The sequence below is a fragment of the Plectrocnemia conspersa genome, unplaced genomic scaffold (assembly GCF_051122295.1).
Source record: "Plectrocnemia conspersa isolate PC_06_02 unplaced genomic scaffold, ASM5112229v1 ptg000011l, whole genome shotgun sequence".
Lineage (NCBI taxonomy): Eukaryota > Metazoa > Arthropoda > Insecta > Trichoptera > Polycentropodidae > Plectrocnemia > Plectrocnemia conspersa.
The window spans coordinates 1740737-2029094 of NW_028277175.1; the positions used below are offsets into that span (position 1 = coordinate 1740737).

The following is a 288358-nucleotide window of genomic DNA, read 5'->3' on the forward strand; positions in this document are numbered from 1 at the left end:
ACTTATATACCTTTCATATAATCGTGGCGTAGTTAATTAGGTGGCTAATGATGGCCTCTTTTCGCTTTATCATCCGAGGACTTTATGTTTGTGATTAGTTCATGAAGTCTGTCATGTCAATTCGAGGGATTATACAAAGTGCTCGGATAGATAATATTAAAAACGCACTACTGCAATCTCGATGACGATACTTCCCCTGTCAAATCATTGATAAAATTTTTAATTGGCAGCTTGACGAAATCTTGTAAAAATTTCAATTTTTCCAATCCTAGGCCATTTAATGTGGTGTAAACATTAGGGTCCATTTGGAATTCAAAGAGCATTCTATCAAAGGTTGATAAAGCAAAAGATGTTCTTCTACTGACGTCTTTCAAACATCACAATAAGAAGCAACATTTGTGTTTTCATTAACTTCAATAAAAACTTTTTTAATATTTTTAATTCTAAAATCTCCAAGATGTTGTTTTATCTTGAAATTATGTTAAACTCTATAGTTTCTCTTTAACCAAAACCATGAAATACTCATATGAAACATCAAAGAAAAGAGTTGCAGGAAATAAATGCTTTAGTTAACAGATTAATTCGGAGGACAATATATGTTTAAAATTAAATAGATAATAGAAGTATAAGGTAAAAATAGACAAGGCACTAATGACATTTAGTTTAATTGAGAAATCTAGAGAATAAGTCAATGCTTATTACGCGTGCGTAGACAAGGGCCTCATCAATCAAATGATTAACGAGTAAAAGAAGTTTATATTACACTTAAATCAAAATTATGATATAATTGTTTTATACACGACATATAAAAATATATATTATCTACAATACTGAATTACTACAATCACATATCAATGTAATGTACTTTTTAGATAATAGTATGATGAAAAGATAAACAAATAGTGCGGTACATTTACGTTGTGGTTGAGTTATATAAAAATATATTATTACATAATCGTGTAAACACCTAAATGGATTATAACCACAACTGTCATAAAATACATAAAAATACTTATTTTAAAGTAAAAACAAAATTTACATATACAGCTTCTTTATTGATTCATAAATTAAATAAAATGTGTTTCTGAGAAATTCAACAATATAAAAACCAATCTATAGCAAAGATAAATACTTATGATAATAACTGATTAGAGGAATGAAAATTTTCATATTGCATGTCCACAGATATCGGCACAATGTGAATCACATATGACTCAACAATTTATTTGTATCTACACTTCATGCTAATAGAGCCTGAAGAGTTCCGTTCTTTTCCATGGTTTGAACATCGCTTCCGCCGCCGATGAACTTTCCATCGACGAACACGCGAGGTACCTAAAAATGCAATTCATCATTAATATAATTCACTACTTTTAAAAATTGATTGATTCTTACCGTTTTAGCTTTAGTGATGTCTCCGAGTGTGTTGAGGATTTCACCGCTGTCTTCGCGCTCATCCAGCTCGTAAACAGTAAACTTTTGGTTGAGTTTATTAAAGACCTGAAAAATTTAATAGTAAATATTATAATACAGACAATAACCTGATTATATCAATATTTTTATAGCATTTTAAATATTCCTCATTTCATAATAAAAACAGTATGACTAATAGGATGCGATATTGCTGAATACTGTGAAAGTGTGAATCAGAAAATATGCTGAATCAGTGTTCTATAATTAAAGTATTGATGCAACTCATCATAGCAGATATTTCCATGCAAATTTTCTGATTTTTAAATCCACAGATTTAGTTATAATCATTAGCTCTAATATCGTATCATAAGATAATAAATTCACTCACTCAACACACAATAAAAAAAATATTTCATATCTATGTTTATAAATATGATATGACAATCTATGATATGTCTCATCTCTCTTGAGATGAGACATCTCAAATTATTATCATACTTAAATCTGAAAGATATTTATAAAATATAAGCTAATATACGCCCAATTCTCTTTTTGCATGATTTTTTTTGCACGGTCTATGAAAACACCAATTATTTTCCATTAACGTGTTACATCATTAAATATTATATTTATATTTTGTGAATATTGAAACAATCATTTTTGCTATTTGGCGGATTTTAAGATGCTGAATGATTATATGGTTCTATATTAAATTAAAATTAAATCATGTCAATTTACTATTTATTTTGTATGTAACTTATGAAACTATTTTTATATATATATAATAGATAAAAAAAAATAATTCGATATATTTTTGAGTTGATTATAAGTATTGGAACCTATCTCCCATTTTAATACGATTTTATTTTTTTTGAGAAGCAAAAAAAAAAATCAGTTGTATACCCATAAGTTATCTAAGACTGAAATATTGCCACAGATCAATAATCCAAAATACAAGTTTAATTATACGCTTCTTTCAAATCAATTAATAATCCTTTATGGACCTTTTTAGATTTAATTGAATGCAAATTATTTGTTTAAAAAATAATACCAATGAAATAAACGAACATAATCAATATTTTATATTAATTTCATAAAAAATATTGAGAGCTTCTGGATTGATATAAAAAAATTCACAAGGGCAGAATAATAAATAAAAAAATATGTAAAATAAATTAACGATATTTAATAATTGAAAAGTATTAAAATAAATTATTAAAACATACTAATACAAAAAAGTAGTAAAATAAATCAAAGCAATAAGACGTTAAGAATCACTGATTTTTTTCCTATAATTTACTATAAATGCAATATAAAATAATAATAAGTAAATAACAATAAAATTAACTTACTCTCAGGTAAATTAACAAATATGTATAAATTAACTCACTACTCAAAAGGTTTAATTATATGTCATTTGTAAAACTATCGTTAAGAACCGAAGACGCAAATATGCGTCATTTATACCACTATGGTTAAGAACTGCATATGAATTACTAAATACAAAAAAATATATGGATCATTTTACACATATTAACAATCTGCATACAAAACATAAAACTGTTCTGCAAAAAAATTTTAACGCCATTAATTCACTAATTTAAATGGGCAATTTATAAAATATTTGTTCCATAAAACAAATTGTTTGGATAGTAGTCAGAACAATGAACACCCCATGAATAAATATCTGCAACGAATTTAGCTTAAATAAATGCACAAAAAAATCGTTTTATGGAACATAATATTTATTTAAATTCACTTATCTCTAAAAATAATTCACAACACTATTTTATGAAACCAAAATTATTTTTTACAGACTTATTGATAAATAAAATGATTTACAATGAGATAAATATGTTTTTTTAATATGAATGGTCCTTTTTAAAACATATATCTGTGAAGGAATATTTTTTTAATAAAATCTGTGAAAATATTTTTTTGTATTACTTCACTAATATTTTATTTTGTCGCACCTGCAGATAAGTGTTAAGTATACACAGTGTATGCACATATGGAGTCTACAACACGTCGACAAGATAAGATAATATTAATTACAAAGTATGTATGGTGCAAAAACCAGACTCGTTAATCGCATTGGCACTTTACGTAATCATAAATAAAAGCATTTTAATAACATAACCTTTTAAATAGTGCATTTAGAGATCAAACTTACTGCTAATACAAAGCGGCAACTAAATTTTTGTCATATTTAACAATAAAGTGACTACTGTGATGTACAATGAGTGTACATCACATATTATTATGTGAATATCTCTATAAATATGTCGAATAATTTGTTTGTATTTTAGATATTCCTTTACAATACACTTACATATATATTAAATTAGATAATTACAACATAGTTTTATTAACACTTGCAAAAACAACAATCTAGCTATTGTGAAAAATTGCAAATTAATGCAGTTAGATTTAGTTAATAATATACACTTTTTTATAAATGGAATTTTTTTGCAAATTCTATTTATAAGTGATTATTATTAACTAAATTACGGCAGATTTTGTGAATAAAAGCAAATACCCCAATTCCGAGAAGATATTTGGATTCGGTTGAGAGCTAAGCAATCATCAAAGAGTGGCCAGTATTTGTGTACAGTGTTTAATTAATTTTAAACTGATAAACCTTAAACAAAAATTTTGAGTAAGGTCTATTGGTAAAAATTTTACATTAACAATGAAAGTTCAAGACTGATAAAATAACGTTAAAAGGCAAGATAAGATGAGAACTGATTTCGATATGTATTTTGTTTTTATGGATAATAAAAAATTAAGATTGGAATTATAGTCAAAATAATTTAAATAATCATTTCATTCTTCCAAATCCATTAATAACTACCTACTTACATAGACTGCGGTGGTTTAAGCGATAGATTTTCATTATTATATACAATTAGTGAAATTGTCATTTTGAAACACCAAATAAGACGCAAGTCTTAAAATAGTAAAAAACCACATTGGAGGCGGAGCTAGACAATAACAAGACTTCCATGAAGGACCAGTATTGAATGATTATGTATTCGACTACATCTGTAATTGAACCTACTTTATATAATCTATATAATAATTATCCATTATACAAATAGTAAAATTTGAAAGTAGTATAAAAATCGATACTAGCGCCAATGGCGGAAAAAATGTTAATTCATTTTCACTTAATCAAAAATAAGCAAGGTCGTTACTTTAGATTAATTGGTTATAAATATAAAACCTATCGAAATGTACAGTCACTATGTACAAAATCAATGTTTCGTGGAAATAACCTCTGACGCTCCGACTCGACATGTATGTAGATAAAACCGGTTAAATAGCGCACTTACGTCTTTCGCCATCTTGCAGTAAGGGCAATAAGTCTTGGAGAAGATGACTACTTTGTCCGAATTGATCATATCGTTGACAGTCGACATTTCAGCTCTAGCGGTTGTAGACTTCGTTGTCAATGCCGACTTGACGTATGAATAACTATTTCCCATACTACCGCGACGAGGGAGAATTGCTAGGACGAAAATTTTATAGTGTTGTCAGTAGCAAAAATACAAAAATCGGTTTCATTCTTTATAATTAGAACAAATTTTTATTTTATTAATTTATAATATATGTAAAGCACTAATTTCAATTTATTTATTTACTTTTAAATATTTCATTTAATATATTTAAATGAATAATATTTACAAATATAAATAAATATCATAAACAACAATAAAATTAAAAAAAAATACACTATACATAAATAAAATTACACGCTACTTTATGTTTTAATATCTGAAATAAAATAAGCCGTGGCGATCATTGACACAAACTAATCATCTTTAGGTTATTTGGTGACCCATGCAAAAACTAAGTTTGCTCCCCCCACTCCCCACCCCTTATTAATACTTTAATAACTCATTACATGGGCTCAAAAATATAATTCAAATCAAACTATTCTAATATAAAATAATATTTTACATAATACTCTTTTTTTTCAATTGTGGATATTTAAGAATTTATAATTTTTTTCGTCCCGAGTTTTTACGCGTGAAATAATCTAAAGAGTACACAGTAGGGTACACTAAATAAACTAATCTCGTTGGTAAAACTTACAATGATACATGTCAAAATTATCTAGCAAAACCTTTGCGAACTAGCGTGCAATCTGTTCAACATTGCCCTAGAAAAAGTAATCCTAGATAGCAAACTGGATATCACCGGCAGTGTGTATAATATAGCGATACAAATCTTCGCCTGCGCTGATGACGTAGATATAGTGGCGAGATCAAAATAGGTACTAATAGAAGCCTTTAACGCCATTGAATCATCATCCAGGAAAATGGGGTTGAAGATCAATGAAACAAAATACATGCCGGTTATGCCTAGTCATATGGCTTATATACTATTAGGGAAAAGGAAGAGTTCAACGACCCTTCTAGTCTTCGCAGATAATTTGGGGTTGAACCATTCTTTTTTCTAATACATATCTTTTTGGACAATTTAAATTACTAAATTTTGTTCCAGTATGCTCTGAAATGTTGCAATTCGGCGAAATGTTTTCACCACCTACTCGATAACGATATTGATACTTGCTTAGAATGTCAGCATTATGCTTATTTAAACCGTTTATGTTCATTATTCTGAACAACACTCACTCGTTGCTGCTCGTCGCATCAAACAAGTTTAAATTATAAAAGGTATTTATGTAGCAAAACGTTGTTGGCCGCCTTAGTAACCGTTAGGGCCAATCAGCAGTGTGACGTAGCGGAGAATTCATAACCATTGGTACCTGAACGTGGCGCCGACATTCTAAACAAGTATCACGATATTTGTTTTTCATGTTGATTACGGACAAACGAGTTTAGGTGCATATTCTTTTGCGTCTGCACTATTGATTCATTCACTGTACACAAATTTTGAAAATGAAAAAATTGTACCGCTGTGTTTGTGTGTATTTTATTTTATATTTCACATATTGAATTATTTTTTTATGTTTAATATTTATAATATTTATATGCAATAAATTTATATTAAAATATGTCCACTCATTATCTCTAATTTATCATTTGGATAGATTATGTTTATCTACATGTTATGCTAATAATGGCTTGAGCTTTCCGTTCTCATCCAAGCTTTGAACATCGCTGCAGCCGCCGATAAAATTTCCATTGATGAACACACGAGGCACCTACAAATGCAATTTATTTGTACCCTTCATAGTTATATAATTTTAAAAATAAATCGGTTCTTACGGATGTTTTTCCAGTTATTTTTCCGAGTGTATTTTGGATGTCACCGCCATCATCGCGCTTATCCAGCTCGTAAACGGTAAATTTTTGTTTGAGTTTATTGAAGATCTGCAAGAATTGTATGCCAAATATTATTTAAATATCATGTTTTAAATGTGAAATCGATATTATCAAAAAAAGTACTTAACAATTATTAATTATTTTGGAAGGCTTGGAACGTCTGTTTAACCACTATAAATTATACAGTATAATTTCTCATTATTTTTATAGTAGTAGTATATTATTTGAAATATTTAGTATCCAGTATCAATCTAATCACAATTGATATGATTAGAACGATACTAATCACATGTGAAAAATTGAAAGTTAACGCGAAAACATATAAAAGCGACACTAGCGCCATTGGTGCCAAGCATGGAAATTAATTTATTAGGACTAAAAACATAAATCAACAACAATAATTCGGAATAAATGAAGTACTAAGTAAAAAAAAATACAGCTATCGTGTAAAAAAATATGATTCGTACTAATGACCTCTGACTCGACATGCATTATAGCCTATAGATAAAACCGGGCAAATTCCAAACTTACGTCTTTGACTATCTTGCAGTAAGGACAATAAGTCTTGGAAAAGATGACTACTTTGTCAGAGATATACATTTTGCGAACGATGTCCATCATTTCAATATTATTTGTTGGAGGCATCTCTACCGGCTTGGACTTGACGTATGAATAAGCATTTTAAAATTTTACAGTGTTGCCAGGGTAAAATATATTTTGTATATTTTTTATTTAATTACTAAGTACATAATATGTACCATACAAATAGAATAAATACTTCAAAACTAAATAGAAGAATGACACAATATCTCCTGGTAATTGCAACTGTATTTATTTCGGAATGCACCCTAGCACTGATCACGTTTGCTTCCCATCATACAATGCTGGTCCACTGCCGATCTCAACCTGCGTCGTCCCGGTGGATGACCGCGGTTGGTTTCCCGGTCCGGAGCTACCTGTTTTTTTGTTAGAGACGCAGGAAGGAAGAAACTGGGTTAGGTAATCCAGTGGGCGTGGTCACGCTCCGCTATCTTGTCGTCTCTAGAATGTATAGAGGTATGAGGCGGCAACAATTACTCCCACAAGCTGATAAACTATCATAGCTAAAGAGCGAAGGGGTGTCGACTAAAATGGTAAATAATTTTTAAATGGTGTACTGATATTTTATTTAAATGTACATTTTTAATTTATTTTCTTTAGTATCAATATTTTTGTTTGCGCACGACGTTGATTGACCGTCACAGAAAGGCCCACTTATCGGAGCTTCGAAGGACCAGCGAAACAACAAATTGGCTCATATCAGCAAAATATTTAACATAAAAACGAGCGAGAAACTCGCGTTCAGGGAGATCCAAATATGTTGGCCATTACAAAAGCTTTTCTGTGCCAGTTCTAAATATACCAGAACAGTGTTATAAAACTTGTAGTAATCTTCTATAATCAGTTACAGTCCTTAGAAGTTTTTAAATATAACCTTTTAACTTGATAAAATGGCAAAAATCCCATTTTTATGTATCGACCGTATATAGTTGTGAACGTTTCTTAAATAGCCATTAAATTAAAATAGTTATGCATTCTGTGTCATTATCTATTGTTTAATTTTTAACATATTAACACATTAACCATCAGATTACTTAATATTGCTTAAAAAATAAGCTTTTCTAATTTTAACATATTTGTCTATATATATATATCTCATACTAAAACGCGGGTAAAAACAAATAGATTCGCGGTTGATTGGACAACCGCGCAGCTATCGCTTAAAACGTATCATACTGAAAAGCTATACAGTAGTATACATTGCATTTAAAAACCAGCTAGTACGAATTTCAAGTGCTAAAAAGCCGATGCCTTTATAAATACTCATCCGTGAACCATATTTATATATGGTTCAAGGATTTACAAATGGGCTTTAAAAAGAGGAATTCGAAAGAAACTATTGCAAGAAGTTGGTGGTCAATGATCCAAACAAAATTATCAAAGGACCTTTCCTGGATATCAAAAGAACTTTTGAAACCGTAGACAGTTTGATTATTGGAGAAACGGTTTACGGTTTCAAAAGAGCTTTTGAAACCCAGTGGCGTAGCTAAGGTATGTGTCGCCCAGGGCGATCCTTAAAATTGCCGCCCCCCCCCTCCCCCATACATTTTTTGCAGAATCATAAAATCAGCATTTCTTAAAATAATAAATTGGTTATTATTAAGCTCTTGTTATTTGTGGATATATATATGTTTTAGTGCATTCAGGGTTAAGAACCACACTGGACAATCCCATCGCGAATATGCCGCCCCCAAGCAAGTGCCGCCCGGGGCGGCCCGCTCCCTCCGCCCCACTACAGCTACGCCACTGTTGAAACCGTAAACCGTTAAGAAAACTGTACAGTATAAATGTGGGAAATGTGGATAAAACTCTAAGGTCATTCAAACGACATTTTAAATGGCACGATTTTATTGCTTTTGGCGTGGATTTTCGACTTCTGAGAAGAGATAATTGTTTTTTTCGCTCTCCTGTTGGTCAAAATTCGATATAGATATGCTTCATTAGATTTTTACTTATTGTAAGTCATAATATTGCTATATAAACGCTTGATAAGCCAAGCGTTTCGGCACGATTTTATTGATTTTGACGTGGATTCTAAACAATCTTAAATTTGACTAGAAAAATGCATGTCGTTTAATGAAATACTATGAATCTTAATGAAATGGATATATTAAAAAAACGACCACTGACTTGCCAACTTTTGACCCTCCCTGGTAAAATCTGAAATTAGTGTAGTACGTAATGTAAAATTCCCTAGTTTGCCAACAATACTTTATTTGATTGTATTATTGGTAGTGCTAAAAAAGTGGTTAATAAATAATTAAGTGCAACAAAAGATTTAAAGTTAATGTACTTAAAATACGTATAAATAAAGTTAAATTTAGTCGAGCTAATAACCTTTTTCAAATACGTATATTAATGGCCTTTGAAAAAATAATACAATAATTATGTAACTGTATAATATTGTATGATTTAGAAGTCAACACAATTTTTTCAACAAATATACAAATTTTGATATCATTTCACAGTTAAATACGCGTGACTTTCAAGCAGCTACAATTATATTCTACCCAAAAAATCTAATTTTTCATCAGATATTTATACAATATTTTTCAAGCTCGTATCTCTACCCGCTACTCTTGATATCAGTTAATAATTAATTAGTAAAGTACATACCAAAAGTGTGTCAACACTTAGTATGTTATATATTTTATATTCATTACGCATGATAAAAGCCACATGTCCATAATTTGCTCCCATATTTACTTGACGTATACAAAAAGTAATAAACCTCTGTGCAGAAATAGATAGTGCACGATCTATAATTATCGACGCACCGAGAATCTATTTTCCAATACTGTATCAAGTGTGCCTGTTCAAAGAAGGAACAACGACTGAGAAGACAACACATTTAGGGTGTGTTGAATCATCGATTTAAATATATTGTATTGTCAGCAGGGCTTTGAGTTGTATACAGGATGACTTCAGTTTAACTTTCACTTCATGAGTTGCATGCAACAATTATTAGCACTGAAATATTCTGTATTGTTGGAAAGTATCAATAAAGTCAAATAATATGTTTAAACCACTATATTTTTATATTTTATAAATCAGAATATTTCATTATATAATTCATAGAATAATTTAAGTATGTACAAAGGTTAGTTAATGATAGTTTTAAAGTAAAGAAAAAAGTGTAGAAAAACGATATGCTTATTAAAAAAGCGATGACCCTATCTAAAAACGTGCTGCAAAAAGCTTTAAAGTGACATCTATAGATTGTGAATTATAATTGACATAGTTATAAATAATTGTTGATTACAAATGACCACAAAAATCAAAAATAAAATATTTATTTATTTTGAGAAAAACAATGCGCATTGTTTCAGCCATAGCACAATGCACTGTTTAGTGATTACAAGTATCTATAGAAGTTTTTGTAACGTTGAATAATGTTTAAGGTTTGTATTATTCATCTCTATCGTTTAATATGACAATTTATTTAAAAAAATTGTTTGTAAAGTATTTAACTTTGAATAATACTTCTAATTAATAATTTTAGAAGATCCTCTACAACACAGGTTCTCAAAGTGAGTAATATTGGTGGGCGATAGACAATTCTCCAGGTGAATTAGGAGGGCAACGAGGTCGTAGACAAAAAAAATTGCTCAAAAAATAATGTTGTACAAAAATGTTTTAATAATTTTAAATTTATACAAAAGCAAATACATTTTGCATAAAATAAAATGCGTTTCAGGATCTTTTGAAAGTGGCCGCTGCAATCGCTTTTTTAGATACTTCTGAATTAGGTCTTAGTAAGAATATTACAAAAATGTATTATATAATATAGTAATACATAAACAATCTTAATAATAATAATATATTAATAAAATAATATTTAAACAATTATTATTATTTTTATTTTTTATTTTTTAAATCATGGGGATATTATTTAAATTACGCCAGTGATTCTCAAAAATCGTTATAAATATACATAACGTTATATTTATATATAAAATTGATTCTATAAATCCGCAAGCCACTTGAATCCAAAAGACAACAAATGTATTTTTGTTACTATTAAAATGCAAAATCTGTCTTCTTGTATAATTATTTGTATCTTATTAAAGCTAAATTATTTAATGCAATGTTTATTTTCTTAAGCAGAAAAGGTTTGAGTAGCACCATTAAATTTTTTGCCATTTTAAAATATTTTTTAAGCATAATTAGGGGCCCTACGCAAAAATAAAGTGCAAGTCTCCTCTAGCTCAACTAGCCACCAAGATCATACAATTTAAGCCGTTGGATTTTTTGTGGGATTATGCTAAGAGTAGTGTCTACGCTAACAAACCCAAAACGTTTGAGCAAGTTATAGCCGAGATACCGCCTGAAATATGTACGAAAAAAATCATCGAAAATTACATAAGTTTTTTTTTGTTTTAAAAAAAATATTCTATTGTAAAACAACAAAAATATATTATTGGAAATATACCATAAATATAGTTTATTTTGAATAATATTAATATATACATGTATCAAAAATAGCGTTCGACGTACAATAAGTAACAAAGACAAAATAACTAGGAAGTTCTAAAAATACCATGCGCAGCCCTAGACGTCGCTAGACATTAGAGCGCGCTTCGGATTCCTTCCATAAAGGTTAATAGGCAACAAAATAAACACAAAAGCAACGCTTGCAAAATAAAACGAATAATATGAATATACAAAAAGGGACATTCTTAACTAATAAATTTAAATATTTATAATGGTTGATAAATCATTATTATTATATATTTAATGTGAAAAATTAATATTGCTTGTAAAATATTTTTTATTTGCCTAATTGATATAGTTTTTCAATATATATTTTTTCTTTTTTAATATGACATGGCCGCTATGATGGAAATGTCAAAATGTTAGGGCCGGATTTAAAAATAAGCAAAGTGAAGTTGAGAGCCATCGCGTGAGCTGTCGTTGGCAATCGAAAGCGTTTTAAGTGTAAAATGTCGAGCGATGAGAGCGCAGGGGGAAGGGCGGAGCCCAAACCGACGCCCGCCGGGGAGCAGGTGGACGACAACGAGCTAGACGAGCTCATGAACAGTTGAGCAGATTCCTTCTCGCGGGCACAACGCTGCCATTCGCACCTTGCACCCGTGCAACCGAAAAAAAGCACCTGACCTTTAACGGCGTCTAAATTTACCGCGGCGCAAAGCTTTACGATCACTCTTCGTTTAACTGTCGACCCGTGCTCGACTAGGTGATCATCCCTTAAATAAATCAACCCTAGAACGCCAATTATCTACCCTTACCGAATAATTAGCACCGTTCAAATCACATTGTGACTGTGATGACAGTGATACCATTCGCTCACACTAATCGATCCATGCTCACGTTCTATATAATTACAGGTGCATTCGCAGACATGTACAATCAACAAGCTAGAAAGCGCGGAAACAGCATCGGAGGAAGCAGTATCAAACCGGCAGCCGACGGCGTCGACTGGAATCCGTCCGAAAATGTCTGGTCTGAGGAATTTTTACAAAACGCAGCCGCTACCTTCGAAAGCAACATGGCTACGTTGCTCGGCACATTGAAAGGATCGTCAGACAACTCGTCGATAACTCAAGATCAAGTCGCAGATACGTTCAAAATGATGGCAGGTAATTAAAAACACTAATATATATCATTATCTAAATATAAAATCAATTATTTTCATCAGAGGCTGCCGCTCATGTTATGAAACCTGCCGAAGATTCAAAGTCTGATAAGGGAAAGCTCAAATCTTCAAATGACGTAAGCTTCTATATAATAATTTATCAAATTACTGTCGATCTATATTAAGCATCGTTTATTTTATTGCTTTAGGTATCAGCAGCTATCGCCAAAACTTTAGAAAACCTCAACACTAACTCGGACGACCTTCAAAAAGCAGCTTCTGATGATGAACTCGCTAAAATGTTTTCAGGGCTTGGCGTTGGTCAGGTGAGATTAAGTTTAATTTATAACACACATTCATATTTTAGTGATATTGTAGACAAAAAAGTATGTGACCAAATATCACCCAAGTATAAAAAAATATGGTTAAAAAATCTGCATCTTTGTGCAATAATTTGCCAATTTTAAAAATATAATGCTTAATAAAATATATTTATATACATTCAGATTAAAAAATCATATGAGATATATTTATAAAATGTTGTGTAATTGTTTTCATTATTTAAGAAATTATATTTTATTTTATTCTTTGAAACATATTTAAATGAGTTTTGATGTGCTGTTAAAATTTTATATTTATTACAATCAAGCCCTAAAACTAATATTTTATTGAGATATTTAAAATTTAAAGCCTTAAATAATATAATAAAATTATTTTAAATGTCATAAATTCACTAATAAGATAGCAATTTATGAAAATAATTCAGTTAAATAATAATTCTTGAGTTACACTAACAAAATATCAAAATTCCTCAAACTCCAAGTTTACGAGTGAAGTTTTCAAAGATTTTGAGCACAAAGTGCGAGAATATTTGTTTTTTTGGATAGAATAATTAGATACATTTTTTAGATAGAATAAGTGAAGTGCAATCAATTTATATTTGTTAACCACTTCATGCCTGAAATATTTTTCAAAAGTTGTTAAAAAAAATATTATTTTCTTCTCCTTTTTTAGGTAAATAATAAATATAAAACAAAAAATAATAATAATAAAATCAGGACATTCACTCGAAAAAACAAACAGGACAATTTAAATGAGCATTATATAAAAAATTTTTTCCGTAAAATGAATTGTTTGCGGATTACTGTGGGACAGTGGTCATAACGTGAACACCCCATGACTAACTCTCTGAGACGAATACTTTTTCTCAAAAATATCCGAAGATTTACCTTATATAAACTTACAAACAATTTGTTTAATGGAACAAAGTATTTATTTTAATGCACATTTCTCTTAAAATAATTCCCCGTTAAATCGCACTCATTTTTTTATAATATAATAATAATAAAATTGAACAATAGAAATAATGATTCATAATTTATAATTCCATCTTTGCTTGGTTGTTTTAAATTCTGAGAAATAAAACAAAATACGCATTAGAATAATAAAATATTACTAAAATATATTACTAAACCCAAAGTAAAAAAAACTCACCTAATGGGTCATATAAAAAATAAACACATATGCAACCCCCCAATAAAACGCCACGCAAAATCCCACGCGTGTGCGGGACCCGTCCTTAAGCAGTAAAGCAGTATTGTAATACGTATATGAGAATGAAATTGATTTTTTGTAATCTAGCTTATTTTATCAAATAAATGTAGTATTTTAATTATAAAATTCATTCTATTTTTATAATTGAAAAATCATAATTATAATCTAAAGTTCAAAACACATCTTAAAATATAGTAATAAATACGATGGATCATAATAAAAACAATATTTTTTTTAATATTTTGCTAAACTAAAAGTGAATTAATAAATTACATGAAAAATTTCAAAAATAAAATTGATTCAATTTAAAATAAAAATTACGTATCATCTAATAATAATATTCTAAAATGTAAGAAACACAATGCCCGGCATTGCTTCTTATCTGAAAAATATTTATGAATACTGATAGTTCACTAATGAAATAGCAATAAATAAAAGTAATTTAGTTAAATGATAAGTTGTTAGTTACGCAAACAAAAAATCTAGGTTTCAAGCACGAATTTATGATTTTTTTAAGCTTAAAATTATAAATGCAAAGCTCAATATTTTTAGCAAAAAGCTCAAATTTATGAGCGCAAACCTCGAATTAATGAAAACAAATTTTGAATTTATTAAGCGAAGCTCAAAATTATGAGTGTCGATTGCAAATAGTCACTGACAGATCTAAATTTATTTTACTTTTCAACGTGCTATTATTTTATATCTGATTTTATACAATATAAGTTCCTAAATATTTTCTTTTTTAGGAAGGAGCGCCTGATATGTTTGTTCCGTTTATGCAAAACATGATGCAATCCTTACTGTCCAAGGACGTCCTTTTCCCATCTCTCAAAGCAATGGTAGAAAAGTACCCCACTTGGCTACAGCAGAACAAGAGCAAGCTCGACCCGAAGGAATACGAAAGGTATAGCATTCCTAGCCTTTCTCTCACTTGATGTTTGCCAAATGCATTCTGCAACGTGCAGCTATTTATAGCGAATGTCACTCACCTCTCCGCTAATAGATGAGTTAGCGAATAGATACGGAAATGAAACGTCTATTATTGTTCCAGGTTCTCAAAACAAAACACTTTAATGTCTAAAGTCTGTGCGGAATTAGAAAAAGAAAGAGAAACCGACTCGGAAGAAATCAAAAAGAAGAGATTTGACGTTATTCTCGTTCTTATGCAAGAGGTAATTGAACTCGTATTATATAACGTACTTTTATACATGATCTAATTTGATATCAATTCAAACAGATGCAAGAATTAGGACAGCCGCCATCAGAATTAACCGAAGAAACCTCTTTCGGAGAACAGAACTTGGAAGGAATATCCCTCAATGATCCAAATCAATGTCGCCCCATGTAACTGCGATCGAAATTAATAATAACTGCCTTAGTTTGCCTTCGGACCTATCCAAACTAGAAGGTGCACTATTAAGTTCGTTCATTTTAATCATCACAAATTTGGAAGATAAACCTTTAAAATATTACATCATTTTTTTATACATAAATAGTCATTCATCAATGAACAAATAAGCGCAAATTGTTACCGAAACTAATTTATAACACACATTTATGTGTTTGTATAATATTATTTTTAAATATTATAATTATTGTTTTTAATATTTTTTGTTAAATTGTTATACACGTTTTTCTAATTTTAATTATTATTATTTATGGGAATCGGTTTACTAAATTAAAATACTGTTTTTTTGATTATATAATGGTGCATTGTATTATATTGCGGTGATATATAGATATTTATAATTTAACAAATTCGATCATTCCTCAAATTTAAAAATTAATTAAAATTGTGTCGTTTTGTGTTCTAAAGTACCAATGGCCTAAATTTTTGTTAACAATAATTATTTTTGTCTCCCATATAAATATATGTTATTCGACATTATGATATTAACGATAATCCTCGACGGCAGATTATTCAATCGAAGCGGAATATTAACGGCATTTCGATGAAATTGTGGGATTTTGTCAAAAATATTTATTAATGTAAATTATTAACTTTTTATACATTTATCAACGAATAAACTTTGTATTTGATACGTGTTTTATTATTTTTTAAAGTTTTTCATTTCAGAAATCAATATGGGACCTATAATATCAATATAATAACCTGTGATGTACACTAAGTCTACATGTGAAAATTTGTTTTAAAAATACTAATATTATCAGGACACATACGACTTAAGCGACAGCTCTCGGAATACTGACGTTGACGTCCAGCACAGATGTACATGCCATCGACCAAGGATCTTAAATATTCGTTTTTTATAAAAAAAAATTAGACAAAAAACTATTCAAATATAATTGAATTTATTTTTTTGCAATCTTAACTTAATCCTGATCTGCTTTTTTTTTATTTGATACGGTCAAAATCTACAATCGATACCTCTGAAGCACTTGCTTATGTGGATTAGCTTCGAATGATATTTGATTGTAATATGATAGCATAGTTTTAAATGTATCTTGCTGTCCAAGATAAGATATACCCAACTCGAATGTACGTTTGGAGATCATTCTTATACTGTTGGCGGCCGTGCAGTTAAGACGCGGGCTGACTTATTGTAAAATATGTAGCAAACCAAAGTAAATGATTGAACAGTCATCCAAGTGTTTTGCTGGTTCTTCGAAATTCTGGTATGATCAATATCGCACAAGAATAAGAATGCCAGCTTATTGGAGTGAAAAGTTAAACATAAGAGCGTTAACATCAAATATTACTTCTTTAAAAAAATCTTGTTTTAATTTTAGGGTTTGCTTATTTCAAACTAAAGTTTTTAGTGAAATATTTACATTGCTTTTATTGTATTCTGTTTTCAATTCCCTCGATAGCAAATAAGTATAAAGTGCTACCATATCTAACCTCCTTGTCGATCTTACGCACGAATAATAATTCGTTATGTAATCGCCTTTATTGATACATATGTATTGGCGAATAGAGTTAATATTTCAGATGAAAATTTCTTTAAAGTAGAAAAGTGTGAAATTGAAAGTCCTGCAGTTTTATTTTTAGTAGTTTACAATTTAGTTACACATTTTTACATGGAAGAGTAGTTGACGGACGAGGCACCACCGGTCGTCAAACTCCTGTCGCGTTCGGCCAAGGAATATGCTGTCCTCCGAGTGCTGCCTAGTTTCAACATAGTGGATAAAAAATAGGTCCCCACATTTTATTGCTATTTATTAATATTTCCAAACGCCGTAATATGGCGTTTGCGAACGTACACAAGAGGCGAAACGGACGTCAACAAATAGTATCACTTACATCGGTTACTTTCAGGTGTTGTTCAATATGGAATTATTTTGAGAGATGTGTGCATTTAAATAAATACTTAAAACGAATTGTTTGTGGATTATTGTAAGATCAATCTATGGAAAATGGTTCGTTGCAGAGAGTTATTCATAATGTGTTCACTATTCTGGCCAATGCGCGTTTGCTCACACTTAATCTCTCCAACAATAATGCATGAACAATTCGTTTTAGGGAATGATTATTTTATATATTGCTTATTTAAATTGTTCTCGATACTTTCCACCATAAAACGGATATTTCCATTATAAACGAATATTTTCCACGGTGCCAATTTAACGTGCAATCCACCATTACGTTTCTACTTTGACTTTTACATATATTGACAATTGCAAAACGTCCATTTGCTGTCAAACCAGAACATAACATAAACAAATTATGCAAACTTCAAAAAATAGACTGGTAGATATCGTTCAGGTTGTACCAAGTGCAATGTATCAAATTTATAGTGGTAACGAATCCGCACTCCTATACTATAAAAATAAAATGTATGTAATGTACTTGGCTAAAAAAAATATTGTTATGGCCACATTAGTAAACGTCAATTAGGTTATATTGACGTCTATCTGGCGTTATACGGTTTTTTCTGTAAATTACAAAGTTTAACCATGGAGATCGACGATAAATCGCAAGTAGAAGTTAAGAAGGAGATTAAACCTCCAACTGAATTTAAGAAACCTGTATTGATCGGCAAAATAGGCAAATTGCCGCGTAAAGTTGAAGACATCGAAAGAACCGATAAAAACTCTGCTTCCAACGATGCAGAAAATGAGGTTTCTATAACGAGTGAAACTGGTGATGACCAACCAGCAATTGATGAGCTTCAAAGCTCATCGTCTCTTAAGAAAGCCGCTCTGAATAATCTATCACCTGCGGAACTATTGAAAGAAAAGGCGGCTCCACCCATGCCGTACAAAGAACCCAAATGGTCCGGATTGCCCCCTCAAGGTAATTAAATCAATCAATCAATAATATTTGAACATTCTAATTATTTTTTATTTTAATATTTTTAGATTCTGGATATAAATTTGAAGTTTTAAAGTCGGGGACTATTGTGGAAACAATTGATGTGACCGATAAGCCGTTTCATGTTTTCGGTCGTTTGTGTAATTGCGATATAATGATGGCTCACCCTACGATATCGAGATATCATGCAGTTTTGCAATATAAAGCTCAAGAAACGGACGATAATAGACCATGTGGATTCTACGTTTATGATTTAGGAAGCTCGCACGGAACAATTATAAACAAAACTTCAATCAAATCTCATCAATATTATCGAGTTCAAGTCGGTCATATGATAAAGTTGGGTTGCAGCACTAGGATGTTTATTCTGCAGGTATTTATTAGTTGTTTAATGCATATTTATTGTGTTGTATTAATTTTATGTTGTATTTAGGGACCTGATGAGGATAAAGAAGCGGAATCGGAGCTATCTATGACTGAAATGAAACAATTGCGATTGGAGAAGAAGTTGAAAAAGGAAGAAGAGATAGCAAATGCTAAAGCTCAAATAGATAAAGAAAAGGAGGAGAGAGAGAGAAAGTTGGAGCAAGAAGGAATAAGTTGGGGAATGGGTATGTTTTAAAAATATTTTATTCACTCGTGTTTTAAATATGTTATGAAATGTTTTATTTATAATTTATTTAGGCGATGATGCTGATGAAGAAACAGATCTATCTGAAAATCCATACGCTTCAGCAAACAACGAGGAACTATATTTGGAAGATCCTAAAAAGACGTTACGAGGATATTTTGAAAGAGAAGGTCTCACATTAGAATACGATTGTAAAGAGAGAGGTGTAGGACAATATGTTTGCAGGTATTTTAAATAAATATGCATTAACTATAATTAATAAATATGGTATAATTTCTTTTTTGTTAATTTAAATCAAGGGTTGAACTTCCGATTGAAGATGCCAGAGGAAATCCTATAGTTGCAGAAGTTATACACAAAGGAAAGAAGAAAGATGCTGTGATTCAATGTGCTTTAGAAGCGTGTCGAGTTATCGATAGACACGGTCTTCTTCGACAAGCAAAACATGGTTTGTTTTATATAATTATTACTCTTATGAATCTATTCTTCACTAATAATTCAAATTATTTCAGAGTCTCGTAAAAGAAAATCTAAAAATTGGAAGGACGACGATTTTTACGATTCAGATGACGATACATACTTAGATAGAACCGGAACAATTGAGAAAAAACGAGAGCAAAGATTGAAAGTACATCAACCATCATACGAAGATGCAAAATTGGCTAAGACGGATAAAACTTACACTTACAAAGATCTAGTAATATTTTAAATTATTTTTAATTAATTGTATAAAGATATACTGAATAATCTGATCTTTTTTAGGTCGATAACTGTACGGAGTTAAAAGAAAAGATCAATAAATGCGATAAGCGATTGATGGCCCTCAGAGAACAAGGTAAAAGCAAAAAGATCGAAGAAGACAACGAAGACACTGATGCTTTGGATCAATTCATGACTAATCTCGGGAAGCAAGATCACAACAGTATCGCAAATAAAGCTGAAATATCAAAAGCAAAAGTAATTAACATTAAAAATATGAATCATATAATAAAAATAATTTTGTGTTCATGATTTTTATAGATGGAAATACAGCTGCTAAAAGTAGAACTCAGCAAAATGGAAAAGTTAACTGAAATTGCTAAACCGGCACTGTTACCAGAATTGATCAAACAAGACCCAAAGAGTCCAACTATTGACGAGGCTCCTAAAAGTAACGTTAAAAAAGTGGGAAATTCAATATTCATCGGTAAAAAGATCAATAAAACGGTTAAGAAGAGTATTAAAATGCCAGAAACTGTGAGATTGAATAACAAGAATGATGAATTTGAAGTTGAAGTCGATTCAGACGAAGAAGTTGAAAGACTGGAAGCTAAAAATGGCAGTGAATCTAAGAAAAAAGAGGACATCAAATCGACGAGGAAAGACGAGAAAGAAGATAAAAAAGTGTCTAAAAAGAAAGATGAAAGCAAAAAAGTATTCGGCCCTATGAGACCCCCTTCAGATTATGTGATACCTGATGATTATTACAACCAAGAGAGCAATAGAGACCTTCCAGATATTACTGAGCCTGAAGAAGAAACTTATTAAAACAATTTTTAAATAATAAATATAATTTTAAATTTATTTTATTTTTTTCTTTGTAAATTTCTATCTTAAATTATATTGTGCGATGCCTAGAGCATACGCGTTTTATTTTAATTACAAATGAGAGTCACAAAGTCATTATGCTAAATCCTAGTAGTCTTCAAGTTAAAGTCTTGGAGGCTTAATGTGACTTGACCAGATTAGATAATTGAAGTGACAGTGGCTGCTTTTCACTGGAATACACGAGAGTTCAATCAAACTCAAATGTATTCTAAGTAGGAAGTGAGACACTGTAATGCAGTTCACCCTGGCCAAAAAAATATTTTCTGCCCTTTGTATATTATGTTATTTTGACAACGATTTTTTGTAGGTATTTTTAAAAAGTGAAAACCCTATTTTATAAAAAAATAAATGTACGTTGCAGTGAATCTATTTTCCAGCGAAAATATACTTTCACCAACTCAGTCGGTGAAAGCATGTCACACAATAAATTCACTGCTTGAGGCCAGTGAATCTTTATTTTGTAATTAAATTAGAATAAGAATAGCATATGGTCAGAATAAAAATATAGGACGATCATGTGAACAAAAATGTTGAACAAGTTAGGTGCGAGCGAGCGTTGGTCCGATCATTGAACACCCCATGAATAAATCTCAACTAATTTATTTAATTGTATGTAGGATGAAAAAGTATTCGTGTCAAAACTTATACTTTCACAGGCGATTACCAGTGAAATTGTATTTTCATCTATAATAATAAACATTCACTGGCGAAAGTGTGCATATTTGGAATACGAATTCCCTAAAACATCAATAAAAGTATACTTTCACTGGTATGAAATCACTAACATATGCATATTAAAATACAATATGCTTTTAAACATTTAATTTTAAAAAAGGCAATATTCTTAAAAATTAATTAAATAATATAAACAAAATTATGAAAGGGGCGCGCCATACTCCCTATGCATTTTTTACAAAAAAATTAGCAAAAACTATAAATTAAACAATTTTGAACAACTCAAGAGTAGTAAACCTTTCTAATGAAAGATTTAAAATAGTTTATTAGTGATTTATATTTTGAATATAGAGGCATTGGGATGTGCGGCAAAAATTACCGTTGGTTATTGTCTGATTTTAAATACAGTAATTTGTTAATTTCATCGAAGGGTCGCTTAAAAGTACCTGGGGAGTGTTTAAAATGTATGACACGTTCATGTCTTATAATTGTTTTATTTGTTTTTATGAATTGTATTTTTCTTTACACCAATTTTTGCCGCCCCCGGGCAAATGCCAAGTTAGCCCTCTCCTAGATCTGGGAAAGGGAAGGAGATCACCGTCCTTACACTTCAACGGAAATGAAAAAAATAATTCTAGCCAGTGAATTTACTTAACGACTGTATCTAGCAGATGTCCTTTAAAAGTGTTCAATTTATTGTTAATGTACACATAATATGTATGATACTCGTTACCAGAATGACAGCGCAAAAGTGTAATTAATGCTTGTTACGTTGAAAATAGTGGGTTCGAATACCATATAATTTTTTTATCATAACAGAAATCATAATGTGATATTTATAATAATCATCAAAAATCCATTGTCCCATATGCTCTACGTAGAAGGTATAACTGTTGTTTCTGTTACACAAAAAGTCGCCTACCACATTTAAAAGGCAGCGGCGCTTGAAGAATCTCACAATAAATACTCGTTTTGAAAGCGTTAATTTCGCCAGTAAGGAAATTTTAGTGTCATATCCATGTTCTTTGTCCTTTTGTCCTCGCAATTTCGTAGTGGAGAAAAGGTACTTTGTCAATGGTAAGTAAGTGCCACATTATTTTGGCTTATATATTATTTATAGATCACATTCATTCATTTTATAATAGAATAAATTATTTTAACACAAGCTCAACCTAATTTTTCTTAACATATTACGGATTATTGACTGCTATCGAGATTTGTAAAATGAACCACCTGACAATATCGTACTGATGTATGTCACTAAATACGGGTATTCCGGCTTAACCTCGTCAGACTCAGTGCACATTGTAATGCACAATAACTTTATTGCATGTTTTTGAAAACATTTTCGAACATTAATACATCACAGTGCACATTATATTATTACAAAATACAAAAAAATCATGCCTATTTAATGCACAAATTAAAAAAATCTACAAAATAATATTTTTCTACAAAAAATAAACATTAAAATCTGAGGTTAATACGGATATATAGATATTTTCGTAAATATTCCAATATTTTTTATACTAAGCCAGTAGGGTAGCTTGGGTATGTGCCGCCCAGGGCGATCCTTAAAATTGCCGCCCCCCTCCCCATACATTTTTTGTAGGGTCATAAAATTAGCATTTCTTAAAATAATAAATTAGTTATTATTAAGATCTTGTTATTCGTGGATTTATATATGTTTTAGTGCATTCAGGGTTAAGAACCACACTAGACGATCCCATCGCGAATATGCCGCTCCCTAGCAAGTGCCGCCCGGGGCGGCCCGCTCCCATAGCTACGCCACTGGGTCTATATCGACCCCCTAGGGGTTGACGACGACCTGCAAGAGGTCCATGTCAGCGGAAAAAAAATTGGGGGTACATGAGATGTAAATGGGGGTCAACGATAATGGATCTCATTTGAGCAGGCTTAGGTTAAAAGCACCAGGTTCGTCCCTCCCACTAAAAGCATTTATTTTTTACTTAATCATTTTATGTAACAAATATTAAATTTTAATTTGGTTCGTTTTAATTTGAATTTAATTAATAAATGTATAAAACTTAACATGTGTTTTTTTTTAAGTTTTTCACGCTACACTTCACTAAAGTTAGAAATGTAAATCTTTCAAAGTGAGTAACACTATACAGCTGTGAAAAACACATTTGAAATTTATGAATTTGCAAAAAATCAATATCAGTTAAGCAGTGGTCTACCTAAGACCGAAAAAATGGCAAGTAGTCTACGAGACAAAAAAGTTTGAAGAGCTCTGGTCTAGATTGATCAAAAATCTGGCGGTCTGGGTCGATGTAGAGCAGCAAAGTTGTAAAAGTGGCCTCTCTGGTCTCTGGTTCGAATTTGAGGAAAGATTGGATCGAGTGGTTCTCTCGAAGTAATGTTTATATGAGTAATTTTTGACATAGCTTGAACGAGTGGAAGAGAAGGCTTATTTAGCTTAGTTAAATTCCGTTTATGTAGTATGTTTTCAAGTGGCAAATTTTAAGAAACTATTGTGGTCGTTTTCAATGATGACAAAATAATTCGTATAATAATATGTTCCGTGCACGAGACAATGGCAATAGGGGGGTATATAATATTATTAATAAATAAAGACATTATTTAAGGAGCTCAGACGCTCTTTAAATTTTTGGTTGTTTTTCCCAAATTGCTAGAAATATATCATTGTACGTAAATAAATATTAAGATTTTATTGTTAATTACATTTTTATTTATGTAAATCCTCCCTCCTCTCGTTAAACTATGAAAGTATGAATTTATTTCATATACAAAAATAATTTAGACTATCATGGATAAATAAATACAATACAGACAAGTTGGCCACAAGCAATCCCTTATTAAACATAGTGTTTAACATTACCTTCTCACTATTTAAATCACAATTCTCCTTATGTGAAAGATTGATACGAGTTGTATCGCCAATTTATGTAACTGACTCCCCTTTTGATATTCATTTAGATCTGCCACTGATGTTGTTTAGGCTCAGTTTAAGACAACAACTATATTGTATATTCACTGTAAAATAATCTAATGAGACAATTTAACTTCGATCGTTCGAACATTAGGGACGTAAAATTATCTAATAATTATTGTGTATGATTACCATCGGTCGACATGGCCAACATTAATGCATTTACGGCCGTAATTTCTCCATTTACGTTCAATTTACGATTTGCCGCCTGTTTAGCGCGTGAATTACAAAGCTATAGGATAAAATCTAAGCACAGTAAATCGCGAATACGTGACAGTTTTGAAGCTTCTAGCGTGAAAATCGAATCGAGGTACTTAGCGCCATTTTATGACGTTAGTCAAAAGCCGAAGAAATCACGCCATAAGCAAATTTATTTAAAAAATACATATCGGCTAGATACATTATCATAATTCTTTAATTAAAGCATATATAAATAAAAACCATATTCAGTACATATGCACATATATTAAATAAATAAATTTAAAATTCAAAAAAAGAGATAATTTTGTCGCATATTACATTTAATATAATGTAATTTAAACAAATCAACAGTGGCGCAATATTGGATCGCATAAACTTTATCTGTTTAACGATTTTGAATATGCCCTGGTTTGCGCTATCGTTTTTATGGCCAAGATAAATCCGAATTGGTTTTAATATTGAATTTATTGACACCAATATTGTTATTTTATGATATCACATTATGGAATCGTGAGACGTCGCCTTCTTCTTTATAAGGTTATATTATTAGTACTTGCCATAAGTGTGCAGAAATACATTATTTTGCAATGAGATATTTAAATAGATGGACACTTATGAGGCGTGTGTAATTTAATTAAATCACGATGGTTAGGAAAGTATTGGATAAGACTGTTTAGTAGATTTATGACATAAAAATGCAACTTTAACCGGTAGAGGTGTGGTGATTCGAGATTGTGTGTGAGCTATTATTTATTAATTTTAAAAATATCAAAAGCGGTCTTTTCCTTTTTTAGTGCTGCGATGTCGCAGAGTTGCGCCATTGAAATCATTATGGGGCAAGATCGAACAGAGATCTTCTCGCTGAATTCCCAAGCTGCCAATTAAATTGCCAGTATATAAATAATTAATGAACAAAATATTATTATATTTTTTATATATTTATGAGTACAGATTTTGCCATTAATCGATAACTACGTCAATAGTTCCCAAAGTGAATTCGACAGTTTTAGTACAAAGTATCTAATTATGATGCATCATACACACGGGCTGATCAATTATCAAGTCGCATAGACGAAAAGAGGAATACGTACATATATTTTGGTAGAGAGAAACAGGCCACTTTATAGTAACAAAACCGTCATTTTCCTCTATATGTTATATGTAACATAGAGATACTAGAGTTAGGGAAGAAAATTGCAATACCGGAAATACCGGTATTGCAATCCTTATAATATTAATTCAAATATTATTTTTTTGCTATTTCAACGCAGTTATAAAAATTTTCCATATAAAGATGATGGCAATAATTGTTAAAGAAAATTAAATCTAAAGTATTCGAACCTCGTAATTTCTTCCGCCTGGGTTCGGAACATTTTATTCCTTAAATATAATTCCAAGTGGCGGAAAAGGCGAAAACCTGTCGGCGAGAGATCATGTGGATTTGGGGTGATAAGGCAAAATGAAATATGTAGATAACGTATATAGAAATCGACTTACTGATTAGTGCTTCTCACTTTGATGATATATTAAGAGTAGCCTGTACCAACCAGGAACATGATTTGTCTGAAATAGTTAAAAGTTTGTCTCAACATCAGAAATTACATTAATTTTTGAATAAATAAATAATTTTGAATATATTCGTATTAATGTGTATTTATATATTTTTTTGTTTGTTGTTCATGAGCGATTTGATTTAAAACTATAGAGATGCACCCTTTTTCAAACTTTTGGATTATTTTCTGCGGGGATATGTGAAGTCGTTAGTCTACGCCGATAGAATTGGAAGCCAACATTCGCCGCGTTATTGCCAATATACGGCCCTAGATGCTCAAAAATTGCACTTCCAGATTGCGCCTTATCAGAGCCAGCCGCGGTGCCATATGCCCGAAATCATATTTAAACACTAATGGTATAACATAATCTCTCCAATAAAGCCGATATAATGGCCATTACCACGATTTTTATGTGTTTTATTTTATTTTCAAGTTCAATACCTCTAAAAAACCATTCTGTTTATACACATACAATATGTACATGAAATAAAAATAAGTTATAATTATTTTAGTCTTATTTTTACATCATTATATCTGTATTTGCCCCGAAAAAAGGTTGAGTATGACTGATCTAATGATTAGTGGTATGATAAATTCACTCACAAAAATCAAAGAATATTTTAAAAAAGGACATAAATATATTTTTTATAATGGACCTTTGCAATTAACTAAGCATAATTTTTTTTTCATAAAATAAAAATTCATACCTATTCATAAATTCATAGTCACGTTTTAAAAACAATAATATAAAACACCTAACTTAATTTCTTAATTTTACATGAAAACCATCATACACAAAAGACGCTAATTGCCGTCTGCGGTATTTAACGTTCGTCACGCTCAGGACGCCAATTGGTGTGACCGGTAGATAAAAGTAAGAATTTGACATTATGAATAGCTTTATTGATATCATAAATAAATATAAGAAACGTTACTACGCCGAGGCGGCTATTTAAAAAGTATGAATTACTAAATTGAATATGTGTATGTATGATATTATCTATTTAGGTACAAAGTTCTACAGGTAATAAAAGAACCCCGTAATATATTAACGAAATGCATTGAGAAAAAACATCAATCATTGTTTACGAATAGTATGAAGTATGAAAGTGTCAATGAAGGTAAACGCAGCAACCGAGGTATAGGAAAACAGTAGATCTACAATATCTATGCAGCGGCAGTAGTGAACGGTGTGAGATCGGACGTTCGTGTGCGAGTTGACCGTTCAGTTGTGTACTGCCGCTGGACCCGGCCAGTACTGTTCTCTTCTCGGTGTTCGTTTCATTCTGGTACGATTCAATTACGTGCGTTACGTTATACACTAGTGACAGTAATTAATGTGCATCGATACGATACCTTGTTATTATACGCACGCCCTTTATTAGCCGACTGGATAAGTACCGACCGCTTTTATATCATACTACATATACGTATTATATTATACATTGTAATGTAAAATTACCTAAACACAATATTTTACACGAATAAATCAATTAACGCTTAATAATGGGCATAATAAATTGTCACAAATTATCGCTCTGCTGTTTATTTGCGTATTGTGTTGTGTTTTGTGTTGTGCATATTTTATCATATACACTAATCTCGAATGAAACATAATGTAAATGACCACACCCATGTCGCGACTACTGTAACTGTCATCGGTCGTTTTCGAGATCGCAGATTGCAACCGCTAATAGTTTGTGCAATTCAAACTTCGCGCGCGGATTTTGACAAGTGTCACTACGACGCCAGGGTTGTCATGCTAATTAAAAAATGTGTTACAATCGTTTTTATTTCAGATTTTTATTATATGACCACAAAATGCATATCACTTATTGAAATATTAAAAAATATTTAAAAAAATGACTACTGTCTGAAAAACTGAAATGACGTCCCATATACTTAACCAGAAATTCTTGGGTTATCGCTCAAAGAAAATTTAAAAAAACAGTCCCAAAATATTTTTTTAAATATGTAATTTCAGTGAAATAATACCGAAATACATTTTTATGCGATATATATTTTTGCAAGTGAAAAAAGTAATTTATCTGACACGATTTTAAGTGATAGGCCCTAGGGAAATTTTATGCTGGTATAAAATGTCTACGGAATTCAATTTAATAGTTGCGGAACGTCCATTTATTTTTCAAACCTTAATCTAATGAAAATTCTAAAACTAATTATGATTTTAGAACTTTCATTAGATTAATTCCAAAATACAAGCTAAGTCAACTTATCTCTCAGGGAAAAATAAGTGGAAAAAGAAATACAGTTTTAAAAATATGACAGCTATCCTTACCGATATCACTAAATTCTTCTGATATGAAAGTATTGATCAAATTATATTCAAGTCCAATTTTGATCAATAGGAGGGTAAAAAGCGTAAAAATCCACGTAAAAAGCGATAAAATCGTGCCGTCGATAACGTCTTAACGAATTAACCAAACCCAACTTAACCTAATTATAGTTTTACAACTTTCATTAGCTCTAAAGTCTAAAATACAATCTAAGCCAACTCATCTCTTAGCGATAAATAAGCGGAAGAAGTATAGACTGATGGTGCATCTCACATATTGCTCCATAGTTAGACTGCATTTTGGTATTACATGTTCAAAAATATGATAGCTATCCTTACCGATAATAATACAGACTTCTGATATAAGAGTATTGGCTGAAGTATATTCAAACCGAATTTTAGTCAATAGGTAAACATCCATTTGCCGTTGAAACCCGAATCTAACCTAATGAAAGTTCTAAAAGTAATTATGGTTTTAGAACTTTCATTAGGTCAAGTCCAAAATACAAACTAAGTCAACTCATCTCTCAGGGGAAAATAAACGAAAAAATAAATAGACAGACGTCGCATCTCACATATTGCTCCGTAGTTTGTCTGCACTTGAATATTACAGTATGTTTTAAAAATATGATAGCTATTCTTACCGATATATTTTCAAACGTATTTATGTAGTAAATCGTTGTTGCCGTTTCGTAGCCGTTTTTTTATAACAGTGGTTTCTAAGCGTACTATTGACATTTTAAACAAGTGCCTTATTTTTATCAAAAAAATTCAAATTGCGACATTTCATTCCCATAAAAAACACTAAAAAATCAATATTGTGCAAATAGTGGGGATGGTTCTGCCGACTCAGACTTTATGTATTTTTATAAAATTCTTATATCTAGAAAAAGCTTTCCGTTCCAGCAAAACTCAATCGTCAATTTGGCGGAGCTCTTGGAACCAATTGTGTAAAAAAACAAGGGCCAAAATAACTTAAATGTGTCATTTTTTAAATCATTTTTTAACGTTTTTCTTCGTCGCAATAAATCAAGAAAAACACAAAAAATAACTATGGTCTATTAAGACGCATTAATTCGATCCTGTGTTTTCATCTCAGTCCATCTTTCGAACATAATAGGCATTTCTACATACTCGTTAGCAGGGACTCAAAACCTTTTTATGTCGAACCATTGTTTTAATGTAATATAATTTTTTGCAATTAATTTACTTGTGATTTTGAAGAAGAAAAATATCAAACTGCTAGTTGAAATTTTATTTAAAATAATGATTATTTCGTAATAATATTTGTGTGTTTTTTTCAATTTTAAATCTCTAATTTTTTACTTATTTTAGAACGTATAGATCACTGGAGAAGTAAATAATATTTGATAAATATGTTACAGTATGCTAAAGTTACATATAAAAATCTGGATTTTTTCCAAATATAATAATCCAAGTACTTTTATTTATAAAATTTCCCCTTTTTCTAAAATTATCCAAAGTTCAAAATCCGAATGTAATGTCATTTTTTCTGGTGATCTAGTTTTACAACCAGTTGTCTTTGGACTGCGGTACGATACATACGTGTTTTAGTGTTTTTATTTTAAAAGAATACTTGTTCTTAATTTTACCCCTTAATAATTGCCCCCTTACCCTGTCATGATGAATGGCAAACAACTGTCCATCGAAAGAGCATTTACGGAATTGCATTGTGTACGAATTCCATTTAAAAAGTAACGCAAAAATAGCCACTAAACACATTTGGAGTGCTTATGGAAGTTTCTAAAGTAGCTTTAAAAATTCAAATATGTAAATTTTAATTAAAAAAATTAGGTTTAAAGTAGCCTAGTTGACAATGCCCTTTTGCTATCCAAAGCTCCATATCCATCTATGAATTGTCCAATTCATAAAAGAAGAGTTGTAATTTCCTAGTCAAACACCCAAAGATATTTTCATAAATCAAGAAAAATTTGCACTCGTATACTCTTATACCGCTATTTACAGTCAAGACTGAGAAGTTTTATTACACAGTTGTATTCACTAGACATAGGTTCTTCAATTGTTCAAATCTATGAAACATTTTTTAAGGAATGAAAATTAATTGAAACGAGGAAATCAAATATAAACACTACAATTTTTTTAAGTAAAGTAGTTTTTTGTAGCCCTTTCATATGATATAATAATAAATACAAGTATACAAATTTTATCTTTAATTTCAATGATATTAGAAAAATCCCACTGAAAATGTCATTTTCGGAAGAAAAAATATTTTTTTTTCATTTTTATTCGCAGTAAAAATTTTATTGAAAAATACATTTATAGCATATGTTCTACTTATTTTATTATTTAGTATGTATATATTGTCTTAGTTGCATACAATAAGTAAATCTTGTATATCATAACATTGTTATTATACACAAAAAAAAAATGGTAATATACTCTAAAAAATGAGAATCGTGTATTCGATGTTAATCTAGTCCTGTTTGTAATATTAGATGAGTTTAATTATTATTATGATCGAAACGTGACTTACGTCACTCGTTAAATTACAACACCCTTTATGTATGCAAAGTTGTATACTATTTATTAGATAAAATTTGATTCGATATGAATGGTAAAGCCAGGTCCGTTTCGAAACCGCGAACCGATGTTAATTGATCGATGTTTTATTGTTTGGATTGACACAATTGCGGTTTAACGATTGTTAAATGTATTTTGGTAATAAATATTTGAAAATTACGCACGCAGTGGCAGAAAGGTGAAAACTCGTTCGCCTCACGTGCGGCCGACTTCAGTCGAGTTCCCAGCTGACGGCTGTCGTCGCCGCTGCTCGGGTCGCTTCTCGCTTTAGGGCGTTTTACCTACAAACTAAACTTCTCACGTGTATCCGCGTTAAAAAGTCGTTACACCGTCTTAAAAGTGCAGTGACGCTCGACAGTTGACGACATCGCGCGTAGTCAATATTTGACAGATGTCAATCTTGTTTGCCAACATCGTCTTTCCGTAAGTAGAATCTCGTTGAATTCTTATAAGAACTACGTCTACTGGCTCAGTGTTAACACTGTTTATCGCGTTTTAAACGGTTCAGCCATTTTGAATGCATCGTAACGCAAAGGGCTATAACCAATTTAGAACAATTGCGTTAATAGCTCTAAATTCGAAGTGCATCCGTGATTTATCGTAGATAGTAAATTTGTGTAAAGGCGGATACGTTTCGTTTCGTTTCGAAATCGTTACGCTACACATTTGACGGGCCGTCACAGCTTTATTATTATCTGTACGCCGAATCGGTAGCGCGTTTAAAGTGTGCGCTCATTTCTGACTGTCGTGCGCATGCGCGCGGCCCAAAATCGAGCGCCATCTTTCAAAGTCCCAGATTGACCCGAGGGTCGTAACATCGGACTGTCGGCCATGACCCTTCAATTCAAATTTTAATGGTGTAATATTTATTTTTATCAATGTTTTCTACTATTTTACTAGTTACATTTTTCATTTTAGATAGGGTTACCAGAAGTTAAAAATATCAAAACATTTTTGTATTTTATTCATTGTTGTGTTCTATGAAAGGGGTCGGAAAACTTGGTGTATGTGTGTTTCACAGAATTCTCGCGTTTCTGAATTAATTATGTTCAAACCAAAACCCAACATAAACAAATAAACTATTGTTTATGTTGGGTTTTGGTTTGAACAGCAAATAGACGTTTCACACATCACGGGCTTTGAGCGTTACGCCCTGCTAATTAACAAGTACGAAACCTTCGATAAATAAGAGTCAAATATGAGTATCACAACAAAATTTTTGATAACGGTTCTGTCATAATAATGAAATGTAACGATTTTTAAAGACATGATTACTGTCTTACTTTATATCATATCTCTATAAAAATCAGCCATCCTTGTTATTTTCCCATATGAGGAATTAACATTTGTTCATTTACAAAGTTACAAAGTTTGTAGAGGGTCTAAGGCCTTAAGCAGACAACCCTCATTTAATAGTTGTATACTGCTTATGAGTAATTACGACTTTTGGCTTCAATACATTGCTCGGACTGAGGCTAGACTCGACTTCCTACCCGAGTTGTCGGCAGTGACAATTGCGATGAAGAAAAAAATCATTAAGAATTCTATCGCATTTATCTGGCCTGCCTTCTTTAGTATAATCATCTTCCTGTGCTTCCAGCTGTCCAGAGACACTCAATCTATTCATAACGATGGCACACACAATTAGAGTAGTATTGTTATATTATGGTTCACGATCAATATTTGAATGTAGTGAATTCGTTTGTATACTGATTCAGGCTGATAGTAGTAAATCCATGTCTCTTCAGTAGTAACAAAGCTTTCAATAAAAATATCAGTATTGAAATTAAACCCAATTTACTCACTTATTATAAAATATATTTTTCGATCCATGATTTGCCAATCTGCTATTACAATATTGTGAATCAAATCAGTAGCACTTACAGACCTTCCACTTCGAGGATCATTTTTAATGCTTTACGTCCTATGTTTAAATTATTAATATGAAGAAATTGACGTTCCTATAGTTCCATGTATTTATGATGGTCTATATTGATTTCATGACATATATAAAAAACTGATTCGATTTTATTGTATAGAACCTTATCGTTTCAGGGCGTCGACCTAACATAGAAACTTGCCTCTCGCGCACACAATATCGCTACGCCCGTTATTATCCAATCCATCATTATCACCGTTTTTTCCTTCACACTCTGCGTTGTTATTATTGACATTATGCGCTATTATTGCACGATGCCGTGCCTAGGAACAATACCGATAAAATTCTCACACACACATCTTCGTGACAGAATTTCGCGCCGCCAATGTTTAGAAACTGTGACATCCATCGTTCGTCGTCGCGCGCAATTTCGTTTAATTGCGGTCCATTTATCGTACATTTTATGACCGATGCTCAAAGCGTGTGATCTATCGTTCGAGTGTGTATGTAACTTTTTTTTCAGAGGTGAAGTTTCACTTTCGTTTTTCTTCAGCACGCACGATAGTCGAATGGCACGAGCGGTGTCGGTGCGTGCTGACTGCAGGGGTCATCAAACTTTAAGAAAATCCTTGTTTCTTTACATCCCCACAAGAATAGCATTTCATCCTTTTGAGCATATGGATCATCTTTAATGTTGAAAATATTAGCAACATTCTTCTCCATCCCCACTTATTTTTAATGACCTATGCCTCGACTCCATAAAAGTATATGGAGTTGATATGTTGATAATCCTATCTCTCAATGACACTCATATGACTTTCTATTTGATACTTAATATACATTTATTATATACAGTTGACCCAAGATAGACGAACTCATTCAAAGCCTCTAGATCTGAAATATGATAAATTCAAGAACAAATATCGAATATAATTTGTTATGGGTTTTCCTCAATTTCTAAAGCATCGAATTAAGTCATATTTTTTTTATATTATTCATATTTATTGAAATTTAAATAATTTACACATATTCGAACGTTATGTAAAAAACTAAAATTATCACCGAGCATTTTAGCGAAAAATTGAGTCATCACAATTTTTTTTCAACATTATTTAATACTAAAACATATTAAGATATAATTAAAAAAAAAACAATAAAAAAAATTGTATAGTTCTAGGACCTGTGTAGTATTTTTGATTGTTATATGTATTATTGTCATCGTGTCTAAGCTTAACAAATTTAAATCACCTCTACTTTGAGTAAAGTTACATATTTGTAAATATAACAAAAATGGCTCTTTCGAACTTATCACAGGTTAATTTATATGCCAGACAGGGACTAATTTAAAATTCATAAAAATACAACGGTTGATCAAACTAATTTTTGAGTCCTAGTTATTTAAATCTAAATCCAATTATAAATTGCTAGGGAGGGAGTACCGTTGGGACCAACAAATTAACTACCGCTAATGGTCGTATTCAATAACTTTACATTATTTAATTAAAAATAAGTTCGCCTAGCAACGAATATATTATTATAGATACATGTTACACATTAATCAAACTGTCCGTAACTATTTACACATAAAGAGCATTAATATGTAATTATCACTATTCACACGTGTATCGAATTATATTTTTTATATTTTTTTATTATAATTATTATATTTTTTGTTGCATTTTTTGCACATTTTTGAATTTATAATAGATAAATATAATTGTTAACTTTCGTTTACCGTTAATATTGTTAAAAAATACGGGTATTGTAAAATTAGGAATGTATAATTGCGTCAATTCTGGGAATGGTGTATTTTTTCGTCGTCCTAGCAAGTGCATAATGGCGGGCCTCCACCGCAACAAGTGCGCGCGACTTTTTTTTTTGATTCTATTCATAGAAAGCAATATCGAGGACATTTAAAAATTAGAAGCTTATAACAAAATATTATTTGACATAACTTCGCCTTTTTTAAATAAATTCTTGTATTCTGCCTAGCATCAATAAATACAGTTTTTCAATTATTTTAAGATCTATCTCCTCTTCCCACACTTCCATGATGTTTTTTCAGCTCTACTAAATTTTTTGATCGTTTTTTTATTAATTGTTGTTTTATGATTGCCCATAAATTTTCATTTGGTTTCAGGTCGGGTCTGTTTCCTGACCATGTTAAAGATGTGATTCCCATTAACTCATTGATTTGGGTAATCTATAGATAGAGGATTAATTTAATGAAAGTTTGAATGTAAAAACTATAATTGAACTCACAGAACGGGCTCGATGGCATGGCGCAGAATCGTCTTGCAAAATGGGTTCAGCAGTATGTTGGGAAAGTTCTTCAAGGGTTAGAATAAAGTCGTTTTATACAACCAATTTTTGCATTCATGGTGCCCTGGACGAAATTTACAGAGTCAAATCCATAAGCTGTCATACACCCCAGATCATTACATAGAGTGAGTGTTTGATGAATCGATTAATGCATTAGGGATGAAATGTTTCGCTTTTCTACGGCACACAGTCGCTTACCATCTGCTCCAAACAGATTAAATTTGAATTCGTCGGAGAAAGCCACTCTTCTCCAATCTTCGACGGTCCAATGGCGATGAGCTTTTGCCCATTTAAGGCGATTCTTTTTCATTTTCTGGGTTTTGCGCTTTAAATCCAGCGTCAAATGAAAAGTGCAAGCCCGTTGCTTCGTTCATAAATTAGGCAAAGTATCTGCCGAATGCGTGAATTTGGCAGGAATTGTACTGATTATTTCACGCATTAAGCAAATTAGATAACTATAAACATAACAACGTACAAATTTTCTCAAGAGGTATCTTAGACAGAATTTTTTTCTTAAAAAAATACAGATTTTGATCGAACAAAAATATTTTTTGCATAGTTAGTCTTTAGGATCCTGCTCAAAACACAGGCACTCTTCTACCTTATCTTAACAACGCTATATGGTATTTTTGAAAGTTGTGTTATTGTTGTATTATTTTGCAATTTAAATGACTGCTACTTTGAGCAGAGTTACATTTACCTACTCTTTCCGAACTATAAATATTTTTTTTAACTAATCATAAGTTAATTTATATGATAGTTGCCTTTTAAAAATCCACAAAAATACAATGACTGATCAAACTGAATTTTTATGATTATATTTAAATCTAAATATATATTATAATATGTTATATAATTAAATGTTTGTTACATCACTTTATAAAACATATATTTCTAGTTTCGTACCAAAAAATTGACAAAGCTCTCATATCTATATACACTAGACCCCCCAATAACACGGTGAATTAAATAAAATATCTCACCTCACGCGCCTGATTCGTACGAACGTATTGCAAAAAATAAATATATATTATCTTGTCCCCCAACTATACGCACCCAAATAACACGTCCCCAATTTACCGTGTTATTAGGGGGTTTATTGTATATACACATATATAAAACCTAGCGCATTTAACAGATTAAAATATTTTTTTGCAATTATTATTTAGGTCCCTGCTTAAAGCATAGGCACTCTTCTATTTTATTTTTACTTTTTTACCTACCATCCTTTTTCTTGCTATGTTTCTTAGTGGCACCGAGTCTAAGATTGACAACTTTAAACCACTTTCACGTTAGGTAAGGTTAAATTTGCATACACTTCAGATCTATGTTAGTAAACAACACAAGAATGGCTCTTTCTAACCAATCACATGGTTATTTATATTCCGGGTGAGAACTGCTAGTCATGTTTTATGTAATTCACAAGAATGTCTGATCAAACTTATTTTTTTAACAGTATATTTGCTACATAAAACTATATAACACATAATACAGTGAAATATCTTTGTAACGAATACGTCCCTGTATAACGAATCTTCAATTTGTTCCTGAAAAATGTTTTCATTGTAACGAAGACCGATCTCAGTATAACGAAATATTTTGCTCCGAATTTAAGAAGAACGTTACATCTTTACACCATGTTTTTTCCGAATTCAATTCGAAATTGACTTGGCGTGTGCCGTATGTGTTTACAAGCGACATTTTAAGTGTTTCGCTGACCCTCAAACTTTTTTTATAAAACATTTTTTTCAACAAATTTTATTGTATTCATTACAGTATCTTTAAAAATGGACAATCTTGTGAGAGGTTATTTTGATGCTGTAATAATAGGGTAATGGAAAATAAAATAAAAATATATCATCTTCCTTACATTCAATATAACGAAATATTTTCTTCGGTCCCGTGAGCTTCGCTATACTGAGTATTTTTTTGCATTGTTACTCTTTAGGACTTTGATCAAAACATGGGCATCATCTTACCTTTAAAACAACATGCTTAAATTTTAATTTATTAAATGATTATCGCCTACTAGATGACACATGTTACTAAATTATTTGATAACAGCTAATTGTGCTTAGCAAATTATTTATTATATATTTATTTTTTTATTCTTTGCAAAACGATTGTATACACCTGAAACCAATTCGTATGCAAGATGTATATTATGATGGGCACATCAGAATATACATATGTCCTATTTAGTATATGACTGATTTAATGCTCGATTTAATAAATTATATCTGCATTGAGTTGAAGTGAAAACTACAATTTGTTTGTAGAGCAATATTACAATAAAGTCATTTATTAACATTTAGATGTATTTAATAATAAAACAATATAAATATTTCGATTTACGATATTGGTATATAAAAACCGGTGGAAAGCTGCTGGATGTCATCACTGCTAATACTGACTTATGAGATCAGAACGATTGGCGTTTTATATTATGTCAATACAAATAGTAATGTTTGAGAAATTAAATTTTAATATATTTGCACCTACTTGAAATTATAAATTATGCAACTCACTTGAAATCAGGCTGGAGTGTAAAGAAAGAATAATGGTACTACTGCTGTACTTAAAATCATACATCAATAAATCAGTTCGAACACTTGCTGCTGGTAGTCAATCGGAGACAATGCAATAATCTCATTAGATCTACGCCCAACGCTATTCATCTCAATCATCTTAGATCGATTGTTAAAAGTGGCTGTCAAGTACAATTTCGTAAATCTATTCTATTCGCGTGCCTACCAAAGATTTTGGGAGCATTGCTGACCGACATGCGTACGTTGTGCAAAGTGGGACAAGGATCTTGTCAACGCCTTAATCTGCTTATTTAGTATTCGATTCCAAGTTAAGCGGTGTTGGCCGCTTATGCCACGCCAATGCCACACTCCTCTAATACCGTTTACAATCCTAGTTCGAGTCTAAACGTGGACTATTAAATAATATATAAAGGAGATCGGAGAATAATAAGTACGATTGAGAACGCCTTTAAATAATATTCCAAGAACGGAGGATATAAATAAATTGTGATTTTACGCCCTTATATAACATTCCAAGTACGGAGGATGTAAAATATATATGTGAGGTCGAGTTGCCTTATACGTGTTGAATGATTTATAAAGGATAATAATAGCTTTCCTTCTGGCCTTCCAATTACACTATAAAAATCAATCCCAAGGAAGTATTAAATACATTCGGCTGTGCTAAATGGAGTCACTTGCGAAAACAAGGCGCGGTTATCGAATTCGCGCACCTCGAGGCACATTTCTGCCGCTTTATTTGCATATGCCCCTAATTGAAATCAATATTTTTAAGTGCTGCTTCGAAGGGGCCGTTATGGCGATTGATACCAGTTTAACGGTGAGAACCAGTTTGGCTCATCTTCTCTTGCCTTTTCTCTTTTTCCCCTCGGAAAGGCGGCGAGGCCAGGCGTGGTGGGTGCAATTTGGCACCAGCTGTGGAATCGATAATAATTTAATCGACAGACCCTAGATTTTTTTGTTGCTCTTATAAGAGTGTATAAAATAATAAATATAAAATTCTAGAAGAAATACTGCGTCCTGTCGTTGTCCTATCATATAAGAAAGGATAAGCGTAGTATGTAACGTCTCAGATTAATAACTCTGAGGTTGCGGGTTCGAGCCCCAGCAGCGGCACTCAAATTTTTATTTAAAAAAATGCGCTATTATTAAAAAAAAAACGGCATATATTGATTATAAATTATTTTACTCATAAAAATTTATAATTATTAATATATTATAGATGTCATCGATTCCCAAACTTTCAGTCTAGACTTACTCAGTTGTTACAGATTTATCCCGTTGTAACGTAAGATTTAATAAAATTAAATGGCTGTAGTCTATATTTTAGACAAACTAGGATTGTTTTAAAAAAAATCTTTTAGTGTTTAAATTCAATTTCAGGCTAAATACTAGCTGCATATTGTGTTGCGGTCTTTCATAAGCAGAGCTATTCATTCTGTAATTATGGTAGAACTTAGTATTAAGCTTAGTTTGATCCCAGAATAGCTGTTTTACTCATTGGAAGTAGTTTGATTGAAATACGCCAAGAGTATATTTTTAAAGATATCGATGTAACATCAAGTTGTGGACAAGCGTAGCAGAATTTGACACGATTCTTAGTGGAATATTTTGCTGGGTTTTTTTGGTACTTACCAGAGACAAGTCTTGAATTTGGCCAGAGTAATGCATGTCATTTAATTCAATATTATAAATAAAATTAAATAAAAATATGAAAAAATCTGAAATGAGGTCCCTAATTCTAAATCAGAAAATCTTGGGTGAAATATGACATTTCAGTGAAATCACATCGGAATATATTTTCACCGGTACTAGTGTTGGCTTTCACAATAACCATTGTTATCTCTATTGCCCGTTTTCTAAATCGGCCTAATGAATTAGTAAAAGGGTATTTATAAGTTAGTGAAACGGTTAGTTTCTTACAAAAGTAATCCAAAATGTATTGCCATTAACGTTAACATCTGGAAAATTTGGATATTTTAAAAAAAATTTAATAATAGTTTACATATTTATAATTGCAATATATGCGAGTGAACGGTGGACGAGACACCACCGGAAGTTGTCTTCACGCCGAGGTCCACCAAAAAATCGTATCTCGCATATTACCCTATGGTTTGTCTGTACTTTGATAATATACTGTACTACAAACCACTAATATACTGGTATTGGTCAAAGTATATTCAAATAGAATTTGGTCAATAGGAGGGCGTAAAAACAATTATCATTTCTCTGAAGTCAAAAATCACGTCAAAAGCAATAAAATCGTGCCGGCGCCATTGCAGTGGGAACGCTTTTGACGTGAATTTTTGACATCTGAAAAGGGATAATTGTTTTTTGCGCTCTCCTATTAGTCAAAATTCGGTTTAACTATGCTTCATTCGATTCTCATTTATTGTAAGTATTAATATGAACGCTAGATAACCAAGCGACGGCACGACTTTATTGCTTTTGACGCAGATTCTAAACGGAATTTGGCTAGAAAAATTCATGTCATTAAACGAGATTCTAAACGGAATTTTTCTAGCCAAACGACCATTGACTGGCAAACTTTCCCCCCCCCCTCCCACCCTGGAAAAGTTGAAATGAATAGCTGTTGTACTGAAAAACTTAAAAAAAAAATATTATATACAAATCAATTAGTAATTTATTTTTAAATATTTAACCTTTTTTTACTGCGAAAAAGAGATATAGCTTTGCTCTAGTTGTTTTAATTATTTATATTAGTTTATCTCGATGAGATTTCCATGAAAGTTTGGAGTCTAAAGTAACCATAAGTATCTAGAAATTTATTATACATTTTAATTTGAGCTATAAAAAACGTTAATACTACGCTTTTAGTGACATTTGCAGTGACTAGCCATTTGTCAAACCATTTTGCAGTCTTATCTACCGCTACTACTAACTCATTCTTTATTTATTATTATAATTTTATTCATCATGTTATTACATATTTATTTTAATAATACAAGCGATATACAATATTTTAATCTCATATCTTCACGTATTGCAGTAGCACGTAATCGGTCGTCAGTAATTCTCTGTTCAGCTCAATTAGTTAAAAATTAAAAATAGCACTAATATAGATAGTGTCGTAAGCTAATAAAGCAGTGATATCATTTTTGTGTGGCTTAGTTAAAAAAACTCAATAGCAAGGGTCATATAATTGAACCTTGAGGAACGCCAGAGATTTGACAATTTAAATGATTCTACAGTTTAAAAACGAGCTGATTAATTCAAGGTTACTGGAAAATTAAGTTTATTAGTTTGTCTATAATGCTGGCATACTAAACAATTTAAAGTTTAAGCAATGTTTAATAAAACTGTTCCTATGGATATGTTTTACAACTTAATGAGAACACATAAACCCAAATAGTTATTATTACCGTGCTCATATATTGTAGTTTTTGATAAATTTTACTTGCGACAGGTAGTAAATTTATTATACAAAAAATAGAATCGTAGGGTTCGTACCCGGTTTACGATTAACTAATACGCCTACTCTCTTTCACGTGGTCCAAAAGTATAGACAAGAAAAATACGAGTTTGTAATGTTGCATATAAATAAATAAAAGGATTTGAAGAGCTTTATTAGCGATGAAGTCATTTATTGGAGCTTAACGATTGGTTAAAATCGTTGAATAATGTGAGTTGTTCTTCAATTATATTTTTAGCTTACTAGAATTGACTTAGTATTGATTTGAAGGCTGACAGCAAATATTTTAGCCCATTCCTTAATATTACAAACAATTTCTAAATTTGATGTTCTAAATTTATTTGTAAGTTTTTTAATTGTTTTATTGTGATTTTTATACAATTTTTTATTTCATGTTTTATTTAACTTTTAATTTGCAACTATTTTGTTATTAACCCTTTCATTGCCGATATACTATAATATATAACGGCTTTTACTACTTAGAAAAATATTTCAGGATTTCCATCATTGTGAAGAATGAATCAGATTTTATAGGCAAATAATATTTTTTTTTATATTTAAATAGTAATCACAAAAAGCTCGGTAGTTAAAGGGTTATAACGCCAGACTTCGTCGCTTTGAAACAAGATCCATACCATAAATAGATTTGCTTTCTAAGAATGAATCTTGCATAGGTAATTATGATGAGAATCTAATCATTTTTGTCACTCAATGTCCAAGAAAACTGCTCCTATGGATATTTTCCTGCCAAAGATGGTCCAATGAAAACACTTAAATATAAATGCATCATCTGGCCAGATTTTATTATAATTAATAGTTTATTCTGTATTGTTTTTCATAAATTTTACTTGGGATTCAAGCGTAGGGTTAATATTCTGCTTACGAAGAACTATTACGCCTGCTTGTTTTCACGCGCTTTTTGTTTACATTTTTTATATTTGTATACACGTTGTTTTATTTCACCCTTTTTAAAGTTATTGTTTTTAATATCAATTATACAATATAAGATCAAAAAACATTCAGTTGGATCATTTAATTATCGATTAACTTTAATCTCAAGTGTATTTACAGTTATCACAACATTTGAAACAAATTTACCGTCATGAATAATACCTAACATAACCTTCCTAACGCCACTTGTCATCTTCAACTAGACAGTTTCAATTCTGTACAATAAATCTTCAATACTCAAATCGATTGAGATGCTCTTGTCAAATTATAATGATTGATAATGATGATTTCTTCTTAATTTATAAGCATGAAGTTCTTTAAGTATGCAATAATATATTACGACACGCGGAAGTCGTTGGTCAATATATAATCTATGAGATTCCAAAAATCTGATCCCACATATGCATCTGCCTCTTATATAACATCGATTACTTGGTCAAGGTGCGCATGGAAAGCAGAAGACCATTCGCAAAAACCGGAATAATGGCGTTGATAACCTGATGATATTCGCGAGGTCAAGTGAGAGTAGACTACGCAAGAAAGATCAATAATTTTACAAAAGTGAAAGATTATCTGATCGCAATTTATATATAATAAAAAAATATCAGATAACAGATTCTTAAAGTTTTGTTTTTCAATGTCAGCTTATCGTATTGTATCATTCTGCTATAAATAAATATATTTTATATGCACACATTATAGTCTTATCGTTTGAGGACAGAGCGACTGATAAGCACTTGTGCATTTAAAAAAAATGCTGTTGACCTACCTCAATAAAAATGAAATGAGACGTGTCGGTATGATTATGTATGCATGTATGTACGTGTTATGCAAATGTTGAGAGCCACTCGTTTCGGGACGATATTGATAAATGTTAGGCAATCGGCGACGAAAGGCCAACGAAAGTTGTATCAAGTCAGCTCATCACCTTTTTTTATATTTTCAATAGGTACAAAACCAAAGCAGTGATCGGAGTAAAAAAGATACTTAAAAAATAAGTTTTCTTAATCGTTTAATACTCAATATTCATAGTGACTACAAACCTATCGTTGTTATCGCTTTCACATATATAATTGTTCTAAGCCGCTTCCAAACGCGCAAAACTTAAAATAAAACATTCTCTGTTCAATTCTCTACTCTGTAAATCGTATCGCTTTGTATGAACGGTGTATAATAATACACGTAAACAAATGAAATATATTTAATTTGAATAATAAATAATAATAAAAATTAAAATTAAATTTGCTTCATTGCTTTCCGAGGCAACGGTAATGCGTTCTGTTGTTTCGACCAATGAAAAATAAGCATTCAAATATAAAACAAAACGGCCGTCAGTCCCATGACAACATTTTCAAATAATTATTATTTAATAATAAAATTTTGCTACGCGACAATAATTTTCATTTATTCGTCATTTGACTGAATATAAATAATCGGATTGCAAATTAACTAGGTGTGTTATAACTATGAAAATTAAATATATACATAATGTGTTGAGGATTAGAAGAATACGTTGATTAAACTAGATAAACAATCATAAAACAATCTTCGTAATGAAATCTTCAAATTTTGAATTCTCGGCGACGGGCTCCGAGGCCGAAAAGTGAGTTTTTCCTTTTATATTAAATATCATTGCTTCCGATTTAATGCACATATACGTTAGATTTGACTGAACGTTTAAAACGTAACTAGGTACGTTTTAAACGTTAACATGTAATATATACTTAGTACGTATGAAGATTGAGGTTAACGTCGATCAAACCGTATAAATGCTAATAAAACGTATTTTTTTATCTATTGATATTTGGGGATACTATCTTTTACGACGATCGCGTAACAATGATTGTGATGCAGTCGGTTATTTAGCTGAAGAAGCTTGGTTACAGCAAAATAAATTAAAACCAAAAAAAAACATCTAGATCGTTCCGTTCCGAGTGACGACTCGCAATATACATATGTGTAGTTTCTTGGAAGTTATCTAATAGACGACATTTTATAATGATTATAAATATGTGATTGCATACCTGGAATAATCGATAACCAAAATATCTAAGCGTTGCTTTTTTTTTAATTCGCTATCGATATTTTTTTTTAATTGGAGTTGTTACACGACCGAAAACGAAACAAAATTAACCTGGAGTTAGATAGTAGAAAAATAAAACAGTTTCAAAACTGCAATAGCTTTACCGTTTTGCTTTATCTGTTTTAAATACCCAGATCTACAAATAATGCATATTTAAATACAAATAAATTCCTTAGCAATCTCCCTAATAGTGATAAAGTAAGGTGACTAGACGTCTGCCATCGAGAAGGATTGCTCTCCTTTTATCCTCCTTAGACGTCTTCCATCGAGAAGGATTGCTCTCCTTTTACCCTCCTTAAACAAAAATGTCCGAGGTGATCCTTTTTTTAGCTTACGATAAATCCTTAAAAGAACAAAAATTTCCAAAATTACCTTTTTTATTGTCCTTTGATATTTTCAAAATCTGGTCACCTTAAATTAAGCGATTACTAAGTTCAATTCCAATAGTTTTTTTGTGCTCTTCTAGACAATACAAAGCACACCTCTTTACGACTCTTAGAAACGTTTCTACCATTCAAACCCTTTGAAATATTTGAACCACTTTACTGATTTTTCTGCAAATTTTCTGCCTCGTCATTTATAAAATAAAGAAATCGCCGAGCGTGACAATACTTTATTTAAATGAAACATTTCGTATGTTTTTATTTGCTGTGTTTTAACTACTATTTTTTTCATATAGAATGTTTTTAAATTGAGGTAGTTACACGACCGAAGACGAAGCGAAATTGACATGTAGTTAAGTAATGGGGAAAACACCTTTTATGATGACAATAAAAATAATAACTTTCACATTAACGTTTGTTAATTATTAAAATTATGAATTAGTTCATAATAACCAGATTCACAAATAATTATTATTTTAACATTGTAGTCGACTTTAAGTTAAAGCTACTTTTCATAAAAAAAACAACATGTTTAAAGTATTTAGGTTTAAGTAAAGGGAAATATGACCATTTCCCTTTGCTTAAACTTTTATTTTACTGTGATGTGTACTAACTGTACATGCCCATCTTATTATGAAAAGATCCCTATAAATATGTCGAATTGAACGTTTATATTCAAGGTGCATCTCCGTGTATCAATAAAATCGTGTATCAATTATTCGCGCGGGGGTGATGTTTGTATACGAAGGTTTTCAACATATTTTTTTATATTATCTTTTAAAATAAATATTTATTATTGCGATTTTAAATGCATTTACATGTTTTTGCAATTTTAAATCACTCATTTATACATGTACACTAAGTGTACATCACCGGAGCACGCAGATTTCTTCACTTTAATGAAAATGCGGTATACATAAAAAAAATCCCATTTAGGTTATATGTTCATATTTGTATAATTTATATTTCTACCATATTTATATATTATGATTTTTTATGATAATTTTAAAGTTTATAAACTAATTAATTTTTTTATTGATTCAGTTGGTGTTTAAAACGATTATTTGTATCTCTATTGAAGAATGAATTGAATCTGGTAATATAATTAGGAACATATATTAACTGCATTACCAGCAAAGCTTTGATTTCTATTGACTAATAATATATGTAAGGGATGTCAGTTTGATATCCTTTTTATCGAAATATTATAAATTTGCTGCGTAAAACTTCATGGATATAAACATAAGCCACACTTCTGTTTCTTCTACACCTGATTAGTTGTTTGCTATATTTATTTACAAATATATCCATTACTAATATCGTCAGGGTTTAGTGGACCAGCAACACGGTTTTCGTCCGCGTCGTTCGACGGTAAATAATAGGAAGAGATCAAGTTTATTGTTTATAAAATCCATGTTTATTTTATCCATACTGACTTATTTTAAACCATTTAACAAAATTTGCTATAACCTTATTCTTCGGATGCCAGGAACTATACAGTACCGTAAGGATCTAATTTTTTTCTTTATCAGTGACATGCATGCAGACATTAGTAACTCAAATATTTGCTGACTTCATTGTCTTTACAAAAAGACCTGGAGTCGACATGGAGGTGGTTGATCAACAAATTTACTTATAGTGTTGGATTTTACATTTTTTAGAATTTCTTTTTATTATATAGAGAAATACTTTTGTCGCGGATTTTTAGTATGCCATAGGTAAAGTTTGCGGTAAGACATCGAATATGCTCGGTTTCGTTTTGCGGAGCGCGTGTCACTTGAACAATTTATCATGTATTTGATCCTAGCGAAATGAACTATTATTTTTTGCTAGAGAGCATTCTATACAAGCGAAAGTACGAGTTGGGATCTAATTCATTGCATTCTAGACGTAGTGTGTCAGGATAAAGCACTTTTAATATTGCTGAGGGGGGTGTCGACAATCTGTAGAGTCGTAAATGCGTATCTAAATCAGTTTATAATCTTATATGATAATATTATAAGCAAACTCTTTTTTAACCTATGATTATACAACGTAATAATATATGTTTATTTGTTACAGATTTGACAACGAAGAAAGTATTAGAACCAGCTCAAAAATGAAATGCGACTCTAGCCAATAGTCATAGAAATGAATAGCTAGTAAAAGTATTGCTTTTTAAAAGTCCTACTTGATCCAAAATTTATATTTCGACAATTCGAAAACCGTCCTCTTCTCTTGTGATAAGAACATGTTCCTCTCTTGCTACGACTACCCACCAGTGATTCTCAAAAGTGGGCATCGTTCGCCGATCGGCGAAACGACGACCATGGACGATTGAATTTAATATATATGAATTTAAATATTTATATATAGAAATAAATATATTCACAATCAACAATGTGATCTTAAACCATAAATTCTAAAAATTTATGGCCAGTACTAGTTTTATAAGAAAAAAATATTTTTTTATCGATATTTTATTGCGTTAACGATTATATTTAATAATAACTATAAATAAATATAAATATATACACGTTGTTATAAATAATTATTTATTAAAATCGAATTAAAGGCCAGTATTTTTGTACTTTTGCAAGTCGCCAGTATTAAGGAACGTTATATACACCAGTTAAGGTAAATATGTATTCCATTATAATTTATTTTTATTTTCTATAGATTTTAATTCATATTTTATTCTCAGGTGCTCTGAAGCTGTTCTGCGAAAGCAGATTTTGGAGTAAAACTAATTAAAACCAGATAGTGAGAGGAGTAAAACCACACGCTTCATGGTTTTCATGGTGAGTTTCTCGAATTAATATTCAATTTATTCTACATCCATATTAGTGGTTTACACAGAAGAATTTAAATTCTGAAACCATATTCGGATCGTTTCGGATTTATATAATAGTTAAATCGATTGATTATTAATGCTTAATATATCTATATATATTTTAATGGATATCCACATTTCTAAAGGGGTCATAAAATTATATATTTTTTTTTGTAATAATTTAAATACACGTGTAAAAACTGAATATAGTTAATGTATGAACTTATGAATGTCAATCAATATAACACAAATTGCCAACGATTAATCATTTTATATAGCAAAAAATGTATTTGCAATTAAACGCGCTTTTAACACTTCACGGTTCGACGTTATTGAAACGTGTTTTTTCATCTTGATTATAAACAGGAGTTGGAAAGTATGTGGCGCACTTAAAAGTAGCATAGATACATTTTTTATTAATACATTCATTCAAATTTTAGAAATTCATTAAATTTACTAAAAATAGTATTTAGTTACTAAGAGAAGGCGACTATCGGTTAAAAACGGGAGACGAGGACGATTTTTTTGTACTGCGATGTTGGATTTTTGTTTTTTTATGCAAATCTATCACCGTACATATTTACTATTTAGAACTAAAGGAAATAGAATTTTATTATAGATAGGTTTTGAAGGAATACTTATTGTTTGTTTCCAAAGATACCTAAACCAATCATAAAAATATACAATGAAACTATTTATTAGTTAAAAATAATTTGGTTTATTGATTTTTAAATATAATTATAATTATTATCATCTAAAAATAAATTTGCTTAGCTATATATAAATTCAGTTGCTTGTAAATTATACTAATTCAACCGCGAGATACAAAAAGCCAAGAATATCTAATGGTAAAATTTTAATAATATTTGTATTAGGTATTATAATTATAAATAATATAATTTCAATTGGATTAACCTAAGATTTATTTTTATTGGCTTTTACAGTAGACCCCCAATAACACGGTAAAATGGGGGCGTGCTATTTGGGTGCGTGTAGTTGGGGAGACTCATAATTTTTTTGCAATTCGTACGTACGAATTGCAAAAAAATAATTAAAATTATCCTCCCTTTGGCTTGCTTACACATAAAGTAATGGGCACCCAAAGAGTACGTCCCCAATTTACCGTGTTATTGGGGGGGGGATATACTTTATATTAATTATGTAATATATATAAAAAGCTAAAAATATTTATTATGATAATGATTAAAATTATTATCACTTAAAATTAAATTTTCTCAACATTTGATAAGCTAAATTTTTGTAAATCTTACCAATTATTCAACCGTATGATCATCAAAAGTTAATAATATCTAATCTTTGGTGATATTAATTATAATTAATATTTCAATCTTCAGAAACGATTTAAAAATGTTTATGTGAAATTTGAACTCACGACATTTAAATTATGAATAAGCAATGACAATTGCTCTATCGTGATAGTATAAAGGGTCTTGCAATAACTATAAGATATGTCTGTTTGATTATTATTATTATATTTAATGATTACCATTACAATAAATTGTGAATATTTTAGGCACTCTATGACAAATCAACTAAATTTGTTTCTAACAGAGTTTATTTAATTCCATTTCTACCATATTTACAATATTCGCTTCGCATTGCTAATTACGTCTCAAAAAATCAGCTACGTTATTATCTACTATTACAAATTGCCTAAAGACCGCTATTTATTTACGCTCGAACGCCGATCGATATATGTATGTTGTAGAAGAAGACTAAGATCTCAAACAACTCCCATATTTCACCAAAGCACAAAAAATACATACACAGATGCATTCACGCACGACCAAGTTGCGGCAAATCTCACTAAAATACTTCTTCTATTTCTTTTTTTGCTTGCCTATTATTTTATTATCATCATCATAGGCGTAGTACGATTCACGCGTGTGGCAAATGTGAAATTGAGTTTTCCCACAGTTAAAAGTCGATTAGGAACGCCGCCGCTGACATTTCGGACTGTTGTGTGTTTGTTTCGAATTTCGGTGAATCGATTTCGGAAAGGCGTGGTAGATCTTCGTGAGTCATGATGAGCCGAAGGTCTTTCGAGATCCGCCTGTGTGAGATCCGGACTCGCTTTTACCACAGAAAAAAAAAGAACTGTATCGGATGGCGATGAAGCAATACCGTTGTGATTTGTGGGTTTGGATCACATGACCGCTAATAATCGTGATAACAACCAAAATTAATTTATATTTCGAATCATTTGCCATTAGGCAGTTAAGTTATGCAGTTCCTATCAGTGACATTCGAAAGTAATATAAAAGTATTACATATAATATTGATAATATACCTCAATTACATATAGTATTTGAGCGGTACCCAAACTTAATGATTCTGTTGATCCAACTTTTCATTGCTTAGGAAAAATTTCGATAGCAATACAATAGATCCCGAAAATGGTGACAACCCGACGTGATGCAAACACGCTAATCGTGAACAAACACGGGCCCTGGGAAAATAATGATTCCGTGCCTCATGACAAAAATGTCTTTTATATATATTTTAACATCGTAATATAATTTCTTGAATAAATAATAATTTTATATGCCACAAATAAATATAAAAATTTGTCACCGTTGCGACATATTTTATGCAAAATATTTTAATTAGGCATTAAGAATTATTAAAAACATAATATTTACCTGATAATTAGTCGTGTTTTATTTGCTGCTCAGTGTTGCCATATAGTGAATTTTTAGTGAAAAGCAACAAAATCGTGCCATCGCGGTTGAAACGCTCGATTATCAAGCGTGAGAGTCGTGAGTGAGAATCGAATAAAGCACATCAAAACTGAATTTTGCCCAATAGAAAAGCGCAAAAAATAATTATCCTTTCTCAGAAGTCAAAAATCCACGTCAAAAGCAATAAAATCGTGCCGTCGCCGTCGTAGTGAGTACGCTCGGCACTCTAGCGTTCATAAATACTTTTATAATAATATTAAAAATTAAATGAGGAACATATAAACGAAATTTTGCGCATTTAGAGAGCGCAAAAAACAATTATCACTTCTCAGAAGTCAAAAATCCACGTCAAAAGCAATAAAATCGTGCCGTCGCCGTCGCAGTGGGAACGCTCGTTACCGAGCGTTCCCACTGCGACGGCGCCGACACGATTTTATTGCTTTTGACGTGAATTTTTGACTTCTGAGAAGTGATAATTGTTTTTGTGCTCTCATATTGACCAAAATTTGGTTTAAATATACTTTGATCAGCCCTTTTATATTAGAAGTACATAGTAATATCGGTAAGGATAACTACCATTTTTTTAAAACATAGTGTAATATCGAAATGCAGATAAACTATGGAGCAATATGTGATATGCGATGTCTGTTTGACCTTATTCTTCCGCTTATTTTCCCCTGAGAGATGAGTTGGCTTAGTTTGTGTTTTGGACTTGAGTTAATAAAAGTTTTAAAATTATAATTTGTTTTAGAACTATCAATAGGTTAGGTTTGGGTTTGAACAGCAAATGGACGTTTCGCAACTCAAATTTAGTTTCATATACATTTTAGAGCAGCATATTAGCGCATATCAATTAAATTATATTTTAGCTAGTAGAAATATATATTTACTGGTGCAACTGTATTTGGACTTAACTAGTGAAAATATAACTTTACCAAAAAATACACATTCGCTGTAACATTTATACATTGAATGTAAATATATATATTACTACATAAAGTGGAGTTGAAATCATATAATTTTACTAGCACCTACCAGATAATTTATATATTTACTGGTGAAAATATATTCCGATTTGATTTTACTGAAATGACATATTTTAAAAAACATTTTCGGAATAGATTCGAGACTTTTTTTTTCTTGATTTTCTTTTAGAAACAAGCACATGAAATTGAATATGTTATTTATTTATTTTGCTGCAATAAATCCAGTTGTCAAATTACTGATAATTTAGCTGGTGCGGTTGTTGATTTTCGTTATTTCTTTGCTTTTTCCTTAAGTATTCAAATAGATACTGATTATTATTTACACTGACCAAAAGAATTGGTATAAATATGCGATTTTTTTCGGTGTTTCGGCAAAAATATCTTTCGGCATCCTCAAGAGAATAATTTGAGTGCAATTTATTTATCTTTGCACAAAAATTTGTTTTCAAATCAACAATAATTTACAAACAAATTTTAACTCAAACGAAGCCGTGTCAAAAAACTACATTCTGTCCTTTTGAATAATAATGTTTATTGTGAAAGTACTACCTAGAAAGTGGGCGCTTTTGAAGGCAATGTTCCGCTCCTTTTATTTATTGTATGTATAAAAAGAGCTGAAGGAATTTTTGTAATTTAGCTCCGATTCATTATTTGAGGTCGGTTTTACTTTTTTTATAAATATATTCTTGCTATGATTTTGTCCAGAGTTGAGCCCTTCAAGGAGAAAGAACCCTGGGAATTTGTCCCTTCTCTTTAGTCAGAATACGTAAAAAAAGATTTAATAACGCTTGAACCATGTAAGGACTAGAAATTCCAATTAATAAAAATCAATGCTTCTGCGAATTCAAACTAGAACTCCTACGATTACTGAAAGTTTTTTAGCCATTGCGAGCATCTATGAAACAAATAAAAAATGCTATATTACTTCTACTAACAGTGTTAATTAAGATAACTATAACAACTATTCCTATCATCTCTATCAAGCCTTTGCCCATGATCCTAACCGATATGAAATATAGTCCGCTCTAGCGCATACGTGCGTTGTATATACAGAGTTCATTAGGCCTAGTTCTGCGGATATCGCACATAAATTATTATAGCATAAATATATCGACAATGTGAGTCACTATCTTCTCCCTTATGGGATAGAGCAGCAGTAGTGTCAGTAATGACTGTCTCGCTGTCCGATTAATCACTCGTCGGCTAATTAATACGGAACATGTCGTTAGCGAAACCTGTTACCACTATTGGTAGAAGTCGGAGAGTAAAGCACCGAAACGGTACTGGCGTACGGTATCTAATATGTTTTCGGCACTGTCGCGATGAAAAGCTGTGGTATAAAATGGTAGAAAATAGTCAAAGTAAATAGAGGCAAACCCGTTAACGTGCAGTAAACGCACGAGAGCGATCCTTTCTATTTTATATGCGGATTTATGGAGCCATTATTTGTGTAAGAGCAGCTTCTGGTAGATAGTAAACGTTGATATGGAAGGGAAGGACTGAAGAAGCGCGACTGAGCGATTTACATTCACCTTTTATATCTGTTGATTTCTCAGATCGTAGTGTAGAAGAATCGCCGTTCTGTGATGGATGACAGGCGCTCTGATTTTTATTACTATTGTTGAGTTTCCCAAGCTCGTTCATCTCGTGCACATCTCAGCGCGAGTCTCTCGGCTCGGGATGGTGAGAAAATGGTGTTGGGAAACCTTGCACAAATCAGCGGGCCCTATAATGGCGCGACGTTTATGGGGTCTCTAATCGAAAATCGTGCACCACAATCTAGATTAGGGTCATACGCTCGTTAAGTACGAATACGTAAATCGGACCGATACACCAACAAATCGGACGGCGCACGCTCATTTGCATGAACCGCTGGATGACTCGACGTTTAAGAAAAGTCGATGCTCAATTAGTGGAGAATCAGAGGTAGTACTTAAATTTGTTTCTGAGCTCAGTTTGTTATGAAATAAGAGGCAACATTCCACTTTGTTTGGTTGCGCATTGTCGTGTAAGAGAATTGCACCTTTTTTTATTAAACAGTGCAGAGTCAAAGTTTGCAGTTCTGCGTGCATTTTATCGATTTCTTAAAAATATGTTTTGTCTGTAATGGTTTTGTCACGATTTAAAAAAAGTTTAGTGGGTTTTATCACATATATTTATTTTGCTGTAAATTCGGTTTTATTAAATGTTTGCATAAACTTTATGCATTATTTTACTATTTATTAATTTATTTAGATAATATAGCTAATTGTTTATACACTAAGCAAATTTAATCAAAACAGAATTAAAAAATACTTTAATTTTATAATTTATATTTAATGCAAGAAGGTGTTTCTTTATTCCATTAAAGAAAACCGCTACATTTTTTCCTGATTTTCCTAGGAATATTATTATACAAATTCACACCTCCGTACATTTTCTTATACCTAACTATCTTTAAATTGTCCATTATTTCTAGTATTAAAATTATGTACATCTTTATTTCTTATTAAATACTTTTACATTTTTATTATATATTTTGATTAAATCTTGCGTTGTAACCTGACAGGCGTAAGCCCAATACGTTTCAACGAGCAAATCTGTACCAACTGAGTGAGTTAATCAGACATAATGAGCACCTACAAATAAGGATTAACGACCAGGCTGAAAGTCTGTGAATCAATGACATCTATATTATTATGTGCTATACAATTTATAATCAATAGATATCACTGCAGCTGAGGCCGTTTTTTTTTTTTAAATAATAGCGAATTTTTTATAAATAAAAATTCAAGTTCCGCTGCCGGGGCTCGAACCCGCAACTTCGGGTTACTAGTCTGAAACGTTACGGACTACGCTATTCCGTTCTTAAATATTACATATTATTTTCTAACATAATATAAATACTAAAACACTTATCTTCAATATCCAATAAATCGTACTTTTTATTGAAAACTAGTATCATTACTCTATTTTGGAATTTTTGAAACATCGTTTTATCTAATTTATTACGCATATTTTACATCGTTGTACAATATAATACTATTCTAAATTATGTTGTTTGTGTTTATATTTAACATATTTTTTATCCAAATTATTTTTTTATTATTAAATTTATAGTAATTACAATGTTCATTAAATTTTATTTTTTTTATTTTATATTATCAACTATTTATATAATAGAGTTATTTTATATTATTATTTAATATATTTTTATAATTAATAAACATACCTACTAGCCTTAAATAAAAAAGTCAAGTTTAAATATGTAGGTTTTAAGTAAAACTTTGCGACTGTATAGCCATACCGACTATATACAACAGTGCTATATGTAGTTATAGGTATCATGGAAATATCCCTTGGTATTTGACATGCCAGACATTATCAATGTTTTGTCATAGTACTTAACTACTATTGCTTTGGTCTATTATTTTTTATGTAAGTAAAGCAGATGTTGACAATATTTGTTTATCTTGTAAACCTGTTTATTTGCTACACTACACTTTTTTTTAATGATTTTTACACTAATTATATAAAGATAAATATTGCATTAGACATTTTAATAAAAATATCAGATTTAAAACAGTTTAAGTTATTTTTAAAGTATGAAAACAAATTTGTCACGAAATTCGTTAAAGAAAATTACCAATATTTAACTAATTGCCCTCGTAGCTTCAAAATTTTGCTAGTTTTACTATGACACTGATAATTTTCATTTTATAAAAGATAAAGTTAGGTTTGTGTCAATTTTAAAGGTACATAAAACATTTTTTTTTCTTAAAATGTTAAGGATCCGGTATTTATACATTCTCTAGCTTCGGTACCTCACAACAGTGAGGGACCGACAGTTAGTTTTTTTTATTAATTTATTGTAATTATTGAATTTTTACTAATTAAGCTTATGCATTAAACTGATATTTAGATATAAATTTGCGCCGTGGCTCTAGGTCGTAAGTCTCCAAACTCCAGGTGACCCAAAGTGATCGCCTGACTTAACAAAATCTGAAGATCGCAGTAGTCAGGTTTAAATAAAAAAAATATTCTCGTATGAGTGTCGATTTTGAATGACCTTTACCCCCCCCCCTCCCCGTCTCATTGATTGACTTAGGCGATACTAGCTCTCTTATATCTATTGTGTCCGCCGAGAAACATACATCAGTATTTTTTTGATATAGTGGCTAATTTGTCTGTTTCTATGAAACGATCGGTTTCAAAATGAGGCATTGCTAATACCAGCTTTAAAACCATTGATTGCCTTTCATATTACTAATATCTATCTTGGCATTTATATAAGATCATAGTTTTTGCAGGCACGATAATTTCTGTGGTTTTAATTATATCTTACTTAAAGTTAGTTGCTGCGAATTAACCGATTTTATTAAAATCAGACATTCCTCGTAATTTAAACCATGCTAAGCATAATAAATACCTGTTTTAAAAGCGCTAATTGCGCCATAATGGAATTTTTTTATTAATCATAATCGTTAATTTCGCAGCAAAATCGTTTTTTTTTTTTATAAAAAATGTTTTATTGAGTGGACGCAAATATATCGTATATACGCGTCCACTCAATGAAACATTTTTTTAAGTTGCTAAAGATGTTTGCCGACTTTCGGCTCTAGATAGTCGCGATCGCGTCCGTTATTCTTTTCCGTCGCGGTCAGGACGTCAGAGCTTGAGAACGCTCCTCTTGCACAAGCCATCCATTTTTTCAACGAGCTAGCCAAACATCATGACGCATTTGGAGAAACAAATCAAGTCATGAATAAAAATAAATATATTGTTTTTTTGGCACTTCGTTTTAGCTCATTTTTAGATTAAATTCGGCCCATAATTGCCTCATGCCTTATTTCCACATTTGCCGATATTATCCATCGATATGATTTTAAAACCATATATAGTTATATGAATTAATTGAGGATACTTCTTGCACACCTCCGAACGCAATGAACAAAACTGCTTTATAAGTTTATATATTATAAAACGGAAACTTGACTGTAGATAAATGGACTTTAGAAAACTTAACGAGCAAAGTTTCTCACTGAATGATCGGTAAAGTGTGCGCAAGGGAATTAAATCATTCGAGCTCCTTCTACACAGATTCTCAAACTTGATTTTAAAATTATCATCTGAGTAATAATCTACTAAGTTTCTTGATGAATTTGCAAATTGGTAAATTGCGACAGTTTTGAAACCAGCGCTAAACGATCGCCGGTCACTTTGGCAGATTTTGGAAAATCTTGTCGTATTGAGAGCAAGGTCCGTTGTGTTGGTTTTTATGGTCGGTTTACCGAACGAGCTACTACTAACTATGACTATCTAATCTTAGCGGCAGCGGTGAGATTTTATCTGAGCAACGCATAATGTGCTTTTGTATAGTATAATGATAATAGTTTGTATTAATGTATGTGTATAGGAATATTTATTACGCGTGAATATTGTGTATGAAAAATTAAATATCGCGATAAGAACAAATTTACTGAAGCACTCATATCAGCATCCATCAACTAAATAAAAATGCTTCTTTTCTTATATTATAATATCACTAGATCGTAGACTATATTTCTAGATATATATTCATATGCTAAGTTTTATATTTGATTTAATTTTAACCAACGATTTTTGTAATGTATTTAATAAAACAGCATGGTTAATCTCAGTTATACACATTGCTTCTATAAAGATGCTGTGTTACGATCTATTGTATTTTTTTTTTTTGTTTGTAGAATACTGACTTGAAAGTACTTTTGGTTCTGAATGGGTTGCTAATGTTCTACCTAAATCATAAATTACCGTGGAAACTAATTCTGTCCGAACGCTTTGCAATTATCGCAATCGCGAGATGGTACGATAAGCTCCACAGTAATTGATTAACTACATAAACCACTATGGCAAACAATAATATTCCAAGCGCATAAAATTGATAATCGACATTGAACACCGTGCGTGTGTTAATGAACGTCAGCGACCATCACGACGCGACCTTCGTTGCCAACAATCGTATCATAATAAACTATTTTTTTATATATCAAGAACAGGTGGCACGTGTTACTAAACTAAAATCTTAAGTGCTCTAATCCATACTTAGCTTTTATTCTTATTTTATTCAGATTTGCATACGTATATCTGACTATTACCAAGCAAATATAATTGCTCAGGAGCGATATCGATGCGGGTTTTAAAGTGCCCTAGAGAGTTGCGATCGCATCCTTTATTCTTCCCCGTTGCGGCGATGATTAAAAGCGCTTAAAAACGATCCCCTGGCGCGAGGCACCCAGCTTCTCAACGATTTTATTTTCGGTGGTGCTAATCTATTTTAGATGTGCGCCATATTTTTATTTAATGTCCAATTGTATAATAGCAATAATGACGCATTGGGGAAAGCTGTTAATTCATAGTAATATTTGTAATAAATATAAAATTAAAAAAAAATACTATAAAGCATGTTTTAAATTCATATTAAAACATATGAATTGTGCCTTAGAGGCAATAAATAGAAATTGAAAAACACAGGTCTTTCAGTTAGTACGTTACAGTTGATATTCCGACCGCACATCTTTGTGCAATAAATTTATATTTAGCTATAGATACGTACTAATCGTCTGTAACATTGTGAAAATTCTACATTATTTCAAAACTCGGGTTACCTATTGATGGTTTTAGGTGACGACCTGACTAAACCAAATCTGTCGATCGAAATGAAAAGGCAGTTTTTCTCTGAACTTTGAAGGTTTAGGCTAGAACATCTGTGTCAATGTTGCGTAAGCTTTACTGGTAGTAATCGCATGGTTTAACTGTCGTGATTTTTTAGTCTGATATGAGGTAGGAATCTATTTTCCTGCGCTGGCGTTTCAGCGCATTGTCAGAGAAATAGAAATAAACATTTTTATTTTTTCCCGCCTCTTTGACTGATGCTGAGATCATGTATCAATACCTTTTGAGTTTGTTTTAGTTCTCTCAAGTGTATTGTGTTTGATAGCTGTATAAAAAATCCAACTATTGTGACTTTTTGTATGTTTCTGAAAAACTTCAGATAACTCTTAATTCAAATAAATTTTCTCATTTGAAATGAGTTAAAATTCCATTTATCTACTTAAATGAGAAAAATTGCAATGGTATATATAGCTTTTTCAAGTTACGCTATACTTTTTTTGCTCGTATGTCGAATCAAATTTTAAAAAAATGCTCGTATGTAAAAGTCATGTTACTCCATCACTTTTCCCTTTATTTGAACCGTACCAATTCATATAAAAAAAACGTTTCAAGCACATATTGCGCTGGAAAAGAAATTTTAGGGTCATATCGCTAGTATATTAAATGTCGTTTATTCAGATCGTCATAAAAAACTTTTATAAAAAATTGTATATCTCTAAAATAAATAAATTGCACGTTTTTGCACACATTTTTTAATATATCTATCATAAAAATTCAGATCAACCACTCCAAATGTTTTCTTTAAACCGTTTAAAACTAAAACTATTTAACTGCTTTTTCAGTCGTTAAAAAAAAACGAAAACTGGTTAATCGGTTTTTCGTGATTATTAATTAAATAAAGAATATTATTTTTTTATAAAAAATTATAAATAACGCATAAAATCGATGAATAAATTCCTAAGCAAAGCGACAGCGACTCTTTGTTTCATTACTTCAACTTAAAAAAAATAATTATGGAAAGTATATCATCCATTATGACTCTTCCAAAAGTGAAAGACGTTTCGAAAAATCATTTCAACTACAAAAAGATTTTAAATTATCTGAATATTCTAAACAGTGTACAGCGTATCTCGAAAAATGATACAATTTCTTATTAATAATTTAACCAACGTCAACCACAAGTAAACGTGTTTTTAGCGTTGCAAATATTTTTTGTAAGTTCAATGCATCATGATATTTAATGCATTAGTTCTTTTTTAAATTCTTAATAAATAAACTGCAATACATATCTTTATAATTTTTAATTGCTTGTGGTATTTTTTGATATATTAGTATTATAATATTTTTAATTTATTTCCTCCAAATATTGACTATGCGTGAAATAATAATTCATTTGTATTTTTCTTGTCAATTATAATAAATTTTATTTAAAATTTTTGACAATTTATGATTTATTTTGTACATCTATGTTGTATCTCTGACGCTTTTAAAAGATGCTGCAAAAATACTCAATTTAAAAATGCCAATTGCGCCGTAAAGGAAATTTTAGCGCCATACCGCTAGTTCATCGCTCTAGATTTCTAATTATTATTCATTATACACTCTTAATTATAAAACTTAAATATTGTAAAACATATAAAAATAGATTATATTACGGATTTATTTTATTTTTATTCATCTTTTAATCAAGATATTTGTAAAATATGAAATTTTAATTTCACTATTTAAGGCGAATTAAAATATATCAACTGATTTATTATTTCACTGATTGATATCAGTGAAACAACCATATTTTAGCTAATGAAAGTATATGCTGCTCTAAACTGTCACTAGAATCAAATTTAGCACATAAAACCCAAACTTAACCTAAACGAATTAACCAAACAATACTTGACCTAATGAAAGTTCTAAAACTATTGCTAGATATATGATATGTATACATATTACATATATATAATTTTACTGAAACGTCAAATAAAATGTACATTTACTGTAACATTTACTTAATAAAGTTAATATAGTATTCGATTTATTGAAGATTAATCTTTTAGAATTTATATATAATAATAGTTTAAATATAAAATGCTACCGGGATATTTTAATAAATATTTAATTCTAGAAATAAAGAGAATTTAAGGATAGTTAGATATTAGATTGTTCGGGGGTGTGAATTTGTATAATAATATTCCTAGGACAATCAGGAAAAAATGTAGCGTCCTAAATGAAATGAAGTTACACTTTGTGCATTAAGAAATAAATTATAAAATTTAAATATTTTTAATATTATATTTATTTTGCTTAAACTTGTTTAGTTTATAAACAATTAGCTATATTATCTAAATATATTGATAAAGTAAATACTTTTAATACCAATATTTTAAACATTTTTTGACATCGCAATATCGATACTTTAGTATAATTATGCTATATTGTAGGTATGTATATTTATTTTATTGTAGTGAACTCATGTAAATGTGATATGTTTGACCTTATTGTTCTATATATAATGACTTTATATACTATATTATTTTAAAAACGAAGGTTTGAAGGTTTACTGTTCCAACTACGATTTGCTAATTTTTAAATCACAATTTTTTTTACGTAAAACTCTTTGAGTCTATATCAGAAAGATTAGATTTTTAGAAAGTAAATGACCAACGTAATATTTTCTGCAAATACTGTAAAGTTGAACTGTTAGTTGAATGCCAAATGAATAATAAAAGGATTAAGGCTGAATATTATAAACCTGTTTCCTGGAAACTGAATCTGAATTAAACATTTTCATTGTTTTCTTATCAGTTAAAAAAACTATTTAAATATATTCTTGGTCTAATATTTATAAATGATCTTATCCACGTATGTCCAAGTTTTTAATGTGAAGTTATTTTTTCCGTGATAATATCAATCAACTGTTTAACACATACCGTTGCTCGGCTCAGATTTAAAACCTCAGTTTCATCAGATAAATTCGTTGCTAGCGGTGTTGTTATCTGGGGAAATGATGTGTATAAGGTCTGGATGTCATTCTGTATGCCAACGGCGAAGCCACGGAGGAAAACCCGTCAAATGACGCTACTCGACAACAACTTTCCCGTTGTTGGGGGCAAGATGTGGCGCCACGACGTAGCTGGCCATGTCTGGTATTATGGTGGTCACGCGTCAACTTTGTATTCTCCATGTGGATAAAAAACGCAAACGAAACACTACTTTGTTGCGCGTGTATATAATTAACGAACGATGCGTATACACAACGTCACGCGATGAGCTACAAGTCTCATTTTGGTGACCCCGACGTGATCAAATTTGTCACTTTTCATTACAATATCATATAAATTCATTCTTTTGCCTATGAAATCCGACCATAACGCGTCTGTGTTTTAGCTTAGTCGATACTTCTGTGTCTTATAAACAGTTTATTAGTATTGTGCATTTATAAAAATCAAGTCTCTTTGGTGTCTTGTTCTGCAAGTCTTTGTCGAGTGAATGGGTGATATTTCTTACTGGTCTTTGGATTAAGTGTTTATTATTAATCGCCTATTACTTTTAGTTTTAATAATGAAAGGTTTTCTTCATGTTTCATGAGTAAATAGGAGATATTTATACACCTACGCTTATTAAATAAATTTCATTTAGTTTACTTATTGCCCAAATATTAAACTTATTGCCATAACCAAGTTTTATTTATTTTAACGTTCGTATTATCTCTTCCTGTTCTTTATTGCTACTAAATACTCTAGATTTAAATTTATTTTTAATGTCAAAAAAGCGTAGTTCGTAAAGTCTAGACTGGTAACCCAGAGGCCACGGGTTCGAGACACGAAAGCAGTCTCAATTTTTAATTTATAAAAATACGCTATTAAAAAAAACTTATTTTTGAAAATTAAAAAATATATATTTATTTTTTCTGATAAGCAGTTACAGCATTTCTAGTTAGATTTTTTCTGGGTTAAGATAATACAAGATTCTAGCATCCATTTCTGATGACAAACATTTATATTTTTATTAAGTTATTTAGATGCTTCTCAAACCATGGAACTTTGCCTATGTTATGATTTTCTGAACTTTTTACCAAGGTTTTATATATATTTTTTATAATCCCCTGCCTTAAATGTTTCATCAATAAAGTAAATACCTTCCATTCCGAAATATAAGAAGCACCCCTAGAGTTCAAAAGTCGAGTGCCTCCTGTATTCCTTTAAAGGTATATCATTGCTTGAAATATATGTAGTACTATTTTTGCTCTAAATTCAACGCTTTATTAGAGAACTTTTAATATCAAATATGCACGAGTTAGCTCGATTTTAATTAATCATTACGATAATCATCCACGAAATTGTGAAAAACTAGATTAATCTTATCTGTTACGATCGACTGAAATTATATCAGTCATTACTTCTGATCTCCTAAGCACGATAGAAATTGATAAACATTGCAGAACTCAGATCTTAATAAATGTCAATCATCGACTTGCATTACTTATCTTCTGGTTATTTTAATATATTATATTTGTATCCGAAGGAATGCGGTTATTATATGTCTCAAAGTTAATTTATCTTTGGATCACTAAGAACACACTCATATATGTTTACATACGCCGAAAGTGATGAACTTTAACCAAAAAACTTTGTATGGTTCACAAAATATACTTTCTTCCCTTAATCACATAAAAGGGTTGTCAAATATACGACAGATTTACGCTTATCGCTTAAGGAAAGTACTTTTTAAATATGTGTATTAGGTTTTAAAAAGTTACTCTTGATTGTATCCATATCGTGTTAAAAAAACTTTCGAATGGCAAGTGATGCATATTTGTATATACCTAACCGCTTAGACTTGTATACTTATGATACAGTTCGTCGAAAGTTATTTTATATAATTGGGTGCGCAACGGCGTGAAAAATAATTTACGGCTGTATTTCAATTTTCTCACACTTTTGCCCGTTTTGTTGGGCGAGTATATCAATCAGAGACGTCGTCAATCAAAACGCGATATATCCGCCGGACCATAAACGCATCCGCCGCAATAAATAGTCGAGATCCGTAAAAACAAATAAAATATTTAATGGTCGTTAAAACGTCTGTTACGACATATCAATCAAATAGACAGAGACCCAAGGCCTTTATTTTCGCTGTTTTACTGACAACAAAATAAACAAAACAAAGCGATACTTAACGTTCGTGTTTTTGTTTCGCCATGTTATAATTATATATTATTATTAATAATATTAGTATGAGGAACTTTAACCCAAAAACTTTTTTTAATAAATATGCAAATAAACATTTATAAACAAAATCGTAAACCGAAGTAAAAACAACCAATGACTAATTAGTGAAACACCAGACTGAAATATTAATTTTTAAATCAGTGAAATATTTTTTTATTAATTATAAACTATTATTACAGCTTTTAATCTATAGATATCACTATTTTTTATATGAATACATAATCTTACAACCTATAACCGATGAATATAAATTTTCCATAGTTAATCTTTAGTACCTTGCGAAAACATATAAATCATTGATAAATTATATTTTTAATAACGGAATATTTTTATTATTTTATTATATTATGTACTTTTTTTATTTTTTAAGATGATTAAAATGGCAATTCATAAGTGAGCTTTCTGTTTTTTATATGATAATATAATCTTACAACCTATCAAAATATTTTTTGCATAGTTAATCATTAGGACCTTGCTCAAAACATATGAATCCTACTCATATAAATTGACTCTTTCCCATTTAAATGTATTTTATATAAAATTTGCACTCAGTTGCACTCTGAGACCCTAAAATTAATATGAAATAACTTTCTCCTTACTAAGACAGCGATTTCAATTTATTTTCACTGAAATAAAATAGGGTTAAAAATAATTTAAAAAATAATAAATAGCTTGATAGTTGGATTTGTAATAACTGAATAGTTTTAATATTTTATTAAATTGTATACTTTTTTAAAAATTATTTTGTTATTTTATATTTTATTTTTTAAATTATGCAATTTATGAGTGAGCTATCTATTTTTTATATGAATATATATTCTTACACCCTATCAAAGTATTTTTTACATAGTTAATCTTTATGACCTTGCTTAAAATATATGCATATTTTTACGCATATCAATCGACTCTCTCAAATTTAAATGGGTTTTGTATAAAATTACATTCGTTCTGATTTTGCCTCAGTTGCACTCTGAGACCCTAAGGTTAATATAAAGTCAATTTATTTTCACTGAGTTAAATAAGGGTTAGAAATAATTTAAGGAATAATAAATAGCTTGATAGTTGGATTTTTAATAACGAAATAGTTTTAATATGTTATTATATTAATTACTTTTCTTTTAATATTTTTGTTATTTTATATTTTATTATTGAGTGAGCTATCTATTTTTTTATATGAATATATAATCTTACAATTTATCGAAATATTTTTTGCATAGTTAAACTTTAGGTCCTTGCTTAAAACATATGAATCCTTCTACGCATATAAATCAACTTTCTCTCATTGAAATTTGTATTTTATAAAATTTCATTCATTCTAAATGTTACTCGGATGCACTCTGAAGCATTAAGGTTTTATAAAATCAGAGAACATTTTTAATTTATTTTCATAAAAATAAAATAATATTAAAACCCTTTTTTATTAACAAAATAATTTTACTGTTGTCTTATATTATATATTTTTTTGTTGATATTTTGTTAATTTTGTATTTTATTTTTAAATTGCACTATTTATTTACAGCCTATGACTATGACTGGTTATAACATAGTTAATATTGAGTGTTTTGCATTAAACTTATAAGTTCTTTTATGCATATAAGTCAATGTGTACTATTTTAAAAATCATTAATTCTAAATTTTACTCAGTTGCACCCAGAGACACTGGATAAAATATAAAAAAACGCTAAAATTTTCTACTCTATATTTTCTTCGCGAACATTCTAAATACATTCTTAATGGTTAAGGGGGGTTAAAAATATAGTTGAAGGGACAATAAATCGTTTAATCAACATTTTACGAGCACCCTAACGAATTTGCAGAAGGATTTATTCAACTTCAGATTTCAATATTTTATATAAAGTACAGAAATCGATGAAAATAACTCCTAATTTTGGTAGTTTTTAAAATTAAACTACGTCGAGTTTTTTAATATTCAGTAGATTCCCCAATAACACGATAAATTAGGGACGTACTATTTGGATGCCCGTTACTTTATGTGTGGGCGAGCCAAAGGGAGAATATTGCGCCTGATTCGTACGTACGTATTGCAAAAAAATGTATTTTCTAGTCCCCAAACTATGCACCCAAATAGCACCTCCCCAATTTACCGTGTTATTGGAGGGGGGGGGGTCTACTGTAATTTTTTGTAGAGACAGTATTTTATTTTAAGAAAATTTTGTATTTTATTTATTTAGTCGAATAAAATAGCAATTATATACTGAATTATTTTTAGGACCTTGCTTTTAAGCATAGACATTTTTTATTCATATAATCCAACGCTCTCTCTTGATATAAATGTTTGTATAGTACTCAGTTTAACACTGAGACCCTGCTATTTTTAAATAAGTATACTTCTTTCTGTGGCACTTTTCACTCTTATTATTCAAATTGATCTACCAATATGATATTCGTTGAAATAGTTTCATCGAAAACCTTTTGCCTTTATAGTTTTATTTAAATTTCATATTGCTTCATGGCATTACTATACAGTCATGTTACGAATGAACAGCCTGTAAATCCACACTATTTATTATGTACGACCCAAGTCCAGACGCTAACTCTCAACACCAAAAACAGAGCACATAACAAGTACACGGACCACCAAGAACAAGATATACACTAGTAGCGCGATATCTATGCAAATGCGTGCTCGCTAAGTTCTTACGCATTACACCAGCAGCCAAGGTGTTTCCCACATGAATTAGCCGCAGATATATAAAGACAGATAGCCACCGGCTGTGGCTCAATGGATGTGCCGGATGTCGTGCGAAGCCTGGCTATGCATAGGTACATAGATAGAATGGCGAAGTCGCTTTTTGCACAATCGAGAAGAGGATGAAGGTAATTTGTCGGCGGTGACGCGTCCAGGTGGCAAGATCGACGGAAATGTGGCGAGAGGTTGCAGCGGTGGTCTTCTAGGAAGGAATAAAGGATGATTGGCAGGTGTTGAGAATGATTCTGTGAAGTTTTCGAGTTTCTTTATATAGTATATATGTATAGTAGCATCATATACTGCTGAGTTGTGTGCTAAGATAGCAATAAAATACATTTTAAGACTTTCGTATGAGGCTTTGCTGAAATGATGGATGTTAAGTCTTGAGTGGTGCTAAAGTTTATTACTTGAATACCTTTGATTTGCTCTGCCTCGAGATAACTGTAAAAGGTATTGAGCGTTCGCTTAAGTTTTATGATACGCAACACCCTTGAGTGTTAATATTATATATCTGATGTATTGCTCTTCCAATGTCGTAAAATATGAAATTGTGTAAGACTTTATTAAGTGCATAAAAGCTTTAATAGTCAACATTATTATATAAAAAACTTAAAGCGACACAATTTCATATAATATCTTAACCACAAATTATGACCGTACATTTTTTCTTAACCGCAACTTTAATAATTTAAAGTTCATAACATCTCTAAAAGGAAAAGTTTATAATAGAAAAATATCTTGTGGACATTTTTATGTGCGTTACTGTATATGTGGAGAAAAATTAGCACAGTGAAATTTTTGGGTTACTTCATATTTTTCTCAGAGTTTCGAAATGCAACTGAGTAAAATATTATAATATAAATAGTTTCTTGCATTTTTTTTTATTATGCTATTTGTTATTTCATTAATTTTATGTTTAACCTCATTCTACCCTAGTAAAAATGTATTTAAAAAAAATCTAATCAAGGTTAGTTTATTTTATATTTTTCTCAGGTTCTCAAAGTGCAACTGAGTAATATTTGGAATTGATTTTTTGTATTATAATACACATTTAAAAAAAAAATTCTATGTTTTAATCTTGGTCCTAAAGATGAACTATTTATACCGGACAAAGGTTGAAGTTTAACTTTATAAAAATGGTTAATCTTTATTTATAAGAAATTATGATTTTAAATTTTTTAACATCTAAATTAATACTTTTGAATCAAAGGACACTCTTATTAATCGATTTATGTACTTTAGTATAACATTTTGAGTTTAAGAAATACCTCTAAAAATCTTTCATGCCTTCAAATATATTTTTATATTTTATTAAGCCATTTTTGATTCACTACATTTTATTTGTAAACCCATTTATCTCAGATGAAGATGTATTTAAAAAATCTAAAGCAAAAAGAGAGTAGGATCAGGTAGCGCTATTTTATATTTTTCTCATGGTTTCTTAAGTAAAATTTGGATTAACAATTTGTATTATAAAATACATTTATATTAAGGGATATGATTGACCTTTTAGAGTAAAATGATTATTATGTTTTAGCATATTCTTAAAGAATAACTACGCAAAAAATATTTTTAGATAGTTTTAATTAATTTTGAATAGATTTCAATAAATGTTTCTGAAACTTTTTGCGTAATAAAATAAAAGTACTGTATCTCCAAAAGTGTCCAGAAAATAGCTTACTTCATTGGTCGTGTGACTTTCGCAGGACCGATCGCCTACTTAACACCATTTTGAAATATGTTTACCACTATTTTTTCCAAAGAAAAACGTGCCAGTAAACTTCGCCCAATGGAGACAATGGACTAACGAGCCACGGCAAGTTGCCCCTTGACCCTAGTCGCAATCAGTTTTACGTTACTAATAAGTAACAGGTCCGCTTTGCTGCAAACCTTGGAAAACTACATACATAATGCTGCAAGCACACACGCACTCCAATTTACTAAAAATACTCGAATCCTAAGTTTTCCGAGACTCTCCAAGGACTCGCCGTTCTCCACGTCCCAAAGGTACCTGCGTCGAAGACTTCTAATTGGAGAATCCCACTTGTCCGTAGGTGTCTCTGGCATTGGTGTGCCCAGCAAGTCACGAGCCCATGTGTGAACGCTCCACTTCGTGATCTTAGATTTTTTCTGGCGTTTGGCTGCGTATCGATTCATATTATGGTGCTCATTTGATTCTTGGTTGGTTTGCAACCCTGCCTTTCTAAATCGACGAGGACGTGTGGGTCGGTGGATGCGTGTGTTTGTGGAAATCCTGATTGGTTCCAAATTCCAAAGTTAAGAATGAGTCATGATATTTATTTGTAAATAATTTCTGTCTAACTAAGATCCTGTTTTATATTATATTTTTTGCCTTCACTCATGTTTTAAAGCATTGAATTCTCTTGAGAGATTTCTTGTCTAGATGTATAGATCATTTATATGAATATTTAAAGTACGTTGAATAATTAAGTCCATATTAATAGTATACGTAGAGTGTCGACCATTTTCTGACTGTTGCGTAAGGTCTTTAAACAGTTTTTGGTGCTTATTTAATCTATGTAAATTTAAACAATCGATTGTTTGATTATTTTAATAATTTACCTTTTTAGACCAAAACAGATTATAAATAATGTTTTGTACATTATATTTTTTTTTAATAATAATTTGACCGCCCAAAGCAACCCTGTATATTTTTATACCATCGGCGCATTTCCGATTATGCAAAAAATTAGGCGTGCTCAACGTTATCTGGCAATGTCATAATTAATATTGTCCAATGGGCTAGTACTAATTCTGACATGCATCCGCAAAGTCAGGGGCGTTAAACCGTCGAAAATATGAAAAATATCACATTTTCCCACGCACGCACAATCGAATGCAATAAAATATCACATTTTATTACTGTGTACGTTTATGGTGTTATATTTACGTCGGCAGGGGTTACCAACCTTATAGATATAATTTTAATAGTTTCTCGAGTCGTGCCTCTCCCCCGTTGCGAATTATCCGTTCTCACGTTTAGTTCATATTATTATGTTACACAATCAATTTTCACGTTCCGACTGACTCTTCCGCGGTCTCTTTTCTTCTCGGAAAAGAAGCTGTCGAACATGCTCTTTATGAACGTTCTATATTATGTGCAAGTTCAATACGTACTGTATAGAAGAGTATTTTCGAATTAGCCGAAGCGAGTTGCTCAACGCCGAGGCGTGATGAATTTTTAATTTTGAACGTATGTGAGTGTGTGTTTTAGTTTGGAATGAATAATTAGTTAATTAGTTTTTTGCACAACAATAATTATTTTATAACATGATGGATGATCGATGATGGCGTTTCGAAATTGTTGGTTATTTTTTAGCTGTGCGTTGATTGATACGTCGCGGACGAATCAATAAAAATGTGATTATCTCTTGGTCCATCGTCATGGCTAAAAATGGTTATGCTAAATAATTAGGTTGTACGTTTTTATGATTTGAAAATCAAAGAAATTATTATAATGACGGTGTAATATAAATATTTCTGTATATAAAAGTTTTTTCGCTCTTGATTTTTTTTATAGTGTTATATTTTTGTACTATTTTTTTAAAATATTTGCTTAATTTTAATTTAAATTTACTATTTCTAAATATATTTTTAGCATAAATATGGTTTTTATTTTTTTTGTCGTATTGTACATGATTGACAAAAAAAAAAGAAAAAATTTATTTTGATTTCTTTACTTTTACTCTAAGATTATTTTCAACGATGTTACGTATTTTTTATGTTTCGAATAGCTGCCATTTTGAAAACAATATGGCGTATCCATTCTATTTTAGAATTAGTTTCATGATGATACTACAACAGTTACCATGTTTTTATGTTTTTTACATCGCACATAAATGACAAAAAAAAAAACATTTTAATTTATATTTTAAAACGTTTCTAATCTCTTTATTTTTTTACTTAAGATTATTTTTATGAAGTAACTTTTTTTGTTTTAAATAGTCATCGTTTTCAAAAAAATGTTGCGGACTAGACTAACTATCAAACTTAGCCAAAATATTCACAAGATCTATTCTTAGAACAAGTCTTATGTCGATATAACTAAAACTACTGCAGTTATTATGTCATTAAATTACATTATTTCAAAAAATACAGTAATAAAATATATGTTTATATATATTTTCAAACGTTTTTGATTTTAATCCTTTTTTCTTTAAATATTTTTTCAAAGGAGTAACGATTGTATTAAATTTTTAATTACCGCTATTTTGTAACAAGATGGCGGATCAAGCTAGCTAACAAACCCTGTAAAGTACATTTAAAAAAAATGTTTATATCGATATAATAGAAACAATGAAAGTTTTTGTGTCCTCAAAAAATAAAAATGACCAAATTTTTTTGTTTTTTTCCAAAAACAAAAAAAAAATTTAATTTATATTTTAAATCGTTTCTATTTTTTTTTTTACATTTTTCATAGAGTAACGATTTTTTATTTTTAAATCGCCACTATTTTAAAAAATATGACTGCTTGGATTTTAAATAAAACATAGCGGTTCAGACAGCCAAAATATTTTCAAGATCTATTTTTGGAACATGTTTCATGTCGATAATACGGCAAAATCCCATATAACTTACCATATTTTTTAATTCCTATTTAAATACATAATATATTTCTATAGAAATTGAATAAAAGTTACTGTCTTTATTTAAAGCAAAGGAAGATCAAGATCATGATCATTTAAATAATATCTGGTTACTTATTTGTGTATTGTTGTTAAATAATCCTGAAATTTTTTTTTTTATTTTTACATAATGCATTTTAAAAATGTCAAATGTTAAAATAAAAATTATGAATTTATTTTATTTATTTATAAAAATAATAAAATATGTCTGTACAAATTAACATAAAAACATCGATTTTTCCTTTTTTTTTAAATATTCAAAAAACATGAAAATTTCATAATAGACAGAAACAATCATATTAAAAAATAGAGTAGTCTAAAACATAGAATATTAACTATCATAAAAATAGCATTATTTACAGCTATTTAAATAAGAATCTAAAATCACCATAAATATCTATATCTTAATTATAATACAATGTCATTTATAGGACTGTTTTCATATGAAATGTTATTAATATTAGTATTTTAACAATGAATAATATATGTTATATAAGTTAATATATACAATACTATGTAATGAGAAAAATTATTACTATTGAAATTAATAACTTTTATGACCGTTTGTTTAAAAGTTACTGTCTATTTATGACAAAGTTATTGCTAACTAACTCCGTATTAATAATATATTAATGTCCGCTTATTTAAAAGTTACTAACTATTAACTGAATATTTTATTTAGGTTTTTTATATGTAATAGTCTACATACATTATTTACTCGAAATTAAAATTAATATATGATTAATGGTAACTTGTTTTTTTACATTATAGTTGAATCAATATAATATATAAATAATATAAATTAAGTAATAATGATATATTCATACATGCCTATTCTTGCATCGCATTCATATTGAACTTTCGTTATTCCAAGTCAAAAGCGAAGTGGTAGTTGTATGATTAAAGCAAAATACATATGAAAAGTCTTATCTTATTTTTTTCTGTTCATCAATCCTCTGACTAATGTCGTTATTTTGGCCAGATCTCTTTGTTTTTGTTTAATTCGGATATTATAAAATATTTTGGCGTTTTTATGGCGTATCGGTAAATTTTAAATCGATTAATTAAGCAAATGCGTAATCCAAAGGGTTATATACCTGCTTTGGCTGATCTTTAGGTGCATTTGTTTGGCAATGCTAATGAATACCGTTCATATACGTTTGTCACGCTAAAGAAAAAACTCAAATTCTCAACAAATTCAAGAGACACAATTCAAATTATTAAGATTTTTAACTGAAATTTTTAATAAAAACACTAGCTTAATTTTTAATAAATATTTGGCTATAATAACATCTTTATTTACCTGAGATATCAAGAAATATATTTTTGTTAGAATTAAATCTCACTTCTCAATACTTATTATGTGTCACTCAATACTCAGTTGTTATACAACGATAACGAGCTTATTTTTGTAGTAGAGAACAGCCATTTCTTAAAAAAAAATTGCCTTACAGAAATATAACTCAAATTTGAATTATTAAAATAAAAATATCGTTAAGAGCCGGTGACGCATATATGTGTCATTTTATAAATGATCGTTTAAAGTCGCTGGTGCGCGCACTGTTTATTATGATGAAAAATAATATGAAAACTTTTACATATATTTTGACGTCAACAACTTATTTATATAAATTCTGTAATATACTTTTTTCCTAAAATAAAATCTGTGCTTGGGTTTGGGTCAAATTTCCTAACCATTAATGCATTATCCACTTTTTGACACACAAACAGATAGTCGTAACCTTAAAAAGCCATATAATTTTACGTGTATTAATCGATGTAAACACTCATCGATGCGCAATCGTCCGTGAGATTTAATTAAACATTGCAATTATAACAGTCTCGTTTAATTGCACAAACGCACACACATACAGCCATGTCAAAACTCTTGACGTTTATATTTTTCCCCTCTCAATACAACATTTACGCCTTTGTTGAATCCATGAAACGAACAAAAAAAATCGACCACGATCCGCCGTTTCGCCATCCCTGATTATATTAGAGTGAACGTGATCCACTTTCGAGTATCGGCCGAGCGTGTGAACAAGCTTACGGCCCAATAAATTAGCCGATCTGATGTGATCTGTCGGCGGCGGCGTTCGAACCGGGGACCTTCTCTTACGCAACCAGATGCTGCTGCTACCATTCGCATAATGCGCGCGACCGCAAATGAGACACATCAATGGCAGATCGCGCCGAGATGATAATTGCCTCCCCTGCACGACCTGTGCCCGCTTTTGTGTCCCTTTGAATTTAAGTGCTCCAATTGCTGGCCTAATGATCGAAGCCTTATACACTTTTTATTGGCATTCAATCCAGCTAGTACCTGTCTCTTTGTATTGGCATCTACTAGTAATTTACACATCTGCTCATGATTACTAACAATAATTATTGCTACAGAGTGATTTTCAAATTGTTCTGCGAATGATGAATTCCTACGCTGTAAACTTTGTTGCGGAAACGTACTGCATCTTGTGACTTAGAATCGCAAACATGTTGATAATGATCCAGCATATTTTATACGTTCAGAGCTTTGTTGTAAGAAAAATTGTTTTTTTTTTATAAATAAATGATTAAATTTATACTATTTATAGCTTAGAGATTGCAATATAAATAAATTATTATAACAAACATTTTGTGATTAAAAAATCAACAACAAAAAAGTCCTAAAAAAGACAGTTTTTTAATGAAATCCCAAAAAGTTAGTGTTGCGCATTGAAATGAACTTAATCAGATGTCGCTAGAAATATATTTGTAAAATACACAAAAAATATTATCTATTTAAAAAAAATATCAATCCTTACCCCAGTATTTATTAAAACTAAAAGAGTAATTAAAGAAAAAACGTCTTAAAATATCGCACTACGCGGCTTCATAAATTTTAGTAAATATTCTGAATTTAAAACATGTTTAAATCGTTTGGTCTTAAAATTGTTTCAACCGCTCAATTTACTGTTAGTAAACAAGTAGATTCAGTTTAACGCAGGGACTTCATGTCATTAAAGGAGGACAGGTGGAAGCATTTACCCTACCCCCCCCCCACATTAAATTTGACTAGTAAAAAGCATGTTATTTATTAAATAATGTGAATTCTAATTAAATCGAAATATTAAAAAATATCTTACTGGCGAACTTTTGCCCCCCCCCCCTCCCTCCCACTGAAATGCCGTCCATGATTCAAACCGGAAATTCTCGGCTTATGTTTTATAATATGTCATTTAAGTGTATATTTTTTAAAAAACAAATAATATCTTGCTAACGGTTGCCTCCCCCCCCACCCTACAAAAAAATCTGAAATGCCGTCACAGATACTGAACCAGAAATACTCAGGTCTTAAATCTATCCCGAAAATATTTTTTTAAATATGTAATTCGTATCAAAATACATTTTCACCGGTAGATATATATTTTTACCATTAAAAATATAATTTATTTGACAGAAGCTAGTAAAATTATATATTTTCAACTTTTTCATACGTATTAATATATATGTACATTTACATACTTATCATTACTTATTTAAATGCGATGTATAAATGTGTATTTTTCAGTGAAGTTATATTTTCACTAGTAAAGTCCAAATACATTTTCCCCGGTAGATATGTATTTCTACTAGGGAAAATATAATTCTTAAATTATCTAAGAAAAATATTTCTTACGTCTGCGTAAATACATATTGCGTATCGAAGTGGACGACTATTAAATCGTATCCATTAACAATAGGTACGTCATTTGTGGTGGTGCAGGTGGGAGCTATTGCCCCCCTCCTTGATTTTAGACATTTATTAAAATACTATGAAATTTAAAAAAATTAAGATGCTAAAAAAACTTCCACTGACTGACCAATTTTTGCCTCCTACCGTCCTGGAAAAAGCTGAAACTATGTCTCCGATACTAAACCAGAAATTCTTGGGCTATCTAAAATAAAAAACAACTTCGAATCTATCCCAATTTTTTTTAAATGTGTCATTTCAGTGCAATCATATGTCTCTAATAATAAACAGCTTTAAATACTGTAGTAAAATTTATTCAATAATAATATTTTTGCCCTCGCCTTAAAGTCGTAACGAAGATCGAGTTAAACTCTTAAGATTCTGCTTAGCTTAGCTTATTCTGATAACTGCTTAGCTGGAAAATATAAAGTTGCCGCTTTTACAAACTTTTTAAAGTTGTATTGCTCGATTCGACTCTTATTGTGTTTTTTAATGACCTAACAGTCATAAGCCCAATGCGTTACAATGGAGTAAATTTGTATTAACTGGATAATTTAATTCAATATAAGTATTAAAAATAAGTATAATAACCACATTGGTTACCTCTATATATAAATTATTATGTATATAATAATTCATAATTAATAGATTTTTAATAAAGCGCATTTTCATCAATAAAATTGAGTCTGCTGCTGTGACTCGAACCCACGGATTTTGAATTACTAGTCAAGGCGGAGTCGGTGCGGACTTTTATTCTACGTCAGAAGCGAAGTGGTAGTTTTGATTAAAATCCCTCGCGGAATTATCTGAACAGAGTTTGCATGGTAGTATTTTGGCTTATATACTCTTATAAAAATAAGGGGAAGTTCAGCGTCACTTTTAGTCCTTGATCCATTGACCAATATCGATGATTTGGGGTGGGACCAGACTCATATATTATTTATGTTTTTATGGCTAAGCTGTGCGATTTATATACGGTGTTGAATATAAAAATAAATAAGTAGACATGTTTCATCGGAAAACTCCGCCTTTTGAACGTTTGTAAAATTTAAAGGTAGATTTTGAAAATTGGTATCAAGTGTTTTTATACTAAGGTGTTATCAAGCATCATTTTCATTTCATTTGTGTTTATATTAATAAAACTTTTATTGTTGTAGCTTTTAATTTAGCACCGATCCTAGTATTTGTTAAAGTAAGGTCCACATTTTTTTATGGTGTATTTACTCAGAAATGTTTATGGATCGGTTTTGGACGTCCACCTCGTAAAAGGACACAAATATTTGAGTTGTATGACCCTTTTAGTGAATCTTTCGATGTGTGGTCTTTAAAATCTACGTTAAATTATTGCACAATATAAATTTATGATCGTATTTAAATTCCTAAATTATAAATGACTATCACAATAGACCAATGACTAATACCTATAAAACATGGGTACGAATCCCATTTTTTTCTATTGGAATTAGTGATTATTAAATAAAAACATCTGATTTAATTTTCGCGGTTATTTCAAATCAAATTTTTGTGTTGAATATTTTTTTTTAAATGATACATATTGATTGTAAACTGTAAAAATAGTTTTAAATTAGTGATATATGTACATATATGTCACAGATTTACAGACTTTGATTTTAGTCTAGTTTCTCACTACTTAATAAATAGTCATTGATTGTGTTTACTTGGTTGAAGCGCCTGTCATGTTAATAAATAATAAAATAATCACTGGTTTATAGACTTTTATTTCATTCTGATGTTTATTTAAATTAACATTGTGACCAAACAAGTTACCCCAATGCGTCACGATGGTCAAGTATCTGTTTTTTCTTTGCTTGTATTATTATATTATACATACAATTGTATTTCTGTTTTTTTTTTTAAATCTTCTCACATATAATGTTTAAAAATAAACCATTAGTAATTGCATACTTATTATTAGCATTTTAGACTTGAATTATTAGTCATAACATACATTTTCGACATCCTCGTCAATGTCTTGTCTGGCGATGACCGACATAACAATTACAAAAATCTCCGACGATCGCAGTCAATGATGTATAGCTTCTGCAAATCCAATATAATATAATATTGATATCTATTTTTTAGCAATCTCGAGCTTTGAACTAAATAATTGCCTACATAAAATAAACAGATATGCCAATAAATTACTTCTTTATAACTGCTATTAAGCGCAGTAATATATCGGATTACTTGCATCGAGTTACGCAAGAATATTGATTAGGGTTCTTCACTGTATAAAAATAATTGCACGGTAAGAAATTATACATTGCAAAAACAAGTAGTCAACATAATAAAGTATGCAGTTTTAATTCAATTATATTTTTGCTTCCAACATGATGTATACAAAATTGAAAGATGTATACATTAATCAAGGCCGAGATTATCGAATCATATAATCGACACCTTGGACTTCTTGAAGTACCTGCCTATATTTTTTATAGACCATCTATAGGAGAAATAATCGTTAGATTACTTTTAGCAGTGACAGGCTAATGATACACAGGTGAAATTAATTGGATATCGTGATGTAGAAACGATTGAAATTAACACATTGATTTGCAACAATAACAAATACATTTTCACTAATTAGAAATATAACTTTTATGGTGCATAAGTTATTTAAGATAAAAAAATCGACAATCATCTTCCAACTGAACACACCTACCCATTAAATTTCGAAATGCTTCAGACTCACACAGTGATTGCGCTGCACCTCTCTTCTCGTCGTTTGCTTTTCAAGCTCGAAGTCGTAAACTTTTATATTGATTGGCATCACACGCACATCTTCGTTTATTACTTTTTGGTTAATTTCTGGATTCAGTCGTGGTTGAAGGCTTTGCAGAATTATTCTTCAACGTGAGCGTCTCGGAGAGAAAGAAGACGAGTACGGTAACGGTAATGCGATAATGCCCTCGCCCGGATTTGAACCCGCGACCTTACATACACACACGAGGAGTTAGTGGGTCGATGGAGTTCGATTTGCGGTTTCGAGATATGCCAATTCGGTATTATCAAAAGATTGAGGACGAAATATTAAACAGCCTCATAATAATGTGAACTTTTTTGAGCTTTCAAGACTTTCTTTTTGAATGTATCATATACATATAATCCGATTGATAAATAGCACCTGCGTGTTAAATTTCATCTCTCAAGAACTTCAAGTGCTATTTACGATTATATGTATGTATAATATCACGATTAGCTACACAGATTAACTCGTTAACTTATTATCCATAGTATGTTACTATTAAAATTTAATTCCTGCACTTCTTGTAATATAATAACAGAAATCGAACCTTATTTATTATATCATAAAAGTCAAAGTTATATTAATGTAGTATTTGCCATTGATAGGTTATAAAAAGGCAAAGTATGTTTAACTAAACCAATTTCGCATTATGCATAATAAAACTCCGTGCATTTGATTTATGCATTATATTAGTTTCTAACGTGCGTTTCGAAAGACACTCACCTATTAAATTCATTTAACGGTTTTGAACTTAGTTTTTATTAGTAACGCTACTTTCATGACAATTAAAGCGTATATGCTTAATAAATCCATTAAAAAGCAATCGAGCGAACACCGAAAGACCTAAGCCAGGGGCCGTTATAGGCCGAATTTCATTCACCACAATACCAACAGTAATGAACATGAATTAATTCATTTATTTGGATTAAATTTTTCATTGCAACATGAGAGGCGTTACAACTAGATCAACACAATCAATGACTACACAAGACTGCAATCGAAATATTTTATACCAAACTTATTGAATTGATCTTGATTGTAAAGCATTTTTGTTATTGTTGTATATACTTATTTATTGTTTTATAATATTTTATAAGATAATTAGGGGCGGAACCAAACTCTTTGTTATTGTATAATAAATATTTTATTAGACGCTTAATCTTTGAGGAATGCATAATTCAGTGTCTCTGTACCCGCTTCGCAGATATATTTAGCACTGACCTTTTAGTGCACTCACTTGAAAATGCGAATGGATTTTAATTTAACCAACTTCCGTCAAAAAATTAAATAAAAGTGCACAACTCAATTAGTTCAATGGAAGTTTTCTCATTTTATAATTTCGGTGCAACATTTATAAATAATCGCGACGAAGTATTTTTGTAATGAATCATCTCTGTTTTATAAAAACTGTACAATTGTGAATTAAATATAATTTTATAGGTATAATATTATGGTCGTTGAGTGTTGTACTTTCAATGTTATTTTTATCTGCGGAAATATATGTGGTGACTGCGGCCAGGCCTGCCAAAAGAGGGGACTCTTTGAGGGGCCCGACTCCAGAAAAAATCACAGCAAGAATATATTTATAAAAAAAGTAAAAATTGATCTCATATAATGAATCTATGAAAATGTATGTACTGATGTATTTCAAGTATAAGTTCCTTCAGTTATTTTTATACATACAATATTGCCTTCAAAATCACCCACTTTCACAATAAACATTATTATTCAAAGGATCAGATGGTAGTAAAGGAACAAATGTGACTAAGTGTTTATATTTCTGGTTCAAAATAACTCTGATGAATCACAGATGAGGATGTTGGCGGGTTAATTGCATCGTTTTTTAGACACACATACGAAATGTGTGAAATATTGACTGAAATATGCCCATAAAAAACAATCATTGCGACTAACTTCAATACATTGTACACGAATCTGTGTGCACGTTGCATATCACAACATTATCGACTTTTGAATTTACCTTTCAACTACTTATTCATCAAATTCAGCCATTATGTAACACAATATTAAGGCATATCGACGCAATATCTAATCGATTAGAACCAATTGCTTTCCATTAGCGTCGGAAACGCCGCAAGAGCAAGGCTACCACCATTGTCGTGCTACCGTCCAACAACAGGGTGATTAAAAAACACATTACTCTCCCACTAGCTCCGGGCTATATTCTAGTATGCACAAAATAGTCACGAGCGCTACGCATTCACGACAAATTAATAACGTATATATAGGCCATAGACAGCGAATTGCTTCCGTGTTGGACAACAAGGCACTTAATTAGCAACCGCCCGCTGATTCGAGGGTCGCCGAGTTCCAAAAACCTTTCATTTTCAAACGTCAGCAGCCGTTGCTCATCTCAAACCATCGGTGATTAATTGGGGTCCGCCGCTAATCACAATTGACGATTTCTAACAAAATGTGAGCGGCACCATCCATCGAAAGTCGAAATCTGGGCGAGATGTCAATTAGAAAGCAAAACATTTTAGACGATTAGATCGACGCACGGAAGAAATCGGTGCGATATGATGATGACGGGCTGTTTCTATGTGGAACGAGAAATTTTTGAAAAGAAAAAATTGGAGCAGTGTTGTCAATTCAAATGATGTGTGTTGAACGAGGTTAAGATTTCAAAAGTAAAGAGTAGTAGCACTGAGCTTATTCAACGATGAAATCTAATGGTTATTCTGTAATTATACATTTTTTTAACTCAAATATATGTATATTTGTATGTCAACTTTAATGTGTTCCATGTTTTTAATAACACATCAAAAAGCTATAGTTCGCAATGCAAAATAATGTAGAAACACTATATGAAAATTCTCATTTTTACTTCTCAAAAAAAATTATATAATTTATATTATTTGATTATAATAATACAGTATATTATTGTAGATGTCTTAATATTATTGATAAACAAAGAACTGAAGATCTTTGAAATGAAAAAATCAATAGAATGATGAAGTCTAAGAAAATTTATCGCACGCAATTCACTGCCAGCAATTAATCGCTAGCAGTGTATCGCCGCGTCGATTGGTCCCATAAACAATTTATAGCCTACAAATGATCGCCATAATATTTGACCGCCTAGAATCAATGAGATGTGTATATATTATACAAACTCACTACATTCATTGGTTTACTGACGGTATAGAAAATCTACAAAAAAGTTTTTTATGAGCTTTATATTATATGCCGTTTTAAAATGTCAATTTTCTGTTCAAACCCAAACTGTTACTGTCAATATCAGTTAATCAGCAGATGATAAAAATAACAATTTAAAATAAACAATATATTTATATAAATGATATGTATTTCCTAGCGATAAAATATGCTAGCGACAATTTGTAGGCTTTATATTGTTTATGCGATCAATTACCGTTGTGGTAAACTGCTAGCAATTAATTGCTGTCCGTAAATTGTGAGCGATAAATTTTCGAGACCCCGAGATGATTATTTGTTATAATGTACGAAAATAATCAAAGGACCAAAACGAATCGATCTACTTCGATTGATTACAAAGCGTCGAGCTACAAAGGAATTTCTGGCTTCTGTATTTATACCCGAATCGTAAAGGAAATTGTCAATGACGGCTGTTTCTTTTTTACATCTTTCATATTTCGAACAAGAGATAAAAAAATGAGATTAAAAACAGGTAAATTTTATGGCGTAACTATGGGGCGAAAAAAGCCCATATTCATTTTTTCAATCTGCCGATTCTTTCTTTACTAGTATCCGTTTAAGAACGGGATTTTAGAAAATGGAATTTTTGATTATAATATATTATTATTATTATTATCTATAATATAATTGTTCTAAGCCGCTTCCTGACGCGCTTATTTTAAAATGAAACATTATTCGTTTATTTTTTTACTCTGTGAATCGTATCTCTTTGTATGAACGGTGTATATAATAATACACGTAAACAAAGGAAATATATTTAATTATAATAATAAAAATTGAATTTGAATTTGCTTCGTTGCTTTCCGAGGCATTCTGTTGTTTCGACCAATGAAAAATAGGTATTCAAATGTAAAACAAAATGGCCGACAGTACCATGACAACAGTTTTAAATAATTATTATTTAATAATAAAATTTTGCTACGCGACAATAATTTTCACTAATTCGTCATTTGACTGAATATAAATAATTGGATTGCAAATTAACTAGGTGTGTTATAACTATGAAAATTAAATATATACATAATGTGTTGAAGATTATAAGAATACATTGATTAAATTGGATAAACAATCATATAACAATCTTCGTAATGAAATCTTCAAATTTTGAAATCCCGGCGACGGGCTCGAGACCGAAAAGTGAGTTTTTCCGTTTATAATACATAAACATTATCATTGCTTCCGATATAATGCACATATACATTAGATTTGACTGAACGTTTAAAACGTACCTAGGTACGTTTTAATCATAAATATGTAATATATACTTAGTACGTATGAAGATTGAGGTTAATGTCGATCAAACCGTATAAATGCTAATAAAACGTATTTTTTTATCTATTGATATTTGGGGATACTTTTACGACGATCGCGTGACAATGATTGTGATGCAGTCGGTTAATTAGCTGAAAAAGCTTGGTTACAGCAAAATAAATTAAAAATTGCAGCAAAAATAATTCACCTAGATCGTCCCGTTCCGAGTGACGACTCGCAATATACATATGTGTAGTTTCATGGATATTATCTAATAGACGACATTTTACAATGATTAAAAATATGTGATTGCATACCTGGAATAATTGATAATCAAAATATCTAAGAGTTGCTTATTTTTAATTCTGATGTGGCAAAATATGTACATATACGTCATGGTTTTTAATCAATTTTTGTTCTGTGCCATCATTCCTCTTTGGGAATACCCAAATTAAAGATATTCAGTTACATCAAACTTTTGTAATATGTTCTTTATAAAAAGATAATACTTGCTGACAGTGACTTCAACATGAGAAGATTCACTCTTTGTTTATATATACCAATTCCACGTTGTAGCCATATAGGTCATCAAATTGTTCCATCATTGCTTCTGAAAAATAATTAAAAACAATAAGACATTTATTAAGAGTAAACATTGAACACATTATTACTACTAATATAATCCATAAATAAAATTTAGACAACAACCGAAGAACAAAATTGACGGAAGTTACTGTAGATGATTAAACACGTAGATTGGCATCTCTTCATCTTCTTCAAAATTGTCGCAATATGTCATATATTAATTGTTTGCCATACGTAAATGTTATTAGATCTATCATTGCTTCTGAAAATTAACTGTAAACGATACTATATAGTGGGTCAAATATAACTTTTTGTTTACACTAATACGAGATTTTTCATTATTACTAGCATTGTAATATGTTTAATTAACTTTGCTATGTATACCTTTAATTGCCCAATCACCGCTGTTTGTCTTTTAATATTAGATCCTGGAAAGTCAATAGTAATTTTGTTAGAATAATCGTGATATATTATTAATATAACCAAACACTTACTGGCACACTCATAATTCATAGTTTTGATTATATTGCCTATAATTCCAATGCTATATCACTTTGAATCATCTTCAATTGAAACTTTGTAAGGAAAACGCCGTGATTATAACATATTTCACTGTTTATTTAATTGCACAGAAATGGGCGCAGCGAGCGCTTGCCAGTTGACAGAAGAACTGTCACATGTAAGAAAATTTTAAAGGGAAATCCCGGTTTTGGGCGCGTTTGAGAACGAACTACGAAATTCATTTTAACGATTTAAATTGTAAAACACTAGTCAAAATATCCATAGAAAATCATCAAATTCTAAAAAAAATAATATTTTAAATATGTTTAGTTTATACGGGATTTCAAATATAATATAAATTGGCAATTTAAAGTTATAGTTTATAGAGAATTTTTAAAATTTTGCTTGAAAAAGCATTTTCAACAAAAAGGAGCAAACTGAAATAAATATTTCTTAAAGTTACTGATATCTAGTATCAGCTAGTTTTTTTTGCCTATTCGACAATGCGACTGCTGAATATAGCATTGTCTTTATTGTTATATACAGTGTTTATACAATAATTATTAAGAAAATTTTTAACAGTCAGTGAAAGTATTTTAATAGCTTTAAAGAGCTTTACGATTGTATATATTTTCTAGTTTGCGAGTCGTTACAGTGGGGTTTTTCATCGTTATCTTTAATTTGTTTTTCAGTTTAAAATTTATTATAATAAAATCTGCATTGATTTTAAAGTCTAACAGCAAGAACTTCAGCCCATTCCTTGACACAAACAAAATTCCGCAATGATGGTTTTATTCATTATTTTAACATATATATTATGTGAGTTTAATTTTTTCGTTTCCTTATTTTTAATTTTAATTGTACAATGTTATATTGATTGCATGATTGAATTTGTAAGTGCGGCTATTTCATTATTAACCCTTTTGTTGCCAAAATCCAATATAGCAGCTTTTGTTACCTTTGAAAAAATTTCGGGATTTGAAGATTATCATTAATATAGAATAAAAGATACATTTTAAATGACTCGTAATATATTTGGTACGGTATTAAATAACATATATATTTGTATTGTCTAATAAATCGATATTTAGATTGTAATCACAAAAGGCTCAGCAACCAAAGGGATAATATCTTAAAACGCCTGACACATTAGATTTCTAAGAATCTTCTGCATAGTGAATTATAATGAGAAACCAATCAGTTATGCCTTTCTCTCTCTCATTCTCGCTTTAAACGATATTCAGGTATATTTTCACGCAGTAAATCCTATAAACTTTATTAGTTGTAGTAACTTTCTTTTGAAACTGAACTTCAATCAACTATACTTATGAGAGACTATTGAAAATTTTGAGGCCTGGCACAGAAATTATCACAATTATTCATTGAAAGGTTATGTTAACTGTCATTTCTCTGATACATCTTGTGCATCACACATAATGATCAAAATTGAGCAGCTGAATTTAAACACATAAGTTAAGATAATGCTTCAAATGCTACCATTAAATAAAGCATTGATTTGATTTATGATTTGATCATGGCAGATCGGTAAATCGTAGAAGTTGTAGATATATCATGTAGGCAAAGTCCTACTTGAAAAGACATAAGTTCGCTACTATCAGCCTAAATAAAAACAGCAGTGCAAATAGTGGAAGAATAGCTTAATATATAATAGCAAAGTAATGACTTATTTTTTTATGACACAAAAATAATCTTGCTGTTTGATTTCTCTCCTTATGTTTAAACCATAACAATACAATATTACTTTAATTTGTTACATCTTTGAGAGAAACTAAACATAAATGGAAACCTGGAATAATATTCCATAAGTTGTGATTGCTATCTCATCAGAATTTCATCTTTTTCAAAACTTACAGAAACCATAACAAAGTTTAAATCGTATCATTCTAGCAATCTGAATCATTGCATTACAGCATGTGTAGTGACCTAAAAGAGGACTATCTTGAAAAATAATAAATTCTTCTTTGTACTAGGGTTTCCAATCTATTTGAGTTTTGCACACTTTTTTGTCTTCTGACGCTAGAACTTTAGTTTATTATTCTAATCTATACACAAGTTATTTTGTAACTTCTGTTAGACTGCTGTAGATACTTTTCTGAAACTATAAAGTCTTTGGCGTACATTTAAAACATATATTTTCATCATCCTTTTTTTATCCAATTTCTGAAGGAGCTAAATAACCACATGAATATTAGAACCATGTCTAAATGATTAATAATATTATAGCAATAATGAATTAATTAATATAAACTTTGAAAGTAATTATTGATTGTACTAAATATCTTTATTTTTATTTTTACAGGATGGTTGCGAATTCTGGAGAGGGAAGGGCGGCAGAGCCATGCTCCCTTCCACTCGAGAGGTATATTTATCTCCTACTTACATACCACAAGTGTTCTTGTTCTTATCCCTATATTTATTAACTTTAAGGCCAGCGGTCCTCCAGAACAACAGGAGCCGGTGGACCTCAGCGTCCGACACAAGGGGCGGAGGCGCCCTTTGCACCACCACCACCATCACGGTGAGCCCCTATTTATTTATTTTATACATATCTGATTATCATGATTTAACATGTATTCCCAAAGTGTATAAAACAATTATGGCGCACACCTAAATAGCACCCTTTTCGAGCGCTGGTGTCCTGGCTGCGTCGGGAAATAATAAGGGACGCGATCGCGAATCTCTAGTACACTCTAGCTGGTAGCTGTCTTGACATATTGTCGACACTGCTCCTAAGCAACTTCAAAAAATGCTTAATTGAGTAGGCGCTATACTGAGAATGCAATAAATTGTATCCCAACGCTACTAGCAAAAAACGAAAAAGGTACGACCCGTACTCCATTCTGTAGATATATCTTCTTGTCTTCTCTTGTATTTATCTCAGATTTATAAATCCTTATCGTGTTTCGTGACCGGCGTTGTTAATTTCCTTTCGTTGCGCACTTTCGATTCGCGAAAGATAAAGGCAGTGGAAAATAAAATAAAATCAGTGTACCTAAAATTAATCTTGTGATTAAGATCTTTGAGTAAATTATTGCATATAAGTATGATTTATGTTTTAAGAAGTAGAATAGACTCTACTATGTAAGTTATATTAACAATTATGCGAAAATGTTTGGGTATTAGTATTAATTAGTTGATTAGGTATCAGTTATTAGGCTAGTAGTCCTTGCAGTTGCAGAGTAGTGGTAGAAGCAGAGGATTTGTCTCTCTGGTCTGTTGCGAGAAAGTGTTCAGCTTTTTATATTAATTATTTATTGTAAATCTTTCGCTGTAAGATGATATGCGTTAGCCCAATGCATTATAATGGGGTAAATACAATGCACAACTAACAAGTAGTGAGTTAAAAAAGTAAGAATTAAAACAAATCTATTTTATTAATTATAAACTATTACAATAAATTGTATTTAAATTATTTATCACGATATTTATCAGTATATATATTTTCTCAATAAAGAGCAGCCGTGTAGCTCAATTTTTTTATGTCTAATTTTTTTCTTATAATACTTCAGATAAAAATCAATATTAGGCATCGTGTTTCGTACAATATGGGATATTATTAATATTTGGAATCTACCCAAAAATAATAATCCTGCGTAATCTTAGCTAAGTGTCACTGAATATGACTAAATCAATACAATAAAAGTATATCTTTTTGTGTAAATTATAATAGTGAGATTTTTTTGTTGCGAATATCATCAAAAAGTCACTCTTTTAAATATAAAAAAATCTTAATTATTTCAGTAGTTATTGCATTTAAGCTGTACTACAGATCCAAAAATATACTAATTAAATAATTTCCCAGTATTTTCTTAATTAAAGCAAGGACATTGAAAAATGTTTAATACTATATAAAATTGACAAGGATATGATGGAAAAAATAATAAATAACTGTGGTAATTAATTTATAATGATCTCTTCGTTGTGTTGTGTTGTAATGCTTTTAAGTGAAATAATCATTTAAATTATTGATGGTGCATTTAAAAGTAGCCCCATTATGTCTTAAATATTTTCTTAACGATTTATATTTTATATTTTTTTTTTAATACGTATCTTGAAATTAAAACAACAGTTAACCATATCTTTTAATTTACCGTTTAGAGTAATTTTTATAAATCTATTATGAAAGCGGCTTTCACCGGCGCGCAATCGTAATTAATTCGCAAACACACACAATATCATTATCTCTTTATGCGCAACTCGGACTTAACGGTGTTTGATCTTATTGATCCTCCGCGTTGATAACCGATCGCGGTACAATCTAAATAATTCTAAATCATATCAACACACGAGCGACGTAACATTGGAGATTACGAATAAGGCTATTTGTGTGTGTAGCTGGCATAATCGTGTGCATGAATTTATTACCTCAATAACCCCTTCACTTCGGATGGGTCGAGTCGAATCTTTGCGATGGTGATGCCATTTGCGCGCTCTAACGTCGTGTCTGCCAATCTTTGGAGCGTTCGCTAAAATCTAATCTGAATCGCTGTGCGCTTTGAGGATGTTGTGCTAGCGGATTTCCAAGGTGTCGGACGCACTTGAGTCGCACGGATCGAGGTCGGATTGACCAACGTTTGGGACAAGGTTGGGTCGGAACAATTGGCTCGCGGGTTGCGTGCGGCATGCCTAGACCTAGACATAATAATGAATACCACCCATGAGATGCAAAAAGCGATTCTGGCATGTTATATATTGGGTAAATAATACATTTTCAAGTATATCCTTACGAATCGCTGCCATTAGAGAAGATCGTGATCTCTATTATAATCCCACCAACTCTGCTTGCTATTTTCCTCTAGTTGGCCATATCATACAGAACCTAAAACAGAGAGTTCCAAGTCTTCCAAAAGTATTAGAAATTGTTAATATTTACCAATAAACTACTTGAAAGGCAGCTTCTCTTCATGACGAATGTTTTTCTCTAACCGACATGTCAGTTATACGATTAGAATTCACAATTGCACGTGAAAGTTTACTATAAAACTGTCTTTGCTAGCATATTTCTTTAAGAGCAGTGGTATTAAACAAATAAATATATCTCTTAACACAAATACATTATTAAAATTCAGCATTTTCCCTTGACATGTAGTCAACAGTGATTTTAAATAATAAAACATATGATTTTTCTTGGCTTTTGCGGCTTTAATGTACTGCTTTTTTTTTCTTTCATAATCTAGCTCCATGATTTGCGCATCTCCATCACGTTGGTCTGTCACCACTTCGGAGATTTTATGTGTGTAGGTGCAGAATGAGATGCAATTCAGTATTTTTTTCTAAAAGTGTTTTGGTGTAGCATGAGTGTTTACTACAGACCAGTGATTTTCAATTACGAAATATGTAGTTGCCTTTTTTGTTTCATTCTTTGCGTATAAGTCTAATAATTGTTGTTATGGCTTTAGTGAATTTTGTCTTTTTTTATTTCCTATCTTTATGATTTGCGCGTTTCCATCACGTCAGGCTGTCACCACTTTAGGAATCTTATGTGTATAAGTGCCGAATAATAATGAATTGGTTTGGTGTGGCATAAATAATCGTTACAAGGATATACGAATATAGGTGTTTTTTTGTTCCTTTCTTTGCGCATGGGTCTCGTTATTGTTGTTAAGGCTTTGGTTATTTTTTCTGTAATATAACTCCATGATTTGTGTGCTTTCATCACGTCGGTTTGTCGCCACTCTAGTAATATTATGTGTGTGTGAGTGCCAAATGAGATGCAATTCAGCCTTTTTCAAAGAAAATAATTATTGTGGCATAATTAATCAGTACAAACTCACCTGCTAGTGATTTTTAAGCACAAATTATGTAGGTGGATTTTTTTTTTTCGCGCATGGGAAATGTAAATGCTGATAATAAGTGAATTTTGACTTATTTCTGTAATTTGACTTCATGAATTGCGTGTCTCATGGATTAGTCTCCCGCTAAAGATTTTCAGTCACGAAATATGGATTTTTTGCTCCTTTCTTTACGCATGAGTCTTGTATTTGTTGCTAAGGCACCATGATTTGTGTGCTTCCATCACGTCAGTTCGTCACCACTTTAGTAATCGTATGTGTTTGAGGTGCCGATATGATCCAGCCTTCTTTCTGAAATCAGTTTATACTGCCACAATCAATCGCTTCAAACAATGGCTTCTTAAGTGATTAAAACCAAAACCGATTTACCGGTTTTTCGATAATTTATAAAATTGAAAACCGGTTGTTTTTATTCTGTTTACGATTATTTTCAAATTAAATAAATAATATATTTTTTTTAATTATATATAACACAAAATTGATAAATAAATTCCTAAGCAATAAGACTAACGTTTCTCATAAAAAAATCGTTCCAAAAAGGGTTTCTTCATGTCATATTTTTTTGTAAGAGGCTCAATACCTGATTGAGGTAAATATTCAAATAGCCCATATTCTACTGCCGTCAAGTAACCCTTTCAATCATGTTAGAAATTAGAAATACTGAATAATAAAATTTAAAAAATACATTTATATAATGCTAGCTCGTCTTTTTCGCAAAATGTAGTTTTTTAAAATTAAAAATCAGTCGCAAATTTAAATTTGTGTTATCAGTACGTGTAAAAATTGGATGCGAAAAAATCTTTATAATTTCTAATTTTAATGACGTTTAATTGTTCGTGGTATTTTAGTATTATAATATATTACCTCCAAATTTTGTATAAAACAATAATGGATTTTTCTTATCAATAAATTCGTTTTTACTCATTATAATGTATTTTGTTGCCAATTTTCAACATTTTATAATTTATTTTGTCTACTTTGCAAACATACATTTTTTCTTGCATTTCATAAATTATTTTTGATAAATATTGACCATTAATTGAATATTTTTTTTTGCATAATTTTAAACAAATTATTTATCTATTTAATATTTAAAATAAAAATTTAAAACAGAAAAAATCTTAATTTTTCGAGCACAGTTTACACCAGTTAACTGGTTTTTGCTTCTTTTGCGTGTTTCAATCACGTCGCTCTATCACCAATTCAGGATCTTATGTGTATGAGTGCCAAATGAGATCCTGAAAGCGCTTTGATGTGGCATAAATTTATACCTACAGAATAGCGATTTTTAGTTGTATTTTTTCTGTAATCTGACCCTATAAGTCTCCACCACGTCGGGTTGTCATCACTTTTATCTTATGTGCGTTTTGGCGTAACACGTGTGGTCGCCACAATTTGTCAATTTGGTTTATATATTACATTTAATTGTTTAGCTTAGATTACAACGTATGACAATTTTATTACTAATTAGGGCGAATTATTTTGTTATATTTGTAAATTCTATCGATATTTTGTGATATATTTTATATGCAAATTTAAATTGAAAGTATAATCACAATCAGTGTATAATCCAAATGATTAAATTATTAGTTATATTATATTATATACAATGAACATCCTTCATATAATGATTTATAAATTATGTTTTTAATATGACTTTTTAAATTAATTTATACTTTTCATAAAAAAAGTAATATATTAAAATTGTCATATTATTATTTTTACGAATAATATCCATATGCTATATTTTTTTATATCATATAAATTAGCTTTTTTTAATTTTCATTTTTTATTAATATAAATATGTATAAAAATAATTACTGATTGCTTAACTATCAATTTAAGCAAACATTTTCTTTAAAGCGGAATATTGGCTTTTATTCTACTAATTTCTACCGTCGAAAAGTCTTTTTCTCCATCAAATTGGAGCTGATCCGGCGTAAATGGAACTTGTAATAAAATGTCATTTATAATAAATGTTTTCAATATCATTCTAAATAACTTAAAATTGCGATCTTATACTGCGGCTTGATTTTTAAAAAAAATATAATAGAAATTTATAACAAACTAACGCTATTTAAAAAAATACTGTTTCGCTCTATGCGCACAAAAATTCTCATTTTGCGCTCATAATTACGCGCTTAGCACTTACTGCTCTTTGTTAGTGTAGTGTTAGTGTAACTCACAACTTATTATTTAATTGATTTTTTGCTTTTGTTACATACGTATTAGTTAAATAAAGGCGTTTTAAGAAATCATAAATACAAAGATAACTATTATGATAAGATAAGAATCAATGTCGGTCGTCGTGTTTCGTACATTTTAGAATATTATATATTATAAAAATGTATATCTATTAATAAAATAAATTTAACATCACAATTTTCTTTCGGTAAATTAGTTGCGGAATAAATAACAGCTTAAAATAATATTTTTTTTTAAATAAAAATCTGACCCATGACAATAGTGCCTAAACCAATAAACTAAGTAGTAAATTAAATTACCTTTAATTTGATACAAAATACTTTGCAATTGGAGATATTTGCAGTTAAATAAAATCACTTGTTTAAATAAAACATACGGAAATTTAGCAATATCTCGAAATCTGTTTTACTTTTTTTAATTCTAGACTTTATTTTCGGATTCAGCGCAATGACTGTCATTGATCAAAATTGCTGTAAACAAGTTAAATTATTTTTGCAACATATATATAATTTTTGAATGCAATTTCTCACTACGAAAGTATTTTTTATCTGAAATTATCACATGACCGTGCAGCGAAATTTTTTAGGTACTAATTTTCTCGTTGAGTGAGTTAGAGAGTCAGTTTTGGTCGTAAAGAGTGCTCTAGCAACCCACTATATTTTACAGACACTCAAAAATATATTGCTTATTAATGTGCATTAGTATATGCGAATTAAAAATCGATTGTTTGCGATATTGATAAAGGGATATGTCATGTCCTGTATTAAGGCTGGAAACCTTGCTTTTAGACCTCCAACTGCGGTAATGGTAATGATGATGATGATGATAACTCATCATTATTCCATTTTGCATCGTGTGTCCCCGCGCAGGTACGCATTATAACGTAATTTCAGTAACCATGTGACACAAAATAATCATATCGCATCTCATTAATGAAATATTAGTTACAAATATACAGAGAGTTTTATGATTAAATTAAATAAAGACAGGTTACCCCCAATGCGTCACGATGGTCGAAAACAAAAATTGTAATATTTCAATACACAAAAAATATATGTATAATTAAAATAATACATATAAAGAAGCAAACAAAAAATTCATAAAATATCAAAATTTAATGATACGAACCGGACCAGCTCCTCGTAGCTGACATTAAACATGTCAATGCCAGCGTATTAAGGAGCTGGATGGCCTCAGCCATAGGCGAGTGCGGACGTCCTAACCTCAATGGCCAATATGTATAATATCATTCATAATTCTTATCAATGTATTATACGTATAAAGTTGATATATTAGGACCTAAGAAAGATTCTTAATAAATAAATAAAAGCATTTAGAAGTAACTTTATTGGCACACACTAAGGAATCAGAAAAGATAGAATCGATACTTTCTAATTTTTATAGTTTTCATCATGTGCTTTCATCCAAGATGTGCCTCATTCAGGCACACAACAGACAATCTGCCTGGAGATCTACCGTTCTAACGAAGGAATCTAGCGACAATGTGACCGAAGGCGACAATTAAGCCGCTATCATAATCCGGTTCTTAAGGCTTCTTCAGATCTCGTAACGAGTGCGACATCGGAAATTAGCTGCGAGATCAAAGAGAATCCGCCGACTGGAGGATCGATCGACGATCTTTAAAACATGCGGAATCGTTCCCAGGATCGCGGCGTCAGCTTTTTGCCTTGGCATATCTATTATTTTTGCCGAGATGAGTCCATTAAGCAGGGGGAAACTGGCGTCGTCGGCGATGCGACGGGTTCTTCTGCAGCATCGGCCACTGTTGCGCCGAGATTTATGCTTCTGGGTTTCTATTACTCAGCGAGTCGCTTACTGGATTAGATTGATTGGTCTGGTTTTTTCATAGATTATTTATAGGATAAACGACCGCTTGGCGTCTTCATTTCCAGTCGGTAGTCTATCGAATAGTGGCGGTGGATAGAGTCAGTGAAGTTGCTATTATTTTTTAACTCGATCAATAAATCACCTATGTACTTTAAAAACAATAAAACTCGTGCCCGATGCTACTTTATTTTTTTAGATTTTATATTATTTTTTCACCGATTAAAAATAATAATTTTATAATATCAATCTTATAGTAATACTAAACAGCTTTCAGCAATCAAAAGGCATAATTCCATTTAGTAGTAACATATCCGTCCTACGACTAGATCGTAAAGTGAATTGGTCGATAAGCGAGGAGCTTAATTTTTGTTTATTCTGAATAAGAATTACCCAACCCAGTTTTTTTCAACATAAAAATACAATCAACAAAAAGTATGAAAATGATGTATCAAAATAACTAATGCAATAAAATATATACATCGATTATCAACAATAATGGGAGACGAGGATAATGTGGATAATCGAAAAAAAAAACAAATAAATTACAATCAATATGTTTTATGAGCTAGCATCCTTTCCAAACAAAGAGTATTTTTTAGCGATACTTATGAGTGATTAACGGATATGCTATTAGCTCGTTCGTGAAACATTTTTTATTATTAATGCAACTGTTCAGTGACAAGAACTCTCTTCAATTACATTATATTTTCCCTCTCATTTAGTTTTTGTTAGAAACAATCATTAGAATAACCTTTAAATTATAATAAATTATACAGATGATTGACGACGTCACTAAATATAATAATTTTGAATCTACTAATACGCCAAAACACACGCTAATGAGTGAAATAAGATATGTGCTATACAGAAACAAAGTGTCTGGTTCCACCCCCAAACATTAGCATTAGTCAAAAGGGCGTTTCACTTTCTCTCATTCCTCAAAGGTATATAAGCCAGAACACTGCTTCCGTAAGGATTTTTTCAATACATTTAAAAAAGCAAATAAAATATATTTTTTATTGAAATATGTAAACATACATATGAACATTATAATATTTCATATTGAGACTTTTTATATCAAAATTACGATTTATAACAAGTGAGTATCAAACAAAGAATATCTAAAACGAATTTTGCCTAATAGGAGAACCAAAAAAAATAGAAGTCAAAAATCCACGTCAAAATCAATATAATCGTGCCGTCATTGTGGGTACGCTCGGTAATCTAGCGTTTAAAACGACTTTAATAATAATATTAAAAATTAAACGTGGAACATATAAACCGAATTTTGACCAATAGAAGAGCGCAAAAAACAATTATCCCTTCTCAGAAGTCAAAAATCCACGTCAAAAGCAATAAAATCGTGCCTTCGCCGTCGCAGTGGGAACGCTCGTTACCGAGTTCCCACTGCGACGGCGACGGCACGATTTTATTGCTTTTGACGTGAATTTTTGACTTCCGAGTAGTGATAATTATTTTTGCGCTCTTCTATTGACCAAAATTCGGTTTGAATATACTGTGACTAACAGTCTACAATTAGAAGTGCATTGTAATATTGGTAAGGAAAGCTATCATATTTTATACCGAAGTGCACTTGTAATTATTTGACATAGCGCGCCTTAATAAAACCTGGATTTAACAAAGCGTTGAGAGTCGGAAAAATTTGGGAACCACTATATGACTCCTAAAAAAATCTTTTAAAATTATTCGATTTATTATTAAATTGTCTATTGATGTTACTCACAATGTGCTCAACACTTCATGCAATTTTTGATTTCTAAGAAGTGATAATTGTTTTTGCGCCCTCCTATTGACCAAAATTGACTGATAATTTAATATCAGAAATTCGTAGTAATATCGGTAAGGATAGCTATCATATTTTTAAATCATAGTGTTATACAAAACATCCCATGAGAAATGAGTATTTCGGACTTTCTTCGTATTTTTTTCAATACACATAAGATAATCTTTGCTTTCCAAACAAATGGTATTTTTTAGGGATACTATGAACTGAAGAAGCTCATTATTAGATTTTTTATAATACGGATTTTAATTAATAATCACGGTATTCATTCGTAAAATCAGTAAAATATAGATAAACCTAATCTGTGACGATCGATCGAAATTATAATTATATAATTATTAATAACTTCAATATCACAGACACGATAAAAATTGAAAAAGTAATTCTAACCCAGGTCTTTCAGGTAAATAGTCAGCGACTTATACCACTCGTTTATCGTGCCGATTAATTTCAATTAATTAATTTCATTAGAACATAAGTAAAAAATTTCCACCTGTAACTTGCTCACAGAAATTTCAGCTAAACTCGCACCAGCAGAGTTACACCGAATCATCTGAGAAAAGCAGTTACTTTCACTTCTACCGTCCGATCTGGTCTAGTTAAGCAGTCACCCTGAAATTACAAGAGCTTACTCGAATTTCAATACAATAAAAACAGACATATTTTGAACTGTTTCAAACGGCACTAACACAAGATCTCCCACACTCGAACCATTCTTAAGAAATGAGGATTAGACCCTTGAGTTCAGTTAGCCTTTACTATTCTAATAGCTTTGCCGTTGAATATCTTGAAAGATGCATTTCTTAAGTTCGCCCCTAATATTATCAAGTGTGATATTTTGCATCATTAATTTTGGAAATACAATCTTAAAGGAGCAACTGTGTACTTTAAAAATACGTAAATTTAGATTGCTTTTCACACTTTAATTATAGAAGAAAGACAAACCTGAATTGCTTGTATATAAAATTCAGTGTCAGTAGTTTCACAGTTGCTTGATCATTTGAAAGGATTAACAGTTAACGCAGCAGTATGTTCATAATATAAGTATCACATATAGTACAGAGTAGGAAATGCTAATTAGAGATTTACCTTCTCGTCCCATAAAATATTAATTAAGGTCAGTGCACAACCGTTTTTTCAATCTCACAATACCACTGTATCCAACATCCGCGACTTTCCGCCAAATGCCGGTTTTGTGTCTACGACCACTGCTTCCATCTACCACTGTATACTAGACAGATACTGGTTTTTAGAGCGCGATTAAAATTTATGCACTCATTTTCTATGCCCGTTCACGCGTTGCACATATATACGTATCCTTTCGACCTTGATTCCGTTTCTTAGATACATCTCGACTTGTGTTTTGTGGTAGAGATGATAAAAACTAAGGCTCCGGTCGGTGCACGCTCCTTTGTGTGAGTATGGATATATCTCGCGAGATAAACTGCGAACACGACAAGTTGCCCTAAGTAGCAATGGTAGTTGTACATACGTATGACGGCGTAAGCTGTGTGGTGGCAGTCTTGTTTTTCTATGCATTTCGATTGGTCATTTGTCGATATTATTGCTAACATGATTTCTCGTTAGCGGACTTTGCCGACTAGCCGACGAGTGGCATACGAATAAACACTACAATCATGCTAGTTTTTCGTATTGTTTGTATAGTCTGGTTCGTTTTAGTAAATTAAACAGTGCAATTAACTACCGAGACCGCTATTCTCTTGAGTGGAATTCATACATATAATTTACAGTTATGGAAAAGTAAAATGATTGGTTATAATGAACCAAATTTGTATTCTAACTAGTTAAAGTATTAATTTTAATAAAATTAGGGATAATATAATAACACTTGAGCTTGTAAAAAATATCGCTCGAACGTAATCAATATTTAAGCTTTCACCAAAAAGTAACAATAAACAGATTTATAATTATTTTTTCACCTGTGGGATAAGGTAAATCTGTGAAAACATTGAAACACTAAAAAAAATTCGCTTTATTAAATTAATGAGCATTGCTCATTCAAACTATATTACATAGAGCTTTTTGTGGCGCTTTAATGTTTTTATAGCATAATTTAAATTTTAGACGTCATTAGAATCATTCCAAAATATTATAATTTAGTTTAATTAATTTATTTATTTATTTATTAAAATTAAGACCATCGTGATTAGACAGGTTTACTTAATGCTTCACGATATCCAAAAACATAAAATATATAATAATTTTAAAAATATATGCATACAGTGGCAGTCAAACGAATGGGACATTCACAAATTATTGTAAAACGACAAAAATACTCTAAAAATACAATTTTTCGGGATCATAACCCTGACTTCGCAGCCAATAAGACGCAGGTGAAAACGACTGAGAATTTTATTAGATTATATACGGTAGTGGTGGAGAAGCTGGCGCAGGGATGATGTCCGTGGAAGATCCTTATGCCTGCACTACACTCTCTGGAAGTTGGCCAAGGTTGGCCAAGGACGGAGAATACAGTGGGTTACTTCGGTCGAGTTCGGTTCTGCCCGCTCTAAAATCTCTCGAAGGTTGTCTGAGGTTACTGAGAACGGGAGGTAAAGTGTCAGAGCTGCTCTTTCGAGCGCGAGCGGTGAGATACTTCCCCTTTCGCTCTCTCGCGTGTTAAGTGACGAGAGTGAGAGAGATAATGATATGGTTTTTCGCAAACTGAGATAGAACGAGTAACTCGGTTCAATTTCAGTATGCGCGTAGGCGTCCTATGGTCAACACGCATGTCGAGCGCTGCATCGTTGTCACATGGTCAAGTTATAATACCACATGCTTATCGGGGACTTCAACAGACTCTTACTGACATCTTTGAATATTTTAGGGCACCAAAAGGGATTAATTATATTTTTGATAGTATATTCTTCTTAAAGATATCGTTATTATATTTTTTTTCATATAAAATTAAATAATTAAAAAATAATTAGTAGTACTTGATTTTGTTAAAAAAAATCGTTTCGAATATTCTTATATATTTTCCTAGATCGGTTTATATAAATGTCACATCATAACGAATTCTTATTTAGAATCGATGGCGACAAATTCTAGGATAGTCACAGATGTGGTGTTCGTATTCTGAAGTATCATTTTTATGCCTTATGGCATTTTGCAAAAGCCGACAAAGATTTTGCGTAAATTGAATATATACGACTAAAAAGTTTTCACTGATATTGTATTGGTGAGTGCCCACACAAACTTTTATAATTATCAGTAGCGTAATTTTAATAATATGGCAATTTAAAAATTTCGATTATTTGGCACTTTTTTCGATCGCGCGCAAATATGCCAGCTGTACGTGACAGAAGCCGCCGTCCGGATGGCATATGAAATTTGTGACAGTGTGGTCGCTTACTCGAAGTTGTAGATCTCGGTTGACGTCAGTTATAACTTCGGTTCGGACAACTTCCAGAAAGTGTAGTGCAGGCATTTCAATTTATAATTTAATAAACACGCATTGTAATGGATTATTTTTAGCTTGGAATACAAACGGTGTGCGAAAGAAAATCAATGAACTTTACCAATTGTTAATAGATTTATATTTATTTCTGAAATTCAACTATACCTATTTGACAATATACATATTTTTCTATTATTTTTTAATATGTAATTACAGTATTCTTTGAAATTTAATTGTTTGTTTACAATTACTCCTAAATATTTTATATTATTAACTAGTTTTATATTATTATCTAACATTGTTTTTTAAACATATTTATATTATACTTAATTCATTATTTAAGTTATATACAACTTCTTTAACATTATCAAATATGTTATAAATTGAAGTGTCGTCCGCAAACAAATGTATTTTACTTTTCTTTTATATTATCAATGATTTTATTAATATATAATATAAACAGCAATGGTCCTAATTTAGAACTCTGTGGTACACAGTGAGATACTATTGTAATAAGCATAATTTATTTTAAATGTTTTAAATAATTATCAAACCATCTATAAACTATTTCACTTATACCTATAATCTCTAATTTCTTCAACATAAAAAACTGTTCCAATAATTTTGTTCACCTTCTTGGCCAAAAACCAATCATTTATCACAGTGAAATATTTTTCTCTAATTCCCGATTGTTTTGCGAAATAATGTTTGATTACTACTTCTTCTATCACCTTTTCCATACGAGGCAACATGTTAATTTTTAATTTTAATATACACTATGGGTACTAATATATTAGAATAAAATCAAAACATTAAATTTATATTAAAAATAAGAATGATATGCTAAGAACCAAATTAAAACTTATGTCTGGCGTCGCGTTTCGTACATTTTTATAATATTACTGTAATCAATTATTTTTGTCAAAATGTTTTCACAAATGAAAAAATGATTTAATAATATAATTACTTATTTTTTAGAATATTTAATTTTATTACTATTTTTTTTTTATTTAAATTATTGATTTGTTTCTACAGCTATTACGTTTGCTAAAATGTTCGATTACGCACGAGCGTGTTCCGAGATAATAAGACATGATGTTTAATAATTATTTATTATTTTTCATTGTTTTAAAACCAATAATCTAAGTCTTCCTAATCGCAAGACTGGAATCTTAACTCAGAATCCTAACGATCAATCCCACGATCTGTTACACAAGTAATAGGTCAGATCAATGCATATCCTCATCACGCAGACTGCATCCAATCTCGACTAAACACGTGCTCAAGATGGCCGCGATGGCACTTTATAGGTCGGCCGGAGTTTACAGCTAAACTTAAGTCGTTCTCGCTTTGCGCACTTTTCGTTTTGGTAACGGCGCCAAGAGGTTTCGAAGGGGAGGCCTTCGGGTCGCATCAGTCGACCTCAAGTCGCGCTAATAAAACAGAGAAGAGAAGAGATGCGCCGGTGTTTGTTGTTACGACGCGACGTGACTCGCGACCTTGCCGCACACCCTGACCACGAAACAACTGAACGAATTATATTTAAATATATTTTAAATATTCAAATATAATAAATTTTAATATTTTTTACTAACGATCTTAATCATGAATTTACGTAAGACTTATCATTATAATAACAGCAAATATGATTCCGGCGAAAATACTTCCTTGGTGTACATATATAGCATAAGCGAAAGAAACATGCTTGAACACTTTGTGTCAATATTTACAGAGCATATAAGTCGACGTGGTTTCAACTGTGATTTACGACCATTACTGGTGATTAATTTTTTCAAATCTCATATTGCACGTTCGCTTCGCTGTTTATTTTCTCGTATAAACAGAAGACCGAACATCAAACGCTCGACTCGACCGCGTTCAAGGCTCTCTTTATGTAAACGTCTTCCAAGTATCGTGTACTCTCTATTCAAATGAAGATCGCAACGCCTTCCTGGTAACCCTGTGCTTTGCGCGCACACCGTTAGTTCCCAGCGGCCTATTCTCCACAGAGAGACACGACCTCTCTCACTTCTATGCCACACGACCATCCACAATACCCACGAAAGCCTACATCGTTTGAATAAATCCATAAATCTCGCCACTCTAATGCCAAACGTCCGCTCAAAGTGTCACGAGGCATCCTTCTGCTGTAAAGTGCCTACTTTTTGCCCCTCTTCGCCGACCTTCTTCATAGTTTTTGCTCTGTTTTCTTCACAGATTTTCCTCGGAGAACAACGGCCACGCTGGCAACCCTGGCCGGACTACCTTCCATCCTTCCGTCGGCACTGCAGCAGCAGGCGGCCTTGCTAGCGTTGCAGAGGATCAAAAATGCCCAACTGTAAGTATTGCATATGTTTTTAATTATAAATGTAACCGAGCGTTCACATTACGACGGTGACAGGGAGGGGCAGATTTAATTTGGCCAGAAGAATGCATGTCATTTAATAATATGCAGTAAAACCTCGATTAAAAAGACTTCGGATATAACCGGCAAAATAATGTTTAAATCCAAGTGTATGTTCAAAAAAATGTTTTCCTATTTTTTTTTTACTTTTAAGAAGTGATGTACATATGTTTTTTGCGCCCTCCTGTTATTTCGTTTACATCGTATTTATTCTAAAATATTTTTACTTCTTCACAATAAATTATAAACGCCGGAAAAATCGTAAAAAAAATAATTCGTGGGGTCTAGCATTATCGTGGTGCAAAACAATTCCATTTTTTAATCCCTAAATGCAGCTTTTTTCAATAAATAATGTATTATCTTATTCGTTATGATGTAGGTAATAATAATACCTTTACATCTTAACATTTTTACTATCTTACCCCACACACAAACAACGCAATTTAGAGCAATATAGTCCTGTTTCAAGGGTTGAACAAATTTGTTTCCATATAACATTTATTTGCCATGTTTTGAACGCACGTATTTATTATTTTATCCAATAAATTACTCTATGCCAAATTATGCGGTACCCAAATTCTGAGCTTTGACACTTTCACCAGTTTATGAGGAAGCCAGTTAATGGTCTGTTTATATTGTATCCATTGACGTCCAGCGCTGAGCTTATCTTCCAAGGATAAATTTCCAGAGCGAAACTTTGTGAACCATAAAAGACAATTTATGCGGCACCCAAATCCTCAGCTTTGACAATTTCCCTAGTGTATGGATGAACTAGTGGAGAGTCTGTAATAATAATAAATTTCCAGAGCAATTCCATGTATGTAAACATTTTCGTGCGAGTAGATCTATAAGTATAATTAATTATAAGCTAAAATTATATCTAAAATATTTTTCAATGACAGTCATTCCTTAGAATGAGCAATTTGGGGACGCTGCATCTGCTCGGCGAAAATATTTTTGTACCGATTTTTTTTTTTTTTTGTTAAAGTAAGGTATAACGGTTTTGAATACAATTACTTTGAAATTAACGTCCGCTTATTTACGCATAACTGCTCTTTGCTTTGCTGACATTAAAACCTCCAAATTTAAATGAAAGTTTTATCTTCATATTTTATTTATATTAAATATATGTGATTGAAATTAAGGATTTCAATACCGGTAATTTCGATATGGGGCAAAAATTGGCCTTCGGTACTACCGGTATTACATATTAAAATATCGGTAGTACCGAATATATTTATTTTTTAAAGCTTTTAATCTTATTTGTTGAAAACGATATCTCAGTGGCTTAGAACTATAAAAACGACAATGCTCATATAGTTTGAAAACAAACGCGTATAATTAAATGATTAACCTAAGTAGTTTTATTAGGATAAATAAAAACCCAAAATTTGGCACAAATTTTTAAAATTGAATAAAACATTTTGGATATTTTTGTATATGTGTGACATGTCAACATAAAAGGAATTCATTTGTTTTATCTCAGGCAAATTTAACGGTACCTAGCAATCCCCATTAATTATGTTATGTAACAGAGAAATTACCGCGCCTTTTTTATGATAGGGATGACTGGCGAAGTGAAAATAAAAGCAGGCATTAAATACATGTAATTATTTTTCTTATTTTTGGAATTCGCAAGAAGTGCGTTTATTGTCTAGAAATGCGTCTCAATCCTAAGCATATGATCATTTATGGTCATAGGAATGAATGCTTAATTTTACAATTGTAGATGTTTTGTAGTTTTTGATTTACGTTTTTTTTTTAATAAAGACAAAAAACAATTTGATTTAATGTAGTTAATTTTATTTGCTACTATGAAACAGTTTTTTTTTAATACATTAAATTATGATTTTAGAAATTTGTCTTTATTTGTACTACTATGTAAATTAATTAACTTCTAGCTTAATCTTGTTTTTTTATACTTCCTGTCTTTTAAACTGAGATATTTTTATTAGTATCCTTTATATTTGTTATTCTAAACAGTCTTGAAAATATATTGTATATCATCTTATCTTCTTGAACATTCGATTTTTATTCTAACATGTTTTGGTATCTCCAATAACACTATTCTTAATTGGTTAACTAAATGTGTTAATTCGTCTTTTCATATCATTGAAGAATCATAAATATCAATAAGTAGTTTAAAAACTAAAGCCACACATTACGCACAAATTTAATGATTGATGTACGCATTATTTAACAGGATGCTTCACGCTCACGAGCAAGAACAGCGGCGCCATGCCAGCAGGATGCGTCCGCCTTCTCTGAGCCTATCTTCACCCCACCAGCATCCCAGCATAGCCAGTTTTTATCCACCGTCGTCTCCGGTGTCTCCGCTTCTTGCCACGACCAATTTAGCCAGCCAGTTCCTGTCGACCACCCCCGAGAAGGCTGAGACCAGTCCGCCTGTGCAAAGGATCAAGGCGGAAGAAGTGAAGACTGAAGCGACCAAACAGAAGAAGAAAGCGACGTCCCACCGAGCGTTGAAGATCGACGAGCCGTTTCCCAACGGTCAGAGGAGTGAAGTCTGCCAAGAAAATAGGAATGAGAGTGTGAAAGTGTCTGAAGAAGTAGTGGTGCAAGAAGTCAAAGTACCTGAAGCCGCTGTTCCGACTATCAGGTATAAATCTTTTGATTGTTATATGACCAATACATAAAGAAAGAAAGTCGGCCTGATTAGAATATATTATTGAAAAGCTCGATAATTGCTTGCCATCTGTGAAGCACAATTTCTACTAAATTGGTAACGATCTCCAAAACAAACTAATTGTGTCAATGATCTGTTTTACAACAAAATTGTAAAGTGTAAAGCTTCGTTGGATAAAACTCCTGAGCTTAATTTTATGTTATATCGCTATACAGTAGTCATCCAGCTTCTTAATATGCTGTCATTGTTCGTTTATATGTTTAATGTCAGATATGAGGATCTGTTCCGTTTTATTTAATTTAACCTTATATTCTTCCTTCAGCTGCAAAGAAGAACAGTGTCCCAAATCCAGTGGATCCTTAACCAACAACAACAACCGCGGCGAAGAAGAGGCAATAGACGTAGGAATGGAAGTGGACTCGAACCAAGCCACCAGGACTAGGCGTAAGCTGCACACCTGCGACGTAGACGGATGCCGGAAGGTCTACACCAAGAGTTCTCATCTGAAGGCACACAAGAGGACCCACACGGGTGAGTTGGATATTGCTCGATAGATCGAAGGACGTCTAGGTGTCTAGTTTATGTAACTGACAGGTAGATCCTGGTCCGCGCTGTCCAAGGTTGATTTTTTCCGTCCAAGTGGAGCAATCTGTTCATGTGTGTAGTAATTGCACGATTTTTTTTGTTATATTTTTGCTTGAATGGAGAGTGGCATCATCAACAATGATGCTGCTGCTCGCATCGCACCTGGTCATTTTGATTCGGCATTAATTAAGGCCGCCGACTGATGATGGGTAGAATCCAACTTTCACAAACGAGACCACTGGGTCGCGCTTCCCAAACGGTCAAATTTATGTAGATGATGGCGCCACTCGATTAAATAACGTAAAAGTTGTTATTTTGCCAATGTGGTCTTCCACTGATTTCGCAATATCCTGATTGCTGTTTTAAATTATGTGACAAAAATTATCAGTCGATTTTTAAGTGCCTTGCTGAAAAGAATATTCCTGCACAGTAATTTATCATTCATAATTGTGACTGGTAACATAAAAGACATTTCATTTAATAATGAGTACCATTCATATGGAAGCAGAACTTTACTCTTTGTGCGAACATTTATCTGGGGGTACTTAAACACAGTGAAAGATCGACCACCGTACATGTACGGCGATACTACTCAAAGGGTAAAGATGTTTTCTGTCGAAAGAAATTATTCCGTTAAGGCCTTGAAAATAATACATAAAATCACTAGCCCATAAAATAAGACATGTCCGTTTAAAACAATTTAAATATGACCTGTGGTATAAGTCGGTGACCAAAACTTAAGAGACTTAGGTTTTTCAATTTATATCGTATCTAAGAGATCAGAATGAGTGATTTTTATATATAAAACATATTTACAATTTCGATCAATCTTTATAGATTAGGTTTTTCCAGATTTTCCTAATCTCACGGGTGAATATCGTGATGAATAATTTAAATAAAATCGAGCTCATAATTTATTAATGAAATAATCTGGTTTCATACGAATTAGTATATAGTCATTGATTGTGTTTACTTCGTTGTGTGTCATGTTGCAATGGAAGATTTACAATAAATAAACAAATATTAACCATGCATTATTTTTAACAAACTACCCCTAAGTAATATATAGTTATATATTTACCTATATTACTTAGGACCGCATATAAAGTGGTTCGATAATATATTTATAGACATTCCATTGACTTGTACTTTTAGTAGCATACACTCTAGGTTCTGTGAGTAATATTTTTTAAAGAACAGTTTGAGAACCGTACAGTGTGTTAAGTAATCCATAGCATTTCGGTAACGAGCGTACGCTACCAATGATTATTACAGCAGATGAATCGTCTTCTAGCGACGCAATCGAGCGGTTTTTTCGCATTGGAAAACCTGAGTTTTTCTTCAGTTTTAACGATCGCCAGATGAGGTACTAACGCAATAGTCAAGGCTGTAGTGTCGGCGATAATTAGCTTTGATCTCAAGAGTGAACTCTGAAGAGAGTGTTTATGTACTTTACACACTATAAAACCTCGCGCTTTAATTGGCGCTCTGAGGTTGTCGTGGGTGGGGTAACTGGCGCACCCCGTTCATTAAACATGGCGATAAATTATATTGAAGTATGGGATATTTTCATAAATGGTGTCGTTGATGGTTGACAGTTATTTACGTCGCTATAAATCATGTCGCGATTTTTTATTTAATTATTGCTTTGTATAAAGAACCTTTCATTGGCGTATAAATTTATAATTGCGCTAGCTTCTTGTCTTATTATAATGCTGTAGATTAAATTATGATGACCTCTTGCTATAAATTTTGCGTTGAAGCACATAATTGGTTCCTGAAAATGTGTGCGAATGTTGAATGTACGAAAGTCAAGGGAAGTAAAAAAAATTGAAATTGTGTGTATTTTAAAATATTTATTTATCAAGTAAATATAAGATGTTTAAGAGGCGTTTAAGAGACACGTTTAAGTGGGGTTTGCGGGTGTTTCCTTTGAAAAGTTATCAAGAGTTTATGTTTTCCACTATTCTTTTTCTTTTCTTCATATAGTATTTTATAACATGCTATGTTTTTATTGATCGCCCTACGCACTTGAAATATGCGTTCTCCATTGGGGTCACAATCTTCCATAATATTTAAAAATTTGTCAAGGTGCGTGTAGGCTTCATTCATATTTTTCATTGTTAAAGAGTTTTCCAAAATAAACCTGTCTCATCTACATTAAATATTTGGCTAGAGGAATATTCTACATCTTCAATAATTTTGGATAATTAGGAAATAAATTCTTTTGCAGCATCTTTATCCGCATCAGCCGATTCTCTAGTAAATTTAATATTATGAAAAGAATACCTCATTTTAAAATCGTAAAACCAACCGTTACTTGCTTGAAAAACAGGGTTAAAATATTTTTTTAATCTATCCTTCCAATCTTTGTGCAAACTAAGAGCTTTTATTTGAATAATTGAAATACTCAGAGGGACATTTTTTTGATGCTGGTCATCGATGTACGATGACAAAGATTTTCCATTTCATCCATGTTTTTTTTTTTGCTGTGTTTTTTTGGAAACATATCATTAAAGATTGTGGAAATATATCTTTATTTTCCACAATTTTGAACGTATTCTTTAATTATATTTTTATTTTGCAAAATTGAACATATCGTAGACCTGTTTGTATCATTCGAACGTCCGATTGAATCAAAAGATTCACCGCTATCAGAACGTTTTTTAAATGTGCGAAATAGCGAATTGTGCGAAAGTCGAGGTCCGCCTGTATATGGTCATTGATTGTGTTTACTTCGTTGTGGCGTAATAAATTAGCTCCTTTTTTTCCTTTAATATTTAATTTCCAACAATCTGAACACTCCACCCACTTGCTAACTACATGGCTACACCACATTGATAGTAATCAATTTCGTCATACCCGCTCGCGTTTCAGAGTTGCGACGCTCGTCCTCTGCGTCGTTGCGCAAGCTAAAAGAAGATGTGTCGAAAGCGCCATGGGCGCGGCGGCCAGTGAATGTAACGTGGTGAGGGTGCCTTATTCTCTTCTCTTGTCACCGTTTTCGGTTTCATCATCTTCCCGACGACGATGACCCTCTTCCTTTCTCATCGCTCGAGCGCTCGTTGCGAAAGGAACGCGCGAACCTAATGAAGATGGCTCATGGAAAATTTCAGAGCTACTCCAGTGGTCTCAAAACTCATTATGCTATATGAAATTATATGGCGAATATTATTTAATTTTTATTTACGTAAGAAATAACTCATTCTATGGCTACAATTATAAATATAATATGTATACATACAGAAAAATATAATAAGTATGCTTAAAATATGTATTATTAAATTTTAATAGAATAAATAAGAAAAATAAGAAGCATAGAAAAGAAAAACAAAAATTACAAGTATATAATGATATGATATGTGTATTATTTATTGACTTTAAAGTTGCATAAATTCAGTAAAAAATATTTTTTATTTCTTTGCAATTATTCCTAGTTGATTTTGGTAAGTCATTGAAGGTTTTAAATGCAATATATTTCAAAGAAAATCGTTGATATTGATTTATAATCGACGCTGAACATTCTCTGGACTGAAAGTAAATGTTTTGTTGTGCCATCGACTTTTATAATAATATTATAAATTAAATGAGGAACATATAAACCGAATTTTGACCAATAGGAGGGCGCAAAAACAATTATCCCTTCTCAGAAGTCAAAAATCCACGTCAAAAACAATAAAATCGTGTCGGAGCCGTCGCAGTGGGAACGCTCGTTACCGAGCGTTCCCACTGCGACGGCTCCGACACGATTTTATTGCTTTTGACGTGAATTTTTGACTTCCGAGAAGTGATAATTGTTTTTGCGCTCTCCTATTGACCAAAATTCGGTTTGAATACACTGTGACCAACAGTCTTCAATTAGAAGTGCGTAGTAATATTGGTAAGGAAAGCTATCATATTTTATACCGAAGTGCACTTGTAATAATTTGACATAGCGCGCCTTAATAAAACCTGGATTTAACAAAGCGTTGAGAGTCGACAAAATTTGCGAACCACTATATGACTCCTAAGAAAATCTTTTAAAATTATTTGATTTATTATTAAATTGTCTATTGATGTTACTCACAATGTGCTCAACACTTCATGCAATTCATGGCATGAATTTTTGATTTCTAAGAAGTGATAATTGTTTTTGCGCCCTCCTATTGACCAAAATTCGGTTTGAATACACTTTGACTGATAATTTAATATCAGAAATCCGTGTAAGGATAGCTATTATATTTTTAAAACATAGTGTTATACAAAACATCCCATGAGAGATGAGTATTTCGGACTTTCTTCGTATTTTTTTCAATACATATAAGATAATCTTTGCTTTCCAAACAAATGGTATTTTTTAGGGATTAATTTTATAATACGGATTTTAATTAATCATCACGGTATTCATTCGTAAAATCAGTAAAATCAAGATAAACCTAATCTGTGACGATCGATCGAAATTATAATTATATAATTATTACTAACTTCAATATCACAGACATGATAAAAATTTAAAAAGTAATTCTAACCCAGGTCTTTCAGGTAAATAGTCAGCGACTTATACCACTCGTCTATCGTGCCGATTAATTTTAATTAATTAATTTCATTAGAACATCAGTAAAATATTTCCACCTAGAATTTGCTCACAGAAAGTTCAGCTAAACTCGCACCAAGCAGAGTTTAGCTGTCAAATTTAAAATAATGTATTCTTTACATCATATTATATTCACTGGAGAATCGGCAGATGCAGATATAGATGCTGCAAAAAAATTTATTTCCTCGTTGAACAAAATCTCTGCAGAACTTATACCGGAAAATCAGTGTTGTGTTTCTTTCCCCCAATACTACCTACCTCATACAGCCCATGGACCAAACAGTGATAGGTACGTTTAAACGATATTATATGGGGAAAATAATGAATCAGGCCATCAAGGCAACTGACAAAGAAGGTGGGACTATTTTAAGAGATTTTTGAAAGAACTATATAATATATGAAACGCAATAAACAATATTGGAGACTCGTGGGCTGAAATAAAAGAGTCAACAATGAAAGATTCCTGGAAACAAGTATGCCTACAAATGATGAGTGATTTTATAAATTCTGAAGAAACTCCAGAAACTATTACAAATGAATAATGAATGTCTAATGAATGGACATCAACAACGAAGGTGTTAATGAGTTGATTGAATCTCACTCAGTACCTCTGTCAAATGAATATTTAATTGAGCAACAAGATTTAAATTAAATACACAACGAAAGTGAGGAAGAAGAAGCTGATTAAATCATTAAGACTTTGACAATCAAAAATATGAATGAAGCCTTCATGTATCTTGACAAATTTTTGACTATCATGGAAGAATGTGATCCCAATGGAGAACGAATATTTCAAGTACGTAGGTCGATTGAGAAAGACGCAGCATCTTATAGAGCTCTATATCAAGAGAAGAAAAAAATGGTTGTATTCAACTAACTCTTGTCAAGTTTATAAAACCTTAACCCTTTGGACGCGTTAATCAAAAATAATATTAATTTTTTTTTTTTTTTGAAAAATGCAAATTTCATTTTGATTCTGTGTTTAAATGTTCTGTTTTTTAATTTTTATTTATTTAAAATTTTATGTTTATTCACAAAAAAAATGTTTTCTTGAAAAGCATTTTTTTTACTGATTTTTGCGTAAAGAGATAAAAAAATCAATTGAGCGACTTTAGTCGATTTCCGCGTTCAAAGGGTTAAAGCACTTAAACACGCCTCGTTAACTTAAAAATATATTTTTATTATATTATTGATAAGTATTTTAAAATACCACTTTTGATTGTGTATTTACATCCCCAACTACTTTAAACATTCAACATTCGCACACAATTTCAGAAACCAATTATGTGCGAAAATCGAGGGCCGTCTGTATTTTTATTTTTTTATAATCACCGTCTTAAATGTTCCGTCCATAAAATGAATACCTTCTATTCCGAAATATAAGAAGCACCCCCCGAACATAAGTCTCTCTAAATTTTGCATAGATGCTTTGAGATATTTCCCTCTGTATCTTTATAATTCAATCCATCTGATCCATATAAATTCATATTACTTTCATAAGAGAGCGTTACATTTCCTCAACCCAAAACAGTTTAGTTTTTGTATCAACCTAATAACCTAATTTATTGCACCTGTTTCGATATTATTTAAAAAGCATTTAAACTAATGATAGGTTTGATTTTTTTACTCAAATTTAATATAGACAATTTATCATTATAATTTTTATAAATATATTCTTATTATATCTATAAAATTCTTATGATAATGAGAAGTAATGCGTTTTTTTGCACTCTACTGTATATAATACATATTCAATATAAATTTGGTTAAGACTGTATTTTTATCTCGTTCCTTATTAATTATACAAGTACTGGAGACTTACATTTTCTTAAATCCAATTAATTATTTTAATGACCAATTAATTAACATTCCACTAGTAGTCCTTCTAAAAAAATGTCACTACGAATGATTAAATCAAAAATGAATATGCATATATAGGTATAATTTTCGAGGTGAAACATAGTTATGTCGAACATCTGCTCAGATCTTCAATGTCGCATCGTTTAAAGATTCACTTTCACTCTTAATAACGAACCGATCGAACGGTATGGATTGCATAAATATAAACCCATTTTAGGATTTTTCTATATATATAAATAAATTATATTAAAAATGGAGAAACAAGACGCAACATGTGTACATGTCAGTAGATATAAACATCACTAGACATAACAATCAAATGGCATAGGTAAACAGACTTCGTTCAATAATAGAATCCCGTTAGATAACGTGACCTCCTACCTGAGCTGTCGCGAATGACATCTGAGGTCAGATTAACCACGGTTTCTAACATTGCATTAACTCAGTTTACTACAAATACATCCTATTCTTTCCATAGAAAAAATCAACTCACTCCATTTCCATCTCACAAAAACATTTAAACCGTTTTCTCTCTACTCTCGTGGCAACCAGGAGAATGTTTAATAGCTTCCAAAGACATGCACTGAATCATGTACTCCACTAGAAGAAACATCCTCATGTTGGTAATTGAAGTTCGAAGATTTTCTCTACCACATATTATTGTCCAAGCATATGTAACAGTGGAAACAAAAAAAAGCTGTGCTAAGATGCACCAATGCGTTTCATATGACAAGATTGGCTAAAAAGCCAATCTTGTCATCTAATCATAAGTCCAATGTCCATTACATTCCTCGATTCTCCTTCCAAAGCCTATGATTCAGGGCGGAACCAGATTTTTTGCTTTTGTCAAATGTATCAGACCCTTGTTTTTTTTTTTTTTTGTTCAGGTAAAGTGAAATGGTTTTAAATACTAATGTATGTCATGCTGATATAAAATTTTGTTTTTGTCAAATACATATGTTATCAGACTCCTTCACGTATATAATGGCGTAACAGTAGATTTGAAATCAGTACATTTGGTTATTTTCTGAAATATACAATTTGAAAATGCCGCAACTATTCGGCAGAGATATTTTTTTATTAAAGTAGGGTCCAACGGTTTTAAGTTAAATTGCTTAAAATTTTATTTGTTTCGTCGATGAAAGAAACTTAGATTTTTAGTAAATCAAAAGCACAATTTTTTACGTTCTTCTTTCTCTTAGTTTCTTGTTTTATATATTGAATTAAATATAAAATATGATTTAAGAATAACAGACGGCGACGATGGTAAATTGAGACTTATGCTATTTTCTTATCTGTCCCTATCTACGCTCCTTTTTTTTTTTAGTACTTTATGATTTTATTTTTTTAATATGTTGTTATATATATTATTATTGAATTTCAGGTGAAAAACCCTACGAGTGTCTCTGGGAAGGCTGCGCATGGCGATTCGCCCGTTCCGACGAATTGACTCGTCACACTCGCAAGCACACCGGTCATCGGCCATTCTCGTGCCGTCTCTGCCAGAGGAGCTTCTCCCGCAGCGACCATTTAGGACTGCACATGAAGAGACACTAGCCGCAAAATATTTTACAATTCCACAAAACAGCAATAACTATTTGTTGACTAATTGTTTAAACGTTATGTAATATACTGCTATATGTATTACAAAAAAAATATGGAGCATTCGACTCCGTCATTGTTTAATCGAATAAGGTTTAGATTAATAGGAAAAACTTATGCCAGTACATTGGGTCGAGTATTTTATACTATTATATTATATAAAAAAAAGCATTATATTACTATGTTACTCTATTTATATAGACTATTTTTAATTAGGCGAATATGTAATGAGTCTTCCACTTGTGAGTGTGTGCGATTTAGTTCTTAGAAACAGTTTGACGAACACAAAATGAGTCAAAGGTTCACTTAGATAAGTCATAAAATCAGAATTTTTATCAACGTTTGAATAAATAATATGTATGTCTACGCATACATACACCTCTAGCCTTTTATTATATATATATTAAGTTGATAGAAATCTCTGATTCACGGACACATCTTTTGGCACATCCTATAGTTATGTCAGTTCACGAATGCGTGTTTATTATGATAAATCTTATAGTTACTATTTGGGATTCCACGTGGTGCATTATTTTTGTTCTTAGTCGTACATTATAGTTCTAGTTTATGGTTTGCTCGTTTTGTGCAATTTTGTATATATCGGACGCATTCTATTGTTTTTTTTAGTTACCGTTTAAAGTTGCACGATTTTTTGATAATGTATTGTTAAATTTAAAAGGATATTTATATCAAATTATGGTCACATTGGTGTCGTTGGTTCCTCTTTTTGCAATCGGATCGATTCGATCTGATCCGATAAATTAATGCTTAGTCCAAATTTAGTTGCAATATTAGTTTTAGTCTTATTATGTATTTTTAAACAACGGATAGTTTTCGTAAACATTCCTTCAGCCAGTTATATTTTTAATTATCTGTAAATGTAGGCCAGTATTTTTTTATCATTTTTTTTCTCATTAATAGTTTATTTTATTATGTATTTTTAATGTCTACGAAAGCCTTATTGTAAATTTGTAAACGTTCTTAGCTTGTAATCACATATCAGCTTGGACGATCAGTGTTTCCCAATTTCTTTTTATTAAATTATATATTATATTAAAAAATATACTATAAAGGTTGTGAATCGTCGATTTGCTCATTCACGGGAATCACACTGAAAGAATCTCAATTTTTAAATGATAATTATTTATAATAATGTTACTATCTTCAAGTATATATTATAAATAAATATGTGCCTTTCGTAAAAAATATGTATATATATATATAAATAAAATTTAGACGGAACTGCACGTCAATTTTTAGTAACAAAAATATATATATACAAACATAAATTTAGTGTATAAAATTCACCGGATTATTGTATTATACATGTTTTTATATTTATTCTAAAATCAGATCTCTTTGCAATACTAGTAATTAAAATTTATATGAATACGTTATATACAATGTCAAAAAAAAAGTATACTATTAAATAAATAATCTCAGTATTTTTTATACGACGTTTTATTTATTATACAAACTATATTTCAGTGAGATTTATTTAGTGTAAGATCATTCCGCTTGCGACTTTATCGGCTGTTTCCTGTCCGACCAAAATCTTAGCCAATTCCAGCGCAAAATCGAAAGCAGTTCCAGGACCCTGTTGACAAATTGAATAATTAATAAATGTGATTGGATATATTTATATATATATATATATAAATTATGAGTTACTTACTCGACTTGTGACGATATTGCCATCAACAACAACTTTTTGATCGTCGATGTAAGTGTATTGATTATCAGCGATCATAGCGTCTTTAGTAGTAGGATAGGAAGTAACACGCTTTGAAAGACCGATTCCATGAGCTTTTAAAACAGTCGGTGCTAAAAATAAGATAAAATAAAATATTAATTATAATTTTTAAAATTAAATAACAAATGACTCCTTAATGATATTTAAATGAATATCTGAATGTTTAATCAGTTTCTATACAGCATCAGAGAATCCGAATAAATTAATATTTATACCAGCACAGATTGCTGCTATGATACGTCCAGAGTTTTCTTGCTCTTTGAGTATTTTTCCAACTTCTGCACTCTTTGCTAAATTATCAGCGCCGCCTAAACCTCCAGGAAGGACGATCTAAAATATATGAATGAATTTTAATTAACATAATACTAAAAAAAATGACTTGATACAATAAAATACTTACTACATCATATGGACTGTTAGCTAAAGCGTCGTTCAACGACATATCAGGCATCAAAGTAACTTGGCGAGAGCATAATACAGGACCGTTTCCAGTTAAGCCAGCAAGAGTAACTTGTATCTTTAAAAATGATTCATATAATAATAAACTTATCAATTATGCATGTAAGATACGTAGTTGAATAGTTCAAAGGGTCAAATTGCTTATGAATCAAGTTTATTTCTGATTAGATTGACTGATAAATAATATGAAGGTGGTAGTATTACTCCAGCTCGGCGAAGAACGTCGACGCTGATGACAGTTTCCATTTCTTCGGCACCAGCCGCCAGTAAAACCAATGCGCGACGAGCTGCCATCCTGAAAAACTGAAGAAACTCTTGCAATACACGACTAAGAAAAACGTCCAAGGTTAATATGCCGGTGAGTTGCCATACGAAAAAATACAAACGTCAAAAAATAAATAATTGTTTAATAAAAGCCACCCATATAAGGTTGACTTTTATTTAATGCTGTAGTCCAGGCATGGCGAACCTTTTTGGGTTCGCGTGCCAAAAATCCTCCAAAAAACAAAAATATTATTCCTCGATTGTGTGGCGTGCCCAAGGAGTAAAAAAATTACCAAGATAGAAAAAATAAATAATTATATTTTTTTAAAACGATTGTCGTTTATCTTAGAAAACATTTGATAATTAATAAAATGAAATAAATTAATAATTCACGGGTTATTTAATCAAGATTTTCATTTTTAAGTTTCAAATTAAAAAATATTTTTGAACTTGGAAATCGTTCGCGTGCACTCCAAATTCTCAAACGTGCCACCTCGGGCACGCGTGCCCTAGGTGGCCATGCCTGCTGTAGTCATTGGAATTTTTTTCCGACTCCGACTCTAAATTTAAAAATCTCGATAAGATAATCTTAAGATGTTAAATTTATTTTTAAATATTTAAAAAATAAATTTAGTGGTCTTCGATCGCTCAAATAATTCTAAAATAGCCGAGTTAAATCATCCGAGCAATGGAGGTTTGACAATTTTATTAATAATATCCTCGTCGTGGGATATTATTAATAAACGACGTATGACGTCAACTTGAGTTCTCGCACCGAGAGATTGGGTCACCGTTTTGGTGAAAGACAGAAGGTTAGTAACAGTGGAACGGGTAGAATAAAACCCACGCTGTTGGTCCAACAAAACTTGCCGAAAGTGATTAAAGACATATCTATGAATAATTATCTGAAAAATATAAATATATAAACATAAAATCCTTTGACGACTTTAGAAACTTTAAAAACGAACGTAAATAAATAAGAGATTTATTCGTTGCTATATCATTGGTAATAGACCATTTTTGTAAATATAATTTATATATGTTTAGATTTAATATGGCCAAAACTTGGCAGCACTATGATAACACAGATGTGACGAAAATAAACTTTCTCTTGACGACTTCGGTGGGTTTTCACGGCCGATGCAGGCCCCTCGCACTCTCCACTCATTTTTATATTTAACTGTAATAATATTCAATAAAAGTACTACTACAATAACATATTTTGCTTATTAAAATTGTAGTTATATAAGGTGTTCATTGTCCTCCCTGAAAAAAAATTCAAGAAGACCTTTTTTTAACTCCCGTAGCAATTACCCTTCCACAAAAAATTCGGAAATGGCTTTTAAAGAAAATTTTTGAAATAACCTTTTGGAGCCGGGGCATCAGTTCATCACACGCTGGAGGCCCGTCACAACCAGTGTACTAATACTATCGGATTGTTCAATATGGATTTCCTGTAGGGTTTTGCATAATAAAAGAAAAGCCCGAGAATTTTGTATCTTAAAAATGTAATTTGTCTGGCAGGTGCTACTTTTCCATACGTAGTAATATATACATTTACATACTAATCGTTATTTATTTACATGTGATGCCTAAATGTTACAGTAAATGTATAATCGTGCTGTCCAAGCCCAAACATAACCTACACGAATAAACGAAACCCAACTTGCCCTAATAAGTTCTAAAACTAATTATAGTATTTGAACTTTCATTAGGGCAAATCTAAAATAAAAATTAAAAGCGATTCATGGTGACAAACGTCCGCCACTAAATCTCTTACATATACATAGGTACAATAATAAATCATTTTCTTTTTACATATTTTATTACAAGAAAATAATCACATTACAACTTTGAATGTCGATTAAATCACCGGAAAATGAGATTAGTTAGTATCAATTGATTATTGAATCTTTTGCTGTTCCAGTTGGGCTCTATAATCAAAAATACAAATGTTTCGACAAATTAAATAAATCATCATACTATTCTAGAAGTATTGTTACCTCAACTGTTGATTGAAGTCATCTTGAATGTTATCATCCTCCCAGTTGTCCTCCCAAACGGATACATCTTCATCATCAGCGTCTTCATTACCCCAGTCTGAAAAATCGATGAACAATGATAAATATAATATATTTGAGGTTATGTTTGATAAATTTTAGTCGCATATTTAATACGAATAGAATACGCGTAGTGAATTTTTTCGCATTACTTACTTTCAGCGGGGAATTCTTCAAATTCGTCATCTTCTTCGAGCAATCCGAGGTCCACTTTAGGTTTATCAGCCATCATGACAAGCAGTATAGAATGACAGCTTCAAGTGATGAGTAAAGTTTGCTTATAAAGCTTTGGCCATAACACTGCGTTTTTAGTGCATTACGATGTATTTATTTTATATCATAAATTAGTAGTTAAAATAGTAATAACACGTGAAAAACGCAGTTTTATCAACTTTTATGTTATTAACATTTTTTAGTTTTAAATATAATTTTATGCTAGAAAAAACGACGAGTGGAAAAAAAACTTGGTGGCACTGTCGTAACGGACACACCTTTTCTTGGCAAATTCTGGTGGTCTCGCGCGCTGGTGCGGGCCCCGCGCCCCATTCACTGTATATAAATAATAAACATGTAACTATAAATACTCGATAAAATACTAGTGAAGAGTCTTATTGCCACCCGTCGCCAAACAGAAATTTGCTATAATAGTGTAGGGACCATTTATGTATGCATGTATTTAAGTGACGGGTGGCAATTAAGATACAGATTTAGCCACTGCAGTAGAATTTTTATTGAAAATTAATGTATGCAGTTACATGTTAGAATATATGAGTCTATATATCTTGAGATGACTGACTCTCACGGGAAGGATGTTTTAAAGGAGCTTCGAAAAACTAGCGAATCACTTGTTTGTTAAATTCCTATTTCGTATTTTTTTAACTTATTTTACAGTATGCTTATCTACTAGAATTTGAAAGACCTGTGAAGTCTAAAATTAAATACGGTTATCTCCGCAATAGCAGTTTCACAATGTCACTGCTGGTTCACCACAGGTATAACAATGTTATAAATAAACAAAACTTACGGTTATCAAGCAAATTATGGTATATTGCATGATTGTTCTTGCAATTTGAGTGGTAACAATATATTCGTATCTTCAAAATTATTTATAATAGTGAAAAACGAAATCTAGTTTTTACCTCAACCAATAGTTAGATGTCGCTAAATCGCATTTCAGTGAAAATCTAATATTTTTCAAAAATGAACTAAACAAGACGCCTTAATTATCTGAAATATATTGGTTGTTGTACAGTAGTAATAAAAATACAATTGACAATTGAAAAGTCGTTTATTGTTTCTATATATATAATATATATAGTAAATATTGAATCAGTAAATACATTTCTTTTGCAAATATTTTTGGACAGCGTCTTAAATATTAGTATACTGAATTGTTTTTATTTTTTTATATAATCTTATACGTATCAGTTAGAACTCGACTACTCTAGAGACACTTCTCGATCGATACGTTCGTTTTTTATTAGAAAATAAAGTGACTTTTACAAATTAAGACACTTACTAAGGCGTACCATTGTCGTTTCAAATTCAATGCTAGCCAAAAAATCGCCGTATCCGCACAACTACAATTATATTGTATACATTTTATAATATAAAAACGGTAAAAGAAACGAGAGCTAGCTGTCAGTCTTCCATTGTATAATTTAAACTTCAACGCTGTCGGAGGGTATAACTGCAAAGGCGACAATCTCAAATAATAATAAATACGGAGTGGGTAGGTTCAAGGCCTCAATGACACGTAGCGCAGATCGTTTTTAAATTTTTCGACTGCCTTTACATTTACACCCCTCGGATATGAATTTCGTTCTACGCAAGCGAGCTTTTTGAGGATCTCTGAGAAGTGTCCGTAGAGCTGAAAAAAAACCACTCATCTTCATCACCGTTCATATATCTCTAACGTCACTATTATTGCTTCTTATAAACACCCGCCGCCGGGCGGGATTCCCTAACGATGCCGTTCGTCTCGTCGTCATTAAACCTAAACATATTTACAAATGGTATACACTTAGTATTTTTGCCGTCGGAGTGACTCAGACGGTAATATATGGCAACGCTCGACAAAAACGCCCCAAAAATACATAAAAGGCGTCGCACAAATTTACACAAATACGGATAAGTGAGTGAGTTAATAAAAAATTATAACCTTATCGATTAAGTGTCTTAAAATGGTAGAGTTTTTATAAGTAAACTTAGCACCTATTAATAATACCATTTTCGTATGTAAAATAATAATAATAATAATGAAGTGTATAGTGCTAGATGGATAAAACGTCGCTCTAACTTTGAGTAGATCGGGATTGATAAATTAAAAGTCACAATCTATACTTGAAATACAATGCAATCGTATCTTTTCAACTGCTTTCGATATAGTGGATATTTATCAAGCTAAGCCTAATCCGCTCTAAGAGAAGATGTGTAAGTTTTATCTGTCTGTCACTATACAAATCGATATAAAGCACAGTAGCCGTCGGGATCGTCGGTGTTTTGCGTAATGGTAATGACACTTACGAAACTAACAACAATACGGGAGACGCAAACATTATATAATATAGAGACAATCGAGAGGATGTTTGAGATGCGAAGATTGAAAATATGCACATGAATCATGAGGCAATAAGATTTTTATAAAATATTGTGAAAGATTTTAAAGAAGTTGCACTTTAGAATTACAATGAGAATAACAGAATCTAATCTTTTAAAAAAAATATGTAATTAATAATATTAAAAATATTTCTGTTCATAAACTGTAATAAAATAAATCACCAGATCGTCTCATCGTTCATGTGCATATTTTTAATATAAAATATTAGGCCTAACCACAAGCGTTAGTGACACAAAGATCAAAATATATTAATCATCTACCAATTAATGAAATGTTTCCTAGCATCACAGTTGACATAGTCTCGTCTAAAAATTAGTGACCAGCAAATTTTTATTAAAAAATCGCAAAACCAACAAAAGACTAGAGTGCGAATGAAATAACCGTAAATTTTCCGTCGTCGCGCATACACACAATACAATAATAATAATAATATATGGAAGATAACCGTAAAAGCACCGTTTGCCAGATTACAAAAACTAAGCTTACGTCAACGTAGAATTCCCTAGGATACAAAAATTATCACTCGTCGCGTACAACCAAGCGAACGTACTCACATTTTAAAAACTACATGGCGCGCCGACGCTCTGGCGACCGTCGCCGAAAATTATTTTCAAAAACAGTCGCTCAGCGTCGTCAAATGACTAATATGGAAGAGAATCACTGAAAGATTTACAAAAATTTCCTTATACACATTTCATTAGTTAAATTCTACTTCACATTACCTATGAACTAAGAAAAAACAGTTTCGAAAAACGCTATACATACTTTTTTTTTAATAATATAAAATTACTATGTATGATGTCTCACATGTTACGTATATCGGTTCACTTATCATTATTATCATAGTTACATAGTCGTTATTCAATAATTATACACAACATATAACATTGAAACAATATACACAAAAAAATGGCGTGCGACAAATTTAAATTAAACGTAAGTATATAAAAAATAATTATGAAAATAATATACAAATATGTGCACATATTTATAAACAAGAAAAATGAGATTACATATTTTATATTAACATAATTTACATAATGCAACACAATAATAATCAAATCCACTGATAATGAAGTGACACAACTAAAAAAAATTATCTTGTGTTCATTCTGTAAAAGTAACTTATTCATAGAATTCTTTTCATTTAAGTACTGACACAATCTAAAATATTGATATACCGTTCAAAAATTAGGTTCAAGGCCTCAATAACGTATAGCGCAGAATTTTTTTATTTCTTTAAATTAAAAACTCTTAAGATATCAATTTTGTTCTTCAAGCTTACAATATTATATATGAGTCATATTTTGAGTGTTCAAAATTAAACGTTTGTTCATACAATTAATGTGCAGTATTTTATCAATTGATTTATATGTACTTTTTAGTACAAATAGCATATATCTCAGTGTCACGTCCATTCATAGGTTTGAGGCCTCAATAGCGGATAGTGCAATACATTTTCATATCAATTTCGTTCTATACATTTTTTTATAAGAATTTCAATGAGTACATTTTATCAATTGATTTATATGCACGAATTAGTACTAAAAGTAAAAAATGCAGTGTCACATCTCAACTGTTCTATTAATGCAGTTGCATAAAACATCTTTAAAAAAAACGTATTTGAGTTGTGTCACTATCGAAAGTGAAATTTGAATCACTTATTTTAATTTGTGTGAATCGGACCAAGTTTTGCATTATGTAAATTATATAAAATAACAAATCTTCATAAAATATATACACAAGATTTAAAACGATATAAATCGATTCACAAAATATACATGTATAATATAAATATCAATATTTATAATATAATAGAAGAATTATTGTTTTGCTCGTTAACATGTTTTTCATTTATCATGCATTAAATCTACCGTATACATCATATTCGTATGTGATAAAAATATATATAATAATTCAGATTAACGCAGCGTATTCCACTATTAGTTAATATGTGTCGACGTAAATAGTATACAATTTGAAACAGTCTGAACGAGCAATCTTTGATGAAGAGATAAATGTGTGTAAAAGCGACATAACTGTATCAATAATCGTTGAATTTTTTTTAATAATAATTAGTTTATATATATAAAATATAAATATATATATATATAACTATTCTATTCATCGCTTTATTATTTACATCATGGGACTGCGACACAATATTTGAACAAATTTTAATTAGAACGATAAATATATAATAACATTACTATTGTATAGTAGTAGTAATAATTTTATTTTGAGGTATAGTTTACGTATACAGGTTTACTTCTTTTCGTATTATATGTATATTTCATGTAAATATTTATTTATTTCAGATTAAAAGTGCAATTTGAAAAAGATTCGTTATACGTTCGTATAATGCCTTATTAAGTAATAGTATACCGTTCGTTATAAAATGATGATAAAAATTAACAGCAAATGACTAGTGACACGTCAAAATTTAAGATGAAAGAAAAAACTGTATTATTAAAGTAAAAATTAATAATAAAAAATATTTACAGTTTGAGAAGCGTATAAACCCAGAGATCAGGCCACTTAAATCATAATAAAATATATAAATATACAATATGTAAAATATCACCCGTCTTACGCTATTCCGTCGTTTTTATCATTTATTTTTTTCATTATTTTTTTATAATATCATTTTAAACCGAGAGTAATCCGTAGTTTTGGCATCTTTATTTATGGCGTCGTTTTTTTGGTGACGCTTCAGTGGTCGCCGCCCGAGTGATACTGCGCGTTGTCGCCGTCGGCCGATCTGGCTGCGCTCGCGTCGGCCTGCTGGTCTATGACGAGCTCTTGCTCGGAGTCGGATTCTTCGGCTTCCTCCTCTTCGTCGTCTGATGATAAAATACCTGTATCAATTGCAAACGTTTGACATTCGTCGGGGTAATTCGTAACTAAGAAAATATGAGACGCACCAGTTGAGAGTTGAGGCTGCAAAGTGGATAACGAATCGGGCCAGAATCTCTTGCTCGCTTGACCGCCGCTCTGCTTCCGTTTTGTCTGTCCGACAACTGCAAAAATTAAGATCAATAAATATTTCTCTATTCTGTAATAACATTTTTTCTTTAACCACGTCAATGTCATAAGAATAACTGTGTACACATTTTTAAACATAGCCAAAACACCCTGATTTTTGGTTGTTTTTTTGAGTAACATCAGACATCCATACATATTACAAATAATTACAAAAAGCTGTAGTTAAAAATGTCGATCTTCTAAAGAAAGAATTGGTTATGAAGATCATTCCTGTGATGTACACCAAGTATACATGTCATCTTACTATTTATTTATTTAAAGTGAGACCATTGAGATTGATCTAATTATATTTACTAAGACCATCATTAACCTAACAAATCATCCTAATCCATTTGGATGCGTTAATCAAAAATAATGTTTTTTTTTTAAAAATGCAAATTTTACCTTGATACTGTGTTTAAATGTTCTGATTTTTTAACTTTTATTTATTTAAAATGATATTTTATGTTTATTCGCAAAAAAAAGTTTTTTCTTGAAAAGCATTTTTTTACTGATTTTTGCGTAGAGATAAAAAAATCAATTGGGCGACTTAAGTCGATTTCCGCGTTAAAAGGGTAATGCATAGGCCTCGATCCAGCTTTTTAGCCACCTGGAGCAAAAATTATTTTTGCCGCCCTTTATATATTAATATTTTGAAATGTAATTTTTGTAGGTATTTTTAAAAAGTAAAAACGTTATTTTATAGAAAATAATAACAAAAGATACAATATGATTTTAAGCATTTAATTTTAAAAAAGCAAAAAAAGGTAATATTTTTCTTACTTGAAAAAGTTCGTTATAAAAATTAATATTATATATTTAGATTTATAAAAATTGAAATCCCAATTGTTCAAGAAAAGAAAAGTATATATATATATAGTGATTGTCGTGTTTTCAATGAACAATGGACTGTTGATTATTTTTCTATACCTTGCAAGATATTATATCTTGAATACGTAAGGAAGTTGTTGCTGTAATCAAAGATTACAATTTAAATTAAAAATACATTAGTTAACATTGTGAAAAATTTGATGAACTTCGAATAAAATTAAATTTTAAAAATTAAAAAACGTAGAGGGTTTAACAAATCAAGATATTATTTAAAAAAAATTTACAAATTTGGATTTGTAATTTGCTAAGCTAGAGCCAGTTACCATGTTGCCCAAATTATTGCCAAGGAAGGTCGACCTTTTACTAATGACAAATTTGTTAATAAATGTCTTTTTGCAATATTGCTATAGAAAAAGTAGAAAATTTTGGCGAATTAAGTTTATCTGATAAGACGGATCGAAGACTTAAGGGCAATTATTTTTTAAGCTTAAAGAAAAGACATCTAAGTACACACATTTTTTACTGGCAATCGATGAAAGTTAAGACATATGTGATACTGCTCAATTGATTATTTTTATTCGTGAAATTAGTTTTGAAATATTTGAAGAGCTAGAGCAACGTTAAAGAGCATAAAAGACAATACTAGTGAAAATATATTTTTAAAAGTATCATAAATAATTAACGAACTTAAATTAGATTGAGAATCACTTACTTGTATTACTACAGACGCAAAAAATATAATCAACTCCAATACTAAATTATTAGGGTGTATTAACAGGATATTTTAAAATAAAAACAAACGGAAACCGTTGCAATTACAATGTATTATACACCAAATGTTTTGTAACTCCCCCCCCCTCCCCAGCATAGTTGCAGTCTTCCTTTGAATCTATTAGCCAAGCACACACGTACGGATTTGCCCGTCGGACATCTGACGGATTTGTCCGAGCTTGGCTACAGACGCAAAATGTACAAGCTCGGATCTGTCTGACTGAGCTCGGTAGATATTGTAGAAGAAAAGTTAAATTTATATAGTGTTTAAAGTAAATTCTAAATTTAAATGACATTTATTAATAATAATAATAATATATACATACATATACCTTGATCTCTTCGTAAATTTTCAATAATGATAATAACTTTAATTTTAGTATAATTAAAATTATATTTTTTATTATGTATTAATATATGTAATATTTACGTATCTATAGTCTATTTATTTTCAAGAGTCAGTGCGCAAGAACATTGTTTAACGCGTAATCAAAATGTGCTCTTAAATTTCTGCCTTGTGCTTGGTCGTTCTCAATGAAACGATTGATCTTACGGCGAACGACCAATCACAGGGCAGAAATTTAAAAGCATGTTATGATTACGCGTTAAACAATGTTCTTGCGCACTGACTCTTGAAAATAAATAGACTATAGGGTCTCTAAGTGCATCTTAAATTTATATTATTTTTTTTATTGTATAGTGATGTGATAGAAATAGGTCATAAAGTAATAAAACTTTTAAAAAATTTAGTTGTTGGCGGCAACTTTGGCGCAAATTAATAAAGGCCCGGGTCATAAAATTATTCAATTGGCAAATTTTAACAAAAAACAATGTAAACGGTCGTTTACGCGAGCGCGATCTCTGCTCAGATCTACTTGTCCGTGTCCGATCTGTTCGTTTTGTGCACGGACAACGGACAGACAACAGACGGATCTGTCCGAGAGTTTTAACCCCACACACTGGCGGATTTGTCCGTCGGACATCCATTTCGGACAAATCCGGCGGGCAGATCCGCCCGTGTGTGGCCAGGTATTGGAATTTGAATTATACTTGGAAATGTTTTTGTGTAGTAAAATTATTGAATTAAATTCTGTAACGTCCACTGTAGTAACAACATTAAATTACGGCAACGTCACAAATGAGCGCGGACAAATGGGCGTGCGTCAAAAGAGCGCTGCATTATAAAATAAATGAAAAAAAAAGGTCTGACGGGCTATATACCTGCCCTATAACTGTACGCATTCATTGCAAGTCGAGTCGATAATTTTTTGTCAATTTAATGAAACATTACAGAACAAATCTTATGATAAATTCAAAATTAGCGTTTCATTTTAGTTCAAAATATATGTATATCGTACGTATGGGGATAGGGAGCCATACTTGAGTATGTACGTAATAATTAATAAATAATAATGTTTTCATTGACTAATTATTTTAATCGTCATTACGCTCTGGCACATAAAATACTAATTTTACTGCCTATATATCGTGAATTTTTATTCATTGTAAATTTCTCACAATTTATATATATTTTGTATACCTAATTCCAAAAATATTCATTACTTGATTTAGTATTTTTGTGCTCTTATGTCGTACTCTCTTTTGTCAAACGCTCATATGGCTGTTTGCGTATTTGACGCACGCTATTTTGTTACAACGCTACTTTGGTAAACGCTCTTATGACGCAGCGCTCATATGACGACGCTCATTTGACGCACGCTCTTTTGACCGGCTGCCGTAAATTACATTAAAAAATTTGGATTATCTCATCGCCTGTTTCAAGACTTTCTTGAATCAATTGATGCCGAATATGATGATTTATTTTATTACAGTGAAGTACTGTAACGCTGTAATGATTTTTTTAGCCTCAAGATGAAATTTAAATATTTATGATAAAAAAAACCCAATACTAGAACTTTCTAAATCTAAATGGTTTTGCATTTTTACATAATATAACTGAACATTAAAATTTCTTTAATTTAAAATTACTAGGAAAAGGAAAACTTGCATATAAATTTTATTTTGACATAGTCATTTTAATCCAAATTAAATTTTTTTTTTAAATAAATTACATGAAAATAACTTGTCATTTTGAACGTCGAAAAACTTGACGGTCTTTTTCGAATATTTTTTCTACTGAGCGTTCCGTTAATAATACGGCTATTTTACAAAAATAATTTAAAAAACGGTTTATGGACATTGACAATCACAATAAGAAACATTGCACGATTTGAGCCAATGGAGGTGGATTTTATTTTCAGTAAATTTGTTCAAAATAAAAGAGCATATAGCTGTCGAAGTTCAATCATATAAAAGGTGTTTTGTACATAGACTTATTAACAAGAACTCATCTGACACTCCACATTACTAACTTGGCACACACTATATGCAAATATATTATTAATTTTATAATAAATCACTATAAAAATATTCCTTTCACATTTCAGCATGAGTATTTATGTTTTAAGCATCCAAAAGTGAATCAGCAAATACTTTGATAATTTTACAAAAAACTATAAAATATATGTGCGATTTAAAATAATTATAAACAATTTTTAGTCTAATGAATATGTTTTTATTTTAGATAACGGATAGTGTGTCATAACTAATTATTAACATGTTAATAAATTATTATTATTGCATTTATCCATTGGTTGCCAAAATCTGATTTAATGGCTTTTGCTACTGGATCTGACGTAAACATTGAAGAGAACATTTATAATGTGCTATAGGGTATTTGCTTCAGGGGCAAATAACATATTTTTATCATGTAATACATCAATACCAAAATACTTAATATATGACTCAATGGAATGTAACATTACTCAATTTAAATCAGCACTTACCAGTATCTTTTCCGTCAAGCATCGGCTGTAGTATCCTACGCCTCGCGTTGATGAACCAATTGTTAACCTGCAGTAGGGTGAGCCTCGTCTGTGCGGCCAAACACCGCTTCTCTTCTTCAGTGGGATAAGGATGCTGCAAAAGCGTCATCAACTCTGTTAAAATCAACAATCATATTTTACACCACTCTGTCCAATCGATCCACTTACGACTAGATGCTGAAATAACCACGCTCTCATTGCTTGCGTGGCGTGCCTCGGCAAAACACCTCTTTTACTCCTCGCTCCGCTTCCGCCGCCCGAGCAATCGTCGTCGCCGTCGGCTGACTCATCACCGCCGCCTCCGACGCCCTCCAAGTCCTCGCCGAGACCCGGAGATGCCGACCCACACGATCCATTACCTAAATAATAATTTAGAAAATTAACACTTGATAAAAATACGGCTAAGTTTAATAATCAACTTACCGGTATAACTATTTTCACTATGACTGGACAGCCCCGCTCCTATTTGACTAATCGGAGTAGAACCTAAAACCACTAATCCTGTATTACAAGCACCTACAAGTATAAATTATCATATTTGGATCACTTTAATTTAGAACGTGTATCGATCATGACTTTACACTCATTTAAAGGCAAATTTTTATTGAAGTCATGATCGACGGGTGTTACGACAGACACTTACTTTGATGGTACTGATGCGGAACGACCGGTTTGTGATCGTAGTTTTGCTGCTGACAGAGCTGTTCGTTGATGTAAGATGCCGCTGCGTTCTGAGTTCCAGAAGGAGGGATGGATAGTGAAGGCGGCGGTGGCAATTGTGCAGTCTGATCAACTTGAAGGTTGCTTTGTTGCGCATATAATGCGCTCGTTTGTTGCGACGGCATCGATTGATATTGAGGTGAATTTGACGTGCTCGAGTGGTCTTCCGATATGGAACCTCCCATTGGTTGATTGTTGTTACTTTCGCTTCCACCGGGGAAAGCGTCTCCTGTAAATAATTTCATGAATGTTATTTCATTTGAAGATTAATTGAATGATAAATTAGATTGATTAAAGACATACCACTCGCATAGTCCGTCCTAAGGAGGTTTTCGCTTTGCATCTTTGATTTTAGACATGCAATATAGCGACTGCAAAAGTCTCGACATAGCTCTTGAACCTTTTCGAGTTCTAATAGATGTATACGAAGCACCTGAATTGACTTTATCATCTGTAAGAAAAATAGGTTTGATAAATATACAGTTCCATCAAAATATAGACTTTGTAGAAGCCATTAAAACAATAACAAAATATTTACTATAAGGATCAAAAGTGATCATTAATCATCAGTAAAGATTTTTTAACATAATCTTTCTCTAAAAGCATGAGAATATGAATAACCTAAGACACTTTGAAATGGAACAAAAATTCCAGCATATTCATAGAAAAACTGCAACTATGCTAGGGGGAGAGTCACTTTAAACGCATCTGATTTTACGATAGTAAACCAATGGTAGAATAACAGAGGTTTAAGTATCATTTTCAATTAAGTAAATGCGTCGGGTATACTACAAATCTGTGTTCTAGGACTTATATCGTTCACATAAATTTACAAATACAACTCTTGCGGATAATATAATACTTCTAGGATAGCATATAATCTAAACCTAACCTTGATTTATAGACTAATTCAAAGAAAACAAATTGTACTGGTAAAGTTGCTGAAGAAATAAATATAGTAAGCAACGATACTATTGTATTTTAAGGTTTACAGAAAATAAAATTACCAGTCCATCGATCTCTGGATCGTCGACCAAAAAGGGTTTGCGATCCCTTTGTTGGTGCTGTACAAAGGCTCGCAGATCGGCCGCAAAGGCCTCACAACCCGGAGCCTCGCTGCCTCCTGTAGCTGCCTCACATCTCTCCAATAGTAACGCCAATAATGGAAACAATGGATGTCTGAAAACCGAAAACGGATCATGAATATAATAATAATATAATATAATCCATCTAAAACGTACTTATAAACCGCTCTCTTGTCGGCTTCGAACTGCGCTTGGTCCAAAGCAGCAGCCGCAGCCGGCAGCTGCTCTGGGGGCGCGCCGGGCGGCATCTCGCCCCCAGGGCATCCGCCCTGCATACCCTCACTACACCTGCGAACAAAAAATAAACATAAGTAAGGCGTGTTTCAATCATACGGGTTCAACAACACGTGCTAATCGGTAAAGTCAACGCGCTAAACACCTCGCGACGTTCGCGCAAAGACGCTGCATTGCAAATGAGCGAGGACTCGATTGGGCACAATATAAATATTTGGAGTCGAGCGTTAATTCGAGACACTTGCGCACGATCGGATTTAAGGGCCTTATTAGTCAAATAAACGGAAAGACACTTTTCAAGATCGAGTGGTCATTATTGCACGAGAGGATTGTGTGAATGTGCTCGTTATTGGAAAATTAAATTATGAATCGTTAGCGAGAAGATGAGTATGTTTTGTGCGAGGAGGTGCTACACTCTACATTTCGCAGAATACTGAATAACAAGTGTAATCTTCAAGCAATTAAAGAAAATAATTAGCAATAAAAAAAACATAAGTACCAAAAAAAGACAAAAATATAGGTCATATATTTTCATATGAAACTATATGGTTATTTTTATTAACCTTACTATTTTCTACTAATTTTGTTGAAATTCTAGAATTACCACATTTTTTTTATATGTAAATAGTATGATATTTAAATATAAATTAATATATACTAAGATTGCTACAATTTTTTGATAGCCATTCTATCAAAAGTTAAAAGTGCCACAAAAAATCATTTTGCGCTTTAGTTTTCAAGATTTAAAAAATAATGTTATTGAATTTTCGTTTTATATTAATTTTGGAGCTCCACAGTGATGTACACATATGTACGCTTGGCATTGATCAGGTTAATTATTTTTATTGTGATGGATAAAGACTGCATTCAACACAACAGCAGTTCAAAGATGAAAATCTCATTTTTTTATATTGCTGTTATATTATTTTTAGAGCTCCATAGATGTCCTTCTATAATAAAAGCATAATTTGATAATGACGTATACATAACTACACTTGGCACTGATCAGGTTAATTAATTTTACTGCAATAGATAAACATTCTACACAACAGTAACACAAATTAAAAAAAATATATAGTCTCATATAGGTATTATTAAATAATATTAATTTAAAAAGAATTCGTCTGGCAAAAATCAAAAGATTTAGGAAGATTTTTGTTTTTAAAATATGTAAAACTTGTTTTTTTAATTAAATTTCTATCACAAAACATTTTTGATCCTTATATTTTTATCTAGGATTTTTAAGTTCTGCAGATCAGACTAGCTAACATACTAATCCGTTTTAAGATATTTAAGGGTAAATTTAAAAAAAATATTGATCCAAAATTAAATAAAAAAACTCGTGCTATTTGGGTGCCCGTTACTTTATGTGTAAGCGAGCTAAAGGAAAGATTCACAGGAAAACTCACCACAAGCGCCTAATTCGTACGTACGTATTGCAAAAAAATGTATGAGTATTTTCTAGTCCCCAACTACACGCACCCAATTAGCACGTTCCCAATTGACCGTGTTATTGGGGGGTCTACTGTATGTATGTATTATAAATATTGGAATATCGAATATATACGCTTGTTTTTTAACTATTCGTTTATATCTGTAATAGAATATTTTGAAATTATTTATTTCTGAAAATAAAAATTGACAAACTCGAAAAACATATGTAAATAAAAACAATGCAGGTGAGCTTTTTAACAGCCCAATTGTACCTTTTTTGGATTGCAAAATTCGTGTTCTCATTTTTATGCTATTTATAACAGACATGGGCATAACAATTAATAGCCAAAAATCAAAATAATAAAAAAAAAGCATTTTGTAATTGCGGAAATTACCCATATTTCCGAATTAATATTGTGCAGCTGTGAACTTTTTCAGTGTTTAGTATAGATTTTTTTTATCTCTTTTAATACAGTACGAATAATGTTTAATTTTAAGTCTGTCTAAAGTAGTTTTTTTAATAATAATAATATTTTTTGAGCATACCAAGTTGCAGTCTTTTCGGTAGTAGATAAATTCTCATAACAAATTATTTTTAAAATTAAAGTAAAAAGTCTTGATACTTTTTGAACTGTATTTTTCGTTTCTTAAATCTTCAGATTTTTTTTCACAAAAAATGGTTGCAGAGAGTTATTCATAAGGTGTCACAAACAATTCATTTCATGGAACAATTATTTTATATATTGCTCATTTAAATTATTGTCTTTATCAAAAATCTTACAGCAAAAGATTGAGAAGGCAAAAACGTTCAGTAATAGAAATTTAAATAACTTTTTTGGGATTATGATAACTGCGGTTTTTTTCACTGGTATTCTTTTTAACTTTTTTTAAATTGAGCTTATAAATATCTAAGTTGAGGTAAGTTTATTTTCAAAATGACTCATTCAAAAAAAATCTAAAAACTCAAGTTTAAAAATACACTAGTTTAATAATATATATCAATTAAAAAAATATAACAATTTCGTGACGACAAAATTGCAAAATATACTTTTTTTTTAAATAACAATATAAATATAGTATATCAGAAAATTTCAGGCTATCGTATTTCAAAATAGCGGTTATTAAAAAAATCGGTAACCGAGTTATTGCGCACACGAAAATTCTGAACATAGTGATTATCTGATTATCTGTCAAATATATTTTACTTTTCTATATTTTTTTATATTTTCAAGTAAAACGTAGTGTAATTATAAGAAATGTAAGTGTATCGAACTAATGTAAATTACTAATCTAATTAAAAAATATTTTTAAATTAAGATCATATTAACATCTGTTATATATAGATATTATTTTTTTTATATATATTGACATATTCTTAAATATATGTATGTACATATATGTGTATATTGATAATCCAAAATCAAAATTGTTTCTGTGCGCAATTTTCGTTAGCGCAATAATTACTGAACCAAAAAATCATAGCTTTTTTAAAAAATAGAAAATAATATAATATATATTATAATTTTTTTATACATGTATTTGAGTTAGATTTGGGTTTGAACAGCAAATGAACGTTTCACAACTGTCAAATTGAGTTTCAATCAGTAATGGGACGATTAATCGGAATCGGGGAATTTTAAACCTAATTTCTAATTTCCAAAACGATCCTTTGATTTTTCGTATGAAAGGCGAAACTGGAGTTTTGGAGAAATTCATATTTTAGTCCTAAAATTACTTAATTATAATGTACAAAAGTAACATTATAAATATTAAATGGTACATATTTTTCCGTAAGGGAAACTTAATGCTCACCCACTTATTGCTACCATGACCAGTTACGACGATGTAGGGGTGTAATTGGATTAATGTGTTTTTTTACTGGACTTTTATGACTGACGCGACAGTTTTTTAGAACAAATTGAACAAGTGTGAGATCTGGCAACTTCACTTGACAGTTGCATCGCTCATGTTGGTTTGAGCCTTTAATTTAATTTTCGCAATCCAATGAGGCGAAACTTCAAAATTAAAAGAAAGTCAAATCAGAATATAATAAAACACTTTAATAAACAAATTTCAAGTACAGTAGACCCCCCAATAACACGGTAAATTGGAAACGTGCTATTTGGGTGCGTGTAGTAAGACTACTCATACATTTTTTGCAATACGTACTCCTTTTGGTTCGCTTACAGCCAAATAGATTGTCCCTAATTTACCGTGTTATTGGGGGGTCTACTGTATATTGAAATTACTCCACGGACCACCACAATTCTTAAACTGACGGATCGTCAAAGTGAAACGCGTTTCACATAACAAAGATTTATCGCAGACGTCGTGTTTACATGTAGAGGGAATCACTTGCTCTCAAAAGTGATTCAGAGATCTTTAGTGGAAGTTTCTCTACCCAAAGTGTTCCCACCAGGATAGTATGAATAAACTGATGGCGAACGGGATCGAGGAAATGACACAGTATGGCACTTTCCGACATTAAAGGGAGACGGTTAACAGAAGCCCATCTCTATAGAGAATCTAAATCACTCTATAGAGAGGAGTACGCAACAGATCGAATGCATTTAAGCAATTTTAAATTATTTGCATACAGAATAAAACTTGAATTTGTCACTAATAAATAATGTGAAGAGTAGAAAACCCAGGTTGGACTCTTGAGGAACCCTTGAAGGGGTGAAATACTCTTTCGATTATCGGCCGTCATGGGTTACAAGCTGTCTACGATCGCTCAAATAACCGAGTTAAATCATCCGAGCAACCGTGGTCCGATAATTTTTTAAATAAAAATCCACGTCAAAGGCCTTTTCAAAATCCTACTTGAATTACCATCGAGAGATTTTGTCACCGTTTTAGTGAAAGACAGAAGGTTAGTAAGTGATAATTATTTGATACATAGTTCTTGAAGCATGTGTAAAATATATGTAAATATAATTATTAGATTCCAGTAGACCTAATTCGATAAAACCCATATGCCACGACATTTGAGACATCACCGTCAGTAAATGAGTACATCAAAATTCAATTTCACGAATGGGGAAGATGAACGATTTCCATATAAATCCGATTGCAAAATAATGGGGGGCGCAAACGCAAGCAAATTTTTCAATAATAAAAACTAATTTATTTTACTGCATCAAACACAATTGTAACACTCTCGTCCCCTCCGGAGAGACACTAATGACACTTTGATCTGGGGGACACATTCTCCCTCGCCACACACTCGAAGAAAAAAAACTGCGAATCTTCTCATTATTGCAAAACATTTTTTTTAACACGTATCGCCCGGAATATGATAAACGCATTCAATATGTACGAGGGCGGAATAAATAATAGAAGAGAAGATAACAGAGCACAAACACACACGGTCGCATTTGAATAAAGTAGTAGAAACAAGATCGGCAAGCTGCGTGCAACGCACATATAGGGTTCGTGCGTTACGCAGAGTAAATAAATAATAAGAAGCTAACGTTCGGGGATGGAATGTTTTGTTTTTTAACAGGCGCAAAACAGCAAAAATAACGAGAGCGATTCCCAAGAGCGCCTAGAAGAGGTCTTCAGGGGGTGCAATTAAAAGTGGAATTAAAACGCGAATTTGTATGCGTTTTGATGATGATAAAAGTTGAAAGAGAAAAAATGTTATATTGCAAATCTACCAAATGTTATATTAAATTGTTGATTTGATCTATCCGGAGAAACAAAACTGCCTCCTAACATACACGCATATATAGATATAAAACGAACGTGTCCGGAAGTCCACCCCGGGGGTGAATCGAACACAGTGTACATATTGCATAAGAAACCCTTGCGAGTAAATTAGAACGGGGACAAGCAGTGTTTAATATTAAAGCGCGTACGGGCCGTGCCGATGTTTGTTTACATGACGAAAAAATGTTCATATGTTGTACATGTAAACATGCGGGATATATGCGAACAACGCGGGAGCATACATCGTGTTGTTATTATTATCATCAACGTTAAATTCAAATTTATGTTCCTTTAAATAATTTGTTTTATATCAAAAATGCAAATTATTATCAAAAAATAATGTATCCCATTGTTTAATTTGTTTTATCATGCACCCTCCGTTATATTCTTTGTTCTGTGGTTACCATACAGTTGTTTTTGTATAGCGTTGATCTTAAAGGCGTCAATTTATTGAATAATTATAATTATAATGATACCATATGGTATCCAAAAAGAGGACAAATCAATCTTAAGATGTCCTCCTTTTTTAAAAATATCAGTATAAAAGTAACAAGACCAGCCGCCATATATACTGTATAATTTTTTTGAAAATCCATATTTGATAGTATATATGTATGTGGTTCATACATTTTTTAATATCGCATATGGCATCCCAATAAATATGTTATATCTTAAAAAATCGTGAAAATAAAAATAAAAAACCAATTAACCCTTTTAGTGCCAAGCGAAATTAGGCGGTGTATACTAAGAATGTAAAGCACTTTTTTGGAAAATATATACAATTTTATAAACATGTTTAAAAAAAATATTTCTAAATAACTTTATATGTGAATCACTATTTATTATAGCAGCAAAATTAAATCAAACTTATAAGTAAATACACAAAAAATATTTCATAATAAAAAAAAAATACAAAATTAAAAATGGACACCGGGGTCCTTACGGCATTTAAACGGTTAAGGTTGTTTAAAGCGTTTATTTTTAAGCTTATTTTTAATATTCAGTAGGCCCATCCTTAGCTGTAATTACAACTACAACCTTTTTTGGCATACTGTCAACTAATGACTTGCAGATGGACGTTACTGTTTTATTACGTATTCTATATCTTTGTATATTATGGGTTTTTAATTTATTGTATTATGTATAATAAAATATATATATCATTGTTAATATATTAAATATAATGATTTAGAATATATTGCTTTTTTCACGTTATTCGGAAATAATATGCTTACCCCCCGAAGCAATTTTTTTATACATACATGATACACTCTTTGAGGTGAGATAGATCATTGTTAGATAATTTTTTTATATCTAATATTATGTACGGCCTATCTAGGTTTAAATATTCATCTGTAAGATTAGTCAAATCAAGATAAATCTTATCTGTATTGTGCGATCAGAATTAAAATTAATAATTCCGATCTCTAAGACACGATAGAAATTTAAAAACACTTTTTGAAACCAGTTCTTTCAGGTATTTGTAACCGACTATACCACTGGTTTTGACCATTTTTGCCCAAGTAGCAAAAGCCGATATATATTGGATTTCGGCAATCAAAGGGTTAAAAATGTCAATATTACAATTGTGTTTTATTGATTTATTTTTAATATTGTAATTAAAATAATTAAATACTTAAGACTATTTTCATTATCGTTAGTTAAGCAAGAGTTGAATAAGTTTTATTTTAAAAGACGCATTTAAAATTAAAAATAGTTTAAAAAATACTGTTTTCAATTGCAACGAATAAAATGGTTCGTTGTTTTAAAATGAACGGTCAGTAACTGTTAAATAAAACGGATAATTATTAGTTAATAATTATTAACGGTCAGTAAATCTTATAATGCGGTTATTATAGCGTTAATTTTAGCTTTTGTTTGTTTTAAAATTAATATAACTTCTTAATCATAATCAGAAGTTAAAATGTTTGCCATATTTATTAGAGCATTCTTTTACGTTAATTGAAATAACAATATGACCCCAAAAATCTTATTTTGCAATCGATTGCTAAGTATTCATAATTTAAAATTAACAATTTTAGCAATACTTATATTATTAATATTTTATTAATAAAAAGTTTTTTTTATATTTATAGCAAAATTTAAGTATTTTTTTTAATTAAAAATTGTATTATAAAGTTTGGTAGCTTTCTTTGTTAAATTACCATCTATTAAAAGCAAAAAAACAATGAAATAGTTTTTCTAAAAATAAATCACTAATAGCAATAAAACAAAACGAGTATTATTATTATTATAATATCAATAACTTTTTGACTAATGATCAGCAAAACTTAATTTAAATTAGGTTTTGCTTATCATTATTTTTTATATGCGCGTTGGTTATAAAACTAACGCACCTATAAAAACGCGCTTTAAGCTCCAAACCTTACTTTAATGATAGTATAATTTACAACTCATTATTAACATAAACAATTTTTATTTATTACAACTTTATAAGTGAACTTTAGACGTTTTAATAAATCATAAATATTCAACAATATATTTGCTTTAAACTATGATTCTAAAACACATTAGTAATTAGATTTATATACATATTATAATGGTTTATTTTATTTTGTATTTAAAAAAAAAATATTATTTGTGTAAATCTGAAAAATTACTTTTATCTTGTGATTTTTTAAATACTCTAAATCAAAAACTATTTTGTGTTCTATTAATTATTATGTTTTGACACATCATGTACACATGCACCTTGAGTTTCTTTTATTGAATTAAATAAAATACATTAAATGCAACGCTTTTTTTTATATAATACCAATTGAAAGAAAACGTTTAAATTAACATTTTATTTATGATTATGTCTTTTTCATGGCCAAAGACTATTAAATTAAATTAGTTTGAATGAATGACTTTTTCCTGCTAAGCAAATATATTATTTGACATTATTTGCGATTATAAATTAGGCGATTAGACAAAATACACTCAACTCAATTGGGTAGAATAATTAATCTAAGCCTGAGCTTTGAGAATTGTTACTTGATGTGCTTACATGGGTTCGTATTGGTTAAGTTGCTAAACTAATTTTACTAAGTCTGAAATAATCTTTATTTGATATAAAAGTCGTTATCAATGTTAAAATCAGAATTCTTTAATAAATATTATCAAAGTTTTGAGTTAAGATTAAAATATAGGATTTCTACCGATAAAGAAAAATTATATTATTCAACTTTCGTCGAAACGAGAACTTCTTAAAATAAAAGCAATATTAACTTAACCAATACATACTAAATTATTCACTGCGATTTTCTTCTTTTAATTTTAATTATTCCCCAAATTTATTATAAAATATAATAATATTTATATTAAAACTCTAGGAATTCTCTGATTATTTCAAGTGAAAAAGACTGCTTAACGAAACAGTAGAGCATACAATTAAAAATGTAATCTTTAATAGATTTAACCATAAGAAATTTAAGAGCAAAAGATTTGTCAGAACTTTTTTTTCAGCATGTATCAAAACCAAATCATCATTTGCCCGGAATATCCACCATTCAAAATGTATGATGTTTATGTTCCTTCAGGCAGGTAATGATTTATCCAATGTAACAAAAGAGAAGTCATATCATTTTGACCACGTTTTGTACATTATGGGTTTGCTCTTGTGTTTTTGCGGCGTTTTTGTAATTTGAGATGCTCAATCCTCCTGTGTAAAAAAAGGGCCGCTAAAGGTCGACAGTATCCAGAATTAAACATAATATATCATCATATTTTATTTTATTTTTAATTGTACTTTTATGTCTGTGACCAACTCGCATTCAGCAAAAACAAAAAACATAAAACTTTGTATGCGAAATTATTTATATTTACACGAAATATGAGAAAAAACATGTTTTTGCTTATTTTAACCCTTTTAAATTATAAAGAAAAATTTATACATGCATTGTTGAGTCAGATTAATGATGAGAACCATCAATGTTGGTATGGTATTGGTATGTAGTTCTTCATACAAAATGTTTGGACATTGGTTGTTTTTCAAAAATAAATAAAATGTCATATGTCCATATATTTTCAATTTTTTGAAGCCATAGCAGTGGGAACGCTCATTACTGAACGTTCCCACTGCTACGGCGACTGCACGATTTTATTGCTTTTGACGTGAATTTTTGACTTCTGAGAAGAAATAATTGTTTTTTGCGCTCTTGGTCAAAATTCGGTTTAAACACGCTTCATTATTATAAAAATGTAGGCAGAAAAATATGAAATACTGTGAATATTAATGAAATCGAAATATTAAAAAAAAATATCACTGACTTATCAACTTTTGCTTCCCCCCCCCCCTTTGGAAAAAGTCTAACGTCCCTGGATTTAACACTTTGAACACGCGTGATTATTAACAGCTGTCTGATTTACAGTGCAGTGCTGCCAACATAAGAAACTCTAATTGGATTTTTTTGTATAGAGGCAAATTTACTTTTAAAAAAATTATATTTAACTAGTACAATTAGGTGTAACACAAGCAATAAAAAAATACGTAAGGGAGAAGTTGTAACATATAAAGGAACGATCAATAATAATATAGTATTTGTATGGAAGGACAATAAATAGTCAGTCATAGTTCGAAAAATATACAATTGAAGAATATAAACATTAAATATATAAATATGTAATTAATTGTGATGTACATACACAAATATATTTAATGTTTCATATAGCAAATTAAGCAATTAAAAATATGTTGAGAACTATTGGTATTGTGTGAATTACAATAGTGAACAATTTATTAAATATTATTTACAAGTATAGAATGAAACGTATGTTCTTTTGTCATTGCATTCCTGTGTATTTTTTCTAGGTAGTGGTCCCAACATCTGGAACGGGTACAGGGTATAACCTAAATAAATTGTATATAAATAATAAGTAAGAAGCTTAATTTTGGTGTTTAAATACATTGGACCGCAGTGGATTTTTTGTCCGTTAAAGGTTAACGTAACTTAGCTTAATAAAATTAACTTTGGCATATACCTTATTGAGATTAAGTTTTAGTAATACTTTTTGGTGCATTTCAATGATTGATATCAAACATTTAAGATTAGCAGTATATTATATTGAAAACACAATACATTTTTATTGCATATCAAAAAATCTACACAAGCGATAAAATCAAACTCGACATTTCAACGCACACGACAGCGCTTAACTTTGACCCCAAAAGGTTAAGCCCGCTTTCCACGCTGTCGTCTTCTTATTGCACCGAAAAAAATGGAACAACCATAAAAGGGGTACGATGCGTTCTTACATTGAAGAGATAAAAAAAAAACATCTCATCGGACAGAGGGTGCATGTAGCACGTCTCGGCCGACTTCATCCGTCAGCCTCCGGTGGGAGCTAACTTAGGAAAAGCCAAGCGACGGTGTAGGATGGGGGTTGAAAGAGAATGTAGTGGAATCTAGATCTCGGGGGTGGGGAAGCGGGTGGCTGAAAGGCTAAACCGCCGATCCACCCCGTTTGTTATTCTTGCAGTGCGCGCGCAAATAAATATTACATAATGGTCGGCGGGCGTCTCTCAGGTTAGGAATTACAAAAGTTGGTCGCGCCACGCTAATACTTCATATTTGTAAATAAATGTATGTGCGGAACGTCTGCGGAGTTCGGGCGTTACCCGCCGGGCGTGACGGGCAAAGAAATAGCGACATTAAAATATTCACGGGGGTGGGCGCCCGCCCCCCGACTGCGGCCCTGTTTCAGCGGGGGATTCGCCCCCCGACGGCAGCTTGAAACCCGACCGCGGCGGCGGCCGCTACGAAAGAAGATTCGAAAATAAACTATTTTTGGCGCCCCGGGCGGATGCCCGCCCTCCGCCCCTGCAGGCTCGGAGTGGCCGCAGCTCGGATTGAATGAAACAATATTGACATTCGAGTAAACTTGAAAAATAGCTATCGTAGAATGACGAGTTGTAGCATTGATCGTAACTAGGTCTGAACCACGTGCGCTCTAATGCACTATTCTACAATATTAAAAAAAACACGTTGTACGGCATGTGAAAAAAATAAGGACAATGCTTAAGAAGTTTATATGCCGTATAGTTCACGCACTTGTAACGCGTTAAACGAGCCGCTTAAATTTAGCCACCATAACCGGGCGCCTGCTCTGGCTGTGCTTAGTGTTCGCAGTCACTAGAAGACAAAGTCGTTAAAAAATTGCAGATTGTTATATGAAATAGCTGACGACTAGAGATTGCAATACCGGTAATACCGCTATTGGGGCAAAATTTGACCTTTTAGTATAAAATATATTTTTTAAATCGATATTTTTATACGGTATGCGCGACGTGTCAATAATATGAATACATTTGCTTAATCTCAGGCAAGTCTAACGGTACCTATACACTATTTGCGTTAACACAGTCAGTCCGGGAGCTATGTGTTATGTAAATGACATGCTTTTTCTGGCTACTTTCAAGAAATAGTATTCATAGTAATTCATTAAACGACAATTTTCTGGCTAAATTAATTCAGAATTCACGTCAAAAGCAATAAAACTGTGCCGTCGCTATCGCACATGGCAACACGTGGTTCTGCAGCGTTCATATTAGGACGTTTAAACAATATTACGACTTAAAATTAGTGAGAATCGAATGAAGCATATCTAAACCGAATTTGAATAAACTCAGAAGTAAAAAAATCCACGTCAAAAGCAATAAAATCGTATCGGTAATCTAGCGTTCATAATAATATCAAATGATGAACATATAAACAGTATTTTAACCAATAGGAGAGCGCAAAAAACAATTATCTTTTCTCAGAAGTCAAAAATCCACGTCAAAAGCGATAAATTTAACAAGAAAGAAAACCGTCATTATACAAGAGGCGCATTTATTAAACGTATATTTAAATTTGTATAAGAATTATGTTTAATGACGATTCTGAGAATTAAATCTAGTACTCTGCTTCAAGCGAGACATTTGAAAAGTGGAAACTATGGATTACCATGCAAGATGATTATATGCAAGGCATGTGCATCATCGTTGTGCCAGTTTACCCGAGAATATTGCTGCTGTAAGTGAAAGTGTGGCCGAAGACCCGGAAAAGTCATTAAAAATTACAACGAAAGGATCGGCTGCTGCAAAAGGTCAAAAAGCGGTCATTTAATTGATATTATTTTTCAAGTGCTCCTTAAATTTGTGAGTTTGATCATTCTTTAAGAAAAAATATCATGAGTGTATATGATTGTGAAATTTAATCGTCTCAATTCAAGACTAAAAAAAGCACGTCAAGTTTGATCAAAATGCAGCGATCATCCAGCTAATCGTTGCACTCGCTTCTTAGAACAACAAAATTAAAAAGTAACTTTTGTTTGATGGACATCTCCTACGTCGAATTGTGAAATAATGTGGCTTACTATGCCTATTGACTTCCGGTGATATATTGTTTCCCGTGACCGTTTTGCAACAAAGAAATATTCTTTCAATGCAGCGAAAAATCCTTGCGTGTTATTTATGTGATAGTTTATTCGTAACAAGGGCTTTTGTGTGGTCCTATCCTTTACATTATTGTCTACTTTATCCTCATTGATGAACGATCATTTTTGGTCACAGTCATTAAGCGAGTTTAAAGAGTAAGATCACCCACAAAATGTTAAGATTATTCTTATGTTTTCTTCGATTTTAACTCTTACCACTAGATCGTAAGCTCAACAAGAAGCAAAACGATCAGAATTGTGGGGGGGAAAAATCTTGGATTTTGCAACACGATTAGCCAAAAACGACACCGTCGTGATGCCGCAGTCACCGTATGCCTCCCTGCGACTTTTTCCCATTCTCGCAGGTAAAGAAGACAATGGACAATGCGACCATGAGTGAACTGATGATTATACTAAATATTGCATTAAATAAAAAGTATATATATTAGAAACTACATATTTTGAAAGGAACAGTATCAATATTGAAGAGTAGTAAAATACTTTTTGATAACAATAATTTTCGTTGTGTGTATATTTCAGGATTATATACAAAAACCATTGCAATTAGAACAGAGCATCTGAAATATCAAGTAATATTAGAACTTGTATTTAATTAATAATTTTAGATATTAGATAATCAGCATTAATTATAAGCTTAATATTTAAAAATATATAATATAGCAATATATAATTACCAATATATAAAATAAATGGCCTATAAAACGAATTGTTTGTGCGTTACAATAATAAAAAATGAGCATTAAATAAATATATTTATGTTCAATAAAAAATATTTAATTGAGCAACATTTTATTTGTAGTGTGCACTAAAAGTAATATTATGTGTATTTAAATAAATAAGCCGTGTTGCCAACAACCTGGTCAGTACTTATATCAAAACGATAATTTTTGAACTAGATATTATTTTGTAGCGATTTGTAAACATACACATATAACAATTGTATCCTAAAATTAAAATTTTATTGAATAAATATGTACTATCATTGTAAATCAGGTAAATTTAAATAATGTCAAAAAGCTTAATTAACAAGTGCGCATTCCTTAGCGAATTTCAGTGGAAAAAACATACACAAACCGTAGCTTTGAAAAACTTTTCAAAAGTAAACCAATAAACATTTATTAGTCGCCAAAAGTAAACATTGTAAGGATCCTACATTGTACTAACGAGTCAAGTGGTATATGTCGATGAATAATACCTAAAAGAGCTGGGTTCGAATTCCTAATGAAAGCAAGTGTGTTTTTTTTTAAATTTTAACGTACGTAAATCAAAATTAGTGATTATTATATAAATATAATTTCAATAAATTACTAAAATAATACTAAAAAAATATATTATTTTCCCCTAAATTGCTTATGATTGATCCAAAATATAACTGTCACTTTAAAAAATATCTTAAATACTATCGTGCAACTAGAAAAATCGTCGTATTTTAATCGCGAATTTATAAACACAAGTATTTGTAAAGAACGTAAGATTTGTTTTTTACGTTATTATTAATCTGATTGAGTAAATTCCAATCAATAATAAGCTTACACCTCAATTTGGTTAATTTTTTTTAATACGCAAAATCAAACATACTTGATTCCACGCATGTAGACCTACATCAGGAACCTCTCTCACTGCCAATGCAGTGTGTTAGTTTGAATATAAAATTCAGTTTTTGTGTACTCTACTTTGATTTTTTTTTATATATACGATACCAGTTATCTAAAGTTTAAATATACTACAATTTTCTGAGCCAGCCGACCCTGAAAATGAGTACCATCAAAAAAGTAGTCACGATCATTGGTTTAAATATGTATAATCCTTTCAATTGCGACCGGATTTTAACTTGTTTTATTATAGTTTACTCATGTAATTATATTCAAATGTATCACAGATGCAATGTAAGAATCATGAAGGAAAATTGTAGTAAATGCAATGTTGAGATATAAATAGAAAGTTTTAAAGACACTGCTTTATTAAGTGTGAGTTCGAAGTCTATCTCTTCATTTAGTTTCGCATCGAAATGACTCGATTAATTCAATGGAATGTCTATCTGTTATAAAATATACTCTTCTTCTATAACCTTCTCAATAGCATAAATAAAAGCCTTTATTGTGAAACCTTCCAATGAAATCGATACGTAATATAATATATAACATAAAGAAAAGCTTAATTAAATAGCATTGCTTAATATATAATACGTATATAATATATTAGCAAACATTTCAATCCAATTTTTAGAATTTCCATAAGCGATGTGTTTGCGCATTCGATGTTCGACACAGCAAATGGCGCATTTAAAAGTAGCCCGACTATCCCCGGTTTCGGTATTTTCGAATAAAATGCCCGTTTCGGATGTGTTTTCGCAATTCGAACGTCTGGAAAACTCCAATAGAAATTGCAGATTGAAAAGTTCGAACTGATACCATTTTAACCCTTTGAGGTCGGTTGAACGGAGCGTAATTTCGGCTTATCAATTTGATTACGCAGATAGATACGAATCTGATAGATATTAAGAAAATCTTGTGAATTTATATAACTGAATCGATAAACCTTGTAAAAAATATATAGTTGCTAGAAAATGCTTTTTCATTTTTAACCTTCATGTATCAATATGACTTTAAAATTAAAATATAAAATATACTAAATGTTTGAATTTTATGGATCAATCGCAAAGAATCATGGGATCATATTTTGTCTTTAGAAGTTTTGATTGCTATTTATCTCTAAATTTGGTACTCACTGTCACTGGCATTGAATTCAACCCTGCCGGTAGTTATTATAAATTCACACTTTGCGCTCACAATTTCACGCTTTGCGCTCGAAACCTTGCTTTGAACTATTATATATAGCGTTTTTAGATATAAGATAAGATCAGGCATCGTGTTTCGTACAATTTACAATATTATTATTGGATACCACTGATTTGTTTTGCAAGAAATAGAGCCGGAGTTTAAGGATGTTATTTACTAGCTATTCTACAATATTTTTATTTACGTGTTGAAATCGATATTTTCACGACGGAGTATAAATATTGTCCCGCAACTTTCGGATAAAGAATAAATTATGATACATGCATTTATTATAGATATTACAACATATCTAAATAATGCAGTTTAAAGATAATTTACTGCTATTATGAAATTAATACTTTTAAAATCAAATAACGTTTGTTAAAGAAGCATATACTTAAGGATGGAATAGCGTAGTCCGTAACGTCTCAGACCAGTAACTCTGAGGTTGCGGGTTCGAGCCCCGGAAGCGACACTCGAATTTTTATTTCTAAAAAATGCGCTATTATAAAAAAACCGGTCCCAGCTGAAGTGACATTTATTTGTTATAAATTGTATTACACATAATAATTTATAATCATTAAAATAGATGTCGCCGATTCTCAGACTTTCAGTCTGGTGGTTAATGGTTGTAGGTATTCATTATATCTGATTGACTTACTCAATTGGTACAGATTTACACCGTTGTAACGCATTGGCCTTAAGCCTGACAGGTTACAATTGAAGATTTAATAAAATAAATATAATTAAGAAAATTTATATTATTTTATGTGTTGTAAATATGTATCTGTAATTGGTTGGCAAACATAAATGACAATGTAAATTTTCGAGAACGATTTAAGAATTTTCTTAAAAAAAACTCTTTTATATTGATATTGACAATGTACCACATCACTTCAATTGGAAATTTTGGAGTTACAAAATAATGAAATGTTGAAAAGGATATTTGCGTCAGAAAATATTCAACTATTTTATGGAGGCTTACCCCAAAAATTTTAGGGATTAATGTTTCGCGAAAAAGATAATAATAGTAGCATTTAGAAACACGTATATTGCGAAGGAGCATTTTCTGCAATGGGTTTTAGAAAGAATACATTTTCTTCCGTATTGGCTGATGAACATCTGCAGGCTTGCATTCGGATTTCCACCTCCCGTTTTAAAGCAGATATAGAAAAGTTAGTGAAGGAAAAACAGCCACAAAAGTCATATTAGGGAAAGAAACGTAATTTTCAATGTTTTTCGTTTGATTTCACATACAGTAGACACGGTAAATTAAGGACGTGCGAGCCAGAGAGGATATCTCACCATACGAGCCTGATCCGTACAGTCCGTTCAAGATATGAACGCTCATCTTCATAGTATTGGTGAGAGAATATAATAGGATGACCATGTGAAATTACAAGTGCAATTAATTTTTACTTTTTTAATTTAATTTGTTGAGGAAAGTGTAAAATATCACTTTCTTACTTTTTTTGTTTATTTATTCATATTTAACTCAAAAACATGAGAGCGGTTTTGGTATCACTCTCCAGGTTAAATATCTGTTCAATATAATATTTTTTTAAATACCAATAGAATATTACAGGAATTGTTTTATTGATTACAAAATACCACAACATGACAATAATTTATAATAAAAATTTAGCACATTGTAATTTTTAATTCAATTTCCAACGTGTGGTCATCCTACCCTTAAAACAGCCCTGATTTAGTATTTGTAACTATGTATGTATGTATGCATGCATGCATGCGTACACGCACCCTTATTTCCAACACAACGATGATGAGCGCTAACATCTTGGATGTTCTATATACATACGTATTGCAAAAAAATGTCCCCCAACTACACGCACCCAAATAGCACGTTCTCAATTCACCGTGTTATTGGGGGGGTCTATTGTATTTAATTCGATCTCCTACATGCTTAAATATTTTTGTATTTTTAAATAAATATTGTATCATGAATTATTTTTTACACTCCCTATATCACGAGTTTCAAACCGATAGGTCTTTTAAAAATAGTTTTCTGTGGGGTCACGCGGATTAAAAGTAATCCAAAAATTTAAATTAGTGGTTATTAAGGGATTTTTTTACTTCGCGGCTTACTTTCTTGTGCAAAAGTAATTTTTAATAAAAGATTTTTTTGGATTTTGATTGGAAAATTTTAAAAATATCGCTGCGCGACTATTTTTAGTTTTTCAGAATTAAAAGTACACATTTTATATGGTAAAAATTATCTTGTGATTTACTTGTTGATCGCGATTGACTGGTTAAGAACCCCATACATATCCTCTTAATTACTTGTGGTCCGGTAAACTAAAAACTGAATGTGGTCTACGACTCTAAAAAGGCTGTAAAAAACCACTGTTCAACAACTAAAGTATCGTGTGTACAAGAGAGAGTACACATTTACATAAATTAAAATAAAATATCCGGCAAATAAGTCAGCAAAGAAAAGTATATGAGAAAAACGAAGGAGCTGATTTTTTTATTTGGAATAAATAATTTTGCAAACATTGTTCAAATCTGGACCTCAAATTTGTGAAAACGCTGGCACTTTGCGCGTAGAATAGCAGCCATTTATATTTTTAATATTCTCTTTCAATTGGACTATCGTAGCTTGGTTTGTTGTTGTAATCATTACGCTTTAAGTATCCCTAGAAAAAAAAGGAGTCAAGTCAGAACTCATGGGGGAGGCCATAGACTCAGTTCGCATCGCCTCGATGCGAAATGAGTTTTCACAAATTTGAGGTCCAGATTTGAACAATGTTTTCAACGCGATGGTGCACACCTGGATAATCTTATTTTGAAGATATGATTTTCCTGAATGTTTACTTTAATGTGGATTTTTAAAAAAGTCGATAAAATGTATAGTATTTTTTGAATGATTTATTTCAAACAACCCATTTTTATGCCCACCCAGTACAATGAATCTTAATGAATTTTAAATATTAAAAAAAAGAGCACTGACTAGTTAAATTTTGTCCCCTATAAAATATGATTTCAGGGTTTGATACTGTGTGACTTTGAAGTCATTTTTGCTTCAATCTTGCCTTTTAATCCGATGCGATCAAATACTCTTGTTACTACAAAACCATCACGTTTAACCCTTCCAAAGTCTCTCTTACACCCACAGGCATTACTGCAAACTTTTCGATCTCACCGCCAATGAAATCCAGTGGCTGCTCTGACAAAGTCGTGAAGAAGCATTATGCGCTCTCCTCGCATACCAGATTCGACTTGCTGCACACCTCTGCCTCGTCATTCTCTCTACCTGTGACCGAACAGATATCGATCTGAGAGGTCCTCTCCTACGTGCAGAAGATGACACCAGACCGACTTTTCCAGTTATTCAAAACACACATACACACACTAACAGAAGATGAAATCCCATCGGTTTATCTACAATCTTGCACTTTTCCTCCCGGTCAACGTGTGTTCGCACCTTTGGAAATCGCTGACGCGCGTTATGGCGCTATGGTACAGGGTGTCCCGCCACTACTTCTCCGTCTCAGAGCTGACGTGTGGGATTTTTCGAAATTGAAAACGTCTAATTCGCGAGCGACCGGTTCCATCTTCTAATCTTGCGTTTTACTATGTAGTATGTACATATATCCCTACGTGCGTATTGTCAGATAGGAGTTGTGGCGATGGAAATATATTTGCATAAATTTGCACTCGCGACATCCTGCCGTTTCTTTTTTTTTGTTCACGCATGCGCGCACTGTACGCTGATTATGCTGCATTTCCTTGTTGGCTCATTAAATTGCGGGCATCCTTGAAACATTTTTTTGGTAAAAGTCAGCTGAGCAGAATTTTTAAGGTTCATTATATGGTATGCATTTTTGGTCCATAATACAAAATAATTCATTCCAGAGTAATATTTTTATAGTTCATTTCCTCAAAATATAAATATTTGTTTACATATAAACATATATAGTATATATGTAGTGAAGCATATAATACACAATAGGTTTCAAAGCGATCGCCACAACACAATCATTATACAAAAAAAATCAGATCGGAATATTCCAGAAGAGCCTGGGTCAAAGACAGTTATGGGCCGTCACAATTGTGAGGCGGCGGTTTTGTCTGATTTATAAAAGTGTAATATATTTGATGATAGCAATTAATTAATTAATGCTTTTTGACAAAAAAAAATGAAATTACACCTCGTATTGTATTCAGTATAAATTGATGATTATTTTAAATAAGTCAACACTAGTATTTCTAGTAAATTGATTTAATGCAATATTAAATATCTTTCAGGCGCATCTTTTCGTTCTCTCCATTCTTAGGTACGCGGAGCGCGACCAACCACAACCTTTTTCCTTTTCTGATATTCTATATGCATTTCATTAACTCTATTAGTAATGCTGAATTAATGACTTTCAGGCGCCTTTTTATTCTCTCCATTCTTAGGTATGCGGAGCGCGACCAACCGCAACTTTTTCCTTTTCTGATATTCCATATTCATCTCCTTAACTTTATAAGTAATGCCAATCATTATTGGATATATAATAAATGATATTCCGATATATTCTTTATAAAAAATTATATTGTGTCAAGAATGGTGTTTTTTGTTAATAATTGATATTACAAAAAAAGCCATGTTCACGTACAGTTGTATCATTATGTTAACGTATACGCCTTTTATTCGTATCTGCGATCGAAGCATCTAGACGTAAAGTGTCGTTGCAAAGCCAATTGTATTATAAAATCTGGACGTGAAGAGGGAAGCGGTTGCTTTCCCGATCTTTTCTGTTATTCATCAGCAACTTCTCTTGGTTCGAGTATCGTGTATAATTTATTGATATATTGTCGTATGCAAGTTGATTTGGAAGCTGTGTATCCAATTTTGAGGTGCAGTGCACAACCACTTTTTGCTGTTATTGGACTTTTGCGTTAGTTTAAACAAATTGTAACCTGTCATCTAAACAGGTTTGAAACGGTCATTAAATATTTTGAACAACTCTCGAATTCAATAGTATTATTTTCTATAGAAATCATTTACATTAAATTAGCTTATATAACTATAATGTTTTTATTTATTATTTCTTCAGTTATATATGTAAATATATAACTATTTGGGGTACTTCAAAACAGTAAAAGATCGACCGCCGTACATGTACGGCTATACCGCTTAAAGTGTTTAACGTGCTATTAATACATAAGGTGAAAATAAACATAAAAATTGTAAATATATTTATATTTCTCAGCACTGCACTGATCACCGGTTAGAAAATTATAAAATAAATACCGTGAGGTACTATCTCAATCTATATTTTTTTTAGAAGTTCAACTAAATTTGCATTCTGTGAATCTGAAAAGATTACTGAATGTGCCAGATTTTTATTAAATTGACTGAATTAGACTTAGTACGACAATTTTAATGTTAAATAGTAGTAATAAAATAATAAAATCTTTGGGCATCTTTAAACAACAAAATCTATACTTTTTTATCGATTCACTGATTCACTCGATTCTCATCTACCATTGTGAATTGATTTGGTTTGGGAAAAAACGCAACGTCACTATTTCTCGCTCAAAATCACCTCTGAATGATAAGGTAAAAAATGACAAGTGTCACTTGGGTCACGATGATTTGAGACTTGATATTTAAAGAAAATCTTACGAAGCAAATTTGGATATCATAGCAAAAGAAGGGCAAAAAGTGACATTTTCCACAAATAGCACAAAATCTGGGTCGCCTCAGCCATGCCTATGAAAACCTCGAAAGTTTCACTGTACATTTTCTTCTTATCTAGATAATCCCAATCAAGGTAAATTGTCAAAAAATATATGTATATGAAACTTTTTTTGGACATTACACAAAAAAAACTTCCATTGTCAATCGGCGCTATCTCGGCGGAGCTCAAGGAGGACGAACACACCTTTTGTTATTTTTTATCTATCGCTAATTCGCAGATAGCTTGAGCCAATGAATAAAGAAGTAGAGGCTTGAGCCTTCAAAAGGGACAAGGCTGCAAAGCGAGCGGCCTTTCAAAGTTCAATCGGATAACGCGCCGAGAAAGACGCGCGATCAAAAAACTCTTCTAAAATAATTCTCTTTTCATCGACAATAATAAAAAGATAAAATATAAGAAACATTCGGGCAATCTAGAGGCGCCGGCCTTAACAAACGGCCACTTCTAATCCGTAAACGGCGCACTCCGACAACAGCAGTGGCCAGTCCAAAACAAACAGATCCATTATGGACAGTGTAGCAGCAGAGGCAGACGAATGGAGAGACGAGCGCGAAAATAAAGCGCGAATTCCGGTAATGCGAAACGCGCATCGCGTTTCCTCCTCTCCCTCTCGCTATGTCTATAATACAAAAGCCGGGTAAATCGTATTATGTAAATGTAGCTTCATGCCAGAGGCAGGCGGGGGCGCGGGGGTAAATAAAGGGACAATTTCCACATAAGTTACTCGAGCCAGGGCCGGAAGAGGACAAAAAAGCTGGATGAGACGAGCAGATCAGCATTATTAGGTGCTTTGTATAAACTGCCTAAATATAGTGGATGAAGATTAATTGCTTATTTTGACTCAAAATAATATACCTAGAAGTTGTCGAATGCGAAAACTGCAGGACAGATTGCAGCTATAAAAATATTTCTTTTAAAATTCTTCCTCAATGGCTAAATTAAAATGACAAGCATTTTAAAGACAGTTCGGTAATTATTTTTTATTTATTTTGTATTACAAATCTGACAGGTTTCCCCAGTGCGTCATGATGACCATTATACAAACAATCACAAACATTTTTTAAATTATTAAAATAAAATAAAATCTGGTGCACACATAAAATAGATGAGGACTATCTCAGCTCCTCATAACTATCGCCGAAAGCATCCTTGTGTTGAGAAGCTGCTTGGCAAGCTCGTTGAGAAGGTGTGCAATAAGAGCATTTTCAAGAACGTTCTGATCGCAACGGACAAGAATAAGGAACACGATCGCGACTCTCTATGGCAGTTTAAAGCTGTCAAGCATTGACGGGTTATCGACACCGCCCCTTAGCAACTTTAAAGTGCTTTATTAAATAGACGCTACACTGAGAATACAATAAATTGTATCCCAACGCTCCTAATAAAAAGGTGCTAGGATACAAATACAGATACGACCCGTACTCCCTTTTGTATATACATATATCAGAAATTTTCTATGAATTTTCTCGCAACTTCACTTCACTCAGATTCCAGACAATAAATCCATATTTGAGGATGCTACAAACTAGCGTATCGTAATAAGCTAAGGATGTTGTATAGTAAATCAAGTAATTTTTATTAAAAAAGTCACGGAGCTACGACGGTTAAGTTCAAAAGACCGAATAAAATGCTGACACAACTGATTCAATAATGTTTGATAGATTGAGATGTTTCCCACAAAGATAATTAATAATTACGGTTCTCAATTATTCGTATTTTTCAACTATTCGAATATATACGTAATTTTTTCTCGGTTTTTACTGTTATATTATTTAACCAATTAGTGCAAAAAATCAATTAAGTACTTGTAAAATATTATATAATTAAAAAATAATTATTTGAATTAATCATAATCGTCAATTTTTTTTAATTAAATTAAATATATTGTGCGTATTACTGATCAATGTGGGCGTCAAAAAAATCCTTTTATTATTATTACATTTTTATATCATCAGAATTAAAATTACTGAATTAATTCAGTAAAATTTATGGAACATTTTAAACACATTTAATAATTTATTTAACCTAAATAGAGAAAGAAATTAATTAATTTCCTGTGAAATATCATTGGTTAATAATAATTATTTAAATTAAACATTAATTACTTACATAATTGTTTGAACTTTTTGTTTTGAAATAATTTAGAAAACTGATTAAATACACAATTTTATCGAATTTGTTATATACACAATAGCTGATAATGATTAGAACGAAATTTATATACATTAAGATCGGATCTGTATCGGCGTTTTTAGTGCGGATTTGCATATAAATTAAACATAAAACGAATTATTAAATTGACTGAAATGAAATATTTGCGTCTTGAAACAACAAATACAAAAACGTAACACGAAGTGTACAAAAAATTATGACGCACATCTGTTTTTGAGATCAGCGTTAAACGATAATAAAGAGTTGGCCTATTAAACAATTCGTGTCGTTTAACGTACGAATTCTGCGTATATCGGTCATAGTAGACACCACCGATAAATATTTTTTGTTCAGAAGAAGCGTCTCATTGTCTCGCACTTCAAAACAAAATAAAGGCACAAAAAGGACCATAAATTTTGGGGCGGACTAGTCACTCGGGTATATTGAAAGAAAAAACTACCTGTGTTGGTCAAGTATTCAAATTGTTTCATACTAAGATTCTTACAAATTTCATATTTTACGATCAATTCATATATTTGAAAATCTGATTAATAATTCGATTGAGAAGTTTAATAATATTTTAACACCTCTCGAAGTGACAAATTTTAATCGATTTCACTTCATAATGTATATTTTCTTCTTCACTAAAAATATTTTCGTCTGTCGAAAAAAATTAGGAACTATTGGGTTAGGCAAAAAAAAACATTTTATGTAAATTTTAACTATTAAATTGGCTATTGATGTTATTCACAATGTGCTCTGTACCGAAAGCCTGATGGATTGAAATTGGGCTGCAATAATCATACTTGACTTAATTAATTTACTATCAGTAAACGGCTTTATTTTAGTAATTAGTAAATAAACTACTCGTAAGCAGGCTTTAGTAATAGCTTGATTTTTTTAAATTTTCGCAAAAAAGGGGTAGTGATAAAATATTCCAAGTTTGGAAATCACTGCGTGAGGGCAAATAAAATCTTTCCAATTTATTATCTTTGCTATTAAATAGGCTATTGATGTTACTCACAATGTGCTCAACACTTCTAGAAACGGTTCTCACCTGATCATACACGATTTTATTAATTCACAATCGATTTATGTTTATTTAATTAGTTTATAAACAAGCTACTCGAAAACTAAAAATATTCCGTTTTTAAGTTGTGAATATTGTGTCAAGTGTTTAATTTGGAATAATAATTATTTTAATATAGATATAAGATCATCGCATAATAAAAATAATGCTTTGTTATTTAATTCAATAACAAAATAATTTACGACACGACATTTACTAGTCTCTTATTTTCTGGCATTGGCAGTGACACGATAATATCCATGGGCAATACAATGAGAACGAAATATCGCAAAAAGCGTTACACAGAGCACTAAGACGCTGTCGAATTATAACTGCATAAATTCACAGTGGAATGCAAAGCAATAGGTGCACCATATATGGTCATATCTCGTAACTCCTCAACTCGACAGTTGGCCGTTCCGTTATTGTGAAATTTCAGAGTTTGAAAATGTAAAAAGTAATTTTAGCCTGCGTGTCGTAGATTATCAATCACTAAAATATTCTTTATAATAAAGGATAATACAATAGTCCTGGTTCACATTTTCTTGTAAATTCTAGGAACTATAATATATAGCTCCAAGAAACACAAATATGTTTAATTTGTATGTATTGCGTAGACGCCTGGGAACGCATATATGCGTAATTCGATATTTAATTTTTAATTTTAACCCTAAGCTGTGATGATCGATTGGAATTAAAATTATGCAATAGACACAAATTCTAATCTCTCAAACACGATAGAAAAACACTATAATTAATATGGGTTTTGATTTAACCTAGGTCTTTTAGATATCAGTCTAATAATTATTTGATCTTTACCGATATTGAATGATACAAAAGCATTGACGGTTTTTAACGCCAGTACTACAACTAACACATATTTGCGTCATCGGCTCATAACGATTTTTTAAAAACTATTTATATGAAAGTCATTGGTCTGTACAGTGTTACTATTGTGATTCTGTACGAAGAACTGAAAAAATGTATTGTTCTTATCAATTTTATAATCAATATGTGACCTAAGTCAATAGTAACTTTATCTATTGTTTTGTGGTAATATATTATTAGTTTTTAAGGAGCGCCAATCAAAAGATATCCATATTTGTATTCTAGTGTCATTTTACTAGAAACGTTGTAATACACTTTATTGCATTATCGAGATAGGATATACTACATTTGCTTAGGGGTGGTGTCGACAATCGATCTCAGCGATTTTTAGCTGCGGGGTGTAGTGTTCTCTTTAGAATTGCGATTGCGTTCCTTATTCTTAACCGTCGCGTCCCGGATGTCAGCGCTCGCTTTACACGAGCCATGCAGCTTCTTAACGAGTTACTAGACACGAGGGTGTTTTTTGCGATAGCAATTTATATGGTTTAATGCTAATATCTTTTAGGTGTGCACTACTATATATATATACTTTAAACATTATTATTTTGTTTAATCATTCCAAGGATTTTGCTACAAAATAAGTTTAAGATCCAGTGCTTTAGATTAAGATGCATTCATTTTCAGACTCTTCAGAGCAGAGAAAATGTAACCACGCCAAAGGAAAAATTAACCTTTTCTCGCGGATCGATACCACCCGCCGCTGGCCCTGTGTTAATTGTTTGATAAAAGTTGTCCGAGATTAAAGCGCACACATCTCTGGATGGTAATTCGCAGGAAAGTTTCAGCGCCATAGCAAAAAAAGAACGAGAGACCGCTGCGTCGCCATGGCGACCCGAGAGCAGTTTCCATGGTGACGGGTGTTTTTAAACGAAACGCGATAAAGAAACAAGTATATATGTATATACCTGACAACCACGGATTACAAAACTTCGTTTTTTAATATAAATTAAATCTTTGAAATCACTAGAGACGGGATAAATTTTATCCAACTTAAGATTAAAATACTATTTTTATGTTCAATAATCCTTTCGTCTTGGTGGTGGGTCAAATATGCATTTAATAGTTTTTATGCGAGAGACAAGAATATTTTTCTTGCGTTATTTAAAATTAATAAAATTTACTTAATAACATTTTTTTGTATAATGGCCATCGTGACGCATCGGGAAAAACTGTTATGATGGTCGAGATTTGCAATAAAAATAATAAAAATCATAATAAAGAGAGACATTATCTGCGTTGCGTATTCATACCACTACCAGTATTATAGTGAATCATAAATATTTAAGAGGCCTGAGGTTCAAATCCAATTATGAATATAATATTTTTCAATTTTAATCGTGTTTGGGAGGTCGGAATTAGTGATTATAATTCAAATCGAACATCACAGATTGTGTTTTCATAGATTTTCCTAATCTCACAGATAAATATCGTGATGAATAATTAAAATAAAATTGGGCTAAGTCGTGCATGGTAATATATATTGATTGTAAGCCATAATAATATTTTAAAATTAATAAAATATATGACATTGATTTATTTATGGCTACAAATTAAATGGTCAGAATTTAAATCAACTTTGGGTCAGAATTTTATAATGAGCCTAGTCATTATTATATTATTTAGAGTCAGAATAAAAATAGCATACGGTCAGAATAAAAATATGTGACGGTCAAGTGAATTAAAAAAAAAATTATGACATTTATAAATACTAGCGAGTGTGCGAATACCGGACCCTCAACTTTTTGGGTTTTAAATAATATTTTTGCTACGTTCTGATTTTTTTAAATATATTTTAGAATTGAATGGTTCAAATTAGACATTATTATTTAGGATTTTCAATGTTTTTTCTGTGCAGCATTATATATTTTAATAATTAATAAGTGCAAAAAGTTTTCACTTTATTTAAAATTAATAATAAATTAAACATATTTATAATCTATAATAAATTAAGAATATTTAAAATCCATACTAATATAAAAAATATTTTTAAGGTTGAAAACAATATTTTGAATAAATCTTAAAATTTTATTCTGAAACTTTATAATTTAAAAAATATTTAAATTAGTGTTATACAATTTTGTGTAGTTTCCTTTCAAAAGCGTCAGTAAGAGGGAATTTTGCAACACTATATGTTCAGTAATTAGTTGGTGAATAGTATTTATTTTGAAACTTTTCCCCCTTTTGTTGATAATGTTTCAAGCGAAATTTAAATTTTTTTCTATAAACTGTAACTTTAAATTGCCAACGTTCGCCAAAATTTAGGTACATCTTTTTTCTGTATAGAGCTAATACAAATCCACATAATTTATATTATATTTTAAATCCCGTATAAAGAAAACATATTTTTAAAAATATTTTTTTTAGAATTTGATGATTTTTATACATATTTTGATAAATGTTTTACAATTTAAATCGATAAAACCAAGTTCATAGTTCGTTCTCAAGTGCGCCAAAAACAGGGGATTTCCCTTACAAATTTGCTTACATGTGACAGTTCATCTGTCATCTGGCAAGTGCTCGCTGCGCCCATTTCTGTGCAATTAAATAAACAGTGAAATTTATCATAATCACGGCGTTTTTCTTACAAAGTGTCAATTGAATATGATTCAAAGTAATGTAGCATTGGAATTATAGACAATATAATCAAAATTATAAATTATGAGTGTGCCAGTAAGTGTTTATTATGTGAATAATATCACGGTTATTCTAACAAAATTACCACTGACTTTCCAAGATCTAATATTAAAAGACAAACAGCGGTGATTGGGCAATTAAAGGTATACATACCAAAGTTAAATAAAGATATTACAATGCTAGTAATAATGAAAAATCTCGTATTAGTTTAAACAAAAAGTTACATTTTACCCACTACATAGTATCGTTTACAGTTAATTTTCAGAAGTAATGATAGATCTAATAACATTTACGTATGGCAAACAATTAATATATGACATATTACGACAATTTTGAAGAAGATGAAGAGATGCAAATCTACGTGTTTAATCCTCTACAGTAACTTCCGTCAATTTTGTTCTTCGGTTGTCATTTAAATTTAATTTATGGATTATATTAGTAATAATAATGTGTTTAATGTTCACTCTTGATTAGAGTTTTATTGTTTTTAATTATTTTACAGAAGCAATGTTGGAAGAATTTGATGACCTATATGGCTACAACGTAGAATTGGTGTATATAAACAAAAAGTGAATCTTCTCATGTTGAAGTCACTGTCAGCAAGTATTATATTTTTATAAAGAACATACTACATAAGTTTGATGTAACTGAATATCTCGAATTTGTCTATTTCGAAAGAGGAATGATGGCACAGAACAAAATTTGAATAAAAATCATGACGAATACATATTTTGCCACATCGGAATTAAAAATAACCCACTCTTAGATATTTTGCCTATCGATTATTTTAGGTATGCAATCAAATATTTATAATCATTGTAAAATGTCGTTTATTAGATCACATCCAAGAAACTACACATTTATAAGCTGTCCGTTGGCTGATATACATATGTATATAGCGTTCCAACTGCGACAGCGCCGATTTGATCGACATTAACTTTCAATCCTCATACATACTAAGGATATATTACACGTTCTCGTTTAAAACGTAATTCGTTAATCTAACGTATATGTGCATTAAATCGGAAGCAATGATAATGTTTATGTAATGTAAAAGAAAAACTCACTTTCCGGCCTTGGAGCCCGGCGACGGGAATTCAAAATTTGAAAATTTCACTACGAAGATTGTTTTATGGTTGTTTATCTAATTTAATCAATGTTTTCTTCTTATCCTAAACACATTATGTACATATTTAATTTTCATAGTTATAATACACCTAGTTATTTTGCAATCCGATTATTTATAAAAGGAAAAACTCACTTTTCGGCCTTGGAGCCCGTCGCCGGGAATTCAAAATTTGAAGATTTCATTACGAAGATTTTTTTATGATTGTTTATCTAGTTTAATCAATGTATTCTTCTAATCCTCAACACATTATGTATGTATTTAATTTTTATAGTTATAACACACCTAGTTAATTTGCAATCCGATTATTTATATTCAGTCAAATGACGAATTAATGAAAAATATTGTCGCGTAGCAAAATTTTATTATTAAATAATAACTATTTAAAACTGTTGTCATGGTACTGTCAGCCATCTTGTTTTACATTTGAATGCTTATTTTTCATTGGTCGAAACAACAGAACGCATTAAGCAAATTCAATTTTTATTTTTTTTATTATTTATTATTATTATAATTAAATATATTTCCTTTGTTTACGTGTATTATTATACACCGTTCAAACAAAGCGATATGATTTACAGAGTAGAGAATTAAACGGAGAATGTAAATTGGCAATAAAATATTTGATTCCGAAATATCTTATAAAATATATCGCTGGCACCAAAATTGTTAGAATAGGTTAGGTGCGAGCGTTGGTGAGAACGTAAACACTCCATGAATAACTCAACGAATCTATTTAATTGTATGTAGGACGCGAAGGTTTTCAGAGCGACAAACGAAGGGGGAATAACGACAGAGCGGCGCTCACTGAACATGCTTGGCTTGTTGTGTTGACATCTGACGATGTTGCGAGACCAACCAAACAAGTTGGCCTTAAAACACTTTGATAATGATAATGAACTGCCGACATGCGCATACACAGATCGACCAGTTGTTACAGCAATAACAACACTATTGCAAATATTTTTTTAGAGATTTGTTTTTCGAATTGGCAATACTTTTTCCAGTGTTAGCCAATTTGACAGCTGACAGCTGATTTGTGCTCAGTTTGGTTTGCCATTTCACCATGAATAGACTTACCCCAGAACAAAGCTTGCAAATTGTGCAAATTTATTTCGAAAATCGTTGTTCAGTTCGCGAAACTTAATGTACGCTACGTCCATTTTACGGTCTACATCCATTCGAGCAAGTAATTCGAATAACCATGGATTGTTTTTGCACCACGCATACTCTAATTGATAATACGCATCCGCAGAGACGTCGTGCAGTGCACACCGAAGAAGTTGCTTCTGCTGTGGAGCGTAATATTGAGAAGGACCCGAATGAATCGATGCGTGCAAGAATTGAAGCCGTTTGACCATCGTGTGCGTCGTACATTCAGTGAATGGGCCGAAGACGAGATTGATCTTGATCTTCATATTCACAACAAAAGTTTGTTTAGCGATGATGCTCATTTTTGGCTGAATGGCTACGTCAACAATCAAAATTGCCGCATTTGGAGTGAAGAAAACCCACAAGCCATTATTGAGACGCCGTTACATCCACAAAAGGTCATTGTTTCATGAACTGGTGCATATTTCTTCAAAAATGATGCCGACCTGAATGTTACAGTCAATGAAGAGAGCTATAAATCCACGACTACACTTTTTCGTTCCTCAATTGAATGGCATTAATATGGAAGAGCTTTGGATTCAACAAGACGGCGAAATATGCCACACAGCGCGCGCCACAATCAATTTATTGAAGGAAACATTCGATGAGCGCATAATTTCGCGTAATGGACCTGTGAATTGGCCTTCAAGATCGTGTGATTTAACACCTTCAGATTATTTTCTGTGGGTATATATGCTAGTCTACGCCGATACGATGGACAATTCGGAAGCCAACATTCGCCGCGTTATTGCCGATAACGCTCGAAAATTGGAAACGTATGAATTTTTGGTTTACTCCCACTTCTTGCACTTGACCTACATCTGGAACCTCTCTCACTGCCCATGCTGTGTGTCGTGAGTCACTTTTTAGAGTGCATGCATGTCGCTAAAGATTTTATTAATTAAAGAAAAGTTAAAAACTACAAGTGAATACTATTTGATAGTTTTATTACAAACTTAGTTCTATGCCTTAATTTACGCGACATTTCCTGGAACGTAACTACCGAGTAAATCGAGGGATGAATGTAGTATTCATTGTATAAAAACAAGTCTCATACTATATATAGAAAGTGATCTATTTTTATCATTCAATCGAGTTAGTAAAATAATTCCAGTTATTTTTGGTAAGATGGTGTATTTTCGCGGCTGGGAAATTCGGAATGGGAAAGCGAACGTGGAATTAAAGCGGAATAATAATGGCGATATCCGTACCTGTGGAACGGCCCCCATAAACCAACAGGAAACTTTTCCTTAATACAACAAAGGAAGCGCGTCAGAGCGTCAGAGCCTAACCTGACTCAACGTTGGGATAGGTTGTGTCGTTTTTTATTACGTTTTTATGCGACGTAATCATAATTTATCATAGGAGCAAGCGTTTTATGGCACCGTTAAAATTAGATTTTTCCGCTAGATCGAGAAATGTTACAAACACGGAAAGTTTGCGAAGAATTCTTACATTTAAATGTCAAAATTACCATTGGAAGATGCTATCGTAACATTCTCATTCTAAATCTATACATAAGTGGATAATAAAATAAGTTTTAAATTGACTTATTTCATAGCGACTTATTTGTAGTGCTAGGAAATATGTTACATATAAATATAATGGATACATGATAATTGGATGAAAGATGTTATTTAAACATTTACCATTCACAAAATCAGTTTCATAATTTTTTGCTGTGTTGTCTTTCTACGGTTCTTAATACTTTGAACTTTTGTGTAATTTTTAAAGTGATAAATACTCATTTTTTTGTACAAAAGTAATTTTAAAAAGATCACAAAAGAACAAATCCAGTGAAAAAATAAATAAAGGCAATAAATTTTTATCAAAATAATTAAATCACTAGCTCTGAACGTTCGATGCTTATGGAGGAATAAAACAATTGATAGGAGCTCTGTGATTAAACATGTTAAGTTTCTTATTTTACTGTTTTTTTATTGACACAAAAAATCTTTCAAGTGAAACTTGCGACGCACACCTGTTTTTGAGATAAGCGTTAAACAATAATAAAGGGTGAGTCAACCTTTTGTTTCGTTCAACGAACGAATTCTGCGAATTTCGGTCATAGTAGACACAACCGATAAACATTCTATTCACAAATGTTTTTCATTTTTTTTAATAAATTTAAATAATGGCAGATAAAGAACATGGATTTTGGAGCGGCACTAGTCACTCGGGTATATTAAGAGAAAAAACGAGTGTTGCTCAATTAAACAGATTGTTTCATTCTAAAAAAATACAAATTTACTTCGAGATAATATAAACTAATATTTTATCAATTGTTTGAATATTCAAATAGTTGAAAATTAGTCGTATAATTATAATAATCGAATATTCAATTGAGAACCCTAGTTACAACGAAATATTTGCAATAAATATGTTGAACGCCGTTCGTAACAAATTTTGCTTAGTTGCACTGTAGGACCCTGATAAAATATAGTATGCCTTCCCATCACCCACGTATGAACAGAAAATTGCGCTCCATACAATAGTGCATAAATGTGGTAAATGTTTTTATTTTTCGTATTGAGCATTCAAGTCTGTATTAATATGAAAATGTACTCTAAATGTATGTTAGCAAAAAAAAAAAATTTCTACCCAAGATATATTTTTAGGCATTGAAATCATTTTCGCTACATATCTAGCTTCGACTATAAGTTAGATTATATTTTTGTGAACTCTTTCTGAAGAGCCGCCTTCTGATTTATGTATGTTAATACACCATAAATGGCTCTTTCAAAATAAAAACAAGTTTATTTTCTGGATATTTTAATCACAGACACCACTAAGACTTTTTTTTATTGAAAATGTATTTTATCTACAGCACAATATAGATGTCTTTAATTTTCGTATCTTATTAATGTCTATTCCGTGACATAAATTTAATGGCATCAAGTATCAAAAGAAAAAAAATATAACCAGATACTTTCTTAAAACGTTCATAATATTTTATTATGGCTTTATAAGACGATTTTACATAATTGCCCAGTAGAAAGCGATAATCAAACAAAGGTGCTTAACCAAACAAAAACATAAAAGAAATATTTAAAAGCGACTAAAATTATAACGGCTAAGCATACTTTTAAAAAGCATTAGCGTTAATTACTTAACAGCACTAAGTTCCTTTATATACAAGGTGTTCCAATTCGAGTTTCCTATGTTGTCAGCTCTGTAAATCAGACAGCTGTCAATAATCGCGTGTTAGTTTGCAACAACACATTTACGAAATGGATCGTTTAACCACCTCCCAACGCGTTAAAATAATTCAATTGTTCTACAGAAATAACAATCTGTACGAACTGTGGATCGAAATTAACGGGAAGATTATGGTTAATTTCGTTGTTCTACTGAGCGAACGATTCGCAACGTAGTGAAACAATTTGAAGAGACTGGAAGCGTTGGAGATAGGATAAGACTTGTGCATCATCATTATTGCTGCTGTAAGTGTGGCTGAAGACTCGGCATTGTCGGCGTTCGCAGCTTTTAGGCTTTTCTTATGGCTCCCTTTCGCGTATGAACAGCGAAGAATTTACGCAAATTAAGCGTTAGAGCAGCAGGAAGTTGATGCTGATTTTTTAAAGAAACCCTTCTCTGATTAGACACATTTCTTCCTCTCTGGGTATATAAATAAGCAAAACTTCCGCATATGGGGCTAATAAAATCCTCATGTAATTCACGAGAGACCATGCTCAAAAAGTGACTGTTTGGTGCACATTGTGGTCAGACGGCGTCATTGGGCCTTACTTTTTTGAAAAGGATCAACTCTATAGGCGCATGATAACTTATTATTTTTTATATGAAATGGAATATATTTAACGTAGAAGATAAGTGGTTCCAACAAATAGCGCAATTTGCCGGCAAGATTATGCGATTTAACGCTGTTGGATTTTTTGTGAGGTTACGCTAAAAGTCATGTCTACGCCGACAAACCCGAAACGTTGTAGCGCCTAAGAACCAACATCCGCAAGTTATAGCCGAGATACAGATAAGAAAGGATCGGTGTTGCTGCAAAAGAGCCAAAGCAGGCTTTTTTAATTAATATTATTTTTCATAATTAGTGAAAAAAAATCTGTATATATCCTCAATTTTTTTTTGTGATATTGAGACAGATGTCTTGAAACAATATGCATTGTCGCAATAGTGTTATACGTATTATTTTGTGATCATCAAGAAGCGACCACAATGGTTTCACTTATAAAGATTCACCCGGGAGACATAATATTGCTTTATTAGAGGTGTCCACAAGCTTTACCTAATAAAATAATTATCAAACAGATCTAAATGGATGAATAAGTAATACTATTTCCACGAGAAAGCTGTTTTGCGTATGATGCAATCGATTATTGAACCAACATATGAGATGATTTTATTGTTAAAAAATGAGCGTTGAATTAATAAAAAAAAATGGTGATACATATAAGAAGATAATAGAAAAATACTATTCGTACGGGTAGAATATTTACTCAATAAGAAGAGAAACTACATCAGATAATCCATAATAAAACCATCCTGACCTCGTGTTCCAAATCTCCCTTGTGTTCTAAAGCAGTAACGCTGAGTTATTATAATGAATCCCAAATTTTCCCAGCTCTCTTCGAGATTCTCACGCACGTTTTGAACCACCGAAAAAATAAAACAACAAACACCACGGCGTTTTCCCTTAGGGGTGGGCAGCCCCCGCCGGGAAAACAACCCCGACAACATCGTATGCAAATTGAGTGTCGTCATCAAGTTTACCCCAAACAACATCACTCGTCTTGTGTGTGATTCAGATGCCGGCCGCATATCTCGTACGGTCCAGGGGTCCGGGTCCAGGGTTCAGGTGATCCTGCCCGTAATGCGGCTGTTTAAATGCAACAAGCTGCAGGGTGGATCGAACGGGGATAAACCGTGGCGCGGAGAGGGAGGGCAAACACATGAATTTTGCAACGGCATCAACGTTTTGTTTGCGCGTGGGCCGCTTATCTGTGGGCCGCAACCGGCGAAAAATAACGCCAATCCCAAGTTCTTAATTAAGGACCCTCGCCGCTCGTTGGGCAAACACCGTAATCGATTCCGGACAATATACGACGATCGGGTCTCTCAAAAGTGTGTGCACAGCGGCGATAATTAGATTTTTAACGACTATGGGGGATGGCTGTGCGCGAACCGCCGATTGGCCGCCGCTGGTGACACATTTCTGACCTGAAGGCGAAACGCGAAGCGTCCGACAATCGATCTCGTTCTTCTTGAGTGAATACGTTCACCTTCAGCGCCGGTCAACTTTTTCATATAAGTTTTAGAGGAGCATATAAGCAAATCCAACGATCAATGGGACGATTCTGAGACGCACCGGAATCCAAAAGGCATTTCATACAAGATCTAATAAACGAGACGACCATTTATATGCCCCTCTTAATATTTTTCTTTGACTTTATCCTATTTGTCAAAATAGGACAGACTTGATTATAAAGAAAAGAGCTCAAATATAAAAGAATATCTCTATGGTATGTCTGGTTGCAAATAATTCAAAAATATTTACCAAGAAAATATTCTAAAATGTACGAAACGCAATGCACGACATTAATTATTATCTAAAAATATTTCAGATTTCTTAAAACGGTTAAAGTTCACATATAAGTTAGCAATATATAAATAACACATAACTAGCTGCGGTACCTCGCGGCAGTGTGGAACCGACAGTTAGTGACCATATTTATGTTATAATGATGACCATGTTATTTATACCGACAGATAGTGACTATAATTATATTATAATAACAACCATGTTATTTTTACCGACCATCTGTAAAAAAATAATTATTTAATAAAAATATTTTAAAATGTACGAAACACGATGTCTGGCATACATTATTGTATGTTTTTTCTCTTGATAATAAATCAAGGAAGACAACAAAAAATAAAGGTTTTGATTGCAAAGCGCGAATTGATAAAATTCCTCCTGGTATATATCTATAATAGATTAGTTGTTCAAAATAATAAATTATATAAGCGTAAAACACTGCTGTTCAAACCCAAACCCAACCTAATGAATGTTTTAAGACTAATTATAGTTTTAGAACATTTACTAGGTCAAAATACAAACTAAGTATTAAAACACCAGACTGAAAATCTGGGAATTGATGCAATCAATATAATTAGTTACACACTGATTTTTAATAATTGCACAATTTTATAAATAAAAATTAAGTCTGCTGCAGGGACTCGAACCCATGGTCTCTGGGTTATCAGTCCAGCGCCTTACGGCCTCATTTATAGAAGTAATATACATATGTAATAAAAGTAGATACATTTAAAAAAAATATTTTCAACATTTATGCGGGATATGAAAATCTTCATTTCGAGACGCTTATATATTAAAAACGGGAGACAAGGACGAATTTTTTTGTACTGCGATGTTGGGATTTGGTTAAGCAACATCCATCTGTTGTGTATCAAGGAATCTACTTGACTTCCTGAATATAGAATTTTAATTTGAATAAAAAAAATCTTTTTAAAAAATATAATTGCATTACAAAAATAAATTTGTTACTTTGTACTATAAATTAAATACTTTCCATGTATATCATAAATACAATTTAAAATTTAAAAAGGTTAGGAGCGAACAAGTGTTGTTCAGAACAGTGAACACCCCGTGAATAACTCTGCACCGAATCTATTTAAAAGGAGGATTTATGTAGCAAAACGTTGTTGGCCGCTATCGTAGCCGTTTGGGCCAAACTAGCAATGTGATGCATCGGCAAATACATAACCATTGGTTAACTTATTTATATAAACCAAAAATGATCCTTGCATATGAAACAAAAGAACAACGATTTGTTCGAAGATCTGCTTCTTTGTTCAAGAAGAGCAAATACATTTAAACATTGATAAAAGACGACCAGATTGACCAACTTTTGCCCCCCTCCCCCTCTGAAAAAGAGCTGAAATAACGTCGCTGTATTAGACAGGTTTGTTTATAAAAAAAAAACATAAAATTATATATATGTACTTGATGGCAAAGGGGGGGGGGGTCTATTTACAACATGCATGCAAAATTGAATGCTGCATTAGGCCGTGCAAAAAAAGTTTTCATTGCTACTAATTATTTTTAAAAGAGCATTATTTTTTTAGTGCAACTTATTGTTGTCAAAAGCCCCCCCTTCTGCGCTCTAATAGTAGACATTTTTCATTGTATAGCATAATATCTTATTATGTTAAAAATATTTCAACGGAAATTTTTGAAAATTCTCCAGAGCACAGGTTAAATACCTCTTTATGTGGTTATAAGTATAATAAATAGCTATATTTATAAGTAGATATTGCTGACAAACGCTTGGGTACACACCCTGAGTTATTACAAATATCAGCGTAACAGTTTTATAAGCATACCGACATTTCTTAAAATTTATATATTTATATGGCATAAGTTTCGGAAATTTAAAAAAGGATTACATTCTTGGATAAAGGAACATCCATAGCATCCATGAACCTACACACACACACACACAAGTACAAGAAAATCACATTATTTAATTATTAATCTATAGCTTGTCTCGCGCGCCCTGTGAACTCGCAACTTTGAACCGCAAGAGTTCATAAACACCGACGGCAGTTGCTTCATGAAAAACTTTTTCAACTTTCAGTAAATACTGCCGAGAGAGAAAACAAGCCGGACACAAAAATCGCCGACTCGCCACATTGTTTAAAGCACACATAGTATACGTGCATTACCTCCCCCCGCTTACACATTACTACCCCGACTAAGATTTGGAACTAATGCCGTTTGCTTGTTCATTCCCCTTGATCCAATTAAAGCATAACAAGTTTTCCAAGAATCTTTGGAATATCTTGATACCTCGAGAATTTATTCGCCTTCCATTAGCCCGAAATCATACGCGGGGGGTGGCATATCTACCACCCTCGCATTGTGCCCTATACATCCTTCGCGATATACACAAAAGCTTCCGTTATCTCGGCTCACCATCAGAAAGTCCCCTCGACGCATTGTACCTACAACGCAGAATTTCCCTCGGCCCAAATTGAACACTCCTGCTACACACAAGAACATGTTATACATCCAAGAAATGAGCCGTGAAGGTGTTGATCCGACGCGAAACGAAACGACCGGCAGAAAATTGTGGGACGATATCGAACGAAGGCAAAGAGAGGATCGACCAACTCGGAAAACCAGTACCGGTGTGTCTGATAACGAAATAGAAAGTAGTCCTGTATGTGTAAGCAAATTATCCGATGTATACATAATACACAAACACGCTATTTTAAATTACTTAACTTACCTATGGGGTCATTATATTTTTAATTTTACAAAGGGACATGAATATTATTTATATATAATATAACATTTGTTGAATGTTTTGAATATGTAAAAATGCCACATACGCTGTGTCCCAGGTGTTAATTGGTCTGTTTATGTACCATCTTGAGTCTAACATTTACCAACTCTTGTTAAGAGTCATTATATATAATTATAATGTCAAAATGCATTTTTATGGAATTGCACCTAGAACTAGTATTAAATTGATATCTAGACCTTCACATGTAAGCGAAGTGGGTTTATGCACATACTTAAGATTCCTCCATAATGTGAAGTGGAATGATTAAATCGTTTGTGTCAATCGATTGTAATTCAAAAACTAGAATGGCTACATCAATTGTATCCTCTTCTTGAACTTTCAATCATTCCAACGCGTACGGTATTGCCTTATTTGGCTTCAATCCAGAATTAAACATGTTATACAGTTAACAAACTACTTTTGTACAAGAAGATTGTGTGCGGTACAAATTGATCACAAACTGAAATTTAGTACTTCTGAAAATACTATAATTTTACTTAGTTTAACAATATTTTGACTAACATAAATAAGTCTGGTTTGGTATATTTTGTAAAAATAATAATTTTGTAATTAATCAAAGACTATCAAATCCAGAAATATTTTCTGTTCAAACACAAACATAACCTAACAATTTATTTTAATTCAATAAGCGTTCCTCAACTGTCAAATTGACTTTCAAATGCATTTTAGAGCAGCATATAATATCACTATCGCAATCAGCTAAATTATGTTTTTGCTTTCACTAACATAGTTAATGAAATAATATTTTTAGATCAGTATTTTTTTTTAATCTATATACATCTTTTATATGGTTTAGAATGAGAATATTTTTCTGTAGTAGTGTGTGTAAAACAATAGTAAGTTCTAAAAATTCAAATAGCAGAAACTTGCCCTATACGAGATAAGATTTTCGTTTATCGGCGGTGTCTACTATGACTGAAATTCGCAGAATTCAAATTATTGGAAAAGCCCACCTTTTATTATCGTTTGACGCTTATCTCAAAAACAGGTGTGCGTCACAAATTTTTGTGAATTTCGTGTTACGTTTTAGTATGTGTTATTTCAAGACGCATACATTTTACTTTACGGTTAATTTATTTCTAGTTATTTAATTTATATGCAAATCCGCACAAAGCAAACACCGATAAGAATCTGATCTTTATGTATATCAAATTCGTTCCAAAGATTATTAGCTATTGTATATGCAAATATTTCATCAATTTTGCTGAATTAATTCAATCGCAGGTGATTTATAAAAGCTAAAATGACGTCCCTGATCAAAAAGCGTGTAAAATTAAATTTAGCATTACATTAAATTACAAATGATTTTTTGCACTAATTAGTTAAAAAAAATAATATCGGTAAAAACCTTTAAAAAAAATGAATATATTCGAGCATTTCTAAGCAATTGAATTTAAACATGGAAGGGAATTTATTTAAGATGATTATTGCAGTGGAAGGCCTTCATCTGCTACCGCTGAAGAAAACATGGCAAATCAGTGAAACAATGTTCCATAAATAATCAAGGCTGTGGACATTTCATATATTTATTACTACCGATACTTGGATTACCACAATTTTAAAAACAAGATCAAGTCATGCCAGAATATAACAATCTTCATTCAGATTAACGTTGTCCTGACTTTTTCGATCCGACATTTTATCTCTAGTGAGTGGTCCTAGATGGATAATTAAATGAGGACTGCGACACTGTGATACGTTTGTGTAAACGATGAACGTGAAAAGCAATATGTTGATATTACTACAGCCGAAGTGGTTAAATTATTGATCTTCTGCCAGTAAAGAAGATGCACGAAAAAGGGGTGTAGCTAGAAAATCTAAATCGAATACAAAATGTAGTCAAGATATTGTAAAATAAAAATAATATTTCCAACGTGTGCTTTTATATGTATATATGTCTAAACCTCTCTCTTACAATATACAATATCATTCTTGAGTCACATTGCTTTCCCTGAAAATATCGGGTGTTCATAATAGACACTTGAGCGAGAGGTAACTCCGTAACCAGACCGGATTTCGCAGCGCGCACGTGTAAATAATTAATTAAATACAAATAAATACGAATCAAGTTGAAAAAGAAGCGATTACGCCATATAAACAAACACGGTGGAAGAAGATCAAACAGCATTATTCATGAGCCGCCGCAGGGGTATATGCGAACTGATTAAGAAATGCCGAAACCGGCCTTCTAGAGCGCGTTATAATTGCAGATTTTTTCGCGAAAAAATACTGAAGCAAGGAATACCAGTTAACGAGGCTAATTACGACGCCGATGACGAACGAGGCGAAATAAGCAGCTAATTGTCATTCCGCGTATATACGGGAGTCGTTGAGAATCGAGCATTTGCACGATTTCTTGTAGGAACGTGTCGAGCGGTATTCGTAATTCGAAATTTTGTTCAGGACACGTAGACACTGTCAAAATTGACATTCGCTGTCTCATTGTCTCGAAAGTTCTTGATTGCTTGTTGATTTGGTGATGAACTGTTTCACTATACAATAAGCAGACTAGCTCTTAACACATCTAACTATCTTCATCACTTAACATAGCGAAACATTTAAAAAAAATCGTTAAGCTCAAAATTACGAGTTCAACGCGCGAGATTATGTAAGCAAAAAAATATATTTTAGACCTTGTTTTATAACGAGCAAAAAAATATTCGGAAAATCGAACTGCGTTGTCAAATAATCCTCAAGTATTTTTTGGCATAAATAAAACCATATTGCGTATCTAAACAGACTTGCATAAAAACCGAGGGATCACACTTTTCATTGAATGACAACGTTGCAATTTTTCACTATATATACAAATTGATAATTTTTCACAATATATACAAAAATAATAATACAAACTGTTTTAAACATTAGCAAAAAGTCTGGTTTCGCCCTGAATCATCATTATTGGCCAAATAATCTAGGACTGAAAGTGACGCTGGACTTTTGAGTATATAAGCCTAGAATTTCCGTACTGAATCACTTCGGATACCTCAGTCAAAACTTAACGCATAACTACTACTCAACTTAAATGAACTCGCACCAAATTCAGCTAAGCAAAAAATACCCAGCCCACCATTAAAAGCTTGTAAAAGAAGCCGCTTTTCACTGATCAGCTCCAGCTAAGCAGTCGCCTAAATTTCAAGAGTTTGAGCTAATCTTTAATACGATTTATAGACTACTACCTATTAACTCATCTTTTATTTTATTTCAATACTTGGGTATAAACAATATTTTTAGTGTCTTGTCTTCAAGTATTACAGTAGCACGGAATCGTCAGCGCGTCGCTGTTCAATGCAACAAACAATTGACCTAGAAATGGCAGCCAGAATGACATGCAAATGTCACGTCGCTACTGTTCACCGTTTGAGAAGAGCTCTTGTGACAAAACACGTATATATTTTTTATATTACAGATGTGACGCGACATTTATTATTGCACAGATGGTAAGAGCAATTTTAAAAATATTTTATATAAAAATGAGTCCGGCACAAACTAAAATGGCATTTTTTAGAGAACTGCCAAAGATAAAGTTACACCATTACTGAACTTAGAACAACAATTAGACTTAATATTATGTAAAAATATTGTTATTTTTTTATTGATATCCATTCAGTAGTTTAACTAACATATAAAATAGTTCATAACCATTTAAAAAATGATCATTTCAAAAATAATCATTTCAAAAATAAATAATGTTTACCGGAATTATTCTCCAGCGGATGTTGAAAAATATTTTTAGCGAAACGTCGTGAAATAAAAAACCGGATAAAAGCAGACAAATTTGTAAATATATAAATATGATAATAGATATGTACTTATTACCATTAACATACCATTGGTGATTTTTTTACTCATAATTTAAAAAAAATATTTTAGGAAGCAGTGATTTTTTTTAAATATTTTAATACAATTTACGCTGTATTCAATTTAAGAATATTTAATATATAAAATAAATATCTTTTCTCTCACAAAAATGCTAATATTGAATTTGCCATGCAGAATTTTTTGTAGATTTTGCTAATGTTTTATAATTTTAAATAACAAAGATTTTAAATATATTTTTTATTAATTGCAAATACCTTTTATATGTAATGGGAAATTTTAAAATATTTTTCTAAAAGCTACTACATAATTTTTTTATGGTATTTACACGGTAGAAGTATTTTTATTAATTTATCTTAAAATAATGCTTTGATATTTTACTTATACACACATAAAATCAATAGTTATATTTTATCACTACAATTATTTATCCATATATATTGATTTTATTTAAAATAAATTATAAATATGACTATCTTCGATAGTAAATCTACAAAAATGCTTTCTACATTCGCGAATTGTCGAGTTCCAACAACGTCCCTCTATAAAAATAAAACAACAAATAAAAAACTAGTGAAATCGTACTTAGGAACACCCAAAAGTTTGCTCACAAAAGCGTAGACTTTCAAGTCATTATTATAAATTACCATAAAACAGAAATCCAATCTAATATTCACCAAACGTAACTTTTATCATTTTCGCATGTTCACCCGTAATTTATAGGCTTTCATTAAAATAATAATAAAGGAAGCGGAGCCAAACAGTAATGCTATTGGTCCTAAATTGGCTTTCTCTCCCAATCATCCAAGGATCTGACACCACTTACTCCCAAAGCATGACTCTCACAAGGAACCAGATCTGGAGCATCAGTTTTATCGCATAACTAAAGGCTCTATAGCTTCACACTTAACCCTTAAAATGAAAACATAATAAAATATCCAGTTTAATTTAATTGTTATTATATCACGCTATAATACAGGTAATTTATCTATTCGCACTACGTTGCTAAATAATTATACTATTCATAGATTCAATAGATTATTTTACGTTTTTCTTGCACGGGTGTATCGTGTTTATGACCGATTATCCTTCAATCAGGTTTTCCTCGTTTATCTGATTGTCAACCGAGGTGAATCGTTTACTCAAGAACTGCAAATTATCTCACCACATACTTCATGATATAATTAAGAAAAAAATGTACATTTTTTTAGTAGAAATACTACATGCATTACTTAATTAAGGTAAAAACAATTTAATGATTTCATAATGGGAAAGAAAACTTGCGCCACTGCTATTAAACTTTTTTTATGAGACATTGTGAAAGTGTTCGTAAATTCATTGGCTATCAATATACATTATTCTGAAGTTTGTGGCTTTTATTGACATTTGAAAGATAAGCAATTAAGAGTTAACAGTGTGGTAGATATTTTGTATCAATGGTCGTCAACCTTTCGGTCTTCATAATATTGAATCCCGTGGACCACAACCACGATTTTTTTTTAAAGTAACATTCTAAATATTTTTTTCCGTGGGGGAGACTTAGTGCTCGCCCACTTATTACTGCCACGACCAGTTACGATGATCTGGGGGTGTTTTTTTACTGGATTTTCATGACCGATGCGATAGTTTTTTAGAACAAGTTGCAACCTATTATCTGAATACGTTACTTGATAGATGCATCGCTTATACTGAATATTTGTCTGAGGCATTAATTACCGCACAATCTGAGGAGTAAATTCTAAATTAAAAGAAAGTCGAATCAGAATATAATAATATATTTTAATAAACTAATTTCAAGTATATTTAAATTACTCCGCGGAACACCGGTTAACAACCGCTGCTTTATATCATAAGATATTTAGCTATTTAGTGCAAAACTAACAAGGTGTTTAAATCAATCAAACAGGATCAGTATTTATGATGTTTAAGATTTTCGCCGAAATTCGATGCGAAATGATAAAAAATATTATCTCTAATTCGTTCGACTATTTTAAAGTTAAAAGTCAAGCCATTTTGAACAAGATTAACATTTTACTTCCATTATAACTTCACCCGTTTTTATCTAGATTTTTCAATACTATATAATATTGTATCATATTTCCGGATATATTTAAAATTAAAATAAAAACAGAACAGTGATAAGAAGCGCCGATAACACTAATTAAAGTCATATAATAAATAGGGCCAATAACACAAATTAAAATCAAAATTTAAAATATATATTTTTATCCTCCGTTCGTCGAATATTATACAAAGGCGAAAATTTCACGAAATTCATAAACATGCAAAAGTTATGTACATATATCACAGACATATATAAGTACCGGTAATTCGTTATTAAACAATTATCTAGAAAATCTAGATTATCACATTGGTATATTTATTTTCATTAGTTATCTTAGATTTTCCTAGTCTTAGGGATGAATAATTCTACTAAAAGCTGTATTAATACTTAATAATTGATAAAATAAATGTCACTGATCTACACTCTGATTTCAGTCTAGTGTCTCATTAGCTGTTGATTGTGTTTACTCCGTTGTAACGCATTGGGCTAACGTCTCTAGTTCCACTGGACGATTTACAATAAATAAAATTAACTTCTGCAAGACAAAAAATGTTTTTTATAGCATATTAAAATTTTAAATCAGTGTATTTTATAAGAGAACACAAGATTTTTGGTGCGCGATATTGAAAACGCCTTCGATACATAAATGATTTAAATGCAAAGCCCTCGAATATCTTATTCTAGCTCATAGTTGAATTTTCGACGCTATTTTATTTTGCTCAATTAACGTATTATAAATGTTTTTAAGTGCTATATATAATATTATCGAGATATTTATTATATTTAAAAATATCCATGGATTCTGGATTAAAGACAGGAACTTTTAACACATCTATGATTGAAGAAGAAATGTGAAAATGCAACGTGTTTTATGTAATACAATAATAGCAAATAGTTCTTTAGTTTTTGTCAGTTTCATATGCACTTCAAAACGATACACAATATTTTTTAAAATTGCTAAAACTGAATATGAAAATGCAACAGATGCACATATCGCGTGAAGCTCAGATAATTGAAGAAACGCTGATTGAATATAGCGTTGAAGACATTGTATCATAAACGAGCAGGCTGCTAAAAAATATTTCTTATATATTTTAAATATATGAAAAAAATATATGCTGTTTTATGATCATACACATACAACAATTTATTTATTTTTGCCTTAAAATATAAAATGTACGAAAAACGATTATTAGGATCGCATGCCACGCGAAGAGTGATCTGAGATAAACGATTTTATGTATTTGAATATATAAACAGCTATTTTAAACAACAGTAAGCATAATCCATATTATTGCATTGCGATCCCTTGGGTCGCATTGAGAAATACCATTTCGTAGTAATATGATTACAGCATCTGCTTGTGGGAATTTTTCAGGATTCCCCCTAACCGTTGACTTTTCAACGGATTATATAAAACCAGCGCATGTTTACTATTTCGATCCCCCAGTTTATAACACAGACGGCGTCGATCACAATGCGTACAACTTCCAATAATAAATATTTAAAATACCCGCGTCCCGAATCGGTATGGAGGACGCGTATACTCGAGAGAGGATATTTGATTTTGTCTGGCTGCGGAAAGTACGGATTTACACGAACGTGGCCTGCGCCAGCAGAGAGAAAGGTCCGCCAGTGGCGTACCGCTATATTTTCAATAAAAAAAAAAGATATTTAATTTTTACACGTGCTATTTCGAAAGTAAATTTCGCACGAGTACAGCATAAATCTGACGATTTCAAAAATGCGTTTCGAGCAAAAGGTACGCGGAGGGAAAGGTGCATGAAAAATAGATCAGGGCGCTGAAAATTTGCCGGAATCGCCGGACCGTCGGTGAAACAATGGCTTTCGGCGCGCCGTTGCTGCGTGCGCGCGGGGGCTCGGCCCCCCGGGGAGGGCTCCGGCCGTGGGGGGACACGGCCATTACGGGCAAGTGGCGCGCGGCAGCCGCCCGGAAAAACGACAATAATTGCTGCGGCCCCCGAGTTATGTCCTCCTCTACCCCAACTTCTCGAAAAGAGCAAGTCCCGACTCCGCCCGAACCCGAAAACCGCCCAAAACCACCCTTGGGTGAGGACACGGTGACTAAACGTCCTGAATTTGATGAGACAGTCCTGAATGTGCACGTGCTTCATTGACGTTATCAAAAACTTATACCATAATTTAGACACTGACCGAACATTTGATTTTGGTCAGTAAAATAAGATTCACCTCAATGAAAAACAACCTAAGCTACCATAAAAAAATATTTTATGCAATTATTTTAGTTCATTCCTCAAAAAGTCTAATGAATTTTTATCTTGATTTCACAATTTTTTGCGCTACAACTGTAAAGGGCTGCGCATAATTGCTTACTTTTTCGAGCATAATGTTTTTTATGCAATATCAAGTTATTTAATAAATGTAAAACATTGTTCAAGGTGGTTTTTCGTGTATAATTAATTCGTAGAAACCTTAAGCTCAAATGCTAATGATAGTTTTTGTGAAAAAAGTATAGCACTCAAACCAGAGAACTCATAAAAGATTCAGCTTTCATAAATTCGATTAACATGCCTGCCCTTAACTTGTTTTAGTAATGTTTTGGAACAGCTCTTGGCTGCATCATAAGAATTAAGATGCATTAGTTCTTTTTTAGTGACTTAAGTAAAGAATAAGTATAATTATTACAAAAAAGATACCAAAATCATTGAAGAGATAGCAATAAAGAAATCCTTCAGCAAGACTGTCCAATCTCCCTCCAGAAAAAGGCATGTAAGTCAACTGGTCTAGTGTTATAATAAAAAAAAATACTTAACTATGTATGAACAGAAAAATTGGCATTATAGGTGAATGTGTCATACTCAGAAGAAATTACTAAAAATTCGCTAGTCAGAATATAATAAAAAACTACTCATTATTTGTCATAAATAAAATTAACATGTGACAAATAATAAACAGTGCGTAATCTAGAAACAAATGTTTCCTAAAATAAAACCGGTCAATCAATACACAAAACCATTGTTCAACGCGTGCTCATCTGCCCTGTAATTGGTCGGTCGCCATGAGGGGGCGGTACCGGTATGTGTAAGTACACAGGGCGGTTCTCGTTATATATATTTAATGAATTATAATCCCTCCCTTGTTCTACGCGTATCTTTTAATCGTATTCATACTGCTTTATTTATTTTAATTCAGTTCTGTTCTTAGCGATCACATAAATTCTGTATGTTTTTGTGGAACAACTTGGCTTCAAAAAGTACTTCCGGAACGGAATATGTATTTTTCCTACACCACTTACATGTGAATGTAAATTCATGTGTATAACTTAGCTTCATAAAAAGTATAAAAAATACGGAAAATTTATGTCGTAAAACATGTCAGACAATCTAAAACAAAAATAAAGGAATATGATTTGACAAAATTACGATACTAGTTCTAAATAAGATGATTCTGTCAGGACCATCCATAATTGTTGCGACAAAATAAGTCGCAAAAGACTTGATAAAAGTATCATAAATAGTTTTTGTCATCAGCGTCTATTCAGCTGTATCCTTTAATTGCATAACTGTAAGCGCATTTAAACAAAGGCAAAGGTCGATGCCAAATGCGAAGGAATGCGGTGGCACCATATTCCATAGTATCCAATATACCATTCCGTTGTTATACGTACAGTCTAAGATATGCATTAAACAATAACAAAATGCCTGGTTTTGTCCCCAATTATCGACATTGTTCTGAGGGTCAAATCACTTACTTCCATCAATTTAGAAATATCACTTCGTTTGACTTGGAATAAATGAGAGTTCGCGGAACTCACACCAAGCGGATCTACGCCGAATTGACCGAGACAACACTTAAAATAAAGAGAAAATCAGTACTTGTTTTAAACTGTTATTTAACATAAAATTGTAATATTTTTATATTACAACAATGAATTGAAGAAGAGCTTTTAACAATGTATAAAAATATACTTGCATATTTAAATATGTAATAGGAAATATTCGCTAGTTATGACCGGTCGCATCAATCAACATTGTCTAAAATCTGAACATCAATCAACATTCACAAATAAAGACAAATATTCAGTAGACAATACATTATATTCTTGAACTACAATAATACTTCTGAGAATCTATGAGATTTTCTTAAGCTCGCAGATAAGTATACTGTGATACATATATAGCACTGAAGAATCTTTCCTCAGAATTAAATCCAAACCTTCCTTAGTAGTAGGAAGCGTTTTAACTAAATCTTAAAGATCGTATTCTTATTTTTACCCATGTTGCAATACTCTCTTTGTAATATAAGTATACAGAATTAAAAAAAGCATACCTCAAATTATATTTGTTCTTAAAAAAAGTTAAATTTAGTGTCCCAAAATATACATGGGAAACACGGTCACCGCGTATTCGAGCCAGGAGCAAGGATAGCGGCGAGACAGCAGCAGCGAGAGAAGGCCCCCGAGGAAACTCTTCAAAACAATACCGACAGAAGGCACTTTCATAAGATTTTTTCGCAGCCGGCCCCGGGAAAGCCCAATTAGGCTGGGGGGGGAGTCCGTTGTCGGAGAGAACGGCCGGGTGGGGGTTGGTTATATAGTATGGAACCACCCTTCGACACGTTTTAATGTATAATTACGCCGGCGCTGGTCACGAGGAGGAAGGCGTTTATCAACGCGCAATTATGCGGGACTCCGCTTGAAAAAATATTGTTATTGGGGATTGAAGAGTTTCTCCTCTCTGTTTGATGAGCGGTGACAGTAATCAAAGCTTTTTCAGTACTCATTTTGCTCTTTATTAGTTTTTGAGCTTCCAATATAAAGCGGAGTAGACAAGAAAATTGACATTTTAATAAACTCTTGCGACTTTACGAAAAATAAATATGGAAAAAAGTGGGTCACAAACTTATAAAGGTTATCCACATACATATAGTGTTTTTGATTAATTTGTAGCATATTTACTTAAAGATGTGATAAATAAATAAAGATATGCTAAAAACAAATAATAAAACACTAAAGAATAATAAAATAAATGATATAATTTTTTCGCTACACTGCTTTGCGATTTAAAATAAAAGCTCAATAAAACAAATTGTGACACTAGTAAACCATGCAAGTTAATGTGTTTCTTATAATTTACATAACAAACTATCTGTATCTCACTTTATTTGTTCATAGAATCATAGATTTGTATATTCATTAATTTGTAACCTGACAGGCGTAAGCCCAATGCGTTATAATGGGATAAATCTGTACAACTGAGTAAGTCAATCAGATATAATGAATACATACAAATAAGTATTAACCACCAGACTGAAAGTCTGGGAATCAGTGGCATCTATATTAAAAATTATGTATAATATAATTTATAATCAATATATGTCACTGCAGTTAGGGCCGTTTTTGTTTTCAATAATAGCGCATTTTTTATAAATAAAAACTCGAGTGCCGCTCCCGGAGCTCGAACCAGCAACTTCAGAGTTACTAGTCTGAGACGTTATGGACTACGCTATTCGGTCCTTAATATGTAAAAATAATGATGGAACAGCTATATAATTCATTCCGTTAAAATTCAGCTGTTTTTTTGGTAAATCTGTGCAGTTGGCATGTTACATTCATGATAAGTATTATAACAATCGATTGAGTGCATTTTAGAAATACATCAGCGATAATTTTAGCAGTGCTTTTGGTTGTATTGTGTTTTCATTTGGCAACAAGCGATCAAGTTGTGTAAGTATAAGAAGCGAATTTTTAATTTAGTACACAGTAGTTTTATTTATATTATAGTATTTATTCACTAAAATTAGTTTAGACAGATTTGAATAAAGAACAGTGTAGAATTGGACTTGGAATAGTCTGTAATATTTTCTAAAATATTCAAATAAATCACTTCATAATGAGAACAATTTAAATGAGCCATTTATAAAATAATTGTTCCATAAAACGAACTGTTTGTGCATTACTGTTGGACAGACTAGGTCAGAACAGTGAACACCCCATGAATATCTTTCTACAATGAATCATATATCAAAGAAAAATCCGAAGATTCACCTTATATGAATGCACAAAGTATTTATTTTAATGCACATATTTCTTAAAATAATTCCTTGTTAAATTGAACTCTTTATAACACACGTATAGATCAGTAAAAATATTCTGGTGTTTCCATAAGGGTCTGTGTGACGTAGCAATGTTATGGAAACTTGTGTTTGCAGTGCGTGTTCAAATGGCCGTTTTTTATTATAGCCATAAACTGAAACCCATGAGGAAGAAGTGACGTTCATGATGAAACAATGACTATAATTTAATTGTCACTGATGAATACAGACTAAACTGTACGATAGTCTACGACCAACGTAAATGTTTATGATTCATCTCAAAATATTTTTATTAAAAAAATGTTTCAAAATCATTTTATATAAAATTTGTATGATCTGTAATTTGAAAATGGATGAAATATTAAGATCTTTTTGCACTTATATAATATGTACAAGTATACTACAAAATAAAAACTAGATCATATTACAATTATATCAAAATAAGAATCATTTTATATATTTAAATATATGATTAAAAGATTTTTATATATAATTAAAAGATTGGAAGAGATGGATATTGAAGAAATATTGAAGATGAAAGTTAGATTTATAAATAAGTTAAAAGTATTTTAATAAGTATTTAAAAATAAATAAAAATGTACACCCATCCCACGATTTACGCGGTCAAGAGAAATGTATTTAATATTTTTTTAGATATAGCAAAAGATTGTCGTTACATTCAGACATAATGAATTTTCTCAAATTATTAATTTGTCAATATACTTGGGAGGAGAAGGGTTTGAAGATTAAAATATTAATGATATCAAAGAATTGTTTACTGATGAGGTAATAACCGAAGATGAATTAGTTAGGCATATTTTAATATCTGAATCACATCATGAAAGTGAAATCGAACCCTTCAGTGAATCTGTCAAAAACTGGAAAAAAAAAAATGAAGCTCTCTAGCTAGCCAGAAAATTGGAAAACATTGTCTTAAAAATTGAGAAAAATTTTTTTGTTTTTGTGGATAAAAAGTTATGTTTCACCAGGTCAAATAATAATATAGATATAAAAATATATAAATTCACAAACAGAGCTTTTAAATACTCATGGAAGCTATTATTCACATTGCTTGTATGTTACTACATTTTTACGTCCAGAATCAATACATTGTTACGTTTAAAATCAATATTCATACAATAAATTTCCCTGTACGACAGCCCAGTTATTCTCACGGCAAAAGCGCGACCCCATAGAGGACAAAATATGCCACCATTTACACGCCAATTACCTGCTAATTGCGCGCTTTATTCAAACGAGCTATCGTGATTAGGTATCAATTTTTAATTGGCGCTTCGTGATCGGCCGTTCGTTAATCTCACGCGCATGGCCAGGGGTCGCCAAATCCGCGGGCGCGCGCCCAAGAGCTTCACCTGTCCTTTCTTTGTCTTGGCGAATTTTGAACTGTCTAGACAGGATGCCGACGTGGTCGTCTTTCGACACGCCACTGACACTGTCACGTATCATCCGCAATATATATATAAAACATAAAATAAATTAATAAAAAATTGACATTCAACACCCCTGGCGGTAAAACATTATAATCAAAACGCATTCAACCCGACGTGAAGCTAATAAATTTAAATTATCGCCGATATTGATCAATCGCAATTGGACAGTCAGAATATGCATTAATGGAAATGTGAGAAGTCGTCATATTTATGCCTCAATTTAAATAATAATATAGCAACGCCTTTCGAGCATGAAAATATAATGATTTAATTGTTTTTTTTAGCGTTTAGTATAAGTAATATACACATTAGTTTAGTACACCATGACCAATTAAAAAAAACTATTATTAGATACGCAATATTAACATATCGTTATATTGTGAATATTTTTTATTAACGAATAAAAAATCTTGGATGTAAAGTAAATTAACAAATAAATTAAATGTTGTCGTCAATAAGCAAAAAAATATGATTTTTTGATTAATGATTAAAATAACATTTTTGTATACAAAGATTTAATGCATATATTTATCCTAATATTGGTATGGTATAAAATACCGCGTAGCGGAAAAATTTATTACTTTTTTATTAATGTGAATTAAACGCCATAAAATAGATTAATGCGGTATATTGAATTAATTTATCTGGTATACACGTCAACGCGACATTAGAAATTCGTATTTCAATATTATTTAGAAACATTTTTGCAATCTGTCGATTCCCACGCGGAGCGGTTTTTTCTTATTTGATTATTAATGTAGTTCTTAAATGAGCAAAGCAAAGATAATACCAATTAAAGTAGTTGCGGTAATCGTATTTTTTTGCCATTACTTTCGACCTCTATTAAGATTATTATAGCATATTTCAAACATCTGGCACGGATCTACCCTTTTTATGCAGTAATTGTAAAACTTATTAATGTTATAGAAATTTTTAGAAAAATTCTCGAGAAAAAAATCTAAAAGTATTTCAGAAATATTCTCTGGATTTTCTTAATCATGAGGAAATATTCGGTCGCAGGTTTGTTTTAATTTTGTCATGGATTTTTATGAAGAACGCGACTCAATTATGGATAATCAAAGTAAAACGCGAGTCGAGCATTTTAAAAGACTTTGCACAATGTAAAGAGAATTGCCAGTTCCTCTCGTAATTCCGAGGTCTTTGATGGTAATAAGTCAGTTTATTTTTACTTAGGTAATACAAAAAAATCCACATGCAATATAGATTTGGGAAATGACACGACAAGGCACTATCCGATGCTGAAAAGTAAACAATTATCAGCAGCCCATCTTTATAAAGAATCCAGATCGATCTGTAAAAACAAGTTCAGCTGCTTTTAAACACTTCAAATCATCGTCATATATCTAATAGTCATGTCTGTTGTTTATTAATAATATTAACAACAATGATCTCATGGTGAAACCCTAAGGAACTCTAGAAGGCGTAAAATATTATTTCGAACCAAAATGCCATAACAAACCCTATCAAAGGCTTTTTCAAAATCCATAACGACAGTATCCATTATCAATGGAGTTGAAATCAAACAATTTGTTTTCCTTTTATTCCAACTAATAAAATTCTTTAATATGAAACTATTAGGTCGCAATTTATTAATTCACTTGAACCATTTAAGATAACATCTCCAACTAAAATAAGCGATCGTATAAAAAAGGGAGTATTTAAAGCTAAAGAGAACAACTCACAAGAGTGGAAAAGGCGCTCGCTTTTTATATTAATTAGAATTCTTCGGAATCAGTTTAGAGAAGTTTATGTCAGAGAGACACGCGAATTGGGCTATAGTTTGAAAATATTATTGGAAATGTATTCGAAATTTGTGCGGTATTTATGAGATGGGGTAACCCTACGTTCTAAAAGCGTACAAATAAAAAGGTCGTTCTGAATTCAACGTTCAACGTAAACAATCCGCGGTTTGGAACACTGGCAAGTTTTAGAGATTGACCTAAAATATATTATAACTCGATTGTATAATACTCGAACGATTCATGCATACATTTAAATTATCACAAAATCTAAAGCTAGTAGTAGTAGTTATAAATGGAGTCTTTCATAAAAAAACTTGAATGTCACTGATTCCTTTCGTGTAAATTAGCATCGGAGGTATGCGATTTCGATGTCGAGTTGTTTATTTATTTTCGCATTAAAATAACTCACTTAATTCTATGACTATATTTAAACGTCCTGCGATACCACAGCTATATATAACTCACTAATCATTTTGATTTTGAGATATTTTTTACTGTTTTAGAGGGGCAAAAATTATATTCATGATTTAAATTGTATTATAAAATAATATTAACAAGATTTATATGACTATCAATTACTATTTAGATCCTTCACAAGACCTAACATTCTTTAATGAATACCGTTAATTTTAAATTATTTAAGACATCATCAGATCAACTATGAAAACAAGGTTGATATAAAAGTCAATTGTAATATGCTACAATAAAAAAGGAGCACCTTTTGTATAATTTACATATTACGCTTTCTAGTATCAATAAAATAGAGAAAAGGATCGTTTCTGTTGCGTGACACAGAACTTTTAATTAGTGATTTGTTTGATTTTCATTCACCTCGTGCAGTACCCATTTGTCAATCTTTTTTAGCACGTATTTGTGGAGTCTTGTTCTCGAAACTCACAGTAATTTAACCTTAACCAAAAAATATCATTCGTAATAAGACAATGAAACGTAAAAGATGGGAGCACACAAAAGCCCTCGTTACGAATAGAAAAAAAGAGGGTTCACATAAATAACACACAAGGATTCTCCGGTGCATTGATAGAATAGTTCTTTGTTGAGAAACGGTCATGGGTAACAATATATCACCGGAAGACAAAAAACACCGTATGGCCATAATATTCCCGTTGCACAATTCAACCTCGGAGATGTCCATCACGCAAATGTCACTTTCCAAGGATACCGGATACCGGAAAATAATATTGATAATAGTGGAAAGAAATAGAAAAAGCATTAGCATATTATGCATACATTAAAAATAAATATCGCAATAAGCTTGACACAACTTCAGATTTGTAGTTATATCTATCTTCAGTTAAAACTAATTTTTAAAAAATCGGATTTATGAATTATCTCAGGATCGCATAACAATTTGATCTAAAATTATTGCACTTTCATTAAAAGTTAATATTAGTAAAAATTATTTTAATGCTATTTTTATTAATATTTTGATCTACCATATTATAAAAAAATTAAAATCAAAAATAAAAGCCTGTAAATGGCATTATGTTAATTTGATTTGGTTGATTACTTAGCTAACCTGAAATAAATTCAACAGTATTTTCTGTGTAATGATAATTGTATAATTGAAACAAGTATATTTAAAAATATAAGATATAATTTTGTTGGCTATATTTCATAATTTTTTCTAGAAAATATGAAAAACCAAACATTACACTTTCACAATAAACATTGTTATCTCTATTGCCCGTTTCCTAAATCGGCCTAATGAATTAGTAAAAGGGTATTTATAAGTTAGTGAAACGGTTAGTTTCTTACATAAGTAATCCAAAATGTATTGCCATTAAAGTTAACATCTGGAAAATTTGGATATTTTTTATAAAATTTTATAATAGTTTACATATTTATAATTGCAATATATGCGAGTGAACGGTGGACGAGACATAACCGGAAGTTGTCTTCACGCCGAGGTCCACCAAAAAATCGTATCTCGCATATTACCCTATGGCAGTGGTTCTTAACCGGTGCACCACGGTGCACCAGTGCACCGCGAACTTATTGCAAGTGCACCGCGAGAAAATTGGTAAAAACTAAAAATACGCAAAATGGTAAAATCTTAATGTTTCAATCAATTTATATTTTATTATAGTCGTGATACCCCACAATGGATGAATTTATTACCAAACGAAATTGTGAATCAGACCAAAATATTAATGACACTGGGAGTACAAGTGGAAGAAGTAGTGACGATGTTACTAGACATCATACGTCTCATACAAAAGAAAATATATCCAGTAAAATCAAAATAATGAATGGACAGTATTCTGAAAAATATTTACGTTTCAGTTTTACTAGCATCAATGAGGAAGGATATCACATTCCACTATGTGTTGTATGTGGAGAAAAACTGTCCAGTAGCGCGATGTATACTGACAAGTTAAATCGCCAATTCACTACGAAGTACGCCGATCTTGCATCAAAAAGTAAAGATTACTTCAAAAGATTGTTAAGCATGCAAAATAAACAAGCGAAATATTTTGGAAAAACTGTTAAAATTTCTGATAAGGCACAACTGGCGTCATACAAGATTGCTGAATTGATTGCTGTACAATTAAAACCACATACTATAGCAGAGTCTCTAATTTTACCTGCATATTGTGAAATAGGAAAAATTATATTTGGTGATGAAGCAAAAAGGAAATTATGAAAATTCCTCTGTCAAACGATACAATAAAAAAAATAATTAAATATGTCGGATGATAATGAGAAAACAGTTAACGATAAACTTTCCAAGCGATATTTTGTTTTATATGTCGACGAATCTACTGATATTAGCGGTAAGGCACAAATACTAGGATTCGTTCGTTTCATAAATGAAAACAAAATAGTGAATCAATATCTATGCTGCAAAGAACTTACCGAGCATACGACAGGACAAGATGTTTTTGATCTTATTTATTCATATTTAGAACAATTTAAAATATCATGGGAGTTATATGTAGGAATTTGTATGGATGGTGCTCCTTCAATGGTAGGCTCATTTAAAGGATTTGTAACCCTTGCAAAGACAAGAAAACCTAATATTATATCTACGCACTGTTTTTTATATAGAGAATCTTTAGTTTCGAAAACATTACCAGCAACACTAAAACCTGTACTAAATCAAGTTGTAAATATAGTGAATTTCTTAAAATCAAGACCTTTAAAAACACGCATGTTTAAAAAACTTTGCATTTCTATGGAAGCTATGTACGAGTGTTTGCTTTTTCACACTGAAGTCAGGTGGTTATCTAAGGGTAAAGTTTTATGCCGATTCATAGAACTTAAGAATGAATTGTTAATCTTTTTTCGAAATAAAGGTATGGATGATTTTGTAAAATGTCTTCAGAATAATGATTGGTATGCTAAAGTGGCATATTTAGCAGATATTTTTAATTACTTAAATAACGTTAACACAAGCATTCAAGGAAAAAACGAAAAATTCATGACATCCATTGACAAATTGACATGATTTCGGAAAAAAATAACTCTTTCGAAAAATCGAATAATAGAAAAAATATGTTTCCTTCACTTAACGAAAACATTCCCAAGGGAGTTATTTCCGCAATAATAGACCATTTAACTTTATTGGAAGAAAAAATTGCACATTAATGTCCATTCTTAAATATAAAAAAGTATGACCGGATACGAAATCATCAAATTAGTCCAATTGTCGACTGATCGTACTCTAAAAATTAAATTTTCCGAAATAACTATGAAGAATTTTTGGATTACTGTCCAAGAAGAATATTCAGTTCTTTACATCAAGGCACTGAAAATTTTGTTACAGTTTTCAACATCATATTTGTGTGAGCTTGGTTTCTCAACAACAACTAATATGAAAACTAAAAAACGAGAAAGACAGAAAAAAATTTAAACGAAGAATTCAGGTAACTACATAAAATATTCGACCTAATATTTCTGATATCTGCAAAAGCGAACAAGCTCAGGTAGCACATTAATTAATTTTTGATCGATCATATAAATTCCATTATGTTAAGCAGGAACGTCATTTTGGGTAAACAAAGGGGGGAAAATGCACCACTTAGATTTGCCATCCAAAGAGCACCTTTAAATATTAATACAAATATTTTTAATAAAACTCGTAATTAAAATATGGTTCTAGGGCAAAATTAACTACCTAAATTTATTTTCAATACTAAACTTTTTTATATAATTTAATTTTAAGAAACACGTAAAAAATTTGTATGTAATTTTGTAGGTAACTATTATTTTTTTTAAATATGTAATAAAAATTATGTCCACATATTTTTTTCGACCTCTTAATTCTGGTGCACCGCCACTTTTTCCCTTGATCAAAAGTGCACCGTGACTTTGAAAAGGTTAAGAACCACTGCCCTATGGTGATAGCTATCCTTACCGATATATTACTACAAACCACTAATATACTGGTATTGGTCAAAGTATATTCAAATCGAATTTTGGTCAATAGCAGGACGCAAAAACAATTATCACTTCTCAGAAGTGAAAAATTCACGTCAAAAGCAATAAAATCGTGTCGACGCCGTAGCAGCGGGAATTTTCACATTCGCGTCCTACAATTAAATAGATTCGTTGAATTATTCATAGGATGTTCAGGTTTTGGTGCGAGCGAGATGTTTTATAAGCTAAATTTTTAAAATAAATAATTTATTGCCCATTTATATTTATAAATATTATTATATATCTTTTTAATCCACATGATTGTTTTATTTTTATTCTAACCAAATGATATTTATTCTGATTGGAAAATATAATTATGATCAGGCTGTTCTAATATAAAGATTATTCGGAACCATAAGTTGATTTAAATTCTAACCATTGAATTTGTTGTCATTTTCAACATAATGAAACTTATTACAATCCTCAGTTGAATATATTTTAATGAATACTTTAATGTTATCGGTAAAAAAGTAAAAACTTGCAATTACGAATCACATAAACCTTGAGGAATTCCCAGTGTGGCAATGTATTCAATCATTTTATATGAAATCCCATATCTATTGCATGGCAAACTTTTAACAAAATCCTTTTCAAAACCAGTGTAAATAACATTTACCTGATCGTTCAAAAGCTGTTATTGCTGCTTATGTTGTACTGTTGTATATGGTTGCAAAAACTCTTCTGGTCGTAATTTTTATCAACGGGATCTGATGGGGTGTAAATAGAGTTTGCACAATATTCCATTTATAAAAATTGGACTCCATATATGAATATATTTTCACGCGGTTGAAACGATTGACGTTCATCACCAATATTATTATACATATATGCATTGTTTGCAGGTGCAGTATTATTCTCCAGACCCTAGCAACTTTTCGAGATTGTCCCCAAGATTTAGGATTGTCTAATAAGTGAATATAGGAAGGGCGGAGACGCGACCCTGACCGCGGCCGTGACCCGATAGTTTAGGGACGGTACGGTACATAATCTGATAAATCACCACGTGCTCGGCGCGTAGGTGCGCACCGTACCGCCTATTGCCAAAATCGCCCTTCGGCCCTGCACCTTTGGGGCGCTATTCGCTCGCGCCCGCTATGACCCACTTCCGAGGTGATTTATCTTCCCGCCGAACTGCCGGTGACAGTTGGTAAACAAAGGGACCTCGGGGGGCCCGCGAACCCCCGCCGGCCCGATCAGCTGGAAAACGTCAGCGATCGATCCGAGTGCACTTTTAGGTTATCCGACTGCGGGCGCCATGTTTTTTTTCCTTTTTCGTCGCGAGGCGGTCCTAACGCGCCGCGCTCCGACCATGCCCGCGAACGCGCACAAATAAACAAACGAGCGCTCGCGAACGCGTATCGATTCGACGCGGCTCGAGGATCTCGCGCGCGGACCAAAATAAACGGATTCGCGAGCGCGCGGGGGCGTCAAAGGACGACGGATTTCGCGATTTGCGAATGCGATTCGCGACACCGGACACATCTGACGGGTACTCACGGCGGGGCTGCGTCCCATGCGCCTGCGACGCTAACGTCCGCCGCTCGCCGCCTCGGCGGACGTCTGTCAATATCCGTCAAGCTGCAAATGGCGCCTCCCCGCGCCGGTCTGCGTGCCGCACGCGGATGCGCGCGCACCGAAGTGTCTTTGTGCGAGAGCAAACCGCCCGCAGGGATCGCCAACGTTTTAATAGCGGATGCACCGGCGAGGGGTCGTGAAAGCGCACCGATTCAAATTAATATCATTCTCGATGAATACGATGTACATTATTATAAATCTGACCATCATGACTTGACAGGTTTTCCTAATTCGTCATCAAACATTTTATACCAGACGGTAGCTATATAACGTGTAAAGGGAGCGTTTTCAAACGCTACCGTTAAGAATAAAGGACGCAATCGCCACCCTTTACGCGAAAAACGTATCAATAGTGGTGGATGTACAACACCTGGTCATAATATTGGAATAAAAATATTTTTCTTATTATTTGCTTCAAAATATTGTTATATTTTACACTGGTGAGTGTGCTGAAATTAGGTTTGGCCACTTTTCATGAAACAATTCCGGAACACATGGCCCAAAAATAATTGTAAAGCTCTAAACCGGGACAGATAAGGAAGTCGCTTCAGGTACTATAATCAAAAATGTCGGAAATGTTTGAAGTGGCCTTTTGCGTACTCTTTCTTTAAAATTCCAAGACAATTTGACACTCAACCAGGATCCTGGACGGCAATTTCAATTCCGGGACAATTTGACCCAGTTGGGAACCCTTGCTAATACCTTATTCCTACTTCGTGCAGAGCTCTCGCGTTAAGAATAGTCAATCAATCTGGTAAAACGTGGCATCTGTAATGACAGCGCCATCTTCGTTTTGCAATCGTGACTGAACAAAAATAAAACTGAAATGACGTCACTAATTCTAAACCAGAAATTATCAGGTTATCCCTCAAAGAAAATCTAAAAAAAAAAAACAGTTTTGAAGCTGTAAATATTTTTTAAAATATGTAATTTCAGCGAAATCATATAAGAACGCATTTATATTGGCATGTGTTAGTAAAATTATATGATTTAACTTTTTTATGCGTAGTAATATATACATATTTACATGCAATATATACATTTTACACTGAAGTTATATTTTAACTACTGTAGTCCAAATACATTTTCACCAGTAGATATACATATATTTCTACTGGTGAAAATTTAATTTAACTAATGGCCATAAATTAAATTATCTGCTGCTCTAAAACTACTAAAAAACTGAATTTGACAGTGGCGAAATGTCCATTTGCTGTTCAAACCCAAACCTAACTTGATAAAAAATTTAACACTAATTGTACTTTTCAAACTTTCATTTGGCCCAAAATAAAAAAGTCAACTCATCTCTTAGGGAACAATAAGCGAAAGATGTGCAAACAGACATCGCATCTCGTATTTTGCTCCATAGTTTGTCAGCACTTCGATATCCCACTATGTTTTAAAAATGTGAGCTATCTTTACTGATATTACTACGGTCTTCTGTTACTCTGTGATCACCATATAGTTGTTTTCGCTGTTGTTTTTTCAGTGTTGATTTTCTATTTTTTAAGTTTTGAATGTATACATTTATTAAATTATTATAATTTAATTAACAACTACTATGTAATGTTTGCTTTTTTAAAACTACATTGCTGGCTGTTACAAATCAAACCATTCTCGAAAAATTGCAATTTTGAGTTCCGAAATGTCTTTGAGAGTCACGATCGCATACTCTTCTGATGCTGTTAGACCCAGGACATCCGCATTCTTCGTCGACTCGAAAATGGCTGACGCCATCTAGCTTCATAATTCGCTGGAATTGCACATCTATTCAATTAATGTTAACTACGAAGCGCTGGTCCGGTTTGAACCATTTAATATTTTATGATTTTTTTCCTAATATGTATTTTTTTTTTGTGTATGAATAATACTGTGTATTGGTTTTATCACTGTCGTGATGCAATGGGGCAACTAGTTAGATTAATATGGTCTTTATTTAATTTAAATAAATAAAATGAATTGCTAACCAAAATTAATCAAATTAGTCTATCATTTATTATTTATGATATTAAAATTCGTTTAATAAAAAGAGAAAATATTATAATATAACACTGCTATCTACGAATAAAAACTCTGTATTAGATTTATATTTATTTCGGTCTTCGCGATCGCGTCGTAAATGTAGTTTCCTAATTAAGCTATTCGTACTTAATAAAAATTCTCTGAACGCAGAATTTACTCAAACACTTATATTTTTTGGTATAAATGAAAGAGTAAAGATTTTATAACATATGTTTTATTATTTTTGCCAGAACAAAAACTATCACAAGCACCATATCTATCTTTTTAAATCAATTTTTTTACTTTTTTATACAGATTAAGATGTATATCTTGTAGTAGTTACTTACTTACTTACTTGGTTGTTCGAACATAAACATAAGGTCATTTTTATTTCGATTAAAGGACATCCTTTACTTTTGAAGATAAATGCAAATAAACAATGTAAATTTTGCACTTGAGAATAATTCGATACTAATTTTCAGTGTTTCGGACAAAACTGTATATATAATTAGAAAAATATTTTACGTGTTTATGAACTACAGTAAAAATAACTAAGCAATGTATTTAAAGCATGATAACAACAAACTTCTTATAGTTTCAACCACCTGCACAATTAACTTATGAGTATTTTTAGCAGATAAAATAAAAATATGTAATAATTCGTCTTGGAAGTAAGGAATAGAGAGATCTGGGCAAAACAATTGCGTTAATAATAAATTGGTACAAGATTCGATGGACCACCTATTAGCACATCCGTCCCGAGAGATTAATCGCGCGTCAATTGATCCATATGAACAGGATAAACTACCATTTTGTTTGAAAAAGATGAGTGATAGACAATGCGCACTACCATGCGTAAAAATGACTATTGTATTATTGTAAAAATGACTACCCTGACGATTAACGATTGCTGTAAGTTTCATTCCTAAGGCGTAAACATATTTCGTTGATGTGTCCCAATAAGTGATGCAATTGACCCACCAACATCTTTATCTGCGATTCGCCAGAGCTGTCTCGAATCAGCAATATAAAAGATGTGACATTTGGTCACAAGGAAGCAGATGGGCGGAGGCAGACAGACAGATGGGCACCTGAGATAAAAAAGCAGACGCAGGAAGACGCGTCCAAGACTCAACCCCAGAGTCACAGTATTAGACGCATCACAGGATCGTCCAGCATATAATAATCATAACACGACAGATCACAGCCGACAACAATTAAACTCTATACTACAGCGAAGGCTCTGATTTTCAAAACCAGCTATTATCGACTCCAACTCCCCATAGTGAAAAGCCGAAGATGCTTAAATATCGACTAGATACAAAACAAAAACAATCGAAAAACATAAAATACACTTTCTATACAAAAAAATCTATCCGATTCTTGCGGTCAGTACCGAAGTAAGTTTTTTCAGTACTCAATTAGATCTAGCAAAATAGTATCGAGTTACATTTTTTCGACTTAGGAATTTTGATACCGTTTTACAACTCGACCATTAAAAAAGGTTTGCAGCCCCTGGGCTTATCGAATGAACGTCGGTGGCGACTCAGCGCGAAGGCGAAAAATGAAAAAAGCGCAGGACGAAGCCGCGGCGGCGCGAACCCGAAGGCACGCCCAGCGAGGAGGGGGGCGTAGCGCTACGCCCCCTCGCGTAAGAGCGCCGAGATTCAAACTGAAGCCTTATCGTGTCACAAATCGGTTTGTTATTGGAGCGAGCGCCCGGACTCTGTTCAAATTTTGACTTTTAATTTCAGCTTTGGCCATAACTCAACGCTCAACGCCAACAAAAAAAAACAACTTTTATTACCATATCGTTTTTATGAATGAAAAAGTTTGTTATTGACATTTACTTTGTATTCTATGTAATGATAATATGCTGCATTTTTCAGAAACCCGTTTTTTACCATAAATAAACACTTTTTTGTTTTATCATGAAGAGGGGAATCGACTGATTTGTTATATTTGTACATTAATTATTATAGAAACATATAATAAAAGCATATTTTTCTTTCTAACAAATCTGCATAAATCAATTTAAACGATATTATAGTTTTTAATAGAAAATAATATTGTGAGTAAGCAAATTGTGTTTTGTGAAAAATAATAGTGGCACAAAATATATTATATATTCTAATAAAAATACTACTAAGAAAATCTCCGAAAATCCATTGCTCTATATTATAATGTAAAGCACATTAGATTGTAATATATTTCCTAGTAAGCTTAATGCGTCGTTTTAATATCAACTACAATATGAGGTGTTCATAATATTATTGATGAACTCGCGGGTATTCTTTTTCCTAAACGTCGTCACCTTTTTATGTGGTAGATGACTCACTGTGTTTCAGCAGTCACAATAAGCTTACTATGGAATATATAGTACAACGTACTAATTACCCATTTGCTTTCTACGAGAATAATATAGAACAATCGATTTTTGGAGAACTTTTTTTGATGATAGTGTTTTGTATCAAAACATGGAAATTGTATTTATTATATTTCATCTAGCGACACTGCAAAGATACAAAGTGTTTTCAACTGAAAACTAAACTTATGGGCCTAATCGACATAAATATGAAAAATCAGGCATTTGTTTTTTTACATTTCTTTATTTTTGAAATTATATTATGAGATTGTATCAGTCAGTCTGTGCCTTCATATACAATTTGGCGTATTTATTTCTATTTTTATTTGTATAACAAAATTTCTTCTTGATGAATTTCTCAGGCTTAAAAAATGATGATAAAAGAAGTCTGCGTCGAATAATATTTAGCGGTCTGTTTAAATATCGTAGAGCACTCTAGCTGAAAAAATAAATATCCAAATCGCTACGCTTTTTGTTTTACTCTTGGCGTGCGGGTCAAGTTTTAAAGCTAGCACTGCAAGCTTATATTTGCTACGTAAGTGTACTCACTGAGATTCGAGAACTATGGACTCAAAAAATAATTTTTAATGATTGTGATCTAGGGGGCCGATTGATTTGGCCACAAGCTAAAGGGCAGTTTAGCAACACTGTAACGTAATGGTGAAGAGAGCGACATTATTCTTTGGTTGACCACAAGGGGAGTTCAACGACCGGCGGCACCTTGTCCGTCGATTATTCATATCATTTGTAATAACAATATAACTATCATATACACATAACATTGACTAAACTACTTCTGCATCGGTCTAATCTGTGTCTAATCGCCACCTGTTCGATAAAGTATATAAACAATTTTATTATATATCACCCTTAAACAATCAAGACATTTTTAATGATTTTTCTTTTTATTTACTATATAATTTTTTTATTTAGTATATGGCTAACGTAGTTCTTTATGACAATCGCATGGCAACTTTTTATCTAATTACGAACTAATTTGATTTTACTTTTGATGGCTTCATTCTTCATAACTCATTTATTTGCTTATAATAGTTACTTAATTGAATATGCTTGATATTTTTACCTAGTTTGTTTAACTTTTTACTCAGTTATTGTAGTAGTGCAGACTTTTCTAAACAATTAAATGCTGTCATTAATAACTTTCTGGTCACTTTTATTGAATTTTTGAGACAGTAAAACTCATTTTATTATTGTTAAAATAAATTGAATAAGTAAGCGTTTGACTTGGCCGTTCTCAAAGCTTGTTATGGTGTAATATTACTACTCTACTTCACCTGGTATTTGAATATTATTATTAGCATTTTATACAATTTATTTAATGTATTCAGTTAAATAGCTATTTTATAGCTTATTGTGGGAATGACATCGTAAGCTGTTTATATATATATAAATTCTAGCCAGAATAACGAGTGCAAATTTCATACCGCCAGAGTTTACTGTATAAGAGTTGATGCATCATAAGAATTTTTAGCGTTTTGTTTATATACGTTGAATTTGCGTTTTCTGATCCTTGATGAACTAACTCTTTATAATATTTTTTTTATTATTTTTTAATCTAGCTTAGAATTAGTAGAGACAGAAAATTTCTAGCTTAGAATTAATAGAGACAGGGGGTAAAAGTTGGTTAGTCAGTGGTCGTTTTATTAAAATATATTTTAATTTCATTATGATTCATAGTATTTCATTGAATGACATGCATTTTTTTGGTCAAATTGTGTGTGTGTGTGGGGGGGGGGGGTAAATGCCATACCCAAATAATGTCTCTGGTAATAAAGAATTTAAAGAATAAATTAAATGACATGCGAAAAAGAAGAACTCCAACTTTTTATCGAAATGAGAAGTTAGGCAATTGCTATATACGTATTTATTTTAAATACAGTAGAAGATATCAAGCAATTTATTGAAGCTTACGAAATATTACCTGTATCGGTTGTATATTTAAAAATATAGTATTAACTCTCTTAAATTATAATAAATATTTGCAAAGCTTTTAAATTCGTAATGCATTGAATTTACTTTTTAAATTGTATTTTTATAATATTTACATATTTACATATTTTTATTACAAAGTGTTATTTTTTCTACTTTCAAAACATCATGGTAAAATTAATATTTTGCAGAACATTCCCCTTTTATAAATAGTGTACAAATAAATAATTAACTTATAGTTGAATTTATAAAATAAAATAATTTCATGTAAAATATCTAATATTTATTTAATAAATACATAAGCAATAATAAAAAATATATTCTACCTACATAATATAGATATATATTTATAAAAAAATATAAAAAGTATAACATTGGTATAAATTTGATATTAAAAATAAATAATACGTAATTATAATTATTTGAAGGGTTTCTAACGTGTAATTTTTAGTTGTCATTATTTAATGCTATGGTCATAATTGGAGGTGCTAAGACTGGGACATTTCAATTTGAACTCGAACGGCAGCCGGTCCGTTGAGAACAGTCTTGCGAGTTCGTGCGAAAATGAGTGATTCTCGTAGCTCCCGTGTCAGCGGCTTCAAAGGGGTCAACAGGGGCACCCAGGTAAGCCGTAACTGCGTAGTTTTTATAACTTTCATCAACCACATGTCTATTGTTCTTTTGACATCGAATGACCTTGAACTTTTTACTATTTCACAATTATAGGAACTGAGAAGAAAGCGCCTAGAGCAGAGCACCGAACTTAGAAAAGCCGCACGCGAGAATCAGCTCCAGAAAAGAAGAGCTCTAACCAACGCCGACGATGCTCCTTTGTCTCCTACGAGCGCTTCAGATCAAGAAACTAAGATCGAGCAAGTCGACTTGCCGTCCATCGAAGAAATCGTAGCCGGTTTGTCGTAGTCGAGACACTAAACACAAAAAAGATGTATTTGTTAATTTTGGCCATTTAATTTCAGCTCTGAACAGCAATGATCGCAAAACGCAATTGTTCGGAGCTAGATCGGCTCGCAAGACTCTCTCCAGAGAGGTGAATCCTCCGATAGACAAGCTCATACGCGCAGGATCCGTCCCAAGGCTCGTTCATATGCTACACTTCGACGATTGGTATGCCATTTATTAATTACTTTTTATACAAATAAACATGTTATTATTAATTCTCTTTTTCGTCCAGTACCGATCTACAATTCGAAGCGGCGTGGGCGCTAACGAACATCGCTTCCGGTTCTTCGGATCAAACTGCTGTCGTGATCGAAGTAATTATTTCTATTAGTTTATCGGTAACTATTTATTATTTCACTTACTCTTTAATCGTTGTTTAGAACGGTGCTATCGATCTGTTAATTCGCTTGGTGAGCTCGCCGAGTATTGCGTTACGAGAGCAGTCTCTGTGGGCTATCGGTAACATTTCCGGAGATGGAGCTCAAGAGAGAGATCTCGTTTTATCCAAAGGCATAATGAAGCCGTTGCTCAAGACTCTGGAGTCCGAATCGGTTCCTGGCAGAATTCCGATGAAAACAGCTACGTCCATCGTAAAGACTGCCATTTGGACTCTCAGCAATTTGTGCCGTAACAAAAATCCACTCGTCAATTTCGATCAAGTCAAGGAATGTCTTCCGACAGTCGCTAACATGCTTTATAACACGGACATTGATGTTTTGAGTAAGTTTATTATTATTATTTACTATCTATCACGATAGGACAGAAGGACCGGCATTTAGAATAATTATAATCAAGCTATGTAAAATAAGTGTCAATGATTGGTCTGGTATCTCACTACTTGCTTAGTAATTATTGATTCTGTTTACACCAGTGTTGCCCAACCTTCTTTATGCCATGCCCAACCGTAGTCTTTTCAAAACTCATAAGCCCCACCGGCCTGGCCTCTTTTTTACTTAAACAGTAGTGTGGAATAGTTGATAATTGCCAGCTTGTTCCATCTCTGAAACGTGGTGCCCCACCGTGGGAAACACTTGTTTACACCATTGTAACTCAACTGAGTTTCAACTAACATAATGCGACAATACCATATGTAATGCAATAGGCAGGGATACCATTCAATTTACAAAGCGACAATAAATATCTACGTAAGGGCGGTTAGTCCTTATGGGTTGCTAGTGAGGATACTAGGGCTGCCATCAAAGCAGGTCTAAGATTAACGATACAGAAGTCGCCTACGTCAGTTCACAGACATTTAAAAAGTTAGGAAAGGCAGCTAATCTCAATATGCCAATAATTAATGATTCTAGAACAGAAACATTTATTTTTCAATCAAGTTGTTATGGAATAGAAATGGATTATTTTTTATTTTTTTATTTCACTAGTACCTAGTAAATTACAAAAAAATCAGTGATTTTCAACGTTTTATTGCTTTGTTTTATTTTACCATTTTTTTGTCTTAGTATATTTTAATAATTTATTTTTACACTTTTTTTTTATTAAATTATTTTACATCTTTTCAATATATTATTCGGCTTTTGTGGAATTTTTCTAATATCAATTCAGAGATTTTTAATATTTTTGGTTATGTTTTTTTTTTTATATTGTACTTTTTAATTTATTTGTATTAATTTCTATAAAAATCATTTGCATTTGGAATTATTGCTGAGGCGAATATATAAGATTCACAAGAGTTTTATATAATGTAATCTCTAAGGCGCTAGGTCAATGCGTTACAATAGGGTACAATATAACCTGTAGTCATTAATTAGGGTTTGATGTGCTTTTAGTGTATGTTTTACGATTTTTTTGTATTAGAAATACATGTGACTTAGCTTTTAGCTTTTTGAATCGAAGAAAAAAATAATCACTGCTGATAAATAATTTATTTAGATTAAACAAAATGTTCGTGTCTTAAATAAAATTGATACACTCATCGGATAAATAAAAATAATATATGTAAAATAATCGTTATATTAAATAATGAACTTTTTCAGCTGATGCGTGCTGGGCGTTGTCGTATTTGACTGACGGACCCGATGATAGGATCGAAGCTGTACAATTATCCGGCGTTTTAAAAACATTGGTGCCACTGATGGGTCACACGCATCCCAATGTTCAAACTCCAGTTTTGAGAGCAGTCGGTAACATGGTCACAGGAAACAACGAACAGGTATCATCATACTGAATAACGAGGTTATCTATTATGAAATTTGTATTAACGGCAATGTCGTCGCAGACTCAGCGAGTGTTGGAAGCCGGTGTTCTGCCAATGTTGCGCAACCTGCTGCAATCGTCTCGATCCGCTATAGTCAAAGAGGCAGCTTGGGCTGCGTGTAATATTTTAGCCGGAACGTCCGAACAGAGAGACATGTTCATCTCGGCCGATATGTTGGGTCCTCTCATTCAAGTTTTGAAGCACGCCGAACCCAGGTAAGATCGATCGAGAAAGATTACCACTATAGGATTAATTAACATGTTATTTCGACTTGTAGATGTCAACGTGAAGCCGCTTACGCCATTACAAACATGGCTATGGAAGGATCTGTTCCACAGCTCGGTGCGATGTTAGCAGCCGGGGCGTTAAAACCATATGTCGCGTTAATCGGAAGCCCTGATGCTAAAATCATTCTCATCGTACTCGACGGATTGACCAATTTGTTGAGGGTATGTTCCAAAAATTACAATTCAATTATGCACTCGTTTTTCACTATTAAAAAAATTAAAACTAATTATCACAGCAAGCTGAAGTTCTCGGAGAATTGGACACGTTATGCATGGCCATTGAAGAAGACGGCGGTTTGGATAGATTGGAGCAGTTGCAGCAGCATGAGAATGAAGAAGTTTGTATATTAATTTGGTTTGATTAATTAACTTTTGTTCTGAAACTAATTATTTGTTTTATTTTAATTAAATTTTAGATCTACAAAAAGACTCTTGCCATACTAGATAATTTCTTCTCTGATGAAGATGCCACTGAGAGTAATATGGCACCCGCTGAAAAAAACGGAGAGTTCGAGTTTGATGCAGGAAATGGTCAAATAGGAGGATTTTAATATTTTTTAATGTAGATTTTTATGAATTTGTATTTGCATTAAAATTATCATTGTGTATGTATTACATTCCTAATCTTTTTGGAGGCTGATTATCCGGAATTTACTAGTGAAAATATATTTTTATACTTGTAATAAAATCAATTTTAAATGGAATTATTGTATTTTTATTAAATATGTTTTCAGAGTTAGTATGAATGTACCTTTTATATCAATTGTCATAACTTTGACCTTGGGCATTTTGTTTAAAATCAGAATGGCGTGGATTATCATGTTATTAACACATTTTTATTTACAAGATGTGTTGAACCAAACGAGCTACAACCTTCCAAGCACAATCAACAACTACTAAGTCATAAGACACTGCGGAATAAAATAAGTATCTAAGAACTATAGTTACAATAAATTATCTATTTGATGGAAATAAATATTATTATATACAAAATGTATTTTTAATAAATATATTTTAAAACTATTAAAAATAAATAAAATCTATTCCTGCTGTTAGAGCGTGAGTTTCAAGCAAAATTTCGCAGCCATAGACGACGGTGGTGGTGCCATGTCCACCGTCACTTTCATATTATTATAACATGTAGCGACGGGTGGTAATTAGATACAGATTGAGCTGCTGTAGTAGTATTTTTTTTATTACAGAATATTATAATAATATTTTGTCGAATATTATTATTACAAAACTTGAGTGCAACTCTGGCGAGCAAGCCCGCCAGAGTTGCACCAGAAGAGTGTGTCCGTTACGCCAGTGTTACCAGAGTTTTGGCCATAATAAATTGAAGTAAATACATATATAAATAGGCCCCCTATATATATATATATATATATACTCTTGATAAAATCTGTGTCTAATTGCCACCCGTCACCATCCACCTACCAAAATATTTTTAAATTAATTCGAAAAACTAAAAAATGTGAAGCAAAAAGCCCAACTGGTTTCACTCATACAATAGCAATTTTTGACAGAATATTTTTGTTTGTTAAGTCCTATAATTAGTTATATATTGTAATTAATATAAGTTTTTTTTCTATAGTTCAAAGACAGCTTCCAAACTATCTCCCTCTCTTTTGTTCATACCTATTCTGTTTTTTTTTTACCGAAATTCAGTTAAATATGTAAATCATAAAAATCATTCTAATCCATTAGTTAAAAACCTTAATAAGGTAACATGAATATTTGTAAAAAAAAGTGCTAGCTAACGTAATAAGAAACAAAGTTTTTTTTTTTTTTTTTACTTTTTTTTTTTTTTTTTGCCCTAAAAATAAATAAATAAAAGTGAGAACCAATTAATAGATACCCAGGTAAATGGCTTTGGCCAGGAACTGGAAAAAATAAATATTAGACACTGTATGTAAATCATAATGAAAATCTTAGTTTAGTTACAAAAATTACAGCAAGAAATCGATAAAAATAAATCACCATTTCTACTTCAGAACGACTAGTAAAGAAAAATAAAGATCATTCTTTGTCTGTTTAACTCTAATACAATGTGTGGTATCATGTTTCGTATATCCTAAAATAATAATATTAGATAGATTATGAACGTTATTGAACATCATTTCATCAATGTTCTTCTATTATTAATTATCATAATATGTACATATATGTATAAAAAAAGTAAATTTAAATTCTTATATTAATTTAAATAAAAATTCATATTTGACATATAATAAAAATGTTTTATTACTGAATTTACATATTAGTGTAGCATTTGTTCTTTAATAATATCATTTTACAAATCATTTAGACGCTTGACAATCAGATTTTTCTTGATATACAATTGCTCCTTTCTCCAACATACTGGGAACTTCCACAGCAAGCCACGGACCAAGCTAAAAATATTCATAAATAAATATAAAACATTAAAGTAATATATATTTACAATAAAACCAAACTTACACCCAAAGCCATAGCATGAGCGATGCCGAATTTAGGAACATTTCTAGCCCACAATGGCTTGAAATGATCGGTTAAACAAATTTTTCCACCTCTGTACATTTTGGCCGTCTTTCCATCTAAGCTGGGAATTGCAATCTCCGGAGCTGTTCCTGGATAAGTTACGGGTATCTAAAAACAAAAAAAATAAGAAACGAGAAACTTTTATAAAATAAAATGATATTAAAACTAACCTCAAATTCGACTTCGAAGTCATACTTTAGCAGATCTTTAATGTACCAACATTTACCGAACCATTTCGTCCCCGTCTTGTCCGATTCAAGTCTGAACCAATCGTTATCGGCCTCTTTGTTGTTTTGAACGTACTATAAATATATTATTATATTACTAGTACAAAGCTATTGTGAAAGTTGGCATATTTTAATAAATACAATATAAAAGTACCTTAATCAGGGCTTGATATTCTTCCTTTAGCCTAGTAGGCCATAGATCTTTGTCTCTAGGCCCCGCTCTGGTCTGCAGAAGCGGAATTCCGCTCAAACTGCGACGAGTTCCTTCATCTACCATCTCTAATACTGAACTGTCAACGTGACAGCTACTTGAAACGTGTACACATTGGTGCTGCCATTGTAAAAATAACAGCGAGTGCTAGGACCAAAAAAACGAAGGAAATTTTATTTATCTGAAAAATATCTTAGAATAACATTTTAGAATATAGGTATTTTTATTATTATCTTGATACCTAAGCAAAAAAAAACTGCGATAAATTTGTATCATTTAAGAATTATAAATTGAAAGGGGAGAGGAAAAAGATATGTTGAATACTTTTAATTTTTTCAGTTGTATCGTTATTCAACCAAAAAATATATAATATATAAACTATTATTAGTTTTTGAACTTTTATTAAGTTAGATTTGGATTTGAACAGCAAATGGACGCTTCGCAACTGTTACAGTAAAATTATATTTTTACTAATCTGAAAATATGTATTGAGCAATTAATTAAAAATTCCATTGTTTATAATCAGTAATTCTGTATTTATTCATTGCGCCAATGGTAAAAATAACACCCATAAAAAACCTAATTTTCAATTTCAAATGAACAATAAATTTACATAAATTATATATATTACCTGGCGATAAAATATGCTATCGATCAATTAGCGCGGTAAACTGCTAGGGATTAATTGCGGAATAAATTTTACGGATTCCGTATAGAAGAGTATGTATAATATAATCTGAAAGTTTATTCTATTTTTAGCGTAAAATAGGATTTGGCGTAAATAAATTCACATCTTAAATAATCTTTCAACATATTTGTGACTCATTCCAGGACCTTTTGTTTTCTGAAGTAATTTTTTATAACGAAAACAAGTTTTACGTGCCTGTCCGTGGATATACTATGTATGTACATATATACTAACTCTTTTCTTTGTTCATATATGTGCTTTGGAACTGTTAATGGATACCTCTTAATGAACATTTACTCGGATACGCATATTGTTTATTTGCTTACGCAGACGAAAAAAAATGTTTTTATGAAATTGGAGAAATACAATTCAATTAGTTTTATAACCATTTTAGCATTTATTTTTTGGTCGCGAAAATATAATTTTAAAACATGTTAAGTAATACAAAAATATGAAATTAGTATTGAATAAATAAAACTACAATTGTAGACCGTATTTATGTTTCTAAAAAAAATACAAAAAAAACATGAATAATATAATATGTTTTTTACTCTTCAAGCAATCGTATGATATCTATCAGACGATGATGTTCAAATTTCGCAAACTATAATCGCCCGTTATGATCCATTGTTATATGATATATTGTATTATATTATATAATAATAAATTCACTATGAAACACATAGCAAATATACATTAAAGTTGTTATGTAACATATTGGATTAAGAAATGAAAGAATGAAAATATGTATTGAAATTTTTATTATAAAGTATATTTATCTACCTATGTTTTTTGTTTACTAAGTGTTTGTACTTAGTTGATATCATTTATTTTATCAAGGAGTTGCCTAATAAAGAACCAATCTGAATATATTTTTACGAATCTTATAGATTCTATAAGATTCATAAAATAAAAATCTAGAAATTCTATTAAAATGTTCTATAATATAGAAAATTTTAATACAATTTCTAGATATTTCTAGAAAAATAATCGTTGGTTAGATATGCAGTATATTTTTTTATAGAATTGTAAAATGTTAACTCTAATTGATATATATGTACATGCATTGTACTGTTAATTACATATAAAAAGCTCCATGCAATAATTTTCTCTATACGCATCATCTCAAGGATCGTATCACTGAAAAATATAATTACAAAAATTGAACTTAAGAGTTATCTTAAAAACTAGTGAAGCTATATACAAATAGGAAATGTTCGATGAAAGCTTATATCAAGTACTAATCTAATGTATTACACATTCTAAGCTGAAACAGCAAATAAGCTTTTATTTCACGTACTTTTTACATGGCATAAATATTTTTATTCTTAATTAAATCATTGCGGTACTTTATATTACTATAACTGGCACTATTTATATAACCAGAACGATAGACCTGTATAGTCGGTGACTAATAACGAAAGACATGGGTTCCAATCGTACACGAACTTAAATTTTTCTCAATTTATATTGTGTATGGTAGATTAAAATTAGTAAATATTATTTATTTAAATTTTTGATCGATCACCCCTGATTAGGTTTTCTAAGATTTTACTGATCCCACAGATAGATATTGTGATGAATAGTAAAAAAAAAATCAAGCTGTTTATTGTAAACTTTAATAATAGTTTATAATTATTAAAATATATGTCACTGATTTACAGACTTTGATTTTAGTCTGGTGTCTCACTACTTGCTTAGTAGTTATTGATCATGTTTACCCTGTTGTAACACACTAGGCTAACGCCTGCTGTATAATAAAATAAAATCTGAAAAATTAAAATAAATGAACAATGCAATGAAAAAAATTCAATCAATACTTTTTCTTTGGATATAATGTATAGAGCAACGGCAAAATAAACTTTTTTTAAAGTTTTATTTTATAAGAATCCGATCACTCTGTATATTATAAAATTTAAATCTAGGTATACTTATTGCTCTTGAGACTTTAACCTTTCCAATGTTGGAGATTTTACATTCATTAACACAGAACAATAGTCCTAGTTTACATTGAGGAAAACTTTTTATAGGTTTTCAACGTTGATTGATGACTGAAATGTTTAAAGTTACTTTGACAAAGAAATAAACTATACAATCATATAACATGACTCATGTTTTTTCTGAGTGCGTCATTAGAAATTAAATGGTGTAAAACAAATATTTTTTTAAAATTTAAATTTGTATCATAAGCTATTGGTTTATTCTTCAATATTAACATTGTCGCCGTAACTTAAGCTTCAATAACCGCTTGTATTAAGCATTAAGTATTGTACTCGTATAATGAAGGCTAAAATCATTGTTTTGCTTATACATAGTTATTCGTATTTGTGATTTTTTGTTTCTGACACAAAGCAACTAGTCTTGTATACATACTGCACCCAGGAGATTATGATTTATTTAAGGGGAAGTACATGGGAGAAGCAGAGTTTGATAGCACGGCCTAAATAAGCTATATAATCCTATTTTTTATTCGTCCAAACTTATGTAAAATAATGTTTGAAATGTATTACTTTATATTGTATTCAAATACCTGCAATAACCTCTTAAAGTTGCTTGTACTCTTCTGTATTCGTAGTCTAGCGAAATATATCCAATTTATATATTGCATAAATAAAATTACTTCTACTCTAACATTTTACTCTTATATCAATATGCCATTTTAGATATAATATAGGAAAAGCAATGAAAATCGTGTAATAAAATAAATGCGGGTGCCTGTCCTACCTGTGCTAAACAATGGCGCTGCGTTTTATAATCGCTTAATCAGGGTTATAAATATTTCTGAAGAAGTATAAATATACATAATTAAATAATAATTATAAACAAAAACTTTATCAGTCAATTGTTTTCTGTGTACCAATAGAGTTCCACAAACGCGCACTAAATTAGTCCGGTTGATAAACTTGAAGAACGAGGCCCCGCCGGTCGTCGTCATCTTCTAGTGTCATCAGAGTGCTGTCTAGTTTATTCCCCCATAATAAATGAATTAGGCTCCCACAATATAATATTATATTTATCATTAAATCAATTTATTCAACAAAGAAATCGTCAAGCATGACAAAATGCGTTGTCGATAATTGGCTATCAAATACAATCTACTCGTATAATATGGCTGAAAATTATCACGTGCATTACAGACAGTAGTGCAAACATGATTAAAATCAAATAATATATACTCATGAAAAACTACATAGGTGTTGAAGCAAATTATAATACAAGTAAACCTAAGTGCGATGATCAGAAATCTGGCAATGTGGTGGATTCCCTTTGACTTTTACACCCAATTTGTTTTCAGTATCACAGCCATTGTAGCTATATTGAAACATATAGTCTTTAAAATACGATGTTGATGTAGTGTATAGCTAGTAACTGAATAATTCGAGAGGTAAGAGACGATGGTTCCTCAAACTGCTGCACTTCTTTCACCGTTTTCTGCACTCACGACCCACAGCTTTAAAGTCGGCGGTCTAACACTAAGTAGGCCTCGAATAAAAGAGGTGTCGCTTCGGTTTCGGCAGTCATTTGATCGTTGGACATCTAGCAGAAGGGCCACCTACTCGCCGACAGATAACTAAACAACAGACAGTTAACTTTGACGGAAAACTCGGTCATCGCGTAGAATCGGTCAGCTTGACCCCAAAAAAAGTGTAATTACAAACGCACATATTATTTACTCACTGAAATGTTGTGTTAATCTAAGTTTTAAATTAATTGAAAAACGTTGCACTTGTGTGATTTTTGATTAATTTTAACCGTTAGTTATAAGATCTTATAAAACAAATCTTATTTATGAAGTTCCTATATTTTGGGTAATGTTGTAATTATTATCCCTGCCGTTTAAACCATTATAAATATCAACTAAAAAATGTCATTATAAAATTCTTGGTGGCGTAGTCTTCTTTATATTTTATATAATTAGTAATGAGGAATCATATCAATTATAACTTTTTAGGGTAAACAGTTTCTTTCTATCAGAAAATGTACTTCTGCTTTTGTTAACAAATTTATATCTCCGACAATTTTTTTCCGGTGTAATGAAATTTTATATTTTATAGTTTTAGATGATTTATGCTTAGGTTAGTTTCAAAAGTGTTTTTTGTATTTTCTTTTAAATATTTACAAATGTGTTATATGTTCCTTAATGTCTTTAAAGCTCCCTGTTTTTAATATATATATTTAAACCATATAAAATATTTATCTGATTGTTTGATTAAGTGATTAAAAAATATACATATTGATGTATTTTTATCTAAGGAACGCTAGAGTTAATATATATATTGTACAATTAATCATTTTTTCATTATCAATTTTTATGTAAGTTATGATTTTCAGTATTAATTCATTAAAATACATAAGTTAATTATGCAGATGTTTTATTATATTAATTTAAATATTTTACAGACAATGATCTAAAATGCCGTTTAACATCAAACTCAGTTTTAAATTCCATACCTTATGCCTTTTTTCAAATATAATATTTTATGCATTATAAGTGTTTTTTCATATTATTAAATATACTTTAATTCATAACAAACATATTTATTTCCTTATAATACTTATTGTATTGTCAAGTTTCTTTTAAATAATATTTTAAGTTGCGGTCTTATAATTGATATGTAAAAATACAAATATACCTTGGATAATGATGAATCAATTTCTCGGTACAACTCTTTCATAAAAAAACATAACAATAATCATTAACACGTTCAAATTCTCATTAATTTTTATTATCTTTCTCTCTCTCCATCCACCAAAAAACCGCGTGTTATGTATGTGTGTCAGTTTATATAAACACCGTCTCGGTAATTGTGCTATTTTTTACACACACATACGATAATTACTCTAACGCAGTCCGAAAAAAGCTTTACATAACTGTCTTTAACAATATTATGTAAACTTGTCTCGGACGAAAGTACTTCTGCCACTTCCATTTTGACTGGCGGTCGATTCGAGTCAATTTTTTAACTATACTCACTATCCATAGATAATTTTATGCATTTTGTATTATAATAAAATTCATAATATCTCTTTCTAACTCCGATCTTTCAATTGCCATTATGCTTAACTAATGAGTAAATGTTTGATCTTTATTGTAGTGCTATAAATTGACATTGAAAGTGAAGTGCGTATTAATAATATGAAACATTTATTTTTGGTACATAGAAAGTGATTTTGTGATAATATTTCATAGAAAGGGGAATAAATCACGCGTAAGTATGTCAATATATATAATTATGGAATTTGATATATTTACATAGCTTAAATATTTTATGATATAATTAAACGTATTAAATGACTTTTAATGTTATCTTTATGTTTATTGTATTTTAAGATTATGCTCGAATATTAATGTGCTTGGATCAAAAAATAAATTATAATATCTAAAATAATCGCTAACAACCAAATCTTAAAAGCCATTTTTTATCGGAAAAAGTTTTATATCTACATTTCATTTTATATTTACATCTTCTAGCAACCCTATATATACAAAATATAGATTTTATCTCAATACTCGAATTTTTAAGTGTTATGACCACTAATTAAAAAGCACACATATGTTTGACAGTTAAAATCTTAATTTGGAGTTTAAATGTTTGCTATTTATTTATATGTATATATGCTATAAATACTCGCTTAGTAAAGTGTTATGTCCAAACATTTTTAAATGTAAATGATTGTAGTTATTTATTGTTTATTTATTTGTTTTATTGATATATTAAGCTAATATAGCTAATTATTAAGTTTAAAGCAACATTTTTAATATACTATTCGGATACGTCATATCAGCTTATTTCCAAGGGGAGAGACAAAAGTTGGCAAGTCAGTGGTCATTTTTCTAATATTTCGATTTCGTTAAGAATCATAGTATTTCATTAAATGACATGCATTTTTCTGTTGGGGTTGACGTTATCTACTTACTATATTATGACTTACAATAAGTGAGAATCGAATGAAGCACATCTAAACCGAATTTTGACCAATAAAAGAGCGAAAAAAACAATTATGCCATCGCAGAAGTTAAAAATCCACGTCAAAAACAATATAATCGTGCCGGCGCCGACACGATTTTATTGCTTTTGATGTGAATTTTTCACTTCTGAGAAGTGATAATTGTTTTTGTGCTCCCCTAATAACCAAAATTCGTTTTGAATTCACTTTGACTAATAATTTAAAATCAGAAATAGTAATATCGGTACGTATAGCTATTATATTTTTATAACATTGTTAGTAGTTCTAAAACTGTAATTAGTTTTAGAACTATCATTAGATCAAGTTGGGTTTGGATAATACGTGTAGGTTAGGTTTTTTAACTATCAAATTGAGTTTTATAGACATTTTAGAGTAGCATATAATTTCACTAGTGAAGTCCAAATACATTTTTACTGCTAAAAATATATATTTATGTATCTACCGATGAAAATGTTTTCCGTTATGATTTCGATGAAATGACATATTTTGGGGATAGATTTTTTTTATATTTTATTTGGGATAATAAATATTTCAGCTTTTCCATTGGGGGAGGATGGGACAAAAGTTGCCCAGTCCATAGTCGTTTTTATTAAATATTTTGATTGCCTTAAAATTCATAGTATTTCATTAAATTACATGCATTTTTCTAGGCAAATTCAATGGGAGGGGGGGGGGGAAGAAAATGCCGTGTTGTTATTTTCTATAACTGCTCACATTTTAAAGCGTTTTGGCAACAAATTAAAAAGCACTCACTCAAGTGCTATATAAATCACATTCATTTTGAAAGCTATTTTTACATATTGTTTGCTACACGTACTTGTGTTTTGAACAAAAATTAATATGCATATCTTTTTATAAGTATATTGTTATGTAAACAATTAACTTTTTACTTTGTGTTACAAAAATATTTTTTTATGCAGTAAATGTTATAAAAATACTCGCATGTTAAAATGTTATAGCCAAAAATTAAAAATCATTTGTATGTTTGCTAGGTTGAACTTTTATTTTTTACGTATTATTTTCTTTAAAACAAAACTCATATTTGTTTGAATTTCAACTTTAAATCCAAGTGTAATAAAATGTTTATTTATTTTTGAAAGACTTTATTACCAATTATTTGCTGTAAATATTTCCATGGTTAAGTGTTATGGCCAAAAATAAAAAAGCGTATAAATGTTTGACAGTTTAAACCCATAATTTTTATGTATCATTTTATACAAATGCTCACATATAAAGCGTTATGGCAACAAATTAAAAAGCGCATATTTTCGAACAAAAGCACGTCATAGCTTTGTGGAGACTCGCAAAAAAATATATGCCCCCCGAAACAAAGGTGTAATAATGCAGGTACATGATTTTACCCCTTGGAGTAAAATCATGTACCTACCTGTGCTCAGGAAATTCCCGAAATCCTGAGTGTTATTATTAAACCTCTTTACTACAAATTATTTGCTATAAATAATCGCATGGTTAAGTGTTATGACCAAAAATTAAAAATCTTATAAATGTTTGAAAGTTTGAACTTTTACTTTTTATATATAATAATATATAAAGGTAGGTAATAAATATTCAAAAGACCTAGGGCTCGAATTTTATATGGACCTTAGTGTTTTTCAATTCCTATCGTGTCTGGGAGATTAAAATTAGTGATTATTATACATATATTTATAATTCCGATTGGCCATCACAGATTAGGTTTTACCTATCTCACGGATGAATATAATAATATAATAATAATAATCATGATGATTGACTCTTGTTTGTTGACACCCCCACCCTTCCCCTAAATCTGTGACATAATTTATGAAAGCCTGCTTTCAGTCTGGTGTTTCACTACGATAAATAAAATATACATCCCATGTTGGTGTTAGGACCAAAAATTAAAACGAATATGTTTAAAAGTTTAAATCTTAACCGAGCGTTGATATCTCTAAAAAAACGTTTTTCCGTCATTCTGTTTCATATTTTTCACGCTAATGCTTTAATATTACAACGAATTAAAACACGATCAACGTTTCTCAAACTTTTTTACGAGCAGATAATGAAATTATCTTTAAATAGATCGCATTTTCGCAATCTTTTACTATTGCAAAGAGAAATTGTATGGAATTAAATTTCGTTGTAAGAAATGTGCACGGGCGTTTTATTGTTTTAGTCGCGCCTATAGCACAGCGATTCGCAATCTTTTCGCTATATACGCGCGAAATATGGGTCGTTGAATGTCGCATGGGTGTGACGAAATCTAACACCAGTGAAAACAAAATTTACGCCTGAATGGAAATAAGTAGGAATAATCATCATCGCTATACGACGCGAGAAGAAAGTTTTAACAAACGCAATTCATCATTGCTCACCTATGAATGCAGTGCGTGGGTGTATCGAAAAGTTACGAGACCGACAAAGAACGACACTTGACCCAAAGTGATGATGTCGCACTGTAAACACGTAAATCTAACAAGATGCATTTGTTTCTTGAACAAGAAGCATTGCGTAATATAAGTGTTTTTAAATTATTTTAAGGATGCTGAAATTTCAAACAAAATCCTTGGTTATGAGTATTTTAAGCAACGTTAGAAGTTTAAGTATCCTAATATATATTTATATATCGAAAATGTCAAATCAAAATCTTTGAACTTTTGAAACCCATTAGCAATATTGTTTTATTGTATATTACGACCTTCACTCCTATAAAATAAATATATATTTTTTATACTTGCCATTATAAATAACCAATACATGGTATTTATTACGTAACTAATTATTCTGTAGTATAAAATATCCACCTAGATTTATTTTACCACTGGTATAAGTCGATGATTAATACCTGAGAGAACCTGTACTCGAATCCCATAAGGATCTTAATTGCTTTTAAATTTGTATCGTGCCTGGGAGATTGAAATTAGTGATTAATTTATAATTATGATTCTGATCGATCATCACAGATTAGGTTTTCTTAATATTTTTTTATCTCACGGATGAATAAATAAAAATAAATCGAGTTAGATCGTAACATATATTTTATAATTATTAATAATAACGTCACTTATTTAGAGACTAGGTTTTCAGCTTGGTGATTGTATTTATCTTGTTGCAATGCAGTTAGGCTTTAATTATTTAACGAAAGATTTAAACTTTCTTCACTAACAAGCACTTTATTTGTGTTAGTAAGATTTAGTTTTATATCTAAACGCTTAAGGACTGGTATCTCACTACTTACTTAGTAGTTGCTGTGTCCGTTATAATGCATTGGACTAACGTCTGTAATGTTAAATAAATATAATAAACAATAACTTCTGCAAATATTTTGCTAAGTATTCACAAATAGCTTTTTCAGAACAGAAAATTTATATACTACTTTCCTTTAAACTTTACTCGAATTTTATTCTGATATATTATACAACACAGTCTTCACCGATATATTTTTTATTTCAATCTACTAAAATTGCATCCAATCGTAAATCTTAATGGCATAATCTGTCTGATAATCATTTATGTTATAAAAAAATTTTCAATGTCTCTTTTTAATTATTTCCTTGATTTTGTCCACATTCCTATCACCAAATTTAAACATAATATGCGTGGTCATCTTCTCTGTTTTCGTCAGCATCTGGTATTAAATAAAGATTACAGTAATTATCTTTAATTATTAACAATTTCACTGACCATGTATCCAAAGTCTTAAATATAAAAAGACGCAGTAATCACAAAAAAATAATAAAAAAACGATAATGAGCACCGATTAAAGTCTTCGATGCATTTTCCACACAGCTCATTTGCTATCCGTTCCACGTCAGTCTAGAAGCTTTTCGGTTGCACACACAAGTGCATTGACACTGTTTATCGATCTTGAGGTCATCCGCATTGCATTGACCATTCCAGAATTTCTCCTAATCCACACGATACAGTAAACATCTACCGGAGGCATTTTCGGTCATCTCAACCGCGTTGGGCAATTGTACAAGAACATTTCCGGATGCGGACGCAACTTATTGGGCAACAGATAATCTTATCTTCAAACACGCATAGACGCGTGTGTGAATCTAATATTTTATGTATTTTTTATAGTTAAATGTTCGGGTGAGATTTGATCTTGCTCGTTAGTTGGTAGCCCCTGGATAAATGGACAAAGGGAGCGTCATCTGGTTAGATTCGGCGATCTAAGATCGAAAGTGGTTCCGTCAACTTTTTACTGATGAGTGATTTTGACGAGCGAAAAAAATGACCGCTAACCGTGTCAAGATTGTTTATACACCACTGATGCTAATTGGATGACCAATCGTTACGCTTTTTTGGAAAAATTCGCACATTTTTACTTTTACCATTCTACGAAAATAACTGAAAGAACCTTTTTTTAACATACTTGTCTGGTTACCAAACGTCATACATGTATTGGGCTTGGGTTACTTTGAAATACAATTGAATATTGAAATGTTTTTCAATCGATAGATTTTAGTCTGGAACACAATAGTTAATTTTAAAACCAAAGGTAATCATTCTGTAATATTATCTTTTCAATGATATGTAAAGAAAATTCATTAGCAATATCTAACGATACTGGAGAATGTAGTAAATAATCTTTAGTGTCTTTATATTATTATATTGCTCAAATAAAAAGTATGTAATTTAATAAAATTTTTATTCTTTTAAAGTGATTTCAATAAAAAAAATCCCTGTTATTTATAATATTTTATAATAAAGTTTTTATGTAAAATAAATCTTGACCATGCTGATTCGCTTTTCTGTTTCAAAATAGCAACCATTCAAAAAATTAATTTTATAAAAACTTTTTTTATTATTTTAAATGAGTTAAAATAAAAAATATATATTTTATTTTAAATGAATTAAAATAAAATAATATATATATTTTCCATTTCGCTTAATTAATTCTTCCAATTCATGTAACAAATTATTTTCTCATGAAGTCGTTTTAAAAAAAATATTGAGGATTTTTTACCAAAGGTATGATTTTTTATTTTTTTTAATAGCTGCTATTTTGAAACAGAATAATAGTTCATTATTAAATCGTGTCCTCAAAATACGTTATATCTTTTCTATTACAATATAACATTTTTTTTATAAACATTTTTTTCCTTATTATTTTTTATTTAATGGATGTTCTTGAATAGTCAATTTATATTGTTTTTTAATGGCTAATTACTAATGAATTTAATCGTTTAAATACGGGTCCCGTATGTGCTAGATTATTGATTTTGCTGAAAATGGGTGAAAACGGGTTTTGCTGTTCTAAAATAAATATTTTTTTTGTTGTTGAATATTTATTATTTACCTGAAAAAAGAGATGATTTCTTAATATATAATGCTTTATAAAATTATTTTTAATTTATCCTACGAGACTTAAAGAGCATTATTTTTAAATAATAAAAATAAGCGAAATATTTTTTATGTTCTACATTAAAGCTAGATTTTAATGTTTTACATTAGACTCTTCCAGGCTTTTCACTATTATTGATAATTATTCCTATATATGTTACATCGAATCTGTAAAATTGCTTATTACGTGAAATAGGTAAATAATTAACCAATTTATGAAAAGTGCAAGCTCGTTGTTTCATTCATGAATTAGGCAAACTATCCGCCGAATTCGTGAATTGGGCAAAAATTAGTTTGCTATATGTATGCATTGAGCAAAATAGATAGTAGCGCTCCGGTTGTGTTTTTCGTAACTAGAACAAATGTCATTTCATAAAATTAAAATAAATCAATCATGTTCATCTTCATTTATAATATTAAATAAGCCTATAACTAAATATGACGACGTACAAATTTTATTAACAGGTATTTACACGATTTATGTAGTGGGTGTATGGTCGATTTTTAATCTCTTTGAGCGACCGTTGGTTAAAACAGTGAAAATTATCATGATTCTTTGTTCTAATTACTCAAAACATCTAAAATTAAGATCCATCAAATAATGAGTCGCTTAGGCTAAAACAGCCAGCAAAAGGTCTATATTTACCGACATGTAGTTATATTTTTATATTGTTAATGCCAAATAATAGAAAAATGAATCTTTATATAATTAAAAGAATAACATTTAAAAGTATTTCATATAACTTTTTGCTAAAAAAATAAGTGCAAATAAAGTCAATATTTTTGTTTAAAGCTAGTTTCATATTTAATAGTTAGGCATGAAATCTGTTTTGTATAATATTGATAGATAACAATTTATACAGCAATAGTGATTGTCTTCAAAGAGTGAAAGGTTCGGATATTTTAAATTAATTCATTACGAAAATCATCAATGCGTGTTAATTTGGAAATTTAATAAAAAAAGAAGTAAAAAATATTTTTTCATTTATTATAACAAATTTTTTTGGAAACATCTACTCTACATTCTTACTACGAAATGCACCAAGAAAAGACGCTCACAAAAAACCTGAGGTCAAAATGACCACGTGTAACGAGCGTTATGAAATTTTCATCCGTAGTCTTTCGACATTGGGCAACGGTAAAAAACAATAAATTTTAAACACAAACACTTCTACGACGGTCATCGTTGCGCAATTTCAATGAACGTTATATAATATAATTATTATGTCCAAAGGGGGAGCGGTGGGGGTAATACCGAACACAATGCGCCGATCGATCTGTAATAATAAACTGGCGCGCACTGTGCGATATCACGCTCGAAAAAATTCAACTAAAGCGAATTGTGTAAAAGATCCAATTAATTATTTTGAATATTTCACACATCACGCTTTCTCTCGCGCACTCGAACGTTGGCGCTTCCGCCACGGAATAATTGATAGTGAGATTTATTGCGTTACGGATATGTGCGAATTAGTTTTTTTTTATATGGTAACACTATGAAATGTGTTTCTTTAACCTTTTGAACTATGACTCTTATCTGTCAAATTTTGGCAATGGACAATTTTGGTCATAGATTAATTTGTAAATATTGCTCCACGGCTATATGCGAATTAGTTTTTTATATTGTAACACTACAAAAAGAGTCTCTTTAACCTTTTGAACTATAAATCTTCTATAGGTCAAATTTTGCCAATGGCCAAATTTGGTCATAGATTATTTTAAGAAATTTACTATAAATTATTTATAAGTTACTAAACCATTAATTTTTTTAAACAGTTCCAAACTTTTTTACCACAATGATGAGATAATTGTTGATTGTAACATCTTGACTATAATCGTTAGTCAGTCTAATCAGCTATCTTGCTTAAAAATTACAACTTTTCCAAAAAAATCGTTATTCAGTTATTAAAAGTAAAGATAAAAATAAATAAAGATATATTCAATCATATACGCAATCGTTTGTACAACGCCGCCTAGAAAAATATTAGAAGGTTCACACATAAATCAATTAGATTTACAAGCTTTTAGCTTGCTCCTGATTTTGCCGCAACCTTTACGGATGGTCCCGACAAAACTTTATTTTACATTGTAAAATTATTATCAAATAATTATATTATTTTATTAATTTACTTAGCTAATATAGTTAATTGTTTATAGACTAAACGGATTTAGTCAAAACAGAATATAAAAAATACTTTAATATTAAAATGTATTTTTAATGCACGAAGATGTTTCTTCATTCCATTGAGGAAACCCATCACATTTTTATTTTTGCAAATTTTCCTAGAAATATTATTATACAAATTCACACCTTCGTACGATACCCGTACTCGTTTTTTTACCTAACTGTCCTTAAATTGACTTTATTTCTGATGTTAAATCTATGTATTTCTTATTAAATACTTATATAATCTCCTATGTTTAACTAATAGTTTCCATATAATTGTTCCATTCAATTTCTCCACTTATTTAAATGATAGCATTTTTCTCCATTAAATCATTTTACGGTATCATCACTCGTTTCGCTTGCTAGCAGCTAAGTGACCCAATGACCGCATAGCACACAAAAAAACAAAAACAGTAACGTCCAGATTACGCTTTTGTAGTTCACTATTGTGGTTTTATTAAATACATTAGATTATAGATGAAACTTTAACCGCAACATTAGCGCATATAAAACGAGTCTAAATAGTAATAGATTATATGAAATGGAACAATCGTAGGGCGTTTTTGGGCTATGAAAAAGTATATAAGTAGAACATATGTTTTTCTACAGCAAGAGAATCTATCCTTGTCGTACACCGTTTTGGAGTAGTATTGTGTTAGTATTGATGGAAAGTTTTCTTTGTTTTATTAGGTGGTTGTAAGATGGCTACAACCCTCCCGGTGGCCAAGATGGCTGACGTGCTGGGGGGCGAGGGTACGGATGAAGAAGCCAACAACAACAATAGCGACAACAACATGAACAGCAGCATAATATCCACCGCAGATTATAGCACGTATAAGTACGAGGATAGAGCGGGCGATTTTACAAGACCTAAAGGCACTGTCTTGCAAGAATTCTACAATGGAACTAATGTGTTCATAACTGGAGGAACTGGTAAGTAAAAAAGTCAGCAATACTATTATTGTGAAAAGTAATGAATTTTTTTTTTGGTACTTTTATGTCTCAATTTTCCAACGATATTTCCCATCAGATATTTATGAAACCCTAAATTGATTGAGGCCTTGTACTATAAAATAATTGCGTGTACTTCACTGCAATAGTACCGTTGAGTACTTTTTATTGTTGCTACAGTTTTTTTTAATGCAACTTATTACTAATGAGTTGCTTTTTAATACAAATGTGTCAATCTAAAATATGATTCTATAAACTTTCAGGATTCCTAGGAAAGATGCTCCTGTACAAACTTCTACGTTCTTGTCCAGGAATCGACAACATCTACTTGTTAATTAGGCAAAAGAAGGGGAAAGATGTGCATTCTAGGGTTGAAGAAATATTCGATGATCCAGTGAGTACCACAAATTGTAAAAACAATGATTTAATCTCATATTTTTTATGGCGCAATTAGTGGGAAGAATGAAAAACGTGATATTGAGTGAACGCACGTTTTATTATTCTCTTTGAATCCTAAACAAGAAACTGCATTTTCTATATAATGAATATGAATTCATGTAGTGTTTCAAGGTTAACGTTGACATGATGAATGATTTAAATCTTGACTAAAAACGGTAAGTCGGAACGAATTTTTGTTCGTCAAACTGCTTGTATATACAAATAACCTAGCCAGGACCAAGCGGGGTACTCGAAGCCCCCTAAGTCGCTATTTTTAGCTGTAACTTTTTAATTACTAATGTTAATAAGTTCATATTATATGTATTCCTGTATTAAATCATTACACATATGTTCTGATAATTTTTAGTAGATTTCATACATAAATAAGGATTAAAAACAAACATTTGTGATGAAATACATTGTTTTGATATTTTTGCGTGCATTCGTAACATAACAAGAAGAGCAGTTGGGATAACATATTTTGTTTCGCTCACACTTACGGTTATAAATGCATAAAATGTGTATTTCATCCATTAGGTGCGAGCGAGATATACATATATCGCTCTGGAATGCGCACGATTTCCGGTGTCGCACGAAGAAACGGATGACGAAACTGCGCTTCTCAATTCGCGTGGTATTTAGTTGACGGCAAATTTACTTTTTTCATCGTGTTTTTGTGATTTCATCGTTTTATATATTAGTGTTATAATTATTAATGAAATTTACATAATTACATAATATTTAGGTATGTAAGAAGTTTTATTGTCATCATTATTTTTATTACATAGTGTTTTTTTAGTGTAACATGTAAAAACAATAATAATAATAATGAATCAAAGGCAATATAAAAATTTAGATTAAACATTTCCGATTAAATCTATTGTTTTGGTCTTTTTGCGTGCATTCATAACATAACAGAAAAAGCAGTTGGGATAAAATATTTTTGTTTCGCCCACACTTTCGGTTATAAATGCATAAAATGTGTATTTCATCTATTGGGTGCGAGCGAGATATACATATTGCTCTGGAATGTTTATGATTTCCGGTGTCGCCAAGGACCTAACGGATCTCTTGTAATTTTTGAGACAGTGTTTATTCAATACGCGCGGTGTTTATGTTATATACTCTGATTTTGAATCTATGAATTCCTATAATTATATAATTCAATAAGATTGCGACACAATTTCAACGATGCAACGTAATTAGTTCATCGACCTAAAATCGTGAAATACGAACGTTTGTTTATGTTAAAGCAATTAGAGCAAACAAGGGGTCTATTCGGTATCATTCGTTTGAACGAAACCATAAATCGATGGGACACTTGAAACTGGAAACAGTACTAGACTTGTTCTCTTTGTCACAAAGAGATGATGCGTCACATGTAGTCACAGGGTCGATCGAAGGGACAAATCGATGGTGTACATGTTACCTTATGGAATGTGTCATAAGGAAATGCGTCACGTGTGCAATGTATATAAATATGGGAATCAAATAAAGAGAAGACACTTGATATTGATCTCGGAGAGAGAGAATATTGATGATAATATGTAAAGCCCTGCACATAAATTTATAAATGAAAAAATAAATATGTAGTAAGTAAATATATTATTTTTAATACAATAGTTTGAGAAACAGTAGCACTTGTCGCAACATCGGGTAGTAGTGGGGATAGCGGACACTGTTCTGCCCGCCCACAGTGATGAAAATGACATGCTTCGATGATGACGCTTCTTAGTGTAATTTTATTTTACGTAAAAAAACGATAAAATGTTATAAAATATAATAATTCCATGATATTAATATATGTAATGATTGTTCAAATGCATATACTTGATTTTATGCTATTATTTCTTGTCGAAAAGGTCTAAAAATTAGTATGAAGATCGGGGGTCTTTCCGTACCCACGTTGGGAGCGTACGTTTTTTTCGTACACTCGGTCCGGTAAAGGATAAAGTGGACAAATTTGGTTTATAATGAACTAATTAGTGCTTCGTTGAGCTCAATGGCTTTAAATAATATATCTACTATATACTATATATGTATATAGTAATTTCTTTTTGTATTTAACCCAAGATACATATGTGATGTGTGAAGAATTTTAATGCTAATTACTGTAATTTAATTTATGTCTTTTAGAGACCGACCGAAGCTGCTTTAATTTTGTTCTTAATAAAATTAACACTGTAAAGATTTTTTAGTGATGTGTTCAGAAAACTTTTTTGAGTTCTTGTATATTGAATATTGAAATGTCTTTATAGAGCGCGTTGTGTTTCAATTGAACGAACATATTGTAGCATCACGTATTGTCAGCTAAAGCAATTGTGCCACACAACCCATAGCAGTAAAATCAGTAATGCTTGTAACGCTACTATGTCTTGTATTTCTGTTCTTGCCGTTGTATTCCATAACATATTCCATAGCTGAAGGCCAGGGAAGTCATTTCAGCATGGTCGTTTATTTTAATATTTCTATTTCATTAAATTACATGTATTTTTCTCGCCAAATTCAAGGAGGACCCCGTTTATTTAATTACCCTTATTATTATCAGTAAGGATAGCTATAATACTTTTAAAACATATTGTAATATTGAAGTGCAGACAAACCATAGAGCAATTAGCGAGACGCGACGTAATATAATATTTTCAAAATTTAAAACTATTTTTGTTCAACGCAAATTTCATATACATACATATATACAGAAACATTGCTAAGAATGTATTTTCTTCTGTGCTTTAAAAAATCGGTATAAATGTAGGGGAGGGTCAGACATATTTTGGAAGGAGGCAAACTTCAACAAAGAATGAAGGATATAATATGCCTATATTATAAGCATTGTCCTAAAGAGTAACTATGCATAATATAATTCCAAGTGTCAACTTTGATAAATATAAATATTTGTATTTTTTGTTGTTGTAAAATATTAATCTGATATTTTTGACAGGTGTTTGAAATACTCAAAGAAGAATGCCCCAAATTCAGACACAAGATTGTGGTTGTTTCTGGCGACGTATCTTTCGCAGGACTTGGGCTTGGATTAAGCGACAGGCAAATGCTCATTGAAAAGGTTTAGTATTTTATTATTTTTAAAATTGCGAATCTTAGTTTAGTGATGTTCCATATAACTTTACGCTCTTTGTGATTCGTAGTAGCGAACAAGGGGAGTAATATTAAAATATAACTATTCTAAATATTATGTATACGAAAATAAAGTATATATTTTTACATATTTTTTCATATTTTAGACAAATATCGTTATCCACGCAGCGGCTACTGTGAGATTCGACGAGAAAATCAGATTGGCTCTATCCATCAACGTCCACGGTGTCAAATCTCTGTTGGATCTTTGCAAATCGATGACGAAACTAAAGGTACGTGCGTTTCGAATCACTATGTAAATGTTACAATACTAAAAGCACTCTCAAAACAACGCGCAATGTTTACTCTTTAGACATTCATTGTGAGAGAATGACATAAAAAAACAATTGGCCGAAATTCGCTGGGAAAGTTCTCAATTAATGAATGGATGTAATTATTTTTTTAAATCTATATAAAAACATATCAATCAGTATTTTTGTAACTGGATTCATTGATGGTTACAATCTTTATGCTAATCAATTTGGGTTGCCAATAAAAAAAATATGAGTATATAAATGCATTTAATTAACTTAACCTAAATCACTGTATTTTACACATAGAAATATATTGTATGTGAAAAATCATAAAATTTCTCACTACGCGGAATATGTCACGATCATTAATTATAATAAAAATCTATACCTATTTAAACATTAGGCTAGGTTGTACTAGTTGTACTAAGAAATACTGACCTTATATCTTCATTCCCATTTGTTCTCAAATAATTATGTCACTAAATAATTAAATAAAATAAAATTAATAAAAATGTCTTTAAATTACCATAATTATTTTAATTCATCATCACTGCAAGTGTCAAATAGTGGCAGAGAGATACTGAACTTTAAAAATATTTATGAACATTTCTTCTACATTTATATGACATAAATATTATGCAGAACCTATTCTAGTGAATTCGGGACTGATCAAAGTGAATTGGAAAACTGTTGCTTTTTCGGGTTTCTAAGGGTCGTCTCAGTCGATTCGGTGTAGCTCTGCTCTGTGTTAATCCAATTCATAAGCCAATACTAAATCCATTCCAAATGACAAAGAACATTTCAAGAATGATGTACTTATTCTACCCACAGGCTCTAATGCACGTATCAACAGCTTACTCGAACTGCCACAGAAAGGTGATCGAAGAATGCTTTTACAAGTATCCGGTCAAGGCCGACGAAGTTGACAAACTGGTGGCGAAACTTGATGACAAAGCTCTGGACGAACTCATGCCCACGTTGGTATTTTTTTATCACCGCTTATCGACGCATACTTGGTCTTTCTTATTATTGCGTCACGTTCACTTTCGCTGGAGATGAATAGACACACTTTACCCATTGATGCCATTTTTTCGCAGCATTCTCGGACAATGGCCTAACACTTACACCTTCACTAAAGCTCTGGCCGAGGATTACGTCAGAGAAAACAGCAAGGGCTTACCTATTGGAATATTCAGGCCTGCTATAGGTGAGTAAATTTATATTCATTAAAAAATTAAAAATAATTTTATTTATTTTTAATATAAATATTAGATATATTAAATAAATGATAAAGAATAACTTATATTTACACATTCAATCAATTTTTAGTTGAAAAAATTTAAATATTTAGATTTCATGACTTTCCAAGAAACTTTTTTTTTTATCAACAATAACTTTAAAACATACAGAGTTATTAAAACAGTTTTTTGAGTATACTCTTTTCTCAACTCAATTAATAAGTTTATAAATTTTCATGAATTTGTGAGCAGTGGTTCTCAACCTCCCCATACAAATGAAGCGTAAAATGTCTTATAGAACTATCACCGGAACTTGAAATAGCATAAAATCAATCAAATGTGTTAATAATACATAACTCAAACGTTTCGTATGAATTTTATTTAAATTCGATCAGCGTTTCTCCGAATTTCTCGCAAGACGTCCAAAACTGTAAGGTCGATTGCGATCATTTTTTGCGCGTATGTCAAAAGTGTGAATTTAAAATTTCATATTGTGTCTATGATTGTTGCGCAAGCCACCCGCCGAGTTCTAACGAACGGTTTCCAAACTTTTGAACCGGCCGATTCTCTCTTTCGTCACACGACATCTCGCCGAAGTCGGATGCTGTAACAGCTTCGATCAGGTGATCCGAATTATCAATTACTCCGGATCTGGAGTCGAGGAACTGTGTGTAGACGCATAGAATAGGTACACAGAAAAACACTTTCACTCGCCGGCGGCCATAGGCTGAGGCTGGGCCACCGAAGATGATTTAATAATTTTCGTTCTCTTTGGTCAGCGACCCCTCGGCGGCCTTGAAATTTCCATATCGTCAGATCTGATGCGTGTACTTTGTGGTGGCATTGTTCAAGGGATAGTTTTCTATAGAACAAAGGCGTATTGTGCATACAAATCGTGGACTTGATTAGCGGTACTTGATGTTCTAGTATTAATTTGTTTGGCGACAATAGAAAATCCGGTTTTTATATGGTCTTAGAAGACTCTCAATTTCGGTGGAAGTACGTTTTGCTATCTAATCACTGATAAGGACAATATTTTTCAGTGGAGTCAAAAATCATTTGTAAGCGAAGATTTTCAATGCTTTTCTGTGGCTACTACATATTTCCTAAGTCCTAAGTCTTCTTCATGGTTGAGAGATAATTGATTAAATATATATGTACTAGTGGCAATAGCAAAAGAGAAGCGACATTTTTAAAACTTTGTTTTAATAGTTTATTCATATCAAAATGTACAAAGATTTTCACATTGGCTTTTTCTCTAAATATAATATTCATTTATTAGTAAAACATATTATTTTAAGCACTGTACTGATAATTCATATTTATTAGCAAAAATCAATTTTTTTGTGCTGCGCATCTTCAACATTCTTCTGCATATTAAATAAATAATTTTAATAAATGAGAAAAATTTCCCAAATTTTTAAGATTTAAGATATTTCCTGTGTAAAACAGTAATAAAATATATTTGGTACTTTTATGAAATTAAAAATATTTAACTATTGTTTAGATTATGTAGCTATAATTGCAGCTAATGAGTGAAAAGTCATCGCTTTATTCATTTTATTGTCATACTAATTTCTATTTTGTTTTCAATAATAATATTTATGTAAAATACAGCTATAGTGAAACTTATTTTAGAAGACTCCTGAAAAATTGTTGTACATAAATATATTTTAGGATAATATAAAAAGTTTCTGATCCCTGCATTAGAGAAAAGAATAAAATTAGCGTGCGATTCCTAAATGATACATACGTTTGAAAAATGTGGTCGTACAATTTGTGCAATAATCTCCAAGCTGTACTGAAGATCAATTTTCACTTCTAAAAGGTGATTGCATGCTGAATCAAATCGGATGATCAAAGTGAAAGCGGTTGAAGTTTCAGGCTTTTAAGGATTCGCCGTAGCTCAGTTGAATTCTCGTCATTTCAAATGAAGTTTCTGGTGGAGGAAATTATGTATGGGCTTATTTTGGCTTGCTTATACACTTAAGGAATGTGTGAAAGTCCATCGCCCTTTCATGTCATCGACCCTTTGTCCAATGCCGATGATTCGGGGCGGAACCAAACTTTTTTGTGTAATACAGATTTTATCAGACTCTGGTTTGTGTAATAGCGTAACGGTAGATTTAAAATCGGCACATCTGGCAACTAAGCTTTCATATAAATTGTGTGAAGTAAGATCCGATTGTTTTGATATTATCTAATTATATCATATTATAGCTAATTAAACATGAGATCATGTAGATTAAAAAAATATAGGTAATATAAATTTAATTTGTCTTAAATGCGCTCATAATGTCCTATGTGCTTTATATTGTCACCTCCTAGTCTAAAAATATCTATATTGTAAAAAATGTGTTGCCGGAGTTCAATGAAAAAATATCTTCATGCCTGCACCACTTCGCATTTAAAAATAAAATAAATCAATAAAAAATCATGTACACAAAAATGATTAGTTTTTTTTTGTTTCTTGCTGAAACGCTTTTTCACACATATTTTGCGATTATAAAATTTAGGCAGAAATTGTCCGTTCTATTCTCAACGTTCGCAGCATACAAATATTAATTTTATTTCAGATAGAAATACCGCATATTTTAATGAAAGCACATTTTTTTAAATTTCTGAAATGTTGAAAATAAAATTACCTGAAATGTGGCAACCTGGCAACTCTAATTCGAATGCATTAATTCGGTTGGGCGTTTAAATTAGAGCGTACTTTTTAAATTGCTAAATTTCACGCATAGATAGCGCCACTTTCGTTTTTTATTCCGGCAACTTGCGTCACTGCGGCCATAACATTCAAATGTGTGACCATGGATTTTAAACTTCAAACTGTTACATTACACCATTTTATTTCACGTTCATTCGACTTAGGAAATACTATGCAATAAAATTGATGCAACATTATATTTACCAGTACAAAATATATATTTATATAATCAATATGGATTATTTTTTATTAAATGGGGCAATAATTATTAATCATGATTTTTTCAGTAGTGAGTTAAGGCATTTCTTTTTGCGTCATTTCAGTTGCTTTAAGGCCTAAGGGCATATTTTATGAGCTGTTGACAATGCGCAACACCTTGGACCAGGTCGAGTGTTCTCCGTTGCGTCTTTTGTTTGTTCACATTGCGAAAAGTACGACATTGATTGTCACTTTGCTCCACGTTTTAAAAATACAGTTAAATCGGTAATGTATGCGCCATTTGTCGCCGGTCGACCCAAATCCTTTTGCGGCGACAGGAACTGCTCTGTAAATCGGCGAACGTAAACATGGGGCTCGTGGTGCACAACATAATTCATATAAATTAGTTTAAGTAGTCTTTTTTAAATTGATTAAGTATATTTTAAATCGTATGCTTAGATCATGACATATTGGGGAAGCCTGCCATGATTTGTATTTACTCATTTTTATCACTTCTATTGCAATAATTGTTACGACTTATATTTTAATGATTATTTCGTGATAACAATCGCGTTTACAATTTTAAATCATATACTTTTTACACATTTTTACATGAACGCTGAGTGTAAATCACTGAAAAGTGTGTATTTACGACTAATAGCAGCAGCAGTAGTAGTAGTTGTTCAGAAAATTGACCTTTAATCAGTCAAAAAAAAAATAGCAGTGGTTCTGTTTTAATCGTGTGGTTTATATTCTTTGTGTTTTGATTTTATATAGATAAGATTATGCCAATACTTGTTCGTTATATCGGGCCACGCTCAGAAACCATATTGTTATGAACATCTTATTTCCCAAACGTCGGTTAAGTATCGCAAACACTGAATAAGACACAATGACACTAATAAAATACGACAATAAAAAAATAAATTTTAAAAAGTATTTATGTAGCAAAACATTGCTAGCCACTTTCGCAGATGTTAAGGCTAAAAGCAGAATAAATGTTCATAACCATCGGTTTCTGAGCGTGCCACCGATATTCATAAGTACCTTATCATTTTCATAACAATAGTCAAATATACAAAAAGTTGAAAAATGAAATACATATTTATTAAGTATTTTTAATTTTCTCCTCACAGAACAAAAAAAAAGCAAGTGCTCCGGTGATGTACACGCAGTGTAGATAACGAAATGTATTTGCAAAGTAGTAATTTTTAATTGTAAAATCACTAAATAACCATTAAAACACTAGGCAAAGTTGAAACTTAACATTTTTTGTAATATAAATGCTGAAAGCGACTAAATGCTCTGGAGATAGTGATTATTCGGTATACATCTGAAGCCAAGGAATCAGTGCAATTAAGAAAAATTCTTAAAATATATCATATTTTTTAAATTTAACGAAAGCATACACATATACTAATTGTGTACTATACACATTTAAAAAAATACAATAATAATAGTTGGAATGATACAAATTTTGACAATAAGAAATAAACACAAAAAAGGTATTAAAATGTAATTAAATTAGATTGTCAAAATTTTATATCATTACTCCGATGAATGCATATAATTCCTATTCAGAAATAAGTTGATCCTCTTTCCTTATAAACGACCGATTTGACATGTTTGCACATTTCTATGTTATTTCTCCGGTTATAGACAAAGAGAACATTTCTTGTATGTTTATTTCTGTTGAACTACCATTAATTAATCTTAAGCTTTGCTATATAATATTACTAATAATAATATAGTGCTTAATATAGATACATATTTACAACTACAATATGATCGCCTTATAAGTATTTTATTATTATTGAAATAAATGCTACGTTACAAACAGGAAATGTCTGGAAAATAATATGTAAGAAGAGAACAATATTTTTTTATGTTAACCTGTCTTTAAACATGATCAATGGTTGTCCGTTTCTTAAAACATAATATAACTCTTTTGTGTTTGTGAATTATTATTATATTCTATTCAGCATATATTTTCAAAACAAACTTAACATTTACTATTAGTCATCATATAAGGTCATAAATGATAACATTAGCATTATTGTTTCAGTGACTTCTACATTTCAAGAACCTGTCATTGGATGGATAGACAATTTGTATGGACCGACCGGTGTCGTAGCCGGAGCAGGTAACATCCTTAACTTGAAAACAACATTCACATCAATCGCGTTATATTAATATTTTTAATATAGGAACTGGCGTTTTAAGAACACTTCATTGTAATGGTGAAATGAATGCCAACATTGTCCCGGTTGATTACTGCGTCAATTCCTTGATAACTGCTGTTTGGGATGTCGCTAATAACTGCAATGAAAGGTAAAAATATACATATAAAACATTTAGCATATTCATTTATACTATTATATTTCAAATTATTTTGCAGACAAGAAGATAACATGCTAATATACAATTATGTATCATCAGTCGAAAACCCTATTAGTTGGATGGAATTCTTAAAGCTCAACGTCAAACACGGTTTTGACTATCCATTTGCGAGCGCAGTTTGGTGTGTTTATTTTTATACTAATATTTTGTATTTTGTATACTCGTACATTTATTATATTTAGCATCAATAAATAATCTATTCTATAGTAAGAACACCATTCAATTTTGATTGTGAAATGGATAACAGTCAGACAGAAATGGTAGCTGACTTAGATGTCCTATTTCAAACGGACTACAGATTCCATCAGTATATAGAAAACCTATACAATAAAATTTATATAATGAGTAGCTTGAGGGTACTGTGCACCTTGTATAATCACTTAGTGCGCAGTATCCTTGAGCATGCATGCTTCTCTGGCCTTATTGCTAAATAATGCAACTGACTCAATTTTATTTATTCATGTAGTATATGTGATGATCATATATGTCGCCATAGTTAAATAATTTGGCTTGTAGTTCGTCTTCACTTCCTACTGACAATTAAATAGATTCGTTGAGAGTTATTCATGGGGTGTTCAATGTTCTGACCAACGCTCGCTCGCACCCAACATGTCCATAGGATAATTATGAAATGAATAATTTATTGCCCATTTATATTTATAAATGTTATAATATTTTTTTTAATTCACATGTTCATCATATATTTGTGTTCTGACCGTATGCTATTTTTATTCTAACCATTTGATATTTATTCTGACCCTGAATAATATACTTATGATCAGGCTGTTCTGACCGAGGTTTAATTTTTATTCTGACCATTTAATTTGTTGCCGAAATAAATTTGCATCGCAAACTAAACTTTTTATCATTAAGAAATTTAATTTTTATTTATTTAATCAAAAATTCCACCTTTCAAGATACTGCTCTACCTTCATGTTGTATGCCTGATTTGTACTGTTGACAATTTACGGGACAATATAGTAGTGTTTTTGTATAATTATATTATGTAAAACGCATTACATTTAGAAACATATTTTTCGGCCGTTCGCCTGCAGACTGGAACGGAGTATTGTCATTGTCAAAGGCTCCCTTTAAGCTCTGACCGACGTATACTATTTCATTCAGGACAAAGTTTAAAATCCTAAGCTTATATATTCCTGAATATTGTCCTTGCATGCAGGATTGAGTTTATATTAATGGCATTCCAATAAGAATTAGAAGCCAACATTGGCTCTGGTAATTTGACTGTCCTTGATTTCAAGATTGTCTTTGAGACTGAATTTAGTAGCTAGCGAATAATGATAGATACAGAATGTTATAATTGTATTTATCGCTATCTTATTCAACCACTGTGTTTCATAGATTCTTGATTATTATTATTGTATATTGAATACAATTTTTATAGCCAATATATACTAACGATTATTTTACCATATGTAGGTATTACTGCTTTAGAATAAACAAATCAGCACCAATAAACATGTTATACATGATTTTCTTACACTTAATCCCTGCTATGTTGATTGACGGTTTGGCAATGTGTGTTGGACAGAAACCGAGGTAAATTATAATTGATAATCAATTATTATTATTTTTCATTGATTCGATCCAATATTATTATAGGCTTCTGAAGGTGTATAAAAAAGTTCACAAGTTCTCGGAGGTCATATCTTACTTTTGCACACACGAATGGGTATTTACTAATCACAACGTGCAACAATTGTGGAATAAATTGGAGCGGAGAGATAAACAAGTTTGTATTTTTAGTTTATATTTGCGTTTTGACGGATGTCATTCATAACACAACCTCATTTTACAGATCTTTCCATCGAGCATAAAAGATGTAGATTGGGTGCATTACTTTAGCAATTACATCAAAGGCATGAGGGTATATTTGTTTAAAGAGCAATGCGACGTTCAAGAAGCGAGGAAAAAGTGGAAACGGTATATAAAATGAGTTATTCTTATTGATGAATAATATTAAATATTTTTTTTATTGCAGATTTTACATCTTACATCTCTTACTGAAGACTATTTTGATACTAACATTAGTATTTCTGACTTGGACGTTAATATCTCGCTTTGTGTTCAGTTGGAAGTGAATTAATTAATCAATACCAAATGTTGAATTTGATAAAGATATATAAGTTAAAAAGATATATAAGAGCATAGTTAAGTTTTTAAAATATATTTTTAATACGAACCAGTGGAGACTCGTGAAAGAAATCTTATCAAGAATATATTGTATGCGGCTGCCACTGATAAAAATTTTACAGGAACTTGCAATAATACTATGGGACTGTGATCTTATTATCATTTTTTATATATAATGTATATATTAATTAGATATAAGAATAGCAATAATATATTTTTTTATACAATTCATTTAATTTGCAAGACTCGCGTCAATTTATGTACACAGTTGTTATAAATGTGCGTAATATACATTTTTTATATGAAAAATAAGTTAAGAATGTTATTCTGTACGACTTATAAAAGACAAATAAACACAATTTTTGTTATAAATATTTTATTATTATAATTAGAGTATACGTATAAAATAATATATACTTTTTAATAAAATATGAGTTATAAAATTTCAGTTATAAAAAAAGTAATCAGTCTTGACGAGATAATCATAAAATGAGAGATTATAACGCAGTGTAATTATTTATAATATAATTTCACTCTATTTAGAAATTATAAATTTACTATTACATAACAGTGGCGCATTTAAAATCTCAATGACATTAGTCACTGTATTATTACATCATAATACAAGTGAAATTTTAGATATATATGTATATAAAAGTTACTTAAAACATGAAAGTTTATAAATACATGACTCACATAATACTTATTTCATGAGTAAATTTAGAATCCACTGCTTATTAATTATGTGAAAAATAAGTTTCTATCAAAAAATGTCAATACTGCAATTTTAATACATCGGTGTGACGTTTTAAATCATGCTTTAATACATTAACTAGTACGTAAGTATATAACAAGAGATCTATAAAGCATATTCTTAAAATTACATAGATATACATATATAAAATTATAAATGCTACACAATGAGTAAATATGAACGCACAGTGACTCATTTACTGTGCGTTTTATTTAAAACTATATCTCAAATGATACGAAGAGTAAATACGTTTAATGAATCATTAATATCTAACTTAGTATGGCAATACATATATTTTCTTTTCAATACCGGGTGTACAAAAATGCAGTTTACTAAATCACTTTGGTTGTGTTGATTTTTTGGTAATCTATTATTACCAATTGTCTAAGAAATCGTATCCAGTCTTTGGCAACATAAAAGTTGACGACGACGGAGAAGTAGCGCTAACTGGGGTATCTTCGCATGATAGGAATTCGGAATCAGTCGATGTTGCCAAGCTGTCTTGTCGTCCGCCTCCGGCCAATAAAGCTCTAGCTTCTTCTAGACCTGAAAAAATATATTTATTGATATATAATGTAAAATTTCATTTAGAAGCTCTTAACCTAATCATTCTATGCATGCATTCATGCATATCCGTCGTGGGGCATAGAATATGATTAGAGGGAAACTGCAAAAATAATTGTAGTACTAAATTGCACTACAATTATATTTGTTCACTCACAAAATTATAGCAAAATTTTGCAATAAACATGAACAATTTTGGTCAATAGGAGGGCGCCTAAACAATTATCACTTTTAAGAAGTCAAAAATTCACGTCAAAAGCAATAAAATCGTGTCAGTGCCGTCGTAGTTTTTTTGAAACACGTTAAATGGAATATATAGTGAATTGTGATAAGGCATTAACAACTTTCTGGTCACAGTACTTTTTAAAAATGACTCAAAAACGTCTGGCACGGACTCACCCTTTCCTATGTAGCGGTATAAAATAATGTAGCCGTTGTAAATTTTTTTTAAATATTCGTACAAATTTAATTTTTAACAAAAACAGGCTATGATAATTTTCTCGAGAAATTTACTGATTTTTGAGATGAGAATTCATAAGATACAAATTTCCGAGTTAACTCGGACATGACCAGGAACTTGCATACGAACTCAAATGAACTCAAATAAACTCCATGAATGTGTTAATGAAATACTATGAATCTTAATCAAATTTAAATATTAAAAAAATGACTACTAACTGGCCAACTTTTGCCTCCATCTAGAAAAAGTTGAAATGACGTCCCTGTACTGACCAATTCTGCTTAACTTCGCTCGTTGGCTACTCCAACGCTAATGCGCAGCTTATTTATTTTAAATGCACAAACCATTCGTATTAGTGCACACTACAAATAAAATGTTGCTCAATCTAATATTTTTTATTGAACATAAATATATTTATTTAATGCTCATTTTTCATTATTGAGGCTCTCAATATTTTTTATAAAATTAATATAAAATATATTTTGTTATGTTAATTTATTGGTATTATTTTTGAATCAAATTAAAATATTATTATATAAATATAATGTTATTTTATTTATTATTTCTTCAGTTATATACAATATTTAAATATATAACCGACTACCGTGCATGTTAAATTAGTTTTGAAAAAAACATATTGTTTTGACGAATTTAATTGGAATGCGATAAAAATATTTACCTGAGACGCTCTTGTAGTTATTTTTGAAGCCATTTTCTTCTTCTGACTCTCGGTTTGCCGATCTAAAATCCGTTTTGAAAAAATTATCCGACGAAGCGACGATTTGACACCGTTTTTCCGACGACACGAGCCTCTCTTTCTCTTCGCTATTCCCTCCTTTGGACTTTTTACCGCCGATCAATTTGGATATGAAGCCGCCCTCTTCTTTAGACCGATCGAAGGGAAAGTCGTTGTCAAACTTGGACTCTTTATCTACTCGGTTCTTCTCATTATACTCTTTGACCATATCGAGGTTTCGCTTCTCTTCTAGCTTAGAGAAGCGCCTGTCCGGCGTGTTGTGTTGAGCTTTAGCTTTGTTATCGGATTTCAGAGCGTTCTTTAGCTCAGACAGTACTATGGAGTGAGAGATGAGGAGTTCCTTATCCACGTCTTGCAAGTCTGGAGCGCGCTGCAGCTCAGCCTCGAACAGTAAATTCGTTTGACTCTTCGTTCTGAAGTTGAACGGTCCCGAGTGCTCGTCGCGAAAGTTGGAGCTGTCGTCGCAGACCATCTTCTGGCCACTGACGATGCGGAAGTAGTCGTTGAAGGAGTCCCCGGTCTCTGGACTCAAGCGGGGCCCTTCTTCCGAGGTGACCCGCGCCGCCAGCGGGCTCATCGAGCCGAAATACTCGATCGCCGTCGCCGACAACATGCCGACGGCGACACAAACAATGACAGATGACGAGTCGGTGTTGCCAGTGAATCAATTTTTTTTTCAATTAAATTAATTTGCAGCCCTCCTGAAACTAAACAAAAAATAAGTGTTGAATTAAATAAAATTTAATATATGGAAAAAATAAAAATCGTTCAATTAAAAGATGAAACCATAAAATGTCATTATTAATTTACTAAAAGAAAAAACACGCAATTTCATTCCTATCAACAGATAACGGATAAAACGTTTAAAATAGTTTTACGTAATATTCACCACCCAACAGATATGAAAGATATAGAAGAAGAGATAAACGTGCATGAAATTAAAGATACGGTTAATATGAGATCTAAAAACAACTAATGTTCATTATAGAACTAAAACAGAAAGTTAATAAAAACAAACAAATACACAAAATCAACTACATATTGAACACAAAAATGATTTTCGAACCAATCTACAGAAAAAGAGAAATACATACAACCACACAAAAGGCTTCTGAAACTATAACCCACTTCACGTCGAATGCAGAAGTGATCATTTAACAAGCACTCTATAAAGGGAACCACCCCACATATTATAAAATAAATAGTGTAACAAAAACTGAAAATGAAATAATTTCTCCACCCAAGGAATAAAATCGATGTTATTCAAAAAATATTACAGCACCCATGCAAATCAACTACAATACTACATACGCACAAGCATTACAAAATAAACAGCATATACGAGAAGAAGAAGTAAATAATAAAAATTATCAAAGTAATAACAAGAATGGAAAATATAATCTCGAGCTCATGAAAAGAATAAATAATATAAGGACTATTCTACTCAGACTGGTAATTGGAAACGCCAATAGCGATAAAAACCGAACAAATAGATATTATAATGATCTCCAAAACCCACTTCACCGACAAACGCTATTTAAGTATACCAAATTATTCAATAGATAATACAAATTTTACAAACGGTAATGCTCATGGAGAATCAAAATACTATAAAATAATATGAACTAGAATTATATGATAGTAGAACACATCCAAGCCACTAGCATTAAAATAGAGGATTGAGCTGGACCCATAAAGATTACAGTTGTTTATAGTCCACCAAAACATAACATACAAATGAACTAGTGCTTACAATTCTCTAATATCATTGAAAATCGATTTATATCAGGAGGTGATTATAATACGAAACACACACAGTGAAGCTCGAAAATGACAACACCAAATGTAAAATAACTACTAAAAGTTATGGAAACTTGCAACCTCACTTATATTTCTACTGGGCAACTGACATATTGGCCCTCTGATAAAAGAAGAAATCTACTTTTGCGTTGTAAAAAAATCTCAGAAAAGTATCTCAAAGCGAAATCTTCATTAGACATTATCAGTTCATTATTCGATCATAATTATCGTGTGTACAAAAGTAATAAATAAGGGGAAAATGGCATCCTTTTATAATAAGTACTATGTTAATCAACTTAAATAATAGACAATATTTTATAATATATATATATATATGGTTACGTAATTTGGGGTTTTTCCGTACCCACGTTGGGAACGTACGACTTTTTCTTACACTCGGTCCGGTAAAGGTTAAAAAGCACAATGTATAAAATAGTTTTTACCTTTTTCCGTACAGTTTTAGTTTTGTTAGATTCAAGGTATCGTTGTTTGTAAATCCTTGATATTTATTTTTAAATATTAAAGGAGAAGCACAAACGCAAAACTTTCACCGTGAATGTCTTAAAATGAAATTGTTTAATCGATATACAAAATTGAAGTGGTTGCTTTGTATAGAATTGAATTGGCAATGCGTTGTCATTGGTAACAATAGTGTTTATCAATATTAGAAAAATAATTAATAAGGCAAAAACTAATAACTAAATTAATATTATTAAATAAATTGTAATTGCAATAATTTTTATGATAAGCTATAAATATTTTCATAGTAAAGCGTTTTAATGTCATATATTTTGTATTGCATTTATTAGTTAGCATATTGTGAAATTAGCATATTATAAATGAATACATATATTTAAAATAATTTAATCGATGATTATTGATTATTTAAAAAAGAATTAAAATTACCCAGTATTTGAGCGTAGGGTAAGTCGGAACGCGCACTGGCAACATTTTTAAACATGTCTATTTGCTGCTGTCAGGCATGTAATTGGCAATGGAGCTCGTAGGCTTTTTGTTCAGTTTTATAATTGCCCTACAATTTTCAATAGGTAAACAATCATCATAGTTATCGTATATTTTATTTAATCAAGCCACAATAGGCCATTTTTTACATTCGCCTCCCTGTGAGATATAATTCATTTTACGTCACATTATTTTCGACAATAGATGTTTATTGGATTATCGGATAAGCGATGCGTTCAACTTTAATTTGCAGGCTTAGCAGAAATAAGCTTTTTGTTGCCGTCGGCTGAACTAGTAGTTAGCGCCTCGGATCAAAACAATGAAAACGGACTCGTTATCAAGAGGATCGACGATAACGTCACTCTCACGTGTAATTTGGTCATACGGGATAATTCCATAATATCGGACAAGAACATAGAGTTGATTTGGATGATGCCGCTTCAAAGCGTAAACAGGTAACGTAATCAAATTGGACTTGTAGTGTAATATTATTATGTTTAATGCCATTTCTTTTTGCACAGGAGTCGCAAGATATGGACCGAAAAAAATTCTATAAAATTATTTTTGGATTATTTACAACCCAGCGATGCTGGCAATTATACTTGTGTTACATCCCTACTTCCCATTTCTAAAGCTGAGCTGTACGTAGCTGTAATACCTCCTAGTAAGTACATACATCAAATATTATTATATTGTATAAACTTCCATACAATTAAATATAATATATATTCTCCATCATTTCTACAATTATTCTTCACATGCTAATCAATTTTTTTATATCTGATTTGAAAAATAATGTATTTTTGTAAAATATATTTTTCCACCTAAAAACTGTGGCAAGGATATAAATAGATCATAGTCGTTTGGAGCAATGTCTGAAGTATACGGGGTGGGTGAGAAATGAGTTGCCAAGAAAATCCATTCATTTTTATACAAATTGTAAATTGTTGACCAGTCAGTGGTCGTTTTTTTAATATTTTTATTTCATTAAATGCCATACATTTTTCTGGCTAAATTCAAGGGGGGGGGCAAATGTCTCAAATGATGTCAATGTTATATAAATGTAAGAGGGTTTGGGGGAGTATAAGCTGAATGAATATTTAACATTAATTCGTGTAATCATTTTGAGCGGTTGCGTTATGAATAACTTTCAGTTTTACAAATATCGCAGTTCATGATTTATAACTAAAAAAATTTATTTTTATCGATGCTTATAATTAAATTTCAAAAATAAATATTAAAAATTGGTAAGATTCATTGATTTTCTATCGCACACCGTTTGCATTCCAAGCTAAAATAATTAATTTATTACGATGTGATGTTGTAACTATTGTTATATATTTATTGTCTTATGTGATTGATAAATTATAAAATCAACGATGCAATTTTGTAAGTAGCGCACGCCTTCTATAATACTTATCTTGTCAAGAAGAAGACTTTCTATGTATTATGCACTTCTGCTATGGAATTTCGTTTAAATCTTATTTTAAATTTTAATTCCAATATAAGAGAAAAAAATAATATATTGTAATAAATATAATGTAATGAAGAAGGATCATCATATTATTTTTATTTTTTGAATATTATATATTATTTTTTATTTTTATTTCAGATTTATTAGGCGTTTCGTTGTGTAGCTCCTCTATGTTCTCGTGCGATATTCCTCAGGATAAGAAAGGTGCTAGGTGCATCTCTAAGATTTTTTTATGCGATGGAAGACCTGATTGTCCGGCTCCATCTAGAGACGAAGATCCTGAGATTTGCGGGACAAGCGATCCATGTGCAGGTAATAATACAATAATATTAAAAACTAATAACTTTCACTTGATAAAGTTTTATTGCAAACAAATATATAATTTATACTGATATATATTCAATAAAAAAACGAATGGGAGAAAAGTCAATTTAGAACCAATCGTGCTATTGTTTAGCTCTGCCTCTGGAACATCTTTTAATGAAAGCGTAATTCTTGGGTGTTCCGAAATAACGATTTTACTTTTGTTCTTATGAAATGTTATATATTATAGGAAAACTGCGATGTAATGATGGACGCTGTATTCCTAAGGAATTGTGTTGCGACGGCCGGTGGAATTGTTTGCCGCATTCTTGTTGTGTCCAACATAAAGATGAAGGTATATTTACTATAGCTTATATTTGAGCTTATAAAAATATTTATATACATAAACTACTGATTTTATTATAGAGTATCCGATTGAGAAAGTTGGCGGTGGGTTAAAGAAGAACACGAAAGAACAACTCTTGCTTCAAGTGACTCTTTACAAAGCTTGCGGTGATTATTATTTATATTTCGATAAACTTAACTCAATTTAATGTTTTTTTCTTAAATTTTAGTGTGCTTCTTCGTCATTGTGACTTTTTTCATCGTTATCATCTTCGCTATATGCCGAGCCCGAATCAAGAGGATCTCTAATCGTCACATTGAAACTCAATCGCCGGAACCGTTAGAAATCGGACCGTGCAGTACGTCGATTCCGAGAAGATTTTCGCTCATTTGTCACAACGATTTAGATGTTGTGAATAGTAGATTTCCGCCATCTTACAGCGATCTGGTTATAGAGAACAACCATGTGTCTTCTTCCGAACACGTACCTAATTCGTCATCGGAGACGGACACGAACGGGCAGAGTAATACTTTAGATAATTTAGAGACTAGAAGCTCACCGGCTAGAAGGCCGAACGATTTCGGAATGGGATTCATCGCTAACGCGATCTTCAACAGTCGTTATAGGCCGGTTCCTCAAAATTTGGAAGTGACTTCGTTAGATTACGGAACCGATTCGGATAGCTCGTGTAGATCTCCAGCTTTGACCGCACCGAATCCGATGAACGAGTTCAATAGTCACTTTTACGGCGAACGCATCGGCGGCACTCCGGATTTATTTTCGGAGAGCCGACGTGCAAGACATTCTAACGCACTGGATAGGATATTAGATAGATTCGGATTAAACGCGCCTTATAATGTAGATATAGATAGATTAGATAGAAGTACGTGGGAGAGGGAGTCTTTTTTATCGCCGCCCGATTACGATCAGCACTTGCGGAGACCTTTTCCTTATATGCACTCCTTCTGGTCTAGATTGAAGGATATGTTCAATAGAAGCGACGTGGATAGAACGGACGGCAGCGTGGCGAATAACAACGATTTGAGCGCCAGCGGCAGAAGAAGGAGAAGACCCGACACTCCGGACGTTCCGGAGCCGAATCTGAACGATCGTAACTTTTCACAGATGCGATACTTCCAACAGAGAGGTTGTTTTATGGGGAGAGACGTGCGGCTGGTTCCGCCTCATAACTTCCCGCCTCCGTACACTCAATACGCTCCGGATCCTCCGCCTCCGTACGTGAGCCGAGAGAATCTTTTGAACAATAACGTATCTTCGGATCAAAACGGTAACTCGATCGTAGAAGAATCGGATATTGTAGTTAGTAACGACGCAGCCGTAGTCGCTGCACCACCGACCGAACCAGCCGTGGCCTTAAATAGTTGTGATGATAACGGCAATTCTAAAATCGAAGAAGCGTCTACTTCGTCTTCGATTCGAGAACGAGAGGAATCTATTACGGACCAAAAAGCAGTATCCGTCCAGTCGCGCGAAGTCAACGCTAACGACGTTGCTATTACTGTAGAATCCAACAGACCGACTGAGGATTGTGGCTTAACATTTCCACCTAGTAACTTAGAGTTCATAGATTCGGATAGTATCTTAGAGCATAGCGTAGATGCGTGAATAGTTTGACAATGCGCACAAGAAGCTAGTTGACCGTTAGACTGACGACGGGAGATTGTTCTACTTTCGCGGCAATCATGTTCAGATTTGATCTCATATCTTCACATTGATCACATATCATTTGTTCAATTATTAAATTTTAAAGCACTCGTTACAACGATCGTTTATTAAAAATTATGTTTGCGTGCCATATGATCTATGAAGCGTTTATGTTAATTTGTTATTAATACGTTTGTATATACTGTATATTTATAAAATATGTTATATGTGTATATTTGGACTTTTACAAGTTTAACGTTGATTTATATTTTATTTTGATAAGCATTAAAATGTATATTAAAGATACATAATAATTTTACACACTGAGCAATTTAGTATTAGTATATAATACATGGTTTTGGAGAGAAATCTTTGCATTTCAGCTTTATAGAAACGTTACTAAAATCAATCGAAGCTCAAGAAAAAGTTTTCCAATAAAGATGGATTTCTTTCCAATTCTTCAAATATTAACATTTAATCATAATTAGTGATATAGAATTAATATATTGTATATGAGATGATGTTCTAAAGGATTTGATTCATATCACATATCTCTTCACAAGTGACGCAACTTGAAAATGTCACATTGACGCTACACCAAAATTTTGTCATTAACAATACTATTTATTTCAATTGTGCCACTTTTGAAGTGTTTGTGATACATTTATAAGATAGACTATTTATTAGCAAATCATCTTTAAATAACCAATATAGCACCTAATATCTGAAACGATTGTGTCGACATACGAAACTAATACTCACTTATCAATTTGATCATAGTACAAACGTATAATATTTATATAAATATAAATAAATTTAATAACAAAACGTTAGCTTTAATACATCGCAGATATGTTCGTATTTTACTAATTCATCTTGTATACAAAAACATAGGGTAGATTTAAGGGAAATTAATTGCCTGTGATGTTCTACACTCTAGAATTCTTAGAATAAGTAATAGAAATTTTTTTGATTTTTTAATTCGGTTAAAACTATCAAAAACTATTTTTGCTACGTTGGACTATTTTAATAATTTTTGCAACGTGAATGAACTAAAAAAAAAATGTATTTTTTATTATCTTGTATTTTTTATGATAATGTTTGATTGTTTCTAAGTCATTATTGTTAACGTGCATGTATATAATATTATTAGATTGCAATGATAAGTGGATGAAAAACATATTTTACGTATGAACTGTACATATTTATTTTATTATTATAATATTAAGTTAACGTGATTGTATTATGATGATTTACATAATATAGTTATTTCGTTCTAAAAGATTTTTTTATTTTATATAGCCCAAAAACCACAATCAACAACTACTAAGTAAGTATTGAGACACCAGACTGAAATCAAAATTTGTAAATCAGTGACATGTATTTTATTATTTATAAAATAGATGTGAGATTAGGAAAACCTTATTTATTTATTTAAATTAAATTAATACCATCGTTACCACAATGCGTCACAATGGTTGAAAATAATAATTGCATTATTTCAATACACAAAAAAAATATAATTAAAATAAAGAAGCAAACAAAAAAATCATAAAATATCAAAATTAAATGATACGAACCGGACCAGCTCCTCGTAGCTGACATTAAGCAGGTCAATGTGCAATGCCAGCATATTAAGGAGCCGGATGGGCATGCGTAAGTCCTAGCCTCAACGGCCATTAAAAGAGGACGCGATCGTGATTCTCGAAGACATTCTGGAACCTAAAACTGGAATTATAATAATAGCTGGATGTCGACAGCACCCTTCAGTAATTTGAATGCTTAGAACTCAGCGAGTCGTATCCCAACGCTCGTGAACTTCAGGCAGAAATATTTATATTTATGTATTCTCAATGCTTGCAAGTATTTCACGAGGTCATAAAAAGATGAGTTTAAATCGGATATAAGAAGCACAATAATTTAAAACCGGAACAGGGTTTCGGAAAGTCCTGATTTAATTTTATATACAGTGACAATAATAAGAGCTCCAGGTAAATGTTAAGGTCTCCGTTTTTTATTTTCTTAGTTTAATTTCGCAATACTAAATTGCTAGGGAGGAGTTCTGTGAGGCTGATTTTAGTTGGCTGTGAGAAGAACTATTTGGTTTAACGACACGACGGGAGAACAGCTGCCTGTCAGCGAGTAAATCAATAGTCTGCAATGGCTGAGCGCCAGTCGACCACACGCTGAAGTACGCCCTTTTATAGTGTGGGAGACCCTTGAGGTTAAAACCCAAACCCTTGACGGGAGTAATCTTTCGGGCGGCCATCCGAGACAGAAGCGCAAGATACTACCTATGATGAACAAAGCATAGCAGAGTAACACAAGTAGTGCTAAAGGGCTTGGCCCCTCCTAGGGTCCGAGGGCTAAAGGCTGCGACTGAGGTAGCATAAACACCCCCGTAGACCTGGGAAGATAGTGCTATTACTAAGACGATACGCAAAGCCAGCCTGCCAGCAAGAGTAATAAATAGTTAAAAATAAAAAATGATTCTTTTTGATAATCTTATTACATTCAACTTTTATTTCACTGCTTAAAAAGTAGAAAGATCTTATCGTTTCTCGTTAATATTGAAAGTATACAAAGTCACCACTTTTTACTTCGGGGAAGAATTTATGTAATTACAGCTATTTATCTTTTAACACTTTAATTTCACAGTATGATTATTGCAATAAATAGTTCAAAGAAGCGTGTCAATTTTTTTTTCAAACGCCAAGGTTCTTTTCGGATAATCATAATATATTCAACTTTTATTTGACTGTTTATAGTGTAAGAATATCTTGTAGTTTCTCGTTAATGTTAAAAGGTTGCAAACCATCAAAATCACCATCTTTTACTCCGGGGAAGAATTTATCTATTGACGATGGTATTTGTTTTTAATCATTTTGTTAATTTTGCTGTTCGATTCCTATAAGAAATAGTTTAAAATAACCGGATTATTAATGTAAATAAAACGAATGTGCAACTTTCAATTTTTATAAATATATTTTTACATTTAGATTAAAACTGCATTTGATCCAAAAACATTATTACATTTTCTTGTCTTACATAAAAAAATCAGATAAATAAAATTGATCGTTTGACATTGAAAAAAATTGAAACAAATCTAATGTTTTAGTTAATAATAATAATCTGATTTTACAGCTCTCAATGTATGAATTATTTGCACTAATCTGATCGCCTGCGGCTTGTGTCCCTTACATTATAACAATTGAATTTTTTATAATAATCCAATATCTAACATAGATATTCATGTAAACAAATAAAACAATTTGGGCTCATTTCTAAAATGTACAATATTATTTTCTTCATCGTCTCCCTCGCGTTTCGTTATATATCACATAAAATTTACACACTTCTACATTCGTTCACTCTTAATATCTAAATACACAGTGAGGACCAAATTAAATTTATTTACAAATATAACAGATTATTATGGTCGTAAAATTTCATCTTTTTAAATTTTAAACTCCATATTGATAGTTTTCAGGTTACATATCACAATGGCATCAACGGGTCTTTGGAATATATTCAACAGAACGTTCAGATTAAACATTACAATATGCTTTTTTTCAACGATAATCTTATATAACCTTATTTATATAAAATGCATTTTTTTCTTTATGATTAATAAACATCCATAACACTTAATTTTAATAGATAGTTTAGAAATTAAACGATAAGCATATATATAATTTTACACAATACCGAAAGCAAATGTGTACTTCATAATAATATATATTCAACTTCAACATTCTTATACAACAAAAAAAAACATTTAATTTTCATTTATTACATAATAAACTCAGAAATAAATCACCCGTCAATTATTTGAAACGGAAAACAGACAAAACTATCAATATACGAATATATTACATATAAAAAAAATGTTTAACAATATAATTGAAGTTATGTTACAATTGAGATATGTCGTTCGTAAATTAATTAATCATTAATGAGTATTTCCATACCTAGAAAAAAGAAAAGGATCCTCACCCTCGGTGATTATTTATATAAATAAACTTCTAACGTGTAAAAAAATCATGTCTATACTTTTAATAACATATATAAAAAACTCAATATGTATATATTCATTAACAAAACACCGTTCATAACTGATGCCCGTAAACGAGAAGGCTTTTTTCCACTAATAATTCCTAACGATACCCTTTCAGTTCCTCGTAAAATTATCACATCCAATATAAAATACTGTTGCTATTCTTTCGACAAAAATAAACTCACTATTGATTACATATATAATTTATAGCATATGTATGATACATTTGTTACATTCTTCTTTTTATACAAATGGGATTTTCTCTTATACACTAAGGTCCAATGTTTCGTCGGTCTTTGATATACATAATCTGCAAGCAGTGGTAGCGAAAGTCAACGTTTATGCAAAACATCGAGTTCATACATTTGGCACCAAATGACGAGAATTTTGCTGTTTATACTTTTCTTTTACGACAATGCCCAACCTATTGACGATATTATTGAATTCATTATGGAAGTTGCGGCCGTGACGTGATGCTATTGGGTCTCTTGGCGAGCGTGCGTCACTCTCGGAGTTAGAAACACGGTCGTCGACGGCGGCTTTGGCGGCAGTTGAGGAGTCTGTGAACTGTCTCCGGAAAAACTAAAAAAAAATAATTACATATTAATTTTTAGAAATCTAATGGCATTATTAGTAAGATTAACCCTAAAGTGCATGATGATGCATATATGCATCACACAGCTTAGTGTATGCAATTGCATGGCAATTAAAATATGAATCATCCAATAACGGCATGTCGTCACAAACAGTGCATAACCTAAGAATTCAACCTGTTTTGAAAGTTAAAATAGGGTGAGCGATATTATTCGTTTATTGTTTAAAAGATACGTATTATACATTTTTATGGTCTTTATTATATCTTACACTATAATTTTATGGGGTAAGTTATTTATTTTATATGCATTTATTGTTGCTATATTACAAATAATAGTCGATTCATATATGAATCACTATGCTATGCCGTTATAATTTTATCCAATCCGCTTCGTACCATTTAATTTTAATATTTATTTATATATTTTTTATGAATTGAAATGATACAATGTATTATTTTCAACCATCGTGACACATTGGTGTAACTTTTTATTTAATTTAAATAAATAATTTTTATGAGCGAGCATCCGAAACACCAGTGCATCATAGTAGCAAGAGTGGTTTGAATTCCACAGCAATTGGTCACTTTAAGAGATTGATAAAAGTATAGTACTAATACCGATACATACTTGATGTTATTAAGGTGTCTTCTTTGTAAAATTGTGGAATGATCAGGTCCTAACAATTGTGCTGGTCGTGGCGGTAACGGCGGAGGCGAGGAATTGCCCGAGCCGCCTCTCGGAGGCACTGCTGGTACGTTCTATTACAAAAAAATACATTATAATATAAGCACTCTCGGACAATGAATTATAACAAAAATTTACCGTTAAAGAAGCAAACGTCGGCGAGGATTGCGCCGTGACCGGCGCCGGTGTCGCTGCCGGCGTCGAGTCTCGTCTTCTTCTCGGAGGTAGCGGGGGAGGCGTGTGCGGAGTTGCAACTGATTATTTCATAAAAAAAAACAATTTATAATAGATCTTGTATAAAGAGGGAACAGAAAATATGGAATACTCACAAGAGTGCGCCGTCGTCGGACTTGGCCGCGGACCGACGGCGGCCGGCCAACTCGGACTGACGTTAGTGTGGCAGCCGTGCGAAGGAAAGCTAAAAGTCATAGCAGTAGCTGATATCCCATGATGTCTATACGTTTGTAACGATGAAAATTAATGAAAAAAAAAAAAAACACAAAAAATAAAAACAAAAATAAATAAATAAAAATAAAACTGACAATCTAAAAAAGTAGGGGACCTAATGAGAGGCACTGTACCTTTCAAAGTTCTGCACCGAGTTGAGTACGTTCACGTGCGGACTTAGCGGTGGATGCGGTAGCTGGGGCAGGAGATCGGAGTGTATTTGACTTGGAAGCAGTTTCGGTGATGGTTCAGATAACCTAAAAAAATTAAGCATATAGTGCTTCTTTGAAAATAAGCCCTAGTATGATGTTTCAGGGTGTTTTTAATATAAGCCCTAAAAAAGTGAAAAAAATGTTCAAAAATATTATATTCCATCTCTTGCACAGTGACATCATTTTGGGAAGGCAGGTGAGGGCATTCGCATTTAATGATTCTAAACCAGAAATTCTCAGGTTTTCATTTAAACAAAACTAAAAAATAATCCCAAAAATATTTTTTTTAATATGTCCTTTCAATGTAATAATATCGGAATATATTTTCACTGGTAGATATGTATTTTTACTGGTGAAAATATAATTTATCTTGCAGGTGTAGATTTAAATACTTATCATTATTTATTTACATGCGATATACTAATGTTGCAGTGAATGTGTATTTCACTAGTGAAGTCCAAATACATTTTCATAGTCGTGTGACAAAATAATTGGACCAGTCCAACGTTTAGTAAATAAATGTGCGTACAAAGATTTGAAGCTCGATAGTAGGTAATGATTTTAACAAAATAAGCTTGGGGATACCATAGTTACATATTGAACAAAAGAGGCTGTATTCAGTGTGCAGCAATTTGTGGTTCTGTCAAAACATAATTATGTTTTATTTTCTAATATATTTCTAAACTTACATCATAATTGTTCGTAAATTGTCATTTCTGGGTTAATTTGATAATATTTAATAATATTTTTTGTGTAAAACACCGATTTTTTTAAAATGGCCGAAAGAAAAAATATTTCTGCTGAAGTGAAAATTTTTATTTGTACTTTACTTGGTGAAGAAACTCATACTTATCGAAAAATTGCCCTAAAATCAACGTGTCATCAATCAGTGATGAGAATAAAAAAATGTCTGTACTTGGACAGCAACCTTATACGGCACAACGACATAAATGTGGACGAAAATGCAAAACAACATCTCGGACGGACAGAAAAATTGTTTCTATTGCATTGCGAAATAGGCGGGTTACAATTGAAGATGTAATAGCTATTTTAAATGTTGAAGGAATCGAGAACTTTACAAAGTCGATTACACGAGGTGGATGTTAAAAGCAGCTCCGCTATGAAAATGCCCCGATGAAAATAAACATTACGAATATGTTTTGAAATGATTTTTTTAGTCTGTTGGATGTAACCAATTAACAGTTCAGACTTTTAAAAAAAAAACATCGAAACAGTTTCAACAAATCGAGTTAAGGGTAGTGGGCGTAAAAAATTACCTCATCTGGTGAAGATCGGCTGATACGTCGAATCTGCTTACACAATTGGCATAATACAGAGGTAGATATTACCAGCGAGTTCAATAATACAAAAAACAAATAAGTGAGGACACAACTCGTAGGCGTCTCAGGGATGAGGGTCTCTTCAGCCGTATACCTGCTAAAAAGTCGTTATTGACCCAAATAAATGCGACAAAAACGCATGGAATGGGCTAATCGGCATACAAATTACACTTCTATCGATTGGAGAAGGGTTATGTTCTCCGATGAGAGCAAAATTAATTTATTCAGGTCAAATGGAGCGCAATATGTTCATCGTAGAAGGGGTGAAAAAGACTGTGATTATTGTATCCAGAGAACCATGTAAAATCCAGGAAGTCAAATGATCTGGGCGTACTTTTCGTATTCCAAGTATAAATTTTATCAACGGAACGGTAAAGGCGGCGTATTATAAAATCAACCCAAATTTTTTTTAATCAATTCTACAGAAGAGCACCTGCATCTTCATGGATGATTCTGCACCCTGTCATTCAGCGAAAATAGTCAGTTATATTTTTCTTAAATCAATTATGTCAATGTCTTAGAAATGAGAATAAAACTAATTATTTAATAAAAGATTGTAGATTGGACTGGCTGGATTTATTATTTTATATAGTTGCGTGCAAAATAAACGTTTTTTGCACGCGACTGTATCTAAAACAATAAATCCACTGAAAATAAGCCTTAGTGCGTATTTTGGATCAAAAATTAAAATAAGACACTTTAGCAGAAGAATCAAAGAAGTGTGAATCAAATATTGCAAAGCTCTACACATACCGTAGCATTCTGAATAATAAGAACAGCAACACAACAACTAAACGCATGAAGATTGGACGAAGATTTATGATTACATTTGTACATATAGTCAAAAATGGGGTAGCAGTAGTGGTAGGAATCATGTCATGTGTAAGAGTAACATGAATGCGAAACATGCGAAATAATTACATTTGATACATCAAAGGCACGCATACTAAGTACACCATAAATGTATTTATAAATACCTTCCAAAGCAATCTCCGCCAGCTATCTTCGGACTCTGGTTGTGATTAGACTTTGCTAAGCTATCTAAACTATCTTCGTCTATGCTTCCCTGCTTATTTACGCCATTATTCCCCCTAGGACTCAGCGCTGGCGGTCTTTCCGGAGGAGTCGGCGGTCTATTGCTATCGACGATACTCTGTATCGTTCCCATATTATTCGAACCGATCACTGTATTATTCCCGTACGTGACCGGATCCTTATCATCTAACTTAACCAACGGAGGATCTTCCGAATCGCTGTTTGCGCCGATATGCTTCACATCACCGTTCGGTCTGCCTTTAGGCTTATTCGTCCTATCCACTTCCAAATTCATTAAGGCTTCGTCGATTCCACTCCTCTGAATGGAGTTCCTTGGACCTAAAGGCGGAGGCTTGGACCTTTCGTTATCGTCAATCAATCCGTTGTTCTTACTAGGCACGGGCTTGATATTGTTCCCGTACTTGAACACCGGCGTATCAAAAGAATGAAAGATCGGATTGGCAGAGCCATTGGCTTCCGCGATCGGATTCCTCGGACTCAAAGCTACCGGTTTAGCTGGTCTCGGAGATGTTTCGCTCACGCTAGAAACGTTAGATATTATGTCGTTCACTATCTTATGGTGTTTCTCTTCGCTCGACATGTGCCCTAAAGCGCCCGAGAATCTAGGCAGAAGATCGCCGATAAAACTACCGCTCGTTTCACCCGAAAAAGTGGGCCACTTCGGTCCGTTCGGATTTCTAAACTCGACCATTTGATGGTCCGGAGAGGGAAAACTTCCACGCGGAGGCGGCATCGGTAGCGGAGATCCTTTCGAACCATCGTTCGATCCCTTGTTTATTAAACTAGTCGAGGGATTTGTTATTCGAGGACTAATCAGCGACGATTTCGGAGCTAGTGGCTCTTGAGTCTTCGACGGCTGCATAATAGACGAAGGTCTTGGACTCACTGGCGGCGGTGCATTTGAAAAGTTATCTAACATTCTCGACGAGAGTTCCGTTATCGACGTGGACGGTAGTCTCGGACTTATCGAGTCGGTGTTGCCGTGATCGCTTCTACCTAATGTGAACGTCGACGATGAAGTCAAGCTGAACGTAGACGTCGAGCTTAAACTGGAATGCCTAGAAAATAAAAATTGAATTAAAACAGAGCAACGAACAAGTGTTTCAAACAACATTGTATATTACCTATTATGCGAAGCTGGAGTGGCGAGTCTATGATCGCGGAAACGGTGTCTCGGCGAAGGCGGCTCTTCATCTATAACGCTCTGCTGCAAACTCGCCATAGAACCGAACACACTGGACTGACTGTCCCACGTCGAAGCCGTAGGAGAGAGCTGCGATGAACTGTTGAGATCGTCGGACGAATCGGGTCCGAGGGGATTGACCGAAGCATGCTGGGGCTGTCGAGCCCTCGCTGGCTTGATTCCGGGCGACTTCAGACTCAACTCGTGCCATCTTCTCGGCTAAAAGATGAACCAAACCTTTAACTCGTTCTCATCTACAAAACATTCGATCGATAAGATTATTACTCACAAATCTGGGCGCTTGTCGAGCGTCTCTCGGCTCAATTTCTAAGCACTTCCTATACAAATAGTCGCTGATCTCGTTTTCTTCCATACCAGGGAATGGATTCAAGTTTTCCAGGAACGCCTGTTCAAATACACCATATAGTATGTAAACAACAACTGAAGTTATTAAAACGACTTAACCTTTCTAATTCCACGAGCCACGTACGGGGCTCAGTCATGTCTCTAGCAAAAACTCTCACTTACGATACGAAATAATATTGTAAGACTATTTTAGTTTATATAGTCTTCTATGGAGAAAGGTTTAAATGTATTATCAATTAAATAGCTTCCTTAAAAATGACTAAAACGAATGTGTTTATTTTCAATGTCGATACAGGTGCCACTAGTTATTTTCGCCTTTGTATATTACAAAGGATGATCTAATTCGAGAAGAGTCAAATTTTAGATTACAACAACATATTTACGAATAGATCGCTTAACCCTTTCCCGGTCATGCTTGAGTTAGCTCGGAAATTTGTATTTAGTGAATAATTATATCAAAAATCAGCAACTTTTTCAAAAAAATTATCATAACATTTTATTGTTCAAAAATAATGGACGAATATTTTAAAATGTTTTACAATGGCTGCATATTTTTATACCGCTGCATAAGAAAAGGTGGGTCCGTGCAAGAAGTTTTTGAGACATTTTTAAAAAAATAGTGACCATCGCTCAATGCGTTAAAATTGTTAAGTTGTTCTACAGAAATAACAAATTCTGTACGAAATGTATATTCAAATTTACGGGAAGATTATGGCCAACTTCATCATCCTTTTGAACGAACAATTCGCAATGTAGTGAAAAAAATTAAAGAGACTGGAAGCGTTGAAGATAGAGTATTGTGGAATTGTCGATTCGTCGGCGTTCACTGCTTTTGGGCTTTTCTAATGGCTCTCTTTGCCACATTTTGCATCTAGATCTCTAATTCAGATAACACAAGAACTGAAGCCCAGAGACTATGGACAATGAAGAATTTATACAGATTGGATGCTCTAGCAGAAGGAAGTAGATGCTGAATTTTAAAAGAAAATCTTATTTTCTGATGAGGTACATTTCCACCTCTTTGAGTGGAAATGTACCTCATCAGATAAGCAAAATTACCACATATAGGGTGAGAAAAATTCTCATGTAATTCACAAAAAACCATTGGTGTACATTGTGGTCAGGCGGCGTCATTAGGTATAACTTTTATTAAAACGATGAAGGTCGGACTGTAATCAAAAGTAGTATCGGATATTAGAAAAATATCTCACCCCAATCTCATCTGAGAATACTAATTGGGTAGAATTTCACTTATCTCGGTGATATAATTTATATTCTAAATAATCTCAATCTTCCATGTCCACGAAGGAACGTACATATTTGTAATGAATGACAAATTTACAATATGTTCCCAAAATACGCCTTTATTTTTTTTTGAAATGCGAGACAATATTGTGCTTCTTTTTAACAAAAAAATACTTTCACGCCTTCGAAAAACACTTATGAATAGAATGTTTATCAGTGTGTCTACTATGGCCGAAATTTGTAGAACGAAAATTGTTAAATCGTTAAATGAAACAAAACGTTGAAAAGGCCACTCTTTATTATCTTTCAAGATCAAAATATCCTTAAATTTGTTTTTTTTTTAAAAGTTTGGAAATGTAACTTTTAATAATAATTGTTAATAAATATTTTCATAGAATATTTGTATGAAACAATAATAGCATACAAAGTTCTATTGTGTACTTTGTATAAAAAATGTTTATTTACTAATAAAGAAAAATTAATTCAATAATGGTGTGTTGTGACAACCCTAGCACTTCAATTTTTAATTACCACAAATGGTGTTTAAATGACAGAAAACGGCACCCAAAGGCTCTTTTATAAAAACACTTGACATCTCTATTTTAAATTCTAAAAATGTGGCTTTTAGATGGCGTACTATGCAATGTTACTTTGGCAAATAAACAGTTAAAATACCCTTAGTTTCGGCTCCACTTGCAAACAATACGGCTGGTTTTGATATTGTTGAATCTCGCCGATGATCTCCGCCACTTTGCGTCTTTTTGAAAAGTTTATCAATTCAGTGTTAGGAATAAAATCTGAAAATATAATCAATTATAATATATAACAGTCAAGAGAAACTCGAGTTAAATAATATAAAAAACAAACCTTTATTTCCGTCTTCTATATGCAATATATTAGTCAGATACATGCCGAAGAAAGGAACGCACGGAGGGTTTATGCTCCGCAGCTTCTCTTGATACAATCTAAAATAATCGGTGATCAACTCTCGGCACTCTTCGAGGGCTTTCTCCAAACTGGTGGTCAACGTCTGAAAGGTAAACTTCAGCCGAAAGACCGAGGCACTGCCCATCGCCGACACAATAGCTAAAACGCCGTTGAAGTTGTTCAATTCGCGTAGCACCATCATTATCTCGAGAGTGCGCCTTAGTATTGCACCTCTCTCTTCAATATTCTCGGCTTCTACTATACTCTTCTCTATCCATCTAGTAAACTGAAATCGACGATCGATTTAATACACAAAATTATATTGATTAAAAAAAATCCAACACTTACATTAGTGGTAAGTTTCATAATTCTTAACAAATTAGGACTAGAAGTTTCTTTATCTTTTTTGGTCCATGCGGCTCCTACCAGTTCCGAAGGTTTCACCTGAGGATTGACATAATCGTTATATATAAATCAAAAGCAGACGAAAGTAGCAGTATTAATAAAACTCACCATTCTGTACATATCAAACTCTAAAAGAGTCAACTGCCTGGCGACTTCGATGGGATGCAAGACGAGCATATGCCAGTTGCGGGATTCGATCCATCCCATGAACCGCTCTATCGGCGGTGCTACATTATCAAACACAGGCACTGGAGCGCCCACGACCGAGTCTCCCGGAATAGCCGACGGAGAAGCTGCTCCTCTCGTATCGCCACCGCCACTCTATTGAAGTGAGAAATGACAATGTTATTGCAACGTCATATTAAATGTGATGAATAAACGTATATTTTGTACCTTTCTCTGCATTATCTTGATGACGCTCTCTACCCACTTCTTCATGGGTTTGCCGGTGATGCCGTCCAAAAACGCACGTAACTTGTCCAGCAGTGATGGATCGCGTTCAAAGTCGTAATAATGCTGATCGACCCAGTGCCTCAATACATTTAAAACCCTACACAAACAGAGGTATTAGAATTGTTAAATAATTAAAAGAAATTTCTCGATCAAACTTTGCTTTCCTGTGATGTACACTGAGTGTACATGTCATATTAATATACAAAATAAAATATGTTTTTGTGCTTTTTCGTGTAGTCATAAAGCCTATAAACATACATGAATTACATGAATACAGTGAATTCATACTAACAGTGAAAGTATAACTTTCACTGGCGTTTTATAGAATTCATTTTCCTAAGTTTGGAAAATGATGGAATATTTTTGGCGCATTTTTGTCACAATTTTTAAAACACTACACCTTTATTAATTAAAAATTAAATATAATTACCTGAACTGTACCGGCTGCAAGAACTCTTTGCGGTACCGCTTAAAATCTTCCCTCGAAGAATTCTTACTCAATTTTTCAGTCTCGGTTATAACTACATTCTCAGCCTTTTCTGTAAATACATATTAAAAAAAACAATTAACATCTAATCGATACCATATTCACTTTTTCAACCACGGAAAAGTTAGCACAAGTCAGATTCTAATCCTTCTATTATATAATACCTAAATCGGGCGATCCTTGTTTGCAATCATAATACTTTTTTTTCCTAGGCGCTAGCATGCGAGAATACACAAATTGTTAGTATAAAACAGACGGAACAATGACATTTTGTTAGTATCGCTAAATAGATCGGATCTAACCTGGAGCATCGTAGACCAAACTCGGATCAGGAATGTTGAACCTTTCTATGAGCAAGTCCAAAAGCTCGGGTGGTTGACAAAAGCTTCTGTACGTCACAAGGAACGTCTTGACGAACATGGGATCGGCGTAAATGTGATACGTCAGTCTTTCGACTAATTTTAATAAAGTACCGCCCTGAAAAATAATATGATGATATAAATTTAGCATATAGATGTACGTAATGCAATTGATGTGTACCTTTATTAATGCACCGGTGTTCTGTTTCTTCTCTATCACGATATTATCGGGAGAATCGGGTACAGCGAATCTGTATAATGAAGGCGGCGGAAGCTTCAAGGGATGCTTTCGTTCGAGATCAAGCAATATGCTGTAAATTAAATTTAAATGTTATAACATATATATTTCATATATGGCTGCAAATTATATACCTATCGAGAGTCCTATCTAGCATATTTTTAGTGTTGAGCATCACAAGATCGGCCATCCATCGATTTTTGTCTATAGCGCCAGTACAACATAGAAACACGGGACTTCCATTTTTCGGCACCAATTCGAAACAGTTTCTCAATTCTACAAATACGTTAAGCATTCAATCGATTTGAAATATAAGGAAGCACAGATTCGACAGTTAAATAATTACCATCGGTATCAGGCTTATCTATAATCTCCGCCTTCCGTATGTATAATCTCTCTTTGCACTTAAGCTCCGATTTTGCCTTGTCTCCGGTGCACGGTTTACACAATAAAAGGATTCCGTCAAACAGAAAACCTCGGCGTTCCGTGATCTTTTTACCCGGTCCCCCTTTTCCTAAGGTATCCTCTGTAAAAATTACATATTGTTACAATCGTAAATATTTTAATCGATTCAATTTGATGTATAATATTACCTCGTATAAACTCATTGCAGCATAAACCGATGTCCTTGTTCTCCCAATCCCAGTTGTTGATGAGCTTCGTCAGCTCGTTGGTTTTTTCTAAAGCTACTTGCCTCCTCGCTCTACTGGCCATTCTACTAGCAGCCTCACTAAAAACATGATCATTTTTAAAATCAACCCGGATTTGTTATACGTTTGAGATAAAAATCGCTTACATCGTAGGTCCATTTTCTAAAGCAGCCAACAGAGATTTTTGAATCGGTTTCATTAATCCTTCGACCTGCAACAATAAATAGTTGTTGACGAATCAAAAAATATATATTCATAATATGAAAATGTACATCGCAGAATATTGAAAAAATGTATACAGGTAAATTAAATATGAGTAATCGTAACATTAATCCAGGTGAAGACTTTCGTTAGATAGAATATCGATATTTTAACATAAAATTTTAAAATAGTTTGAGCTTTTGATTTATCATTCATTTCAATCTCAAGACTCAGGCAGAAATCCTTTCGAGTATATTTGCCAAAAATATGTAAATTAATTTTTTTTAGCTCGGATCATATTGGATTTCCACCATTCCTGAAATTTCGAAAGCTCCAAACATAATGAATGTTACCACAAAACTAATTTTAAACGAATCAAAACCAAACACAAGTTGGCACATTTAAAAAATAATTTAAAACACAAATCAAAATCGAGTCAAATGAAAACATTGAGAGCGCATCAGTTTGTATAATGGTGGCAGTACGAATCAGGCAAAATGTGACACAGCAATGGCTTAAAATACCCGTCACACATGAAGCAGCACTTTATCGTTCGTTTTTTGGCTAGTGTAGAGTTGAAACCATGAAAGCTCAGTACGGTGATGCATGTCTGTTACACCAGAAAATGTATTAATGGAATTAACCAGGTCAGTTGTACCGAAAAGTTGTTGGTTAAGCAATTGTATTAAAAAAATCCCACATACAACCATCTGCAGGAAATATTATACTGACTCTTCTAGGATGAATGCATAGTAATTTAAGAGCACTACACGTCCAAATATGCCGAGCATACCAATTGGAATGACACTCAAATCAATAGTGTTGAAATATGTACACCACATAGTTTTCATTTGACTCGATTTCGAATTTTTAAATGCACCATTAAAGATAAAATTACAACACCGATATGACATATCACAACACCGATAAATCGAAAAAATAAAAAGTGAAACTTTCAAGCCGGATTGCTCGAAAATCTGTCATGCTATGTTAAGGTATTCTTTAAGGATCCTAAAAAAATAGTCAACAATTATCCGCTCTATCAACTCTTCGGAGGAATTCGTTCAATCATGCCGTTTTTTTTTTTAATTTACAAAAGAGACTTTTCACAGATTCATAGACAAGAGAGAGAGGAGACTATTTCATATAATGTATAAAATATACTTTCAATGCATCGCTACCTGATTCAACGTTATCCAAATATCTGGTTTTATCTGTAGTTCAAAACAGAAACATTTTTGTAGAAAAACTATCTCGTATCGCATTTTTTTATCTTTCGAGACGATTGTGATACGCGTTTTCCGACATTTCTACTTGCGCTACATTACCTGCTGGAAGCTCTCCATGTCCTCGGTGCATGGCGCCAGTTTAAGTAGCATGGCCACATAGTCAAAATAGAGAAACGCGTGAGTGATTGGCGATGCGAGCAGCTTCGGAAGAAAGTATTTAACAGCCAGCCTAAAACCGTGGCCCGCTGTATCCAGACGTTCGGAATACTATAAACAAAATTAAGCATATAAAGTCTGTATTTAAAAAAATATCGACAATGTGAAAAGTATATTACTTCAGGATTATCAACGATAGCTTGTAATGCTTGTCGCGACTGTTGCATCGTAACGGTTTGGGCGTATTTAACGTAAACATCAAACTCTTCAGCTTCGGCTAATTCTGTGTAAAAAAATAATTTATAACTCACGATAAAAAATGTTTTAAAATGCACACTGTAGATTGATAATTACCTTCGAAACAAATGCCGATGTGGGGCATCTGAGTTTCAGAAGCGCTTTCAACGGTGTCTTCAAGTGAGCTGAGTAAAGTTACCGTTAATTCATAAATCTCGAGGATGTTGCCGAATATCAGCTCCACGTCCTAAAATCAAAAATATTAATTATTGCCTTCCGTTAATATAAGGATTAGGTTATCTTATTTATTCGTCAAGTTATGCGCTGCTATTAATTTAAAAATTAAATTAAAATATTAATTAAAAAAATAAACTTCTTGGGCACACTGTACTACTATATTGGTCACACGTGCTCTTTAAAATCAATAATTAAAAATGGTAAAGCAAAAATTATAAAACCATAATAAATAACTGTTAAACACCTTTTCGTATAATAATTAACATAATAATAACTGTCGGTCCATTACTACCGTGAGGTACCGTAGCTAGTGAGTGAGCAAATACTGGACCTTCAACTTTTTAGGTTATAAATATTTTTCTTGATTCATTCTGATTTTTGAAATCTAGTTTTAGTATTTAGTATTTTTTTGCACATTCGCGTTTGATAGAAATGCGGTTGATCCAAGCACATTTTTGACCGTTCCCGCGTTACTGTGTGAATTTACGTACTATGTGGACAAACTAAGTAATATTTTTAAATACTTTTAAGATAAAAAATCACATTTTGACTAAATCTAATTTTATTCTTTTTAAATTATCTACATAAGTGTATAACAATTTTAATTAATAAAATAAATTGTGTAGTTTCATCTTGAACACGTCAGTAAAAGGGATTCCTGCGCTACAATTGTTTATTTATCATAGTGGTTTTTAATGGCAACACTTCTGAATTCTAATCAATAGCGAGCTGTCACAATGACAGCCCGTTACAAGTAGTTATAATAAATTATAATATATGAAATAAATGGTAAAGACAACATAAATAAAACTTAAAATTATTAGTGTGCCAGTAAGAATTTTTTTGTGTGGAAAATAAACCGTTTCATTAGTTAAATTAAAATTCGAGAACTTAAAGCTATTGATATTTTACCATTCATAGGTTGTGTATGGCTTACTATATTTATGAAACTCTAAGCCGGGACAGCTAAGGAAATTTTATGAAACCGAGATGTATGGTAAGTCTATGTGTATATTAAAATATAACCTAAATTCTAATTTGTTCAAAAACAACCGATCACTGAGCATCATCAGAATAGCAATCGTTTTGAAAAGAAGTAAAAAAACTACATGTAAAGATATCGTTATATAAAATATACAATTTTGATCATAACAAAACTATTATTATTATTTTAGGTCCAAATATTAGAGGACATCGGTAAAGGCAAGTTCATACTAGTTTAACCTATTTGCTGGTTGCGTTATAATATATTCTATGACCTCAAAGATCTAATCAATGTATAAACAGATGATATATTTATATACTCTTTAATCTCAAATGAAAGGGTGCTTCTGGGCAATTCATCGGTTACTACTTTATTTTTGTCTCTTAAGTTGTCAATGGTTAATTAAACCTTAATATCTACCTGATATCTCATATTACCTGCGAGAATTTTGTTTCATAAAGAACATACGAAGTTTGCTCTAAGTGAATAGCTTGAATTTGGCAAATTTTAAGAAAAATTATCACAAAGAACAAAAGTTATAAAACACCTTATGTATACAATATTTTGACACTTTAAACTGTTTTTTTTTTTTTTTTTTTTTTGACACGATTGGGCTGTATTAATTTAAATTATGTATGCAATTGTATACAATTCTCTTACGACTTTTATCCCCTTTGAATAAAATACTTATTCAATATATATCACAGTATATTATAATTAATTATAAAAATGTAATTTAAAATATTTTTGATATTTTGTTTGAGCTAGCGTTATAAAAATAGTAACACACATCTTTTGCTGTGTTTTATAAAACAATATAAAGGGACCACTTTGAGCCAAGTTAAATATGTAGTTCTTATTAAAATTACATTGAATTAAGCCATACCGTACATATCAATAATAGCATTTCCAAATAGCTGTTTTGTGCCTTTAAATACATACAAAAAACGTAATACATGTTGAATGCGAAATGACAAGTGCAAGGTTGCCAAATCTCCAGCCATGTAACGCCAATAAGAGATTTCTGGAAAACGTGAAGTTCCATGAAGTAAAATAAGGGGTAGTAAGAGAAAAAATCATTTATGTTTTATTTAAAAATTGAATATTGCGCATTATAATAATGTCACTTGGTCTTGATCAACGGTCGCCAACCGGTGGTCCGCATACATCCCCAGATCGTCGTAACTGGCCGTGGCAGTGGGCGAGCACTAAGTCTCCCTCATGGAAAAACAAATACCATTTTATATTTAGAATGTTACTTTTATGGAAAATCATGGTTGTGTTCCGCAGGATTTAACATTTTGAATTTAATGGTCTGCGAGGTCCGAAAAGTTTGTGACCACTGGTCTAGATAATAGATAAGGGAGACAAATCCACACATCTAATGTCAGGCATCTTGTTTCGTACATTTTAGAATATTATTATTATTAGTTATGTGCAATTACCTTAGAATCCTTCGGCAGTATTTTCTCTATCTCCTCCCTGAATACCCGTATTATTAAATGCAAATCCCTTAAGTATTGCTTCTCGTCGTTCATCAAGTCCCGTACTAGTTCCTCGTAAGTTAGCGACGCTCGAGGAGTCCTCGACGGCTCCAACGGGGGCGCCAGCGCTCGCTCGCCGCCTTTCTCCTTCCGCGTCACTTGCTCTTGATAGAACATCTCCATCAAAGCCTAAAAATGCAAGCGTACATTTAACAAAAATCAATATCACTGGCGGAAAAGTGAAACGAGTGATGCATATTTTGAGTGCTAGCCGAAATCACTCACCTTATGCTGCAATCAGGACGCGAAATGCAATTGTAAAGGTTTGCAAGCGTGAAAAACAATCAATATTTGTATGTATAGACAAAGCGAATATATACAAAAATTTGGGAATGTGTATTTACATAATTAATAATATATTTTAGATCTTCTAGAATATATACAACTTGGTTTGAAAAATATTTATGTTTAACTACTCAGTAGTAGAAACAATGAAATACATTTATAAACACCAAACAACTATCATATATTGTTTCAAAATCGAAATAACAATTTCTAAAACATATTAGCAAATTACTTGAATCATTACCATATTTAAATTGATTGTTCTCAATAGATAATACAAACAATTTTGTTACTATTAATTTAAATGATAGGATTACAATATAACCATAAAAATTAATGGTTAAACAAATCAAATTAATGGACAATATTTATGCCACAATTGTTGTGTTCTATACAATGTTAATAGTTTTATTAACAAACAGTGGCATAAGAATGAACAATTATAATACCTTATCGGCGTTCATGGAGGTTTTAATATCCTGACTGGAAATCTCCAAATATCCACCATTGTTGGATATTTTTTTGACGTAGTTTCCGGCTAGTTTTAAAATATCTGCAGCTATGTATTCTACTATTGCGACTATGAACGATGTAACCAGAGTTTCTATCTTACACATGAACACTTCCTGCAATCGAATTAGTCGTTATTTAGCATTAGAAAGATAATATACTTTTAAATTCCACACAAACTTACTTTTTGTAGCATCTGATGGATTTTGTCTACGGGAAGAACCGGCCGTTTCTTCTTCGCCTTGTGCGTGGACTCTCTGGCATCGTTGAGAGCCCACTGGTCTATTGGGTTAGGAAACGTCTTCCCAACTCTCTCCTCTACATCCTAAAAGGCAAAAGAATCGATAAGTAACGAATAAATATAATTTTTCAATATATAAAATATATTCTTCAATGTACCTGAATTGTATGTGGAGAAGGTTTTGCGCACAACTTTCCCATCAGTGTGAGAATGAGTTGCTCGACGTACAGAAGAGCCTCTTCTGCAGCGTTTAACGACGGATGCACCTGCTCCAACACCTAGAATTAAATTTAAATCAGACTAGCGAGCAGTTTAGATTAAAAACTATTTATAAATAACGAAATAAACACATTTTTTTAGTACTTTTTAAAAATGGCTGCTATTTGGATATGAGTGAAATAATGAAAAATATGTATCGCAGTTTAAGATCCAAAGGAAATAACAAAACTGCTTACCTTAATATTAAGAACTTTCCTATGAGGTAAAGTATAATTAAAAATAATCCCCGATAGTGGTTTTCATTTAATTGAAATAGACAATTCATTATTAAGAAATCAATTCGGAAAAATTGATATTGTCGAAGAAGTTACAGGTGATTTATTTATTTATATTATTAATTTATTTAGGTAATATAGCTAATTGTTTATACACTAGACAAATATAATCAAAACAAACAGAATATAAATATAGACTTTAATATTATAATTTATTTCTTAATGCACAAAGGTTTTCTTTATTCCATTACGAAACGCACTACATTTTTATTTTTATTTTTGTGAATTATTTTAGGATTATTATTATACAATATTATTTTTTATTATTCTTATACCTATTTATCAGTGGCGGTCCCATCTCTTTCACTCTAGTTACTAACACGCGAGCGATAGAGAGGGAAAGTATTTCACCGACCGCCACTGCTATTTATCTATCTTTTAATATTAAATCTATGTACATCTTTATTTATTAATAAAATACTATAGTAACATACTATTATAAAACTTACATATAATTACTAATCCATTCATTTTCAATATTTCTTGAGATCCAACCAATCCAATCTTTCATCAGTACTTCTACAACTAGTAATCTATTTTTATTTAAACCTTCACTCATTGTCTTATTTTGTAATTTTTGCAACATCGTCATATCAAATTTATTAAGCATATATAATATTGTCACACAATAATTGAAGCGGAGCAATATAATATTATTATAGATTATTTTTGTTTGTATTTATACTTAACATATTTCTTATCCTAGATAATGTATCAATTTTTCTACTATTTTTATGTAATTATGATGTACCTTAAAATTTCTTTTTTTATCTTTAATCACTCCTAAATATTTTGCATTATCAACTATTTTTATAATAGTTATCTATAAATATTTTTATATTATTATCTAACATATCTTTATAATTAATAAACACACATTTAGTTTAAGTACATTATTTTTTAAGCATCTTTCTATTATACTTAATTTATTATTTAAGTTATCTACAGCTTCTTTACCATTATCACATATGCAATAAATTAAAGGATCATCTGGAAACAGATATATTTTACAATCATGAACATATATTATAAACAACGATGGTTCTAATTTGGACCCCTGTGGAACACCGTGAGATATTATTTTCTATTTAGAATAACCATAATTTATATTAACTTTTTACTTTCTCTTTTATAAATTACTATCAAACCTCTTTTTTTAAATATAACCTATAATTTCTTTAACTTTATACTATTTTTTCTCTGAATCTACGAGATCCAGACATTCAGCTTTAAAACTTTTTAGTAGAGTTTTAATGTTGGCTTATCAATAGTACAATATTTTCGTACTAAGTAAAAAATATCAATAGAATTTTTGAGAACCAACCTTCAATTCTACATTTAAATATAACTCTCAATTTGCACGATTTAGAATTAAATAGTGATTTTCCAATACCATACATTGTGTCAATGAAGGGATAAGTGATTTTTGTAATAGAAAACGTTTCTATCGCTTTTGTTTTTATAATAATGTCCAATGCACAAATGACGCATATTTGCGTCATCGGCTCTTAACGTTTTACTACAGGTAAAGTCTCTTTAGATGAAAGTTGACAGCATTTTAAATCTTTTGAATTAATTATCTAATAAAAATGAAACTTAAAAAACAATATTTAAATTAAAAACCTCATCGTAATGCATCTTAAATATGAATGGCATTTAATATACAGAACTGTGGTATTTAAGTAAGCAATAAATATTATTTGAATATTGGATTTCATTATTAACCCTTTTGACTGCGGATGACACATATAGAAGTCATCAAGAAAATCGCCATTATGTACCGGGCACCTAAAGGTGTCATGAACCTTTGAGCCTTGTAATATGTTTTTTTGTATAATGTAAGGTTGAAAAACACTAATTTATTAATTGAAATAATATTTAAATAACTGATGGCATAAATAGGTCCCACATATTATCAAATTTCGAAATAGCAAAAATATCAGCCGCAGTGAAAGGGTTAATGCATTAGTCTGCTATTTACACGGAATTTTGAGTGTATATATTTCTATGTTTTATCACACTAGCAAAATAATTTTAAAATTTATATATTGTCATTTCTAAATAAAACTTTTATCTTTAACACATTTGCGTGAATGGAGACCGTAATGTGTTAATGTAAGAAATGTTCATTAATGGTATCCTGAAGATAATTTTACTATATTTCATAAATATATTTATCATTATTAATTTGTTATAATATAGGATAGTGATTAAAAGTCGAAGTATTATAGTAGAATTTTAAGCTTTATCTCTTTTAAACGCCAGCGACTTTTTAGTGAATCGCCAGTTCTCTCTTCACGCATCTGTCTCTTTAAATAAATATAAAATACTTGATTTACTGAATAATGAAGCTAGTATAATAATCTTAAATAATTGATAAAAATTAATTTGTAAATAATTGGTCAACTTGTTTTAAAAAAATAATTTGTTTAAAAAACTGCACCAGTGAGTCGCTGGCTGTAAAATACTGGAGAATGAGTTGAAGATTTAGTGACTTAAATTTTAGATTTCCTTATCTCATGGACGAATACTGAGTTGATTAATTAATTTTCTGCGGTCAAATTTAATTTTCTCTGTGAACCAAATTCTTTTCAAAATCAACAAAATGATTCTTATTTAATATTTAAGTGAAAATACTGTAACGATCTAGACAATTAAAAATGTCCTTGTTTATCAGTTATAAATTACTGTACTATTCTTACATCACTTATTTATGTTCGGAAGATTGTAGCACATTTTGCTCTAATAATTAATAATTTTTGTCAACCCTTTTAGACTGTTTCTAATATTGAAAAAATACAGTAGTAATTAATCGTTGACAGAAAATAGGTTTCGTTTAAATTAACCACAATACAATACAAAAGTATAACTCTCTTATCATTATTAGTTATTTACAGCTGTTATATTTATTCATGTTTCAAAAACTATTATTTATCTTACAGAATATTAGATATCATGATTTCCAATCTCGGAACTGGCAGATAGGAAATCATAATACAACTGTCCCTCAATTCACGTACAGTATTATATTGTAGATATAATATCAGATTTTGTTTATACATTTTGACTGTACTGTGAATTACGCCAGAGATATTTGCTTAAATTAACCTTTCATTTCACGGTGTTGCAAATTTGCAACAAACTCCAAACTGTATGTAGTTTGTACTGAAAAAGCTTTTATTTATTTTATAGATTTTTAAGAGTTAAGACTTTTATTCAGAATGAAATTAAAATTTTTGGTAACTTATGCAAAAAAAAATATTATAAATCGTGGATAAAACCATAAATGAAAGAAATGAATGTCAATTTATTTTACCTTGTCCAACGAGTTTGCGAATGTTCCCTTCCATCTTTCGTAATTTTCGGTCTTCAGAAAGTCATAATCTGCATTCTCAATCTTGTTGGGGAACATCTTCTCGTCTATTTACCGCAGCAGCTCGACGGTCGCATCGTCGCCGTCATCCCGCCGATCATAACATTGTTCATATTTCAACAATCTCCACACGGCACTGGCACTGGCACTAGCACTAGCACTACATTTTCGGTCATATCGATGGCACTGCTCTATAACGACAATAAATAACAAATAAATAAACGTTTGACGTGTGAAACAAAATGGTGACGGTGACGGCTTCGGCCCGGGTGGAGGGGGCACGGGGGAATGGGGGGAAAGACCGAATTGACAGAAGCGGTTTGACAGCGAGGCGGGGGTGGGGGGGGGGGCGAAGGCCTACGCGACGAGGGCGACGGCGGTGGCGGGCGAAGGGGTTAGGGCTCCGCGGTCGCTTCGAGGCGCACGTCCCCCGCCCTTCGCCCCTCGCCGCTCCGCCGACAAAACACACACCGACAACGCACCGACGCCATCTTGACTATTTTGTTTAATTCGGCGGTCGACAACCTTTTCGTCGAAGCGACGAGCGCCGAGCGCCGATCGAACTTTGACCTTGAACGCGACGCCGTCCACCGTCCACCGTCCACTTATAATCGATTCCAGTTTCACCCAATATAATACTAATATACGCATAGATCAATTTTCAATTTGTCACTGAAAACACAAAATAAATATGTACCAAAAATTGTATCCTCCTTTGTCTTTTATCGTCTTCCTAGTAATCTTTATTTACCTTCCGCAGCATCCCTAAACGAACAAAAATTCCCAAATTACTTTTTTATACCTCAAGGGCAATACGTCCTCCTAGAACAAAAAGTTCTGAGATGTTCTTTTTATTTTTAGTGTCCTCTTTTCATATTCTAAAATTTAGTCACAATATGCGAAAAATTTAGCTTTTTTAGCTCGCAAACTCTACAAACTTACAGAACATATTTCCACTTGATGCAGCCTGATGTAGAAGAAGCTTTTTCTAACGTGTGGTACGACGGATTAATATGTGAACATCATTATTTTTTCTTTGCATAATTCACCCATTCTTGGGAGACAAAAGCTTCATTATTTAACTAGATTATGAATTAACGATATCGATTAAAGAGCTGGAGTTCCTCAGGTAAGTACACTCTGGTCTTTTTCCTTAACATACATTTCATACAAATGATATTCTGATTTTTAATAAAACACTTAATTTCATAAGAACAATTTCGAGATAACAATAATAATAATCATCCCGTATGGTTTCAAATTAATATTAATTGAATATCAAAAGGTATAACAGAATTTAAACAGTTATTTAAAAAAAATATAATAACTATTAAGCTACCTTTACTTACACTTTATTAACTAACAAAGTAATAGCACAAAGAAAAAAGAGCGTTTAATTTTCTAAGCATACTACTAAAGATTGCTATTTGAAAAATCCAATTTTTGAAAATCCGTATTTTCTGCATTTTTAATTTTTAACAGTCCAGGCCTTACGGTCTACGCCAGGACTACCAAACTTGCGGTCCACGGTCAACTTTTTTGCGGCCCAAGCAATCTCAAGTTATTCCTTCCTACCTTAGGCACCCTAGGAAAAAAACAATCAAATCGGAAATATTTCGTTTATGGATGCAGGTGAAAAAAAAGGTCACAACTCAGACCTTTTTTTTCTCTCACCAGCATCCCTAATCGAGCAAAAATGTTCGATGTGACCTTTTTTATTCTTTTTTTTCAAATCAGTTTTCAAATTTTTCAAATTTTTCAAATCGGACATCATGATTTTTAGCTTTTTTTGTAATAAGATAATTTAAGGAAAAAATCTAAAAAAAAGTACAACAGTTAAAACGTCTATGAATATTTTTAAGTTATTAAATTTGAGATATTTGAAGTACATTACTGTCGTAGGGACTTAAAGAGTGGAATATCTGCACAAATTTAAGTTTGGTTTTGTCATAGGCACTGGATTTGTGTTATATTTTTGTACTATTTTAAGGTAATTATTGCAATGTTAATTAATACATTGAAATTAAAAAATCAATATTAGTATAAAAAGTCCTTGCTTACGTTTAAGAAGTAAAAGCAAGGATTGGCTATGAGTTGGTAATATTTTTAATAGCTTATATCCATTAGGACACTTATCTCCTTCGCATGTACAGTGCTGTGTGAATATGTAGTAGATTTTAATAAATGAGCATAATATAATGAATTGTGTCATTTTTTAATATTTTTGTAAAACATATTACATATAACAAATAAATAGTTTTCACTAACTAGAACGCAACATTGATGCATAGAATCAGCGAAATAGGTTCTTGTTGTGAATATCAATGAATTATCTTCAAATGTACAACGGAAAATTTCTTACTACACGGCTTAATATATAATCATAAATAGATACGTTTTTCAAGTTTTTGAAAAATCATATAGTTTCTTCGATATTTATTTTTAGCAGATTAGAGTAATCGAAAAATTAGTTATTGTTTTATAATTTATTTTTATACGTTATACTATATCTAATTGCATTTGATGTAAAAATTTCACGAATTGGGTATAAATGCGTAGCAGTACATAAACAATAATGAATAATAGAAACGGCTCGCGTGCCATTTCTTGATGTCATCTCATTTTGTGACGACAGGCGCTCCCTTCTTTACAAGGCGCATGAATACTACAAAGACTCTCAAATGTTCGATAATAAAAAGTCAAACGAACACGCATACGTCCGAACGTCAATATTCGCGCACCGCCTCCAAACTCGTTACGAAACTATTTTTTTGGACCAAAAAAAAATCGAAGCACAATTTTGCTTTTCATTACTTCTTCTTCTTTCATATTTTTTTTTAAAAGTTAAACTCGAAGCAATAAAATTAATGGCCAGTGTTTATTCACACGATGACGCATTTTGTAAAAAAATAGTCAATTCGCTTTACAGCATCTTAATAAACAATCAGATTGTTTGATCGAATTCGATATTCTACGCGACATATTGAGAAGCGTTATCAGACGGCGCATAAAGCAATCAATATTTAACCCTTAAAATAATTTGGCAACATTATCATAACGGATATAGATTCAGACGGCCGTGTACGTTAATGCGAGTTTTTGTTGCGTATTCGTAGTAGTACAACTTTTTACTCATGCGTTTCTTTCCTTATCATTTCATTATCAATCGACGTTCGTTGTCTCTCGGAGCATCGTAGATTTCCAAATGTGTCATCGGCACCTGACATAACCTAAAGATAACGAATCGCGGCCATAAATAATATCGATCGTCGAAGATAAATACACGAAAATATTTGATTGATTGCTTTTTTAATTATATTAGTATTTTTATTTTATTTTTAATGATATTTTATAAAACTAAATATTATTTACATATAAATAATTTTGTTATGACTGCAAAAAAAGTTATTGAAAAAACCATGTATGGAATCTAAAAAAGGTTAATTTTATTAATATTGCCAAAATGTGCCAAAAGAGATACATTGCTACCCACTAATAACACCGATCAAAAAACTATAGGGTATTGAATTTGTTTATTCTAAGCATATTATTACTTTGAGTTATATTACCGCAATAACGTATAAATACCAAGTAAAATTTTTAGCGTATATATTTTTTGCTATGCTATGACCTCGCATTGGCTTAATAAAGTCCGTTGATAAAATACTTTCATAGAGCTAATTTCTAAATTTTCAACAACATAAAAATATTTTTTTAAATGTACATTTGAAATGTTTTTAAATGAATATTTTAATTTTGAAGTTATAGAAAAATAAGGTATTAGGCATATAAAGGATGAACTATAAATACATCTTACCAGATAGTTATTTTCAAAGTTGATTTAAAGCTCCATATATGTCTAACTAGTCACTCATAAAGTCAGATGTCGGTCATTGTCGGGTTGCTGAGTATTGATGGTGTAGAAGAAAACGCGTCGCATGGTTCACATTAATATTTTGAAAGTACATATTAGTAAATTTTCGATTTCCATCCGGTATAATGCAACTGCAATGCAAGATTATTTATTATTTTATAATCTTGTCATATTGTTGGCAGGGCCATATGGAGGTTCTACGGTGCTTTTGGAAAATATTATTTGTGGGACTCCTCGAAACAAAGGTAGAAATATTGCAGACGATTTTTACGGACGCAGTGTCCTTTAATGAGTGGGACCTCCGAAATTTTTCCGAAATTCCGACATTTGATTCGGCCCTGTTGTTGAGGACGCGCTTAATATTATTTTTTTACTCATTGTTCTTAATATTTCTTTAATAGTCTTTTGACTATAAGTGATTTGAACAGCTATTTTTCCCTTCCCTTGGTTAATAAGAGCAAGGGAAAGATAATAACACGTTGAAAGATACCCAGTGGAATCTTCCTTTACTTGTTCTAATTATTTTTAACGAGTAACAATTGACAAGTACCAATTATGCACAGATTGGGCTGCTAAAGTAGCATTTTATATTGAATTTATATAAAAATTGTTATATGTCGTTGAATGGTATGTGATTGATATAAGGGCTGGTGAAAGAAGTACCGCCGGCTGCCGTACTCCCGCCGTAGTTCGTCGATTAATGTTACCTTCGCCGGCGTCAGAAAGTGCTAACAGAATTTTATGTCCAAAATAAATAGCTACCTCACAATTCTATAAAAACATTTACTCATTAGGTTTTGGAGAAAGTATATTTTTTATTCGAACCCTTTCCCATAAAGATGTTATTGCAAAAAGCAGTATTTATATCGCTTCTTCATCTACAATTGTAAAAGTCTTTGCAGCTTTTAATAAAAAAAGACAAATCTAGGATATTATACAAATCAATGCATGCACCAATATTAAAGTAAATTTCCAAATATGTTTTATATTTCTGAAAGTCGATTTTAGATTTTAAAGAACAATAATATTTTGCTTCCAAATATTTTAGTTTTGAGTCCCGTCCCTGTTTGCGAGGGGGTAAGGTATTGCACTGAAGGGCAGGTATGTTTATAATTAATTTATAGGTATATGTGAATAACGACTTCGAGTTATTCACATATACCATTATCGTAGGCAGCCAAGTTGCCTAGTGCATGCCTAGCCTTAACCTCTACTTGCTCCCAAAAGTGATTCCTAGATCTTTAGTGAATGTTTCTCTAGCCAAAATGTTCCCACCGAGATCGTAGAAATAAACTGATTGCAAACGGGTTAGGGGAAATGACACAGTATTGCACTTTCCAACACTAAAGGGCAGACGGGTAGTAAGAGCTCATCTCCATAGAGAATCTAAATCACTTTGTAGAAAGGAGTCCGCAAAAGATCGAATGCATTTATAAAATTTTAACTCATCTACATACAGAAAAATATGAATTTGTAACTACCGTATTTACGTAAAAAGCAAAGAACCCAGGTTGGATCATTGAGGAATCCCCGAAGGGCCAAACTCATTAAATACTTGAATACAATACAAACAAGTGCATGTTTTTAAATTCAGACATCAGTACTAATCTTTCGATGAATTCCGATTTTCAACAAATACTGTAGGACATGACGTTTCACAATTTGCGTTTGTTATTTTTATCTGCTTCCACAGAATCGCTCGTGATGCATGACGGCGCGACTTCAATTGCCATCTCATTCTGCCACAATACCGTGTACTGTTACTGTTGTAAAGAACTTATTTATTCACTATAGATAAAACTAGGCGGCACTTTTTTTTTGTGAGGAGAGGAAATCTTCGAAAGACACCACCAGCCTCCAGTTTGCTGGTGATTGTGCCGGATTCCGCTAACAGAGACCTACCGGCTAAAATCTTTCCCCGGCTTTCTCCTGAACGGCCGGTACTATCTTTCAGATATTACACTTCGGCTCGTCCAGTTTAGAGACTCTATCCCGTTAGGGCCGCTATCTTGCACTGTCTTTCAGCGTCTTCTTTGCATCTGAGTACTTCGGACGCATAGTCTGTCCTTGCCCCCCAGTTTTTTCGGCATTACAGCATGGATTGAGCCATAGTGTATGCAAATGCAGACCTTCCTATGACTCTTTCCAGCACTGTCCTTTCTGTCATCCACGCGGTTTTCGTTAATCTTCTATGATAAAAATTTACAAGGTGGATTTTAAGCAAAAAATTCAGGATGACCTGGTTTTTTTAGTTCTTTTAAAAAATAATTCAAATGACCTTTGTTTCTTAAAGCCTGGGCGCTGAACATTTTCGGGCCAGCTCTGATGCGATATTTTCTTGAATTTATACTAATTTTATTTCTCCAACTGCCGTTTCAGGAAGCACCAATTGAGAAATCGGAAATCCATATCTAATCGAGTCCATTTCAAATGAATTATTAAAGAATGATCTAAATTATTCAGATCTTCAAATCTAAGACTTAAATCTGCCAATAATTATTTTAACTTTCTTTGATGTATATAATTTTTTTTATATTTCATCTTAAGAGATCTGATTTTAAACGGGAAAAGTGATTAATTATCTTTTAATGAGATCAATGCAGTTTTTTCTGAAAGTTGGGTATCGTTTGAATCAAATCAGAAAAATGTTTTTATTTTCATGTATCGCTAAGTTTAAAAATTGCAAATGTTCCATTATGTCAGTCAGGAGCATTAAATCTCGTAACTAGTCATTATATTCAAGTTGTGGGTACAGTTTATTCTTATTTTTAATACAATTTACAAGAGGTTCCAGTAGTAAAACAAATCGATTACGTATATTGATAGTTGGTAACCACCTCATAATGCAATAGAAAGATATATTTGTAGGAGGGCTATTTATACATATTCTTATCAGGGTTTATTATGGGAAAAGCTTGGCGGCACTTAGATAACACTGGCGTGATAGACCTCTTCTCTTGTAGACTCTGGCGGGCTCGCACCGTTCACTGTATATAAATATAAATAACATGTAACTTTAAATTTTAAATAAAATATTATTGCAGCGCCTCAGTCTGTGTCTAATTGCCACCTGCCACCTCCAGTCGCCAAACATGATTTGGAAAGTCTTAATATTCTAACTCTTCAAGTACACGCTTGAACCGGCGAAGATTATTTGCATTTGTTCAAATGTAATTTATAATCTTGACAACATCATAATATTTGAATTATTTACCTGCCAGATGCTTACAGTGAATTATGCAACGAAGAGGTATAAACCGTAGAAATATAAAATCACTTCAAGAGACCACTAAGACCTACATTTCTACTCAATATTTTAGATGCTCAATCACTAATAAGTTTTGAAGGGATACATCAGCATGGTTCAATATTGAGTCAAATGCATTCTTAATATCGATACTATGAGTTAATTCGTTGAGTGCTATCAACTTGAATATTTCTTCTTTCATTAAACGAGTGCATATTAAATGTTACGAGTTCGCGACTGTAGTTTATAGAGTAATTAGTAATAATGTGTGAAAATAGTGTTATGGTTACAAAATGATACGGCAACAGTTATGATTTTTTAATTTAAAAAAATAACCGCTATTTTTTGTTAACACGGCGAAGAGGCGAAAACTCGAACGCCGCGCAGCAATCCGCCCCGACTGGTTTTGTGACGTCACTGGGAGGCCGCTCCTGGCCTCAACGAACTTATGTTTTGTTACGTCGCTGCGCGCTCGACGTTTACAATCGCATTTTTATGACACCAAACGGTGAGCTGCAGTACTTTTAACACTTTCCACGCGTCAAAGCTCTGCTCTGCGATTAAAACTCGTTGTTTTCTAATTTTCAAAAAAGTTCGAGGTTATGTCTGTGTTGACAGATATGTTTGACGTTTGAGAATATTAAAAATTGTGAAAATTAAAATTGAATGCAGATCTTCACATACGATAAAATTAGTTAGATTGGCAATATATAGTGTATGTTTGCGCAATTTAAACAATTATCACTCGTTACAGAATGGATATATTTTCATCGCCGAAATGTCTTCAACGAGAATGTCACGACAGGAGAAAACTAAATCGGGATTTGTGAGTATAAATCACCTCTATATCGACTAATTTACACATACCACTCTTATTGAATTACACATAACTAATCAGTTCCGTCGATAAGATTATCGCGATCATTATCAATAATTTCGTATTTTTTTACTATTGTATGTGCGATTCGATATTGTTCGCAAATATATATTATTTAATTTACGATGTTGCATTACAATCACTTGCACATACACAATTTATTATGGTAACATTGCCCTACTTTTTATACCGCACGCAGCCTATGGATGTTTAAAATTCTTTATTTTTGAATTTTGTTCCGTCGTGCGTCCATCATCATGCCAAAGCTGACGAGAACGGAAAGTTGGCGGGCAAAAGCGGTGAGTTTTGATCATATGAGAGTCATACGTGTAGTTTTATTAGTGATATTAACAAGCAACTTTTCGCAAGGACACGTGAATCGATCGCTGCAGAAGAGATAATAAATTCTTTCTGAAGACATCGACTCACACTCTTTTAGATTGATATATTTGTTATTTTAACACTGCTTTTTCATCGTGCTATTTTCACTTATATTGTAGTTCTGAACCTGTAAAAATAGATTATTCATTGATGCTAACACAAATCGGGGCCATGGTTGTGTTTATGTGTTTGTGACAAACCCATATGTTTCACACACGCGTCTGGATTCACTTGAGATAAATGTTTAGTTTGACTTTGTACTGTGAAAAAAATGTAACCCATTAACACTTATCACTAATCATATATTTTTATATGTAACATAGCTTTGTTTATTTTTAAATTCAATGTTGAACATGGACGACCGTGATTGATATGTAAATATTGCATTGTTCGCTTTCTCGTCAAGTATGGATGTGTGAATGCTAAGGTCTTTTATTCTTATTGTCTTTAAGGTTACGATTCATATTTGTTTTTTAGTAATTGTTCTAATTATTTGTTTTCTTTGGAATTTCGGTCCATTCCATAATAATTATGACTAGATATGTTTTTATCTATTATTTAATATTCAATTAAGTCTTAAATGTGACTGATCATTAATATTCCTGATAAAACATAGTATTGTCATTAATAATTTTATTAGCAGTCAATTTGTTATCACGTTTATGTATTCATGTCTAATATTAAACTGGAATTTGTATACATTACATCAGCGTTATGTGAAAATCTTACATTGAAGAATAAAAATATTTAATTTAAATTATTTTTACATGGAGATTTTTTTTATAGATTGCCTAGTTTTCTTAAAGTAGTGAGTAATTATTGTTTTTTTATTTTATTTCCTATAAATCAGCTATTATAAAAAAAATTTAAAAAATTCTCACTACACAGTCAAAATTAAATTGTATTTTTCTTGTAGTAAACTTTTTTTATAGTAGAATTTGTTCATATCGGTTTTTTTAATAGTCTGGTCCACCATCTTGTTTCAAAATGGTGTCTATTAAAATATTGTTCTTCATTCCATTGTTCTATAACAAAACTTAAAAAAAAGTGTTTTTTTTTTTTAGTATTTTCATCTCAATAACTACCGTAGTTTAATAATAAAAAAACCATAAAACTTCTAAAAAATAGATCTTGCTTAAAATATTTTGGCTAAGTTTGTTACCAGTCTGATCCGCCATCTTGTTTCAAAATTGTGGCTATTCAAAAAAATATTTTCAACAAACAGAAATATAATAAAAAATTAAAAAATGTGTTTTTATGTTATGACATTTTTATGGGATATAACGGTTTTTGAAAACACAATAACTACTGTAGTTTTAATCTGATTAGTTCATGAGACTTTTTTGTTGGCTAAAGTTTTTTTGTTTGTTTAATTTTATTTTTATTTGGAATAAAACAGCAGTTTTGCGCGAAATATTCTCACTACGCGGCCAAAATTAAATTGCTTTTTTCTTGTGAATAAATTGAGAAATAGTTAGTCCGGTATTTTTTTTAACAACAAAACAATTAAATAAACGAAAATATAGTGCATTTCTTTCTACAAAAAATACTTATAAACACGTCGTTGTCATATGTTAGTCATATGTGTTGATTTATTCAGCGGATTCAAACATAAACATTTATAATCCTTTTGTACGCGTCAAGTTATTTATTTCATAAACATCAGCTTGAGAAATGCTGGTGTAGAGAATTCCAATTTTTAAAGCATCAAATCGAATTTTATCGTCACTATCATCGTTCTTCATAATCCACTACTTCCATAAAATTTATGTATCGTTTGGAAAATTTATTATTTTCACAAGGGAAATATATAATTGCACGCGCAACATGCTGTCTATTTTTTGAAGTTTGGTTAATTTGTGTAGGTTAGGTTTTGGTTTGAACAAAAAATCGCAACTGTCAGCAGATGTAAAGGTAGACTGCACGCAAGTATTTATAGTGCAAATTTTTAAATTTACAATGCAAACTATTACATTTATAGTGCAAAGTAATACATTTTTAGTTCGAAATATTAAATTTGTAGTGAGAAGTATCAAATTTATGGTGGAAACTAATTAAATTAAAGTGCAATTAATTCACACCCTTTTCATAAGGATGTGAAAAAACATTAAGTCGCGTATCGCAATTTTTTTCTACTTCTGCCACATTAGCTGAAACTTATTTTTAAAAATACATAATGTAAGCTTCTAGTTTTTTTAGTTATTCTTCATGGATGTTATGCTAGTTTTATTTGGATGGCTGGATTATTGCGCAAATGAAAATTACGCACAGCGAAAATTCTTAGCATATGTGAATGTTTGATTGTCAAATATATTTTACTTTTAATTCCAATTGCTTCCAATTTGTATCTATTTGTAAGTAATATAATGTGTAATTACAGGATATGCGAGTGTAAATTACTAATATAATTGTAAAGTCATATTAACATCTGTTATATATACAGACATTATTTTTTTTTTATATATTACATATTCTTAAATATACGTATATTGATTATTGATCATCTATGATTAGAATTTTTATTGTTTTAAATTTTCGCTATGCGCAATTTTCGTTTGCGCAATAATCACCGAGTCTTTTAATTGATATCATATTTTTTCGATTCGTCTGATACTTGGAAAATGTAGTTATACTAGATTAAAAAAAATCGGAACGAATCAAAAATAATATTTAAAATCCATAAAAGGTCCGGTATACGCACTCTCGCTGGTTTCGGTACCTCGCGACAGTGAGGGACCGACAGCTAGTGTAATAAAATATTATGGCTTGTATTTTTCGCGTCAGAATTTGTTGTCAAATTTATAAATAAAGGTCAGAATATAAGCGGCTAGAATAAAAATTAAACGGTCAGAATTTATATTAAACGGTAAGAATGATTTTGACATAGGTCAGAATAATTTTTTTCAGTCAGCTCTTCGCTGCCGCTCTGTCGTTATTCCCGCTTCGTTCATCGCTTTGATAATCTTCGCGTTCTACATATAATTACATAGATTCGTTGAGAGTTATTCATGGGGTATTCAATGTTCTGAGCAACGCTCGCTCGCACCTAACCTGTCCAATAGTTTTGGTGCGAGCTAGATATTTTATAAGATATGCCCATTTATATTTATAAATATTATAATATTTTTATTCAGACCGTATGTTTTTTTTTTATTCTGATCATTTGATATTTATTCTCGCCCTGAATAATATAATTATGACTATTGATTATTTTAATTCTGATCGTCCTATATTTTTATTCTGACCGTATGCTATTTTTTTCTAACCATTTGCTATTTATTCTGACCCAAAGCTAATTTAAATTCTGACCATTTAATTTGTTGTTGTTTTAAATATCTAAATATTATTGTTTTGGAATCCAAAATTAAAAATACTTTCTTACTTTTGACTAGAAATGTTTAAAAATCAGCGACATTTTTCAGAATATAATACATCTAGGAATATAAAACAAATATTAAAAAAATACTGTGTCGGGACCATTCGTAATCGTTGCGATGAAATTATAGGGCTTGGTATAAGTTTATAAAATTAATTGTATTTGTGTCCTTTGGACTTCCTAATAACAAAGTTTTTTCTTTGAAGTTAAATCAATATCTAACTTATCTAATCTCATTTTATATTAAGAAGAAAAGCCAGATTACTCTTATAACCATTTAGTACTACTTATCAATCTCAGATTTTCTCTGAATTTAGCGATAATCTTGATTATGTATTCAATATAAAAATCGATACAATAAATCCATCGTCGGCATTCTGCGTTTTATATTATTATTACTGCTTCCGCGAGATGAATCTGTCTGTTTACTTCTATTTCCGAAGCGCGATGATAGAGCAACGCTTTTAGATTTTTGCCGTCGATTGATGACACATTACTATATTTACTTCACTAGATCATGTGTGTACGTTAATAAATTTAAAAAAACGTGTGTGTTCGTTCATAAATCAAGATCCCAATTGGCTCGGATCTTTTGATCTCACGCGATCGTACCAGCCTAGTTTTTATGTATGTAAATTTGTATGCAAATCTTTCTCTCTCAATGTAGTGATCGTCAACCTTTAATTTTTTACGATACGCAATTTTTGGCGATGCACTTTCGGCAAGGTCGTGTGACGAATTCTGTGGAATCTGGAGGTCGAGAAACAATTCGCCATTTGCATTTGAATATTTACTTAGTGTATTTTGCAACACTTTAAATTGCACAAACGATCGATTTAATTAATCTTAAGCTCGGTTCACACAAATCAAATTTATGTTCGATTGCCTATTGATAGACAACTTAAAAATAATTAAACCAAATAATGTTTTGCTTCATGGGCGGAAACGGAATAAATAAAATCGCTCCTCGCGCAGCATGCGATCCGATCCGTCGACGATCTTTCTTCGTACTATAAATATATTTGTTATATAAACATGATTTGAATGTAATTTTATTACTGTTCCCAAAAAAATAATGACGATTTTTCTTTTATATACATTTTTTAATTATTCATGACCTTTTTACAAATTATTAATGTGGATTGCAATGCAATATAAATGTGACGTGATATTTGTAGATAATACATTTCCTGATTTTGTGGTTATTCCCTAGAACCAAAATGCGCTCATTTATGCCATTGCGATATTGAGAAGGTTAAGCAGCGCTAACAGCGGTCATAGTTTGGATAAACATCACGGTGTTAATTTAACTTTCGGGTGATTTTGTCATTCATTGGCCTTTTATTGTTTCATTCAAGACTTTATCTCGAGTATCCGCGAGTTTCTATTGTATCGTTACACATCTTATATATAATTTGATTAATTACTGCATTGTATTGTGCTAGTTTCAATACTGTCTTCGTGTTATTTTGTTATATGTAGCCGTGTAACATCAGGTGCTTGTTACGAGTCGATGATGCAAACAAAGCCATTCATTCTCATAAACTATTTTATTATACAAACACCATTTTATAAGATAGTTATTGTTTATTGCAAACACAGGCTTTGTTTGCTGCCTTCGAATTCCTTCAGTCTGTCTCATGTGTGTGTGTAGCAAATGCAGTACCTTCGCGTAATAAATATCGATGATAATATCAACCGGCCATTTTTGGACCGTGACGTCACCTTCGACAAACGCTAGCTAACCAATGACTTCATAATCGTTCGATAGCTTCCGTTGGTCGGTTTTCTCAGTCGTGTTTTGTCCGCGCCGGAAGATCGAGCGTTCCATAGATGCGTATAAAAGCGTGCGTGGAGTGATCGACGCTAATTCGAAAAGTGCACCTTTAGCAGTGTTGCCAACGTAGAAATAAAATAATCTACCCCTCTTTTGTTCTATAAAAAATAATAATATGGTGTGTGAATTTTATTACAATATAAATGCATTGAGAGATGTGTCGTTTATTTTAAGTAAAATATAACTATAATTTAAAAAAAATTGCGATGACCTCATAACCATTGCGATTGAATCAAATTTAATTAATCGATTAGTGGGCGGCTTAAATATGATCTATAAGTGGTTCACGATTTTTTATTAGTCTTACATTGTATCTCTATATATGTATAAGATATAATAATTTTAAGGACACGTCAAATTATATTAAAAAAAAAAAAATTTTACGTCGATCATTTGGGGTTTAACGGTTTTTAAAAACACAATAACTAGTAGTTATGATCATATCGCTATGAAACTTGTTCTTGTAAGTTTGTTAGCCAGCCCGATTCGCCATCTTGTTTTAAACTTTCGGCTATTCAAAATGAAGGACGGAATAGCGTAGTCCATAATATCTCAGACTAGTAACTCTGAGGTTGCGGATTCGAGCCCTGGCAGCGGCACCCGAATTTTTATTTATAAAATGTGCTATTATTTAAAAAAAAACGGTCCTAACTGCAGTGACATATATTGCTTATAAATTGTATAGCTCATAATAATTTATAATTAATAATATAGATGTCACTTATTCCCAGACTTTCAGTCTAGTGGTTAATAATTACTTGCAGGTATTCATTATGTCTGATTGACTTACTCAGTTGGTACAGATTTGCCCGTTGTAACGCCTGCCAGATTACAACGAAAGATTTAATAAAAATAAATAAATAAAACTTTGTAAAAAAATATATTCTATTGATTGCGACTGTAGATAGAATCTATAGAAAAATATGATGTGGGTTAAAACGTTTTAAGTACTTGTTAGTTATCACGGCGCCACGCTCAAACAGATGCGAAACGTCTATTTGTTGTTCAAGCCCAAACCTATCCTAAACAAATAGTTAATTTGTTTAGGTTAGGATTGGGTTTGAACAGCACGAGAAACGCAACGTAAATAGTTTAAAAAAATCATTTATGTAGGATTAAAGTGCTAATATTTGTCAAGGGCTTTTATAACTCAATGAGTCTCTGGGTGCCGTTTCCGATCATATGAACACCATTTTCGGCAGTTGTGCTAGGGTTGTCACAACAAACCATCATTAAAATAATTTTGATTTATTAGCAAACTAACATTTCTATATAATGTAAAAATTACAACGATGTATGATACTATTGCTTCATCCAAATATCATTTGAAAACGTGTAATTCTGACCTAATTACATATTGTTATTAAAAATTACGTTTTTATTTAATTTTAAACGTTTTATATATTTCATAAGAAGAAGAAATTTCATAGAAGCATATTGATTTTAGCTATTTTTAAGAAAGCTATTCAAGTTTTTGCGAGAGTCTGGTGACAATACGGTCGTGACGCGACAGAGCCCCATATGTGGCTTGTAGCATTAGAAAGCTATATTAATACAGATATCTGCCACATTCTTGTGGCCTTTGCCGGACAGAATTTTTTAATAATACACTGGCTTAGAAGATTCTTAATATCAACTTGAGAGCATATGATTTTTTATTAAAAAAATTAACATAACAAAATTAATTTGTAAATTTTTCGTTTCGTTCGTTTATTACCCTGATCTGCTTTCTTGCTTAAAAATAGCGGTTATTCAAAATAAAAAATTAACTATATTTTAAAAAATCCCGAAGAAAAAAGTAAGCGGTTCAAAAAATGCAACGTGTTGATATCGACATGAAACTTTGCTGTAAATATATTGGTAAAGTTCATTAATGGAGACTATTAAAAAAATAAAAAATCGTAACTTCGACAAAAAAAATCTATAGAAGAAGGGAAGGAGGTTAAAAACGTTTTGTAATAAAAATAATTTTTGCAAATCAATAAAGTATTTTCTAAGAATTTTTTTTAACATTCTAGTATAAATTTATTTGTGGAAATCTATACGATTATAATATTAAATAGGTGATGAATCTTTTGACTTACAAGGAAGGCTTTAAAAATGTCTCATATCTTCTGAAAACATATGGAAGTTTATATAAAAAATATCTTTATTTCATTTCAAATTATATATTCATTGCTGAGCACTTTTTTCCACGAATGTTTTTTGCTGGATCAAACATGAAATAAGGAAATGTCACTGTTTATGAGTAAAACATGATAAATCATAACAATGTCAGTATTTTTCAGATGACTTAATAACACATAAACAATTCCGTGAATCATTAAAGTTTAATCAAGTGTGCGATACGAGTTTTGCAATTTTATGACTTGATTTTTATGTTGTTTTTATATAGAGTTATTCAAAAGTGCGCCGTCATATTGTTTGAAATTTTCTATTGTTGAATTTGCTCCGAACGCAATTATTGTCCTTTCATCGTTTCGCTATACTCTGTCGTGCACGTCTGCACAAACCAAATTTAGGCATGAACACTTTGGCACATCTCTCCGCCGTGCATCTCTTAGCATACAGGATGTGTTAGTTTGCTCGCATAGCTAGACTGTTTTCAGTGCAAACAAGTGTTGTTGTGTGAAATGTTTTAAGTCAGCTCTACGAATATGAACTCGCTTTATTCCTACGTGAGTATGGTGATAAAAACATGTGCAATTTTTATTTTACAAGAGTAATGTAGAGCGCCCTGTTTGTAGTTTTTTTTCAGTTAAAAACACTGGATGCTCTTATGTGCGAATTAGTCAGTGTTGTTTTGTGTCCGTACTGTCGCGGTTGTCTTCGCCTTTTTGTCACAGATGGGTAGCTTACGAGCCGTTGAGAACTTCATCAGAGAGAAATCTCCATTTCAAGTAGCTTAGCTTTATAAATATTATTCTGAATTTTGCCACAATTGATAATCAAGTGTAGTTTAACATAGCTTAGGATAAACATATGGTACTCTACATTACTTTAAAAATGCTATTTATGATGCTTGTGTCACTTTAGATTTAAGTATAAATTGCGCTGAATTTTTTTTTGAGTTATGTCGTTGTTGCCGATACAGAAAATGTTGTTTTAATCATTGTTTATTTTTACAAAAATATGGGAAGGTATTACATTTTTTTGGAGTTGTGTCAGTGTTACTATATAAAAAGTTTTTTTATATTTGATACTATTATTGAGTATGAAGTAGTAAGAAAGTACTACATGCATTTAAATCTCCACGTAAATGATTTTTTAATTGTGTCAGTGTTACTGAAAAATTCCGTGTATTTCTTCAGTTTTAATTGATATTTTGGGAAACAATATTCTTGAAACTTTAGGTGTGATGCATCTTATTTGTTTTGATGTATAAGTTCATAGGTACACAAATTTTAGTGTTGATTGCTTAAGATAGGTGTTATATTTTAGGTAACGTTAAAGCAATACACTTAAGAAAACTTAATACGTCTGAGCATTTAGGTCGCTTTAAAAAATGATAATGAAAATTTGAGTTATGTCATTGTTACCGATCAATATGTCATTATGTTTGTTTATAATTAGAGTAATCTTAACTGTTGATATACATATATAAAAGTATTAAATTAATCGATTTTTTTGAATTGTGTCAGTGTTACTGATAAATTCTGTATATTACATTAGTTTTACTTTTATATTTGAGACACGTTATTGTTATACGAAGTGTCTCAAATGTATTTTACGCGTTTTTTTATTTGTTAACAAAGTGACACAACTCAAAAAACTATCTAATGAAAATATGTATATAAACAAGTTATTTTACTTTTAACGAAGCACTGTGATGTATAATATAATTTTTTTATTTCTTCACCATTTGTGTTGTTGCAACCATCTGTGTATCATATGGTCGTTTATCATTTTTTTTTAACGTTTTTCTACTATTTCATAGTTGGACACGTGGTTCGGCAGACCGAAAAAGCCGGGAACGACCAGCGGCCACAATGGAGGAGGCAGTATGTCCTCGCAGGAGGGCGGACGGCCCGTCTCTTATCATCACGGGTTTACGGAGGAGGACGATACTCTCGGGGAGTTGAACTACCGCGCTCTCCTCGACGCCTTAGACGAGCGACAGCTCGACAAGAAGTTCGAGGAGATGCTGGTAATAATCATTGTTGCACCAACATTTATCAAAATCAAAGAACACTAGCTTCAGTACCAATTGTTTTTCAGGCCGATATGAATTTATCAGAAGAGAAAAGGACGCCGCTCAGGAAGATCGAGAAAAATCAAAAGAAAGACATGCTGGCCGCTTACAAAGACGTCAACTCTCACGAGGGCCGCTCCAAGTTCGAGAAACCTTCAGATTATATCAACTATCTAAGTCAACCAGACCTGACCGTAAACAAACTGACGGAGTGCTTGAGAAACCTCAGAATATCGCTAACTAATAACCCGTTGACATGGCTCGAAGATTTCGGCGAGAGTGGCTTACAGAAATTGATCTCAAAGTTGAACGCATGCTATGGAAGGTAATAGTGATTGAAGTCGATTCTGTTGTATTATAGATCATAAACAAATTTATTTTGCAGAGACGATAGATATACTAGATCGCAGCTAGAATGTATCAAATGCTGCAGCGCTATTATGAATAACACTGTTGGAATAAGAGCGATTTTTAATTATCCGCCAGCTCTACCTGCCATTGCGAGGAGTGTTGATCCGTTAAAACCTCACTGTATGACAGAAGCTGTTAAAGTAATTATTTTATATGTGTATATAAATTTATATTTGAAATAACATGAATTTATTAGGTTCTAGCTGCAACTTGTCTCATTCCGAGCGGTTATGAAAAAGTAATTGAAGCCATTACGATGGCCGGAGAAACGTGCGGACGTAACAGGTTTCTGCCGATCATCCAAGGCTTGACTGACCCATCTCCTGATTCTTTGAAGGTATTATATCTATATATATTTATCAGTTCTTACAAAAGTGGCTAAGGATACATAAAAATATTAGAGAAAATTATTCAATAAGTTTCTAGTACTAGATGTCGACCCCTGATATGCGCTACGCACTTGTAAATTCGTGCTTTGTGCTCGTAATTTCACTCTTCACGCTCATAATTTACGTCCTCGCTTTTCATACTTGAAACATTGTTTTTTTAGTGTAACTTATTATTTATATTTATTGTTACTGTATAAGTGTATGTGTATATGTTTTAAGAAATCAAAAATTATATTTATAAGAATAAAATTTATTTTTGAGCGTGAAGCGCGAAAAAGTTTATATTATATTAAATAAAAATTGAATAAACCTCATATTTTGTTGGGGCATAATTTTTTTTCACCCTAATTTTAAGAATTAATTAGTAAATTAGGAAATATTTTTCAAATAAGAATCATGATAAATAAAAAAATAGGTTAGTTAAAATTAAAAATAACTATATAAATACAGGCGGTCCTCGACTTTCGCACAATTCGCTATATCGCACATTTAAAAAAAAACAATTTTTTTTTTTAAAAAGCTTTCTGATAGCGGTGAATCTTTTGCTTCAATCGGACGTTCGTATGATACAAACAGGTCTACGATATGTTCAATTTTGCAAAATAAAAATATGATTAAAGAATACGTTCAAAATTGTGGAAAATAAAAATATATTTTCACATTAATGATGTTTCCAAAAAAACACAGCAAAAAAAAAAACATGGATGAAATGGAAAATCTTTGTCATCGTAGATCGATGACCAACATCAAAAAGATGTCCCTCTTGAGTATTTCAATTATTCAAGCAAAAGATCTTAGTTTGCATAAAGATTGGAAGGATAAATTAAAAAAATATTTTAACACGGTTTTTCAAGCAAGTAACGGTTGGTTTTATAATTTTAAAATGAGGCATTCTTTTCATAATATTAAATTTACTGGAGAATCGGCTGATGTGGATAAAGATGCTGCAAAAGAATTTATTTCCTAATTATCCAAAATTATTGATGATGTAGAATATTCCTCTAGCCAAATATTTAATGTAGACGAGACAGGTTTATTTTGGAAAACTCTAACAATGAAAAATATGAATGAAGCTTTCACGCACCTTGACAAATTTTTAAATATTATGGAAGATTGTGATCCCAATGGAGAACGCATATCTCAAGTGCGTGGGGCGATCAATAAAAACATAGCATGTTATAAAATACTATATGAAGAAAAGAAAAAGAATATTGGAAAACAGTTAACTCTTGATAAATTTTCAAAGGAAACACCCGCAAACCCCACTTAAACGTGTCTCTTAAACTCCTCTTAAACATCTTATATTTACTTGATAAATAAATATTTAAAAATACACACAATTTCAATTTTTTTTACTTTTCTCGACTTTCGTACATTCAACATTCGCACAAATTTTCAGGAACCAATTATGTGCGAAAGTCAAAGGCCGCCTGTACATTGTTTCTAAAATGATTGACAGAAAGAATCGGCAAAGTAAACTGATATATCATTGGAAAATACAGAAACAGGTTGAGATATGATTTAAATTAAAATTGCAGAACTGACATTTATTTGATGAAATTTAATAATTCAATAAAATTCATTTTATAGATATTTTTAATACATTTTTTTTAAACTCTATGTGAGTAAGATTTATATTTTCAAGAAGACTTTCTACGTACTATGTGTTCCCGGTAGCTCAGTTGCGGAATTTTAATTTAATTTACACTCGTTTTTAAGCAGCGAGACTACTTCTGCTATTCTAAATCAAATCTTTGCATTCTTTATCGATTTCACATGACAAGCAAATAAATATCTGAAATTTCTGTTTCGTACAGTTTAGAATATATTATGTTTTCATTATAATAAAACATATGTTTTCGACTGAACAAACACATAGCTCATCTTTACTGTATTATCATTTCAAAAACGAATATATAATTTATAGAATATAATATATTTGCTTGAAATTCGTAGATTTTAGAATTGTTAAATAACAAATTCTTCATTATAGAAAAAGTCTAGACGAGCAGAATGTCTATATAATAAAAATATGTTTTTGAAAGTATAAGTTTCATATTTTAGAATATTTTTATTGGATGTTTCGATTTTAAATTAATTGGAGGTTATTTTTTATAGTCATTAAAATAATATTATGAATTTAAGAAAAAATAAATTAGTTAAATAAAAAAGTTATTCACCATTGATCATATATTGACAATTTTTTTAAGAGACCTTAGATTGAAATAAAAACTCATGATTTTTAGGGAAAATTTAAATATCAAAACGTCAGTTATATACTAAATAAATTATACGTATGAATTTTGCCACTTTTGCTAAGACCTATATTCTAATAATAATATTAAAAAAATGAATTTATAATCATAGATCGTTTGCATGCAATTAATAAATGCAATCATCATCGGAGCTGATGATTTAGAATTTAGGATGCATCTCAGAAACGAGTTCATGAGGATCGGCATGTACGATTTTATCGGTAAGATTTTTTTATAAGCATTGTACAGCAATAGAGTTAAATAGTTTTTAAAACCTATTTTTCGTATCAGACGATCTCAAAAGCAAAGCAGAAGGTCCTATGAGCATCCAGATGAACGTCTTCGACAATTCTGCCGAAGAAGATCATGAAGAATTCACCGCACGATTCGATAGTGTTAGGTATAACGATTGAAGAAATAATAAATAAAACTTTTTGCATTTTAATTCTTAACTAATTTAATTTTGTTTATTCAGATTGGATATGGAAGACATCAACGAATGCTTTGAACTCGTGAAGAATTTAACATTAGACACTGCCGCTGAACCATATTTACTTTCAATATTACAACATCTTCTCTTTATAAGAGATGATCATTTAGTTAGGTGTGTATAATATTTTATATAAAATTTGTAATTTAAAAAAAAATTTAAGTGACAAGAATTCTATTTTTAGACCAGCATATTACAAATTGATTGAGGAATGTATCACTCAAATAGTTTTACATAAAAACGGTTGTGATCCTGATTTTAGAGCTACGTCGAGATTCAAAATTGACGTTCAACCACTTATAGACGGTTTAGTCGGTAAGTATCTTAATTTAAATAAATATGTAATATAAGTCAATTTAATTAATTGTCATTTTTTTGATTCAGAAAAATCTAAAGTTGAAGAGCAACAAAGGTTAGAAGAAATTAGTCACAAATTAGAAGAAGCATTAGCGGCGAAGCAAGAAGCTGAGGCTAAATATACATTTTTAGAAGAACGAATGCAACAGATGATTCAATCTGGAGCCGTCTCACCAATAAACGCTAGTTCTATAGCGGCAATTGCTAAAGTATGATTATTTTTATTGTGTTTATTGTTGTTGTAGTATTTTAATTATTTTTTTTTTTACAGACAATCAGTCCTGGTGGTGGTGCTCCGCCTCCTCCGCCGATGCCAAATTCAAGTAATTTAAAAATTGTGATTCTATGATTGATATAAATTTTCTTTGTTATGGTATTTTATTTTATTTTTTTATAGAAATGCCACCACCTCCTCCTCCGCCTCCAATGATGGGCGGAGGTCCTCCTCCGCCGCCACCACCTCCGATGCCAGGTATTTAATTTATCGGTCACAAGATATGTGATGATTTTAATGCATATTTTAATATTTTAGGAGCTGGCGGAAAGATTCCTCCACCGCCTCCAATGTTCGGAGGACCGGGTGCTCCTCCTCCGCCTCCGATGTTCGGCGGTCCACCTCCACCGCCGATGGGAATGGGAATGCCAGCTCCGCCCATGCTCGTACCTGACACATTACCTCACGGCCTTAAACCCAAACGTAAATGGGACATCGAAGGCGGCGCCGCAATGAAAAAAGCCAACTGGAAGACCATCGTGCCTCAAAAGATGTCCGAAAAATCATTCTGGGTCGGCGTCAAAGAAGACGAATTCGCAACGTCAGATATATTGAAAGGCTTAGCTCAAAAATTCTCGACGAAGCCGTCTTCGAAGAAAACCGAAGATTCGGTCGATAAGTAAGTGGATATCTAAAATATTTATATGAGTTTTTTTTAAAATGTTGGTATTTTAGAATCGGAACTATGAAGAAAGTCAAAGATCTCAAAGTATTGGACGGTAAAGCAGCACAGAACATATCTATTCTTCTCGGCGGCGCTTTGAAGCACATGTCTTACGGTGCCGTTAGACAATGCATAATGCGGTGTGATTCTAACGTTTTAACGGCCAACGTCTTAGATCTCTTGATTCAGGTTTGTGTTGAAAATAAAAAGCATTAGCCTATCAATAGTATTGATATATTTTTTTTAACAGTATTTACCATCACCTGATCAACTGAAAAAATTGCTAGAATACAAAGATTCATATAGCGAACTAGTCGAAGCCGAACAATTCGCTGTTACAGTCGCCGATATAAAACGATTACTTCCAAGATTGAAGAGTCTCTCGTTTAAACAGCATTATAAAGAACTAATACAAGAAATTAAACCGGTATGATTTTTTTAATTATTTATGTCACTTAAATAGACATTTATTATATTTTTTTGAATAGGATATTGTCTCTGGTACTGCTGCGTGCGAAGAAATTAAAAGAAGTATGAAATTCGCCAAAATATTGCAATTAGTACTGTTACTCGGAAATTACATGAATAGCGGTACGAGAAACGGCGGAGCTTTCGGCTTTGAAATCAGTTTTTTGACAAAGGTATGCAATAATCAATTTACATATGAATCGTTGAATTTCATGCGCTACATAATATTTAATCTCGACTTTTATAGTTGACATCAACGAAAGATTTGGATAATAAGCAAACGCTTCTCCACTACTTAGTCAATACAATAGAAACTAAATTCCCAGAAGTTTTAACCTTCAGTGAAGAAATTCCGCACGTGAATAGAGCGTCTCGCGTGTCCATTGACAATCTTCAGAAGCTGTTGAAGAAAATGGAGTCAGATATTAGGAACTTAGAGACAGATTTGGCGAACTCGAAAGTTCTGCAGGATTCCGACGATCAGTTCAATACTGTGATGACTGTATCCTTTTATTTTTTATTAATATTAATTCATTTATATAGACGTTTTGTTGATGTAAAACTGAGCATGAGAGAAGCATTCATCAACCAAGTCGATTCATATAACATTAATTGTGATTTTTTTATATTATTTATTGGCGATTTAATTTTATAATTTTATTAATATACAAGGCATCGTGTTTCGTACATTTTTGAATATTTTTATTAGTTAATTTTGTATATTCCTTAATAATATTTAATAAACAGAATTTTGCCGAAGAAGCTCGTAAGCAATGTGATATATTACATTCCATGTTAAAGAAAATGGAAGCACTCTACAGTGATTTGGCCGAATTTTACGCTTTCGATCAAGCCAAGTATACCCTCGAAGATTTCTTTGGTGATATCAAGACTTTCAAAGATTCGTTTCAGGTTCGTATACATATTTTTTTGCTTCTCTCTTTTCCGATTACATACAACTGGCCGATCTAATATATTTTCCGATGGTGTCTTTTCGATCTGAAGCTCTCCACTGATCAATAGGTTAACTGCTTTGTTATCTCGATGACATTGAATCTTATTCAATTCCGTAAATCAATATGTAGATGAAACTCTGAAAACTGGGCAAATATTTTTTTAAAAAAACGTTCCGCTTACAAAATAATCATAGCATCTTATCCAGTGCATATTTAAACACAAAATTTGGAGAAGTTGTTAATCAGTATCTTATCTAAATTTAGAATGTCTAATTTTACAAAAATAATATCTTTTTTACTACTTTTTTGTGTTAGTATGTTTTAATAATTTATTTTTACACTTCTATTTTTAAGTTTCGTAAATTTATTTTACATATTTTTTATATATTATTCGGCTTTTGTGTATTTTTTTATATCAATTCAGAGGCTCTCAATATTTTTTTATAAAATTAACTTATAATATTTTTTGGTATATTATTTTCTATAGAAATCATTTACATTAAATAAAATTAAAAAAAATGTTATGTATATGTATATGTTTTTTACTTATTATTTCTTCAGTTATATATGTAAATATTTAATTATCTGAGGTACCTCAAAACAGTTGAAGATTTGCTCTCTCGTTTATTTTTCTTTGATGAAACTTTCATCCAAGGATAAAACAATAGTATGGGATTTAAAATTTATTTTTTGACTTTTATAGACGGCTCATTCTGAAAATTTGGCTATTAAAGAAGCTGAAGAAAAAGCTAAGCGAGCTAAAGAAGCTCGCATTCAAGCCGAGAGAGAGAAGAGCGAAAGAGCACAGAGACATAAACAGCTCGTCAATATGGACGCTCAACAAGACGGTGTTATGGATAGGTCAGAATCATATTTAATAATAGCTCTGCATAAAACGTATCAAGCCTGTTTATTAATCAATATTTTTTTACAGTTTAATGGAAGCCTTATCTAGCGGCACTGCTTTCAGTCGAGAGCGGCAACGGAAGAAGGGCCCCCGTGTCGCCGGAGGTACATACATTTCCGTTTTTTGACCGCCTAACTTTAATATTAAAAATGAGAGGACAACGTTATGTTCAGCTTTGGATGTACATGTTTCATTTAGTTTTGTTTTTGTTGCATTCGCCCAGGATGTGAAGACGTACCTTTTGATATACACATTTTGGATTGCGTTGACGATGGTATATATAACCACGATGATCAGTTCTTGTATTATATTATGTGTTATATGTCTATAGCATGATCTCGTATTATATAATCGGCAAATATATTTATGCATGTCGCTGGGTGTTATTGAAGTTGCGAGATACGAATGTTTTTTGATGATGACTGTGTTTTTATTGCAGCCGAGAGGAGAGCGCAGTTGAGCAGGAGCAGGTCACGATCAGGATTGGTCGGACCGCTGTCCACGAGAGAACTTACTAGGTTAGTTGATATTCAAATATGTTTATTTAAATTATATCACACTCATTACCTTACAATTTAAATTTTAATACATATTATTTTTTGTAAGATAATATATTTTTCTCGGGGTCCTAAAGTGCTACTGAGCAAATTTTTGTAATGGATGGCATTTAATTTAATACACATTAATAATATAATATTAAATATAAAAGTTTTATTAAATTAATATTTTTTACTTTCAGTGAATTATTAAGTTCAGCATAATTTTGGATTCACTCTATGGAGTATGCAGTATTACCGTCCAAAACTTATATCAAACAAAGCCAATTTATTAGGAATATGAAACACTTCTACTTATTAGTTTTTATTAGTTGAATAATAAATATAGTATATTTTGCAAATAAACTCAAATAATGAAAAACCTTTGTAAAAAGCGCTAATTCTTAGGCTTTTACTGCTTTAATAATAATCAAGGACCATAAATATTGCTTCAAATGGCAAACATTACGCAAGCACTGAATATTTAATATAATTCTTAACTTTTGCATGTTGTAGATATGATCGATATTTATTTACTTTAGAGCAATAATAGATTAATGGTACTCTTTATTGTTTTGTGTACATTTAGTTGTTATGTACGATATAAATATATTTTTTATAAATAAGCCTCTATTTTTAAACTTATCCCAGTGATGCGATACGATTCCGAAAACGATCTGTGTTTGAAAAAAAATCTATGTACATATATATATATTTATATGAATATATAATAATAAATATGCTATTTTTATATTATTACTTTTTGTAAAGTCATTGTATGATTTGCAGGGTGATTTTTTTGTATGTATATATTGAATACTTAGTTTAGATTGTAACTAGCTTATGAATTAAATTGGCATTTACGCACAATTCCTATTTTTAGTACTTATATGAGTAGTTCTTAAAATATTTAATTTTTAAATATGGCACATTTCGTAACTCATGAAAGTTGACCTTTTATTACCAGTTACCAATTTATTATTATATTAAAAAGGTCTTAATTTATTTGTATATTTGTTTTTGTGTTAGAAATGTAGTGAAATCATTCGAAAAAGCATTCCGATAGTTGATATTGAAAAAATGTATATTTTGCCTGAATTGGCTTTAATTTAAATTAGTTGTTAATTAGTTTTTTTTTTAGTAAGCTTTATACGGAATGTCTTCAAAAAAAGCACAATGTAAAATAAATTAATTTTAATCCTTACAGTGTCAAACATCTCAGTTCAAAATATATTTTTGTAGATAGTTTTACTTTTATTTTTTATATGAAAAAAAATATATTATATAAATAAAAATAGTTTGCTGTCATAGAATATTTATAAAGACTTGCTCAATTAGTAGTAAGTGATTAATTCAAAATTTCGATTTCGGGAACAATTTACGTCTCAGAGACGCTACTTTTGGTATATACATTTTATAAATTAAAGAAAGTATTTATCAGAACAACGAAGTGTAAATTAAATTGTAACAAGGTTTTTATATATGTATTAATGCGCATTCTAATCCTA

At 31.6% G+C, this 288358-nt stretch overlaps 15 protein-coding genes and 2 long non-coding RNA genes across 44 annotated transcripts; 8 read left to right on the forward strand and 9 right to left on the reverse strand.

The window, feature by feature from the left end:
* Positions 1–1034: 1034 nt before the first annotated feature.
* Positions 1035–4964, reverse strand: LOC148229094 (uncharacterized). Its single transcript, XM_088197822.1, has 3 exons — positions 4749–4964; positions 1396–1500; positions 1035–1335 (listed from the first exon to the last, which is right to left on the reverse strand). The coding sequence occupies exons 1-3, from the start codon at positions 4899–4901 to the stop codon at positions 1240–1242; spliced, it is 354 nt and encodes a 117-aa protein (XP_088053948.1). The 5' UTR covers positions 4902–4964; the 3' UTR covers positions 1035–1239.
* A 1370-nt stretch (positions 4965–6334) lies between these two features.
* On the reverse strand, positions 6335–7398 carry LOC148229095 (glutaredoxin-like). Its single transcript, XM_088197038.1, has 3 exons — positions 7239–7398; positions 6651–6755; positions 6335–6586 (listed from the first exon to the last, which is right to left on the reverse strand). The coding sequence occupies exons 1-3, from the start codon at positions 7350–7352 to the stop codon at positions 6491–6493; spliced, it is 315 nt and encodes a 104-aa protein (XP_088053164.1). The 5' UTR covers positions 7353–7398; the 3' UTR covers positions 6335–6490.
* A 4764-nt stretch (positions 7399–12162) lies between these two features.
* Positions 12163–16497, forward strand: Pex19 (peroxisomal biogenesis factor 19). 2 transcript variants are annotated; one of them, XM_088198159.1, is made up of 7 exons: positions 12163–12347; positions 12656–12907; positions 12967–13040; positions 13113–13229; positions 15204–15361; positions 15509–15629; positions 15695–16497. In XM_088198159.1, the coding sequence occupies exons 1-7, from the start codon at positions 12251–12253 to the stop codon at positions 15803–15805; spliced, it is 930 nt and encodes a 309-aa protein (XP_088054285.1). In that variant the 5' UTR covers positions 12163–12250; the 3' UTR covers positions 15806–16497. The 2 variants fall into 2 exon arrangements, with proteins under 2 accessions (XP_088054285.1, XP_088054286.1); XM_088198160.1 differs by having other exon boundaries at positions 12345–12504.
* A 1798-nt stretch (positions 16498–18295) lies between these two features.
* LOC148229097 (kanadaptin) lies at positions 18296–20982 on the forward strand. The gene is made up of 8 exons (XM_088197387.1): positions 18296–18715; positions 18781–19106; positions 19167–19344; positions 19418–19589; positions 19664–19812; positions 19877–20061; positions 20127–20321; positions 20385–20982. Exons 1-8 carry the CDS (start codon positions 18376–18378, stop codon positions 20889–20891), a joined length of 2052 nt encoding a protein of 683 aa, XP_088053513.1. The 5' UTR covers positions 18296–18375; the 3' UTR covers positions 20892–20982.
* Positions 20983–47288: 26306 nt separating this feature from the next.
* Positions 47289–111398, forward strand: LOC148229098 (uncharacterized). Its single transcript, XM_088197388.1, has 8 exons — positions 47289–47428; positions 47496–47592; positions 84861–84920; positions 84989–85079; positions 99849–99969; positions 102239–102655; positions 103005–103213; positions 111085–111398. Exons 2-8 carry the CDS (start codon positions 47581–47583, stop codon positions 111255–111257), a joined length of 1083 nt encoding a protein of 360 aa, XP_088053514.1. The 5' UTR covers positions 47289–47428; positions 47496–47580; the 3' UTR covers positions 111258–111398.
* A 1349-nt stretch (positions 111399–112747) lies between these two features.
* Positions 112748–113960, reverse strand: LOC148229099 (Parkinson disease protein 7 homolog). The gene is made up of 5 exons (XM_088197389.1): positions 113719–113960; positions 113456–113572; positions 113271–113385; positions 112978–113126; positions 112748–112899 (listed from the first exon to the last, which is right to left on the reverse strand). Exons 1-5 carry the CDS (start codon positions 113806–113808, stop codon positions 112801–112803), a joined length of 570 nt encoding a protein of 189 aa, XP_088053515.1. The 5' UTR covers positions 113809–113960; the 3' UTR covers positions 112748–112800.
* Positions 113961–115584: 1624 nt separating this feature from the next.
* On the reverse strand, positions 115585–116142 carry Sem1 (Suppressor of exocyst mutations 1). The gene is made up of 3 exons (XM_088196842.1): positions 115995–116142; positions 115782–115878; positions 115585–115712 (listed from the first exon to the last, which is right to left on the reverse strand). The coding sequence occupies exons 1-3, from the start codon at positions 116068–116070 to the stop codon at positions 115682–115684; spliced, it is 204 nt and encodes a 67-aa protein (XP_088052968.1). The 5' UTR covers positions 116071–116142; the 3' UTR covers positions 115585–115681.
* Positions 116143–121072: 4930 nt separating this feature from the next.
* On the reverse strand, positions 121073–187711 carry LOC148229101 (homeobox protein PKNOX1-like). Of its 12 annotated transcripts, none has more exons than XM_088198919.1 (10): positions 187569–187711; positions 127931–128062; positions 127697–127868; positions 126993–127140; positions 126613–126918; positions 126393–126455; positions 126197–126328; positions 125931–126083; positions 121383–121478; positions 121073–121301 (listed from the first exon to the last, which is right to left on the reverse strand). In XM_088198919.1, exons 2-10 carry the CDS (start codon positions 128047–128049, stop codon positions 121171–121173), a joined length of 1320 nt encoding a protein of 439 aa, XP_088055045.1. In that variant the 5' UTR covers positions 128050–128062; positions 187569–187711; the 3' UTR covers positions 121073–121170. The 12 variants fall into 12 exon arrangements, with proteins under 12 accessions (XP_088055045.1, XP_088055043.1, XP_088055039.1 ...); XM_088198917.1 differs by having other exon boundaries at positions 121073–121316; XM_088198913.1 differs by having other exon boundaries at positions 125931–126063; positions 126138–126328.
* On the forward strand, positions 179063–181434 carry LOC148229102 (uncharacterized). The gene is made up of 2 exons (XR_015811524.1): positions 179063–179406; positions 179452–181434. It is a non-coding gene; the product is annotated as an uncharacterized LOC148229102 (long non-coding RNA).
* A 6747-nt stretch (positions 187712–194458) lies between the features above and the next one.
* LOC148229103 (importin subunit alpha-1-like) lies at positions 194459–198128 on the forward strand. The gene is made up of 10 exons (XM_088198905.1): positions 194459–194586; positions 194689–194872; positions 194940–195087; positions 195155–195236; positions 195303–195642; positions 196917–197092; positions 197159–197352; positions 197415–197586; positions 197661–197762; positions 197841–198128. Exons 1-10 carry the CDS (start codon positions 194527–194529, stop codon positions 197973–197975), a joined length of 1593 nt encoding a protein of 530 aa, XP_088055031.1. The 5' UTR covers positions 194459–194526; the 3' UTR covers positions 197976–198128.
* A 1510-nt stretch (positions 198129–199638) lies between these two features.
* Ufc1 (Ubiquitin-fold modifier conjugating enzyme 1) lies at positions 199639–200515 on the reverse strand. Its single transcript, XM_088197512.1, has 4 exons — positions 200326–200515; positions 200115–200246; positions 199885–200052; positions 199639–199817 (listed from the first exon to the last, which is right to left on the reverse strand). Exons 1-4 carry the CDS (start codon positions 200446–200448, stop codon positions 199725–199727), a joined length of 516 nt encoding a protein of 171 aa, XP_088053638.1. The 5' UTR covers positions 200449–200515; the 3' UTR covers positions 199639–199724.
* Positions 200516–204586: 4071 nt separating this feature from the next.
* wat (waterproof) lies at positions 204587–228388 on the forward strand. Its single transcript, XM_088198902.1, has 14 exons — positions 204587–204717; positions 215229–215471; positions 215753–215883; positions 218869–218991; positions 219170–219295; positions 220148–220293; positions 220414–220523; positions 225528–225605; positions 225670–225793; positions 225861–225983; positions 227303–227422; positions 227486–227615; positions 227682–227806; positions 227865–228388. The coding sequence occupies exons 2-14, from the start codon at positions 215240–215242 to the stop codon at positions 227962–227964; spliced, it is 1668 nt and encodes a 555-aa protein (XP_088055028.1). The 5' UTR covers positions 204587–204717; positions 215229–215239; the 3' UTR covers positions 227965–228388.
* A 672-nt stretch (positions 228389–229060) lies between these two features.
* On the reverse strand, positions 229061–231224 carry LOC148229106 (uncharacterized). Its single transcript, XM_088198921.1, has 2 exons — positions 230474–231224; positions 229061–229316 (listed from the first exon to the last, which is right to left on the reverse strand). Exons 1-2 carry the CDS (start codon positions 231162–231164, stop codon positions 229144–229146), a joined length of 864 nt encoding a protein of 287 aa, XP_088055047.1. The 5' UTR covers positions 231165–231224; the 3' UTR covers positions 229061–229143.
* A 2053-nt stretch (positions 231225–233277) lies between these two features.
* LOC148229107 (uncharacterized) lies at positions 233278–238384 on the forward strand. Its single transcript, XM_088198900.1, has 7 exons — positions 233278–233400; positions 233568–233769; positions 233836–233978; positions 234927–235100; positions 235342–235446; positions 235518–235604; positions 235667–238384. The coding sequence occupies exons 1-7, from the start codon at positions 233346–233348 to the stop codon at positions 237061–237063; spliced, it is 2163 nt and encodes a 720-aa protein (XP_088055026.1). The 5' UTR covers positions 233278–233345; the 3' UTR covers positions 237064–238384.
* Positions 238385–240057: 1673 nt separating this feature from the next.
* LOC148229108 (protein son of sevenless-like) lies at positions 240058–261857 on the reverse strand. Of its 3 annotated transcripts, none has more exons than XM_088198881.1 (29): positions 261831–261857; positions 261303–261550; positions 257591–257710; positions 257376–257516; positions 257131–257307; positions 256298–256525; positions 253748–253877; positions 253573–253676; positions 253337–253504; positions 251954–252018; positions 251751–251887; positions 251504–251683; positions 251292–251433; positions 251101–251230; positions 250863–251037; positions 250504–250612; positions 250014–250170; positions 249729–249941; positions 249564–249659; positions 249156–249501; positions 248964–249085; positions 246967–247083; positions 246619–246896; positions 245416–246552; positions 243021–243143; positions 242769–242893; positions 242578–242693; positions 242383–242513; positions 240058–241741 (listed from the first exon to the last, which is right to left on the reverse strand). In XM_088198881.1, exons 2-29 carry the CDS (start codon positions 261396–261398, stop codon positions 241636–241638), a joined length of 5169 nt encoding a protein of 1722 aa, XP_088055007.1. In that variant the 5' UTR covers positions 261399–261550; positions 261831–261857; the 3' UTR covers positions 240058–241635. The 3 variants fall into 3 exon arrangements, with proteins under 3 accessions (XP_088055007.1, XP_088055010.1, XP_088055009.1); XM_088198884.1 differs by having other exon boundaries at positions 261303–261545; positions 261721–261857; XM_088198883.1 differs by having other exon boundaries at positions 261721–261857.
* A 7021-nt stretch (positions 261858–268878) lies between these two features.
* dia (diaphanous related formin 1) lies at positions 268879–287476 on the forward strand. 14 transcript variants are annotated; one of them, XM_088198886.1, is made up of 23 exons: positions 268879–268988; positions 269235–269306; positions 278889–279098; positions 279170–279468; positions 279529–279694; positions 279751–279891; positions 282311–282419; positions 282490–282598; positions 282674–282802; positions 282873–283003; positions 283073–283254; positions 283317–283368; positions 283443–283517; positions 283578–283938; positions 283995–284172; positions 284234–284410; positions 284472–284624; positions 284699–284953; positions 285199–285363; positions 286111–286268; positions 286342–286418; positions 286754–286832; positions 287054–287476. In XM_088198886.1, the coding sequence occupies exons 2-23, from the start codon at positions 269259–269261 to the stop codon at positions 287073–287075; spliced, it is 3276 nt and encodes a 1091-aa protein (XP_088055012.1). In that variant the 5' UTR covers positions 268879–268988; positions 269235–269258; the 3' UTR covers positions 287076–287476. The 14 variants fall into 14 exon arrangements, with proteins under 14 accessions (XP_088055012.1, XP_088055013.1, XP_088055014.1 ...); XM_088198888.1 differs by lacking the exons at positions 268879–268988; positions 269235–269306 and adding exons at positions 274745–275069; positions 277347–277629; XM_088198895.1 differs by lacking the exons at positions 268879–268988; positions 269235–269306 and adding exons at positions 274745–274786; positions 277347–277629.
* Positions 268978–271527, reverse strand: LOC148229110 (uncharacterized). Its single transcript, XR_015811523.1, has 2 exons — positions 270824–271527; positions 268978–270774 (listed from the first exon to the last, which is right to left on the reverse strand). It is a non-coding gene; the product is annotated as an uncharacterized LOC148229110 (long non-coding RNA).
* Positions 287477–288358: the final 882 nt, after the last annotated feature.

Bases quoted from the DNA above. Each gene is read 5' to 3' on its own strand.
- LOC148229094 (XM_088197822.1), bottom strand. From the start codon at position 4,901: ATGGGAAATAGTTATTCATACGTCAAGTCGGCATTGACAACGAAGTCT. The intron at 1,501-4,748 runs GTAAGTGCGCTA...TAAATTTTTCAG, and splicing joins ACTGCAAGATGGCGAAAGAC to GTCTTTAATAAACTCAACCA. The intron at 1,336-1,395 runs GTAAGAATCAAT...TTGCATTTTTAG, and splicing joins ACATCACTAAAGCTAAAACG to GTACCTCGCGTGTTCGTCGA.
- LOC148229095 (XM_088197038.1), bottom strand. From the start codon at position 7,352: ATGCCTCCAACAAATAATATTGAAATGATGGACATCGTTCGCAAAATG. The intron at 6,756-7,238 runs GTAAGTTTGGAA...CAATTCTTGCAG, and splicing joins ACTGCAAGATAGTCAAAGAC to ATCTTCAATAAACTCAAACA. The intron at 6,587-6,650 runs GTAAGAACCGAT...TTGCATTTGTAG, and splicing joins AAATAACTGGAAAAACATCC to GTGCCTCGTGTGTTCATCAA.
- Pex19 (XM_088198159.1), top strand. From the start codon at position 12,251: ATGTCGAGCGATGAGAGCGCAGGGGGAAGGGCGGAGCCCAAACCGACG. The intron at 13,041-13,112 runs GTAAGCTTCTAT...TTATTGCTTTAG, and splicing joins AGCTCAAATCTTCAAATGAC to GTATCAGCAGCTATCGCCAA. The intron at 15,362-15,508 runs GTATAGCATTCC...TTATTGTTCCAG, and splicing joins GACCCGAAGGAATACGAAAG to GTTCTCAAAACAAAACACTT.
- LOC148229097 (XM_088197387.1), top strand. From the start codon at position 18,376: ATGGAGATCGACGATAAATCGCAAGTAGAAGTTAAGAAGGAGATTAAA. The intron at 18,716-18,780 runs GTAATTAAATCA...TAATATTTTTAG, and splicing joins GTCCGGATTGCCCCCTCAAG to ATTCTGGATATAAATTTGAA. The intron at 19,590-19,663 runs GTATTTTAAATA...ATTTAAATCAAG, and splicing joins GTAGGACAATATGTTTGCAG to GGTTGAACTTCCGATTGAAG.
- LOC148229098 (XM_088197388.1), top strand. The intron at 99,970-102,238 runs GTAAGTATTGCA...ATTATTTAACAG, and splicing joins AGGATCAAAAATGCCCAACT to GATGCTTCACGCTCACGAGC. The intron at 103,214-111,084 runs GTGAGTTGGATA...ATTGAATTTCAG, and splicing joins ACACAAGAGGACCCACACGG to GTGAAAAACCCTACGAGTGT.
- LOC148229099 (XM_088197389.1), bottom strand. From the start codon at position 113,808: ATGGCAGCTCGTCGCGCATTGGTTTTACTGGCGGCTGGTGCCGAAGAA. The intron at 113,573-113,718 runs GTAATACTACCA...TCATTTTTAAAG, and splicing joins ACGTTCTTCGCCGAGCTGGA to ATACAAGTTACTCTTGCTGG. The intron at 113,127-113,270 runs GTATAAATATTA...TCTTATTTTTAG, and splicing joins CATAGCAGCAATCTGTGCTG to CACCGACTGTTTTAAAAGCT.
- Sem1 (XM_088196842.1), bottom strand. From the start codon at position 116,070: ATGATGGCTGATAAACCTAAAGTGGACCTCGGATTGCTCGAAGAAGAT. The intron at 115,879-115,994 runs GTAAGTAATGCG...TCGATTTTTCAG, and splicing joins TGAAGAATTCCCCGCTGAAA to ACTGGGGTAATGAAGACGCT. The intron at 115,713-115,781 runs GTAACAATACTT...TTTTGATTATAG, and splicing joins GACTTCAATCAACAGTTGAG to AGCCCAACTGGAACAGCAAA.
- LOC148229101 (XM_088198907.1), bottom strand. From the start codon at position 128,049: ATGCAGGGCGGATGCCCTGGGGGCGAGATGCCGCCCGGCGCGCCCCCA. The intron at 127,869-127,930 runs GTACGTTTTAGA...TTCGGTTTTCAG, and splicing joins GACAAGAGAGCGGTTTATAA to ACATCCATTGTTTCCATTAT. The intron at 127,141-127,696 runs GTAATTTTATTT...TTTTTCTTACAG, and splicing joins ATCCAGAGATCGATGGACTG to ATGATAAAGTCAATTCAGGT.
- LOC148229103 (XM_088198905.1), top strand. From the start codon at position 194,527: ATGAGTGATTCTCGTAGCTCCCGTGTCAGCGGCTTCAAAGGGGTCAAC. The intron at 197,093-197,158 runs GTATCATCATAC...ATGTCGTCGCAG, and splicing joins TCACAGGAAACAACGAACAG to ACTCAGCGAGTGTTGGAAGC. The intron at 197,763-197,840 runs GTTTGTATATTA...ATTAAATTTTAG, and splicing joins AGCAGCATGAGAATGAAGAA to ATCTACAAAAAGACTCTTGC.
- Ufc1 (XM_088197512.1), bottom strand. From the start codon at position 200,448: ATGGTAGATGAAGGAACTCGTCGCAGTTTGAGCGGAATTCCGCTTCTG. The intron at 200,053-200,114 runs GTTAGTTTTAAT...TTTTGTTTTTAG, and splicing joins ACTTCGAAGTCGAATTTGAG to ATACCCGTAACTTATCCAGG. The intron at 199,818-199,884 runs GTAAGTTTGGTT...GAATATTTTTAG, and splicing joins CTCATGCTATGGCTTTGGGT to CTTGGTCCGTGGCTTGCTGT.
- wat (XM_088198902.1), top strand. From the start codon at position 215,240: ATGGCTACAACCCTCCCGGTGGCCAAGATGGCTGACGTGCTGGGGGGC. The intron at 225,794-225,860 runs GTAAAAATATAC...ATTATTTTGCAG, and splicing joins GCTAATAACTGCAATGAAAG to ACAAGAAGATAACATGCTAA. The intron at 227,616-227,681 runs GTTTGTATTTTT...CTCATTTTACAG, and splicing joins TGGAGCGGAGAGATAAACAA to ATCTTTCCATCGAGCATAAA.
- LOC148229106 (XM_088198921.1), bottom strand. From the start codon at position 231,164: ATGTTGTCGGCGACGGCGATCGAGTATTTCGGCTCGATGAGCCCGCTG. The intron at 229,317-230,473 runs GTAAATATTTTT...ATATTTTTTCAG, and splicing joins TAACTACAAGAGCGTCTCAG to GTCTAGAAGAAGCTAGAGCT.
- LOC148229107 (XM_088198900.1), top strand. From the start codon at position 233,346: ATGGAGCTCGTAGGCTTTTTGTTCAGTTTTATAATTGCCCTACAATTT. The intron at 233,770-233,835 runs GTAACGTAATCA...CTTTTTGCACAG, and splicing joins CCGCTTCAAAGCGTAAACAG to GAGTCGCAAGATATGGACCG. The intron at 235,605-235,666 runs GTGATTATTATT...CTTAAATTTTAG, and splicing joins GACTCTTTACAAAGCTTGCG to TGTGCTTCTTCGTCATTGTG.
- LOC148229108 (XM_088198881.1), bottom strand. From the start codon at position 261,398: ATGTTCCCCAACAAGATTGAGAATGCAGATTATGACTTTCTGAAGACC. The intron at 253,677-253,747 runs GTAATTATCAAT...TTTTTTACACAG, and splicing joins CATCGGCATTTGTTTCGAAG to AATTAGCCGAAGCTGAAGAG. The intron at 246,553-246,618 runs GTAATATACAAT...TTTATTTTCTAG, and splicing joins ACTCCAGCTTCGCATAATAG to GCATTCCAGTTTAAGCTCGA.
- dia (XM_088198885.1), top strand. From the start codon at position 277,798: ATGGGTAGCTTACGAGCCGTTGAGAACTTCATCAGAGAGAAATCTCCA. The intron at 283,369-283,442 runs GTAATTTAAAAA...ATTTTTTTATAG, and splicing joins TCCGCCGATGCCAAATTCAA to AAATGCCACCACCTCCTCCT. The intron at 284,173-284,233 runs GTTTGTGTTGAA...TTTTTTTAACAG, and splicing joins TCTTAGATCTCTTGATTCAG to TATTTACCATCACCTGATCA.